At 37.4% G+C, this 288,358-nt stretch overlaps 2 long non-coding RNA genes across 3 annotated transcripts; one reads left to right on the forward strand and one right to left on the reverse strand.

Annotated features, from left to right (window-relative positions):
* Positions 1–44,350: 44,350 nt before the first annotated feature.
* LOC143673454 (uncharacterized) lies at positions 44,351–126,930 on the reverse strand. Its single transcript, XR_013170372.1, has 3 exons — positions 126,748–126,930; positions 111,090–111,148; positions 44,351–44,439 (listed from the first exon to the last, which is right to left on the reverse strand). It is a non-coding gene; the product is annotated as an uncharacterized LOC143673454 (long non-coding RNA).
* Positions 126,812–158,087, forward strand: LOC143673453 (uncharacterized). Of its 2 annotated transcripts, XR_013170371.1 has the most exons (5): positions 126,812–127,007; positions 127,160–127,201; positions 129,676–129,786; positions 131,234–131,316; positions 157,843–158,087. It is a non-coding gene; the product is annotated as an uncharacterized LOC143673453 (long non-coding RNA). The 2 variants fall into 2 exon arrangements; XR_013170370.1 differs by lacking the exon at positions 157,843–158,087 and having other exon boundaries at positions 126,853–127,007; positions 131,234–144,498.
* The last annotated feature ends 130,271 nt before the right edge of the window (positions 158,088–288,358 follow it).

Here is a 288,358-nt window from a genome sequence, read left to right on the forward strand (position 1 = left end):
AAGTAGATATTACCTTGTTATTCAAGATGTAGTGGAGAGGCTGGAGGGAACTGCCTGAAAATGTAGAGATGTGTTCCGGTAGCCATGTTTCTTGAAGATGATTGAATAATGATATAGCTTTCACAATGTGACTGTGTGATTGTGAAAACCTTGTGTCTGATGCTCCTTTTATCTACCTTGTCAACAGATGAGTAGAACATATGGAATAAAAATAAATAATAGGGGGAACAAATATTAAAATAAATTTAGTTTGAAATGGTAGTGATCAGTGAAAGGGAGGTAAGGGGTATGGTATGTATACATTTTTTTTCTGTTTTCATTTTATTTCTTTTTCTGAATAGATGCAAATGTTCCAAGAAATGATCATAATGATGAATATGCAACTATGTGATAATATTGTGAATTAATGATTATATATGTAGAATAGAATGATCAAAATAGGAATGTTTGCATTTGTTTGGTGTTTTTTGGTATTAAAAAAAAAAAGCTCTGGATTAGAGTAGTCATAAACAGAAGGATCTCTGTTCACGAACATATGAACAGAAACACATGAAAGATGAGTTTAAATCCCCTCAATAGAAAAGATGAGTGACATCAACCTGGAAGGGATTCTGGTGGTGGAGGCTGAACTTCAGAATTTCTTACCAGACCACACAGTACTAGATGGAATGTCCAGATTGATTTGATGTGAGTATGGTCTATGGCATAGCTTGGTGTTCTCTTGGTATGTAATGTCAGTGATATAAATGAAAATATATAATTAATGTAACAAGTCCATGACTACAAACTTCTATTCACTCCTTAGTGCAATCATGCTGTCAGTTGTAGAAAATGGATGCATTATTACAGAAATCTCCAACGGAGAAAAAATAAATAGTATTGGCCTTGATGTCCACCTGGCTCCTTCTTCTCCACAGAGATTGTTGTTAAAGGCTTTGGTCTTTTTATTCCAAACTTACCTCCCATGAAACTGAGGGACCATCCCTAGGAGTTCCTGTTTCCTGCACAAGAAGGGCTACACACCCAGATCAGACAGCAGATTGTAGTCACAAGTCCTCTGAGGGTCCAGGAGGCAACATGGTATGACCTTGTCTTTCCCATTATTGAGCAGTTTATCTACTGAACATCTGAATATCTCCTGGGCAAGTGACAGGTCTTAAGTTAGTAGCAGAGGTCTGAAAAAGCCAAAATAAGGGAGTAGTTTTATCAGAAGAGTAGTGATCCACATCCGAAACAGCAAATGCATTGTTTATATTTATGAAGAGATTAATTACATAAAAAGAAAATTATATAGGATACTGTCAATTTTTAAAAACTTTAAGCTCCATAAAGAAATTAAAAAGGCTATTTGCCTTTATGAAGTGTCATTAAAGAACAGTAAAGAATTTAACTATCTTTCTCTCCCTCTCTTCTTTTTTTCTCTCTCTACTTTATTCCTTTATTCCCTCCACTCTCTTTCCCCACTTTCCTCATAAATTAAAATGTGATGTGTGTTTTATGATGTTTTGCCAAATTCATATTTTCTTAATCTATTTTCTTGGTTGGCTCCTATTATAAGAAAACGTAGAGTGCAAAAAATCCCTTCAAACCTCCAAGAAATTACTGCAGTGTTCGCTGTAATGGTTTAGCTGTTTTTCATATTTAAGTCTTTCATCTAGGATCATTGAACCAAAGCAAATAGACCAGATTATTCTCAGACACATGGTTAAACGTTAGTGTAATGGCAACAAAAGCTATTGAACCTAATTAATGATTGCCAAAGAGACCGTTGTTTTGGAGTTTCATTCTGTTGCTTGGGATTAAAGCTACAGTCTTTTTGTTCTGATATCTTCCAGATCCTCATGGCAGCTTCTGTCTGTGTTCCTGAGTCCAGCAGTAAAGGGGAGGGGCATGAATTATATTATCTTGTCCATTTCTTAGACTTTTTAAGGTGCTACACAAGAACTCCTCCTTCCTTCATCAGTCAAAACCAAAAAGCTCACTTGCAAATTGATTTATGCAAATTATTTCCCTTTGGTCTTCCACTATGTTACCAGACATTTGTAGATAGATTTGTTCGAATCTCAATTTGGGCCCATTTGTTATTAATAAAATATTCATGATGTGCACATGCATATGGATTTTTCATCATTTTTTACTGTTAAAAAAGGCTACCCTTGAATTAGAGTCATCTTATGAAATATTGAAGCTCTTTTAATGACTTTTCATGTGGGCCAGGTTTGGTTTATTGTTTAGTAAATGTTAAGGCTACTGGTTATAGTGATTTTGAATAATTTCAAAGGTTCTTTAAAGCTGAACAGGGCCTATCTGTCTATTTGAAGATTTCAGCGTATGGGCCATTGCAGATCCAGTAATCACTTGGCAAATTCAAACTGCAACTGGTGTTCGCACCATGCAAAGCCCCTGGTTTTTCATTGGTCCTTTGGGCAGTGAGTGTCAGAGCAGATGTTTTTTCTTTAGTCTTGATGCATGTGATGTAGGAGGAGCACATGAGAGCTGCCTTCCATGTGACCTTCGTGGTCTTTGGTCCAGAGCTAAAAGACCAACTACTTATAAGAAGTAGGGTAGAATCCCCACAGGATATGATGCACATTTAAACAAGTGAAAAAAGGACTACGTAAGTATGTTAGGGTTCGCTAGAGAAACAACCAACAGGAGAGATCCTGTAAATATGATATTTATAAAGGTGTCTCACACAACTGTGGAAATGGAAAAGTCCAAAATCCATAGGGCAGGCTGTGAAGCTGGTGGCCCCAATGAAGGATCTTAATGAACTACAAAGGAGAGTCTTGCTCTCTTTTCTTCCTTAAAAGCCCTCAATGGATTGGAGTATCTCTTTGTGGGAGACGTGTCTTAGTTGATCACAGACGTAATCAGCTACAGATGCAGTCAACTGACTGATGAGTTAATATACCAGCCTCCTGGTTTATCAGCCAGCCAGGAAATATTCTTGCAGCAATGGTCAGGCCGGTGCTTGCCTGACCAGAAAACTGGAGTAATCACTTGGCCAAGTTCATACCAGAACTTAACCATCACAGTAGGCTACTAAGTAAAAACTACAACAGCAGAGGGAAGTTTTGGAGATTTTTGTCTTTGTTTCACTTTATGAGCTACTAGAAGGCTCATTTGCATACAAGCATAGGAATGCACCACATATGCCATTATTCTCAGTATCTGGTATCTCTTGATGTTAATACTTCATGGATTGCTTTTAAGACAGAGCTTGAAAGATTTAGGCACTTGCTGACTTGTAATTAACAATAAAATGTTGCTGTAATTTAAGGAACTTTCATTGCTATGATTCAGAGCTCTCCTTATGGTCAACAGCCACTTGTGTGATAATTGTGTCTTATCTACAACTGACAGTGTTTGCCTGGATATTATTTTGTTTTGTTATTCCAAAAGCCCTTTGAAGGAGACAGGGAAGGCATTATTGTTCTTTTATAGTAAATGAGGAAATTGAGTCTAGAGATCTGTGACGGCTCTGAGATTTTAACCTACTTTCATCTTAACAAGTTCGCCTCTGTTTCATGGAGGCTGGCAGAAGACGTAAAACTCCTAGGTCAGAGACAAGAGACTTTACTATTCACAAAACAGCGAGTAGTATGAGCATCATGTTGATTTCAGTTCCCCATGTCCTTCAGGATCCATGGTGGGGAATACAGATAGGCCTAGTTGGATGATGCACATGTGATGTTACAGGAAAGGAATTTACCACCTTTGCTGTGAGTGGTAAGCAAACCTGCTCATTGTCTGTGTGGAGACGCTACTTCATCCTTCAAGGTTGTTTACTGAAAACACAATCCTGATGAACAGTGGTATACATTCATGGCATATCCACCAAAAATGTGCGGGGATATTCAGGGTTCATGGGGATTGCCCCTCCAAACACAGTCAGGATTGGTTAAGTAACAAGGTCTAGTCATGATTACTAGTTAGTGGCAGATCTAAGGCTCAAATTCAGTTTCTATGATACTTAGTCCAGTACTTTTAATTAAGGCTAATGCTAAAACTAAATTTAATACCAATACTAATACAAAAATGAATACCAAATACCAATAGCAGTACCAGTACCAATAGCAGTAGCAGTACCAATACCAATACCAATACCAATACCAGTACCAGTAACAATACCAATAACAATTTATTAAGCACTTATCCTATACCAGAAATTGTGGTAGCTGATTTATATACATTATTGCTAAATCTTGTCACAATGCTGCAAAGTAGATACCATAGTCTCCTTTAAAAAATTTAGGTCCAATTAACTACATTTCTTATGTTCACATAGCTAGCAAATGGTGGACTCCAAAGTTCATCCTGTTTTCAGAACCCTAGACTGTCTCCTGTGTGGCTAATTTTAGAAGTACCAGAAATGTTCTATATCCCAAGATATCCCCATCGCAGCCTTGTTAATCCTTGAAACCCTCACTGTTAGAGATTTGGTCTTTTAAGTCAAAAACCTGTGTCTTGTTAAAATCCAAATATTCTTTGGAAGGGGTCACAGTGTCCCACCAATCACTTTATACTTTAGAATGAATAGTCTGAAAAGGTTCTTTCATGCTTGTAGGTATCAAAGGAGTGGAGGGCAGAGAGGATGTGAGAATAGCACGTGGTATTTTGGCAATGAAGGGCTACAACAAGGAGAGAGCTTAAGGACTGAAAGAAGTTTGGGCTAAGAATAGAAACATTGTCCACATCACTGTTCTGTCAGTTTGGCGATGCTGTGCTTCAATTTGTTGACCTTAATGGCTGAATACTGAACATGAAGAAATCACAACAGGCTTTGAAAATCAGAGCATATTGGATTCTGGCTGCCTCAAACACATTTAGAGGCAGTGCTGTTTTCCTCAAGGGTTTCTGATTTGGGGCCAGATGGTCTGGGTCCAATACTAACGTATTTATTATGTATGTGGTTTTGAATATTTTACTAAACTCTGTGCCTCCTTTTCTTCATTCATGAAATCAAGATAATAATGAGGTTACTATGAAGATTAAATAACAATATATTTAAGGCACTTAGAAGAAAACCTGGCATTTAGTAAGCACTTGATAAATATAAATCACTATCATTATATGTTTTTATTTAGACTACCTAGGATACTTTTTGGAATGGGAGATAAGACATAAAATATGAATGTTTTAAGAACATAACTTCCTTTAATTTATTCTAATGTAATGTAAATAGTGTCTTCCACTTTTGTGATTTTTTGACTTACCTGAAATTGCAGAAATAAAGGAGATGTGCTCAATTAGCTTCAATAGATTATAATTCCATTTACATAAAATAATTATTTCCTGAATAACTTGTAACCAGTTAAAAAATAAGATTCACTGTTGGTTTCTTTAGTTACAAAAGCAAATACTTTATTGACATCTGGACAGTCCTTTTTTTTTTTTTGTATGCTGTATGGCAGGGTCACATTTCATTTTTTTCCTGTCATTGCAGCACCATTTGTTGAATTTTTTTGTTTGTTTGTTTTTTTTTGTTTGCTTTTGCTTGTTTGCTTGTATTTTGGGAAGTGCATGGACCTGGAATCTAACCGGGTCTCCTGCATGGTGGGCAAGAATTCTACCACTGAACTATCCCTGCACCGCCTGGGCAGTCCTATTTTGTATCAATACTGTACGCCTTCTAAGAGCTCCATGTGAAGAAAATATAATCCCTCTACCAGGAACCCACTGTCTAGTACACTGAGAAACAAACATTTTACTCATTTGTTCACATCCTGGATGAAAGGAGCATCAGATACAAGGTTTTCACAATCACACGTCACATTGTCAGAGGTATATAGTTATACAATCATCTGTTCATTTTTAAAACTTTTTCTTCACACATTATACAATCCAACCGAAGTAAAAAAAATCAATGGTTCCTGGTATAATCACATAGCTATGGCTTCGCCACCACAATCTATATGAAGACATTTTCTTTCCTTCCACAAACAATCCTGTACCCCTCACTTGTGGACATTTAGTTTTGGTATAATGCCTTTGTCAATTCAGTGAAAGCATATTAAAATGTTACTGTTGGGCAGTGTGATGGTGGCTCAGTGGCAGAATTCTCGCCTGCCATGCTGGAGACCTGGGTTTGGTTCCCAGTGCCTGCCCATGCAAAAAAAAAAAAAAATGTTGCTATTGACTATAGACCCTAGCTTGCATTGGTTAGTATTTTTTTCCTGTATACCATCCCATTTTCAATACTTTGCAATGTTGATATTCGTTTGTTCTCCCTTATGCAAAAACATTCTTATATTTGTAGATTTAATCACCATCATTGTCCACTCTAGGCAGTCCTAAGTTATACCATCTCTGTCTTTATCCTCTAACTTTCCTTCTAGTGTCATATGTGTCCCAAGCCCTTCTTCCTTAGCCATACTCACATTCAGCTTCATTCAGTATACTTATATTATTGTGCTACCATAAGATAGTATTGTGGTACCCATTTCTGATTTTTTATAATCAGTCCTGTTGCACATTCTGTATTCCTTTAGCACCTCTTTACCTTCTATCTCTAATAACCTGTGTTCTTAATGTTAACTCTCAAAGTTTAATCATTAATGTTAGTCCATATTAGTGAGACCATACAGTATTTATCCTTCTGTTTCTGGCTAATTTCACTCAGCATAATATCCTCAAGGTTCATCCACGTTGTTACATGCTTCATGACTTTATTCTGTCTTATAGCTGCATAGTATTCCATTGTATGTATATACCACAGCTTGTTTAGCCCCTCACCTATTGATGGATATTTGGGCTTTTATATCTCTTGGCAATCATAAATAATGCTGATATAAACATTGATATGAAAATGTCTGTTTGTGTCCTTGTCTTCAGTTCCTCTGAACCCAGTAAAACTATTGCTGTTATCCTATGGCAATTCTATACTTAGCTTCCTGAGGAACACCAAACTGCCTTCCAGAGCAGTTGCACCATTTTACATTCCCATCAATAGTGGATAAGTGTGCAACAATTTCTGTTTTTTATAATGGCAACATTTTCTGTTTTTTTATAATGGCCATATTAATGGATATGAGATGATATCTCATTGTAATTTTGATTTGTGTTTCCCTAATAGCCAGTGAAGTTGAGCATCTTTTCATATGCCTTTTAGCCATTTGTTTTTCCTCTTTGGAAAAGGGTCTGTCCATGTCTTTTGCCCATTTTTAATTTGGTTGTTTGTCTTTTTGTTGTTGAGTTGTAGAATTTCTTCATAATTCTGGATATTAAACCCTGATCTAATATGTGGTTTCCAAATATTGTCTCCCATTGCTTAGACAGTCTTTTTTACTTTCCTGATAAAGTTCTTTGATGCACAATAGTGTTCAGTTTTGAGGAGATACCATTTGTCTACTTCTTTTTTTCATTGCTTGTGCTTGGGGTGTAAGATCTAGCAAACTACCTCTTATCCAAAAGATTATAAGATGTTTCCCTAAATTTTCTTCTAAGAGTTTATGATCTTAGCCCTAATGTTTAGGCCTTTGATCCATTTTGAGTTAATTTTTGTATAGAGTGTGAGATATGGATCTTCTTTCATTCTTTTGCATATGGATATCCAGTTCTTCAAACCTTATTTATTGAAGAGGCTTCTCTGTCCCAGGTGGGTTGGCTTGACTGCCTTATCAAAGATAGTTGTCCATAGATGAGAGGGTCTATTTCTGAACACTCAATTCAATTCCATTGGTCAGTATATCTGTCTTTATTCCAGTACCATGCTCTTTTGACCGCTGTAGCTTTGTAAAATGCTTTAAAGTCAGGTAGTGTGAGACCTCACATTTCATTTTTCTTTCTCAAGTAATTTTTAGTTATTCAGGGAAACCTGCCCTTCCAAATATATTTGGTTATTGGTTTTATTTTCTATTTCTGCAAAGTAAGTCGTTGGGATTGTAATTGGTATTGTATTGAATCTATAAATTAAGTTGGGTAGAATTGATATCTTAACTATATTTAGTCTTCCAATTCCTGAGCATGGTATGCCCTTCCATTTCTTTAGGTCTTCCATGATTTCTTTTTGCAATTTCTTGTAGTTTTCTGTGTATAGGACTTTTGTGTCCTTAGTTAAATTTATTCTTAAATATTTGCTTTTTTGTGTTGCTATTATAAATGGAATTTTTTTCTGGATTTCCTCCTCAGATTGCTCATTACTAGTGTATAGAAACATTATGGATTTTTGGGTGTTGACCCTGTTCCTTGTCATTTTGCTGTACTCCATATTAACTCTAGTAGCTTTGCTGTAGAACTTTCAGGATTTTTGACATATAGTATCATGTTATCTGCAAACAGTGATAACATGATATCCTTTCCAATTTGGATGCCTTTTATTTCTTTTTCTTGTCTAATTGCTCTGACTAGATATTCCAGCACAATGTTGAATAACAGTGGTGACAGTAGACATCCTTGTCTTGTTCCTGATCTTAGAGAGAAAGTTTTCAGACTTTCCCCATCAAGTAAGATATATTCCCTTTATCAACTTGAGGAAGTTCCCTTCTATTCCTATCCTTTGAAGTGTTTTCATCAAGACAGGATGTTAAATTTTGTCAAATGCCTTTTCTGCATCAATTGAGATGATCATGGGCTCTTTCCACTTTGACTTTTTGATATGGTGTATTACATTAATTGATTTTTGTGTGTTAAGCCAGATTTGCATATCTGGAATAAATTCCACTTGGTCACGGTGTATTATTCTTTTAATGTGCTGCTGGATTCCATTTGCAAGTATTTTGATGAGGATTTTTGCATCTATGCTCATTAAAGAGATGGTCTTCAATTTTCTTTTCTTCTAGCACCTTTTCTGATTTTAGTATTAGGGTGATGTTGGCTTCATAGAATGAGTTAGGTAGCTTTCTCTCTTCTTCAGGAGTTTGAGCAGAATTGGTACTAATTCTTTCTTGAGTGTTTGGTAGAATTCATATGTGAACCCATCTGGATCTGGACTTTTCTGTTTGGGGAGCTTCTTTATGACTGATTCAATCTCTTTACTTGTAATTGGTTTGTTGAGGTTGCCTATTTCTTCTTGAGTCAATGTTGGTTGTTCATGCCTTTCTAGGAAGCTGTCCATTTCATCTACATTTTCTAGTTTATTAGCATATAGTTGCTCACAGTATCCTCTCATTACCTCCTTTATTTCTGTGGTGTCAGTGGCTATGTCCCCTCTTCTATTTCTGATTTTACTTTTTTTTTGTCAACTTAGCTAAGACTTCTCAATTTTATTGATTTTCTCATAGAAAGAACTCTGGTTTTGTTCATTTTGTTAATTGTTTTCATATTCTCAATTTCATTTATTTCTGCTCTAAAATTTATTTCTTTCCTTTTGCTTGTTTTCAGGTTAGTTTGCTGTTCTTTCTCTAGTTCTTCCAGGTGAATAGTTAATTCCTCAATTTTCACTCTTTCTTTTACTCTACTTTTTTTTTGTCAACTTATAAGGCTCCTCAATTTTATTGATTTTCTCATAGAACGATCTCTGGTTTTGTTCATTTTCTCAATTGTTTTCATATTCTCAATTTCATTTATTTCTGCTCTAAAATTTGTTATTTCTTTCCTTTTGTTTGTTTTCAGGTTAGTTTGCTGTTCTTTCTGTAGTTCCTCCAGGTGAATTGTTAATTCCTCAATTTTCACCCTTTCTTCTCTTTTACTATAGGCATTTAGGACAATAAATCTCCCTCTCAACACCACCTTAGCTGCATCCCATACATTTTGATATGTTTTCATTTTCATTTGCCTAGAGATATTTACTTATTTATCTTGTAACTTCTTCCTTGACCCACTGACTGCTTAAGAGTGTGTTATTTAGCCTCCATATATTTGTGAATTTTATGGCCCTCTGTCTGTTATTGATGTCCACCTTAATTCCATTGTAGTCTGAGAAAGTGTTTTGTAGAATTTCAATCTTTTTAAATTTATTGAAACTTGCTTTGTGATCTAGCATATGGTCTATCCTTAAGAATGATCCATGAGCACTTGAGAAAAATGTGTATCCTGCTGTTTTGGGGTATAACATTCTGTAAATGTCTGTTAAGTCTAGGTCATTTATCATATTATTCAAAATCTCTGTTTTCTTATTGACCCTCTGTCTAGATGTTCTATCCACTGATGAGAGTGGTGGATTGAAGAATCCAACTATTATTGTAGAGGTGTCTATTTCTCTCTTCAGTGTTTGCCTCATGTATTTTGGAGCACTTTGACTCAGTGAATAAATATTTATGATTGCTATGACTTCTTGTTGAGTTCCTTTTTTTAGCATAGTATCCTTCTTTGTCTCTTTTAATTGTTTGACATTTGAGCCTAATTTGTCTGATATTAGTATACCTACCCATGCTCTTTTCCAGTTATTGGTTTCATAAAATGTCTTTTTCCAACCTTTCACATTCCATCTGTGTTTGTCCTTGGTTTAAAGTGAGTCTCCTGTAGACAGCATATGGACGGTTACTGCTTTTTAAATCCATTCTGCCAGTCTATATCTTTTGATTGGGGAGTTTAATCCATTAACATTTAATGTTATTATTGTAAAGGCAGTATTTTATTCTACCATTTTGTCTTTCAGATTTTTATATATATTATATCTTATTTTTTGTCTCTTTTTACCTTTACTGATAGTCCTCATTTCTGCACTCTTTCCAGATCTCTTGCTTCTGTTTTTTCTTATCTGCCTGTAGTGCTCCCTTTAGTATTCTTGTAGAGCTAGTCTACTGGTCATAAACTCTCCCAATGACTGTCTGGAAACATTTTAAACTCCCCCTTCTTCCTGAAGGACATTTTACTAGGTACAGAATTCTTGGTTGGCAGTTTTTCTCTTTTAGAATCTTAAATGTATCATACCACTGCTTTCTCGCCTCCATGGTTTCTGCTGAGAAATCCACACATAATCTTATTGCGTTTCCCTTGTAATGTGACAGATTGCTTTTCTCTTGCTGCTTTCAGAATTCTCTTTGTCTTTGACACTTAACAATCTGATTATTAAGTGTTTTGGAAGTGTCTACTTGGGTCTATTCTATTTGGGGCACGGCTGCACTCCTTGGATCTGTAATTTTATGTCTTTCATAAGAAATGGGGATTTTCAGTGATTTTTTTTTCCGTTCGTCTTTTTGCTCCTTTTCCCTTCTCCTTTTCTTTTGGGACACCCATAACACATATATTTGTGCACTTCAGGTTGTCATTCAATTCCCTGAGACCCTGCTCATATTTTTCTATTATTTTCCCTGTCTGTTCTTTTGTGTGTAGGATTTCAGATGTCCAGTCCTCTAGTTCACTAGTCCTTTCTTTTGCTTCTTCAAATCTACTCTTGTAGGTCTCCATTGTTTTCTTCATCTCTTCTTTTGTGCCTTTCATTCCCATAACTTTGTTTTGTCAAACTTTTGAGTTCTTCATGTTTACCCAATGTCTTCTTTATATCTTTCATCTCTGTTGCCATATGTTCTCTCAACTCACTGATTTGATTTTTGATGTGATTTTGCATACCTGTTGAAACATCCTTAATTAGTTGTTTCAACTCCTTTATCTCATTTGAAATGTTGATATTATTCCTTTGAGTGGGCCATACAGTCAATTTTCCTAGTATGACTTATTATTTTTGCTAGCGTCTAGGCATTTGATTTCCTTAATTAGTTTACTGTGGAGGTCATTTTCACTCTTTTATCTAGCATTTTCTTGTTGTATGGCTTTTTTCTCTATCTGTTTTTTTGGCATTCAGTTAAACTTATTCTAGACCTCTAGCATTGGTTCTGTTTAACTGATCATTATTTTTCTGCTCTTATTTTTTCCTGTTTCTTGCCCTGCTTATATGGAACCATTTTTAGAAGAGAGTCTCCCCAGATATGCTTGACCCTAGCAAGATTTTCTTAGTCCAGACAGTGGCATGTCACAGGAGGAGAGAGTAGCAAGTTTCCCTGAGGAGAGACCGAGCAGGTTGTCAATTTTTCCTATGAAACCTCTAGGCTCTGCTTTACCTATCCTGTCTAGCACGTGGCACTTCTCTGTCCACAGCTTCCCACCAGTGTAAAGTGATGCGGTGTCTTTAATTTCGGTAGCCTTTCCTTGCCAGTGGGGTGGTTGAGACAGAGACTGAGGAAGAGGGTAGGCTTAAGTTGCTTCTGTTTTCCAACTCCTGGTGTCTGAATTCCCTGAAGCAGTGCAGCCACTTGAGCTATTCCCTGCCCCCCTTTTCTGGGGAAGACTCACCCTTTACAGAATTGTCCCCATTCACCTGACTATTTACTTTGTCTCTCAGACATGCCTTAATTCTTCCCTTGCCTATGGCAGTGCTGAAATTTGAGAGTGCTAAAGAGTGAAGAAGAAGAAAAAAAAGACACAAAAGCCTTTTCAGACCCAGGCCCTAACTCCTTGGGTTTGCCAATCAAGAGCTGGAGTTGATACATGGCTCTGTGTGTCCCCAGGTCATTGTGCCCCCTTTTTTGGAGTCCAGTCCTTTCCTGTACTTTGTGCTCTACAACTCAATAAGTCTCCATTTTCATTTTTCCATCAGCACTGCCCCTATCTGCCAGGGCAAAATCTCCTTGTTCCTTTAGTGCTTACCCCAGGTTTATCCGTGCAGGCCTGTTTTCAGCAGTCCGAATTTGTTAATTAATTCTGCAATTAGACCTTGGTTGAGCCTATGTCTTTGCTACTAGTAATGTCTATTTCCTTTTCCCTTTGGGAACCAGCCAGTCGTGTCCCTGGGGGAGGAGCACCTGCCTCCATGTCTTGGGAGACTTACAGTCCTGTGTGGGATCTGATATGTTCCATCCACTTCAGACTAGTGTACAATGTTTTCTGGTCACTGATGTCACCCAAACACTCATTGCATATAGCTCCTAGCTATTTACTTGCTGCTCTTGAGGGTGAACTAAATTCCATACCTTACTTAGCCACATCTTTCCCTGTCTCTCAATGAAATATAAGTGCTCTTTTTGTGGAATCGAATTTGTTTTAGTGGTTGCCCTAGATTTTATGATATACATATTTAACTAATAATAGACTATTTTCAAATGATATTACACTGCTTCACATGTAGTATAAAGGCCTTACAACTGTATATTCTCAATTTCTCCCTCCCATCCTTTGTACTATTGTCATATCTTATACTTTTTCATATTCTATAAACATACTCTATTGTTAGTATTATTATTCTATAAATATACTGTATTGTTATTATGTTATAATAGAACAATTAAAAATAGGGAAAATAATAATTTAATTTTACATTCATTTATTCATTTTTTGTATTTTTTTTCTTTTTGTAGGTCCAATTTTCAATCTGAAATCATATTATTTCTACCTGAAGCACTTCCTTTACTTTTCTTGAAGAGTAGAACTGCTGGTAATAATTCCCTCCTGATTTTGTTTGTCTGAAAATTATTTTTCCTTCATTTTTAAAATTATAGTTTATTTTATTTAACACTCTAGGAATTTTGCAGTCATCATCAGTTCCAGTGTAATTTTTTTTTATTTTTTTATTTTTATTTTTTTATTAATTAAAAAAATTAACTAACACAACATTTAGAAATCATTCCATTCTACATATGCAATCAGTAATACTTAATATCATCACATAGATGTATGATCATCATTCTTAGTACATATGCATCGATTTAGAAAAAGAAATAGCAAGACAACAGAAAAAGAAATAAAATGATAATATAGAGAAAAAATAAAAATAAAAATAAAAAATACAAAAATATATAAGAAAAAAACAACTATAGCTCAGATGCAGCTTCATTCAGTGTTTTAACATAATTACATTACAATTAGGTAGTATTGTGCTGTCCATTTTTTTTTTTTTTAGAAATCATACCATTCTACATATGCAATCAGTAATTCTTAACATCATCACATAGATGCATGATCATCGTTTCTTAGTACATTTGCATCGGTTTAGAAGAACTAGCAATATAACTGAAAAAGATATAGAATGTTAATATAGAGAAAAAAATAAAAGCAATAATAGTAAGAACCAAACCAAACCAAACCAAACCAAACAAAAACCTATAGCTCGGATGCAGCTTCATTCAGTGTTTTAACATGATTACTTTACAATTAGGTATTATTGTGCTGTCCATTTTTGAGTTTTTGTATCTAGTCCTATTGCAAAGTCTGTATCCCATCAGCTCCAATTACCCATTATCTTATCCTGTTTCTAACTCCTGCTGAACTCTGTTACCAATGACATAGTCCAAGTTTATTCTTGAGTGTCGATTCACATCATTGGGACCATACAGTATTTGTCTTTTAGTTTTTGGCTAGACTCACTCAGCATAATGTTCTCTAGGTCCACCCATGTTATTACATGCTTCATAAGTTTATCCTGCCTTAAAGCTGCATAATATTCCATCGTATGTATATACCACAGTTTGTTTAGCCACTCGTCTGTTGATGGACATTTTGGCTGTTTCCATCTCTTTGCAATTGTAAATAACGCTGCTATAAACATTGGTGTGCAAATGTCCATTTGAGTTTTTGCCCTTAATTCCTTTGAGTAGATTCCCAGCAATGGTATTGCTGGGTTGTATGGCAATTCTATATTCAGCTTTTTGAGGAACCGCCAAACTGCCTTCCACAGTGGTTGCACCATTTGACATTCCCACCAACAGTGGATAAGTGTGCCTCTTTCACCGCATCCTCTCCAGCACTTGTCATTTTCTGTTTTGTTGATAATGGCCATTCTGGTGGGTGTGAGATGATATCTCATTGTGGTTTTGATTTGCATTTCTCTAATGGCCAGGGACATTGAGCATCTCTTCATGTGCCTTTTGGCCATTTGTATTTCCTCCTCTGAGAGGTGTCTATTCAAGTCTTTTTCCCATTTTGTAATTGGGTTGGCTGTCTTTTTGTTGTTGAGTTGAACAATCTCATTATAAATTCTGGATACTAGACCTTTATCTGATATGTCATTTCCAAATATTGATTCCCATTGTGTAGGCTGTCTTTCTACTTTCTTGATGAAGTTCTTTGATGCACAAAAGTGTTTAATTTTGAGGAGCTCCCATTTATTTATTTCCTTCTTCAGTGCTCTTGCTTTAGGTTTAAGGTCCATAAAACCACCTCCAATTGTAAGATTCATAAGATATCTCCCTACATTTTCCTCTAACTGTTTTATGGTCTTAGACCTAATGTTTAGATCTTTGATCCATTTTGAGTTAACTTTTGTGTAGGGTGTGAGATATGGGTCTTCTTTCATTCTTTTGCATATGGATATCCAGTTCTCTAGGCACCATTTGTTGAAGAGACTGTTCTGTCCCAGCTGAGTTGGCTTGACTGCCTTATCAAAGATCAAATGTCCATAGATGAGAGCGTCTATATCTGAGCACTCTATTCGATTCCATTGGTCGATATATCTATCTTTATGCCAATACCATGCTGTTCTGACCACTGTGGCTTCATAATATGCCTTAAAGTCAGGCAGTGCAAGACCTCCAGCTTTGTTTTTTTTCCTCAAGATGTTTTTAGCAATTCGGGGCACCCTGCCCTTCCAGATAAATTTGCTTATTGGTTTTTCTATTTCTGAAAAATAAGTTGTTGGAATTTTGATTGGTATTGCATTGAATCTGTAAATCAATTTAGGTAGGATTGATATCTTAACTATATTTAGTCTTCCAATCCATGAACACGGTATGCCCTTCCATCTATTTAGGTCTTCTGTGATTTCTTTTAACAGTTTTTTGTAGTTTTCTTTATATAGGTTTTTTGTCTCTTTAGTTAAATTTATTCCTAGGTATTTTATTCTTTTAGTTGCAATTGTAAATGGGATTCGTTTCTTGATTTCCCCCTCCGCTTGTTCATTGCTAGTGTATAGAAATGCTACAGATTTTTGAATGTTGATCTTGTAACCTGCTACATTGCTGTACTCATTTATTAGCTCTAGTAGTTTTGTTGTGGATTTTTCAGGGTTTTCGACGTATAGTATCATATCGTCTGCAAACAGTGATAGTTTTACTTCTTCCTTTCCTATTTTGATGCCTTGTATTTCTTTTTTTTGTCTAATTGCTCTGGCTAGAACCTCCAACACAATGTTGAATAATAGTGGTGATAGTGGACATCCTTGTCTTGTTCCTGATCTTAGGGGGAAAGTTTTCAATTTTTCCCCATTGAGGATGATATTAGCTGTGGGTTTTTCATATATTCCCTCTATCATTTTAAGGAAGTTCCCTTGTATTCCTATCCTTTGAAGTGTTTTCAACAGGAAAGGATGTTGAATCTTGTCAAATGCCTTCTCTGCATCAATTGAGATGATCATGTGATTTTTCTGCTTTGATTTGTTGATATGGTGTATTACACTAATTGATTTTCTTATGTTGAACCATCCTTGCATACCTGGGATGAATCCTACTTGGTCATGATGTATAATTCTTTTAATGTGTTGTTGGATACGATTTGCTAGAATTTTATTGAGGATTTTTGCATCTGTATTCATTAGAGAGATTGGTCTGTAGTTTTCCTTTTTTGTAATATCTTTGCCTGGTTTTGGTATGAGGGTGATGTTGGCTTCATAGAATGAATTAGGTAGTTTTCCCTCCGCTTCGATTTTTTTGAAGAGTTTGAGGAGAGTTGGTACTAATTCTTTCTGGAATGTTTGATAGAATTCAGATGTGAAGCCGTCTGGTCCTGGACTTTTCTTTTTAGGAAGCTTTTGAATGACTGATTCAATATCTTTACTTGTGATTGGTTTGTTGAGGTCATCTATGTCTTTGAGTCAAAGTTGGTTGTTCATGTTTTTCCAGGAACCCGTCCCTTTCCTCTAAATTGTTGTATTTATTAGCGTAAAGTTGTTCATAGTATCCTGTTATTACCTCCTTTATTTCTGTGAGGTCAGTAGTTATGTCTCCTCTTCCATTTCTGATCTTATTTATTTGCATCCTCTCTCTTCTTCTTTTTGTCAATCTTACTAAGGGCCCATCAATCTTATTGATTTTCTCATAGAACCAACTTCTGGCCTTATTGATTTTCTCTATTGTTTTCATGTTTTCAATTTCATTTATTTGTGCTCTAATCTTTGTTATTTCTTTCCTTTTGCTTGCTTTGGGGTTAGCTTGCTGTTCTTTCTCCAGTTCTTCCAAATGGATAGTTAATTCCTGATATTTTGCCTTTTCTTCTTTTCTGATATAGGCATTTAGGGCAATAAATTTCCCTCTTAGCACTGCCTTTGCTCCGTCCCATAAGTTTTGATATGTTGTGTTTTCATTTTCATTCACCTCAAGGTATTTGCTAATTTCTCTAGCAATTTCTTCTTTGACCCAGTTGTTGTTTAGGAGTGTGTTGTTGAGCCTCCACGTATTTGTGAATTTTCTGGCACTCCGCCTATTATTGATTTCCAACTTCATTCCTTTATGAGCTGAGAAAGTGTTGTGTATGATTTCAATCTTTTTAAATTTGTTAAGACTTGCTTTGTGACCCAGCATATGGTCTATCTTTGAGAATGATCCATGAGCACTTGAGAAAAAGGTGTATCCTGCTGTTGTGGGATGTAATGTCCTATAAATGTCTGTTAAGTCTAGCTCATTTATAGTAATATTCAGATTCTCTATTTCTTTATTGATCCTCTGTCTAGATGTTCTCTCCATTGATGAGAGTGGTGAATTGAAGTCTCCAACTATTATGGTATATGAGTCTATTTCCCTTTTCAGTGTTTGCAGTGTATTCCTCACGTATTTTGGGGCATTCTGGTTCGGTGCATAAATATTTATGATTGTTATGTCTTCTTGTGTAATTGTTCCTTTTATTAGTATATAGTGTCCTTCTTTGTCTCTTTTAACTGCTTTACATTTGAAGTCTAATTTGTTGGATATTAGTGTAGCCACTCCTGCTCTTTTCTGGTTGTTATTTGCATGAAATATCTTTTCCCAACCTTTCGCTTTCAACCTATGTTTATCTTTGGGTCTAAGATGTGTTTCCTGTAGACAGCATATAGAAGGATCCTGTTTTCTAATCCATTCTGCCAATCTATGTCTTTTGATTGGGGAATTCAGTCCATTGACATTTAGTGTTATTACTGTTTGGATAATATTTTCCTCTAACATTTTGCCTTTTGTATTGTATATATTATATCTGATTTTCCTTCTTTCTACACTCTTCTCCATACCTCTCTCTTCTGTCTTTTTGTATCTGTCTCTAGTGCTCCCTTTAGTATTTCTTGCAGAGCTGGTCTCTTGGTCACAAATTCTCTCAGTGACTTTTTGTCTATAAATGTTTTAATTTCTCCCTCATTTTTGAAGGATAATTTTGCTGGATATAGGAGTCTTGATTGGCAGTTTTTCTCTTTTAGTAATTTAAATATATCATCCCACTGTCTTCTAGCTTCCATGGTTTCTGCTGAGAAATCTACACATAGTCTTATTGGGTTTCCCTTGTATGTGATGGATTGTTTTTCTCTTGCTGCTTTCAAGATCCTCTCTTTCTCTTTGACATCTGACATTCTAACTAGTAAGTGTCTTGGAGAACGCCTATTTGGGTCTAATCTCTTTGGGGTGCACTGCACTTCTTGGATCTGTAATTTTAGGTCTTTCATAAGAGTTGGGAAATTTTCAGTGATAATTTCTTCCATTAGTTTTTCTCCTCCTTTTCCCTTCTCTTCTCCTTCTGGGACACCCACAACACGTATATTTGTGCGGTTCATATTGTCCTTGATTTCCCTGATACCCTGTTCAAATTTTTCCATTCGTTTCCTGATATTTTCTGTTTCTTTTTGGAATTCAGATGTTCCATCCTCCAAATCACTAATTCTATCTTCTGTCTCTTTAAATCTATCATTGTAGGTATCCGTTGTTTTTTCCATCTTTTCTACTTTATCCTTCACTTCCATAAGTTCTGTGATTTGTTTTTTCAGTTTTTCTATTTCTTCTTTATGTTCAGCCCATGTCCTCTTCATGTCCTCCCTCAATTTATTGATTTCATTTTTGAAGAGGTTTTCCATTTCTGTTCATATATTCAGCATTAGTTGTCTCAGCTCTTGTATCTCATTTGAACTATTGGTTTGTTCCTTTGACTGGGTCATATTCTCAATCTTCTGAGCGTGGAAAGTTATCTTCTGCTGCTGGCGTCTGGGCATTTAGTCAGATTTCCCTGGGTGTCGGACCCAACAAGGTTGTAAGATTTTTCTGTGAAATCTCTGGGTTCTGTTTTTCTTATCCTGCCCAGTAGGTGGCGCTCGTGGCACACGTTTGTCTGCGGGTCCCACCAGTAAAAGTTGCTGTGGGTCCTTTAACTTTGGAAAACTCTCGCCGTCCAGGAGGTTCGCTAGCCGAAGCGGCTTGGAAGAGTGCCAGCCGGCCCGGGGTCCGAACGCGGGGAGGGTAGCTGGCCGCCGCAGCCCGGGAAAGCGCCCATCCGAATTTCCTAGTCGGCCCGGGGCGATAAGCGTGGCGGGAGGGCGCCAGCGGCAGCGGCCCGCCTGGGAGAGTGCACGTTCCCGGGGAGTCACGCGTTTGGAAGGGGCCCCCCCGTCGCCGTTCTCCGCGGCCTGGGGATTTCCGATCCAATTCTCTCAGTTGGTCTGGGGGGCCGCGCGTGGTGTGGGCACCAGCTGCCGCGGTTTGAGGGGACCGCCTGTCCAATTCTCCCAGCCGGCCCGGGGAGGGGGAAGGGAGTGACTCCGGCCGCTTGCCGCCCCGCCCGGTGAAGCCCGCACCCCTCGGCGATCTCACCAGAGCGGGTTCTCTCAGCCAGCCAGCCATTCCAGGAAGGGGTTACGCTGTCTTTTTTATCTCTGTCGTGGCTTTGGGAGCTGTTCTGTATCATTTCTACTCCCCTAGTAGCTGTCCCGGAGGAGAAACTAAGATCCGCGCGTCTTACTAAGACGCCATCTTCTCCAGAAGTCTAAATTTTTCATTCCAGTGTAATTTCAGGAGCAATTGGGAATTGGAATCTCACTGGAGCTGTTAGTGTAGTAAACCTTGTAGGTAAAATACATGTATATATAATTTTTTATTTTATTATTTTATTAAAAAAATTACAAGAAAGAAACACAAACATTCTTAACATATGCTTATTCCATTTTACATATATAATTGGTAATTTACAATATCATCACATAGTTGCATATTCATCATCATGATCATTTCTTAGAACATTTGCATCAATTCAGAAAAAGAAATAAAAAGACAACAGAAAAATGAAACAAAACAGAAAAAAAAAACTATACATACTATACCCCTTACCCCTCCCTTTCATTGATCACTAGCATTTCAAACTAAATCTATTTTAACATTTTTCCCCCTATTATTTATTTTTATTCCATATGTTCTACTCGTTTCTTGACAAGGTAGATAAAAGGAACATCAGAGACAAGGTTTTCACAATCACACAGTCACATTGTGACAGCTATATCATTATTCAATCATCCTCAAGAAACATGGCTACTGGAACACAGCTCTACATTTTCAGGCAGTTCCCTCCAGCCTCTCCATTACATCTAGGATAACAAAGTGATATCTACTTGATGCGTAAGAATAACCTCCAGCATAACCTCTAGGCTCTGTTTGGAATCTCTCAACCATTGACACTTTGTCTCATTTCACTCTTCCCCTTTTTGGTTGAGAAGATTTTCTCAATCCTTTGATCTAGGTCTCAGCTCATTCTAGGATTTCTGTCCCACATTGCCAGAGCGGTCCACACCCCAGGGAGTCATGTCCCACATAGATGGGGGAGGGTGGTGAGTTTGCTTGTTGTGTTGGCTGGAGAGAGTCCACATCTGAGCAACAAAAGAGGTTCTCTTGGCGATGACTCTTAGGCCTAATTTTAAGTAGGCTTGACCTATCCTTTGTGGGGTTAAGTTTCATATGAAGAAACCCCAAGACTGGGGGCTCAGCCTAGAGCTTTGGCTGTCCACACTGTTTTTCTGTTTTGTTTCATTTTGTTTCTTGATATTCTTGTGAGAATATCAAGAATTCAACTTGGGGAGGCTGAATTTTCCCCCATTCTCACCATTCCCTGGAGAGGACTTTGCAAATGCTTTTCCACTTACTGATCAAATCACTCTGGGATTCATCAGGGCATCACTCTAGACAAGCCAACAAAATCTCATGTCCTACCCAAGGTCCCATGTACTTATGTTGTTCAACCAACTATCTACGTAAGTAGATATGCACTGTTCAAAATATAAATTTTGTACCAAATAAACATTTTTTTCTGTAGCCTCACACATAAGTTGAAATTTTAAAATATTAATTACCATCTATTTTCAGCACCCTGCAGTAATGACATTCCTTTGTTCTTCCTCATGCAAAAACATTTTTTAAATTTGTACATTTAGTCAATATCATCATACACTCAAGGCATTCCTAGATTATACCATCTCAATCTTTATCATCCATTTTTCTTTGTGATTTCATTTATGCCCCAGCCCTCCTTCCTCTATCATTCTCACATTCAGCTTCATTCAGTGTTTTAACATAATTGTATTACAGTTAGGTAGGATTGTGCTGTCCATTTCTGAGTTGTTATATTCAGTCCTGTTGTACAATCTGTATCCCTTCAGCTCCAATGACCCAATATCTTACCCTACTTCAATCTCCTGATGGTCTCTGTTACCAATGAAATATTCCAAGTTTATTCACTAATGTCAGTTCATATCAGTGAGACCATACAGTATTTTTCCTTTTGTTTTTGGCTAATCACACTCAGCATAATGTCTTTAAGGTCCATCCATGTTGTTACATACTTCATGACTTTATTCTGTCTTACAGCTGCATAATAGTCCATTGTATGTATATGTCACAGTTTGTTTAGCCACTCATCTGTTGATGGACATTTTGGCTGTTTCCAACTCTTGGTAATTGTAAATAATGCTTCTATAAACATTGGTGTGCAAATGTCCATTTGTATCCTTGCCCTCATGTCCTTTGAGTAGAGACAGCATATAGATGGGTCCTGTTTTTTAATCCATTCTGCCAATCTATTTCTTTTGATTGGGGAGTTTAATCCATTAACAATTAGTGTTATTACTGCACAGATAGTACTTTCTTGTACCATTTTGCCTTTTGGATTTTATATGTCATGTCTAATTTTCCTTCTTTTTACTTTTACTCATAGTCTTCCTTTCTACACTCTTCTCCACACCTCTCTCTTCTGTCTTTTTGTATCTGGCTCTAGTGCTCCCTTTAGTATTTCTTGCAGAGCTGGTCTCTTGGTCACAAATTCTCTCAGTGATTCTTTGTCTGAAAATGTTTCAATTTCTCCCTCATTTTTGAAGGGCAATTTTCCTGATTATAGAATTCTTAGTTGGCAGTTTTTCTCTTTTAATAATTTAAATATATCATCCCACTGTCTTCTCACCTCCACAGTTTCTGCTGAGAAATCTATGCATAGTCTTATTGGGTTTCCCTTGTATGTGTTGGATTGTTTTCTCTTGCTGATTTCAAGATTCTCTCTTTCTCTTTGAAATCTGACATTCTGATTAGTAAATGTCTTGGAGTACATCTATTTGGATCTATTCTCTTTGGGATATGCTGCACTTCTTGGACCTGTAATTTTAAGTCTTTCATAAGAGTTGGGAAATTTTCAGTGATAATTTCCTCCATTAGTTTTTCTCCTCCTTTTCCCTTCTCGTCTCTTTTGGGACACTCACAACACATATATTTGTATGCTTCATATTGTCATTTAATTCCCTGAGTCCCTGCTCATATTTTTCTATTTTTCCCTATATTTTCCTTTTCTTGTGGGATTTCAGATGTTCTGCCCTCCAGTTCATTAATCCTATGTTCTGCCTCTTGAAATCTAACATTGTAGGTTTCCATTGATTTTTTTCATATCTTCTACTGTGCCTTTATTCCCATAAGTTCTGTGATTTCTTTTTTCAGACTTTCAGTTTCTTCTTTTTGTTCATTCCTTGCCTTCTTTATATCCTTCCTCAATTCATTGATTTGATTTTTGATGAGATTTTAAATGTCTGTTTGTATATTCTGAATTAATTGTTTCAGTTCCTGTATCTCATTTGAATTGTGGGTTTGTTCCTTTGACTGGGCCATATCTTCAATTTTCCTAGTGTGATTTGTTATTTTTTTGCTGGTGTCTAGGCATTTAAGTACCTTAATTAGTTTATTCTGGAGATTGCTTTCACTTCTTTTACCCAGGGTTTTCTTTCTGGATGAATTTGTTGTCTATCTGTTCTTTGACATTCAGTTCAGCTTATTCTAGAACACTAGCTAAGGTTATGTTTAACAGAGCAGAATTTTTCAGTTCTTGTTTTCTTGTTCCTTGCCTTGCCTGTGTGGTACCTTCCCCCCCCCCCCTTAGGATGGTCTACTTAGGTATTATAGACCCCAGCCAGGTGTTCCTCGATCAAAGTGGCCTCCTGTCAGGAGGAAAGAGTCATCTGCATCAGTTTTCCCTGAGGTGAGACCCAGCAGGTTGAAAGACTGTCCTGTGAAGTCTCTGGACTCTGTTTTTCTTATCCTGCCCAGTATGTGGTGCTTTTCTGACTGTGGGTCCCACCAGCATAAGGTGATGTGGTGCCTTTAACTTTGGCACACTCTCCCTGCTGGGGGCATGGTGGAGGCAGAGGAGAAGTTGTAGGCTGGCTTTAATTGCTTCAATTTTCCAAGCCCTGGGGTCTGAATTCCTTGAGGGATGGAATCCACCTGAGCTGGGCACCACCCCTCTCCTGGGGAAGGCACAGGCTCCAGACAAGCTCTCCAACAAGTTTATTTCTGCCTATGCCTGGGGCAGTTGCAGCCTGAGAAGCTGTGCCACTGTATCCAAAGGCAGTCAAGCCTTCATAGAAACACAGCCACAAAAAAGAAAGAGAAAAATACTTCTTGGAGTGGGAACCTGTTCCTTGGGTTTGCCAATCAAGAGCATAAGTTGGTATATTGCTTTGTGTACCTTCAGATCCTATGTGCCCCCTCCTTTCCTTCAGGACCCAGACCCTTTCAAGTATTATGTGCTATCCGACCCAAAAACCCTCTGTTTCTTTTTTTTCTTTTTCCATCAGCCCTGTCCCCTTGGCACTGGGGCAAAAATTAGCAACCTCTGCTTTGACCAGGTTCAGTTGAGCTGGGGGCCATTTTTAGTAGTCAGAATTTGTTAATTAAATCCACAATTGGAGTTTTGTGGTGCTCGGTCCCTGCTGCTGGTAAAGTCTTTTTCCTTTCCCCTCTGGGAAGCGGCCTGTGGGGGAGGGGCACCAGCTGCTGCATCTTGGGGAACTCATGGTTCTGGGGGGCTCACAGCCAGCCCAACTGGTCCAGACTGGGGTATGCCATGTGTCTGGTCACTCATATAGCCTCAGCAGTTGTTCTGTACTGTTCCTGGCTGTTTACTAGCTGCTCTGGAGGATGAACTAAATCCCATACCTCGCTAAACCACCATCTTGGCACTCTCTGATCCAACTTGAGCATTTTTAAGATCATTTGTTAAAAGCCTTTTTTGGTATTCCACATTCTCGTCTTCTTTGGTATTTTCTGTATTTTTATCCTCTTGCTTTGCATGGGACATCATTTCCTGTTTCTTCTTTTTGCACTCTTTCCTTGTACACTATACATTTTAATACTGTAAAATGTTAACTCTGGGATTTATTCCCTGAGATGTGTTTCTTGCTTTTGGAACCAGCTGGTGATAAGACAAACATTTCTTTGAGCTTCAGATCTCCTATCAGGAAGGTCTTCCTGGTGCGAATGCAGGGTTTTTTCCCTGCCTTTCTAGGCCTCTGCCTTATCCTGGGCTTCTGTTAGTTATTTGTTTTGGAGTACCCCTGTTTACAGGAATTGTTGTTCCCTATGTCTCTGAGGAGACAGACCTCTATCTACCAGGTGTTTGAAGCTGGCAAAACTTTGCCCCAGACTTTCCGCCTCTACGGTTTCCTTGTTTCCTTGTCTTAAACTGCTTTTGCCTGGAGGGCAAATTCTGGGGGGTGGGGGTGGGCTCACCATAGAGGACTTTCACAAGTTAGTCTTTCCCAGCTGAAGCCCGGCCAGGGATCCATAAAGGGGTTAGGACTGGCTCCAATTGACCTGGGGCAGGGTTCAGGGAAGTTACCAAGAGCTTCTGCCATAGCTTCCTAGAGCTGAGCTTTCTGGCCTGCCCAGCAAATGCAGCCCTTCAGTTAACTGTTCCCCATGTCCCTGAGGAAGTGTAGCATCTTTAAGTTTCCTCCAAGGAGGACTCTTTCTGGGGTGGGTTGAAACAACAGCTGCCCTCAGAGCTGGGCCCCCAGCGATTCAAAGTTGCAGATCAAAAGCCATCATCAGTGATTGGCCATGCCCACCCATGGTTGGAGAGAAGAGGATTTTTACATCTCTTTCTGTCACCTGTGAGCCAACAAGGGGCTGGACCCCATGGTGGCCTGCATGAAAGAGCAATGTATTGTTCTTTACCTTCGCCAATCAGCCTTTTACTCCCTCTCTTCCCTAGGTGCTGACAGTGTCTTTCTGGCCTTTAGAATTAAAAAAAAAAATAGTTGTTTTAGATAGTACCTGCCTGTTTAATAGCTGTTCTGAAGGAAAGACTGAGGCCTGGAGCTTCCTACTCCACCATCGTCAGCTCTAGCTTTTGGTTTGCATAGTGTTTTAAGACGTGCTCTGAGTGGTTTACTACTATGGACGTTTAAAGACAACTGTCACAAGCAGCAAGCTCACAGAGCCAGCTCACGGGGAGTGACGCTGAAATAATAAAATAGAGGAAAGACTCTGGCACTCTCTCTGTTAGGATGAATCACACTTGAATGCTCAAATGTGCAGGCCTAATGTCATGGCTCTCCATTCATAACTGTCTTCATCACAAGATCACTTTCCCTCTAGTTCTTACATGAGCGTCTGAGCGTTAATTTAAGTATAATTTTTAAGGGATTCTACCTCCTTTTTGATCAAATCCATTAGAATATTTCTTTTTCCTCATCATAATCTTCCTCTCACTCATTTCTACCACAATATTTCTTTTCTTTCTTTCTTTTTTTTTTTTTTAACATGGGCAGGCACCAGGAATCAAACCCAGGTCCTCTGGCATGGCAGACAAGCATTCTTGCCTACTGAGCCACCGTGGCCCTCTACCTCAATATTTCTTTAGAAAATGTCCCTAAGGCTCCAGTTCTTGCCCAGACAACTACCATCAAGATGAAAAATAAATATATTTGTTATTTTAATCTCTAAAACAATCATCATAAAAAGTATGTGGGTGGCTTTGAGAGACACACTTACCCAAATATATGAGCACACATACGTACACACACAAAAATGATATGATAGTTCTTTTAAAAAAGACCTGGAATATTTTGCTTATCTTAATATTGGGGAAAGTGTTCACACTAGGGAACTTTGTAAAATGTGTGATGAGTATAAGCTTTATTTGACTAGATATTCACTCATCCATCCATGCATCCACCCATGTATCCACTCACCCATCTATGTATTAAAAAAACATTTTCTGAATACCTGTCTGCCAGATACCTAATGAATAATACAAAGATGCTGCTGGCAGGAAGTTTATCATTTACTGGAGGAAGTAAAATGTAATAATAAGTAACAATAATCTGCAATAATATGTGACATTTTTACCACGTTTTAGAAGCAGAGCCTGCATGGAACACCTGCTTGCCCTTTCAATTGCTAACTAATTTCCTGCATGCATTCTCTCTTGTGTTCATTTGCAGAATTCAGACTCACTCGGAATGAGACTGTTGGTTTTCCTTTCATGATCTTTGGGGTTAAAAATCTTTCCCAGATGTACATGCACAATCTCAATAATATTTATCAGTTACCAGTGCCAGTAGGAGGCTCTGCCCCTGAAGCTGTTGGAAGGCATTTGAACAGCTTTTCAGTGAAGATTAATGGTTGCAAAAAAGAAAAAAATATATGGTTTGTCAGCTGGAAGTTAACTGGAAGGGATACAACAGAAGGAAGTCAGCAAGGATACTTCACGAGCAAGGTATGTTTTGAGAGTTTGTTGGAACTGAAGCTTTGATGAATTACATGGATAATGCTACTGACAGGAAGATGCCAAAGTTTGTGGATAACAACAGAGAAAATAATGAGGGTTACTATTCCAGAAGGCAAGGCATACCAACAATCTGTTTGTCCAAGAGAATAAATAGTAAGCAAATGCATCTGTCTGGGTAAAATTCATTTGCCCACACAGACTTAGAAAGAGGTACCAAGTAGAACTATGTTGCATTAAGGAGATGCAGATTATATTTCCAGGAAGGACTTAGGTTTTGAACCTTCCTGCATGCAGAGAATCCTGCAATTAAATAAAGTTCCACTCTTTCTATTTTTAGGTTCTTTCTCTGTCTTTCAGGTTGACAACCTAGACAGAAAAAAAAAGTTAACCAGATTGAAGAATGAAGTACGTAGAGCCTCTGTCCAGGAATTTTAGCCCCCCCTGCCCAACAAATATTGTATTTTGATTATTCCATCCAAATACCATAGAGTCAAATCTCACTATTTGATTTCCTTTGGAATCTTACAGCCTCTCATTGTGGCTGAGAAGCTTATGCTTTCTTAGGCATAAGGTTCTGACAAGCCCTTCTATAAACTTTGATTTAACAATTTGGTGCTGCATCCAACTGACCCCTCTTCCTTCCCTCGTTCTAGCTATCTCCCGGGATCGCAGACATTCTGCTGCACTCCAGCCACACAAAGGCAAGAACCAGGGGGTGTGTCATCATCACAATCCACACAGTTCTCTCTGCTTTCACTCTCCTACTGTCAACACAGGCTGCCGAGTGAAACCCATCACCTGAGACAGAGCCTGCAGCCAAAGGTCTCCACCCTGCCAGAGCAAGCTGTCCTACCACACTTCTCCAGAGAAACAACCGGCATCAGTATGAGCTCAATACATGGTTATCCTTCCCTCAGAAACGGTCCGGTTTCTGCAGTTTTTGACACATCTTTTTCTTCCTTCCGTTTTTTTTTTTTTTCCATCCTAAGATTCATTTGACCAAAAAATTTTTCCTGAGCCATAAATTTGGAAAGTATATGTACTTTTCTTTTCCTGCAGGCTCTTACTTGCATCTTATGACTCTTATTGAGGTTAATTCACTTAAGAACTGGAAAAGTAATACTAGGCAGGCCTCAAATATCATGCGAAATTAGTGAAAAACTGTACACGAGGAGAGAATTATATTTTGGGGGTTTGAATTTGGGCAAAGTGAGCTCTGAATGATTGTAATTTCCCGGATAGGTCAACGAGGATTTCCTGTGAAATACAGGACTAGAAATTATTTTGCTAGCATGATACTTAAGTAAACATATCAACAACAAATTAAGCCATAATAGTAATATCATATTACATGCTAAGATGTTTCTGTACATTATCTCATTTAATTTTCACAACTCTTGAGGTTAAGAATTATTTCAGGAATACTTATTTTATAGGCTTAAAAAAGGTTAAATGACTTGCCATGGTCATATAGCTTTAAATCATTGAATCAGATTTCAAATCCATCTCTTCATGCTGCTATACCACACCATGTTGCTTCCTCAGAGCTAATAATTGGATGTTGAAACGTAAAGCCATATCATCTTGGAGCCTCATTAACATCTAGATTCTGTCATTTGTTATATGAGCAATAGCCCAAGGCAAGATTATTCACATACAAGTATTTCTGGGGATTGGGGAAAATTGCAGAGTGCCAGGAGTGCATTGCTTCTGGTTTAATGTGTTTTTGTGCAGGAAATAATTTCTACCCTGAGGTTTGTAGCTATATAACTGAGGTTGTGTTAAAAGAATGATTAAAATCCTAGTAGAAAATTTATGGTAAATAATAGCCCAGAGGGGGGAAAAAAAAAATAGCCCAAAGAATTGTAACGAGGTAAATTAACTGTAAAATGAGAGAAAAGGAGAGCGTATTTTTGCATTTTGGCAATTTCGTTCCTTTTTATCCCATTTCATTTTTTAATGTCTCCCTACATATATGTATTTCTAAATCGACATATATACACACTCACAGAGGTGGATATGTAATATGAATATCATTGGGAATTTTATTCACAACATTTATACTTTTTTTATTTCATGGGCTGGGAATCCAACCTAAGTCTCCCACACAACTTAGTTTTGCTCTATGTTTTATGTGTATGTTTTTAGCCACATTTACTGCTGCATAAGTGGGAGGGCAGCTGATTTTAGCTCCATACTTTTTTTAATTTACACCAGTATTTTGTAGTTGAATACCTACGGTGCATTGAAATTTTAGGTGTTAATATGCCTGCATTATTTCCAAATTAAATGTTTTTCCTGATTTTAGAAGGCTTATAAGAATGATAATGTTTTATACTGAAAAAATGCTAACTAAATCCTCCTAAACCTGTTTAGAGGCTGGAAAGCAGAGAGGTCTGCAGTGGGCCATGCTTGAATTTGATATCCACACACTCATCAAAAGGTTTGTATCTGCTTGTGGTGGGTGATGGTTTCCTGCACCTTAAAGCCAAAGTGTGAACAATGAAAGAATTAGATAAACGGGATCTCTTCAAAACTGAACACTTTTGTGCATCAAAGAACTTTGTCAAGAAAGTAAAAAGGCAGCCTACACAATGGGAGACAATATTTGAAAATCACATATCAGATAAGGGTTTAATATCCAGAGTATATGAACAGATCCTACAACACAACAACATGTAAATATGTGTATCATTTGAAGAAAGCTGGAAAGAAATGCAGTGAAATATTTAGAAAGGTTGTCTTTAGGTGGTAATACAATGTGTGATTTTAAAGCTCTTTTTTTATCTCTACTTTTTCCCCCAAAATTGTTTGCAATGAATATGTAATATTTCATAGTTATTAAAGTGTGCCATAATTTAAAACAGCTTTGTAAGAATAGTGATCTAATATTGCAGAAAATGTTCCTTCTTGATTAAATGGACCTTGTACAGGGACATATATATTTAGAAAGCACAGATGGAATCTAAAAAATCGCTTTGGATGATTTGTTGCTACTTACCAACAGAACATCCAACAGAACAGACCTTTCTCTAAAAGCCTAATAAAGTCCATGCATCTTCCTTGTCTCTTTCAGCAACATAAAATAATTGCATTTTTGTTTACAAACAATTGTTTCACTACAATAACAGCTAACTCTATATTGTGCTTTTGAATAAATCAGAATTTTCAAAGTGAAAGAGACTTGGTTTAACCAGACCATACATCATAGAGGACATTGATCCCACAGGTGCTGAGAATCCATCTGTAGCAGGTTCTGGCTGCTTTTGTTTCCAGCTATACACAATTCATTGAAGATAATATGATATTCTTAGACATGCCCTTATGGTCTCTGTGAGTGGTATTTTTAAGGTTGTCTGTGCACAACTTACACAACTTTACACAGCAGTCCTGAATGCTCAGGAATTTCATCAAACCTGAAATTATCAAAAAAGTTAAGATCATGAAGACAGCGTTTGAAAAAATGAAATACATAACAGAAAACGGCTGCAAATGAGTCAGAAACATCTTTAGAGTCTCAAGGAAGGCATCATTTAAATTTTGGTCATAATATTGAAGGATATTTATATATATGCATCCTTATATTATCTCACTTAATTTTCACAATAACTTTTGGGGTTGACTATTATTTCAATAATACATATTTTATAGTGATGATCTTATAGATTTGCAATTTTTTTCATTTATGTTAAGTTCACTATTTCTACATTAAACTCTAATTGATAAAAAAGAAAAAATAACAAAAATAAAGAAAGATATAATCAACTGCATTTTAGGATTGAGGGATATAGTGACAGCTGGCATTTAATCCTTGTAAAACAACTACTTTTCTTAGTTTTGCAAGAGAGCAAACTGAACCTCAGAAATGTTGATTAACTTGCTGGAGATCATATAGCTCTTAATTAAGTGCAAGAGCCAAGATTACGATTCAACTTGGTCTGACTTGTGGGCTGTAAAGCTTACCCTGGACACCACTGCAACCTTTTGAGGGAAATGGACTCATTTAAGGGCATGTAATTGGCTCTTTAGCCTGTCCAAAGAGGGCTGCCTCTCCATGGGTGGGCTCAAGAAAAGGGTCAGAGAGCCTGGAAAGAGGGCAAGACCCTGGGTAGAGGAAACAGTTACAATAAACTAGATTCTGCCAACCATGGCTATGAAACGTTTTCTAAGGAAAAGTTGGATCAGATTTTCTGCTTTGGTTGAGGCAGGTGAGACAATTGTAGTAGGAATGCAAAGGGTAGCTCTGTTTATTTATATGATTGGACCCTGATCTCCCACTGATGAAAGTACAGCTGCCAAATCATTGAGGCTTAGTTAGGAAGGAAATTATCCAGTTTTTAAAAATTAATTGCATTCACTTTGGATCAAAGGTTCTGAAGCAAAATTAGTGTACTGGGGACACAGAGTTTTCCTGGCAACACTTGAAAACATATCAAGGCTTTGCCACTTCTCTGTTCCTATGTTCACCTGCAAATGTGATTTACCTATTATAACCATGTGGCCTGGGAGGGGAAACCTCGGACATGGCATTTCTCAGCAACATCCCTTTGCTCGTTCTTATTTCTTGCCAACTTCACTTGGCAGGGGTTATCTGTGGACTTCCTGCCCTCCTGCACTCCAGTGCCCGGTGCTGTGTATGCAGGGGGGTCTGTTCCTGCTACAGTGGAGGGCCACAGTGTTCATCTACCAAGGATCTCTGAAGAAGTCCATGGAAGTGCAGATCCATAAGAAAGCCAGCTAGGGATCCTCCATGCAGTAGGGCTGGATGTCCTGGCCAGAGCCTGGGGCCTGGGTTGATCACACTTGAGGGTTACAAATCCAAATGAGAAAAGAAGGATGGCTAGTACTCCTCCCTCTTCCTTTCCACCAAATAGATTAATTAGTGGGACATAAAGCATGCTGCCGAAAATTACCACTTTGGGTGACACCAGGAGTGTTTTCTCTTAATTTGGGAAACCTGTGTTTCCAGAAACAAGGCCTGTTTTGAAGTCAATAATGCTTAGAAACTGCTGAATGAATCAGAATCCATGTGGTTTCTTCATTAAAAAGCTTACATTGGCAGTGACCAATTTGATTAGGACAACAGCTCAGGGGAGAATTAACTCCTATTTTACCATGAAGGAACTTAAACATATAGTTCTACAATTTTATGTGGTTATCATTGATGAGATAAATAAAAAAATCCTAATGGTTTATGGAATACTACTCGGTTGATAGGAAACTATCTTGGAGACCTGTTTTCAGGGGAAAATTAGGCTATTGAATACTATCAACTAATAAGGAAAGGATAATAGATTAAACAAGGGTTATCTGCCCAGGTAAATATTTATGCAGAACACAGCAAATAAGCATAATAGGATTGAGTTTTGGCAAGTTAGTAGCACAATTAATCTTTAAAATAGTTTATAAAAACAAGCTATTTAATCCCTCCCACCCTCTACCTGATAAAGTTAAAAAAAAATCATTATGCCTTTCTTCCTTTTTTTGTTCATTAACTTAATTTTATTTAAATACTTTTTAGTACAAGCATGTTTTTTGCTTTTACCTAACGTCGTCTTTAGTGAAAGATTCACCACTGCCCGCGTAGACCACCTATATTAGGGTTTTCCTAATATGGTTGAAGCCTCTTTAGCTTGAGAGCAAAAATCCATTCTAAACCCCTGACTGGCATGCCCCTGTGATTGGAATCACAGCTTGAGAGCTCATTTATGACTTTCTGAGTTGGAGCATCCCAGAGGACCCTGACTGTGACAAGTAAACAATTCTACTGTAAATTTTAATTGGGGGTGGGGTGGGGTGTGATTTAAAGTTAAATTTGAAAGAGTGACTACCTTGATTTATCTAAACCATCCAGCATCTCCCTGCTTTCAGCCTGCCTTATATTTACATAGACTGACTTTGTGACCAGTTCACCAACTTAGTCTTAACATCTAGTCTTTGGCCCCCTCCAGTTCTTGTCTCTTTATGCACTTTATGCTTGTGGATGGGCAAAGGAGAAAGTAAGGCATCACTAACTCTCTTTCTTTTAAAGACAGAGAAAGTGAGCACCAGGTTCTATTCCCAGAAAACCTCTTCAGTCCTCCTGGGATTTGCTAGAGCAACTTCAAGCCTCTCCTACACAGTTTTCCCTTCCAAATCAAGCTCCAACCCTTTAAGAGGCAGATCTGATTATGTTATTTCTTTGCCACAGTTCAATGACTCCCTAGGGTTCTCCTAAAATAGTTGAAGCTCTTTTAGTTTGGGAGTGAAAATCCATTCAAAAACTCCTGGTTGTCCTTTATTTATATTTAAACATTTTTAGTTGAAAAAAAAAATCTGAAATATTTCCACAAGCATAAATCTGCAGAAAATCACCTACCTTTCTAAAGCCATTTTCCTGCAGTCCTCATCTCTCACTCCAAGCTCCAACTATAATAAATTACTTGCAAACCTCAAGTTTCTCTTGCTGTTCAACACTTTCATAAACTGTGTCAACCTGATTTTACTGCCTCGAACATCCTTTCCCTATCCTGCTCATTTCTGAATGCTCAGCTCACCTCTTCGACAGATTTTCTGAGGTCTCTTCTCCCTTTTTTATCCTCTGGTTTCACACTCTCTAACTTCTATTATTGCTCGTGAAATGCTTTCTTGAAATTGTTTATTACAGTGTGATCTCTATGACAGCAAAGATCTAAACGATCATGGCATCATCTATAAATGGTTGGGTAGTAAAATCACCTTTTTCTGGCATGCTTCTGGAGCAATAGTTCCAGATCAATACCTACTTTTTTTATTTGTCTCCTAATAGGGTAAGATTAAAAGAACTATTGTTTAATTTATCTATAAATTTGATGCAGGTTGGAGGGACCTAATATCCTCGTGAGGTAGTGGCCGAGAGGACCGTGGGAGCAAAGATGTCCGTGGTCTATGGTGGCTTGAACGCAGTAGCAACAAAGGAAGGCCCAGACCTAGAGGCCAGGTCTGCCTCTAACTAATGACTTAGCAATTCATCGAACTCCAAAGAATCTCAGTTTCTTCCTCTAACATTTCTTCATCTGTGTAAAGCAGGCAGATTAAATGTTCCCCAAATAATAGCTCTCTCTTACAATTTTATGATAAATCCTAAGATTGATTCAGGTTCTATTTTCTAATAGAAAAGAAAGAAAAATAGAGAATTTGAATTAAAAGAGGGATTTAAGTTGATGTAATTACCATAAGATGGAGAATTGGACCTTTGTTCATGATAACACGTTTTTATTCTTGTGACACAGGCTTTGCTGGGACACCTTTCCTTAATCACAACATAATTATTTTCCCTGCATGTTTCCTAGGCCAGCACTGTTGTATGTCAGTCCCCAGCAGCAAGGTGGGCTGGTATTAGATGTGCTGCAGTAACAGAATGTCCCCCTTGGCAATGATTTATAATTATTCATTCACCAAAGTCTTGAATACCTACTATGTACCAGACCGTACACTACTAAGGGATTTATTTCATATGCAAAGTGTATGTTTTTAATTCTTGAGTCATCTGGCTCTACTAAATAATACTACTATTTCGTATTAATACAAAATCCTCCTGATGGCCAACAGCACTGATAATTTCTCCGAGATCCTGGCACCCGGCGACTCTGCAGGTAGCTCTGAGTCCGAGGACATAAAGCAGAAACCCCATTATCAGAGGGAAGAAGCCAGGGCTGTGAATCACTCTTGTTCCTAAAAAAGAGGTGAGCAGATGAGTGTTGTGAAAACACCCTATAATTTTAGATAGGCTAAAACCTCCAGCTTACCATTATCAACCACCTGACAATGCAGGGTTTAATGATTGTTCTGGAACCACTGCTCACAGAGAAAGGGATTGATTAGCTTGGGCCCTGCTTAACACCTTCCTATGAAGGAGATACTAATGGCTGGAAGGATTCTTGGCAACTAATTCTTGGGTGAACTAGAGTGGGAGAAGGAGACAGAGAGAGAGTGACTGATAGGAAAATTACAAGCATTAGGAAGAAGCTGGGGCTGAGAGGAAGGCAGGGATGAGAAGATAGACCAGAGTTGTAGTTTGCTAGAAAATTGAAGAGCAGGATAAAGGGAAGAGAGACTTTTTTAACTTAAGAAGTGTGGAATTTTGAATTTAATACTTAGTCAATTTAAAATCCACTCAGGAGGCATTTATAAAGTGCCTATTGCACGTAAAACAACTGTTCAGATGGTATACATGTGGTTATAGTAGTTTATCAAAATCTGGCTTAACAAAGAATTTTTGGGGACCACTTTTGGATGTGAAAGCTATCCTTGACTAGAAAGTTTGTATAGTGAAATATTAGAATTTCTGAAACATTTTGATATTTTAGAAGGACATAGGGAAAAAATCTTTTAAATCCAGACTTTCGTAGAAAATTTAGAATTAGTTTGAAATTATTGGGTGAGTGAGCTTGACTATGATATATTATTTTTGTTATTCCTAGAAAAGATTGCAATTTAGTTGGGGAAATAAGACCCAGGAAGGTAGAAACTTGTACAGCCCAAATTTTCAAATTGCCCACCACCCCACTCACTCCTGCTGTTGCTGTCCTTGGCTGTTTTATCACTCTGCTCTGTCTTGGAGGCATCATGCTGAAGTGACACAAACCAAAAACAGAAGTCAGATATCTATACGAGGCTATCGATGGTTGGAAGTTTTGGGGCAAGGTGAAAGAAAGGTAACCTAGGACCCAGAAGGCCTGGGTTCCGTGTCCTACCTCCTTCACTTCTTAGCCATGTTTGGTCAAGTTTCATAACCTCTTTTTCTTTCTTCATTTATAGAATAAGCATTATAATGTTTGCTCTTCTTAGCACCTATTAAAGCTTAGACAATGTGCATAGGATGTGAAAGAAGGAATGAATGGAACCTAGGCATCCTAGTGGTGTCAAATGTGGCTCAGAATTGTAAGAAACATCTTCATGGTGCCGAAGTAGTGAGAGCAGCCAGGGTTATCCCATCCTGTTGTCCTGGGTAAGCAAAACAAGAGGCTGCGGCTGAGGTGCCTCACCGAGAGGGCTGCAAAAGGAATTTTTCTCAACTGTAGGATTTTGTACAGACTGTAGTCTCTGAAAACCCACTTTCCTCATTACTTTGTTTAGCAAATTTTGTTGATTTTCTCAAATTAGATGCTGCATTTCCAGGAAACCTACTTTGACCTCCATGTCAAAGTCAGATGCCCCTCTTCTGTTCTCCTGCTGCTGGACTTAAGGTAAGATGCTGGGGCAAGGGAGCTTCCTCTCCCTTGATTGTGTGTGTGTGCTATCTAGAGAACAAAGAGAACATATCACTGAAGTTTTCAATTTTCTTTTGTCATCCCTGGCAAACATTATTGGTATGGCATATTATTCTTTTAGAACTAAAGAATCTCAGGCCCAACCCAGACCAACTGAATCAAAATTATTTGCACTTTAACAATGTCATCAAATGATGTATATGTACATTATAGTTTGAGAAGCACTGACTTAAAGCAGGCTTTGATTTGGTGCTAAGATTTCTTAAGGTTATTTAGAATTTCTGTTTTATGATAATGCCCTACTCACTGTTGCTCACCCCCTCTCTGAAACACTCATGAAGACTCACAGAATCTGGGAACATTTTTTCAATGGTTTGTTTAGCTCCAGTAGAAACTTCTTTTAATTAAAAATATACTTTCACTTCCCTGCTTATAACCCAAATGGTAACTTTGTGCAAATTAGAATAAGCCGTCCCTTTTTCAAGATACTTTACCGCCATCTGCCAGAAAATTGTCCTAATAAGTATATAAATCTATGATGATTACAAAATGAATGGTGCTTCCTGGAGTTATAGAGAAAAACAACCTGGAAAAACATAAGGGGACCTGGAATAGAGTTCTGAGGCAGAACCATAGAGTCAGCATGGATTCTTCCAGTCCTCACTGTATACTCTTGTTTTAGTAGCATGGAACCTTTGGGACTCCTTGGGGAGCAATTTCCATGGTGGCCAAATTGTTTTAACCTCTTCTTTCAATTTCTGAAATAGGTAGCAATAGAACGTTGGTGTATCTCTCGTGATTCTGTGGGTTGGCTGGGGCTCCTGGGAAGGTCTTCCGGTGGTCTTGCTTGGAGTCTCACAGGGAACTGCAGTTGAATGGTGGCTTTGGCTGGAATATCCAAGGTGGCTTCACTCTTATGCTAGTTTTTGGTGGACACAGTTGGAAGGCTGGGCTCAACAGGACTCTGGGAGGCTGCGCTTCTCTTTCTACGTGGTTTTTCCACATCATCACTCCAGCACGCTAGCTGGAGTACTTATGTGGCACCTCTGGGGTTCCCCAAAGTGCAAACATGGAAGCTTTTCTTAAGGCTTAGACCTGGAACTGGTCTATTAGTTACATCAAGTCACAGGACAGCCACTTTGAGTGAAGGTGGGGCTCCACAAGGACATGAATCCTGGAAAACTTGTTCATTGGGGATGATCGTCAGACATTAGCTGCCACTCTCTACTACCCATTTTTACAAATGATTTTGAAATCTATTATTAGTTCCATAATTTTTAGTAAAACGGTAAGAATATATTATCTACTCTAGGATAGGGAACCCAAAATATGACTACCTCATCATTATCTATTCTCTTGTGTGAAGGGGTCAGGCCAAATTGCCCTGATTTTGAAAAATAAAATAAAAAAGGCCATTTCCTACATGTGAGTGTCCAGGAGCAATTTCATCATTGTTGCTTAACTTTTTTTTTTTTTTTATTTACATGGGCAGGCACTGGAAATCGAACCTGGGTCCTCTGGCATGGCAGACAAGCGTTCTTGCCTGCTGAGCCACCATGGCCCACCCCATTATTGCTTAACTTTTGCATCATTTATTAAACCAATGATGGTGTGTTGTCAGGGCTAAAGCATAGATCCAGAGTCAAGAGCTGTCCTGTCAGAGCTTCACTATTAGATGCTGTGGGTCCTCCATTAAGTAATATCACCTTTCATGCTCTAGTTTTCTCCTCTGAAAAATGGATAAGATGCAACCTGATTTTCTTGGAATAATTCTGAATATGCAAGTACTCAATATTTAAAAAATTGATATATCCTTTTAGATGAGATGATTGATTTGTTTTATCTTAATACTAAATGGTAGTATTATTTAATAGAGCTAGATAACTCAAAAATTAAAAACATATACTTTGTAGTTAAAATAAATCCCTTCAATTTAGGGCCAGTTCTGGCACATAGTAGGTATTCAAGCATTCAGTGAATGAATGATTATACTTAATTTAAAAGAGTAAATATTCTAAAATTGTTCATAATTTCTCTTAACATACTTCCTTTCTGCAACAAGGGGATGGATGGCAGTAACCTTTATTCTATAATTTACAACTTGAGTATTAACCTTTTAAACTTGCTTAATAATGCAAAGTACAGACTAATAAGTTATCTTTTCATTAGCAAATTAATGCATTGTATTTTATTAGCGTTTGCTTAAGCTTAATAATGCAAAAAGTCATCACACCCATAACTGTGGTAAGGCTTAAATTAATTTCTATGAGTTTGGCTTAGGCTTCAGGGAATACATATATCTTAAAGCAAGAGGAGTAGGATAACTTAAAAAAATTCTGAAAACCTCAAATAAATCTGAAGGTATCTAAATCACAAGAATTTCTCCATCATTGCATCATCATTTTTGGTAAGGAAGACAGGATGGGGTTTCTAGTGTATTTGCGAGGAATCTCATCAGTTGGATTATGGAAATAGTTTTTGGGTCAAGTCATGTGTTTGGCATTCCACTTTCCTTCCATGTACATAGCAATTCATTTTTTATTAACATTTTATTATGGGCAGAATTCATCTATATTTTCCTGAGAAACTAAAACATCATTAAATGAACATTCTAATTATGCCATTTGGTCAGATTCCAGACAATACTTCATTAATTGCTGTGAAGAACACTCTAAAGGCCATGTGCTCAGCTTGGTGACTTCCTTTTCTTTGGCGACTCTTGTCCAACCTGCACTGGTGCCTCCTGCAGCCATTTTGTCCGATGTGATCCCACCTTCTAGTCACAGTTGAATAGTGCAGAGGTGGACACCTGGCCTGAGGTGAGCACTTCAGATTGTGTTTCCTGAGATTTGGAAGCTGGGCCTGAGATGGAGGGAGAAAATCAGAATTTCCTATTTGGGTGACACGTGACATTTAGAGTTGGGGCCTGTGGTGACTGTCTCCTGTCATGGGAGTGAGAAGCAGAGAAAGCTGGTCTGTAGAGAGAGCAGACCGCAACAGAGATGAAAAACAGAGTGTTCTTAACTCACCTTTAGTCCCTGCTCCCTTCCCTTCATGAGGCCATCTTGCCTTGGGGTTCCTTGTGAAACCCCTGTATCATATAGTCTACCCCCCACTTATCTTTTATTTTTTACTTCTGCTGGCTAAAGTCTGCTTCTATACTTGCATCAATAGCCCAACAATTACATTGGCCTCTTACATCTAGAACCTCTTCTATGAGCATGTCGGCTGGGGCCAAAGAGAAAGTCAAAGGAAAGATAGGGTGGGGCCCTGATCAGGTGTAGCTCACTGAGACACAGTCACAAAAATTCTCTTTAAAAACTCCTCTTTGAGCTAGTTCTAGTTCAAAACCAACATTTTCATTTAGTAGTAGCCTGAAAGATAGTATCACCTCCCATATCAAGAAAGTAATGTCCAAACTAGTAATATATTGCTTAATTCATTTTCAGAATGTTGATTTGATACTGTCAGAAGAGACCACAAATGACAAAATTAGTTTTCTCTCTAAATCGTATGGCATTGTGAATTGAGAGTTAAGGTTTTGCTTCTTTTTTGTTAAATTAAAATATTGCTCATTAATTGTAAAAATGTATATAGATTCTTCTACAGTATTGTGAAAAATACAAAAGTCATTAATTGGGTAGTAAATGCAGCGTTCATCTTGGGATTAAATAAGATAGGTGCTCAGTACCTTTTCTCTATAAAAGTTTATTTTTAGATTCAGAAGTAAATAGCTCAAGACTTCCTTCCTTTTCTTCCTTTCTTCCTTGTTATGCTGCAATCCTATGTGATGTTTCCCATACGCAATTTAAACACTATTATTTTACTCTGCACCAATCTGTGTGGAAACATAATGTAAGCAGGTGTGGAGAAATTAGGTACTCAGACTTCTTGTCAACAGCTGAACAAAAGGATTCCTGCTCTGGAATCCTCAGAGCAGGGCTGTGGAAGATAAGGACATAAAATAATTCCTCTTAATGGCAAAATGAGAATAGGATTTCGGCATTTCAACTCCAACAATCACCTCAGACAGCGAGCTTCTCAAATGCAGCACTTAGCTTGTCCTTTGCCAGTATCTCCCTCTGCCAGTAGTTGGTGAGGCTAGTGAGTGAAGCCAAACAGGGCAGGAGGGAAGGGAAAAGACAGGCAGAATTCTTATTAAGGTGTTTCTATTTCTGGGATATCACAACTTGGTTATGTAGAGCAACACATTTATCTGGAGGCCTTTTTTTAAGGGAATGTTGCCTTATAATGAATACTAAATAAAACTGATGGAATCAGATTAATTTTTCATGAGTAGCAGTTGTGTACTGCATGTAATAATATTGAAATTAATACATAATTAAAGTAGATTTGTACAGAATAGTTCACTTGAGAGTTGAATAGTGGAGAACAAAATTGAACATCTCCAAATGAGGCCCACAGCTTTGTATCCAGATTTTTTTTTTTTTGAGAGAGAGAGATCAGTGTTTCCCTGAGGCAAAATCACACTTAGAGGCAGTAAGAGCTCTTTGGGAGCCTTGACCAAAGCCTTGAAGGACTAGAACCTTCAGTATTAGTTCATAAGAAGGTGGCACTGTGCACTAATTAGAACAAAATCGGTGCTTGTCGCAGCCCTGCTCAGAGCTCTGTCACTGTCACATTGTCTTTCCTCCTTCTATATTTTCACTGGTTAATGATCTTCCTCTTTCTTAAGTCAGATTGTTGGGCCAAACCTCATTACTCAGAGAAAGTAAACAGTTGACATCATTTAAAATCTAAATCTTAATTTTCACATTGTAGATAACATAGTGAAATAATGGAGACCCCCTGAATGATAGAGGAAATACACTGGGGATAAAATTCCTCGCCCTGCTGCTCCATTGTGGATGGTCCTGACTGTCAAGTTGTTGCTTCTGGAAAGGACATCTCTGTGTGGGGAGACAGTGGTCAGCAGAAAGGTGCCTCAGTGAACAATGTAGCTTTTCTCCACTCATCATCATCCTCTTCCTCTGCCATCAGCCCCCACTTTTCCTTAGGGTACCATCCCTCCAAACTCTTGGTCTAGGTGTTCAGATGGGGTGACCTCACTCTCAGCTCTGAGAGCAGGTCTGTGATTCAGGTCTGGCCAATCTAAATATCACATCCTTCTCTCACACCCCCTGTCCATCGTGGTTTGGTTCAGGGATGAGCCTGTGATACAAACCAGGGTGAACAATTCTAGAAATTTTAGGAAAGTGGTAGGAGAGAAGCCCTCACTCTTTCTGTGAACTTAGAGTTGAGGGAGAACTTTGATCTGGAGGCTGCTCCAAAGCACAGGCCTTCCAAAGAATGAAGCCAACACAGAAAAACAGCAAAGAGGGTGGGGCAGTTTTCTTTAATATTGTTTAAATACATGAACCCATTGCGCCTATAATTGATCTATTCCTGTACTGTTCTGTTACATGAACTGATAAATTCTTTTTTTTTCCCTAATCTAGTTTGAATTAATTCTTTTTTTCTGTTGCAGAAACTCAGATTAGTATAGGGCTTTCAGAAGTCTGTGCCTTTTCTCTAATATCAGTTACATAGATAATTCCCTCTGTCAAGTGTGTGTGTGGTTGCTAGTGGAATTTGGGGAACTGGGCACTTAATTTAATCTTTGGTAGCTTACTTCTGTGGGTAAACCAGATGGCCCAGGAAATCAGAGATGGTGTTCCAGCTCTCCACTTTTCTATTGCACCCACATAGAGAAGATTTCATCTGGGAAGAGCTTCTCAAGCTTTTAATGCATATACAAAGCACCTAAGGATCTTGTTTAAAAGGCACGCTTTGATTCAGTGAGTCTAGGGTGGGTCTTGAGGTTCTGCACTTCTACAAAGCTTCTTGGCATTCTGAGTGCTACTGAAACAACCACACTCTCAGTAGCCAGAGGCTAGGATATTGTCTTGGAGTGGTCTTTTCTCACTTCACCTCAGATTCAATATACAGTCTAGACTGAGACCTCAAACTCATGGCTTGAGTTCTTCAAGAAATTCTAAATGAGAAGTTATCCTTTAATATTTAACTCCACTTCTTGGCAGAGGCTTTTCCTAGGATGCATGGGTTTGGATGAAATGTTAAACATTTCCAGTTTCTAGATGATATCACTTATTTTTATTCTGAAATATACTACATAACTTATTTATCTAACTAAAATAAAAACTCCTATTTGCATTCATGCTATTAACTTCAAAGTTTTCCCAGAAGACGGAGCGCCTATTATAGGTGATCAAAAGCCAGTTTTGTTCTCATCAAACTAGGACATACCATATCTTTTTCCTTGGGGAACTATGAGCATCAATATAGATTTTCCAGACCAACCACCAAGTGTTCTTGGAGGAGCCCCAATTCCATCTTCCAGTTGAGCCTCACTTTAAGGTCATTTTTAGTATTCATTGCACTGTTAAGAAAGTGGGTCAGAAGTCGGTCCTTTATTTCATAATTGCTTACCAACCCTAAGCCCACAAGTGCTTTTTTTTAAGGTTCTTCTTAAAATGACAGAATAAATATAATGGCAGGAATAATTCCCTGGCAGTACTCAAATGGAAGGAAAAGTAAAACAGAGCATTTTAATAATTACTAAAACATATAAAGCAGATGAAAGAGACTAAAGAAAAACAAACTAGAGGTGACAACCCTTCACTCCAATAGGGCAAAGGAAGGAGCCACTGCAGGAGTGATTGGATGGGTCCAGTGTCTGGCTCAGAGGCGACCAGCACCCAGTTTGCAGCTGGGGCTGTTCTCTAACGTAAAACCAGACATTGCTGCAGGAGTGCTTTGGCAGATGCTATGTGGTGGGCATTGGATTATAAACTGTTCTCTTTCTTCTTCAGAGATACTGTAGTAGAATGTTGGATTCATGGTTTTGCAGAGGCTATGTTAAACCAGATGTCTAGCAAAGGTTTTAAAAATATGCAAGAGGCTTGTGTGTATATTTCAGTGTAACTGGGATAGGAAAAGAATCTGAAGAACCAGCCTATGGAGAGGAAGGAAAAGACAGTAAGGTAGACATTGAGGTAAACATGGGGTAAAGTGGTGAGTGTGTTTTTATGTAAAATTAATGACAATAGCCTCTCAGAAAGAAGGTAAGAGGAGACAATATCATAATAATTAGATTTCAGGAATCTGCACCTTCTTAGAATTATTAGACGAAGATATATGCTTGATTAGTATGCCTACTGGGCCTTTTGCTTAACTTTAGGCAGAGGATTTTATTTCCTTGAAATATAATTCCAATATGATGATCACAAGCCTTGGTTAATTTTGAGACATTTCTCTTCACTTATGGAAAAGGGCTCATCAGCAGTTCCTGCCAAAAGCTCATTAAAATATCTTTTGAGCCTCACTTTAAGGTCATTTTTAGTATTCATTGCACTGTTAATTAGAAACCTGCAGTTTCTTTTATTCCTACCAGAAACCCTCTCCAGTACCATCTTTGACTCAGTTTGGCATTTTGCTGACGGCCCTGTTTCCTTAAGTTAAACTCTATAGAATAAAGGCTCTGTTTTCACTTTGCCGTATTTTTCTTTAGCTATTAGTTTTGTAGCCTCTATTGCTGATAAGCCTAAAACTGTCATTTATTAATTTACTGAAATGCTTTTCACATTCTCCACAGAGTCAGTGAAGATGCCAATTAAATTTGTTACTGCAAAAGTGAGAAAATAAATTTATATATTCAGAGGACTAACTTGTATCAAGTTGAATTCCAGTTTCCTAAAAGTGCAAAATGTCTCATATGTAAATTCAATATATCCTTATTGCTACATCTGTGCAGACATTCAGCAAATAAATTCAATTATTGCCTTCAAGAAAATGTATAGGGTAAATCTGAAAACTTTATTTTGCCTAGCGAGGGAGAGCTGCTGAAGATGACGTAAGAAACCTAGCTTCCAGTTCTGGTTTTGTGCCTTGTTTCCACAGTAAGTCAGTGACACATATTAAGCTGGAGCCTACAAAATACTGCTCATGCCTCAGCAATCTGGTTGCTCTTTAAAAATACAGCTTCTTGGACTCTACCCAGCACTTACTTAACTAGCCACTTGAGTGTTAGGCTCAGAATCTGATAGGTGTACATACAGATCCCCAGGTAATTTCTGATACAATATTCCTTTAAACACTGTTTGACGATTCTACTTGGAATATATAGAAATATGAAAATTAAAAAAAACTTTATTATTTGCATTGTTTAATCTAGGCAAACCTGCATAAATAAATAAATAAATACATACATACATACATACATACATAAGATGCAGATAGAGCCAAGGCCAGTCCCTTCTGTTTGAGGTGGGTAGAGTTGGAACACCTCTCACTTGAAGATGAGCAATGTAAAGTCAGTAGACAGAGACTAGGAGTCCTATTCAGGAAAGTAATTAAGACCAAATTAGAATAAAAAGTAAAAAACCAGTAAAAAGCAAGCAGAAGAATGGTTTTAGAGCTGGAGCTAAGGTAAAAGAGCAGTCATGAGGGGGTGGGAACACGATTGCCGTGCTGTCTAACTCTAGGAACTAAAAACATTTACAATTGTATTAGTTATCTATTGCTGTGTAACAAATGACCCCAAATTTAGCAGCTTAATTAAAACAACAAATACCTCTCTGAAGATTGCTTGGGTGTCCTTATGACATGGCAGTTGGATTTCCCCAGAGTTAGTGATTTAAGAGAGATGGCAGTGGGGGGAGGAGAGGAGAGTGAGCACAAAAGCCATGGTGTTTGTAAAAACCTAATCTCAGAAGCAGTATTCTACTGCCCCTGCAAATTCTATTCATCAGAAGTGAGTCATTAAGTCCAGTCTCCCCTCAAGGGGAGAGGAATTATGCTCCTTGAGGGGAGGAGTGTCAAAGAATTTACAAACCCATCTCTGAAACCATCAAAGTTGAGTATGTGAATGGCCCCTCTCCTCCCTAGTTGTGGAGAGCACAACCAATATAGCTGGACAAGGCAGTCCTAGCTGGAAACCAAGAGACCAGGAGGATGAAATGAGGCAGACCTGAGGTTACTTGGAGAAGTTCTGATGAGGAATAAGGATGCCTATAATGATTTCTTGTGAAGCAGTGGGACACAGTGGGTAAGGGCCCTGGCTTTGAGTCTAGCATATCTGGTGTGATTCTCAGGGCTCCTGCTTTCTAGCTCTTGCAAGTAATTTAGCATCTTTAGGTTTCAGTTTTTTCATTTATGTAAAATGGACCATAATTTTGCCTGCCCCATAAGGTCAGGTCACTTCCCACATTATATTTCTCAGCAAGCTCTGAAAAATACTTATACACTACAGTATAGCTTAGATCTATCCATTTATCTCCATACACACTGATCCCTTCCTGGGTCAAGCTTCTACCATCTCTCATCTTGACAACTTTAATGACCTTCCTATTAGTTCCCCAACTTCCACCCTTGCTGTTCTAAGGTTTGTTCTCCATACAGCAATCAGAATGACCTATAGAAAGTGCAGATTAGTCCTATCATGTTTCTGCTTAAACCATTCAGAGATTCCATTTAATTTTAAAACAAAATAAAAAATTCCTCACCATTGTTCATGAGATATGATCTGATTCTCACCTATCTTTCAAGACTGATCCGGGACCACCCTAACTCTGGCATCTTTTCTGCCTATCTAGCAAGTCAGGCTATTTCCTGCCTCAGGGTCTTTGCACTTGTTCCTTCTTCCTCCAGGTCTTTGCATGGTTGGCTCCTTCATCTTCTTCAGACTACTGCTTTTTGGCTTTGTAGCAGGGTCCCTTAGCTCATCCCTTTCTTTTATAACTGTATCTAGTGTATCTAGGAACAACTAGCTGGCACCATTATACCTTTTAATGCCACAAAACTCTGCTAAGGTATCAAAAACACTATCATCTAGAGCCTTGCCTCATATAAGCATAGGCTTAAGTGACTCAAAGGTGATATTTTGAATATCTCTATTGCCAACTCATGCCATGGACTGTCAGCGCCATCTTGATTATTGGAAATAGAGTCATGTGCCTTTGAAGCTAATCAGAGTAGAAAACCAGTCACAAAAACCCATTTTTAAGATTCTATTTCTCAAGAACCACCCCACTCTCAGTACCAAAGCTCTGTTAGTCAAGGTTTTCTAGTAAGAGAAGAGATCTGTAAATATGAGATTTTATGTAAGTTTCACATGCAACTGTGGGAATGCACGGGTCCAAATTCTGTAGGGCAGGCTGTGAGCTGGCAACTCCGATGAAGGTTTTCTATGAATTCCTCAGGAAAGGCTGGCTGGCTGAAGTGGAGAGAGATTCTCTCTTCTAACTTCTCTTTTAAAGCTTCAACTGATTAGATTAACTTCTCTCATTGCAAAAGACACTCCCCTTAGTTGATTGTACATAAAATCAGCCATAGGGTCAACCAACTTACTGATAATGTAAGTCCATGAAATATGCTCACATAACAGTTAGGCCAGTGCTTGCTTCACTGGGTAATTGGGCACTTGCACCTGGCCTTGTTGAACCATGTACTCAACCATCACAGAGCCCACTTCCCCTGAGAACCTTCCCTGATCACTCTTTCTAAAGCAGACATACCCCTCTCTGAGTGTTTTTTTATCTGTTTACCTAATTATTTTCCTTCCCAGCACTATCACAACCTGTAATTTTCTTGTTTTTATTTGCTTTCTTATCTCCTGTCTCCACACACCTAGAAAGCAAGCACCATGAGGACAACGACATGTCTATTTGGTTTGTTTGCTATTGCATTCTCAGGGCTTAACCCAGTGCTTGGATCATAGTAGGCACTCAACAAATAGTCATTGGACATGAACAATGATGAAAACCTAAGAGCATAGCACAGTTTCTGGTATATAGTAAGTGCCAGATAAATATTTGATAGTTACATATTGAGTGTATAAACATCTATCACACAGGACTGGGGGGGGGGGTGAATAATTGGGGTATCTGGAAGGCACCATCTGCAGCATTTGAAACATTAAATCATCGACCACTGTTGATTGAGTGCCTGGTGCTGCACTTACTTAATGGGGATGGACAGGGACTGACATATGGGCTACTGAACATCTATATCTCTGGGAGCCCCTAGACGTTAACTGACTTTTCATTTATTCATCTTGATATTAATCAGATTTTAAATCCCAAGCTATCAAGTGTGCTCCGCATAAAGAAGTGTGACACAAATGAGCCTATTATTGTTTGGGGCATACTTTGTACCATAAAGCAAGTTACTAAATAGATTTTAATGTTGGAAGCATCATAAACTCAAGCATTCCATTAGTTTGCCCTTCCTATATTTGACAAAATCAATCTTACTTGTGCTAGACTATTTGTTCTCCTGTAATAGGGACATGGATGAAAAAATTTAGACAGTATCAGAAAAACTATGAGGAGAAAAAAAAAAGTCTCAAATATAAGGGCTTCTGCTGGCAATGCCAGATCTTCCACTGTGCCACACTGGTATCAAATCTCATGGTGCTTCCATGGCAAAGAGCCTGGCACATGGAAGATGCTCAATAAATGCTCCTTAAAAGGAAGGATACAAGAATTAAAGTCCAGGCTTATGCACAATCTATGAGAAAAGAATATGGTATTGAAGTCTTTGAGAACTGGCTTTAAGTAATTATCCTACTATTTTACCACCTGTGACAAATTACTTAACTTCCCTTGAACCATGGATTCTAAAACCATAACATGGGGAAATGCTGTTAACTTCATAGCATAGGGCTGGATGTGGTAACAAATGGGAGATAAGATAGCTAGTTGGATGAAGTTGCTTATTTTTACTTTCCTCTCTTGGAGCTAGCTTCAGAAAACTAACTTGCTTTTCTGCCTTTTATAATCTTTTCAGCCTGAAAGAAGATCCACAAGCAATAGAGTAGCCCGTAATCTCTCTATATCCTGTTTCATAGAAGACAAACCCAGGAGCTTTTGATTTTATATATTTTAATATTATTCAAACTGTGAAACAAAAACAGGAGTACCACTTCAATAAACATGGGCATCGATAAATATTTCATAGTTCTGAAAAAGTAACGTTAGACTTCTTACTTATACCCTTGTTCTTGGGGAAGGGATCATTAAAACTGCCTACCCTTTCAGCTCTTCCTTCTAGAAGGAATTTTCTTTAAATGGTTATGAAGAGGCAAAGCAGATCAGTCTGTCTCTTCCTTGTCCTAAATTGGTACTTTGTATCTCTGAGGATTTCAGCATAGTGATTTCCATTTTAGCCAAGTCTCTGCCTCACCCGTGAAGGGTCCCCTTAAACATCCCTCACAATGGCTGATGACATGGTCAGCAAACATTGCCTATGAATAAAAAAGGAGACCTCTAATGTTTTTTTTTTTGCTACCGCTGATACCTCTTAGCATATTGCCCTGTCCTTGAAAGAAAGCAAACTTTACCCGTGCATTTTTTTTTAAATTTCAATTCTGAAATTAGGTTTTAATTTAATTTACTTCAGTTTATAGATTCACAAACATTTACTGGGTCTCTCTATGTGTCAGGCTTTGTGCTAGGATCTGGGGATTAAAAGATGAAAAGACATATTCCATGTTGTCCACTATAACAGAGGCACAGTTCAAGGCACAGTTGGTTCTAAAGGAGAGAGGGAGTTACTCTTCTTAGGCTGGTAGATACTGCTTGAGTTTAATGTTAAAAGGTGATGTTCTAGTTATCTTTTGTGTAACAAAGTTAAAAGATGATGTTAGCTATCTATTGTGTCACAAATTAAGTCCCCCCCAACCCCCCCAAATTACCAGCTTCAAACAGCAACATTGTTATCATCAGGCAGGCATGGCATAGCTGATGGTTCTTGCCCAGTGTTTCTCTCACCAGGCTGCAATCAGTGGGACAGCTGGGGCTGTGGTCATCTCAAGGTTTGGGTAGGGAGGGATCCACTTCCAAACTCACTCATGTGGTTGTTGGCAGGATTTGGTTCCTCACAGGCTATTGTACCCAGAACCTCAGTTATTTGCTGGCTGTTGGCTTCAGGCTGCCCTCAGTTTCTTGCCACATGGTCCTTTGCAAAGGACAGTTTATAACCTGGCGCCTTGCTTTGTTAGAGAGAGCAAGCAAATAGAGCTCTTGAGAAAATGTGAACAAAACTTAAGTCACAGTCTTCTGCAACCTAATCCCTGAAGTGACAGTTCCATCATGTTTGCAGTATTCTATTCAATAGTAGCAAGTCACTAGCATCATCCTACACATCAGGGGAGGGAATTACTTAAGGGCATGAATTCCAGAAGGAATTAAGGGCATAGTGTAAGCGTCCTACTGCAGATGAGTAAGCATTCATCAAGGCAGACTCGGAATGAAGAGGAGATGCACAGCTGAGGAGAAAACCCAAATGAGCCAAGCCATGAAAGCAAGAGCAAGACATGATTAGAGAATTTAAAATATTTGACTGGAGTGCAGGGTGCATGGGTTGGCTGATGATGCGGATGATGGTATGAAGGACTTTGTATAAATAGAGAAAATTGAACTTTATCCAAGGTTCTGAGGAACCATTAAAGAGTTTTAAGCAGAGACATAATTGAATATTTACTTTTGGAAGAGCACTCTTATGGTAGTGTTGATACAGAGGTTATGTCGCCTGCTTACAATTGATCCCATCAGACCCTCATAACCAATTTGCATGACAGCTTTTCTGGTCTGTGGAGGCAAGGAGCTTCAGGGCTATACAGCCTTCTGTTATGAGACGATGGGGTTGGGTATGTAGTACTGGTTGTAAAATGGCAGTAGAGTGGGCAACTGATCTCTTTTTCTTGCATTGATTTGGAAAAAGTGGAAAAACTTAGATCAGATGCAGTTGCTGGTTCATCTCAGTGGAATAAAATCTAATTAGCCTTTATAGAATACTCACTCTAGCTTCATGGTTTGAGAACCATCCCATTGTCTCCTCCTCTACAATTGCAAAGTTTTGAAAAGCCATTAACAATGAGGTAAAAGACACAATAAATATAGGAATACTCTAGGGACCTTTTAAAGATGTAGAACATTTTTGAGATAGAAAACAATAAAGCAATCATGCTTCACCTCCTGGTGTGTAAAGTGAGAGTCTTGGCCATGGTGATCTATGAGACTCTGAAGAGTTCCACATTCTGAGATTCTTGTAAGAGGCACAATTACTTAGAGATCCACCCCACCTCCTTTTATTTTTACTTCCAGAGAGTAATCTCAGGGCAGGGTGTATACTTCCATTTCAGCCTGACACATTAATTCTTTGATGTTTTCGTGGAAAAAGCTTTTCTTCCTGTTTCATTGCAAATGTTTAGAAAAGCAGTTGTTAAGATAACAGTGGAACTTGTAAATGCATTTACTTCCCACTGTACTGCTGATGGGCTGAACTTTCTTTCCCAGTAGAGACATTGCTGTTTTCAACAGGGAGTACATAAAGCATGAAAAAAGGGACGGCACAGAGTGATAAGCACAAGCAGAGACTGTCCCACCTTTGCCTGTCACCTGGGAGGTAAAAAAGAGGCCACACATCCATTTGAGGTTGCTCAGTCATCTTTGCTCTACCCACTTGTTTATGGAGCAGAGCAGGGCCAACGCTGGCTCGTACTGTGGTTAATCCAAACAAGTTCCTTGTGAGCTGAGAAGAGGCCTGTGTGGTCAGATAGCAGGGCTTACTATATACCATTACGCTGAGGGGATTTTTGAGCTTGACATCACATGGTGATGGCAGAGCTTGTGTGGAATGCACAAACCTTCATTCTGCAGTATAATTTGTTGTGCATATTTATCTGCAAAAGGGAAATGCAAGGTATTGAGATACTCACAGGTCCTCCTCACTAAGCGGGTGGCAAGATCCTGTAACCAGTGCAAAAAGTGCATTCCGTGGGCGTCATACATATTTTTACAATTTTATTTTTAATTGGAGTGGTAAATACCCAGATATTCATTTTATGATTCTTTCATACAATTTTTTAATGGGGAATTTAGATGGTGGTGGAACTTCTCAACATTTTTTATCGTGGTGTCATCAACATACAGTAAACTGCATATATTTAAAGTATACAGTTTAAAAAGTTTTGACATATGTATACACCTGTGAAACCATCACCACATTAAAGATAATAAACGTATCCATCATCCCCCTAAATTTCTTCATGCCCCTTTGTAATTTGTCACTCCTGTGCCCCTCTCCCCACCTCCACGATGACTGATCTCTTTTCTGTCACCATAGATTAGTTTGCATTTTCTAGAATTTTATAAACAGTATGCACTCTATGCTGATAATATTACATGAAACAATAGTTAATTCCTTTTTGCTGTTAAGTAGCATTTCAATGTATGTACATACCATGATTTATTTACCTACTCAGCTGCAGATGGACATCTGCGTTATATCCAGGGCTGGGTTATTTCAAATAAAGTTGCAATAAGCTTTTTTGTACATGTTTCTGTGTGAACAGTGCTTCCTTTTCTCTTGGGTAAATAACTAGGACTGGAGTGGCTGGATCATATGCTAGGTGTATGTTTAACTTTTTAAGAAACTGCCAACCTGTTTTCCAAAGTAGTTGTACCATTTTACATTATCACTAGCAGGGAATGAGAGTTCCAGTTCTTTCATATTCTCTCCAACACAGTCTTTTTATTTTAGTTTTAGCCATTCTGATAAGTAAGCAGTGGTTTTATATAGTTGCTTCATCTTGTCTTAACAGTGTCTTTTATAGTACAATAGTTTTAAATTTTGATACAGTCCAGTTTGTTAAAATTTTCTTTTGTGGTTTGTGATTTTGGAGTTGTATCTAAGAAATCTTTACTGCTTAGATATTACTTGACTGGGATCGATTCTCCAGCCTTTAGCTAATTGTTCACTTTCTGGAAATCAACCATGAGAATATGATGAAATATTCTTGTGTATGGAATATGCTCATATTGCAGAGAAAATGTATACTTTGGAAATTTAAGAGGGACTAGGGCAGTTGCAAATGCCAAATTAAGGACACAAAGAATTTCAAAACTTTTTTGGAAAGAAAAAGGAAAAATTGCCACAGATGTCTCCAACCACCTTTGAGAACAGAAGCTTGACGGTGGTGGAGATAGGAGGACGCTTAGCATAAGGTACAAATTCATGATGATAACAGTAATTAACATGCAGGAGAGTAGATGGTGGGCATACTTGGGCTTCAAGTGAAAGAAAACCACAAAGTATTAGTGTCATCACCTTACTCTGTGAACAACCACTGGGAATCATTTTGAACACAGAAAATAGGTCCCTTATATTCCTTGTCCTACATCCACCCAGCAAAATCCCAATTTGAGGGCCATGGGACAATTTTACCTTCCTTTCTCTTACATACAGAGGGCAATCCTTGGTTCCCACCTTGCCCCCTCCCTCATTGAGACCATAACATATGCTCCTGTCTTCTGCATCTAAACACGTTTCAGTATCTACAGATACCCTTCCATCTTTTCCTCTGTTCCAGAAAAATGACGAATTCTTCCTCTTGTTCCACCTAACCTCCCTTTGCCTTGATGCCCCTTCCCCTTGATTTCAATATGACCTTCCTCTTGAGGGATTGCCTCTGTTTCTTGTATCCTCATAACTGCGCTGGGCCCTTCTTGCAGTGGATAATGTGCTCATGCCTCTTCTTATCCTAGGAAAAAATCTCTTTTGACCCCCAGATTCCCTTTCAATTTTTTTTGCTTCTTACTTTATTCAAGTGTTTTGAAAGAGTAATTTTACTATCTCCACTTCTACTACTCCAAATCTCTCTCCAGTCCACTGTGTCCTGACCTCTATCCCTCACCAGTCTGTTGAGACTGTTTTCCCCAAGGTCCAATGACTCCTTAATTGCCAAATGGACATTTTCTAAGACTATTTTACTAGACTCTTGAGTTGTATTTACTTCTTTTTTGAAACTTTATGCCCTTGGGTAGGCATGAAATTTTGCTCTCTTCTTTTTGCCTTCTCATTCTCAGACTACTTCTTTATTTTCTGCTCAATGAATTTACTTTTTTTTTTTTAATTAAAACATGACTTACCTAAATGAGTGATAACTATAGCATGCACACTGGAGCTATTTCTTATCTCTTTTCAAGCTTTGTAGTTTGGGTACCCACATGAAAATCTTACCATTAACATTTGTTTTTAGTTTTAGTTGGTCATATATTCTAATTTTATTTAATTAACTTTTTACTTGACATTAGTAGAGAAAGTATCATCTTTCATCTGTTTACCTATTCTCTTTGCAATAAGCTGGAGGGTCATTAACTGTATGCACTAAAACAGCTGAATTCAGAGCATTCAATTTACAGGACAGAAATATATAGTACTATGCTTTAGAAATTCTGTAAATATTAGAAACCTATAAATGAGAATTGAATTTGAGCTGTAGAGGTAGAAAGTGTGATTAAAGAGAATATAAGATGCTTCAAGACTTCTTTTCTGGACAGGAGTTAAAAAAACAGATAAACCTTATTGGCTTTTTTTCTCTTGCAGATAAAAAGGCAATACAAAAGCTGAGAAATACAAAGTTGCTTTGGGCATTTAAATAGATTTTTGGCATATAGTTTAGTAATCCTTGTTTAAGTCAGCAAAGAAATGTAGAGGCACGGAGTTAAGGATGAGTTATTTATGTATGTGATTTCATTGTTGTCTTTGATAGAGAGAGAGAGCATTAGCTGTGATGATATTTTTCTTTACATCAATTGCATTATCTTCATACTGGATAAAATTAACGCCTTAAAAATCTAGTCTAATTCAAACCACTTTTGGCCGTTAAAAAAAAATGCCAATGGTCATTTCATTTATTCAAAGATTTAAAACATATAGGTATACTTTTTATACTTTTTATTTTAGCAATCTATCTAAATGTCTTGAAAAGAGGTCCGTGAAGTCTAATGCAGGATAAAGCAATCATGTTTATATTTATTCTTTATTTTATCACAAGAAATTTGTCTCCTTTCACTTGCTCACATGAAATATTGCTGGTTTATGCCCCATAAACATGACTAGCCTTCTGAAACTGAGGAGAGTTGCAGAGCTGCCTGACTAATAGCAGTTTAAAGTCTCTGATGCACCAGGATCAAATTAAATAAGGCTTCTGTGTTGTCAAGATTTAGAATCTACTGATGCACCAGCATTTATTCATCTGCTTTTTATTTAGCTTTGAAGGCTCGCAGGTCAGCTGCCTCTGATGACTCTGGCCGCCTTCCAGGCCAGGCGCAGTTACAGCTCCACCAGGGGGCAGTCTTGGATGGATAAATCCTCTCATTTGCAACCACTGGTTGCTGTTCTCTTTTTCATGCTATTCGGCTATATTTTTGCTTTTTATTTTCAAGAAATAGTTTAGGTGTTTAGAACATATTTACTTACTATTTTCTTATTGTCAAAACCTTCTTTGCATCTTTGGAATAGAAAGTAGGTTTTCTGAAATCTGTACCAGTAGGAGGTACTATACTGCTTAATAAATGTACATGAAAGACACAAAAGATGATGAAATTAAAAAAAAACAAACACAAAAGCCTTCTCCAAAAAGAAAACTAAATAAAATAAAGAGACCAAGCAGGAGTGTATTCCATCGTATGATCCCTAGGCAAAAAGCCACTGGTTAAACAGACTACTCTGCTTCACTGGTCAGGAAGGGATTGCTCCCTGGTGGCTGGAGCAGACAGCTCAGACTGAGTTCTGAAACCTCATATCCATTTTGCTGGTAACCTCAGAAGGAGTCTGATGTTTTCGGCTTGCTGGCAGTTTTATTGATGGAGCGTGGGGTAGACAGAGGCCTGAACTGCTCTTCCAGAACTCAATTGCCTCTGCATGACTAATAGCAAGAGGGACAGTTGCATAAATCAGTAAACATGCTTTTACTAAACTGCGAGGCCGGGTGCAGGTGAGGAGTGGACAAGCCAAATATGTCGTTTTGCTCAATCCTCATAATTCTACTTTAAATTATGGATGAAGAAACTAAGAATCTGAGAGCCAATAACTTGCCAAGGCTGTGTAACCTGAAAATCAGAGATGAGACTTAAATCCAGGTCTATTTCCTGCCTGTCTAGTTCACCTGCAATTTAATTGTTGAGGCTTTTCTACCTAATTCCTTTCCTCTCCCCGACCCACTATCCCATTCTCCACATTTCCCATTCCATTTTCTTATTCTTGAATTCAGTTTCTATTTCTCAGATCTTTGCTAGATTTACATTTCACCACTGACACTACATTGGTTATTACTAAGCTCAGTGTTTTAATTTTCTTTCTTTTGGTTATTAGTGAGGTGAGCATTTAAAAAAAAGAAACATACATTACTTCTTTTGTGAGTAGCTTGTTCATATCTTCAACCTGTTTTTTCCCCCACTGGGAAGTCCTTTTCTTTATTACTTTCTAAATTTTTTTTTTAGATTGTCAGTGTATTACCTCTTTGTCACATGCTTCAAGTATTTTTATGAACATTTTTCTATTTTTCTTTTTCATTTTTTCCTTGTAGATGACTTTGGTTTGCTAAAGCTGCCAATACAATATAACAGAAATGAACTGGCTTTTATAAAGGGGATTTATTAAGTCCCAAGTTACAATTCTAAGGCTGTGAAAATGTCCCAATTAAGGCACCAACAAGAGGATGCCTTCTTGGAAGAAAGGCTGCCAGCATCTGGGACACCTCTGTCAGCTGGGAAGGCTTGTAGCAGACATCTGCTGGTCCTTTGCTCCTGAGTACTGTTGCTCTCAGCTTCTGAATCCAGTGACCCTCTAAGCATTTGTGTCTGTCTGCTCTCTGTGTTGGCTTTCCAACCATCAAGGCTATCTTCATAATGTGTCCCTCTTAAAGGACTCCTGTAAGTGGTTTAAGACTTTAGGAGCCTTAATTGAATGGGTAGGGTCATATTTCCATGGAAACAACCTAATCAAAAGGTCCCACCCAACAATAGGTCTGCCCTTACAAGATTGAATTAGAAGAAATGGCTTTTCTGGGGTACATAAGAGTTTCAAACCAGAACATTCCACCCTCTGGACCCCCAAAAGACATGTTCTTACCAAATGCAAAATACATTCATCACAATATCGAAAAAGCCTTAAATCATTCCAGTAGCATTACAAATACAATACAAATAAAAAACAGTATAAAATCTCATTAAAATAAGCTACAGGCATGATTTATCCAAAGGCAAAATTTTCCTCTGGCTGTAGACCTGTGAAACTTAGAACATGTTACCTGCTGCCAATATAGAAAGGAGGGACAGTCATAGGATAAATATGTCCATGTCCATAGGGAAAAATTGAAAGGAAAGCAAAACCAAACAATTCTGGAAACCTACAGGGCATACTCCATTAGATTTCAAAGTCTGAGAGTCATTTATAGAATGATATTTCCTTCTCAAGGCTTGAGAAAGTGGCAGTTCCACCTTTCCCAAGGGTTTGCACAGTGGTTCTGCTCTCTCCAAACACTGGGATGAGGATTCCAACATATCCAAACAGTGGAGAGACTACCTTGTTCTTGGCCCCATCATCTTCAAGCATCTGGGTGGCACCCAGACTCTCTGACATCTCTGGGGTACATGTTCAACCTTTTCAGAACATGGGGTGGCAGCCAGGATATTTCTAATCCTTGGAGAATGTGCTCCACCATCTCTGAAGCCTTAGGGGTCCACACTCTTCTTGAGCAATGAAGCAGCAGGCCCACCCTCTGCTTCTGAACAAACGCATCTTCTCCACATGCATGGGTGGATCCACTCTCCTGGCCTGAGGTATCCTGGCTCCAGATCTTGCCTTCCATGGTTCTTCCTTTGAAGTCATTGTTCCTTCAGTTCATCCTTTTTCTGTTGCATTTAGTCCAGTCAGGCAGTAATTCTATTCATAAAGATCTCACAACAAATTTGTTGACATGACATGCAGCACACAGGGGTCAAAAACCATCAGAAAATAGGACTTCCACAGATCCTTCCTGGATCACTCCATCTCCAATCCTGGCTTTTTCAGAAATGGCTGATAGGTCCATGTTTGGTTAAATCCTCATGTGGGGAAATATTCTCTGGTGTCTAAATTTCCAAAAGCTCATAATTCTCCAAACCATCAGTTTCTGTTACTTTGTACCCAAAATTTCAGTTCTCAGCTTATCCCTTTCCTGTTATATTTACTATAAGCTGCAAGAAAAAGCCAGGCTGCATTTTCCACATGTAGTTTGGAACTAGATATTCAAGCTTGTTGTCTTCAAATTCTGCTTTCCATCTAACACCAGGACTCAATTTTGCCAAATCCTCTACCACTTTAAAACAATGGTAACTTTTCTTCCAATTTGCAATGATACATTTATCCTTTCTGTCTAAGGTCTTATTGGAAGAATCTTTTGTGTCCATAATTCTACCAATAGTCTCTCCAAAGCAATCCCAGCCTTTCCTAGTCACCTCCTCACAATTATTCCAGAGTCTTCCCCTTATCCATGTAAAAAACCATTCCAAAATGTTTGGTATTTGCAAACCACAGCACCCACTTCTCTAGTACCAAATTGTTTCAGTTTGCTGAAGTTGCTGGAAAGCTAGAAATGGATTGGCTTTTATAAAGGGGACTTATTAAGTTACAAGTTCCAATTCTGAAGTTGTGAAAATGTCCAAATTAAGGCACCAACAGGAGGTTACCTTCTTGGAAGAAAGGCTGCTGGCATCTGGGACACCTCTTTCAGCTGGGAAGGCATGTGGCAGATGTCTGCTGGTCCTTTGCTCCTGGGTTCTGTTGCTCTCAGCTTCTGATTCCAGTGACCCTCCAAGTGTCTATGTCTATCTGCTCTCTGTATCGGCTCTCCAACTATCAGTGCTTTCTCCAGAATGTCTCTCTCTTAAAGGACTCCAGTAAGCAGATTAAGACCTACCTTAAAGGGGTGGGGTCACATTTCCATGGAAACAATCTAATCCAAAGGTCCTACCAAAATTAGTCTTGGATTAGGAGAACATGGCTTTTCTGGTGTACATAAAAGTTTCAAATTAGCACAGTGACTTACATTTTTATAAATTTGAATCTGTTAGTTATTTCTGCTGGGATTCCTGGCTTCATTGTCCTGCTAACACAAATTTCTTTCCCTCAAGATTGTAAAAAATACTTTCCTCTATTTTCTAGGGTCTTCATAGTTTGCTTTTAAATCTTTAATACAATTACTTTCTTGTATGATGTAGGGTAGAAATCTATATTTTATTTTGAGGCTAATCCGTCCTATGCAATAATAAAAATAAAATGTACTACATGTCAGTCAAATGGTAAACTTATTCTATAAGATAGATACTAATTTATTCTCATTTTTCAGAGGAAGAAATTGAATCACAGAAAAGCCAAGAAAGGCTAAATAACTTGCCAAAGGCTAAGCACTAATACTTGTCTTCAAAAATCATGAAAGTGAGTAACTTTCAGTAGGTAGCCTGAATTGAGAGATGAACCAATTCTAAGAGGTTTAAATAGAGAAAAATTTCCTTGTAGTTGTATTTTTATCTTTATTTTCCCCTTAAAACATTTTTTTCTTTTTGCCTTTTTTCCCCTTAAAACATTTTTAAAAATAGATAGGGCACTAGTTGTAGAGACTGAGGAACTGAGAGGCATAAAGCTGGAGCCTGGCGTGGAGGCATGGAGCTTGCGGGAGTGCACTGACAGGAGCTGGGGACAAGGAAGTAAGCCAGGCCACATTCCTTGGGCATGCTATCCTCACCAGCACAGCCCTGTGGCTGGCGACTCATATCAGAGACCATGAATCTGAACCCCGTCACTCACTCCCATTCCCCAGGCTCCAGGTGCCCCTACCCCACCAACACCAAGTGCACATACCGGCCACACACCTACCCCCAAAACAGTCCAACTCACCTCACCTCCCTGTAGTGTAGCATTACCTCCACCTCCCTGTTGCCAGTGCATAAAGGCTGCAGGCACTAACCTCCATACTTAGGTTACCGCTGCCCCGCTGAGCTCTGTGCATCAGTTTACAGCACTACTAAACCCACGCATGTGCATGGGTCCCCAATCATGTCATTCAGTTCTGGGAACCGTGGTTAACAGCAGTCCTAGAATTGTGCATGCACACGGCTTTCAGCCACACCTCCCAGCTCTGAAAGTGCTAACCTGCGCAGCGAGGTCACATCTGTTCCCAATCCCTGAAGGCATAATGGTTACCTGCTGCCACAGCTCTACGCACACAAAGGGTCCCATATCTTAGAGTAGTGCACATCAGGGTTACAACCCCCAGACTGGTGCACCCACACAGATATATCCTCCCTTGCCACTGGACATCCATACTCACAAGCATCAGCATAACATCCCCAACCAGCACCTATACCTGCCCTGAAACAAATCACTGCATTGAGGGCCCCACCCCGTACCCTGCTCCCTGCTGTACAAGCATTCCGTGAGCACAAGGCCTTAGACTACTGAAAAAAATCAACTCCCAAAGTAAAACAATCGTATATTTACATACCATGAAAGCAGTAGAAGATCACTAAGCATATCACAATGCAGGCAGATATAACCCTGCCTAATGACTAAATTAAAACACCAGAGGAGACACAGACATTGGAACAACTAATCAAAGATGTTCATACAACTCTACTTAATAAATAAGTGGGATAGCAAATGACATAAAGGATATCAAGAGGATGGTAGAAGAGCATAAAGAGGAATTTGAAAGAAGAAATAGAAAAAAAGAAGCTATCACAGAACCCGAAGACTCTGTTGACCAAATAAAAAGCATATTAGAGGCACACAACACCAGATTTGAAGATTGAAGAAGGAATCAGTGATATAGAGGATAGGATAACTGACTTTAAAAACACATGAAAAATTTGAATTTGGTCTCAGGGAAATGATAGACAAAACAAAGTGCACAAATATAAGAATCACTGGTGTCCCAGAAGGAGAAGAGAGGAGTAAAGGGCTAGGAAGAGTAGTTGAGGATATAATGGTGGAAAACTTCCCAACCCTGATAAAGGACATAAATATACAAGTTAAAGAAGCCCAACAAACTTCAAACAGAATAAATCCAAATACGCCTTCCTCAAGGCATATAATAAACAGCCTGCCCAATGTTGAAGAGAAGCAGAAAATCCTGAAAGTGGCAAGAGAAACAATTTACTGCATACAAGGGAAACCAAATAAGACTGATTTCAGATCACTCAACTAGTACCCTGGAGACGAGAAGGCAGTGGTATGATATACTCAAGATGCTGAAAGAGAAAGACTTCCAGCCAAGAATTCTGTACCTAGCCAAATTGTCCTTCTAAATTGAGGGAGAGTAAAGTTTTCACAGACAAAGAAGTCCTGAAAGAATTAACTACCAAGGACCAGCCCTACATGAAATACTATAAGGCGTTCTGCCAGCTGGAAAAAAAAAAAAAAAGACAGGGGAGGGAGGTCTGGAGGAGGGCACAGAATTGAAGAGTACCATTAAGGGTAATTTAAAGAATAGAAAAAGAAAGAGGGAAAAGAATATATAGATCTGACAAATAAAATTAAAAAGATGGTGGAATCAAGATACACCTTTTCAATAATAACTGAATGTTAATAGACTAAATTTACCAATTAAAAGATAAAGATTAGCAAAATGGATTAAGAAACATAGTCCAGCTATATGCTCTTTACAAGAGACTCATTTTAGACACAAGGATGCAAATAGATTGAAAGTGAAAGGATGGAACAAGATTTTCTATGCAAGTTGTAACCAAAAGAAAGCAGGAGTAGCTAAACTAATGTTGGACAAAATAGACTTTAAATGTAAAGACATCATAAGAGACAAAGAAGGACATTATATGCTAATTAAAGGGTCAATTCACCAAGAAGACATAACAATCATAAATGCTTATGCTCCCAATCAAGGAACTCCAAAGTACATGAGATAGAACTTGGCAAAACTGAAGGGAGTGACAGATGTTTCAACAATAATACTAAGAGACTTCAGTACACCACTCTCCTCCACAGATAGAAGAACCAGACAGAAGATCAACAAGGAAATAGAAAAGTTAAACGATTTGATAAATGAATTAGACCTAACAGACATATATAGGTCATTGCATCCCAAAGCACAAGGTTATACATTCTTCTCTAGTGCTCATGGAACATTCTCCAGGATAGATTATATGCTGGGGCACAAAACAGGTCTGTATAAATTTTAAAACATTGAAATTATTCAAAGCACTTTCTCTGATCACAATGGGATGAAGTTGGATCTCAATAACCACCAAAGAACATTCACAAATAGATGGAGATTAAATAACACACTATTAAACAACTAGTGGGTCAAAGAAGAAATTGCTAGAGAAATCAGCAGCTGTCTGGAGATGAATGAAAATGAGAATACAACTTATTAGAACTTTTGGGATGTATCAAAGGCTGTGCTGAGGGGAAATTTATTTAAAAACCTATATTAAAGAACAAGAAAGAGCAAAAATAGAGGACTTCATGGCACACCTGGAGGAACTTGAGAAAGAACAGCAAACTAACCCCAAAGCAAATAGAAGAAAAGAAATAAGAAAGATTAAAGCAGAGATAAATGAATGGGAGAACAAAAGAACAATAGAAAGAAAGAATCAATAGAACCAAAAGTTGGTTCTTTGAGAATATCAATAAACTTCATGGGCCACTAGCAAGACTGACAAAAAAAAAAAAAAAAGAGAGAGAGAGAGAGGATGCAAATAAACAAACTCAGAAATGAGAAGGGATGCATTACCACAGACCCTGAAGAAATAAAAGAAATCATAAGAGGATACTATGAACAAGTATATGCCAACAAACTAGACAACTTAGATGAAATGGACAAATTCCTGGAGATATACAAACAAGTTACACTGACTCAGGAAAAAATAGAAGATCTCAACAAACCAATCATAAGTAAAGAGATTCAATCAGTCATCAAAAATCCTACAAAGAAAAACCCAGGGTCAGATGGCTTCACAGGGGAGTTTTATCAAACATTCCATAAAGAACTAACACCAATCCTTCTCAAAATTTTCCAAAAATTTGAGGAAAAAGGAAATCTACCTAACTCATTTTATGAAACCAATATCATTTTCATACCAAAACTGGGTAAAGATGCTGTAAGAAAGGAAAACTATAGGCCAATCTCCCTAATGAACATAGATGCAAAAAATTTTTAATGAAATATTAGCAAATTGAATCCAACAGCACATTGAAAGAATTATACACCATGGCCAAGTGAGGTTTATACCAGGAATATAGGGCTAGTTCAACACAAGCAAATCAATTAATGTAATACAGCACGTTAAAAATCGAAAAGGAAACATCACATGATCATCTTGATTGATGCTGAAAAAGCATTCAACAAAATTCAACATCCTTTTTCTGATAAAAACACTCCAAAAGATAGGAGTCAAAGGTAACTACTACAATATGATAAAGGAAATATATGAAAAACCGACAGCCAGCATCTTACTCAATGGAGAGAGACTGAAAGCTTTCCCCCTAAGATAAAATACAAGACAAGGATGCCCACTGTCACCAATATTATTCAACATTATACTAGAAGTTCTAGCTAGAGTAATAAAGCAGGACAAAGAAATAAAAGGCATCCAAATTGGAAAGGAAGGAGTAAAATTCTCATTATTTACAGATGATAGAATTCTATACTTGGAAGATCCTGAGAACTCTACAGCAAGATTACTTGAGCTACTAAACAAATTCAGCAAGGTGGTGGGATATAAAGTTAATGTAATATAAAATCAGTAACATTTCTATACACAAACAATGACCTAGCTGATGAGTCAGTCAAGGAAAAAATCCCATTCAAAATAGTGACTAGAAGAATCAAGTACTTAGGAATGAACTTACCTAGGGATGTAAACGACTTCTACACAGAAAACTACATAACATTGTTAAAAGAAATCAAAGAGATCTAAATAGGTGGAAAGACATTCCCTGTTCACTTATAGGAAGGCTAAATATAGTTAAGATGTCAGTTCTCCCCAAATTGATCAATAGATTCTATACAATACCAATCAAAATTCCAACAACCTACTTCGAAGATTTGAAAAGCTAACTACCAAACTCATCTGGAAGGGAAAGAGACCTCAAATAGCTAAAAGCATCCTAAAAAGGAAGAACAAAGTAGGAGAATTAACACTCCCTGATTTTAAACCTTATTATAAAGCCACAGTAGTCAAAACAGCATGGCACTGGCACAAAGATAAAATCATTGACCAATGGAATTGAATTGAGAGTGCAGAAATAGACCACCAAGTATATGGTCAACTGATTTTTGATAAGACCCTCACACCCTCTGAACTGGGACAAAATAGTCTTTTCAATAATTGGGCATGGAAGAACTGAAGATCAATAGCCAAGAGAATGAAAGAGGACCCCTATTTTACATTCTACACAAAAATAAACTCAAAGTGGGTCAAACACCTAAATATAAGAACTAGCACCATAAAGCTTCTAGAATAAAATGTAGGGGAACATCTTTAAGATCTAGTAATAGGAAGTAGCTTCCTGAAGTTTACACCCAAAGCACAAGCCACAAAAGGAAAAATAGTTAAATGGGAGCTCCTCAAAATCAATTGCTTCTGTACCTCAAAAGACTTTGTCAAAAAGGCATAGAGGCACCCAACTCAATGGGAGAAAATATGTGGAAATCACATATTGGACAAAGGTTTGATTTCCTGTATATACAAAGAAATCATACAACTCAATAACAAAAGAACAAACAACCCAATTATAAAATGGGCTAAAGATATGAATAAGCATTTTTCTGAAGAGCAAATACAGATGGCTCAAAAGCATATGAAGAGATACCATTATCATTGGCTATAAGGGAAATGCAGATCAAGACTACAATGAGATACCACGTCACACCTATAAGAATGACTGCATTAAACAAACTGGAAACTATAAATGTTGGAGAGGATATGGGGAACCTGGGACACTTATGCACTGCTAGTGGGAATGTATAATGGTGCAACCACTATGGAAGACTGTTTGGTGGAGGTTCCTAAGGAAACTAAATATCGAATTACCCTATGACCCAGCAATAGTACTACTTGGTATATGCCCAGAAGAGCGGAAAGCAATGACACAAACAGATGTTTACACACACCAATGTTCATTGCAGCATTATTCACAATCATCAAAAGATGGAAACAAATCCAATGCCCATCAACAGATGAGTGGTTCAACAAAATGTGGTGTATACATACGATGGAATATTATGCAGCAGTAAGACAAAATGATGTCCTGAAGCACATGACAAGATGGATGAGCCTTGAGGACATTATTCTAAGTGAAATTAGCCAGACACAAAAGGATAGGTACTGTATGATTCCACTTAAAAAATTTTGTTTTTAATTCTTCTTATTTTTTTTCCATGGACAGGCGCCGGGAATCAAACCCTGGTCTCTTGCATGGCAGGTGAGGACTCTGCCACTGCGCCACCATTACCCACCCTGTATGATTCCACTTTTACGACCTGCATAAAGGTATAATCAGAGGCTTATATTACAGAATATAGGGGACTTAAAGATACATAGAAGCTAGAGATGGGTGAACTGTTAGCTAATGGCAGTGAACTTCAATGTAAGGGAATAGATAGAAGTGAAGGTATTCTCTAGTAGGTCTGTAAGTAATATTACCATATTGAAGATGAACAAGATTGAAAGGGGTTGTATAGATCTATGTGTTCCACTGATTAACATCAGAATAAGAATTAGTTCTCATAAGAATTACTTCAAAGATATGATTTTTGTACAAAGAGTGTTTAAGTTCGGGGTGCAGGAGGAAAACTGCTATGGCATGCTATGAGCTATGTTCAAAAGGAAATCATCAGCACTACTGCAGCAACAGCAGAGGTAAATAATGGAGGGAGGGACAAGAATTAAGAGGCGGTTTAGATTTCCTATTTTGCAAGGATGTGTTTATTGGTTTTCTTTCTCTTGGGAACAATGAAATTATCTAAAATTGATAATGTTGATGGACTGTGGAATTTGAACCCTCTACATGATACCTGGTGAATGCAGGTGGCTGAAGGATGCACTGATGGAGAAGCAGATTGGTGAACGATGGTGTATACCTATGAAGGTGGTACTGCTACAAAAAGAAGCAAAGTCGTGAGGCATGCAATGATATGAATGAACATGTGGGACATTTGGTGAGACAAAATAAGTCAGAAACAAAAGAACAAGAATGGTATGGCCACCTTTAGGAAATGCTTATAAGAAAACAGGGGCCTAGATTGTAAGCTTTTAGAGCACATATTAAATCCAGAGTGGTAATTATTACTTCTGGATTTTGAGAGGCTGTTTTACATATATAACCTGATATTTTGAGATAAGAATCTTATCTCAAAATATCAGGTTATATTATGAACAGGTTGGGGTTAAAGTAATTCAGAAAATAGGGGTAAGGAAGATGGTGTCTACATTTTAGAACCACACATACTCTTTGAGACCAATGGAAGAAAGGTTTATTTAGTCTGGAACTGAAATTTTCTGTAGTGCATAATCTAATTCAACCTATCTGTATAGCTCATTTGAAGAATTGAAACACAGGGAGCACAGAATAAGAAAGGGGTCCTTTATCCAGTATAGATTTTTGTAATGTCTGGATACATCCTAGAGTATATTAAGCAGATAATCAAAAAGTATTGGCAAGGTCCCCTGAGGGATGGGAGAAAGACTATGGAGCTATTAAACCTTACCATCAGGGAATCCCCTGATACTGTGGCAGACTTTAGGGACACCCAAATCAGTAGGCCATGCCCTCCATCAGGGGGACTACTCTTGTGAAGCTTATGTAGGTAGTGAAGAAGCTTAGACTACCTATAGGCATGCCTAAGAGTTATGTCTGGAGGACCTCTTTTTTGCTCAGATGTGGCCTCACTCTCTTTAAGCCCAGATCTGCAAGTGAAATCATTACCCTCCCTCCTTCATGGGACCTGATATCCAGGTGTGAAAGTCTTCCTGGCAACGTGGAAGATGACTCCCAGGGATGAATTAAGACCTGGCCTTGTGGGATCAACAATTCCATACTGAACAGCAGGGGGAGAAAGTATAATTAATAAAGTATCAGTAGCAGAGAGAGTTCATATAGAGTCAAGGGGCTACTCTGGAGGTTGCTCTTATACAAGCTTCAGGTAGACCTTGCTACCTATCACAACTTGCCAACCCCAACCAGGACCATTCCAGCCAATCCTAAAGAACACCTAGGGCAATATATGATTCCACAAGGGTTCCAGGCACTAGAGTAACTTTCCAGAAACCTACAACCTCCAGATGGGTCCCTGGTCTAGATAAGTCCTGAAACCTAGCCCAGCCTCTCCAGAACATCAGACAGTTCCATTTCTCTACCCCATATTTGTGATAGACCCTTTCAATATCAAAAATTTATAATTGCCATAGCCCAAACACCCCTAAACAGAGGGATGGAAAAATCAAAGGTGATGGTGGCGTTATACAGAGAAGATAGGATTTAACAAATGAATATGAATGCTGAATCATTAAATTGACATTTCTTTTAGTCTCCAGTATTTTAGAGCAGCTAGAAGTAAAAATCTAAAATTATGGAATTGTAACCCATGTCAAACTCTAACAAATGTTCTACACTACTTGTGGTACTGTGCTTTGAAATTTATAGCTTGTTTGTATATATGTTATTTTTCACACACAAAAAAAGGAAAAAAATTGATTGTGATGATAAAAAAAATCTTCAAGCCCTCTAACTTCCTATATTCTGGAGCAGCTAGAAGGAAAAATCTGAGAGGATCATATGGTAGCCCATGACAAACTCTGGGATCTGTCCTCTAACTGTTTGTTGAAGAGTGCTTTAAAAATTATTGCTTTTTTATTTCTTTGCTTTGTATGTATGTTATGCTATACAATAAAAAAGTTAAAAATGAAAAACATAGATAAGGCAAAGGTAAAATTAACATGCTTTCAGACTAAATTATGAAAAATAAGGATATGAAAGCTTAAATGTAAACATAAAGACAAATAAAAACCTGCAAATATAAACTGGTATGTGCTTCAATTTCAAATTTATTCAATACATTTGAAAATGCTTCATCCATTTCCATAGAGCAGCTAATGAGAACTTGTGAAACACTACCTATCCATTTTATTTTCAAGCCTTGCCAAATAGTGATTTCTGCCTCCTGGGAGTAGTCCAAATCCTGTAATACTTATATATGCTATATAAGGGAAACCAGTTGTTGTAGTCAACTAAGATAATAATTGTGTTTTCATTGACACTTCATAACATTTCTTATTATTCTGAAGTCATCACAATGCAAACAATTATATTTCTTGGTAATATCCTTTTAAAGTGGTTTTCATAATCCAGTCACTGAGCCCTGGCCCTGTAACATAAGGCCTTTCCCCTGTGATACACCAAGAATATTCCGTGATGTCTTCTCTCACTTAAAGGTTGGCTCTTTGCAATATATGAATCCATGAAGGTAGATGGTGGGACTGTTATAAAAATTTAATTAATTATGATGCATTTATTGACCTTCTGTACAGCAACTCTTAAGTGAGAGCCCCCGAATTCTCAGGGGCTGGCACAGTTAGTGTGATGTGTCATTGAAGAATTCTAGCATTCCAGAAAAGGCCAGAGGAAAGGGTGCATTCATTTATTGATTAAGCTATAGAGCCTGTGGCTTGATTTATAGAGGACTGTGAGTACTAATCATTTTCTAGCTGTGTTCATAAATTCCACTTCTGAATTACATATGTTTTGGATTAATACAAAATGGCAACAACCATTATGGAATAGGCGCAAATTGATAGAGGTTAAAATTATGGTGCCTTAGTAGGGGGAGACCATAAAAGGAGTCTTGGGTGTGAAAAGGTTGGGGACCCTGATTTTATTCTGTGCAATATAATGAGATGGGTTGGAAGGTGGGGAGCGAGCGTGAGGTGCTGTGTCTTACCCAGGGACCTCTGGTCCAGCTCAGCCTCCAGCTGCCTTTTCTGCAACGATGATGTGTGGAGACCCATCTGACTCTTTTGTTCTCCTTTTTTCTTGTGACAAATGGCCTAATTTCCTGGGGTTTGGAATGCAGTGTGTTGTTTTGGAGCCTGCCCAAACCCACGTTCCTAAACTAATCTCCTCTGTTTCAGGCTCATTAGATCTATACTCTAACAAGTTCAGTTCATTTGAGTTACATTTGTTAATTTACTCAGCTAGGGAATTCCTCACACTGTGTGTGTGGCTATGCCCCAGTGGCCTGAGAGAATGATCATTGTTTATTATCTGAGAGTCATTACACCAAGGGGAAAGACATGGCTTAATCAATTTCATCCATAATGCCAGAATTCAGCTTTCTATGCTTGATCTCCTGCATCCAGAAGCAACTTCTGAATAAAATCAAACCACCAAAGTAGGAGAGAAAATTCAGTATACTAGGTGACCTGGTATTAGGATGTGAATGTTATGGCATATTAATTATGAAATAATTGTTTTGAACAAAAGCAAAACAAAAGTCAACATCTCTTCTGATTCAAACAGAAGTATCCTTTCATATTTTGCATGATGAAAATTGAACTAGTATTTTAAGAATCAGATATTTTTCAAAAAGAAGAAGAAACACATATAAAGTAAAAGAATATTTCAAGACCACTTTATGAGAGCATGTTTTTGCTGAGAGTGAGGTATGAAAGTGGTCTGGTTTTTGTTTGAGGACCAATTCCTAAATTCCATTTAAAAATCTAGTTTAATATTGGATTTTAGTTCTACTTAGCTGACTTGGTGGGTAATATTGGGCATAGATTGAGCTCGTACAGACTCTGTTTTGAGTTGTGGAATCTGGCAATTGTCTCCTATAGCTTTCAGAGAAGAGGGTTATTCTCTGTGCCTATATGTTTCTGTCTCTGTCTCTCTCTTTCACACACACGTACACACACACACACACACACGTTCAGAGCAGGAACCACAGAATGAGATCATAGGAGCCATTTCTGATGTATCCATCTTGGATGCACTGTAAAAGAAACCCCACACTGGAGAAAACCAAACCTCCTTTACTTTCAACAATGCCTGATTTAAGAATTTTTGAGAAAGAGAAAGAAGTACAGTGGAGAAAGATCCTTAACCTAAATTCCGAACCTTGGGAAGTTGTAGCTCCAAATTGAGAAGTCTCTGTGTGTACTTTAAAAGCCTGGCTAATCAAAGAGTCAATTCCTGGGTCTACCAGCATGGGAAATGGAGCACGATGAACCTAGAGATTAGTAAAACCAGAGAAAGTTGCAGATTCAGGAAAGAAGTAAAAAAGGAGGACCTGGACCAGACCAAGATGAAACTATTTCCATTATCTATATCAACGAAAGGTTTTCTCCATTTTTCCTCATTACGTATTATATGCAATTTATTGTGCACTTTATGTGTTTGTTAGTTTTAGTGAATTTTCAAGTTTAATCCATCGCATGGGGTCACGTCTCTTGTACTTTCTCTTGTGATTATAAAATTCTCAGTAGAATAATTTCTTTAAATATCGTTGAATTAAAATGGCTAACCTTGGTGGAATCTCACCAATTCGAGATTCTTGGGAGTAGAGCAGGTCAGTAGCACCCACCAGGGAATGATGACTATTTAAGGCCAACTGCCTAGTGGACATACTGCACAATTTTGTTTGCCGTTTTTCCACTGACTGAAATTCTTGGAATCAAATGATGGCCAAGTTCACATTTGGGCTAATTCAGAATGAGAAAGAATGAGATAGCATCACAAGCAGTGAAAGAGACTTTAGATCTCATTTCTAGACAAATGCTCGAATCTTAAGGAATTTGAGGCTGAAACAGTAAAATTCTTATCTAAGGTCACCAGGGGAAGGTAGTAGGCCCAGATCTTCCAGCCCTACTCCTGGGCTCTCCACCCCCTCCTTTAGATTTCATCAGATTTGCTTGTTCTGGCAAGAGAGAAAGTCTCTCAACCTGGTTCTGGAATAAAATTTTCTCTGCCATTTGCAACACTCCAGAGAACAGAAACATAACAAAATCATTGTTTTACATTAATACTTCCATTTCCAGCCATCTAGGCAATCAATCAGAACTTTTATCTTCCTGCCTGAAGAGACAAGGACATTTAATTCACAACAATTTCCTTTTCCCTTCCTCTCAGCGATGCTACTAAATAAAACATGATAGATCACACTCTACATTTGCATACCAGCTAAAACAGGGCCAGAGCTCTGCTAGAACAGAAAGGATACTGCTGTTGCCTAAACATGCAGAGGCTAAACAGAGGTTGTTACCAGGACAGGCTCAAATTCTCCACATGTGAGCATGTTCAGTCTAAAGAAAGGGGTTCAATTAACAGCCACAATGAAAACCAGAAGCTATGCTAAAATTTAATAAATAAATTCGAACCAACCAGGGTCAGAGGGGCACAACACTGCCAAATTAAGGCTAGTTTTTAATAACACTTGAGTTTTAAATAGCAGAGCTGGTGCCTTATCTGGACAACTATTCATGTTGCTATATTGGTCCTCTGAGTTAATTTCCTCTTTTCCATGACAATTAAAAGAGAGATTTCTTTGAAACTGCATTTAAGAGACTATTCATCTTTCTTCTTCAGAATGGCCAGGGTGCTTATCTTGCACATGCTTTAGAGCAACCCAGCATGCCTCACCATCTCTTGCACATGGAGCTATTAATTGTACAGTTCACTGGACCATAAGGGCATAGTTCAGTCCAGCTGCCTGATTTTGTGTGGACAGAGTTTTGCATTTCTTCTTCTGTATTTTCTCCTACAGAAAGTTCATCGTCTCCTTAAGATCAAGGGTAAACTGTCAGGTGGTAACTTGAAGGCAGGCTTCTTACCTCCTTCATGCATTCAAGAGCTCCTGCTATGTGCTGGGAATATAAAGTTAAACAAGATGTAGTAGTTATCCAAAAGAGTTTACAAATTGCTGAGGAATTATAGAAGAATAGGTGATAATAGTAAGTATGAAAATAACCACTATGGAATGAATATGATATTCCACAGGAGCACAGAAGAGAGGTTCATAATCCGATTTGAGAAAGAAAAAAATCTAAGTTTCAACCTGAAGATAAAAAGAAACTTGGAAAATATATCACCACCCCAAACCTACCACAGTTGGGATCTCTACCTGAAAATTCTTTAGACACAATTCTGAAAGGACCTTATCTTATTTGGAAACGAGCAAACATTGGAAATTATATTGGCCTGTGTGCTGGTTTGAAGGGAAGTATGCCCCCTAAGAAAAGCCATGTTTTAATATGGATCCCATTTCTTAAAGGTAGAATAGTCTCTATTCAATGCTGTGTATTTGGGACTGTGATGGGATCATCTCCCTGGTTGATGAGATTTAGTTAAGAACGGTTGTTAAACTGGATTAGGGGATGACATGTCTCCACCCATCTGAGTGGGTCTTGGTTAGTTTCTGAAGTCCTATAAAAGAGGAAACATTTTGGAGAATGAGAGACTCAGAGAGGGCAGAGAATGCTGCAACACTACAAAGCAGAGAGTCCACCAGCCAGCGACCTTTGGAGATGAAGAAGGGAAATGCCTCCCGGGGAGCTTCATGAAACCAGAAGCCAGGAGAGTAAGCTAGCAGATGACGCCGTGTCTGCCATGTGCCCTTCCAGCCGAGAGAGAAGCCCTGACTGCGTTCGCCATGTGCCTTTCCAGATGAGAGAGAAACCCTGAACTTCATCGGCCTTCTTGAACCAAGCTATCTTTCCCCAGATGCCTTTGATTGGACATTTCTATAGACTTGTTTTAATTGGGACATTTTCTCGGCCCTAGATCTGTAAACTAGCAACTCATTAAATTTCCCCTTTTAAAAGCCATTCCGTTTCTGGTATATTGCATTCCGCAGCTAGCAAACTAGAACAGCCTGCTAACAAAATTTCATAGTTTCTCCAATTCCACTTCACTGTTCCATTCTCCAGAGGGGCAAGGTCTTGCCTGTTTGTTTGGCTTACTTATTACACCTAGACTTATAGATTTCTGATCTCAAATATCAGGGAATCTGCAGCTCTTCTTAAGTTTTCAATTTCTCCTACATGCTGTCTGGAAATTAAAGTTCTGGCAGCTATAGTCACATCTCTAGCAATAAACTGTCTCATCCAAGGTTCCCTGAAAAGATTCTATCTCCTAACAGTCTTAAGCTATAAGCTCTTGCACATTCAGAGTTATGTCTAGTAGCACAGTAATTTTTCTTCTTTGAAACCCTCCTAATTCAGAGTCCCTAGTTTTTATTCTGTTTACTGGGGGGGAAGAAGCTATATGTGATCCCAGAACTGTGGGCCCTCCAATGACTTTTTAAAGAAGGTCAGTCAACCTTTTTGAGAGGTAGTCTACCAGTTCACCTTAGGACTCATTATGTTAGGACTACTATTTGAGAAATAAATAATTCCCATCTATCTTCAGAAGTAATAAGAGGAAAATAGGAAATGATCATTTTGCAAGAGTCACTAGATTTTCGCTGGCTGCGACAGGCCCACCATCTTACCGTGCCTAGTTTGGGCTTCCTAAAAGTAGAGACCAGTGTAGCTCTCAAGGATAATCCTCACTCAAATTATATGAAGTGTAGTCCATTAAGCCTTTCTCACTTTTCAATCCCACTAAGTTTGAATTTAGAGGCCAAGGCAGGTCAAGAAAGTGTGGCTCATACACATCCCAGAAGCATTGAATGTAGGGAGTGACTTAAGAGGAGAGAGGTGATGGGAGGGACTGGTGATGATTTTTGGAGCTACCTTGACCTCCCTCACCCATAATTAGCTCCCATTCTTTCATTTTGGGCCAATGTCTGTATTGAAAAGAAAGCATTACTGCCTACCTTCCTACACAGGTGTTCGTGTTGAATTTAGGGTGTACTCAACACCTCATGACTTGTTATGAAATTATCTCACAGAAAATTGGCTTGCCATTGTATTGGCCTAGGTATCTGAAACTACACCAGAGCAGGCCCTGTTGTTTCTAAGGAACAGCCTTTTTTTAGGCACAGCCATCCTGGGATTCTAAACCCATTACTCCAGAACTAACATTTGTTCAGTTAACATTTCCTGGATGGAGTTAAATCCATACATTTTCAAAGAAGCAGATTTTGCAGAGTCCCCATTCATGTGTGACCTTTGCAAACAGTGTTCCAATGCTGATGGTGTAGTTGGTGTCATTCTTATCATCTGGGACCAGAGATGGCACCACGAAACAAGCTGACAGGGCTCTGACAGGGTGAAGGTGATGGATGGATTTGCACAAGGGAGGCTGCTATTTTAATAAGGTTCATCTGAGTTAACCCAGAATAACCAGCTGCCTGTGTCACCAGGGAGCACCATTTGACATAAATGAAGACAAGGACAATGATCAAGTATGAAAGAGAGTTAATTGAAACGGAGTAGCCAACTCTGACCTGCAGATTGTGCTGCTTGGGAGGATTTGGAGAAGTCAGAGTGTGTCAAATGATTTTACATGCAGGGATTTTCTGTGACAGACACAAACACCATAACTCTACTGACCTCAAATCAGGAAAAGGCCAACATCATGGTAGTTCAGAGGGGATTAGTTCTCAGAGGTCACATCTCTTGATTGCAATATTCATTAAGAATATTTTTTTTTCTTTTAGAGCTAGATGAGCTTTTAAAAATATCAAAGGAAAGGGGAATGAAGAAGTAAGCAATAAGTATTTGACTCTTTGATCTTTTGATTGAAAAGATAAAGGAAACTGACTAAGGACCCATTTCTCTGTTAATTCATCTGGGAATTAAGAATTAATATGTGTCTGTTACAGAAAAACCAGTATTGCTTTTTGTCTTAATGACCATGAACTCCATGTATCTCTATCACATTATTCAGATCTCTGCTCAAATATCATTTCTTCACAGAAGCATCTTGTATACCACACATCTATGTAATTATCAATAATTACTTGGATGCATTTTTCTTCATTATATTAAGTACTAGTAAATTTAGGTATGATGTACTTATTTGTCTGTTTATCTTCCTAACCTGGTTAACTGTGACCTCTTTAAAGGCAGGGACACTGTTTAACTTCCTACTATATCTTCAGCCCCCAGCATAGTGCTTGACATAGTTAATAGAAGTGGCTGAATGCTCTAGGCAAAAATTATCAAGTTAAATTTTAATATGATATATTCACTTTTTTTTTTTGGTTTGAAAAGGCATTGTATTACAGATTTCCTTATTCTTCTATGATGAAAACAGACAATAACAAAGAAGGTAAAAGTACTGTTGCAATAGACAACAATAAGTGGGAGGAAACACCAAAAATTAAGGGCTGAGGAAATTTTAAAAGTGCCATAATATATAAATATAACAAAAATAAGTTAGATGGAGTAAACTGTGTAAAAGTTGTACTATAAATTTCATCATATAACTCGTATAAATGATTCCTATAGGGTGATTATTGTTATTCATCTTTGATGAATAAACTCTGTTGTGACTGGCTGTGAATTTTTTAATAGAAATTGTTGTCGAGATAATTGTAGATTAACATGCAGTTGCAAGATAAAAAAAGGAGAAATCCTGCATACCCTTTTCCCAGTTTCTCTGGGAAAATAATAGTATTTAACAAAACTAAAGTACAATACCACAACCAAGATATTGACATTGATACAATCTACCCATCTTGTTCAGATTTTCAGTTTTGCTTGTACTCATTCTTGTGTTTCTGTATTTAGTTCTATACAAGTTGTTGCATCTGCAAATTGGAGTATCTGTCATCACAGCCAAGATATTCAACACTTCCACCTCTACAAGGAGCCTTCACGTTGCTCTTTTACTTCATCCATTTTCCTTTCACCCTCCACCTGTTCTCTCCCCATCCCTAACCTGGCAATCACTGATCTGTTCTCCATTTTTATAATTTTGTCATTTCAAAAATGTTATATAAGTGGATTAAAGTATGTAGTCTTTTGGGATTGGCTTTTTTTTTTCCACTCAGCAAAATTCCAAGGAGATTCATTCCAGTTGTTGTATATATCATTAGCTCATTCTTTTTTTTTATCTTTGAGTAGTATTTTGTAGTACTCAAAACAAACAAGTTTGTTTATCCTTTCACCCATTAAAGGACATCTGGGCTCTTTATAGGTTTTGGTTACTATAAATAAAACTGCTATGAACATTCATTATGTTTTTGTGTGAATGTAAGTTTTCATTTTTCTTGTATTTACTTTTAAGCAAAGCACATTTAAAGGAAGAAAAGGATATTACATTTTTTTTTACCAAAAAAATTGTAGAGGTTTATTGAGCTTTGGACATTTGTGGATGGCCTAAATGAGCCAAATTGACATCACATGCCTACTGATGTGATGCACTGAGTAGGCTACAACATCATGTATTTGATAAGGGTTTAACATCCAGAATCTATAAAGAAATCTTACAGCTCAACAATAAAAAGATATCCCAATTTAAAAATGTGTAAAAGACTTGAATAAACACTCTTCCAAAGAGAAAATGCAAATGGCTAAAAAAACCCCACTCACATTAAAAGATGCTCGACATCATAAGCTATTATGAAAATACAAATACAAATAAAAATTCTAGATTACCAGGAGATAGAATGAGAGTACAGAATGGAGAGCTGATGACATAATTTTTAATAAGATTGGTTGTAAATGTTTGGAAATGGATAGAGGTGATGGTAACACATTATTGTGAGTGCAATTAATAGTGCTAAATAATGGTTGAGAGGGAAAGTTTAGGGTTGGGCATGTCACTAGAAAGAAAGAGGACAAAACGGGACTGTATAAAATAGTAAACTCTGTTGTGAATGATAACGTGTGGTCAATTGTACAAATATTCTTACATGAACTAGAATAAATGTATGTCACTATGACAAAGTGTTAATTATGGGGTGGTATATGCGAAAAATACAATTAATGCAAACTAAGGACTATAGTTAGCAATAATATAATATTCTTTTATAAATTGTAGCAATGGTACCAATGAGAAGTGTGAATAATAGGGAATTGAAAATGACATTGGATTTTTCTTTTTGGTGCAATTAAAATGTTTTCAAATTGGTTGTGATGATGAACAAACAACTCTGTGATTATACTGAGTGACATAGAAACCTGTAGGAAAGAGAATAAATTATAATCCCTTTGTATTTCAAGGCCCATGGCCCATGTAGTGGTTAATGGAAAACGAAGGGAAATGAATTCACATGGTGTCTTATAGGTGCTGGGTGGGGATGAGTAAAAGTAGAGATTTACCAGACTACAGGGCATTTGGCAGAACCTCAGCACCTTAGAATAGTTCCTCTAATATAGTAGGGGACTCAGTAAACATTACTGAGCAAGAGCCCTCATGGCTGACAGTGGGGGGGTGGGGTGGGGGTGGGGGTGGGGGGCAGCTGTCAGGCTGTTGGGAAAAAGTTATTGCACATACATGCTTGTTTCTTGTCACAGGTGCTACTTGGAGCAGCTTAGAATTTCTTGAAATTGTCCTCATGACTAAGCCCACGTTTCCAAGTTCACACTTGCATGGATTAAGTGCCTCAACCATAGCTCTTACCCAAACTTTAGAACCGAGGTACCTGAAAGCACTTTGTGATTCCAGGAAAGAGACATGGTTGTGGAAAGGAAAGCTGCACAGTCCATTTTGCCACAACTTGATGCCCTGGCACCTATGTCCTGTTGGGACAACCACAATGCAGCGCAGTCTTTGCTGTGGTGACCCTGGGGAAGGTAAGCATTGTTACAAAGTCCCTCATGCACCCATTGGTTTCAAGTTTATTAAGCTTGCCCTGCTTTTCAGCTTTCCTGTCTCCAGGACAGAGGAGAGCCCAAAATTTAGGTCTGCTAACCTGAAGTCTGTTTATAGGAGGTAGGCTAAAACCAAAGTACCTTAAGGTGAAATGCGGTTGTGGCTGTGGCTGTGACTGTGACTGGCATAGCATACCATTGACGGTGGAAATAACCAAGGGGTATTCCAGATCTGTAGGTTGTTCTATAGGACCTAGTCTGCTAAGGGAATGTATGAGAACAGTCATACTTTAGACAGGACTGACAAGAATAGCTACTGCATTGTGTTTCCAGTACAGCCTTCTGGAGAAAAAGCTTTGTTTCTTGATTGAAGAGATGGCTAGAAATACAGGGACTGCATGTGTGCAATGAATGGATGAACGAGGAGTGAACGAATCCCTCCTTCTGGAGGGTTGCTCTTCTCCCTTAGGGACTCTATAGCATATTTTCTATACTTATTTTATGGTACTTGCTATAGTCTACCTGTGCTTGCTGGCTTACCATATACTTGGGAGCCCTGAAAAAGGCCCAAAGTTCAATCAGTGAGGAAAGCAGGGAATATCTTGTTATAGAAGGAGATATGGAGGCATGATATTGGGGTTATGGGAGCAGAATTGGGATAGTAACTGGTTTCTACTGGCTGGAAGTTCAGGGGAAACATCTTGTATAAGTGATTATCTGAGATTGTCTTTGAAGGAATAAAAATTCACCACCTGAAAACATAGAGGTGGGGCATATGTGTAAGGTCACTAAGTAGGGAGAAAGCATGTCTTGATTTAGAAAATGAAAGGATTTCAACATGACTGCATTATAGGCCACATAGGAGGAGGGAGGGAGGGAAGAAGGAGGAAAGGAAGGAATAGGCCAGATTTTCCACTTCTTCTTGAGTCAGTTTTTGAATATATATATTCAAAATATATATATTTTGTGTGTAGGAATATTTCCATTTCATTCAGGTTATCTAATTTGCTGGTGAACACTTTTTTATAGCATTCTCTTGTAATCCTTTTCATTTTTTTTACTTCTATGTTGATAGTAACGTCCCCACTTTCATTTCTGACTTGAGTGATTTGTATCTTTTCTCTTTTTTTCTTTGTCAGTCTAGCTAAAGCTTTGTCAATTTTATTGACGTTTTTAAAGATAACTAACTTTTGATGTCTTTGATCCTCTCTATTGTTTTTCTATTCTTGATCATGTTTATTTCCACTTTTATCTTTATTATTTACTTCCTTCTGCTAGTTTTGGAGTTAGCTTTATCTTCTTTTTCTAGTTCATTATGGTGTAAAGTTAGGTTATTGATTAGAGATTTTTCCATAGCAATATAGTTTTAATTGACCAAGTCAGTTTTGCTAATATACAAAACCCTGCTCATATGCAACTCCATCCCTCTAAGTTATTGCGCAAATTGTATGCCTATTAACATAGATTTACAATTTATCTTAAATAGTGTAGGAAATAAAAAAAAGAGTTACGAACAAAAGATACAATAATATTGGCTTTTATATTTACCTATATATTTTATATTTTCATGTTTACTATGTATATATTAAATATTTTATATTTATCTATATAGTTTACTTTAGTGATATTCTTCATTTCATCACGTTTTTGAGTTACTCTCTAGTTCCTCTCATTTCAGAATTTAAGATTCTTTTTAGTATTTCTTTTCAAGCACATTTACTAGCAATGAGCTCCCTCATTTTTTTATTTTTATTTTTTATTTTATTTACATGGGCAGGCTCCAGGAATTGAACCTGGGTCTCTGGCATGGAAAGTAAAAATTCTGCCACTGAGCCACCGTTGCCCACTTGCTCCCTCTATTTTTGTTTATTTAAGATAATTTAATTTCTCCTTCAGTTTTGAAGAATAATTTTGCTGGATATAGAATCCTTAGTTGACAGTTTTTTTTTCCTTTCAGCACTTTTTAAAGTATCATTCACTGCCTCTGGCTTCTATGCTTTTTGGTGAGAAATTGGGTGTGTATATTATCGAGAATTCTTGGTACATGTTGAGTTGCCTCTTTCTTGCAAGGTTCTCTCTTTATGATTCTCTCTTTGTTTTTGTCTTTCAACAGTTTGATTATAATGTTTCAGTGTGGGTCTCTTTGTTTTATTGTACTTGGAGATCACTGAGCTTCTTGTATGTGTATTTTCATGTACCTAATCAATTTGGGGAGTTCTCAGCCATTATTTCTTCAAATATCACTTCCTAAGTCTTTTTTTTTTTCAAATTTTATTATTTTATTTTTATTTTTTAATTTTTTATTAATTAAAAAAAAGACAAGAAACAAACATTCCCAACACATACACTCAGCAATTCACAATATCATCACATAGTTGCATATTCATCATCATGATCATTTCCCAGAACATTAGCATCAATTCAGAAAAAGAAATAAAAAGACAACAGAAAAATATAACAAACAGAAAAAAAAAATTTTTACAGGCCATACCCCTTACTGATCCTTTTCACTGATCACTAGCATTTCAAACTAAATCTATTTTAACATTTGTTCCCCCTATTATTTATTTTTTTCCGTATGTTCCGTTCATCTGTTGACAAGGTAGATAAAAGGAGCATCAGACAAAAGGTTTTCACAATCACACAGTCACATTGTGAAAGCTATATCATTACACAATCATCATCAAGAAACATGGCTACTGGAACACAACTCTACATTTTCAGGCAGTTTCCTCCAGCCTCTCCATTACATCTTGGATAACAAGGTGATATCTACTTATTGCGTAAGAATAACCTCCAGGATAACCTCTCCACTCTGTTTGGAATCTCTCAGCCATTGACATTTTGTCTCATTTCACTCTTCCCCTTTTTGGTTGAGAAGGTTTTCTCAATCCCTTGATGCTGGGTCTCAGCTCATTCTAGAGTTTTTCGCAATCCCTTAATGCTGAATCTCAGCTCTTTCTGGGATTTCTGTCCCACGCTGCCAGGAAGATCCACACCCCTGGTAGTCATGTCTCACATAGACAGGGGGAGGGTGGTGAGTCTGCTTGCTGTGTTGGCTGGAGAGAGAGGCCACATCTGAGCAACAGAAGAGGTTCTCTTGGGGGTGACTCTTAGGCTTAATTTTAAGTAGGCTTGACCTATCCCCTGTGGGGTTAAGTTTCATATGAACAAACCCCAAGACTTGGGGCTCAGCCTATAGCTTTGGTTGTCCACACTGCTTGTGAGAATATCAAGAATTCAACTTGGGGAAGTTGAGTATTCCCCTGTTCTCACCATTCCCCGAAGGGGACTTTGCAAATACTTTCCCACTCACTGATCAAATCACTCTGGGATTCATCAGGGCATCACCTGAACAAACCAAAAAAATCTCATGTCCTATACAAAGTTCCATGTACTTAAGGTGTTCAATCAACTATCTACATAAGTTATATTAGGAGATGCACTAGTTAAAGTATAGATTTGTACCAAATAAACATTTTTTGCTTTAGTCTCACACATTAGTTGAAATTTTAAAATATTAAATACCATCTATTTTCAGCATACTGCAGTAATGACATTCTTTTGTTCTTCCTCATGCGAAAACATTTTTTAAATTTGTACATTTAGTCACTATCACTATACACTCTAGGCATTCCTAGATTACACCATCTCAATTTTTATCATCTATCTTTCTTTGTGATTTCATTTATGCCACCAGTCCTTCTCCCTCTATCATTCTCATATGCAGCTTCATTCAGTGTTTTAACATAATTGTATTACAGTTAGGTAATATTGTGCTGTCCATTTCTGAGTTTTTATATTCAGTCCTGTTGCACAATCTGTATCCCTTCAGCTCCAATTACCCAATATCTTACCCTATTTCTATCTCCTGATGGTCTCTGTTACCAAGGAAATATTCCAAGTTTATTCACTAATGTCAGTTCATATCAGTGAGACCATACAGTATTTGTCCTTTTGTTTCTGGCTAATCACACTCAGCATAATGTCCTTAAGGTCCATTCATGTTGTTACATACTTCATAACTTTATTCTGTCTTACAGCTGCATAATATTCCATCTTATGTAAATGTCACAGTTTGTTTAGCCAACTGTCTGTTGATGGACATTTTGGCTGTTTCCATCTCTTGGTAATTGTTAATAATGCTGCTATAAACATTGGTGTGTAAATGTCCATTTGTGTCCTTGGCCTCGTGTCCTTTGAGTAGAGACAGCATATAGATGGGTCCTGTTTTTTTAATCCATTCTGCCAGACTATGTCTTTTGATTGGAGAGTTTAATCCATTAACATTCAGTGTTATTACTGCATGGCTAGTACTTTTTTCTACTATTTTGTCTTCTGGGTTTTATATGTCATATCTAATTTTCCTTCTTTTTACCTTTACTCATAGTCTTCCTTTCTACACTCTTCTCCACACCTCTCTGTTTTGTCTTCGTATCTGTCTCTAGAGTTCCCTTTAGTATTTCTTGCAGAGCTGGTCTCTTGGTCACAAATTCTCTCAGTGACTTTTTGTCTGAAAATGTTTTAATTTCTCCCTCATTTTTGAAGGACAATTTTGCTGGATATGGAATTCTTGGTTGGCAGTTTTTCTCTTTTAATAATTTAAATATATTATCCCACTGTCTTCTCGCCTCCATGGTTTCTGCTGAGAGATCTGCGCATAGTCTTATTGGGCTTCCCTTGTATGTGATGGATTGCTTTTCTCTTGTTGCTTTCAAGATCCTCTCTTTCTCTTTGACCTCTGGCATTCTGATTATTAAATGTCTTGGAGTATGTCTATTTGGATCTATTCTCTTTGGGGTACATTGCACTTCTTGGATCTGTAATTTTAAGTCTTTCATAAGAGTTGGGAAATTTTCAGTGATAATTTCCTCCATTAGTTTTTCTCCTCCTTTTCCCTTCTCTTCTCCTTCTGGGACACCCACAACACATATATTCACGCGTTTCATATTGTCTTTCAATTCCCTGAGCCCCTGCTCATATTTTTCCATTTTTTTCCTTTAGTTTGTGTTTCTTGTTGGATTTCAGATGTTCTGTCCTCCAGTTTTGAAATCCTATGTTCTGTCTCTCAAAATCTACCATTGTAGGTTTCCATTGTTTTTTTCATTTATTCTACTGTGCCTTTCATTCCCATAAGTTCTGTGATTTGTTTTTTCAGACTTTCAGTTTCTTCTTTTTGTTCTTTCCTTGCCTTCTTTATATCCTCCCTCAATTCATTGATTTAGTTTTTGATGAGGTTTTCCATGTCTGTTCGTGCATTCTGAATTAATTGTTTCAGCTCCTGTGTGTTATTTGGATTGTTGGTTTGTTCCTTTGACTGGGTCATATCTTCAATTTTCCTAGTGTGATTTGTTATTTTTTGCTGGCGTCTAGGCATTTAATTACCTTGATTAGTTTATTCTGGAGATTGCTTTCACTTCTTTTATCTAGGGTTTCCTTGCTGGATGAATTTATTGTCTATCTGATCTTTGACATTCCGTTCAGCTTTATCTGGACCTTTAGCTTAAGTTTTGTTTAACAGAGGAGAATTTTTCAGTTCTTGTTTTCTTGTTTCTTACCCTGCTTGTGTGATGCCTTTCCCCCACACACACTTAGGAGGGTCTACTTAGATATTATAGACCCCAGCCAGATTTTCCCAGATCAAACTGGCCTCCTATCAGGAGGAAAGAGTCACCTGCGTTGGTTTTCCCTGAGGGTGAGACCCAGAAGGTTGAAAGACTTTCCTGTGAAGTCTCTGGGCTCTGTTTTTCTTATCCTGCCCAGTATGTGGTGCTTGTCTGACTGCAGGTCCCACCAGCATAAGATGATACAGTACCTTTAACTTTGGCAGACTCTCCCTGCTGGGGGCCTGGTGGAGACAGAGGAGAGGTTGTAGGCTGGTTTTAATGGCTTCAAATTACCAAGCCCTGGTGTCTGAATTCCTTGATGGAGGGATTCCACCTGGGTGGGGCTTCACCCCTCCCCTGGGGAAGGCACAAGCTCCAGATAAGCCCCCCAAAGAGCTCACTTCTGCCTATGCCTGGGGCAGTTGCAGCCTGAAAAGTCCTGCTGCTGTATCCGGAGGCAGTCAAGCCTTTGTAGATACACAGCCACAAAAACCTCTGTTTCCTTCTTTTTTTTTTTTTTTTCCCCTTTTTCTGTCAGTCCTGCCCCCTTGGCACCGGGGCAAAAATGAGCAACCTCTGCTTTGATCAGGTTCACCTAAAGCTGGGGGCCTAGTTTTAGTAGTCAGGATTTGTTAATTAGTTCCACAATTGGCGTTTGATTGTGCCCAGTCCCTGCTGCTGGTAAAGTCCTTTCCTTTCCCCTCTGGGAAGTGGCCTGTGGGGGAGGGGTGCTGGCTGCCGCAGCTTTGGGAACTCACGGTTCAGGGGGGTGCTCACAGTCGGTCCAGCTGGTCCAGACTGGGGTACGCTGTGTATCTGGTCAGTATTGTGGCTCCGGGAGCTGTGCTGTACTGTTTCTGGTTATTTAGTAGTTGTTCTGGAGGACGAACTAAAATGTGCATGTTGTTAAGCCAACATCTTGACCTGGAAGTCCTGAGTAAGTCTTTTTGTGAACACTGAATGACAGTCAGGCTACTCAAGACTGAGCTTTCTAGGGTAAACCCCTGTCACTTATTTAAGAGATCTCTATCAAGCAGATATTAAAAGTTAGATATTAAGGTTGACATTCTGTTATATAAAGTTAAACTGTCTGAAAGATGTTCCTGAACAGAGAATTTAGGTGAGGTGAAATGGGTTGGTTTGTGACCATACATACTTTTTGGTGAGATCTATGGTCACTATTTGTGAATGTTCTGTGTGCTTTAAAGTAATGCATATTTTCCAGTTATTTAATGCAGTGCTCATTATAGGCTGTTTAAATCTTCATATTCTTATTGATTTTTTGCCTACGTTTTCTATCAGTTGTTGAGAGATGTATAATAAAATCTTCCACTAGATTGTGGGTATGCCTATTTTTTTTTTTAATTTCAGTCAGATTTTGCTTTATATGTTTGATACTGTGATGGTTAGGCTCATGCGTCAACTTGGCTAGATTGTGGTACCAGTTGTTTGGTCAAGCAAGCATTGGCCTAACCACTACTCCAGGGACATTTCATTGCTGGTTAGTAAAACAGAAGGCTGGTATATTATATCATCAGTCAGTTGATTGCATCTGTGGCTGATCACATCTAAGGATCAAATGAAGGAGTGTCTTCCACAATGAGATAATCCAATCAATTGGATTTAATCCAATCTGTTGAAGACGTTTAAGGGAGAACAGAGAACTTTCACCTTTTTCTTCATCTAGCCAGCTTCTTCTGGAAAGTTCATTGGTGGCATTCATTGAAGTTCCCAGCTAGTGGCCTGCTATGGAATTTGGACTCATGCACCCCCACAGTTGTGTGAGACACTTTTATAAAATCTCATATTCACAGATATCTCCTGCTGTTTCTGTTTCTCTAAATAATTCTGACTAATACAGAGGCTGTTATAGATCCATTCAAATTTATAATTGTTATGTATTATTGCTAAATTGAACCTTGTATTTCTGTGACAGGTCCCACATTAATTTTAGTGACGCTTTCTGCTTTAAAGTCTATTTTGTCTGATATTAGTGTTGTACTATAAGCTTTCTTTTCACAAATATTTTCATGATATGTACTTTTTTTTTTTTTTTAACATTTTTATATCCTGAGGTTTTAGGATATAGAATTCTGACTCTCAACAATAATTTCAGTTAGTTTTTTTTTAAGTTCAGCCCCTAAATCTTTGTTTTTATTCATTATTGTTGCAGCTTATATTTAATATAATACATACCAGAGGAATGATAGAAAACTGTTAAAATCAAAGAAAAGAGGAAGTCTTATGAACAATCTGAGACAAAAGACAGATTAACTTAAAAGGAGCAACTATAAAACTGACAGACAGCTGACTTGTCAACAGAAACAAGGAAGTCAGAAGACAATGGAATGTTATTTACAAAATACTGGAAAAATGAACTTCCAACCTAGGATTCTATACCCAATGGAGAAAAACAGTTAAAAACTGATAGCATGAAACATTTTCAGATATGAACTAAACAGTTAATTCTTCATAAGCTAAGGGAAATATAACAAGGGTGTTATTTAGGTAGAAAGAAAACTATAAATGGAAAGTTAGAGATTCAGAAAAAGATGAAGAACAATGAAAATAATTTATAAAGAAGAAAAATTAACATCTAATAACGCTTAGTATATATGTAGAATTAAAATACACAGCACATATAGAATATAAGTTAGGAGGGGAATAAAGGGAGTTAAGTGGCATAGGGTTTATCACTATGTCTTGGAAGAAGGTAAAAGTAGCAATTACCATTAAATTGATTAATTTTATCTTCCTATTTAAATACATGATTTTAGTTTTTAAGACTTCTGGAATCTGTGAGTTAATATCTTTTGTCAGTCTTAGAAAATGCTCATCCATTATCTCTTCAAAAACTCTATAAATATTCTGTGCCATTCTCTTTCTTTTTCTTTTGAATCTCTATTATCTATTTGTGAGATATTATCACATTATGTCTATTACCTTCATATTTTTGCATTTTCCTTCTTTTTCTCTCTTTTGCTTCATTGTGGATGATATCTTCTGATTTATCTCCCAGTTCATAACTTCTCAGTTTTGTCTAGTAGGCTTTATTTTGCATGGGCAGGCACCGGGAAATTCTAGTAGGCTTTTAAATCAATATATTTTGTTACCAATTTTGGATATTGTGTTATTTTAATTCTAGAATTTCTTTTTAATTTTCAAAATATGCTATATTCTTCTTTTTATTATTTTAAATATCCTTCTTAAATTCTCAATTTTGTCTTTTATCTTCTTGACAGGAGTATTTTAAAGCCTCTGTCTTATAATTTCAATATTTGGAGCACCCTTGAATCTGTTTCTATTGTTAATTGTTTCTACTGATCTCATTATCATTTCCTTGAGTGTCATTAAAAAAAAAAGTAAGACAGACAACGTATCTGAGAAGTCAGTGGTAGATGTAGTTTGAGGCTTAGGCTGGTGTTGTCTGTTTTTGGAGAAAATTTTTACTTGCATCTGCCAAGCATTGGAAGAATAGTACTTGAACTGATCTTCATCAAGTTTCAGGAATTAAGAGGGTCTGAAGATGAGTAGCTGTTCTGCCAGAGGCATTCTGTGTCTCGTTCACCATTACTTCTGGGATTTAGCCCCTCTGATAATCAATCCAAGACATGGTAGTTTATTAGGTTCCCTTTGTTCCCACTTTTCCAGATGGTTCCAAACACCAACTCCTATCCCTTTAGACTCAAAACTCATTGAAAAGAACTAATCAGGTCCTCCATTTTTCAACTCCCCCCCCCCCCCACCACTCCCCAGAGTCAGCAAATTAGTCAAGAATGAAGCAATACTAGATGCCACAGGTTTTCCATCTTCTGGGTCTTGACCTGGTGATTCTGCAATACCTTGTTTGCTCTGTGATATCTTTAAGTGCATTTAAAATATGTTTTTTTCCAGAATTTCTAATTTTTCTACATGGGAGAATTAATCCCAGTCACCTAATGTACTATGACCAGAAATGCAATTATTGAGAAGGCTTCTTTTCACAATAGCAAGGGCAAAAATAAATAATTACAATAATTATATCCCCATTCATGGACAAGGCTCTGTTATCTAGTATGATTCCTTCTTGAACCTAGAACACTAGAATCTAGAACCAACTTTAGAGTTGGTAGAATTCTTACCCAAGACCCTTATCTCCATATTTGTTTAACAGAAGGTGAAAAAGAGGAAGTGATTTTTATAGGATTAGATTTTTATAGGATAAGACTCAGGTCTTATGATACTGCCTCACAGCCACCCACACAACACACCCATTTGATAAAAAAAAAGGAAGCCATCCTGTAAACCATTGGTAGCAAGTTTAATTTTTAGAATGATTGAACTTTTCTCTTAAAATATTATCAATACGGAAATATATATTTTCTAGAGAGACACCTTAACTATTACATTGCCATTGTTTTGCCAAGACTTTTTTTCTGGCCTTTATAGCAATTTTAGGCCATCTTATTTCATATTCCTTTAATATAGTAAGAGTAGCTTCCCAATAGGCTATAGGTTGCTTTCTTTGCAAACGTTTTCTTTTGATAAGGTTGCTGATCTCTCCTTGTTCATGTTCTCCTTTGATTTGGCAGTCAATTTGCCTCTGTTTATTCTATATGAACCTCTTCCCTTCACTAGTGCCATTTTCTCTAATGTATTTTCTTCACTGAAATTTAAATAAATTCCCTCCAATTATAGGAAGAGGAATCTTTATTCTCTAATCAAAACTTATTAAATCTAAACGATCCATTCAGTCAAATTTCAGAGAGAGACACAAAAGATAAACCAAGCAGTTATTATGAAACATAGCTTCCATGTCACATATATGAGAAATATAATTAGATTGTATGTTATTTACAGATTTCTTCATTATATCTGCATGAATAAAGTTTAATAACTCAGCTGCTTTTAACCGCATTTAATTTATAAAGTGTCATGCCCCAAATTTTGCTTCCACACTTTAGTTTCTGTAAAATGGTTAAAACCCCAGAGGAAGGAAAAGATTATATGGCATGCATATACAGTTATATGATTATTTACAGCATGAATCTGGGTCTGGTACTTGTGACTTCAAAGCCTTGTTTAGATTACATAAGAACATTGTTCTTAATCATTCTTCCTAATTGGGATCATTGGAGAATTGTCTTCCAAATCAGTATTTGTGCTAATTATTGTGAGTGTTCTCTTATGAAAAACAGAAACAATTACTTTTGTAGTTTCTCAGGAATTTGGTGAAAACCATACAAAATGAGTGAAAGCAGGGAGGAGAAGCAAGCTCAGATGGCTATGACATGATAGAAATGGAAAGGCCCTTGAATAGTATTAGACTGGTGCTATTAGTCCAATTTCTTGTTTTTGTAGATAGTATAAATTCCAGAGAACTGTGTAATTTAATAATAACCATTGCTATTAGCCTAAGTAGACTAGGGACATCTGTAGTCACAAAAAATTTGGCTTTATTACTTGATGTCACAAAGTAGACTGATCCCATGGGCAAGTATGAGCTATCTCAGGAATGAGGGGTAGGAAGAGCTTGTTATAGAATTTGACCTTATGTTAGGTGATTGGAAAAAGGCATCAAAGAGACAGGGTTTTGCTCTGGATTTGGTACTCTGAGGAAATGCTGGTATTTTGTGACAAAAGATCAGTAGCCTTTATCTAGGAAAGAAAGAAGACAAGAGTGGGAATAAAGCTGTAATTGGGAAAGAAGCAGCATGTAAACATGATAGCTGGGAGGTGCAGAGGTTTGGTCATTTCTGTCATTTGCGCAGTGTTCTTATATTTTCCTGAGCTCAGAAATAGTACAGAGTAGACTTATTTTTGTCTTGCACCATCATGGTCACTGTGAGCTTGGCTCATGATAGTGTTCTGTGACATTGTTTGTGCATGGCAGGAGAACACCATGACCTGCCTGTGAGTGCAAGGCCAGTTCCCAGCTGACAGATTTTTAAAATTTATTAATTAAAAAAAATTAACAACAAACAAACAAAAACATTCTTAACATATTATCATTCCGTTCTACATAAATAATCAGTAATTCACAATATCATCACATAGTTGCATATTCATCATCATGATCATTTCTTAGAACAGTTGCATCAGTTCAGAAAAAGAAATAAAAAGATAACAGAAAAAGAACTAAAACGAAAACACACACGCAAAAAGATTATACATACTATACCCCTTACCCCTCCTTTTCATTGATCACTAGCATTTCAAACTAAATTTATTTTAACATTTGTTCCCCCTATTATTCATCTTTATTCCATATGTTGTACTCATCTGTTGGCAAGGTAGATAAAAGAAGCATCAGACACAAGGTTTTCACAATCACACAGTCACATTCTGAAAGCTATATCATTATTCAATCATCCTCAAGAAACATGGCTACTGGAACTACTGGAGCTCTACATTTTCAGGCAGTTTCCTCCAGCCTCTCCATTACATCTTGAATAACAAGGTGATATCTACTTAATGTGTAAGAATAACCTCCAGGATAACCTCTCGACTCTGTTTGGAATCTCTCAGCCATTGACACTTCGTCTCATTTCACTCTTCCCCCTTTTGGTTGAGAAGGTTTTCTCAATCCCTTGATGCTGAGTCTCAGCTCATTCTAGGGTTTTTCTCAATCCCTTGATGCTGAGTCTCAGCTCATTCTAGGATTTCTGTCCCACGTTGTCAGGAAGGTCCACACCCCCGGGAGTCATGTCCCACATACACAGATGGAGGGTGGTGAGTTTGCTTGTTGTGTTGGCTGGAGAGAGAGGCCACATCTGAGCAACAAAAGAGGCTCTCTTGGGGGTGACTCTTAGGTCTAAATTTTAAGTAGGCTTGACCTACCCTTTGTGGGGTTAAGTTCATGTGAACAAACCCCAAGACAGCTGACAGATTTTGAGGCTTCTTTATTTTTTCTCACTAGAGTAACCCAAAATGGGAAGAATGAGAGTGGTATGGTCTAGCTCTTAAATCTCTTGACTTCTAGGACAGTGGCCTTATTTATCATTTTTCATTTTATTTTGATATTTTCCTTTTCTGTTTTTATTCTAGCCTAAGCATGTACCCAGTGATGAGAGAAATAACTATCCCTATCTTTTTGAATAATTTCTCTCGCCAATTGTCTTCTCTATCTCTCAACACACCAACTAAGTCATGCCTCCATGTTCTGTGACAAGATAAGTTCAATTTGAAAACCAAGGAATTGCCCTTTGGAAAATTTTGTCAACCCTGTATGTTCTGGGGAAATGTCTCAGGGACCTAACCTTCTCAGTGCTTATCAGGATATTTGACTTATTTTTGTAATCTCCATTTTCTCTCCTCTTTGAGCAAACAATTATCTCAATTTAGAGCCAGGCTTCAGTGTAATTTCTCAGTTTATGTAGACACATACCAGGAACTACTTTAATGGTGCACTAGCCACTATCTCAAGCATCAAAACCCCATGAACAAGAAGGACTTTATCAAAATGGGCATGCTGAGAATTGGACAACCTTTACTTGGGCAAGGCATATCCCCCTCATTGTCACTAAAAGCTCCTTCCAGAGCTTCTATAAATGTTCCAGGAATCCCCAGACCTCGCATAACCAAGCCCACAGTCCCATCCAAGCCTATCGTACCTTGGCCAGAACACTGAGAATACATGAAAAACAGCTCAGCCTTGTTCACAATCTGGAGGTTGAGAAGACAACTGATATACTTTAACACTTTCATTATACCCTGAGTGCTTAGATTGTCACCGTCAGATATTCAAGGTCACTCCACATATAATCACATATTTGGACTACTCATGCCAACCTGTCTGAGCCTTCTCTGGGGCTAAGAGAGGAAGCGAAGGTCTATAATCTTGATGGGGCCACTGAGCAAGAGACACTACTCTTGAGGCAGGGGGGTGAAGAGAGGTGATGGCAGCCTCCATGTCTGTTTGCTGCCTACACACTGCACAGCTGGAAGTTTTTCTGGTCCATATGTGAGTGCAGAGTATGTGGGTGTAGAAGATAGAGAACCTGCTGGACTGTAACAGAATTTCAATAAGACCGAGATAACAGGTGAGGAGCAGAGCGGATTCTTTGGCTTCTATCAAGATGGGAAGAGACTCTAGGGGGCTGGTGGCACTATTCCCTGTCAGTAAATTCAGGCTCACATTTTTTCCCAATTATTGTGCATCCAGGGCCTAATCACCACCTGATTTCTATTTCATTTTGTACAAAATGAAACTATTTGTACATATCACTTTCTGGAAGCTGAGTGGGGTTTCCCACTGTAAAAGGCCTTGGAAATCCTCTTGTTCCCACATCTGTATGGAGTTCAAGATAGTGAGGGAGGATGGGAAGGTCTGGTTCAGCCAGATCCTGGGGTGGTGTCTCTGGATTTTTTTCTTTATTGATTTTTAATTTGAGAAAACTTTGAATGATTTAAGATAGGTTTTCTATATGTTTTATTGTGACATTCTTTTGAAAAAATTAAAATATTTTACAAATAGGCTTTGTGAGCTGGAACAATGGAGCTGGGTTGGGGGTAGGTGTGCAGTGCCACTGTCAACCTACCCCCAGGCCCCTGGTCACTTTTGAGAAGCACAAATGGGCCCTAACTATGAGCTGAAGCTTACTCCTTCCTTCTTTTAAGCCCAGACTCTGAGACTCTTTAGACTTATACCCCAACATAGGGACTGAAGACAGCTCCTACCTATTGGAAGAACAAATAACCTTGGGAAAAATAAATAACCTGGGTTATGAAAGATAGAGACCATCCTTTTCAGAAAACGTGCTAACATATGAACTAACTCATTTCCTCTAACTGTACACAAACTGATCTTTGATAGAAATTTTCCTCCTCCCAGGGGAAGGAGAAGAAACTTCTGGCTGATGCAGTGAAATGTATCCACAAATAAAAAGCCTGGGGCAGTCAGAAGACATCCTGAAGGCACTGGCTATGGTGGCAAGACCTGGTTGGAGGCCCACTCTCCCTGGAGATCATGGGGGAAGTTGATCCAGATGCATCTGATGACCCTTACATCTGCAGTTTTTGATGTTATCCCTCACTGTCTCTCGCCTCCTGTCTTTTTGGTATAACTCTGGCCCTCTGAGCTTACTTGATGGCTGTGTGGTATAGGATTTGCTCTTTTCCCTGATAAGAGGGAGTCTTGTAGTCAGAGGAATTCCTACTCGAACACTCCGCCTGGTCCTGGAGCCCCTTCAGGGTTCCAAATATGTTGGAAGTTTCCACTTAAAGCCCAGTTTCTTCTCCAGGATCAGACCCAAGACATGGCTCAGACACCTCTGGATGAGCTAGAGAGGGTCTGGAGGCCAGCAATGATCAGCAGTGATCAGGTCCAGTGGCCACATGTGCTCAGGTGACAGACTGGCCTTAGGGTTAGGGATGAGAAAGGGGAAAGATCGACAAGCCAAGGTCTAGCGGAAGAAAGATAATACATAACCAAGTGGTAGGGGTTACAAAAAGATAAGAAAAATAATGAAAAGATATGCAAGGTAAGGGTTGCCTTAGTGGGTGAGGAGATAAGTTAAAAATAAGAGTGGGAAGGAGGGGGCCAACGATAGAGGGGGTGTCTAGTGGAAGGGATAAGTCCAGTAATGGGATGAAAGCCATGATTTAGGGGCGGGAGTTATTATGAAATTGAGGTAGAATGAGAAGAAAGGAGAAAATGAAGAAGAGGACAGAGCCTGGATGGAGTGCAGTGATTGATGATGGTGCTCTGAAGATTCCTTATGCCAAGGCATTGCTACATATGCCACAGAGGAGCTGGCAATAGTGATGGCTGAGAGGGCAGAGGTATGAGAAGGAGACATCTCAGGCATAGGGGCTGCTAATTGCTCTTCCACAGGGTCAGGAAAGTGGTTGGAAGTCAGAGTTCAACAGGACATGGTCAGAGAAACCCTGGAAATCAAAGGCGACCCAGAGGGAGTGGCATCTTCCATAGCTCCCCAAACAGCAGATAGTCACATTTGGCCATTGCAAATGCCCACACCTCACAGCAGGGGACTTGACAAAATGTTTGCTTTCCAAGGTGCTTGTCCATGTGGCTGCAGGAGACAGAAGGTAGAGGTTCAGCCAGAAATAGGAAGGCCTAGTGAGCCTGGCAGGGGTAGGGACACTTGCAGCATACTGTCCCTGTACATTCCTCACACCCCTCACTTGACAGTAGACATTTCACCCTCACTTTGTGGCTTTCTGAAACATTCCTTGCCTATGTGGCCCCTCTTGCATCTGTTCCAGAAGGTTCTAGGATGCTTGGATAAAAATAGACCATACTCAGAAGAAGGATTAGGAAAGAAAGGGAAGAGATGAGTAACATTTTCAGAGGACTTAGCATATCAGGTGTCAGAACAGGTAAGTAAGTCAATTCTCCAAGGTAGGAAATCAGGTTACATGTGGTGAAGATGGGAGTCAAAGTATCTTCTGGAAGCTGCTAGAGCAGCCCAATGGGAGAGATTCTTTGGTAATTAGACTCTAAGTGCTCTAATAATAGTACACAATACCACATGGTAAATGGAAGTGATGATAAATGTTTAAGGATTGTGCATGTGTCATCTTTTATTATTTACGAGGGCTTTCACATACATTTTCCATGTGAGCTCCACAAATGCAAAGCTAACCAGCATTCCTAAACCTTGCTGCAGAAATTCCAGCAGCCTGGCCCTATTAACCCAGACCAGAGAAATGGAAAAGTTCCAGAGGAAAGACTCTCAGAAATGGACATTTGAGGTCCCTCAACAAAAAGAAGCACATCCCTTAACTATTTCTCTTAATGAACCACCTCCACAGAAACTCCAAATATTTAAAATTTTACTCTTAAATGTGAACAGGAAGCCAAAACTACCAGATCTTCCAAATAAAAGGCAGAGACTGAAAGAAAGAGCCAAAATCAAAATTCAGGGGAAACAGAAGGAAGCAGACAAAAACTCAAAACAAAACAAAGCAAAGCAAAAACAAACAGAAAACAAAAAACAAGAACAACAACACAAAAAAGCAAAACAAAACCTACAAAAGAAAACTGCATATTATTATTATCTTCAGTAGCATAAATGAGATGCTCTTTATTTTAATCAACAATAAAGTACCGTAAATGTGATCAATCAAAGAAAAAGAAAGTGCCCTTAAAAATAAGAAATTATATTCTCCAAAACCAAAAACTTTGATGGAAGCCTTGAAAAAAATAATGTTAGGGAGTCTCCAAGAAAGTAGAACCAGAGACAGAACGATGAATGATTGGAGATGAAAGATTGGATGATTGGAGGTGATCTTCAAGAAAACCAACAACCATCTAATTATGACTTCCAGAAAAAAATGGGATAATATGGGGAAGAAACTACTTTAAAAACACCATGGGAAGACCAGGGATCAAGAGAAAATACAAGTGTCAAGACAGAGCACATATATAAAGTCTGGAATAATCAGAAAGACACTGGTCATATATATTCAGCAATATATGAAGTTAGATGACAGTGAAGAAGATCTTCTGAATTTTAACAAAAATGAATCATTTACCCTGGTAAATTATTAATTAAAAATAAGGAAGAACTAAAAATATTTTCAGTCAGTCAATGTAGATTACCTCCCATGCAGTCTTCTCAGTTGCTGGTTATGCTCCTGCCAAAACTAGAGAGGAAGAAAATATCAAGGTAAAGGATAATTGGGTTCAGAAAATAGGGTTCCAAGACAGGAGAGCAGAAAATCAAAGTCCTTCCATGACAGCTCTGCAGCAACACTAGGAAACAGCCTATTGGATTAGTAGGATGATGCACTGCAGGATAGGGATCTCCAGGGGAAAATGCAAATGATTATTCAATGGTTCTGGCCATGTAGTGAACACACTTGAGAGAATATAGATGCATAGCAAACCATATAGGCAAAATAATAAAATTAATGACTGCAGGTAAAACCAAATGTTGTATAGGAAAAGAAACATAATTAGAGAATATTACTTGACATACAGAGAACAATGTTTGCAAAGTCATAATAATGTCAATAGTGAACATTGATTGCACCAAAATCATGATGTAATTATTTTTAAAAGACGGTTGGATGAAAGTGGGAGTGTTTTGAAAGACAAATCCTCATCATCCATAATAAGAGATCAAATTAAATGTCTAAAGTTAATAAAGAAGGAAATATTGATGAAACCTTTTTTTCTTACATATGTAGAGGGCACTAATGAATGACAGCTTAAAGTTCAGTTGTTACCTATTGGAAGCAGGATTTGTGGTAGAAGAATGTGGGGACAAATGAGTGTGCTTTTTGCTACAAAACTTATAGAACTTTTTGACTCAAACTAATTTTCATATTTTACTCTGAAAAAATAAAGATGAATTTAAAAATTACAACATAATCCTACAAATGTTATTTTTAATTAAATAAAAAAGTAATTAAGTAAGTAATTAAGTAAGTATGATACAAAATCCAGTTCTTAAAAGTGAACTTTATGAGGACTTCTGGTTCTGGATAAAATGGACAAATGCAATTCTCCCAATCCTCTTGGTAGATGCTGTCAAAAAACTTTGACCTCAGGTGGACCACGGTGGCTCAGTGGCAGAGTTCTCACCTGCCATGCCAGAGACCTGGGTTCAATTCCGGTGCCTGCCCATGCAAAGAAAAAAAAAGGAAAAACTTTGATTCCAAAAGCACAATCCACAGGATAAAACAACCCAAAATAGGACCTCATAAAGTTAAAAGCTTTTGCTCTGCAAAAAGTCCTGTAAAGAATGCAAAGACAAGCTATGGATTGGGATAAAATACTTGCAAACTACATATCTGATAAAAAGACATACATATATATTTATTTATTTTTCATGGGCAGGCACTGGGACATATATATATATATTTAAAGAACTCTTAAACTCAGCAGATTAAGACAACAAAATGGGTAAAAGACATGAAGAGATTTTCATCAAAGAAGATGTACAGATGGGAAATGTAGCACTGAAAAGTTGTTCAATACCATTAGTCATTAAGGGAATGCAAAAACATGATGATAAAGGTATCACTACACACCTATTAGAACAGCTAAGGTGAAAATTGTGCCAATACCAAATGGTGGCAAGGATGTAGAGAATTGCATCTCTATACATTGCAGTCAAAATATAAAATGATGGACACTCTGGAAAATAATTTAGCTGTTTCCTAAAACACAAAACGAACTCTTGTCATATGATCCAGCAATTGTACTCCTAGGCATTTGTTCCAGAAAATAATGAAAATTTATGTCCACACAAACATCTGTATACAAAAAGTCATAGCAGCTTTATTTGTAAAAGCTCCAAACTGGTAACAACCTCTATGTCTTTCAATGGATGTGGCACATTCATCCCATGAAATACTAGTCAGCAATAAAACGGAAAGGTCTGTTGACACATGTGACTTGGACACATCTCAAGGGCATTATGTTAAGTGAAAGAAACCAATTTCCAAAGTTAACAAATTGTGTGATCACATTTATATAACATTCTGGCGATAGCAAAATTATAGAAATGGAAATCAGATTTGTGGTTGCCAGAGGTTGAGGACAGTTGGGTGAGGGGGTGAGCATGACTAAAATACCAATATTTGGTAAGAATGGCTTCTTGATCACATTAGTATTTTTTTATTTTTAATTTATTTTCTTATTTAAAATTGTGAAATACAACATACATACAAAAAAGCAATCAATTTCAAAATACATTGTAACAAGTAGTCATATAACAGATTTCAGAATTTTGACATGGATTACAGTTCTGCAATTTTAAGGTTTTCCTTCTAGCTGTTCCAAGACACTGGAGACTAAAATAAATATCAATATGTTTTAGCAATCATACTTATTTTTTAAATCCTATCTTCTCTAACTCCTCCTTCTCTTTTGATTTTTCTCCCAATCTTTATGGGTATTTAGGTTTCTGGAAAGTCATCTCAGTACGTGAAACTTTTGTAGAATTTCAGATGGAGCACTAGGTGTTCTTTAGGATTGGCAGGAATGGTGTTGGTGGAGTTTGGTAACTCCTGGTAAATAGCAATATCTAGCTGAAGCTTGCATAAGAGTACTCTCCAGAATAGTCTCTCGACTCTAGTTTAACTCTCTTAGCCGCTAAAACCTTGTTTAGTTACAATTCTTTTCCCCCACTTGCTCAGGCAGGCATTGTCGATCCCTCAGTGCCAAGGCCAGGCTCATCCCTAGGAGTCATATCCCATGCCACCAGGGAAACTTTCAGCCCTGGATGTCATGTCCCATGTAGTGGAAAGGTAAGGATTTTACTTGCAGAGTTGGGTTTAGGGAGAGAGAGGCCACATCTTAGCAACAAAAGAGGTCCTCTGGAAGTAACTCTCAGGTGTAACTATAGATAGGTTTAACTGTTCTGCTACATAAATAAGCTTCACAAAAGCAAGCCTCAAGATCAAGGGTTTAGCTTCTTGACTTGGGAGTCCCTAATGTTTGAGACAGTATCAGGGATTTCTCCAGCGGTAAAGCTTAATAGTTCTATATATTTCCTCCCACCCCACAAAGGACTTTGCCAATACTTTTCAATTATCTGCTCAACATACTCTGTCATGTATCTGGGTATTACATTAAGCTATACAGAATTACAACCCCACATTCCCCTTCAGGGCTCCATGTGTTTGGGTTGTTTAAATGATCTATCCAGACAGGCTGAGTTAGATTATCTGCTACAGAAAATTTAGGTTTTAGGTAAAATAAACCTCTCTTCCTTTGGTCTCCTTGAGTAGATGAAGTTCCAAAATACAGACAATGTCCTCTTTACCTCTGTATTCTAATCAGCTTTGTTCTTATCTGTAAATTGAAGACTGATCTCTTTTTTTTTGGGTTCTTTAACAGTTGTTGTATGTGGCAATGCTGACTTTCAGAAGTGCAGAATTCCTACTCCGAGTCTTAGGTGTCATACAGGTACCCACAGGTCCAATGAAATACCAGGTTATACGTATATGGCACAGCTTCTCAAAACCTAGAAATAATGATTGCAGCTCCAGACCTAAATGTGACTGCTATAAAAGCTTACAGTCTAGGCCCCAATTTTCTTATAATTATTTTCTATTAACAGACCATACAATATTTGCTCTTTTGTTTCTAGCTTATTTTCATTAGATAATTTCCACCCAGGTTCATTCACCTCATTATATACCTCACGACTTTGTTCTTTTCTGTAACAGCACAATATTACCATATGTATACACCACAGTTCGCCATTCTACTGCTCAGTCAAGTGTCTTTTAACTACCTCCATCCATTGGGCATCATGTATAATGTCCAAAGTCAACAATCTATGTCTCACATTATCCATAGTTAGTTGTATAGTCATCAACACTCTCAGTTTTAGACAATTTTCATTGCTCCAAAGAGAGAAATAACTGATGAACACACCCTCGGCAAATAGAAAAATCTCAACCTTCCCATGCAAGTTTGAAGCTCTTATGTACCCCAGAAAAGCCATTTCCTTGAATCCTCTTTCAATAATGTTGGGTGGGACCTTTTGAGTGTTTCCATGGAGATGTGATCCACCCAATTGTGGGTGGTAACTTTTGATTAGATGGTTTCCATGGAGATGTTTCAAGGTGGGGTTGTTTACTGGAGCCCTTCAAGAGGGAACCGTTTTGTAAAAAGGTACAGAACTCACGCAGCCAGAGACCTTTGGAGATGAAGAAGGAAAACACCCCCTGCGGAACTTCATGAAACAAGAAGCTGAGAGAGAAAGCTAGGAGATATCACCATGTGCCCTCCCAGCTGAGAGAAAAACCCAGAACTTCATTGGCCTTTCTTGAGTGATGGTAACCTCTTGTTGGTGCCTTAATTTGGACTTTTTCACAGCCTTAGAACTATAAACTTGCAAGTTAATAAATTCCACTCTTTAAAAGCTGTTCCATTTCTGGTATATTTCATTCTTGCAACTTTCAAACTAGATCACTCCCCTTAACTCTTCTCCTTCTCACCCCAATTATTGACCCCAGGTATGCAGTGGTACTGTTGATGTTTTCCTGTTAAACATAGACATAGCATAAAGTAGTAGTTTCCCTCTTTACCCAAATATTATTTACTTTTTGCACAAGATTCATACATTTGAAATAGTTTATGCAAGAAATTATTTATATTTGTATGTTAAGAGAGGGGATATATGGATCTATAAACCCCTTACAATCATGTTCATGTTCAATGTGGCAATGAGACTGAACTGAAATGTAAAGGAATGAATAGAAGTGAAGGCAGTTCATTACTGGGTCTATAAGTAATATTGCCACTTATAGACCCAGTAATGAACTGCCTTCACTTCTATTCATTCCTTTACATTTCAGTTCAATCTCATTAACTAACACTTCACCATCTCTAGCTTCTGTGTATCTCTATGTCCCCTATATTCTATATTATAAGTCTCTGAGTTTACCTTTACCAAGTTCATTAAAGTGAAATCATACAGTATCTCTCCTTTTGTGTCTGGTTTATTTCACTCAGTGTTATATCCTCAAGGTTCATCCATATTGTCATGTTTCAGAACCTTATTTCATCTTATTGCTGCATAATGTTCCATTGTATGTGTGTATACCACATTTTATTTATCCACTTATCTGTTAATGTGCACTTGGATTGTTTCCATCCTTTGGCAACTGTAAATAATGTTGCTAGGAACATAGGTGTGTGTGCTGGTTTGAATCTGTGGTGACCTAGAAAAGCCATGTCCTTTAATCCTCATTCAATATTGCTGGCTGGGAGTTTTTTATTTTTATTTTTTTGTTCTCATGGAGATACAACCCACCCAATTGTGAGTGGTAACTGTTTTTTGTATGCTGTATGGTGGGGTCACATTTCATTATTTTTCCATGTAAGTATTCTGTTATTGTAGTACCATTTGATGAATTTTTTGTTCGTTTGTTTTGGGGGAAGTGCATGGACCTGGAATTGAGCCTGGGTCTCCCAAATAGTAAGGAAGAATTCTACCACTGAACTACCCTTGCACCCCTGGGTGGCAACTTTTGATTAGATGATTTCCATGGTGATGTGTTCCATGGTGATGTGTCTCTATCCATTCAAGGTGGGATTACTTACGGAGCTCTTTAAGGGGGAACAATTTTAGAAAGAGCCACAGAGCCTGAGCACCCAGAAACCTTTGGAGATGATGAAGAAAATTGCCCCTGGGGGGTGAGGGGGAGCTTCGTGAAACAAGAAGCCCAGAGAGAAAGCAAGCAGATGCCACCATGTTCGCCATGTACCTTTCCAATTGAGAGAGAAACTTTGAATGTCATCAGCCTTCTTGAACCAAGGTATTTTTCCCTGGATGCCTTGGATTGGACATTTCTGTAGCCTTGCTTTAGTTGGGACATTTTCATGGCCTTAGAACTGTGGACTTGAAACTTAATCAATCCCCCCTTTAAAAGCTGTTCTGTTTCTGGTATATCGCATTCTGCAGCTAGCAAACCAGAACAGTGTGCAAATGTTTGCTTGTGTCACTACTTTCAGCTCTTCTGGGTATATACTGAGTAGTGGTATTACCAGGTCATAGAGCAACTCAATATTTAGTTTTCTAAGGAAACGCCAAATTGTCTTTCATAATGGCTGTACCATTATACATTCCCACCAGCAATGTGTAAGTATTCCAATTTCTCCACATCCTTTCCAATATTTGTAGTTATCTGTTTGTTTAATGCCAGTCATTTTTATAGGTGTGAGATAATATCTCATTATAGTCTTGATCTGCATTTCCCTTATAGCTAATGAAAATAAGCATCTCTTCATATGCTTTGTAGTTATCTGTATTTGCTCTTCAGAAAAATGTCTTCATATCTTTAGTTCATTTTATAATTGGATGGTTTGTTCTTTTGTTGTTGACTTGCATGGTTTCTTTTTGTATACCCATCCAATATGTGATTCCCAAATATTTTCTCCCATTGAACTAGTTGCTTTTTTACCTTTTTGACAAAGTTTTCTGAGATGCAGAAGAATTTGTTTTGGGGGAGTTCCCATTTTTCTATTTGTTGCTCATGCATTGGGTGTAAAGTTCAAGGAGATACCTCCTATTACTAGGTCTTGAAGATGTTTCCCTAAATTTTATCCTAGGAGTTTTATGGTGCTGGCTCTTTGGTTTAGGTCTTTGATCCATTTTTAGTTAATTTTTGTGTGGGGTGTAATTTGGTTATTGATATCCAGTTCTACCCATGCCCATTTATTGAAAAGACTTTTATCCCAGTTCAGTGGATTTGGGAGCCTTGTCAAAGATCAGTTGGCCACAGATTTGGTGATCTAGTTCTGCCCTGTTGTTTTGATTCCATTAGTTAATCCTTCTACCTTTGTGCCAGTTCCATGTTGCTTTGCCCACTGTGGCTTTATAATAAGCTGTAAGATCAGAAATGGTTAATCCTCCCACTTTGTCTTCTTTTCTTTGGGATATTTTTAGCTATTCAAGGTCTCTTCCCATTCCAAATGGATTTGTAAACTAGCTTTCCCAAGTCTTCAATGCTGGTTGTTGGAATTTTGATTTGTATTGCATTGAATCTGTAGATCAATTTGGGGAGAATTAACCTCTTAACTACATTTAACTTTCTTATCCATGAGCAGGAAATGTCTTTCAACCTATTTAGATCTTCTTTGATTTCTTTCAGCAATGTTATGTAGTTTTCTGTGTACAAGTCCTTTATGTCCCTGGTTAAGTTTATTCCTAAATACTTGATCCTACTGGTTGCTATTATGAATGGAATTTTTCTTAAATTGTCTCCTCAGTTAGGTCATCTCTTCATACAGAATCATTACTGATTTTTACACATTAATTTTATATCCCTCCATTTTGCTGAATTTGTTTATTAGCTTGTTCTAGTTTGCTAGCTGCCAGAATGCAATATTTCAGAAACAGAATGACTTTTCAAAAGGGGAATTTAATAATTTGCTAGTTTACAGTTCTAAGGCTGAGAAAATGTCCCAATTAAAACAAGTCTATAGAAATGTCCAATCAAAGGTATCCAGAGAAAGATACCTTGGTTCAAGAAGGCCGATGACACTCTTTCTCTCTCAAGTGAGAAGGCATATGGCAAACATGGTCAAGGTTTCTCTCTCAGCTAGAAGAGAGAGAAACTTAGCTCAAGAAACTTTGTCATATATTTCTTAGAATTTTCCAAGTATAGTATCATGTCATCTGTGAATAATGAAACTTTTACTTCTTCTTTTCCACTTTTGATGCCTTTTATTTCTTTTTCCTGCCTGATTGCTCTAGTACAATGCTAAATAATAGTAGTGACAAAGGGCATCCTTGTCTTGTTCCTGATCTTAGGGAAAAGGCTCTCAGTCTCTTACCATTGAGTACAATACTGGCTATGGGTTTTTCATATATTCCCTTTAACATGTTGAGGAAGTTTCCTTTGATTTCTACCTTTTGAAGTGCTTTTATTAGAAAAAGATGCTGAATTCTGATGAATGCTTTTTCAGCATCAATCAAGATGATCAGGTGATTTTTTTCTCTTTTGATTTGTTAATATGCTGTATTATATTGATTGATTTTCTTGTTTTGAACCACCCTTGCATTCCTGTTCTAAACCCATTTGGTTGTGGTGTAGAATTCTTTTAATGTGCCATTGGATTCGATTTGCTAGTATTCTGTTGAGAAATTTTGCATCTATATTCATTAGGGAGATTGGCTTGTAATTTTCCTTTCTTATAGTATCTTTATCCAGTTTTGGTATTAGAGTGATGTTAGCTTCATAAACTGAGTTAGACAGTGTTCTACTTTCCTCAATTTTTTAGAAAAGTTTGAGCAGAATTGGTGTACGTCCTTTTTGGAATATTTGATAAAATTCCCCCATGAAGCCATCTGGCCCTGGGCTTTTCTTTATAGGAATATTTTTGATGATTGATTGACTCTCCTTACCTGTGATTGGTTTGTTGAGATCTTCTCCAGTTGGTGTAGCTTATTTGTGTGTTTCTAGGAATTTGTCCCTTTCAAGTTGTCTAGTTTGTCGGTGTACAGTTATTCATAGTATCTTCATACTATGTTTTTATTTCTTCAGGGCCCATGATAATGACTCCCCTCTCACTTCTGATTTGTTTATTTGCATCCTTTTTCTTTTTTCTTTGTCAGCCTAGCTAGTTGTCCATTGATTTTATTGATTTTTCTCAATGAACTAACTTTTGATCATATTGACTCTTTAAATTTTTCTTTTGTTCTCCAATTAATTTAATTCTGCCTTAACCTTTATTATTTCTCTTATTATATTTGCTTTGGTGTTAGTTTGATGCTCTTTCTCTAGTTCCTCCAGGTGAGAAGGTAAGTCCTCGATTTTTGCTCTTTCTTCTTTTTTATTATAGGTATTTAGGACAATAAATTTTTCTCTCAGCACTGCCTTTGCCACATATCATAAGTTCTGGTATGTTGTATTCTCATTTCCCTTGTCTCCAGATATTTACTGATTTCTCTAGTGATCTCTTCTTTGACCCACTGGTTGTTTAAGAGTGTGTTATTTAGTCTCCATATTTTTGTGGAAGTTCTTGCTCTTTGGTGGCTCTTGATTTCAAGCTTCATTTCATTGAGCTCAGAGAAAGAGCTTTGAATAATTTCAATGTTTTAAAATTTATTAACACCTATTCTGTGCCTGAGTTTATGATCTATCCTGAAGTATGTCCCATGAGTGCTAGAGAAAAATGTTTATCCTGATGCTTTGGGATGTAATAATCTAAAGATGTCTGCTAGGTCTAATTCATTTATCGAATAGTTTAAGTCCTCTATTTCCTTGTTAACCCTCTGCCTGGTTGTCTTATCTATAGAGGAGCATGGTATTGGGGTCTCCACTATTGTTGTTGAAATGTCTATTGCTCCCTTCAGTTATGTCAATGTTTGCCTCATGTACTTTGGAGTTCCTTGAGGAGTATAAACATTTATGACTGTTATTTCTTCTTGGTAAATTGTCCCTTTTATTAACGTGTAGTGTCCTTCTTTGTCTCTTATGACTTCTTTACATTTAAAGACTATTTTGTCTGATATTAGTATAGCTACTTCTGCTTTTTTTTTGGTTACAACTTGCATGGAACATCTTTTTGCATTCTTTCACTTTCAACCTATTTGTATCCTTGGGTCTAAGATGAGTCTCTTGTAAGCAGCATATAGAGGATCATATTTCTTGATCCAATCTGCCAATCTGTATCTTTTAATGGCTGAGTTTAGTTCATTAACATTCAAAGTTATCACTGTAAAAGCAGTTCTTGAATTTATCATCTTATCCTTTGTTTTTTATTTGCCAAATCTATATATTCTTTTACCTCTTTCTCTTTTTATCCTTTAGGTTACCCTTACTGACATTCTTCAATTCTATGTCCTTCTCCACACTTCCCTCTCCTGTCTTTTATTTTCAGCCAACAGAACTTCCTTTAGTATTTCTTGTAACTCCAGTCTCTTGTTGACAAATTCTCTCAACCTTTGTCTGTCTGCTAAAATTTTAATCTCTCCCTCAGTTTTTTTTCCCCTCAGTGTTGAATGACAGTTTGGCTGAATACAGAACTCTTGGCTGGAAGTCTTTCTCTCTCAGGATCTTAAATATATTACCCCACTACCTTCTTACCTCCATGATGCCCGTTGAATAGTCTGAAATCAGTCATATGTGGTTGTATGTGGTGAGTCACTTTTCTCTTGCTATTTTCAGGATTTTCTGCTTGCCTTCAACATTTGACAGACTGATTAGTATGTGTCTTGGAGTAGGCATATTTAGATTATTCTATATGAAGTTCATTGGGCTTCTTTGATTTGCATATTTATTTCTGTTATAAGGGTTGAGAAGTTCTCCCTCTTTATCACCTCAACTAATATTCATAGCCCTTTATTCTTCTTTTCTCATTCTATGACACTGAAGATTCTTATATTTCTGCACTCTATGCTGTCGATCATTTCCCTGAGATCCAATTCAAATTTCTTCATCTTTTTTGCCCTTTATTCTATTGTGCATTTGAATCCAATTGTCCTGTCCTCTAGTTTACTTATTCTTTATTCTGCCTCTTCAAATCTCCTGCTGTGTATTTCTAGTATATTTTTTATTTGGTCTATAGTATGTTTAATCTCCATATATCTGATATTTTTCTAGTTATTCTTTCATATAGAAGTTTTGTGAGTTAAGAAGAAACCTCTTTTAATGCTTCCTCTACCACATATTAGCTGTAAACTTGTGAAAAGTGCTTTATTTTCCTGAACTTCAGTGTCTTCATCTTCAAAAGAACAGTGATACTACTTACTTCAAAAAAAGGGTGGGGCAGAAAATCAGTAGAGATATCTATTTGAAAGAAATAGAAAAACAGAGAATCAAATAACACTGTGTGAAACTGTCAAATGGCATGCCTTCAATATATGTTTTGTCTTTAGATGAGTGCCATTTCTCAATTTTACCTTGTCAATTTTTCTAGGGGGTTCCAAGGAAATAAAATTTTTCTTCATGTTCAGAAAAAGTAAAACATGCCAACTCAATCTGGAAGTCTATAAGTTACTTAATTTCAAATAGATTTATATATTTTAATCTATAGGTTTTGAAATCTTACATCAAAACTGGTACATAGCTGATGTTATTAATCCTTGGAATGTAATGAGACAATTTCCTGAATATTATTTAATGTTGGGAGAAAACCCACAGATTTTCCCCCTTCTCCAATTTTAAGGTGGTTATCATGAAATAATACCTACCTGAATTAGTAAGGTTGTACTTTTTCCTTTTAAGGTTATATGTGGAGTATATATCATTATAACTCTCAGGCAAAACATTTTCCTTAAAAATTATTATTTCTACTAGGTCTTTACAAAGTCTGTTGGGGTTTTATGAAAGGACACAATATTAGGAAAAAGACAACAAAGAATAAAAATAGATTAAAAAAAGGTTAGAGAGTAATACTTGTATAATTGTTTTAAAATAAAATGTTCATGTAAGTTAAATTTATGATTAAAATCATGCACATTTTTTTAGAAGCCTTGGCTTTACTTTCAATATGTCTTACTTATCGTAGGGACAAAATGGGAAAAAGGATTTCAGAACAAAAATGAATTGCATAATATGGAAAACGATACCCAAATAGAGATTAAATGGCAAACCAAATTTCTACAAATTACATTTGTTATAACAGAAAATCTTGTCCTTTTACTACATAGGCAAAGGAACTTTCTGTGAACATAGGGCTTGCTTAGAGGGTTCAGAAAATTTCAAAGTAGAATTGGGGAGTAGTCACTGAGAGTAGAAGAGAGAGAGACACTCCTACTCGGCTTTCAAACTCACCCAGCATTCCATGGAAATGCTGGGTGAGTTATAACAGTACTTGAATTGAGATTGTGCAAATCTCAAAGTTCGGAAAGAGAAATCTCAAGTCTCCAGCCACAAATAGGCTCTCAAGAACAATGTGCTGGAGTAAAGCCTAATGCTTTAAACCCAGTGCAGGAATTATGGAACTATCCCATGAGGTACTTCTCATGAAAACAAACAAACAAACAAACAAACAAAAAACAACCTCTCTGTAAAGATTATCTCCTTATCAAAAATTATCAAGTTCTTGAGAAAACAGGTTATCCTTAGAAGGTCAGTAACAAATGGATTCTAATATAAAGAAATCTAGAAAAGACTTTAAAATAAGTATGTTAAAAACTTATCAGAGTTGTATAAAGGGTAGAAACCATTAGAAAAGAACAGCATTATGAAGAAAAGGAAAGTAGATATGAAAAGAACCAAGTAGAAATTGTAGAAATAAAAAATAAACAAATGCTAGTTTAAACATAAAAGTAATAATAACAATGTATTTGGGAATTTGAAAGCAAGATTAGAACCAAAACAGAGATGTAACTAATGTAGATTGAGGAGGGGTGCTATTTGAAGACCTAATGTGTCGTAATCATAATAAAACATAAATGAAAAATTGGAAATAAGTTCAGTAACCATCATTAGGGTAAAAGAACAGATTGTGGGATATTTATATGATGGAATACTAGTCAGTAGCTAAAAATGAATAAGTTCAGTATATAGCAATATGGATAGAAATGAATAACATAATTGAAAATGAAAGCAAGCTGCAATACACTACATGTTGCATGAAACTATCCATGTAAATTATGATAAACCCATAAAATAGTACAATATACTCATGGATATATAAATTAAATAGCACAACATGGAGATAAGGATATATTCACTCAGTTTTTGTGTTAGCAGTTGGTTCTGGGGAGGGATGGAGAAAAACTGAACTTGGTATGTTTTCAACTTGGGACTTCAACTGCATCTGTAGTGTTTTACATATGTATTTAACAAGCTGCAGCAAAAGTAATACAGTGTTAATGTTTCTAGAAGTTAGGCTCAATTATAAACAGGGAAAAATTAAAAAGATGAAAAATTGAATAACTTTCATGTGCATAAGGGGTTTTAGTATCTAATGCTCACTATGCTTCCCTAAACATGGAAGTGACCCTATCTTCAATGGGAGCCACATCCTTTGAAGTCAAGTGTGCTTGCTATAGAGAAACAAAATTCCTTCAAGTTAATTTAGGCAATGTATATATGTGGGAGGAGGAAATTACCTTTGAAAGGCAATGTTTCTCTGTCTAACCTTGCTCTATTCCCCCTCACCTTTGTTATTCTTATAAACAAGGATTTTCAAACATGAATGGATGGAAGTGAAAGAAGGAAAAAAGAGGTTAACATCTGTGAGTCAGGGTACTCATGTGAAGTTCAACTTTTAGTTTTATTAGTAGAGAAGTTATCTTTCTCTTGACTTCTTGTTTTATGGTTCATTGTGGCATGTGACAACTGGCAAAGGCATAGAACTTTTTGTATTCTGATCATAATGAAATGAATCCATTGAAGAATCTATTGTTATCCAATATGAATGGGGAAAACTTTCAAAATTCAATGACCAAAGGAGCACAGTGTGACACTCTGGAAGTATATTCTTGCAGTAAGAGATAACAGAGAATTTGTAATTAAATCATTTTAGTCAATAATTTCAGAGGCAAGTTTAACACATCCTTTGCCTTTGTAGTCAACTAGAGTTTAACATATTAATTGCACTGATCTTATGTGAAATAATGCAAATTTAATCCTGCAACTGCTCTTTCTTATTTACTTTAACTGATGAGTCTTTCATAGTTCTCTAGCATGAAATTTTTCTTTTTAAATTATTTATGATTGTGCAAAATATGTGTAGATTCCTTCAAAAGTATCTCATTTTTCAAAGCAATTAAAAGTTAGAATGGGCCTGATTAAAATTCAGGAATAAGACTTATCATTAAATGGAAGTAATCTGTGTGCGGAATACCAAAGAAATTGGCAATTGTAGGCTGATGACTCTGAGCTCAGGCTAAAGCAGAATAACAAGACTTTAGTGACTGAAATATCAGTTAAGCTGGATTGTAAAAAGCCAGAGTGAATTTCATTTGCATAGATGAGAAATAGAATGAATTTTTTTAACATCTTTTGAAATTCAGGTTGATCTAATGAATGTGAAAAACAGGGAAAGTGTTTGGGATTTAAAATGGAGAATAATAAAGTATATATATAAAATGGGCATAACTCCCCTAGGATAATGTTTCTGTTTCATTTAGGCATCCTTATTGCACAATTAAGGTATTCTGAGAAGAGCAGAAGGATAGAAGATTGACACTTTCTCAGGAATTAGGCTTGGGGGAGTCAGAATTGAAATACCGAATGCTTTTTAATGTTCTTATCCAAGGACTGGACAAATGATTTACAGGGCTATCTTGAACAGGCAGAATTTAATTACATGTTGATTTCAAGAAAGCTACATATAAAATATGTTTTCTTCCCTTACACTTCTCTCACGATACCCTCCCTTACAAAGTGAGGCTAAGAAGGGCCCTGAGATACTATGCCTGGATTCTTCCTTCATTCTGTTAATACTATATAATCCCTGGATCCTGGTTACAATACATTTAAGTCGTTGAAATTCCAGAAAGAGAGTCTGTGGCCTTAGACTGTGTATGTGTTTTTATGGGAACTGGGTGGTGGTGGTGGTTGGATATAAAAATGTTAAGAAATAAACTAGCACCAAGGAGGAGACTATATATGTATGGGAGGATGTCTCATTTTTGGATATCAAGTATATCAAATTCAGTATCTGATTGAGGAAAAATTATCCAGAGGATGCATCTTGAATATAAGTTTTTTATACTTGGCAAGGAATACTGCCTCATACCCGCCCCCAATTCTCCCCAAATTCCCTGGTTTTGCTGTTGGTGAACTGGGCTGGATGTCTAGCTTGGCTCTCTGGCCTGATAGATGCTTTATGCTCCTTTCCCTGGACTCAGCCTGACCTTCGACTTTTCAGAGAGGTGGCATCTTCTGAGCATAAGCCACTACACAACTGCTGCTGGAAGCTAAGGAGAAAGCTAGAAAAAGAATGCCAAGCTCCTTCTCTCTTCCCTCAAAAAACTCCACCTTTTGTCGGATGTGGAACAAGTGAATGCCAGTTATGACATTCAAAGACTCTTATCCTTAAGTCAAAATGAAAAGGTTGGGGAAGATCCCATGAGCAACATTATTCTCATTTCACAGATATGTATGGGGGACAAGAATGAGTAAGGAAACATGAGAGGCACTGTTGCCAATAGAAGTATCAGGGAATCACAGTCTAGTAAAGATGAGAGAATATCGGGTTTTTCAGGAGGTCAGTATTTGGTAAATCTTTTCCTCAAATTCTGAACCAATTGAGAAAGAAAAAGTTAACAGGAAAAGGTGAAAACACTAGCTTTGGCACTGGCAGAGTTGTTGAAGAACATGGCGTAGATGTGAGGCAACAATGGGATTCCTAATACTGCACCCCAAATTAGACAGGTGTGCTTTCTGTGTCACCAGCACCACCCCTGACATGAGGTGGGGTGGCCCCTGTAAACTGCCAGTAGAGAGGAGTAGACTATGCTTCCTGCAGAGATCCCATTCCCAAGAAGAAGCTGAGCATACGCTTTTAATTATTCCAACTTGATGAGATGAGATAAATGTGTTCTCTGAAAATATTTCATTAAAATATTTTTCTATCATAACGTTTTATGTTCTATGTGGATTTCCCAAGGGAGAGATATGAAATCAATGAGTTTTTGGTCTGTCAAAAAATTTTATTGTTTAAACACATCTTTTTTGGGGGGACCTTCAATTTAATTGTTTACATGATCCCAATAGATGGTGCTCTCCCCAGCAGACCGACATCCAAGCCAGAACTCGAGGCAACCCATCGTCCTTCCTGCCTTCCACTTTATGTGCCTCATCTCTCCTGTCCAAATCTCATGAGCTTTTTGGGTATGCTCCCAATTTCATCGCCCTGTTTTCAATGAAAATCTTCCCTTGAAATTCATTCAGGACTATTTTAAGTATTTTATACTGCTCATTTTATGGATTTTCCTTCTGTGGCTTTAAGAGGATGCTTCTCAATTGCTTCCTGAATCTTGGCTCCCTGTGAGGGAGTCATTCCTGTCTGCTAAATTGTATTCAGTGTTAGGCTTTATATATATATAATGAACTATATATATATATATATATATATATATAGTTACAGTTAAGACAATTAAACAGTCCCCTGCTTAAACATGGCTTCTGAAAGTTCCCTGCATATTGGCACCAGTGGAAGCTTTAAAAACATTGCCAGTTCCCACCCCCAGACCTTCTGATTTATTTGGTCTGAAGTACAGGTAATTTGAGGCCCAATGAATTCAAACCTGTTCTGTTTTTCTAATACTTTAAGAGCAGTTAAATTTTGTTTCCATTTTCTGACCATCTATTCTGATCTTTTATTTCTGATTTCTTCCTTATCTGTTTAGTCTGTCTGGTAACTTCTCAACCATTTTTTTAAGCAAGTTTTTCTCTTGCTTCTGCTTAATATTCTTGTCTTTATTTAATTTTTATTCTTCAATTTTTCCTATTCTGATGGGAAGGCTGCAGCAATTCAACAGTTGTCATATTTTCTTTATAACAAGGATTCCATGTCTTTTAAATTTGTAATTAACAAAATTTATCTCTCTTCTCTGGGTGATGCCTAATTTGGATCTAAAATGTAAAGACAGCTTGAAACCAAATGCTAGGGTTGCTCTTGAGCCTATGGACAAGTTTCATGAATTTGAGGCTCCATAATTTTGCTCTGATCCCTGAATGCAGAATGAAATTTGTGACTGGGGACCAAGTTCTTCCTGTCTACCTAGGCACAGCACTAGCATTTGAAACTGGAACAACCCTAATGCTTAATAGAACACAGCTGCATAATATGTCTGGCTTGGGAAATAATAAAATAATATTGCCCATCCATCGATGCCTTAGAAAAGGCACACCCCACCACGCATTGCAGTCAAAAATAGGTCAAGCTGAACTTTAAAGTCAACCTTTAATAACTGACTGCAACTGCAACCCACCTATAGCAACAGATGGATATGTTGCTGTGACCCAGTGCCTGCAGCTCAGCATAAAATAGCTGCTCACCTGTGCTCGAAGCTGCCATGAGTTTCTATGACCTGATAAGGCTCAAAGACCACGATTGGCACTTGCTAAAGTCTAAATCTTAAAGTGGTCCATCTAGAACATAATAGTTTAAAAAAAAGGAAAATGAAATAAAAAAATAAAACCAAGTTACATGGCACAATATGGGCGGCCAAAACAAAGGTCCAGAAACACTCTTCTCTCAGGCCACAGCAGATGTTTCAATCTCCAGGTGTTATGTTACTACCTAAATTCAACTTTCTGGCTCTTTCTCATGGTCCTTGATCTCATATTAGAAAGTCAATACCTAATAGCTTGTTTCTGCAGTCATTTAAGGTGAAGATGTTAGGGAGAAAGAGATTAAAACATCAACTTATTACTAATAGCACTTTTGGAGAACATGACTTAATTGTTTGACTACAGTGGTCTTTTTAATTTTGCACCTCAGAATTAGACAGGTTTACCTGATCACAGACAATCCAGGAAGGCATAGGAAACTCTTTAGAAGTGGAGAAGTCTATTTCTGTAAAACCGAAGGTTTGGAAAAGGGGATTACCACATGTGCTTCCTGCTGTTAGGCTGGCCCAGTTTAGGCTTTATCCCAATCATCTAAGCCCTCATTACAAGCTGCTCTGCTAACAGAGCCATGGGATGAGAAAAGGAACTAGGGAAAGAGGAGCTTCCCTCCAATAAAGGAGATAAGATGTTCTAGTTTGCTAGCTGCCGGAATGCAACACACCAGAGATGGATTGGCTTTTATTGAAAGGGGATTTATTTTGTTCATTCTTCAAAGGAAAGGCTAACTTTCCACTGAGGTTCTTTCTTACATGGGAAGGCACAGGATGGTCTCTGCTGGCCTTCTCTCTAGGCCTCTGAGTTCCAACAACTTTCCCCGGGGTGATTCTTTTCTTCATCTCCAAGGCCTGGGCTGAGCTGCAAGTGCTGAGATGAGGTATGCTAAGCTGCTTGGGCTGTGCTATGAGCTCTCTCATTTAAGCACCAACCAATCAAGTCAAACACCATTTATTGCAGCAGGCACGCCTCCTAGCCGACTGTAGATGTAATCAGCAACAGATGAGGTTCATGTACCATTGGCTCATGTCCACAGCAACAGAACTAGGTGCCTTCACCTGGCCTAGTTGACAACTGAATCTAACTACCACATAAGATGAGAACGCAAGTGCCAAGTATACCACTGACGTGTGAGTAACACCATAGAAACAAACCTGGCAGCCTAGGCTCTGAGGAAGAAGTACTCACTTAAGATTATGGCCATGCATTAAATCTTAGAGGGTAGGAGACAGAGCACAGGTAGGGAAAATTGTGGAAATGTCCTTAGCAGAAACATAGCAAGAGAATAAGAGAAAAGTTGCAGAGGTGGTGAGACAGATGGTGCAAGCTATTTTACTTCTATCATCACAATTTAAGCTATCTTCTACTGTTTTTTCCTTAGTTATTTATCTCATCCAGCCTATTAAATAAATACCATTTAATAGTTTATCAAACATCCTTTTTAAAACCTTTTCTTATAGATGCTGAGGAACAGACTGAAGAAGATAGTGTCTTTGAGCTGGATTGTAAGTTTATCTTGAAATCAGATAAAAATCTATTCTTCTGCCCAGGAATAGAGAAAAATGGTCTAAGTTTCTATTCATGGAAAAACATCCATCCCTATGTATACTGTCCTTCCATGAAAAGAAACACAAATTATCTTTAATGTATAAATGTTATAATATGTAGACATACAAATGTTATAACTTACAAACATACAATCAGGAAAAACATTATTACCTTTCAATTATGTGAAAATCTTGTAGACATCCACTTGTACATACTAGAATTTTAATCCCTCTTGCAATCTTTAGTTAGCTAGCTGTCAGGGAAATATATGATTCTAGACTTATGAATTATGCAAATTTTGTACATTAAAAATTCATCTCAAGTGAGAGTAGGGAGGTGAGTGTAGTAGAATGTTAATCATTTTTGAGGGTAATATCTTTATTTTTAAATAATGTCCCACATTGTCAGGCCCTGCCTGTGTCTTGGTGTCTATAGCTCTACACTTCCCCGCAACTGGAAGCACCTGGCCTCAGATTTTACGATATCACTTAAACCAAACCTTTGTGACTTAAAATTGAGGTGCCCATGTGGGAAATGATAACTCAGCTTCTGGTCTGTCCCCTTTACCTCTCCGTCTCTGTCTAGGACCCAGGTGAGGCTTCCTTTCCCGGCTCATCTTCCTCCCTAGAACGATTTGGTTCACAGTAAACCTTTAAGTCTTGTTGGTCTTGTTTTAAACATGAGGACACCCCTTGGGTTGCAGGACTGTTGTGAGGATTGAATGAGAGCCAATGCAAATGAGACCATCCAGGCCACAGATAATGAATGTAACTCCCACCCCTACCCCACCATCCTTCCTTCTCTTCTTAGTGCATTTACTGGGAAAGGCCAAATATTGTACTTATTATCCCAAGGGTCTCAGGTACTTGGTGACACTTCTATTTGGAAACCACCTGGAGCATTTAGTTTCTCCTACACCAATATATAAAAATATAGTTGATGTCCCAGTTTAATGCACTGTAGCCTTTGTGAAGGTTTAGCACTATGTTGGCTGTCCTTTTCAATGATAAAATTATGGTTATGAACAACAGCAGGTACACACAAACGAAATACATATTTTGCAAAAATTTGTTTCCTATGTTTTCATTTCTTAATCAACTGCCAGATTTCTGCTTTTCCTGTTCTTTCTTCTTCTGCCTTACCTAGCAGTTATGCCCTATTCTAGTCAGGTAAACACATACCCAATGGCTAATTGTATCAACTCTGACACCACTTACTGGCTGTGTGAGCTTTATTAAGTTTTTTACCTTGTTGGAATTTCAAGCACCTCATCTGAAAATACAATAATTGTCTATACCTCAAAGAGTGAGTGAAGCTAAAATGAGATGATCTATGTGAAGCAGGAATTGTCAAACTCGTTTGACTAGATACCCCCTTAAACTAAAAAAATCATTAGGTACCTCAAAAAGTTTTTATTTTTATGAGTAATATCTATCAATGTTTGCTGCATTAGAAATTAAAATGGAATTTTTTTATAACATTTATTTATTAACTCATTTAAGAATAAAATAATGAATACATTACATGTTAACATAAATAACATTTTAAATGAAAATAACTATATTTTCCAAAAAGTGTTAGTGGCATTATTATGTATTTTTGCACATTTTTTTGGACCGTATTCCCTTTCATTCTCCCTTTCTTATTTTTAGTGAAGTTGTGAGTTCAAAGAACAATCATTCATAAAACACAGGATTCCCATATACCACCCTATTATTAACACCATGCATTGATATGGTACATTTGTTACAATTCATGAAAGAACATTTTAACAAGAGTTCTATTAAATATGGTCCATGATTTAACCTAGGGTTCACTTTTTGTGTTGTGCAGTTCCATGGATTAAAAAAAATTTATTCTAGTATCACATATACAACCAAATTCCCCTTTTGAACCAAATCAGATATATTGGGGGCTAAAGCTTAAAATGTACAGAGTTTCTGTTTGGAACATGGAAATATTTTGGTAATGGATGGTGGTGATGATGGCACAAGATCGTGAACGTAGTTAATATCACTGAAATATATTTCTGCAAATTGTTTTAATGTCTAGCTTTCTAGAAGGCAGTTGTAATCTCATGATATATGTGTATACATTTGCTCCAATGCAATATGTTGTTTCAATTGATGTATGTGAAGAGGATGTGGCCTCACACAGATAAGTAGTTAGAAAAGAAAGGAATACTCTCATTACCTTTTGAGAAAATTGTGGATATTCTCCTTCAATTTTCCAGCTGAACTCAGCAAGTGGTAGTTTCTGAAAGGTTAGCTGCAGTCTGGAATCTTATATGGTATGAGTGAGCATTTTGTGCTTTGGAACATTAAAATCCATTGTTTTTCTTTTACTTTGGGTCTTTCACCCATGTACAATTTTGTATAACAAAATGTGGAAACTACTTTTCTATTGAGTTATGTAGGCCTTCCACATGTTGACACATTTTATTATAGGATATCAAAAAATCACATTTTTTAAATGTGCTTGTTTGAAACTGTTTTATACCCCAGAAAAGTCATGTTCTTTAATCCTATATTCAATCTTGTGGGGTCAGCCATGTTCTTTTAATCCTCATCCAGTATTGTAGGGTAGGATCTCTTGATTAGGTTGTTTGCATGGAGATGTGACACACCCAATTGTGGGTGTGATTAGATGGATTAGATGGACATGTAACAAGATGGGCCTTGATTAGTTTATTGGAGTCCTTAAAAGAGGCAACACAGAGCTCAAAAACAGATGTTCAGAGATGCAGAAGTAAAAATTACAAGGACCCACAGGATCTGTGAGAGCCATTTGATACCAGAAGCCAGGAGAGAAGGCCAGCAGATGTTGCCATGTGCCTTCCAATGAGATGGTAAGCAAGCCAGAAACCCAGAGTTTTGTCCCAGAGAAGCTAAGTGAGAGTCCAAAGAGAGGGAGCCACTGGAATCAGAAGTACAAAGCAATAAACTGGGAGCAGGGACCTCAGGTGCCAGTCACATGTTTTCTCAGCTGACAGAGAAATCCTGTCACTTGGCCTTTTTTTTGTAGTTGAGAAACCTTTCTCTGGATACCTTGGTTTGGACATTTTTAAGGCTTTAGAACTGTAAACTTGTAACTTAAAATATCCCCTTTATAAATGCCATTCTATTTCTGATACATTGCATTCCAGCAGCATTAGCAAACTAAAACATTAAACTTACCATGAATCTGATCAGAGAAGTGGTTAAGTATTAGAAAGTGATAGATATGAGTTATTCAAAATCTTCATGTGGAGAAGACAAATAATTTCTTAGCATTATTATAAAATTAGTTTTGACTTTACAGAACCCCTGAAAGGGTCTTGAGAACCCCAGAAGTTCTTAAACAATATTTTGAACTGCTAATAAATGTTTTAGGTATTACATGGGCTGATATAGAGTAGGCACTCAGTAAGGAGCATCAATTCCATTATTATCAGGTTTTATAAATTTTATAGTATAGGTAAGTGGATGTGTGTGTGTGCCTGAATCTGCAGCATGGGTCATTGAATTTATCATACCTCTCAGTTCAATGCACATTATCATCATATCTCTATAATAAAGGCCTTCTCTACAAGTTTCTAAATTCTAAGATTTTTAACTTTCCCTTCATTTCCTTGGCCCTAAGAGTGGTAGCTGCTTCCTGCAGTTGCACACTCTTAGTGCTCAGTCTTTGTGCCTTTTCAGTTTTCCAATACCTGGTGTGGAAACAAAACACCCAAATGAGAACAAACAGAGGCTATTTATTCAGAGCTTGCGAAAGCAAGGGAGTCAGCCGTCACTTAGGCTTGGCAGAGTCTTGAAGGCAGGGACAGGAATGGGAAAGCGTTATGGTGGAAAAAGGAGAAGGCTTCAGGTGTGCCCTGACTGGAAGTTCTTGGCATAAGGAATTTGGAGGTGAGTTAACTAGAAGCTGGGCATCTTTTGTAAGTGGTTTGGGGAACATATTTGGCTTTCTCTGATTGGTTCTGAGTTGGAAGGAAAGGTGAAAAATAATAGGGAAGTTGGTAGTCATTGACCAAGTCCTGACCATTCTGGATTGATTGCGAGGCTGTGGGCCAGAGTTCTGGTATCATATATTATCCATTTTTTTATTCAGTTGTTACTGGCTAAATATTCTTTATATTAAATTCTCTCTGTTAAAATAATTGAAGTGGTTACTATTGTTTGAGGGCACTCAGAAACAATTACTCAGTTGTGTACCTATAGTTTAACTGTTGACATGTAGTAAACATAAGAAGGTTGCTTATAATATAGCAAAATAACTGGAAAATTATTGGATGAATACTTAAATTATCATAGTTTACCATAAAGATGAAATATAAGAGGACAAAGCAAGAAGATGCAATGCCAGGATGATCAACTATCCTGGGTTGCCCAGGACTGGGATTTCTGAGGATGTGGAACTTTTAGTGCTAACCCTGGGATAGTTTCAGACAAACTGGGACAGCTGGTCACCCTCTCACAATACCTAAAGTTGTACTTCATTAACAATCTTTTTTTTTTCTAACCAAATAATATACTATATCCAATAAATGAGAGCAGGGTTCTCTCTGATTCTCCATGGGGGAGGGAAATCAAAACTTCAATTGGGGAGATGAGTAGTTTCACAGCCCACCTTACACTGAGGGTGCCCTCTTTTTCCAGTTAAACAGTGATCTGAGTTTTGAGGAGACAAATTAGACCCTTAGTCCATCAGGAATCACAGTCAGTGCCCCTTACATACCTCATCTGATTCAATTTACCAAAATTAAAAAAAAGTTTTCAGAAAAATTCCTACTTTTAGAAATAGGGAACACTTTGTTTCCCTCCACCTCCTTTACCTAATGCTGCCAGAGGATGATTACATTCGTAGGTGACAATTAAATTAAGCAAAAAAGTACATTTGTTCCAAAACAATTGAACAAAGGAAACTGAGATAAACACAAAATGTTTCATCATCTGAAGACATTTCCTTTGGCTCCCTAACAGAGGGCAATTTAATTCCAAAAGATTGCATGTATTGATTGAAGTACTGGTCCCTAGATATTTAACAGACGAATGAAACCAATGAAAAGGACACTTAAACTATTCACATTCCCCAATATCAGAGAGCAAGTATTAATAAAGGGCGAGAGTTAATTTTAGAAAATGATACTTCTCCCAAAAGATTGCGTTTATTGAAAATGTTCTGTAAAAGAGGACTGTAGATTATTAGCATAAACAATACATGGCTTGAAAGAGAATGAGGTCAGAGAGAGCAGGCTCCAGGGAGATTGCCTTCAATTGCTGCTCTGGACGGGAGCACAGCCTCAGCTGCCTGAAGCAAATGGGACCTTGGTGGAGCTTGTAATCTTGGGAAAGGCCCCTGCAGGGCTATGAAAACCGGTTGAAGTTTCAACTTTTAGCTGTAATGCTTTCTCCTCATGTTTTTAGTCCATATGTCTCTTCGGCTTCTCCAGAATGCTGACCTACTGACTGCCAGAATGGGGCCTGAAAGTGGGACTGCCTTGAGCAATGGGAGGGCTGATCTCTTCAAGAAATTTATATTTGAAGTTTGTTCATTAGGAGAAAAGAAAAGAATAGCTGCCGAGTATGTGCTGTATTCCCGGACTATGAAGATCAGTAAATCCACCCCTTTAGCATCTGATATCATGGATACAAACAAATAAATCATGTTGCAGTGTGCTGTGTTAAGTTCCTGGGTAAATAGGTGAGTTAAGATGAGATATTAATAGTTATTGGGATTGTCAAGTTCTTTGGGCAGCATTTCAGATTTTATAAACATTCATGCTTTTAATCATTACAAAAAATACCATGATAATATCTATAGCTGAAAGGTTCAGAAGACTGAGGATCAGAGAGGGTGACTTGTACAAGGTGGTTCTGATAGTTGTGAACTGGCCCTATCAATTTGGTCTTTCTTAACTATTGGGTTCTTTTTTAATAGATCATGATAACCTCCCATATATATGGGTAGCTAAAATTTAGTAACTCTTCCCATTTCTACTCTCATGATCCAGTTAAAATGAAAGCACATTTCATATCAGAATTTTTCATACATGCAGACACACTGATTCACTGATTTTTATGAATAAGTAGTCACAGATACAGCCTTATAATATGCTTTGCAAGGTGAATGAAGTTACAAATCTCTGTGCTTTGTGCATGTGTGTGTCGGGTGTCAGAAATATCTTGCATAAAATGTTCACCTGAGATGGTCATGGCAATATCCCAGTGGCAGGATTCATCTCACTATCTATTGGAAGCAATCAAAGAACCTCTGTGTCATGGTAAGGTTCATGTGTCCACTTGGCCAGGTGGTGGTACCTGTTTGTCTGGTTGGGCATGTGCTAGCCTGTCTGTTGCTATGAGGACATTTCGTGGAATTAAATCATGAGCACATGGCCTGCATCCACAGCTGATTCCGTTTGTAATCAGCCAAGGGGAGTGTCTTCTGAAATGTGTGATGATTAATCTAAATCACTGGAAGCCTTTTAAGGAGGATTCAAAAGAGAAAGGCTCTTTCCTGCTTCAGCCGGCAGACCTCTCCTGTGGAGCTCATCCAGATCCTTCATAGGAGTCATCAGCTTCACAGCCTGCCCTATGGATTTTGGACTTTACATTCCCATGGTTATGTGAGACACTTTTATAAATTTTATATTTACGGATATTCCCTGTTGATTCAGTTTCTCTAGAGAACCCTAACTAATACAACTTGGTACCAGGAGTGGTTCTCAAGAAACAGAATCTTAAAAATTGGTTTTTACAATTGGTTTTCTACTCTGACTGGACTCAGAGACACTAAGGACTCTGATTCCTGTAATCAGAATGAAACTGCCAATCCATGGGGTGAGTTGGCAAAAGAGATAGTCAAAATATTACCATTCAATTCTTCTAATGCTTCACTTGTACGAAGCCAGGCTCTGGGGGATAATGTTTTTGACACCTTTATGGAGTTTTGTGGAAATAGTTGGCTGGTTGTTGTTAGCTACACTGTATACATTAATGAGTGAGAGGGATGGGCTTAAGGCTTCAAATGAGAAGCTTATGTGCCGTCTGACACATGTAAACGCTTCTATGAGTGTCCTAAAGAAAAATCTTATTTCATGTAGTAGTAGACTTGAGATCTCCAAAAATCAGACTCCGAATCTTATTGTTAGAATAGCAACTTTACAGCATAAACTGAAATCTCAATCTTGCATGGTGTCTGCCATTAAAGTGAAGGCATTGATTGGAAAGGAGTGGGACCCTGAAAAGTGGGATGGCAACATATGGATTGATAGAACAGTGGAATGGCCTTTTGAAAACTCAATTATGGTGCCAACTAGGTGGCAATACCTTGAAGGGCTGGGGTAATGTTCTCCAGGAAGCTGTGTATGCTCTGAATCAGTGTTCATTGCATGGTGCTGTTTCTCCCACAGCCAGGATCCATGGGTCCAGGAACCAAGGGGTGGAAATGGGAGTGGCACCACTCACTATTACCCCTAGTGATCCACTAGGAAAATTTTTGCTTCCTGTCCCTGTGACCCTGAGCTCTGCTGGTCTACAGGCTTTAGTTCCAAAAAGGGGAATGCTTGCACCAGGAGAAACAACAATGCTTCCACTGAACTGGAATCTAAGACCGCCACCTGGTCACTTTGGGCTACTCATGGCCCTGGATCAACAAGCCAAGAAAAGGACTACATTACTGGCTTGGGTGATTGACCCTGACTATCAGGGGAAATAGAAATGCAACTGTACATGGATGTAAAAGAGAGTTTTCCTGGAATATATGAGATCCCCTAGGGTCTCATGGTACTACCATGTCCTGCAATTAAAATCAATGGAAAACTGCAACAACCCAATCCAGGCAGGACTACCAATGGCTCTGGAACTTCAGGAATGAAGGTTTGGGTCACCCCACCAGGCAAAGAACCATGGTCAGCTGAAGTGCTTGCTGAGGGTAAAGGGAACATGGAATGGGTAGTGGAAGAAGGTAGTGATAAATATGAACTATGAATGCATGATCAGTTATAGAAGTGAGGACTGTAATGCTGTTTTGTTCATGTTATACTATTTAAGTTGTAAGATATCAAGTTTAAGAATGAATATTAATGAATATTACCTAAGGACCCACACCCTATTCTAGGGAGATTTAATGTGTTTCCGGTTATATGCAGGACAGTTGAGTATTGTTAGGTGAGGAAAAAAATGTGTCTTTTAACGTTTTCTATTTAGAAATTAGGTACGGTTTAAGGTGATGAGTATAGCTGCCAAGTTGACAAGGGGTGGATTGTCATGGTCAGGTTCATGTGTCAACTTGGCCAAGTGGTGGACCTGTTTGTCTGGTTGGGCAAGTGCTCGCCTGTCTGTTGCAATGAGGACATTTCAGAGAATTAGATCATGATCACATCAGCTGCATCCACATCTGATTCCATTTGTAATCAGCCAAGCGGAGTGTCTTCTGCAATGAGTGATGCTTAATCTAATCACTGGAAACCTTCTAAAGAGGATACAAAAGAGACAGGCTGTCTTCCTGCTTTGTCTGGTGAGCCTCTCCTTGTAGTGTTCATCCAAACCCTCCATCAGAGTCATCAGCTTCACAGCCTGTCCTATGGATTTTGGACTCTACATTCCTACGGTTACATGAGACATTTTTATAAACTTTATATTTATGAACATTTCCTGTTGATTCAGTTTCTCTAGAGAACCCTAACTAATACATTCTGAAAGGAGTGGACACGAGACCAAAATGGATCAAGCATCTGGTTACATTTGAGGGAAAGAGGCTGAAGGGCTCTCTAGATATTTGAACTGATTCTGCAAGGATTGGGAAGTATCTACAGAAGTGTCTACATCTTGAATACAACTAATTTCACCTTGAGAAACAATTTTTAGTACATATTTTGCTTTTTAATAAGCTATTAATTTCATGAATGGAAAATCTATCTCTAATATCCTTAATGGCAACTGGCATAGCCTGACATTTGAGCAGGAGATAAAGATAATTGAGGCATTTGTTGTAGTTACCTCAGAAATGTGGTCTTTCTGATTAAGTGGTAGCTCACCAGGCCTAGAGTGTGATGTAAATTCATCAGGGAAACTGATTTCCCTAATCATCTTAATTCTTTTATTTCCCTTACCTCACTTAATTAATCCATCACTAAAGCCTATTAGATCCAACTCTACAGCATATTTCAGTTTCTTCCACTTATTCTCATTTCCCTCTACCTCCCTCTACCATTCTGAGCCACCATACTCTCTTGTCTAGACTAAAGCCAGAGCTCCTAACTGGACTGTCTCCTCCCATTGCCTCTATATATCTAATCTTCACAAAGCAGCCAGAAGAACCTTTGAAAAATGCCTGCCAATTCATGTCAGGACGTGTTTGAAAGCTTTTAATGGCTTCTCTTTTTATGTAGAATAAAATGTAAATAGCTTATTTTGGACTTCTAGCCCCTAATTACAGAAACTAGCCCTGACCTGCCTCTCTAAACCAATCTTATTCTACTTTTCTCTTCACATGATAGTCAAAAGTTTCACTGTCCATTCTATTTCTTGAATATGACTTTCCTACCTGACAGCTCTGATACTTGTTCAGGAGGCAGAATCCTGTCACATCACCATTGACTTCTCTCTCTCTTATATCCCAGAGCCATTCCATCAGTGAATTTTATCAGCTCTTACCTAAATATATTTTCAGCCTCCAACCACTTTTTTTTTTTTTTTTTTAAAGAGAGAGGGAGGAAAGGAAGGAAAGACAGAGAAGGAAGGAAGGATGGAAGGAAGGAAGGGAGGAAGAAAGGGAAACATTTTTAAACATTTTCTTGTTTTATTATATTTTGTTTGTTTGTTTGTTTTTTACATGGGCTGGGGCCGGGAATCGAACCGGGGTCCTCCGGCACGGCAGGCAAGCACTCTTACCCGCTGAGCCACCGCGGCCCGCCCCTCCAACCACTTTTATGACATCCAACACTACCACCCTTGTGCAAGCCAACATCATCTTTTCTCTTGATTAATATCATGGCTTCCTACCTGGTCTCCCACCCTACACTCTCTTCTCAACAGAAAAGCCAGTGTGAGCTTGGTATTACAGATCTGTAGTTATGTAATCTTCTGTTCCAATCCTTCCCATCTCACTCATGGTAAAATTCAGAATTTTATATCAACTAACCCTTTCTATCCTCCCCCTCCTTTTTTTAAAAACTTTTTTTTTATTGTGATTTTTTATTTTATAACATATGTTATAAAAAGCAACAAATTTCAAAGTACATTTAAACAATTAGCTATGGAACAGATTTCAAAGTTTTGTATGGGATACAGTTCCACAATTTTAGTTTTTTCCTTCTAGCTGTTTCAAGACACTGGAGACAAAAAAAAATGTCAATTTAATGATTCAGTAGCCATACTCATTTGTTAAATCTTAATTTCTCTGTTATAACTCCTCCTTTTTCTTTGATCTTTCTCCTAATCTTTAGGGATATTTGGGTTATGCCCATTTTTTTTTTTTTTTATGCTGAAAAGGGCTGTTGGCAATATGGGTTAGGCGGATGAGAATGTCTGATGTTCTTGGAGAGACTGACCTCTCTGGGTTTCAGGACTTATCTGGCCTAGAGGGTTCCAGGTTTCTGAAAAGTAAACTTAGTGCATGAAACTTTTGTAGAATCTCAGATAGAGCCCTGGGTGTTCTTTAGGATTATTAGGAATGGTGTTGGTTGGGGTTTGGTGAACTTTGGCAATGAGCAGTATATAGCGGAAGCTTGCATAAAAGTTGCCTCCAGAATAACCTATCAACTTTATTTGAACTCTCTCAGCCACTGATACCTTATTTTGTTACATTTCTTTTCCTCTTTTGGGTCAGGAAGGCATGTGGATCCCATGGTGCCAGAGCCAGGCTCATCCTTGGGAGTCATGTTCCACATTGCCAGGGAGACTCACACCACTGGACATCATGTGCCACGTAGGGCCTCCCTCCTCCTCTTTGATATCATCTCCTCCCATTTTCCTTGTGTCCCCTTTCCACTCCAGGACATCATTTCTGTTCCTTTAACATGTCAGTCACTCTTCTCTCTCAGGGTCTTAGAATGTGCAGTACCTTTTGCCTGGAATGTTCCTCTCCCAAGTATTCACTTGGTTTGCTCTCTCTATTCTTCCCAGTCCCTGCTCAAATGTCACTGGATTTGTGAGACCCTCTCAGACCACCTGATCTAAAAGAGCAACCCCTTCCCTGATCAACTTTTCCTCAGTAACCTCTGCTTCTCTCTCATGCTTCTTCTCCCTGACCCCCATACTTACAACTTGGCATTGTCACTACTTGACATACTATATAGTTAGCCATCTATATTTGGTTTATGGCTTATCTCCTTCCAGTATATGTATGCTCCATGAGGGCATGAACTTTTTCTGTTTTAGCCATATGTGATTCTCTATACCTAGAACATCCCCCAACATCTAGTAGGCTCACAGTATTTATTGGATCAATGAAGGAATATACCCCTAACTTTTCAATTATCTGAATCTTTTTCTTGCTTAAAGTAATCTGAATTTTATTTCCATCTCTTATAACGGGTCTCTAAACCTTGGCACTTGATCTTTTGGGCTGTATAATTCTTTGTTGTAGGAGGCTATCTTGTGCACTGAGTATATTTAACAGCATCCCTTGCCTCTTCCCACAACCCCCTAATTGTGACAACTAAAAATGTCTCTAGATATTTTCACATATCTCTTGGAGGGTACAATTGCCCCTGTTGAACCTCAGCTCAAGTATGATCTCCTCCTCCAAGGCTTGATTGATTTGCTCTTAATCTGAGTTATCTGTGCTTTTATAATAATCTGTGTTTATCTCTATCTCAGGCTGTATGTATGTGTGTGTTATGTAATCGTTTTATATATGTATATAACAATTGTCTCCTTATTAGATGACAACAACTAGGCTGTGACATCCCTGAATGCAGAAACTGTGGCTTTTATCTCTGCACCTTGTGTGTTTAGCTCAGTTCTAACACACAAAGGGATCAATATGTGATTTTGAATGATAGAATGAATGACTCTAACTCCCTTTGCTAGGTAAGGCCACTGAAAATAGAGTTGACATAAGCCTCCTCATTCTGGTAGCTAGGAAATCAACTAGGGCTTTGACAATTCTATGATATACAAACAAAACTACAGAGTAGAAAATTTTGAGAAATGAAGGGCAGTGGAGATTAGAGCTTAGTACACACTACAGGGAAATAACTCATCAAAGAGAATCATTCAGAAGTCAGTGCCAGCATAGGTGCTATGGTTGTTTGAATAATTTAGACAGTTCTACATCCAGTGCATCAGGGGTGGGTAATTTTCTACTCTATTTTTTTCCAGAACATGAGATGAAACTATCGCTGACATTATTTCTACTTTCATGAGTGTGCCTGAAGAAGGAAATCTGAGATAAGTGATACAAAAACAAGCTTGCGATTCATTTGCTTTAGATATTATTCTGAGCTATTCAAATGAGAGCAACAGCAATTTGGTTCTCTCATTTGGACTGTTTCACTGAAAGTAGGATGTGCAATTTTATGCTTTGCTGTTGAAAGTGTTTTTGTTTCTCTGGTTTGAAACTATCCTTTCCTACTTTGCTAAGAAATAAAGCTTATCTGCCTAATTCTGTATTATTTACTAAATGTCCAAATGGATTTAATATTGGATAATAACTGAGGCTAAAATAAAACTGAATTAACTTTAAAATCATTTAGAGAATTTTGGTATATCTTCATGTAAAGAAATTCAGGTATGAATATTGTCAGGCAAAAGAAGTACGTGTGTTTAAAAAATATAAACTACATTCCTGGTAATAAACATTGATAGTAATAAGAAAGGTAAGCTTTCATTTAATCCTCAGTGGAAGACTTCACATAACTCCCACAAGAAAGCTGAGTGGAATAGGGAAAAAACCTGTGTAGGAAAGAAAAAGAGTAGATTTTCCTCATCAAGATTGAGAAACTCAACCTCATATCCTTCCCACCTCTGGAAATGTCAGGGAGTCTTTTCATATACTGTAAGGTAAATTCAAATCGGAAAAAAAAAAGTTCACTGCTGCAGAAAGGGAGTGGCACCTGCCATGCCTTCCCTGTTCTTAGAGCATTTTCTTTTGTAAACTGGTAATTGCAAATTCTTTCTCTGCCCCTTTGAGATATATGTAAATCTTTTTAAAAGCCAAGTAAGACTTTTTTCCAGCTTTCCAATATAGGAATGTCTTTCCCCAGGACAAGAGAGCCATTTCTCAGAAATGTAAAAGGGAAGGTATCACCTTTATCTCCCCATTTCCATGGGCATTTAATTTGGGACTTTGGCTCCAAACTCCAAACTATCCAAACTATCTACCTGACATAGAAACATGAAAAAAACTTATTATTTCCTTTGTTAGAGGCAATTAGCAATCATCTTGAGAACCTGTATGTAATGGGCAATATCTACTTGGCTATATAAACAGGTGAGACCCCTTTTTTTCTTTGTAATCTCTTTAGTGGATTGACTGCTGTGGTAGTTTGAAGCTATATGTGCCCCAGAAAACATGTTCTTAAATTTAACCCATTCCTGTGGGTGTGGACCCATTGCAAGTATGTTATTTTGATGAGGCTATTTAAGTTCAGGTGTGACCTACTTCATTCAGGGTGGGTCTTAATCATTTTCCGTTGTCCTTTATAACTAAATGAAATTCAGACAGAGAGAAAACTGTGGGAGCAAGAAGCTGAAAGCAAGGAAATGTGGAAGAGAAAGGAGAGACTAGCATACACTGTCATGTGACAGAGCAGGCAAGGATTACTAGCTGGTCTTTGGGAAAATGCCTTGATTTGCACATTTTCCAGACTCTAACCGTGAGTGAATAAACCCACATTTGTTTTAAGCTGAACCATTTCATGTTATTTGCTTTGTGCAGTCTAGGAAACTAAAACACCTGGTTTAATGCTTATTCAATATTAAAACAGTTTTTCTTCCACTTCCATATTTGTGGAGAGGCTTTGTTGATTAAGAGAAGATTTTGTTTTTAATTCTATTTCCCCAACAATATCTAATATCAATTGATTGTTAGAAAAATCCTATGAAATAGGATACTTTTTTTTTTTTTTTTTGTCACGGCAGGCTGGGGAACCGAACCCAGGTGTCCGGCATGGCAGGCTAGAACTCTGCCACTGAGCCACCATTGCCCACCCAGGACAGGTATTTTTGTTCCCATTTTGTGGCTGAGAAAAATGATGTCTAGAGGGCCTAAATCATGTCAATAAAATCATACCTCTACCAAGTGATTTATCCATTTAGCAGAAGGTAGTATTGCTTTGTGATAAAGTCTAAGTCAGCCTATTGCCCAACTTCACAAAGAAGTGGAATGTTGTTCCACCCCAGCACAACCCTGAGACCAAAGAATATGCCAGACGGAAAATTACCCATGAGTTTTAATTAGGGATTTACAAACAGCAGAATAATTCTACCCAAGAGCAGCCAGTTGGGAAACGGAACCCTGCACTCTCCCCAACACCAAATGACACAGAGAACTGCCAAGGGAATGACTTACAAGGTTCATTAGATTCTCATGAGATTTGGTTACAGCAGACTCTCGAGAGATTTGACAGAGTCCGTGAGAGTTGGTTACCAACAGTGACTAACGGAGGGGAGTTTTACATTCCTTGACCTTAAAAGTATGTCCGGGTCATGCAGGAGGCTGCGTGACTTACTCTCAAAATGGCGGCGGGAATGGGACCCGGCCTTGATTTTTTACAATGGTCTTCACTCCAGAAGTCTCGCTAGGCTCCACGATGTCTGTATCAGACTTTTGTGAGTTGCAAAGGATTGTGAAATAGAATCTCTATGCTGCAGGGGTCGGGGGTGGGGGGAGGGGAGAGGGCATTAGGTATGCAGTCAATCTATTTGAAACATGAGTGAGTCATCTCCCATTGTCTCTTCTAACCATTGTGCTTCGAAACAAGCTCTTCTTGAAGAAGAGGCCAGAGCACTTGCTGTTTTTGATGGTAAGTGGAGCCCTACCTATGGAAATCAAGGCAGAATGAAGTGGGATGTAATATCCAGCTGCTATCTGTAAATGAAATTGAAAACTGTTGCTCAAAGATCAGGATTTTAATTTTGGTACGCACATCGCCCTCTACATATATCTCTATAGTAATTAACTGCAAAAAAACTTTGCAATGAAAATAGCTACAAAGAATAAGGACAATGGGAAAACCACGTTTACTTGGTGGGAGAAAGAAAAGTAGTTTGAATCTCCGGTGTTTCCTGCTATAAAGCGAAGATTTGGTGAACCATCTCCACACGGCACAATATTTTAGAACACAGTTATGGCCAGAGGAACTCTAGAACTACCAGCCAGCATCAGCAAGTTCAGACTGGAGTGATTTTTTTTTTCTTTGCAAACTGCCAAAAACCCAACTGAGGGAAGTGGTGCTAAGGAGTCTGTACCCCTCCATTCCCTCTAGTTACTCTGAATTCTATCCCTGAAACACATTGAACCTCTAGAAAGTGAAGAATATGGAAAACTTTTGTTATGCTCCTGATCATGTAGTTTCGCCGTGATTTAATGTTTTCTCTTTTTATGTTATCAAATGTCAACAAGAGCAGTAACCACAAAACGCAGCCCCCAAATAAGCGTATGTAATTTGGGGCTACTTTTACTGTAAAAGGATAAGACATACTTTTTCCAACTTTGACTTAAGGCATATCTTAAGTACCTTGGACAGTGAGTGCTCTTTGTAGTTTAATTATTGATGAAAAGCAGAATACCAGAAATGGTTGGCTTTTACAATGGGGATTTATTAACTTATAAGTTTACAGTTCTGAGGCTGTGAAAAATCAAGGTATTAACAGAACCGTATCTTCTCCCCCAGGACCAACTACTGGGGATCCGCAACTCTTCTATCACATGGTCAGGCACAGAGTGACATCTGCTGGTCTCTCCCTTCTCTCCTGGGTTTTGTTGTATCCAGCTCTGGCATCAGTGGCTTCCTCTATGAGCTCCTGTGTGTGTTCTTGTCTGTCAGCTTCTCTGTTTTTTTCTCCCCTGAATTTCATCTTTTAATTTCTCTGGGGCTTTTTCTGTGCCTGCTGTCTTTTTTCCTCTTATAAAGGACTCCGTAAGAGAATTAACATCCACCCTGGGGCATGCCTCCTCTGAAATAACCTAAGCAAAAGTCCCACCCATAATAGGTCCCCACAAACAGGAATAGATTAAAAGAGCATGGTCTTTTCTGGGGTACATATAGCTTCAGACATCACAGTGCTGAACAAATAGTAACTGCTCAGAAAATATTTGTTGAATAAAAAGTAGATTGATAAAAGAGTGCTTGCTAGTGGCACTATAATATTTCAGGCACTGTATTTTGTGCTGGGATATAATGGTGACTAAAATAGACAAATCCAGAGAGAAACTCAGAGTCTGATATGACACACACATCAGTGATCACATGCTCAATTATGATCTTTGTCCAGTACTTTGAAGGGAAATTCTCTTTTTGAGAACAGTTTCCACATTTTTTAATAGGAAAGTTTTTTTTTTTTCCTCTTTTTGAAGAAAGGTTTGATCCCCCTTATACAGTTGGTCCCAATTGATCATTTTATCCTTTTCATTCTGTTTGCCAGGAAACTCAAATTAATTTGAGCTAAATTTCAGAACATATGTTGGCCTTATTATCAATGTGTTTGTGTTTTCATTTTTGTTGATCTTGATATTCTAGCCATTTATTCATTTAATAAATACTTATAGAATGCTTGCTGTGTAACAGGCTGAGTGCTGGATATTGAAGAAAAAACAAACAAACATGGTCCTTGCCTCTGTTGAGGGGAGAAAGAAAATTAAATAGGCAAATATAATAACCACATATGAAAATCTTTTGAGGAAAAATAATGGGCTATGGGAGAATATGACAGAGAAGGAGTAGGGAGACTTAATATCTCCTCAAACAATGGATACTTTGAATGGAGACCTGAAAGATGAGTTGTTCAGGTAATTATAAAAAAGAGAGAGAAAATCTGTGTGTGTGTGTGTATAGGACATGGTTCTAGAGTTGGGGGTGTGGGAAATAGAGGGTAGAGTGAGCCATTGTAGTCAAAGACAGCAGAGAAAGATGGACTCTCTTGAAGGCCAAGTTGGTAGATGCTTATTGAGCTAAAGGGAGAGGGTCCCAGCTGACACAGGAAGTTATGTGAAACTTGAAGACTATTTTAGGACTTGGTTTTCTTTATCCTAAATTCAGTAAAAACCTATTGAAAAGTTTTAATCATGATTAGATTGCAGTTTACTAAGTTTACTCTTTTAGTTGCTCACGAAATGTATTGCAGAGAGGCAAGTGTGAAATTTCAAAACATTAAAGAACATTGTTGATATCTGTCATCCTTGTTTTGTTTAAGATTTTTGTAAATGTTTATAATGCTATAGAGTTTTGGCTTAACATTCATATTTTTAATACCATAACATACCTGTTGTTTTACACAGGCCATTTCAGCAGGCCATTGAGTATTGTCAGAGATTTTTCTGAGAGGAGACATTGATGGCAGATGTCTGAAAGAAGGAAAAAGAGGCTGAGTTTACTGTATTACTCTACAGGTTTGTCGCTGGCTGGCCATACATAACTAAGCTTAACTGGAGATGCATTTCTTCCATTTTTGTATATCTGAGGACACAAAAGCCTTACTAATAGTAGAAAATCAATACATGCTTGCAGAGTTAACTAATTAATAAAGACATTTTTATCTTTCCAAAGCTTCCTCCATTCCAACAAGGAAGCTACACAGGGGAAATTTTTTGTCTGTCCCTTCCCCCACTTTTTCTTTCTATCAGAACAAAGATGACTATGAAGTCATGAAACCATGGATCTTAGTTATTGTGCTCATGATTATATATCCATCTACCACAGTTCCTTGTGCACAGCAGGAAATGTAGGCGTTTATATATTGCACACATACATATTATATTGGTAGAAAAAGCAATAGATACAGCAATATGGACTTTTGTTCTTCCCAGCATGGAATTAATTTTGTTTCTGTGGGCTCATTTTTTGGTATAATTTTATATACTCTCCTAGCCTGGAAAGTAGCCAACTCTGAAGTTTGAAATGCTTAAATTCTAGGATGGTTTCATTAAGCAGACTGTTAAAGAGTGTGCCTGCATGTGAATTCATGCTTGCAGACAAAGGTGGAGGAGAATTTAGCCTACTCTTCGGTCATGCTGTCACTTAGGTGGCTTATTTGCTCTGGTAACAGCCATAACTGATTGATTAGTCTCTTACACATATTTGTCTGGCGGTGAAATTGTTCCTCTCTCATTAGGGACCTGCACAACATTGGACAAGAAGTGCCTCAGGCTATCTTTCAACACTGTCACAGCCACCATCCAGCAAAAACCTTCAAAAATGCACTCTATCTCGTTTGCACATCAAGTGCCCACAGCTACATTAATATGCTAATGACTGTGCTGATGACTGCAGCATGAAGATGCTGGAGTGCTACTGAAAAGGAAATGTTTCTCCACTGCCAAATACATTTAGAATATTTTAAGCAACTGGACATTTCATTTCCATGAAGGCTCCTGCTCTGCAAGTTTTGAACAAAGGAAGATACATTTTGTTTTTCATTACTGAAGGCTGTACATTGTGATTGGTCAGATAGAGAAATGGTATGGTCTAAATGTCATCTCCATATCTGTCCTCCAGCTGCGTAAAAATAAGCTGATGGTGGTTTTTCTCCACCAATGGTTCAGAAGCTTTTCCTGACCTCCTGACTTTATCACAACACTTTCTTGGGGAGGAGATTCTGACATCCTGTCTAGGTCCTGGGCCTTTTGTTACTCCATCAACTTCATCCTCTAGTTACTTTGCAATTAGGACTTATCTCTTTCCATAGAGACACGCCTTGCTACAAGGACCCCCTTCAATGGGACATTGAAATACCCTATAAGAAGAATTTCAAATATACGTTTATTACGGAACTAAATGTAATTTTTCCAGTCTTGGCTTTATATCTGCTCTCTCATCAGTCTTTTCACTCTCTTTCAGTGGCATCCTCCATCCACCCAACGTTGGAGGCAGAAACATGGAAGTCATCCTTGACACCTCCATCTTCTCCACCAGTCACATTGGTACTATCAAGTCCTGTAGATCATAATTCAAAAATCTCTCTTAAATATGAGCTTTTCTTCATTTTAGTTATTACTGTTATGGTCAGATTCATGTGCCAACTTGCCAAGTTGTGGTACCTGTTTGTCTGGTTGGGCAAGTGCTGGCCTGTTTGTTGCAATGAGGACATTTCATAGAATTAGATCATGATCACGTCAGCCATATCCACAGCTGATTCTGTTTTAATCAGCCAAAGGGGAGTGTCTTCTGTAATGAGTGGTGTTTAATCTAATCACAGGAAGCCTTTTAAGGAGGATTCAGAAGAGACATTCTATTCTTACTTTGACTGGCAAGCCTCTCCTGTGGAGTTTGTCCAGATCCTCCATCAGAGTCGTCAGTTTCACAGCCTGCCCTGTGGATTTTAGACTCTGCATTCCCATGGTCACATGAGACACTTATGAATTTTATATTTTAAGTGTTCCCTGTTGATTCTGTTTCTCTAGAGAACCCTAACTAATACATCTTGGTACCAGGAGTGGTTCTTAAGAAACAGAATCTTAAAAATGGGTTTTTATGAATGGTTTTCTATTCTGACTGAACTCAGAGACACTAAGGACTCTGATTCCTGTAATCAGAATGACACTCCCAATCCATGGAGTGAGTTAGCAGAAGAGATAGTCAAAATATCACCATTTGATTCTCCTAATGCTTTGCTTGTATGAAGCCAGGCTCTGGGGGATAATGCTTTTGACACCTTTATAGAGTTTTGTAGAAATAAGAGGTGTAGAGATGTTGATTAGTTGTTATTAGATACACTGGCTACATTAAGGAGTGAAAGGGATGGGCTTAAGGCTTCAAACGAGAAGCTTAAGCACTGTCTGACAGATGTAGATGTTTCTATGAGTATCTTGAAGGAAAATCTTATTTTCTGTAACTGTAGACTTGAGATCTCTGAAAATCAGACTCAATATTATTGTTAGAGTAGCAACTTTACAACATAAACTGAAATCTCAATCTTGTGTGGTGTCTGCCATTAAAGTGAGGGCATTGATTGGAAAGGAGTGAGACCCTGAAAAATGGGATGGTGACATATGGATTGATAATGATGTCGGGGGTGAGGTTGAAATCCTAGATCATGATGAGTCTTCTCTAGATGACTCTGTAATAGTTTGCCTTGAGGACATCCCCTTTCAACTCTCCTGTTTGGTCTGTGCAGAAAACAGATGGGTCTTGGAGGATGGCAGTGGATTATCGTAAGCTCAACCAGGTGGTAACTCCAATTGCAGCTGCTGTTCTAGATGCAGTATCATTGCTTGAGCAAATCAATACATCCCCTGGTACCTGGTATGCAGCTATTGATCTGGCAAATGCTTTTTTCTCAATACCTATTAGAAGGACCACCAGAAACAGTTTGCTTTCAGCTGGTAAGGTCAGCAATATACTTTCACTGTCCTACCTCAGGGGTATATCAACTCTCCAGCCCTATGTCATAATCTTGTTCGCAGAGACCTTGATCGTTTCTCCCTCCCACAAGACATCACACTGGTCCATTATGTTGATGATATCATGTTGATTGGACCTAGTGAGCAAGAAGTAGAAACTACTCTAGATTTACTGGTAAGGCATTTGTGTGTCAGAGGATGGGAGATAAATCCAACAAAAATACAAGGGCCTTCCACCTCAGTAAAATTTCTAGGTGTCCAGTGGTGTGGGGCATGTCGAGATATCCCTTCTAAGGTGAAGGATAAGTTGCTGCATATGGCTCCTTCTACCACCAAAAAATAGGCACAATGTGTAGTTGGTCTTTTTGGATTTTGGTGACAACATACTCCTCATTTGGGTGTGCTACTCTGGCCCATTTATCAAGTGACCAGAAAAATGGCTAATTTTGAGTGGGGTCCTGAACAAGAGGAGGCTCTGCGGCAGGTCTAGGTTTCTGTACAAGCTGCTCTGCCACTTGGGCCATATGATCCAGCAGATCCGATGGTGCTGGAAGTGTCAGTGACAAACAGAGATGCTGTCTGGAGCCTTTGACAGGCCCCTATAGGAGAATCACAATGCAAACCCTTAGGATTTTGGAACAAAGCCTTACCATATGTTGCAGATAACTACTCTCCTTTTGAGAAATAGCTTTTGGCCTGCTACTGGGCCTTAATAGAGACTGAATGCTTACCCATGGGCCACCAAGTTACCATGAGACCTGAGTTGCCTTTCATGAGCTGGGTGTTGTCTGACCCACCAAGCCATAAAGTTGGGCATGCACAGCAGCACTCTGTTGTAAAATGGAAATGGTATATATGAGACAGAACCAGAGCAGGTCCTGAAGGCACAAGTAAGTTACATGAAGAAGTGGCCCAAATGCCCGTGGTCTCCACTCCTGCCACATTACCTTCTCTTTCCCAGACCAGAGCTATGGCCTCTTGGGGAAATCCTTACAGTGAATTGACTGAGGCAGAGAAAACTTGGGCCTGGTTTACAAATGGTTCAGCATGATATGCAGGTACCACCAGAAAGTGGACAGCTACATCATTTCAACCCCTTTCTGGGGTGTCCTTGAAGTACAGTGGTGAGGGGAAATCCTCTCAGTGAGCAGAACTTCGAGCAGTACACCTGGTTGTTCATTTTGCTTGGACGGAAAACTGACCAGAGGTGCTGGATGGTCAGGGACTTGGAAAGACCATAATTGGAAAATTGGTGACAAAGAGGTCTGGGGAAGAAGTTTGTGGATAGACCTTTCTGAGTGGGCTAAAAACATAAACATATTTGTGTCCCATGTGAATGCACACTAGAGGGTGACTTCAGCAGAAGAAGGTTTTAATAATCAAGTGGATAAGATGACCCGTTCTGTGGATACCAGTCAGCCTCTTTCCCTAGCACCTCCTGTCATTGCCCAATGGGCTCATGAACAAAGTGGTCATGGTGGTAGGGATGGAGGTTATGCATGGGCTCAGCAACATGGACTTCCACTCACCAAGGCTGACTTGGCTACAGCCACTGCTGAGTGCCTAATCTGCCAGCAGCAGAGACCCACACTTAGCCCCTGATGTGGCACCATTCCTCGAGGTAACCAGCTAGCTAGATGGTGGCAGGTTGATTACATTGGACCACTCCCTGCATGGAAGGGGCAGTGATTTGTTCTAACTGGAATAGACACATACTCTGGATATGGGTTTGCTTTCCCTGCACGCAATGCTTCTGCCAAAACTACCATCCATGGGCTTACAGAATGCCTTATCCATCGTTCTGGTATTCCACATAGCATTGCTTCTGATGAAGGAAAACACTTCACAGCAAATGAAGTGCGGGAATGGGCACATGCTCATGGAATTCTCTGGTTTTACTGTGTTCCCCATCATCTAGAAGCAACTGGATTGATAGAACGGTGGAATGGGCTTTTGAAAGCTCGATTATGGTGCCAACTAGGTGGCAATATCTTGAAAGGCTGGAGTAATGTTCTGCAGGAAGCTGCATGTGCTCTGAGTCAGCATCTGCTATATGGTGCTGTTTCTCCCATAGCCAAGATCCATGGGTCCAGGAACCAAGGGGTGGAAATGGGAGTGGTACCACTCACTATTACCCCTAGTGATCCACTAGGAAAATTTTTTCTTCCTGTCCCTGCGACCTTGAGCTCTGCTGGTCTACAGGTTTTAGTTCCAAAACACAGTGCTTCCTCCAGGAGAAACAACAATGATTCCACTGAACTGGAAGTTAAGACTGCCACCTGGTCACTTTGGGCTACTTATGCCACTAGATCAACAAGCCAGGAAGGGGATTACATTACTGTCTGGGGTGATTGACCCTGACTGTCAGGAGGAAGTAGGACTGCAACTACATAATGGAGGTAAAGCAGAGTTTTCTTGGAATATAGGAGATCCCCTAGAGCGTCTTTTAGTACTACCATGCCCTGTGATTAAAATCAATGGAAAACAGCAACAACCCAGTCCAGGCAGGACTACCAATGTTGTGGGGCACACTGAAAGAGAGACCACATAATTCAAAACTGCAAGCCAATTTGGAGTCTTTATTAGCCGGCTGGTGACTGCCTCAGAAACTTCCAAGAAGGAAGATTCAGAGTAGCCCCCAGAGGTTTTCAAGGTGTGCTTATAAAGGCTAAAATCATGTTGTGGTTTTGCAGTTGCTAGCAAGCAAGCATATCATAGAAGCAGAAAAATGCCATTAGCTGATGCCAAAACACATCCCGTTCTCTCAGTTTCCTAATACTGGTTATTGTTTAACTTGGGAACATTCTACCCCAATGTTGTGGGGACTTTCCCTGCTTGGGCCTGATTGATTGCTCCTGCTTGGGCCTTATTGATTGCTCCTGGCCCTCCACATTCCCCACTGGTTTTATGAGAGAATCGAATCATTGTTTCTTTACTTTGATTATAAATTTGCTGATATTGGGTTCCAAGGACTAATAATTTAACAGTTGTATGTTTCTTTGCACGTATGAGGTTAGACAGTTGAATATTTTTTATACAGGGTCTGAACATTAAGCTTAATAATATGAGAATTAGGGGCCCTGCTATGGCGAAGAAGAGCGTTGTCAGCCATGGGGACCAGGAAAATAAGTTTTCATATCACTGTCAGGGGTCCCATCCACCGGGCCTCCAAGGTGGCTGGCTGAGGCTTCTTTATCCAGACTAGGTCTCCGGGCTGCACCTGAAATAGATCTTTTTTTTTTAGGAGCAGGATTTGTTGGTCCCAGATGGGCTGCCTTCACCAGTTCCTGTGTTTGCTGGGTGGCAGATTGCAGGGCTTGTAATGATTTTAGAAGAGAATGGTTATTTAATTTAGCTGTTTTTTCTTCTCCTAATTTAGGGATTAGTGGGGGTGGTTGCCCAAACATGATTTCATATGGGGTAATTCCCTTAACATAGGGAGTACATTTAGTTTTTAGGAGGGCAAATGGAAGGAGACTCACCCAGTTTTCGCCAGTCTTGAGCTTTAGTTTATTTAAAGTTTCCTTTATTGTTTTATTCATTCTTTTAACTTGCCCTGAGCTCTGTGGCCTATAAATTCAATGTAATTTTCATTTGATATTTAGTATTTTTGCTAATAATTGTGTAATTTGGGCAGTGAATGCCGGCCCATTGTCGGACCCCATTGCAGTTGGGAGGCCAAATTGGGGGACAATTTGAGAAACTAGTTTCTTTATTATTATTTGTGCTGTCTTGGTTCTGGTAGGAAATGCCTCAGTCCATCCGGAGAAGGTGTCGATGAAGACTAATAGGTGTTTGTATCCATATGGACCAGGTTAATATTTCCCTGAAGTCTATTTCCCACTGTTCCTTTGGGGTTTGTCCCTTCAGCCTAATTCCTTGGGGCATTTCTTTCCCTCGGCTGGAGTTTACCTGGGTGCAGATGTGGCATCTGGATGATACCTGCCAGGCTTGTTGTTGCAGTCGAGGAATGTAATAATCTCTCTGTAAGGATTCAGTTAGTTTCATACTGCCCAGGTGTGTACTTTGGTAAACCTGGGTAACCAAAGTTTTCCCCAGGTGTTCCGGCACTAGGATTCCCCCGTCTGGGAGAATTTTCCAACCATCCAGATCTGTTTTAGTGCTCAGAGTTTCACCCAGTCTAATCTCTTCCCCGGTATATTTTGGAGGGCTTGGCAGCACTCGCCCCAGTAAAACAGGAAGTATCTGCAGCATCCCCACTGTTTTTTGGGCAACCTCTTTTGCCGTTTTATCAGCCAGGGCATTTCCTCTGGCCATTTGAGTTTCAGCAATCTGATGTCCTTTGCAGTGTATAGTGACTGCCCTTTTTGGCAACCAGATAGCCTCTAGCAAGGAGAGTGTTTTTGGTATATTTTTTATTTCCTTTCCTCCCGATGTCAAAAGTTCCCGCTCCTGATATAGTGCCCCATGGACGTGCACAGTTGCGAAGGCATATCTGCTGTCAATGTAGATGTTGACAACCTTCCCTTTTCCCCACCTTAGAGCCTAGGTCAGAGGTATTAGTTCGGCCTTCTGGGCTGAAGTCCCATGTCCTAGGGCCTGAACCCAGATGACCCTGTCCACTGTTACAGCCGCTGTCCCCGTATACCTGATTCCCTCTGAGATGTAACTGCTCCTGTCTGTATATAATTGTTCATCAGGATTTGGCCAGGGGTTGTTGGTGAGATCAGCCCTCAGGTTTCTGAGACATTCCAAGATCTCACAATGGTCATGGATGGGCTTGGACGGGTCATCATCTGGAAGCAAGGTGGCGGGGTTAAGAGCCGCCATTTTTAGGAAGCAGATTCTTAGGGATCCAGTAGCAATACCTGATACTGGGTTATCTGGGCATTTGAGAACCTTCTCTCAGGTGGGCTTCTTAGTAATGTTTCTACTGAATGTGGGGCTACTATGTGTAGGTGTGGCATAATTTTATTCTTGGCCTGATGGCTTAGACTCTTTCATTCCCTCCCTTGTCATTTTGGCACGTCTGGTTCTTCTAGACCTCTGAATTACTAGCCTCACCGGCGACTAGTGATGATGCAGCCTTGTCTCTCTAACCCTATTGGCCTTCTCCTTATCCCTCCACCTGCCCAACATCCGCTGCTACAAGCACACTCAAAAACAACATCTCTATGGTGCCTACAGACGTCACAGTCACCCATCCGTCCTCCCTGTGTGATTGGCTACCCTCCCCTGGAGTCCACGCCCTAACTCCACCTCTCCTCAAACTGTATATAGTCCGGGGCTCACCGAGCCTCGAGGTCTTTAGCTACTGGCGGCCCTGGCATAAGCGTCTACCAACAATAAAGCTACCTTGCTTCATGCCTTAATTAACTCGGCCTCCAGTCCTTCAGACCCGCAGTGGTCCCCTGCGCGCGCGCCTCCGACCCAGACCCTCGGCTCGAGCCCCCTCTGTGCCTGGCGGTTCTACTCCCTGAACCCCCTCGGCAGGAAGAGTGCACCCTCACTAGCCTAGCGGGACCGGACTCGGCGGAGTCCCACCTCTCCCCACATGTAGGTCTTGTCCCAGAGTTAATTTGGATGCTTCTTTTATTAAAATGGCAGTGGCGGCAATGGCTCAGAGGCAGCTTGGCCACTGACCACCGCATCATCTAGTCTTTTAGACAGGTAGGCAAGTGGCCTTTTTCATGGTCCTAGCATTTGGGTGAGGACTCCTTTTGCTATTCCTCGGGTTTCAGCGATGTGTGGTTGAAAAGGTTTGGACAGGTCAGGCAACGTTAAGGCAAGGGCACTCACAAGCACCTGTTTGAGCGTTTTAAAGGCTTTTTGCTCAGCCTTGGTCCAGGTTAGAGCTTCGTCCTTTCCTCCTGTGCTAGTGTACAGGGGTTTTGCTATCTCTGCAAACCTGGGAATCCAGAGCTGCAATATCCAGCTGCTCCTAAGAACTCCCATACCTGCCTTTTCGTTTTTGGTTTGGGTATTCTTAGGATAGCTTCAATCCTATTAGAAGACAGAGCTCTTTCTCCCCTTCTAATTCATACCCTAAGTATGTTGCTGAACTGGTGCAGAGTTGGGCCTTTTTGACTGAGACCCAATAGCCCAACTGGGCTAGTTCCTGTAACAAGTTTTCGGTTGCCTTTTTGCAGTTTGACAGATTATTAGCTGCCAGTAAGAGGTCATCCACATATTGTAGGAGGGTTATCTCTGGATGCTCTTGCTTAAAATGAGCCAGATCCTGGCTTAAGACCTCATCGAACAGGGTGGGAGAATTTTTGAAACCCTGCAGCAACAGGTTTTAGTTGTCCAGAGAACACCCTCTCTGGGTCAGTCCATTCATAAGCAAAGATGGATTGACTTACTGTGGCCAGGGGAAGCGAAAAGAAGGCATCCTGTAAGTCCAGAACAGTGAAGACCTTCTGTCTGGGAGGTAACAGGCTCAAGAGCGTATATGAATTAGGCACAGTAGGGTGAATGGTTTCAATTCTTTTGTTTACCTCTCAGAGATCTTGCACTGGCTGGAAATCATTGGTACTGGGTGTTTGGACTGGGATTAGGGGGGTGTTCCAGGCCGAATAGCAGGGGACTAGAATACCTGCCTCCAGGAGTCTTTTGATATGGACTGCAGTACCTTTTTTAGCCTTTAAGCTTATTGGGTACTGTTGGACTTTGATTGGGGTGGTGGTGCTAGTCAGATGGACAACAATGGGGGGCTGGTGGGCAGCTAATCCTGGTAGGTTAGTTTCTGCCCATACGCCTGGTATTTTTTCCTTAAATTCCCACAAATATGGGCCTGGGGCCGGCAGCGCCACTTCCGTGGTAAGTAAATACTCTTCCAGTAAGGGGAAAGTGAGGAGGATTGCTGAGGGGTTTGTATTGAAGGAGAGCTTGGCTGAATCGTTTTTGAAAGAGATGGTGGCTTTTAATTTCTGGAGAAGTTCTTCCCCAAAGGGGTATGGACACTCTGGCATTACAACAAACGAGTGGGTGACAGTTCCTTCCCCAAGGTTAGTGATCCTAGTCTTAGTCCATGGGTAAGACTTTGTCTTTCCTGTTGCTCCCTGTATGGGGATTTTTTCCTTAGATATGGGCCCTTCTGCCTGCTGGAGGACAGAGAAGGTCGCCTTAGTATCCACAAGAAATTTTATAGGCTTGCCCCCAATTTCTGAGGTGATCTTGGGCTCCTAGGGGCTCAACGGAATGGAGCCCTGTCCCCGTCAACTCACCCCTTCAGCTAGAACGGGGGATGGTTTCAGTCCTTTAAGTCCTCTTTCAGGGCATTCATTTTTCCATTGTCCGTTCTCTTTGCAGTGGGCGCATTGGTTTGCACCTAGGCCCAATCTTTTTCCTTGGTATCCCATTCTTCTTTTCAATGGTTTCCCATCTACATTTTTGTTTTTCCTGTTCAACCATTCCAAATACTAAAATTTTGGCTATTTTTTGGACTATGTGGTTCTGGGGTCATCTCTGTTATTAAAAGTCTTTTGGGCAATCTCTACCAGTTTGGACGGCACTTTACCCTCAAATCCTTCTAATTTCTGTAACTTTTTTCTTATACCTGGGGCTGACTGGGTGACAAATGCTGTATTTACGGCTCGCCTATTTTCGGGTGTCTCTGGATCAATAGGGGTGTACAAGCTGTATGCCTCCAGGAGGCGCTCAAGGAACATGGCTGGAGATTCGTCTGGCTTCTGTACGGTTTTGCTTACCTGAGGTAAGTTGGTAGGCTTCTTGGCTGCCACTCATATTTCCTGGAGCAGAGTCTGGCGATACCAATTGAGAGTCTCCTTACCTTTATCAGTGTCGGGGTCCCATCCGGGACAGGTGGAGGGGAACACAGCCTCTAATCCGGTTGATTCAGTAGTAGGTTGTCCATCAGGTCCAAGAATTAACTTCCTCGCCTCTCTCCTAACTCTGTCTCGTTCCTTGGAGGTAAAGAGGACCTGGAGGAGCTGTTGGCAGTCATCCCAGGTGGGCTGGTGGGTAAAAAAGACAGTCTCCAAGAGGGAGATGAGCCCTTAGGGCTTTTCAGAGAAAGAGGGCTTCTGGTTTTCCCAATTATATAGAACGCTAGAGGTAAAGAGGACATAGACCATGAAAGGTGGGCGGTCATCCCCTGGGGCAGGGCCAAACTGCCTCAAGGGTAAAATTGGGGCCTCAGAAGAATCTGGTGATTGTGAACCAGAAGAAGGGTGGTAAGCAGAGCCACTTCTGGTATCTGGGGGACTGAAGGTCACCTCCGGCTATTAGAGGGGCTGGTTGCTGCCTTTTGGCCGTTTCTCCCCTCTGGTTTTAGAGGGGGCAGAGGGGCTGTTGGGTATGGGGGAGGGTCCATCAAGAGTGGATCCTCCGATGGTCCTGTCAATACTGGGATCCCCTTAGTCCTTACTTTTTGAGAGGTTTTTATTAAGAGGGCCGTTTTGGCTCTGGGGCGTCTTTCTTTTTGGGACTCCAGGCAAGACCATAGCTACTTGGGTTTTTCTGTTAAAATTTCAATCCGAATTAGTATACTGGGGATTTGGTCAGGGTGGCCTGGATCACCAAAAACCGTCCTTTGGACTTTATAAGCTATAAATAAGTCCGTGGTTCCCTCAGGAGGCCACCCAGAACCAAAAGTTGGCCACTCCTGTGAACAGAATTTTTCCAAGTTGAAGGCGTTGACAGGGGCTCCGTAGTCTCCGGCCTTCCGCTGTTTCAAAAAACATTGAAGGGGATTACAGACAAATGAACTTGACTGGCCCATGGCAATTATGACAAGAACAACACAGAGTGTGACAAGACCAACAATTGAGAGGAGGGATAAAATGAACCAAGACAAACAAAGTGTTATCCCTAATTGATTCCTAACCAGAATCCTGGGCAACATCTTGCTCTGAGACTGGACCTTGGAGTAATGCTGCGTCCAGCCTTCCAGAAGTCCTCACTGGATCCAATAACAGACCTGTACTCACCAGTGAGGTTTCCATAAACAGATGACTCACCAGGTTTTGTATAATTTCAGAGGGTCCTGTAGAATTGGCCCAGTCCCTGGTCCTTGCCTGGGGCAGAGGAACGTCCGTCTGAGGCCTTCCCCTAGGCCGGACCTTGGTTCCGGGGCCATCCCCAGAACCTGTGGTCACCAGATGTCCTATTAGGGATGATCTTGCTGGGGCCTCCAAATGTTGTGGGGTGCACCGAAAGAGAGACCATATAATTCAAAACTGCAAGCCAATTTGGAGTCTTTATTAGCTGACCAGTGACTGCCTCAGAAACTTCTGAGAAGGAAGATTCAGAGAGTAGCCCCCAGAGGTTTTCAAGGTGTGCTTATAAAGGCTAAAATCATGTTGTGGTTTTGCAGTTGCTAGCAAGCAATCATATCATAGAAGCAGAAAAATGCCGTTAGCTGTTGCCAAAACACATCCTGTTCTCTCAGTTTCATAGCATTGGTTATTGTTTAACTCTGGGGGACATTCGCCCCAATGTTGTGGGGACGTTCCCTGCTTGGTCCTGACTGATTGCTCCTGGCCCTCCACACCAATGGTTCTGAAACTTCAGGAATGAAGGTTTGGGTCACCCCACCAGGCAAAGAACCACAGTCAGCTGAAGTACTTGCTGAGGGTAAAGGGAACATGGAATGGGTTGTAGAAGAAGATAGTGATAAATATGAACTTTGACCACATGATCAGTTGCAGAAACGATGACTATAATGCTGTTTTGTTCACGTTATACTATTTAAGTTGTAAGATACCAAGTTTAAGAATGAATGTTGCCCAAGGATTTGCACTCTATTCTGGAGAGATTTAATGTGTTTCCAGTTATATGCAGGACAGTTGAGTATTGTTAGGTAAAAGAAAAAATGTGTGTTTTATTGTTTTTATTTGGAAATTGGGTATGGTTTAAGGTGATATGTATAGCTGCCAAGTTGACAAAGGGTGGACTGTCATGGTCAGGTTCATGTGTGAACTTGGCCAAGTTGTGGTACCTGTTTGTCTGGTTGGGCAAGTGCTGGCCTGTCTGTTGCAATGAGGACATTTCATAGAATTACATCATGATCACGTCAGCTGCATCCACAGCTGGTTCCATTTGTAATCAGCCAAAGGGAAGTGTCTTTTGTAATGAGTGGTGCTTAATCTAATCATGGGAAGCCTTTTAAGGAGGATTCAGAAGAGACAGATTCTATTCTTGCTTCGGCTGGCAAGCCTCTCCTGTGGAGTTTGTCCAGACCCTCCATTGGAGTCGTCGGCTTCACAGCCTGCCCTGTGGATTTTAGACTCTGCGTTCCCACGGTCACGTGAGACACTTTTATAAATTTTATATTTGCGAGTGTTTGCTGTGGATTCTGTTTCTCTAGAGAATCCTAACTAATACAATTACCATTCTATTACAAAAGACACTTTTTCTACTTGGACTAGGATAATAGCCTCCTGTTAAGATCTATATTTCTATCTGTATTGGTTTGTTAGTGCTGCCGGAATGCAATATAAAAGGGGGAATTTATTGCATTAGAAGTTTGCAGTTTTAAGGCTGAGAAAGGCACCAGCAAGAGATTACCTTTACTCAAGAAAGGCTGATGCTGTCTGGAACCTCTGCCAGTTGGGAAGGCACCTGGCTGGCATCTGTTGGTCCCTTGTTCCTGGGCTCTGTTGCTTTCAGTCTCTGTTTCCTGTGGGAGTTTCTCTCTTGGCTTTCCTTGGCTCTCTCCAGATTCTGGCTTGCTTAATATCTCATGGGAAGGCACATAGCAATTTCTATTGGGCCCTGTGTCTCCAAACATCTGGGTCTCGTGTTGGCTCATGGCTTCTGTTCTCCAAGTGTCTGCATCTGAGGTTTCTCCAAAATGTTTCCCCTGTTTAAAGACTCTAATAAACTAATCAAGACCCACTTTGGATGGGTGGAGTCACATCTCCATCTAACCAAAAGGAAACAGAAATAATCCAATCAAAGGTTCCCACTCTTTGGCCCCACATGATCGGATCAAAATTAAATACAGCTTTTTTGGAGTATATAATAGTTTCAAACCAGCACAATATCTAATAATGGAGAGTTTACTCAAGCATTATCAGTATTTAAATATCACCAGTAAGAAGGTGGAATATATAATTTAAAAAGCTCTCAGGGATAAATTTAATGAAAGATATTCATGTTTTTACATAAATTCAACCTCACAGCTTTATTAGAAATTGAGAGGGCAGAAGAAATGTTAATTAAGTGCAGACCTGTGATGCTATATTGGATGTGAGAGACATCTATTCTCTTTATGTAATTCGTATGTTTTATATATGTAGCTTAATCCCAATTGAAGATTAAATGTTTTATTTCATAAGAAATACCTCAAATAAGGTGAAAACAATTCCACGCACAAATACTTGATGAGAGAAATTAGAGACTATTTGGAAACATAACCAAACTTAATATCAAAGGAGAGAATTCACCATGAGACAGAAATGAAATGAACATGCAACATCAGATCCGTGACTGGAGGCTGCTGATGGTATCCTCACAGGGCAATTGGAACTATGTTGAGACCTTAACAGCTGGGGTCTGTGATCTAGATACACGCAGGAGAAATATTTAGGTCACAGGTTTCAAATACATAAGGAGCTAGTGCTGAACTTCTTGCATAAAGCCTAAATCATCAAGGGCTGCCCCGTTCCAGAAATGAACACCAGAAAAGCTCCAGCCACAGTGTTTGGGAAGCAGCAAGAGAGTTTGCCTTCCATACAGTTCACCTCACTTTCTCTGTGTTTTTTTTTTTTTAATTTCTCCTTGCAAACCATCCAATTTTTTTCTAGTTTTTTCTTGTGTTCCTAAGTGAGCATAGCAATCAACACGCACCACTAAAGATCTATTTTCCCACTGTTTCTCCTAAAGTTATAGGTTCATTAAGCAAACAGCCTGCTTTCCAAGACTTTTCCTGTGCCCCCAAATCTATTGCCTTTTTACCAACACTGTCAGTGTAGCTGTTATTTATGCAGTTCCTCAGCTCTCTGGGCTAAACTGCCACACTGATATGAGGCCTTCATATTAGAGAACTGGTAGTGGAGAGGAGAGAAATGTAATGTGGCTTAGCTTGAAAAAGCAGAGCCTGTTTTAATTTTTTCTTGAAGAATAATTAATCCAGAGGAGTAGGAATGAGGGGCAACAGGATCGCTGGAGTGATGAAAGAGGAAAGTCCACTTTGAGTTGTCTTACCAAGCCGGGTCACTGATCAGTGCAACTGATGGTTAGATTTGTGGGATCATACTTCTAAGCAGCTCAGTAAACTGCATCTTAGAATCATCCTCTGAAGGGCAAAGAGGGGAAATAATTTTTTGGCTCAATCTCTCCCCTCGGTGTGCTGATTTCTCTGGACTTCTGGGTTACACACACCTGGGCTGATGCCAGGTTGGGCATCATTAACTAGGAAACACCAAGTCAGGAGGCCAAAGGAGCAGTAATAGAAGAAGAGACACTGTCATAGTGTGCCTGCATGAACTTGGTCAGACTCCAGGCAGTTATAATAAGAGACATGTAAGGACAAGAATACCTCATGTGATATGTGAGAGGCCTTTGATTCAGAATGATTTGGTATATATTTGGCAGGAAGAAGGAGCCCTGTTCAATTGGATGGTGACAGTAGTGGGGTGATGAGAGAATGAATTTTGAGCGCATGGAGTAATGGTGATATGAGAGTATGTATAATGTATGCTTTGACAAGACTTCCCAACGGAAGGAAGGGATATGGAGGATTAAACAATCAGATAGGGGGATGAAGATGGGAGAGGAAAATGGCAAATGGTGACATGATGCACTTTTTCAAGACAGAGAAAAAATGTGCAAAGCCCTGGAAACAAAGGTTAGGAGAATGTCTCATTCCGAGGAAGAGTATGCCTGGAACAGAAAAGCTGGGTGAGGGAGTGAGGCAATAGGAAAAGATGAAGCTGAGAATAAAAAAGGAAGGGCTAGGTAGGGCTTCCTAAACTCTGGGGAGGGGTTGGACTTTATAACAATAGGAATCCATTAAATGTGATTTTTTTTCTTTCGTATGCTCTGTGATGGGGGTCAAATTTCATTCTTTTCCCATGTGAATATTCCATTATTGCAACACCAGTTGTTGAATTTTTGTTTGTTTATTTTTAATTTTTTTGGTCTGCTTGTTTTGTTTGTTTTTGAGAATTGCATGGACAGGGAATGGAACCCAGGTCTCCTGTGTGGCAGGTGAGAATTCTACCTCTGAGCAACACTTGCATCCACTAAATGTGGTCTTTTGAAAGAGCATTTTGCTTTTAGGATACAAATTAGATTGGTGAAACACAACATTTGAAAAATAATGATGCTTATGTGGCCTTTAAAACAGTTTGAGTAAGAGGTGAGAGGGACCTGAACTAGGGTTGTGGTAGTGAGATGGAAATTAATGAATGGATTAATGTAGGGAGAAGAATGAAGCAAATGCATGAGGAGAAGAGGAGAAAGAGGAACTAACATTGTGCAAAGACTTCTGGCTTGAATAAATGGGTAGAGATCAGGTTGGCGGAGATAAAACATGTTTTAGACTGAATGAGTTTGTTGGCTTGTAAGACATCAAGTGGGGATGCTTACCAGATAGTCATTGGGCTGCAAGCTTGCAGAGAGAGCCAATCAGAGTGTAAAACCATGAGCTCTGTCTGTGAATTGCATGCTTGTCTCCAGCATGTTTAAGATTTTAGACAGAATCCTAGCAAAAACAACAGTTGGATTAATCTCGGGCTCAGGTATATTAGGTAGGTGTGATGGAAGAATAATTAGGAGAAAGACTTGAATATATTGGTCAGAGAGTGTCCTACATAATGGGACAAGGAATCTAAACTTAATTAGGATGTAAATGGACATAGAACAGGGCCTGAAGAAGAGAAAACAGACATCATGAGAATTATATCCCTTTGGAGAGAAGGAGGAACAATTTCTCTCCTCATGAATCCTGGGTCCATCTTCATGGTCACTGGCCCAATTCAGAATTGAGTAGCAGGAGTTATAGCTCCACAAGGTCTTTTAATTTAGCCGCACACCAGCTGAATTAAGTATGGAGTCCCATCCTCAACCCCCTGACCCCCAGAGGAGCCCTGGGGTCTCCATAAGAGATTACTGTAGCTTATTGGCTGCACTTACCCCTAGAGTACTGGCAACCCAAAATATTTCTTGCTGCCTGAGCCATGGAAAAAAGACAAAATGAGATAGAGAGAAAATTGTAACTGAATAGAACTTGAAAGGTGTCACTATCAGTCGTGTCATCTCAAATATTTGGAGAAAACACCATCATATGTTTGTTATCAACTCTGTTTGATTTGAAGACTAGATCTGAAATACTGAATTATTCACAACGGAAAATAATATCTTCATATAGGAACCTGATACCGTGTGAAGGCTGCATGACAATATTTTTCTCCAAATTTTCAATAGGGAAGTTTCATCTACTTGTCATCCCTTCAGATAATAACAGACCTCTTTTAATATTCTCTAGGTCAAAGTCTCCTGAAATATGTCCATGGAATTTTATCTCCTAGCCCGATTCCTGTTACACCTTAATACAAAACTTTCTAGGGCTGGCTTTGTGCTGTAGTGCATAGCACCTGTGTGCAGGGGGTTTATATCTCTCCTAGCAAGACCTGATTGGAGGAAAAGGAGGAGGGGTGCTGGGGAGCGTGCTACATAGTAATTGTGGCCCAAGAAGTATCCATTCTTCATCCTTTGATGCTTAGACCCAAAGTGCAAAGGGAAAATTAAGCTCTGTCTTATAAAATTAAGAATATTAATATCAGAGGAAGAGGCATAGGAAGTGTGTCCTGACTACTAGGATGAATAAGATACTTCATTATGTCTAAAGCCGTTTCAAGCCATACTTGTCCAATTGATTTAAAAGCTATTGTTAATGAGCAAAAATGGCCACACAGGTTCCTGTTGTCTCTAGTAAGCAACAACTCTTCAATGTAGTCCAAGTATAATAAAATCTGTGGAAGCTACATCATAAATATATACAATCATCTCCAGTTGGAGGGATTTCATGTAACAAAATTAATGCCTTAGCTCTGAGGTTTCATAAATGGCCTGGGACAGAACTAGCTTGTCTGTGTTCCATCAGGTATTTCAGAAGTTAGGTTTGCTTGAGCATTGCCTTTTCTGTGTACTATCTTGGCGGGGGTAAGTCATTCTATTATTCTTATAAATTCAGGGATAGAATGTCAACCGTGTTATCATTATAGTGTCATCTTAGTTCACTACATCTTGACACTTCATAAAAGATTCACTTTTTCTAGTTTTTAGTATCTCTGGAAGGAATATAATTATTGAGAATATTAGATTCCCAGAAACCTCCTGGTCGGGAGCTCTGTGTGTGCCAGTATTGTGATTATGGCTTCCTCACTTGATAGTTACAGAGATGATTTTTAAGGATTCCCACATGGTCATACTGTGCATAACAATTTTCTGTATGATCTTGAATTATCCCAGAAAGCTTGTTAATTGCGCGAACTACTCCAATCTTGTTTGGATAGAAAATCACTCTGAAACCCATTAGCTCACTCCTCTCTCAGTATGACCAGTTATACAGACCTGAGTATGAATTCCAGAAAAGCTATTTTTTTGGGAATCATTCAATATTTCATCAGTTTCCAGCACACATTGTCTTGGAAATATCCTCCCTAATCTTTCTTCTCCCCAGAGAATATGTTAATTAATCTAATTCTTTGTTTGATGCTAATCACAACTACCATGAAACTGTGCCTCTGAAACTTTCTAAAAACATTATCCATATGTCAAGGTCTTCACCTAATTGCCTAGTTATCCTAGTGAGAGAATTACTTCTTTTTCTTCCTGCTGACTGCATCCTGTCTATTTTGTAAGCCAAATATTTATGTTAGAAATATCAGCACAACCCAAGATTACTAGCTACAAGGCACCTATTTCAGGTCCATTGATAATAATTGAAACAAGATCCCTGGAAAAGCTTTAGTAGCAGAGGTTGTGAGTTCCAATGTGGCTGGGAAATCTCCCTTGATTTTGGTATACTTCTGAATGAACTAATTTTGCGTGGTAGCTGTTCTAGTTTGCTAGCTGCCGGAATTCAATATACTAGAAATGGAATGGCTTTTAAAAGGGGGAATTTAATGAGTTGCTAGTTTACAGTTCTAAGGCTGAGAAAATGTCCCAATTAAAACAAGTCTATAGAAATGTCCAATGTAAGACATCCGTCCAGGGAAAGATACCTTGGTTCAAGAAGGCTGATGAAGTTCAGGGTTTCTCTCTCAAATGGGAGGGCACATGGTAGACACAGTCAGGGCTTCTCTCTTGTCTGGAAGGGCACATGGTGAACACGGCATCATCTGCTAGCTTTCTCTCCTGGCTTCCGGTTTCATGAAGCTCCCCAGGAGGCGTTTTCCTTCTTCATCTCCAAAGATCACTGGCTGGTGGGTCCTCTGCTTCGTGGTACTGCAGCATTGTCTGCTTTCTCTGAAACTCCCATTCTCCAAAATATTTCCTCTTTTGTAGGACTCCAGTAAACCAATCAAGACGCACCCACATGGGTGGAGACATGTTGTCACCTAATCCAGTTTAACAACCACTCTTGACTAAATCACATCATTCAGGGAGATGATCTGATTACAGTTACAAACATACAGTATTGAATAGGGATTATTCTACCTTTATGAAATGGGATTTTGATTAAAACATGGCTTTTCTAGGGGGCATACATCCTTTCAAACCAGCATGGTAGCTGAGGAGCTTGCAAGAAAACAAACCCAGGTGTCATTGATCAGTGTTCCTATATATATAAACATATCAGGAAGCCTTTGAAGTATGTGGGGGTGCAGTGATGGAAAATTTCAGGGAAGAACCTTGGAATTGAGAGAGACTCTAGGCTGAGATAAGAAGGGAGGCTGGCACACTAAGCTGAATTCATATTCTTGAGATTGTTAGTGAATAATGGTTCTGCATATGATGTAGAGGCCGAATAATGGTTCTGTATATGATGTAGAGGCCGTTTAACCTGACTCAGTGTGATGGATGTTGTGGTATGCTGCCCAGACCTACTTTCCCCAATTTAGGTAAAAGGCATTTCCCCAAGCTTCTGAATATTGACTGCTAATGATACAACCAGTCTGCTTTCTAGGACCACTCCTAACACCAGATGTCTTGGGTCAAGTTTCTTTGGAAATTGCCTTCAGCGGGAGGGGAGCTGCCTTGTCAAGGTTATACTTGATCCCTGTGAAATTGGCTGAGGCCTCTGTTGCGATTATGTTATAGTTCAATTTCTCTGTTTGCCTAATCATGTTTCCCTCAGTCCCTTGTAGGCATTAATCTAATTGTACATCAGAAAAGATGTCCACAAATCTCTGGACCCAAAATAGGTGTATGAGTGCTAGTAATCTCGAATTGTGCTTACAATATTTTTGTAACATGTATTTAACCATTTTCTTAGGTAACTCTTACACTTGAGAAAGGGGGAATGCTCAGATATTTCAAGGACTCTTAGACATGGAGTCACACCTGATATTGAAACTTGGAGAATCAACGTCATTGTGAACTCCTTGTTAGAGTCAGGGTAGAAGGACCAGGTAATAAATAGAATTCTGGCCCAGGTTTGCCTAGGAGTGTGTTCAGGAGGGACCAAGAACCAGTGGTAATTACCCAGTCCCAGAATGTCTAATTGGAATGAATGAACTAAATATTTAGCAGTACATCCACACTGATTCCTTAGCCTATGGGGTAAAGCTACCATGGTAAATAAGGTCAAGTCAGAGCAGTTCAATTTCTTCCTCTGCCCAGTTCTGACTTTCCCTCTTCTCTGCTGGAGAGTGATATGCTGGTAAATGTTTAACAGCTGGATCTCCAGGGAAATAAAACTCCAAATTTGTTGCGTTTTTCCATTTCTGAGATGTAGACCTCCACCATGATCAATTTTAAACTACCAACTTGATACTGTTGAATACAGGCTTCTTACCTGCTGATACAAGTTGGCTCCTGCACACCACTGTAGGTATTGTTCCTGAGCACACTCCTCAGTGAACCTGAGGTATGAAAATCTTGGTCTCAAAAGTTTTCCCTGGACTGCCTGATCCAAAACATCTAGTCATTGTCCCTGTGTATACAACCTGGTATATGTGTAATACAGAAATCTGAAACATTTTGGATTCCAAGCAATGGTTTTGTAGGATATAGTGTTAAAGGAACCCCATGTAAGGTAGGAATATTCACTTCTATACCCAGAATCAGTGGAGTGACAAGCAACGATCCTGAATGAAGGAACTGTGGCATTGGTGCTATAGGCTGTATGGGGGAACATGCCAGGCATAGCCAGTATCTTAGCAGAATAATAGGTGTTGGGTCTGGAGCGAGTATGGGTGTGGCCTGAGCCAGAAATGAGCATTAGGCCAGGAGTGGCCTGACTGCCCTTTTCAAAGAAGGGCCCAGGGAGCTTGGGTGATGTGATGTCAGTGGAAACACCATGAAATACCAACTGGACATATTCACTGCTGAGTTTGGAAACTTTGTGTTTCATCATAATAGTAGCAATTATATTTCATGTTTTGTCCTGTGCATTTTGTATGCATTGTCTATAATCCTTACAACTGCACTGACAAGTAGGTGGAATTATGCTCTATTTATAGATGCAGAAACTAAGGCTGAAGGAAGTTAAGGGGCTGATTAAGGACATTCATGAAATATTTGCCAAAACGAGTCCAAGCTAGAATTTTGTTGCAAATCTATCTATCTCCACATAACTTCCTACATTTTTTTCCTTCAGTACTCATTACTGCAATGTGAAACAGGAACAATAAAAATTAAAATGTAAATTGAAAAGTATAATATCAGTTCTGTTGACATAAAAATTTATGGCTTCTGCTTTACTGTTTAGAAGTCTGGAGTGTCTCCCTTAAGAGAATAGATAAGTAAAAATTAAAATTCAGATAAGAAGAAAGATGAAGGGATATATGATGAATGTTTGTAAATCATGTAAGTGCACAGAGAGGTTTGCTCAAAACAGGAGTGTCAGGTGATTTGGGAAGGCACAACTTATGATAGTGAAGTTATATATCCCTTTACTGCAAGGATTGGTATCAGTGTGAAATATGAATATATTCAAGAAGATATTAAATATTCCTGAATATTCACACCTGATACAGTTTCTTGGGTAACAAGTTTCCAGAGTGGTAGAGCCAGGCAGTGGCCCATGCCTTGAGACCTTGGGCTGGGTGTGGAGGTGAGGGGTAGGCAGAGCCGGGAGGAATCAGAGAGGCTGCAGTGGCAAAAACAAAAATAAAAGCAAGTTGTTATTCCAAATGGCTGAATTAAGAAGGGAGATCTGGATGTAAGAATAGGACAAATTTTGGTGAAAATGGCCCAAGCAGAGGGCTGAAGGTAAAATTCAGAGAAACTCCTTGTCTCATGGGACTATAGATGTGAGACAAAACTCCCTTGGAGGAGAAAGAGGAACTTGTTAAAATATAGTTGGGAAATGTTTTGATAATGAATGGTGGTAATGGTGGCATAACATTATAACTGTAATTAGCACCTCTGAATTATATATTTGAATGTGGTTAAAATAGGAGATACTAAGTTGCATATATGTTGCCAGAATAAAAATTTAGAAAAACAACAATCATAGAACTATACAACATAAATAGTGAGCCCTAAGGTAAATTATGAAATATAGTTAGTGCAATTATAATATTTGTTCAGTTGTAACAAAGGTATCACATTAATGCAAAGTGTTACTAATAGGAGAAACTGTAAGGAGCATCTATGAGAATTCTACATTTTCTATAAACCTACAGTTTGTCTAATAAAAATATCCCAAAACACATCCTAATGGAAATATATTTTAAAAAGTGACAGAATCAAAAGAGTAACAGTAGACTTCTATCCTTTCAGTTCTAGACAGGTCAAACATAAGATAAGCATTTAGGGAATCTGAGATTTATATCTGGATATTTGTGTTAATAGGTATTTGTCAAATTCTATTTGCAAGGTAGATGAAATGCAACTTCTTAATATTAGAGCATTTTTAATACATTGATGACACATTGTGCCATAATGAAAATTACAATATATTTGAAAAATGTAAATGCTATGTTTTATAACAGTGATTCAAAACAACTTGAAAACGGGTGGGCCACGGTGGCTCAACAAGCAGAGTTCTTGCCTGCCATGCCAGAGGACCTGGGTTTGATTCCCGGTGCCTGCCCATGAGAAAAAAAAAGCAAACAAACAAACAAAAAATGTGAATAACCCAAAAGTTAAGCGAATAAATAAAATGAAACAGAAAAGCCCATGGAAAATGGGAAAATATTACTTTTCTAAACAATCGTTAGTTGAAAGTAAAATTCAGAACTATTTGCATGATCTTCAGGAAAGATGAGGATAAAATTCCATATTTCGAAATGTACGAGATCCATTTCAAACTGTTTATAAGTGAAAATGAATTGTTAAATGTCTTTAAGAAAAGTTGTAAAGAATGAGTCAAACATGTTTAAAACGAGCAACAGTATCTCTTGATTATGAAAACCTATAGAAATAATTTAAAATTAACTGAAGAGTAAAGTTTTCTTCTTAGAATTCAAAAAAGCGTGTCTTGATTTATTTTGCTTTCCTATTACATTGGTGATTCAAATGATATTTTGTACCTATCCAACAACGTGTTAATCTTTGTTTATCATGACTTCAGAAATTTCTTTATTGCATGAAATGGGAAAAATGGTTTATTCTTTTTATATCTTTTTTGGCATTTTAACTAGAAAAGGGGCTGGGTCATGCATATTGCTAAGGCAAGAAAATATTTTTTTCTTCTCTTACTTTACTTTTGGTATTTATTTTAGAATGCATATATTGCTAGTTGCTTTCCCCTTGATGGCATGTTTCAAAAAAGCCCGTTAGTGCCAACTGAATTTCTCATTTTATAGACCAGGAAAACACTCAATAGAAGACTTGCAACAGAATTATGACAAAACACTCTTTAAAAGCTAGCATGAATCTTTGTCCAAAAATTCTCACATAACCAAAATCAAATTAAAGTCATTTGAAAAAAATTTAATGTCCTCCCCTTATAATGTGCTTTTCCATTTACTGCACCACATTTTACTTCCAATTGAAATGCTTTCAAATATGTCTAATGGAAGTGTCAATGTTAGAAACCTTGTGCTATGTTTTCATATCCTACAGAAAATCTGTCACGTTTTTTGTAAACCTTCATTTCTAAACATAGACAAGATTCTAGTGAAAATACAGACATGCATGCACACAGGCATACACATGCACTGTTGCTCTCTGTTATTAATTTAATATCTTGGATTCCACAGCTTTCTGTGAATTTTCTTCATTAAGTTTTCATTTATACAATATTCTTCGAAAGAAAATATTTGCACAATAATGTTTTCAAGCTCATAGGTGTTTATTTTGTTGAAATTATCACATGTTCTCAGGATCCTGGGATTCAACTGAAGTCACTAATTCAGAAAAGCCAGTAAATTATTCACAAGGAAACTGTGCCATCTTCAGTTTGGTAGAATTGAGGCAACTCTGTTGGTGACAGTATTGGATGCTTCCTAATTTATAATTTATTTCTATATATTTGATAGATAGTTGTACTTTAAAAATTTTTTTTGGATGTATTTATTTTAAATGTATCTAATTGTAAGTAGCTATAATGGGAAAATGATTTCAACATGCAGTTTGTTTTGTTTGATAGAACTAGTATTTCCAAGCATGGAATTTATGAACAAAACCACATTTATTCCTAGTGAATAAAGTATGGGTAGCACTGGGGCAGTGGGAAGCATGTGGGATGTGGGTCTTAAACATCCTTTCAGAGGCTTTGTATTAAGCTGTGTTAGGGTCTAGAATCATACACATGGATACAACCTAGTCTCTGTTATTATGGAGTTTATAATTTGAGGATTGGAGTGAAGAAAAATAATCACATCAATGTATAAGAGCCGTAATATGGACAAGCAACATTACTGAATGAAGGCATATATCCCCTGCTGGGAGTTCAAGGTAGTTTCTCTGACCAGGTAACATTAGTGACTCTTTGTGGAGAGAATCAAACCTTTGAGGAAACTCCAACAGAGTGTTAATGCTTTTTGAGAAATGATCAAACAAAATGAAGGATAATTAACTTGAAAAATTTTTGATAATTAAAAAAAATAAAATCCAAAGCAAACTTGCCTCTAAATACTATTGTTATTGTATGTATCAACACTGTTCACTCTTAAAGTTTATTAGAGTAAACAACTTTCAAAAATAAGAAATGGTCATTTAAATTTAAAAAATGCTTCAGTTTGTGTAGTACTGACTGAGTCAGTAGAATATAGCTGTTAATCCTTTTCTATGGAGTCAGGCAGTCCTGGGTTAGAATTCAAGTTCTGGTGACATGACTCCGGGCAAGTTACAAGATCTTTTTAAGCTAGCTCCAATTCCCTCATCAAAATAATGGGTCTAATCATGCTTTCTTCAGAGGACTAATAATATCTTCCTCACAGTTTTCAGCATGAAGTAGGTCTCAAAAATAGTGTCTGTTATTTTGAAGGGAAGCTGTGTTTCCATTGGTCAGTCCTTTATTCCATTCCATATTTTAGTATCTGTTAAAAAATGTTAAAGGAAAACAAATTCTGTGTTTATTAATTACTCTCCTTCCTACCACATAAAAATAAGAAATTGTAGAATGTACAGATGTGATTTTGCAATAAAAGATAACAAGCTGAAGTAATTGCTTATAAATGCTCTTGTATACATACCCATGCATTAAAAGAACATCTACAGAGCATTAAATATATTTCAAAATATAGAAATGATTTTTTATCTGTAATGAACAAACATATGTATAAATGTACATATGCATTATAGGACAAGAGTTTTGTATTTGAAGAAAACATTTAGTGATATGAGTTAAAATATTTGATAATAGGAAAAAAAGGGCTCTACATAAGCTTAAAACTACGGGGTTTATTTTTAATATACAGGTTATTCATTTTAGGCTTATTAAAGATAGACAATTTGAAACATATGGAAAATTAAAAACCTATTTTACACTGTTAGTTGTTACCTCTGTTCTGTCAAGTGTTGTCACTATTAATACATATTTTTCTACAATTGTTCTATCAGTCCGCTTGGGATGGCTATTATGTTGCAGTAACAAACAACCCAGAATCTCAGTAGTTTGAAAGAAAGGACTATTTCTTGCATTTGCTGTGGGTGGCTGCATTAGCTCTCTTCTCTGTGTCATCATTACATGTTCTTGGGATGACACAGCAGCTGCTTACCATGTAGGAAATGTCCAGTCTTTGGGACAGAGGGAAACAGAGTATGTAGTAAACTGTGCATTGGTTCTTAGAACTTCCCCTTAGAGGTGATGAGTATCATGTTGGCTCATTTCAAAGGTCAAAACAAGGCACCTCACTCTAAGGGGGTATGGAAGTTCAATCCACTGTTTGATATATTGATCCACATACTGATGGGGAAATAAAAATATTTTGTGAAGATTTTTCTATGACTACTACAATTATTATTCAACTATGTGAGAATATTGGCAATTGTCTATGAAAATAAAACAGGAGAAGTATAAGAATGATTTGAAAAAACCTGTGTAAATGTTAATCCCAACTCCACTTACAAACCTTCATCCTGTCCTTTGCTAAAATAATCAGGTTTGCTCATTTGACTTCCACCTACTTTCTGAAATCTGCCCTTCCCTTACAATTTCTTGAAAAGCCATGCTCTTGGTTCTCCAAACCCACTTATCAATCCTACCATGGACTGTAAATCTTGGCTTTTTCAAAATTTTTACTATAATAATCCATTTATTGTTATCTGTGTTTATCATGGGTTAATTTACTATCTTGACATCTTGTATCTTAGAAGAAAAATGGAAATCACTAAAATTAAGAGAATGTATCTTACTGATATGTTTTCTTTGTCCATTTCTTTGGTGCTGTCCTCAGTACAGAAGATGACCTTTACCAAAAACAGTTCTGGAAGAAAGATGGTGCTGAGTTGCTTCACTAAAAAGATAAAGATAGGAGAGAGGGCAGCAAGACAGTGAGATCCAATCATTCATTCATTTACTTATTTGCTCGAGGGCAAGCATCACTGTAGTTGATTCAAATAGAAGGGATTCTCTTGCTCTCTTCTACTGTATTCTGCTTCTGTTGGGGAAATACTTCCTTACTTCAACACTGCTCATCTTTCAGACACTTCCAGCCAGATCCATGCCTCTCTTGCTACAGTTTTTGAAGAAGCAGGCACTTGATTAGGTTGTGCCAATTGTAGCACACTCTCGTTCTCTGGTTCTAGCGAGTAGTCCAGAGCGGGAGGGACAGATGAGTTTAGCCTGGAACATCGGAGTCTATTGGAGTTTAAAGTTGGAAATGGAACTGAAAAACCCTTGAGTTGCTGATGGCAAGAATTGAGCCATTTTTATGGCTATAATTCCAGTTTTATCTGAAAAAGTGATTGTGAAAGAAAATGTCGCTAGGCAAAGAGAACAAAAATGAAAGTGGGAGAAAGGGAGAGAGAGGGTATTTCTGATTGTTCCTGTTCCATGTTCCGGTTGTTCCTGAGAGCTGAATTCTTGCTCACCCCACTTTTTGATTACATGCATCAGTAAACTCCCTTATTTTCACCTCAGTGAACTCAATATAGGTTTATTTTACTCGTAACTGAAGGAGGTCTGAGTTATATTGCCCTAGGTCCTGTAAACCTGCTCATGGAAAAAGAAGCCAAAAAATGATTATATAAATATTCTGCAATTTCACCCAACAATATTAGTGGCAATCTGTTTTAGTTTGATATTGAATGATAGCATTATTTTACTTTGATCTCACAGTGAACTGGAGTTCACTAAGTTGTCCATTCTTACTGGAGAAAAATATGAAAAAATTCTGAACATGATATTATATTTTATTTGAACAAAAGCACAATAAGGGATTTAAAAAAAAATTCCTAGTGGTAATAGTGTGTTTTCAAGAAAAAGTATAGTCTTGGGTAGCTATTTGTAGACACATTTATATTTTCATCAAAATAATAGTGGAATAAAAAGCAGAGCAAATGAACTTTAAATGTCTGATGTTTCCCTGATTGTTAGTTAAACTTTGATGTAACTTATATGGAGAAAAATATATTTTAGCACATAGGTAAAAACTATTCTACTGTTTTACGCAGGTTCTGGGAAACACAGTGATGAGAAAGCCAGTTCTTGGCGAGATCCTGAACAGTCTTGGGTTTATATTCTCATTAGTTTGACTTCAATAGCTGATCTATATTGTTGGAATAAAAGCATTCTTCAATATCCAGTTGCAAATATCTTTTAATACCAATGTCATTAACATTATCATGTTCAATATTAAAGCTTGTATTTAATTAATTATATTTTAAATTAGAAATTTCCCAATTAAATTAGACATTAACTTAACCCCATCAGCATTATGTTTACAAATCATATTTTAATGAGGTTTTCCTAGGGAAGGATGCTTCCATATGGATAAAACCAAGCATGCGTAAGAATTTGAGATCTTCTAAGCAAAGATAAAATAAAAAGGTTATTTGAAATTGTGAGGCATTGACTATATATAAATATGCCACTCATAACCTAAGAATCTTGTAGACTGCATCTTGCATTTATCTGAAAGATCTTTTTTTCTCTCTAATCTGAATAATCTATTTTTACTCACTGTATTAAATACCATCATATAATCAATAATAAATGTCAAGACAAAAGTCAACAAAGCATGAATGCAATACCCCACCTGACTTGGCAGAGGCTTACTTGCCAATTTTGACTAATGCATCTTTCAATGGCTCACTCCCTCTGTGAAAGCGGTTGATTTTCTGTGATATAACATCCACAAAATAGTTCCTTCTTTCCTTGCACAGACTTAGAGAAATGAGAATTACATAGATATCACACCAACAAATTACATTTGAACTTGAAATTTTCAACAGTTACAGTAAAAATCTTTCCACTGGCATTTCTGAGCAAAGTGGTGGTTGTGTTTTCCTTAAATAGGTAATGCTGACAGCATGCTTTCCCACATGTGTATGCCATTTTTGCCATAAAAGGAACATCTATCTAAAAGTCCCAAGCACTGATGAGTTCTTCCTACCAATTTCACTTTTGCTCTCCAACATATCCTCTATGAGAAAACCAGTATAAAAAACCTTGAGCTTGCAAAATAGATGAGTTAAAAAATAAATTCAAGAAATGAATTGCAAGATAATCTGGAACACTTCTTACAGCTAAGTCAAGTCATGAAATTCAATTTGCACTAATCTTTTTCAGACACTCAGGCATGCCGCAAGATGACACAGGACTATAAGTAATAAAATATAAGGTTTTAGTGAAACAAATTGAAGGTATAACTGATTATAGATGAATTGCCTGACTGGTACTGAGATCAGGAAAACTTTGCAATAGGGAATTATTTCTCTATGTAAAAGGGTTTTTACACCAATTTTCCATTTAAAAAAATGATGTAATTTTGAAATGCTCTTCACTGAAATGCATGCAGTGCTAAGAAAAATAAGCTTTACTAACTATTATTGTCAATAGGAATAGTCCTTTCTTCTGTGAATATCAGTTTTGTGGAAGGATCCTGGACGTATAGAAATGTGACTCCTCATTACATGGCAATTAGGCAGTTATTATGGAAATATTATTCATAATAAGAAATCTAATAAATTTTAATGCATTTATAACATACTCTTTGGTTCTAGATGAATTCCTTCTAAAACCTGGTAAATGAACTAGGGTTTTTTCATCATCCACATTTTAATAGTTAGCAAACTGAAACTCACAGGTATTAAGGGATTTGTCTAAGGATATACAGTTAATATTATTAGAGTCTTTCCTTCACTGTATGCTGCTTCCAATAGAAGAGAATACTGAGAAATTAAGCAACTTGTCCTGAAAATTTTACAGAGTGAATTTGCGGCAGAATAAAAACTAAAGTCATGAGACATTATACTTTGAATATTTAGGAAAAGCATTTCTAATAATTCCTTGTTTAGGCTGGAATCCTAGTCTACATACTGTTTACACAGAGTGTTAAAATATTCAAGAGCTATTGGCTTATTCATCCCCTGCCTAAAACAGCACAGGTAGAACAGTGCCCCTTCCTTTTTGAGTGCAGACTTGACCTTAGAGTCCTTTGCATGGAGCACTTCTGATAGGGTGGAATTCCAGTAGGGTGGAATTAACATAAAACGAAATTCATTTGTGAAGCAATCACTGCACCTCCTTCTGTTCCTACAACTGCATTTTCTGACTGCGTCTAGTTTGGGGCACTGCACATTGTGGAAGTTCAACAAATGAGATTGACTTTTCGGCTGGATCTAAACTTCAGACTGTTTTGCCATGGAAGCTACTTGCCAAGGTTGCCAAGCTTATAAAGTGATAGATGGTTGGCATTACATTTTTTTTTCGTCTCAGCATGCACCATTCAAATCAACTTGATGGTATTTGGTGGCTGGGCTGATTCTGATACTTAAGTTAGTCAAAAAGTGCCAACCAATGTTCATTGCAGTAGTATTCACATTAGTCAAAAGGTGTAAGCAGTCTAACTGACCATCAGTAGATGAATGAGTAAACAAGATGTATACAATGGACTATTATTTAGCTGTAAAAAGAGGTGACGTGCTGATACATGCTGCAGCGTGGATGAACCTTGATGACTTAATGTCGAGTGAAATAAACTATACACAAAAGGACAAATATTACATGATTTCTCTTATATGGAATAGTTAGAATAAGCAAATTTATAGAGAAACAAAGCAGAATAATGGTTTCCAGGGGTGGAGGGAGGAAGAAATGAGGATTCATTGCTAAACGAATGTGAGTTTTGGTTTAGGGTGATGAAAATAGTCTGGAAATCGCAGTTGGTTATGCAATATTGTCAATGGACTTAATGTCTAAGAATTGCCCCTTTAAAATGATTTTTATGTTTTGTACATTTTACTACAATTAAAAAGAAATAAACTTTTTAATTATTAAAAAGTGCTAGCTACTCACCTCCTGGAAATAGATTTTAGAATGTAAGTATATAATTTTTAGATTTCAAGATGAAAATTTGTTACTACATCTTTGTAAAATCGCTGTTAGAATATATGTACTCTAGTACTTTGGATACTAAGTTTGGAAAAATTGATACTAACCTATCAAATTTAAGATAAAGCCTGAGGTGTTAATTTATTTTTAGCAATGTTGCTTGTTATCAGGGATTCAGTCTAACAGGCTGACAGTGACTCCATGTGACTTATAATCATCAAGCAATATGCCATTGGAAATTTGAGGTATTAAAACATGAAAGAGAATGTTTTGAAAGTTGAGCGAACTGGCCATCTGCATTAGTCAAAAACATTATTCAGGTGTTACTTTAAAGTCAGGTGTTATTTTCAAAACACTAGTGATTTTAGTGAGAAATAATTTCTATATTTAATGGGCTCTGTTGGTGTTTTAGTTTGTTAAAACTGCCGGAATGCAATATACCAGCAATAGAATGGCTTTTTTTTTTTCAGAATGGCTTTTAAAAAGGGAATTTATTAAGTTACAAGTTTACAGTTCTAAGGCTATAAAAATGTCCAAACTAAGGCATCTAGAAAAAGATATTTTGGTTCAAGAAAGGTCAGTGGGCCTGGAAAACCTCTGTCAGCTGGGAAGGCATGTGACTGGTATCTGCCGGAGTCTGTGGCTTCTCATTTCAAGGGACTTCCTCAGGGGCATTTTCTTTCTGTATCTCCAGAGGTCTGTGGCTTTGTGAGCTCTGAAGCTTCTCTAAAATGGTTCCCTCTTTTTTTTTTATTGACAAAACAAAACAACATACAAACATGAACATTCTTAACATATGAACATTCCGTACTTGGTGTACAATCAATGGCTCACAACATCATCACATAGTTGTATATAAATTTCCTGGAACATTTGTATCACTCCAGAAAAAGAAATAAGAAAAAAGAATAAAACTTCATATATTCCATACCCTTTACCCCTCCCTCTCATTGACCACTAGTATTTCCATCTACTCCATAAATTTTATCCTCTATTCTCCTATTTTTTTTCTATACTTCTTACCACTCCCTTTCATTGATCACTAGTACGAAATGGTTGCCTCTTAAAGGGCTCTAGTAAATGATCCCACCTTGAATGGGTGAAGACACATCTCCATGGAAGCAACTTAATTAAAAGATCCCACCCAACAATATTGACAGGGATTAAAGAACATGGCTTTTTTGGGGGATACATGACCGTTTCAAACCAGCAGAGTTGGCAATCTGTTTTTTCAGTCCTGTTAATATGTATGGGGCATTACTTTCTCCATAACTGTCTGGGTTTTTTTGCATGGAAATTTAACTTTTTTTCAATGTAAAACGTGGCTACAGGAAGCACTACAGCATCATTTAAGATTTCAATTCTTCATAATTTCTCCTTTTCTCAATCAAAACCTGTTTACTTTGTGGTATGTTTTTCTGAATACAGGAGGAAAGCATGCTTTGTTTTGTTTTTAATTTGAAATTGCAGATAAACAGCAACAACAACCACACAAATACCTCTATTTCCTAGAGACCATTCAGAAGTAATCGCTGAAATACTTTGATATATTTTTTATCTGGTAACATCTTCTAAGGGATGTATATATACTTTTTTTTTTTTTTTACAAAAAATGGATCTTATATGAACTTTTTGGATATCTTTTTTTCTTACAGTTAATTTATTGTCAAAACTTTTGAGGCAATAGGTATACTTCAACTTTGTTACTTTAAATGGCTCCAAGTTTGGCTACATTGTGGGAATTCAAGCAAAAACAGTGAAAAATAAGATGCTGAGTACATAAAAGAAGGGAAGTTTCTGAAAAAGAAACAAAGGGTAGGCAAGAGATTTTGGGTAGATGTACATGTGAATATAGATATAGATCGCTGATGACAAACAGTTATATTTTCTAGCTCAGCAAGCCCTAGAATATTGGGGCTTTCAAATTTTGTGTGCTGGCTAGTTCAATCTGAATTGTAGCCTCTCTTGTAGAAACCTATCAAATGCAGCTCATGGTTTCAGCATTTTTCCTAGGAACCTCCTTGCTGAATGCCATGAATTCATTAGGTACATTTCTATATTTCAGTTGATTTTAGGTGAACCATTGTTTTGCCTCTACATAATCTGGTTTGTAATTTCATCCTCTTCATTCTCCATTGGTGTCTGCTGTGCATGTCCACCCAGCACAAAGATAGCACAAGTGTTTTGTTTTAGGTTTCTGTATGGCCACACCCCCATTTTCTTATGAATTTCTGTAGTGTTTGCCATTTTCACAATAATGCTGCATGACAACCAACCACAAAATTTTAGTGATATTTAACAAACATCTTTTTATTTTGCTCATGTGACTGGTTGCACCAGGTCTTTTGTATTTCCATATGAGTTTTAGAATTGGCTTGCCAGTTTTGACGAGAAGCCCTATAGTGTTTTGATTGGGATTCCATGAAACCTAAAGATCATTTTAGGGAGAACTGAGATGTTAACAATATTGAGTCTTTTCATCCATTAAGGTGGTATAACTTTCCATTTGTTTAGCGTTCTTTAATTTCTCTCAGAAATGGTCTGCAGTTTTCAGCGTAGAGGTCCTTGCACATCTATTGTTAAAAGTTAGGTTTGGGATGTTATTATAAATAGTATTTCTAAATTGTGTTTCCTAATTGTTGATTGACCATATATAGAAATACAACTGATTTTTGTATATTCATTTTGTGACCGGCGACATTCGTAAATTTCTTTAATAATTCAGTATTTTTTTTTATGTTTGTACAAATTTCTACCTACATGGCCAAATAAATTGTAAGGATGTTACATCTTCTTTTCCAGTCTTTATTAAAAATCGTGATTACGGTGCTGTACACAGGGGCATAATTGTCAGGATTTCTGAACTTCCACCAGTCCCCAGAATCCCTACTAATACTATGATCTGACTCTTCTCTGGGAATTGTAATCTCATCCTGAATATAGAAAAGTGGAAGCCAGGGCATAGGTGGGTTTACCATCCCTTTGGCACCTAAACAGAAAAGAGGGACAATTACATGGTTTTCTGATTGGGACAATTCCTAGTTTTCTGGATCAGGACGAAATGCATTCTCCTTCTTATACTCTTAGGCAGTCTTTCTATTTTCCCATAAATTGAAGCCAGTATATGCCATTTGTTGAATCTGAAATTGTTTTTCTCAATCTAGTCCCATCAGCCTTACGATTGTTGGCAATTCTTCCAAGATTATAGTGTTAGGTTGCCTGATAGTTATAGTTTTCTTTGTGTTTGGGGGGTACTTATCTTTTCTCTGTCTTTGGGCATTTTAGTGAGAAATTGAAAGGAGCAGCGTTGGAAGCTGCAGAGCCAGTTGCCAGGATGAGCTGAAAACACTGTTTTTTTTTTTCTTTTATTAAAGAACTAAATCCCTAAGGCCAATTAACTCAGCGATATATTCTAATTCATTTTTGTTTCAAGATGAGACAATATGCACTTTTGCATCAAAATATACTTTTTACTAAAAAATTTCTGTATTGCTGAAAGCACATTTTCCTTATTGTTTTTTAAAATTATGCCTCTCACAGAAGCACTTATGGTGTAATAGGAGCAGTGGTTTGAATTACCTACATATGACATTAGAGGCTGCTATAAGATCTTTGGCAGAGAGTAGGTGGAGAGTGTTGGCACAAAATTACGTGCAGTTACTGTTTCACCAAATCTTGCCCCAGATAGACTATTTGAGAAAATATATCGTATAGAGAGCTCTTGGAAGCATTTTCAGTAAAAAAAAAAAAAGTTATTTAAAAAATCTTATTAAAAAAACCCATGCAGTATTCTTAATTTTGTGAGTGTCATATGAAACCAGAGAGTTCTGCTAACTTGTTCTTGTTATTTGGAAATTCTCTAAATGGAGTAGAGTTGGGCAGGTAGAAAGAGGAGACAGCTCAAGCACTCCTACTTTAAAAGACAGAATTTAAACGTTAACAATCCATCATTTATTATTTTTAATTAGTTCAACTTCAAATAACGTAAATTCTTCTTTTCTGTGGTATTCTTCTCCTCTAAGCAGTTATTTTCAAGGTAGCAAAGCTTTGATCAAAATGAGCTGCGTTAACAAAAACGAATGTATTCAATTACGTTTCACTTGCCAGATTCCTAAGGAAGTTTTACTCATACGGTTCAGGCCACACTGGCCTTGTCGGTGCTTTTTTACATTTCAAGCTCATCTACAGCAGATTCTGTGCACTGCCTGTTCCTTCTTCCTGGGACACCTTTTCCAGATGATCCCAATGATCGCCACTCTCTCCCTTCACCCAGGTCACTCCCCACACGGTCCCAGGGCCTCTGAGAGAGCTTCCGTGACTGTCCTGTTGTAAACAGCACCCATGTCTTGCACTTTCTCCTGGGTGCTGCTTTGTTTTCCTTTGAAGCATTATCACTACTTATTATATTTTTACCCATTGATTGATCATCGTTTATACACTAAAATGTGAGCTGTATGAGGACAAGGACTTTGCTTTGTTCACTATTCATTCCTAACACCTAGAATAGCCTGGTGCTTCATGGGCACTAAGTTATTTATTTATTTTTAAAAATAAGTGAATGGTGACATCTTCCTTTGTCTTTCTTGCTAAGCCAGATTCTGTATTTTAAGGCTTCATAGAATTTATTGCAATCTGTAAATATATACTAATATTAGTATATTTATAAATACATATGAATATGTGTGTGTGTGTATGTATATATATATATATATATACATACGTACAATGAAGACCCCAGTAATGCTGGCTTCAGCAAGAGGGAAGCTTATTTCTCTTTGATGTAATTGGGTGCAGGTAGGCAGCCTCAGGCCTGGCAGAGCAGCTTTGGTCCATGGGATCATATGGGAGCATAAGCTCCTTCCATCTAGTGACTCAACCACATCTGGGGGCTTAGCCCTGCTGTGCATGGCCTTAATAGCCACCATGTTCACATGCCTGCCTGCAAAAGAGGGGAAAGGAGAAGAGGGGGCAAACCCTCACCTTCTTTAAAAGTATGATAATTACTAGCTACAAAGAAGTTTGAGAAATGTAGTATTTACTCTGCCTTTATGCAGATACAAATTAATTTATCATGGAAGAGGAGAGAAATTATGTTGGAGGACAAGTATCAGGCTCTGGTTTTGTGTGATGATTTGATTAGTATTAATTAATGTTTTCCTCCCCCACTGAATTATTAAATACTGTACAGTTTTTCTTTCTATTTTTATCCTCAGGCCCTGAAACTTAGTAGTCACTCAGTAAATAGGCAGCAAATTATTTTATTGATGATGCAGGCCTCAGATAGGTATGCCTACTTATCACAAGAAGAAATGTTTCAAGGAGGAGGAGGTAGTTTTGGTGGAAAGAGAGGGAAATTCCAGGTGGGGAAGTGTTGATAAGAATGAGTCAGGAAGAGTTTAGGAATTTAAGGCTATGCTAGGAGCAAGAGGCTGAGGATGGAAACTGCTTGAGGATGTTAGGGAAAAGGAGATGCTTGGGTCCTCAGTACAGGTCACCAGGCCCTCCCTAAAGGAGTGGTGGGAGGTCCTGGGGACTCCTTCCATTCCATGTAAAGAGACCATTCTGCTGAGATTACTTTCCATTATGAGTCTTTCCTTTGCAAACAAACAAAATCCTGACGGATACAAGCCTTGGGACTGTTTTTTTAGATTCCTCTATAACCCATAGTTTATATGTAAACATCGGCAAACATCTTATTTTATAAACAAATATTCTGGGATTGTTGAAAGAAACATCTAATTCTTATGAAATTAGGCTTAATGTAACAGGAAAACCATGTGATATCGGGTAAACAAGTATAGATACAGTGAGGATTAAAAATGAGTGCTGTTGAATGTGATAAATACTTTCTATTAAAAGTAACATTTTTGGTGGGAAAAAACTTAATTCCTATAATCCTGCCCATAAAATAAATTGCATAGAGAAATCATCTATGAAAGTTACAAAAACCTATTTTTCTTTGAGGGCTTTGTGTACCTTAAATAATAACAGCCATGAGCAATGATCCTAAAACAAAATGAAGCAAACAAAACAATAAAACTTATGAGAATCTTCTAAAAATGATTATATTAACTTGAACAGGACAAAAATGACAGAGACAAAGGGCATTTTAACTATCATGCCTTTATCATGTCATCATCATAATAAGATTCAGTCAGCTTTGCCTAAGGTGGAAACAATTTCACGTGCTACTTTGTCTCATGGTAAGAAAAACTGCAGTGTGAAAAGGTCATTTTCACAATAAATTGTATCATAGATGAAATGTGAACAACAATAATGCCAGGGCTATTTTGCTAAAGTCTTCTATGAATTCAAAGTAGCAGAACTTGTGACCAAAGTGTGGTTTATCCTGGCCGGGTAATATCAATATTTGAATTGCAAATTCTAAAACAAACAAAAAATTAAATAGGGGCTATATTTCAGTTTAAATACATTTTATCTTATTCTGTTTGTATCACAGGACCCATGTTTATGGTTTGTATGCTTAGTATCATATCTTGCTTTCTGTTTTGGTACCGTACTTACCATTTTATGAGTAGAAAATTAGTCTAGGGACAGATTATGGTGGGCTTTGAAGAACATGTTAGGAATTTGAGAAGGTGTTCAGTAGGAAATGGTGAGCCACGTAAGACTACTTAATGGGGGAGTAAAATAATAATTTGGTTTTAAAAGAATGCTCTTTGATGGTGAAGAAGTCTGATCTGACATAGCCGTGTCATAGGAAGGGAGATCACTGATGAGGAATTTGACATTTGAAATTGCAGATATTCTTTCTCCATATATTCATGTGTTTGCTACGCTGCTGGATAATGTTTGAACTTTTTTTATTTTTATTTTTTGGTCTTCAGATTGCCTTTGCTGACAGGGATTTTGAGCACTTCCTATTTTTACTTAAAGCCTTTACTTTCAGGGGTCAGAACTGAGGACAGGTGAGTCACTGCCATCGCACTGCACTTGAAGTCCTTATTACTCACCAGCAACCGAAGCTTTGCTTTGGGTTGAGCTCCTTGTGCCGAGCTCCTTCCTCTATCGGATGAATTTGTGTCTGCTCACAGACCTTAGCTTTGCTGCCCATCAGTGTGCCAGACATGCCCAGATATGTCTGAACCCCAGGGATGGAGATAATGACAAATCTTTCTTAGGAGCCTCCTCAGCCCTGTAAATAAGCTTCGGACAGGCTTGTCTTTCAGTTGCGCAACATGCCTAAATTTACCTGAATCCCAGCAATGAACAGGCCTCTCTCAAACTGAGCTCTGTGCATTATGGTAAAAATAAAACAAAACAAAATAAAATAAAACATAACATCTTTGTATAAAAGATATTAATACTTGTCAATGGGTTTTCCTATATTTGATCTTCACAATATTGTGAGGTACACGGGGCAGGCATTTCTTGTCATCTCATTTCAAAGCTGAAAAAATCGGCTCTTAGATGTGAAATGAGTGGGTAAAGCTAGAAAGCAGCCTTCTGATCATTGGAATGGAAGATAAGAGGAAACTAAACTGATTCTGCAGTTGCAAGAGCAAAGGAAGAGATATGTGAAATGATATGGAGGTAATTGGCAATGAAGGAGACACTAGGAGCACAGGAGAGGAAAGAGTCAAAGGGAATGAAAATATTGGAAAGGTGAGCACTTTCAGGGGGATGGGCTGGTGACACATAAAAGTAAAGAAGAATCCCTCCCTACCTGAAATCCAGAGTTGATATATGATGTCTGGGAACAGAAATACAATGAAGCAACATACTTCTGAGTTTGCTTTTGAAAAATTTTTTGGTGCTTGGACTGCAAATTGAACTCATGTACCCCACATGACAGGAGAGCATTCTACCACTGAACTAGGCATGCACCCCTGAATTTGCTTTTAACAAAAAACTACCCACAAACAAAAGAACACAACAGAACAACGACAGAAAACCAAACCAGTAGTTAAAATTTAGTTGTACAGTGTTTCTGTCACAGATAACTCGATTTGTAGAGCTTTAGTGTTTCATTAATACAGCAATTAATGTATTCCCATATTAAATATAAAGTACACTGTTCTGGTTTGCTAGCTGCCAGAATGCACTATACCAGAAATGGAATGGTTTTTAACAAGGGGAATTTAATAACTTGCTTGTTTACAGTTCTAAGCCCGTGAAAATGTCCAAATTAAAGCAAGGCTATAAAAATGTCCAATCTAAGGCATCAGGGAAAGAAACCTTGGCTCAAGAAGGCCGATGAAGTTAAGGGTTTCTCTTTTGTTGCAAGGGCACATGGTGAACATGGTGGCATCTGCAGGTTTTCTCTCTGAACCTCTTGCTTCATGAAGCTCCAAAGGTCTCTGGCTCTGTGTGGCTCTCTCTTTGCTTTCTCGTGGCTCTAAAAAAGGGACTGTCTCCTAAATGGTTCCTTTTTTAAAGGATTCCAGTAAACTAATCAAATCCCCCCTGGAATGGGTAGAGCCACAACTCCATGGAAGCCATCTAATCAAAAGTTACCAACCACAATTGGATGGGTCACATCTCCATGGGACCAATCAAAAAGCTCCCAGCCAGCAATATTGAATGAGGATTAAAAGACTTGGCTTTTCTGTGGCCCACACCAGATTCAAACCAGCACATTCCACCCTTTGGACCCCCAAAAGACATGTTCTTTCCAAATGCAAAATACATTCATTCCATAACAATATCAGAAAGCCTTAAAGCTGGTCACTAACAAATACAAAGTCAGAAACAGTACAAAATCTCATCAAAATCAGCTACAGGCATGGTCTGTCCTAAGGCAAAATTCTCCACTGGCTCTGGACCTAAAAAACTCATGATAAGGAATTTGCTGCCAACGTATAAAGGAGGAACAGTCCTCCTTTATACAGGATACATATACCCATTTTCATAGGGAGGGATTAGAAAGAACAAAGGGGTCACAGGATCCAAGCAGTTTCAAAAACCTACAGTGTAAAGTCCATTAGATTTCAAAGTCTGAGAGTCATTTATCCTTGGGGCTTTAGAAAGTGGCAGTCCCACCCTTTCCGAGGGCCTACACAGAGGCCTGCCTCTCTTCGAATGCAACCTTGGGGGGCATTGGGGAGACCACCTTTTTGTCCACTCCATCCTCTCCAAACATTGGGGCCACATCTCGACTCTCTGCCATCTCTGGGGCAAACACTCAACCCCTCCATGTGGTGGCAGCCAGGCTCTCCCCAATCTGCAAGGAGTGTGCTCCCCACTCTTCAAGGCCTGAGGTGGCAATACTTCTTCTACTGCAACGAAGGGAAGGCCTATCCTCTGCCTTTGGGGCAAACTCACCCTCTCCACGTGATTAGGTGGATCCACTCTCTTGGCCTGAGGCTTCTTGACTCTAGACTTTAGCTTTCATGGTTCTGCCTCTGAAGTTGTTTTACCTTCACATTGTCCCTTTTCTGAGCCCCCCAGTCCAGGCTGGCAATGGCTCTGCTTGTATAGGTCCCCTAGCACTCTTGTTGGCTTTCTATGTAGTAAGCAAGGATCGTGCCCATCAGACAGCAGGAGTTTCCACAAATCCTTCCTGGATAACTCCATTTCCAATCCTGGCCTTTTCTGAAATGGCTGGCTGGTTCCACATTTGGTTAAATCCTCATATAGGGCACTATTCTCTGGGGTCTCCCTTTCTGGAAGCCAAGAATTTTCCGGAACATTAATTTCTGTTTTTTCTGTACCCAAATTTAATTTGGAAACCTCTTCGGCCATATGTCCAAGCTCATGGATTTTAAAATTTGCTTTCCAGCTAAGCCACTTGTCAATTTTGCCAGATTATCTGCAATTTTAAAACAAGCATCACCTTCCTTCCAGTTTGCAATAACATGTGCCTCGTTTCTGTCTAGAGTTTTGTGACAGGTAGCTTTAGAGTCCACATTTCTACCAACAGTCTCTTCAAAGAATTCTAGGCCTTTTCTATCAGGATCTTCACAACTTCTCCAAAATCTTCCCCTTATCCATTTAAAAAACTGTTCCAACATGTTTGGGATGTGCATACCACAGCAGCACCCCACTCTCAAAACCAAAATCTGTTCTAGTTTCCTAGCTGCTGGAATGCAATATACCAGAAACAGAGTGGCTTTCAATGCTTTCTTCCTTATAATATTTCTGTGACAGAATAGAAAAAGCAAGTTTATAAATTCCTCCAATGTGAAAGGAATTTTTCATTGTATAACATTGCTAGTCCCTAAGAAATAAAACAGAGTCAATGACCAGGTCATGAACACAGAGTTTAGCTGAAGAAGAACCTCTCTTTGGGCTGACCCTTGAAATATAGGATGGTCTGTGGTCTACTTCTATGAATTTAAAAAGTCAAGGAAAATAACAATACCAGTAAAGACTCAGGAAACTGATGTGGGTAATATCTGATTAAAATTAATGCCATCTTCAATGAAAAGTAAGAGTGATCAGGTCCATAACCACGTGCCTGATGAATGACTCCAGAAATCATGAACCTCTCCCTAAAGCATTGTAAAAATAGCCAGGTAAGAACAAAGAAGTGTCCCCTACTCTTTTGCCAAAAAAAAAAAAAAAAAAAAAACTTTAAAAAACAAGTGACTAAGAACCTCAAGACCTATGTTCAAGTCCTGGGTCTGCTAAGAAGTAATTACGTGACAGACAAATTTCCTTAACTTATTTAAGCTTCAGTTTTTTTCTTCAGTCAAATGAACAGACCAGGATAAGCTCCAGGATGTACAGAAAACCTTTCCACTCAAGTAATTACAAGTATAAAGAGGCAGCAAATGAATAGTTCCAAATTTTGTAACCTAAAGTCCATATGGAAATATGTGTAACATATTTTGGAAAAAAAATTAACTTATAACTTTCCTTCTCAACTCTTTCTTTCTCCAGGAAAGTAAAATCTTTGAAGGAAAAATAGCCAAGCTTATTAAAAAACAAAACTTTGAATTACAAAGATATAAGGAGCCAAAATCCCGAAGAGATAGAAACACAGGGGTGTGACTTGACATTCTGTTACTTTAATTTGTGAAGTGGGGAGAGGAAGAGGCAAGAGAATCCAAGCAGGAAGCCAAGCTGAAAGCTGAGCAGAAAATGGTAGCCAAGCAGAGTGTTTGGTGGTCTCCCAGGACTGGGGAGACAAAGGCGGGCACTCCTGGTTACTAGGGCAGCCATATTGAGATTCCAGAGAGAAGAGAAGAGCAGAGAAGAGGTCTTAACCCATCTGCTGCTTTTCATCTTGAGACTTTTTGTGATCTATATGCTTCCCGGATAAGCCAAGGGAAAGGCTCAGGTAAGATGCTGGGAAACAAGGTAGAGCCTTCAAGGGTGTCACTGTCCTGGTGAGATGATAAGTAGAGCTCAGGGTGCTGAAGAGTGGGACCCGTGCAAAGGCTCTGAACATTTAGATAGGTATATCTAAATGAGTAACACTTGTGCTGAATAACAAAAATAATGCCATTGTTGGGTTAAATATGTATGTTAAACATACAAATAAATGTATAGGTCAACTATATAATTAATACACATGACAAAAATAATCCAAGGGGCTGAAAAGTATATGGAGTTAGTATGTAAAGTAATAGCATTGTCCCATAAGTGAAGAAAGTACTAATATCTATTTTGAGCATAAGTTAAGGAAGCACACTTTAAATTTGAAGTAAACATTAAAAGAATAATGAATGAATGAAATAATAAAGGAGGAACTTAGAAGAGAGGAAAAAATAAAAGAAAAGGGACATAACATGACACCTTGGTAGGTTTACATCCAATTATGTTAATAATTACATTAAATGTAAAAAGTCTAAAAGTTCCAATTGAAAGGCAAAGATGATCAGCAGATGAAGAAAAAACTGTAATTCTGTTCACAAGACACACAAATGTGAGTACAGAGTAAACTTAAAAGAATGGACAACCACATCCAATACAAATTCTGTCCTCTACCAACCCACTTCTTCCCCCACTACCCGGCAAAAGCTGCTGATTAGTATCAGCCAAAGTAGAATTTAAGACAAGGACATTATACAGGGTATAAAGCGTCATTGCAAAATGTGGTCATTCCATATTTAAATTTAAATTTGTATTCATGTAATTATATAGCATCAATATGTATAAAGCAGACACTGACAGAAATAAAAAGAGAAATGGAAAACCCATAATTATGGAAGAAGTTCCAACATAATTCTCTCAGTAATTGATAGAACAAATAGGCAAAATTCAGTTAAGATAAAGAAGATGTGAATAAACCAAAAAATATGAATCAACTGAAATACATGGAACACCACTTCATGACGCACACAACTCTACAAGTCTCAAAGAAGTTTTCAAAGTAGAAGTGGAAAATTTACTGAAATTGACTACATAGTGGCCCATAGAGAAAGTCAAAGTAAATGTAATGTAATTGAAATCATACTAAGAATGTGAGATTAAAGCTAGAAATTTGTAACAAAAAGATGAATATAAAATTCCCAAATGTTTGAAAATTAAGCAGTATGTCCTGTGTAACCTATGAAGGAAAAAAGACAAAATCAGAATGTAAATAAAATATTTTGAAGTGAACGATAATAGTTTATAGGTATTTAAAGTTTGTCTAGGTAAAAATCATGTTGTCTAAAAGTCATGCCAGTTTTATTATTTTTTTTTTGCAATCTTTGTCTTATGTTTTGTTTTGTGCCTCCAGGACAAGGTTATACAGAAGTGGAGTTCGCTGGCATCCTTCTCTATATCCTCACTTTGTGGGAAAGTTCCCAGTATTTCAGTATTTAGCGTGGTATATCATGCAAAATTTATTTCCATATGAATTTCAAGCCCAGCTTCTCAAAGAGACAAAATAGACAAGTCAATATTGAAAAGAAATACAAAGCTGAAAGACTTACACTACCAGAACCAAAAGATTATAAAGCTATAGTAACTAAGATAGTGTGTTATTGGTACAAAGATGGGCAAACAGAGCAAGAACCCGGCAAGGAACAAAAGAACTGGATCCATGCTTGGATTGTCACTTGATTTATGACAGAAGTGCCACTGCAGTTTATTGGAAATGGTTCGCCTTCCAATAGGTGATACTGCATCAATTAGATATTCACATGAAGGAAGAAATGACTCTTTACATCTGTGTTATAGCACACACAAAAATCTAGTTCTGATGGAGTTTTAATCTAAATAATGAAAGTGGAACAATAGGTAGGAGACTATCTTCATAACCTCGTGATAGATAATTTCTTATTAGGATATTAAAAGCACTAATAAAAAATAAAAAAATAAAATAAATCAGTAAAAAAAAGCCCTAGCTATAAAGGGAAAAATTCAAGTAGACTTCGCCTAAATTGGGAACTGTTGTTCATCCAATGATTGCATTAAGAAAGTGAAAATACTAACCTCAGACTGTAGGAAGATATTTGCAATGCATATATCTGATAAGGCCTGTCTTATATGCAGAATAAATAAAAAACTACTACAACTCAGTGGGGGCTAGGTATGAGAGAAAGGCAGACAACCCAATTAACAAAATGGACAGTTTCGCCCCAAAAACAGATATCCCAATAGCCAATAAACAAATAATAAAGTGCTCGATCCTATTGTTTCCCAGGGAAATGGAAATTAGAACTTCAGTGTTGCAATGAGATACAACTAAACACATGCTGAGATAAAAGTGACAATACTGAACATTGTTGAGGACGTGAAGCAACTGGAGCTCTCAGACACTGCTAGTGGGAGTTTAAAGTAGTAGAACTACTTCAGAAATTGTTTTGCAGTTTCTCAGAAAACTGAACATATTCTTACCCTTTGACCCAACAATTTCACTCTTAGATTTGTACACAAAAGTAATGTGTATATATGGGCACCAAAAACACATACCAGATTTGTCACAGCAGCGTTTGTTAATAGCTTCAAGTTGGAAACAACCCAAAAGTCACTCAACAATAAAATGAGTAAATGAATCTGATCTGTTCATGCAATGGAATAATATACAGCATTGAGAACAAATGAATTATGGCCATCCATAAAAGCAAGGTTCAATCTCAAAAACTTAATGTTGAGGGAAGAGACCCAACATAGATATATTGAATGCTCCTGTTTATGAGAAGATTAAAAATAGGCTAAGTTATTGCTATGGTGATAGAAGTCAGGGTAATGGTTACTTCCTGTGGAACTATTTATGACTTCATGCCAGAGAAGGAGGGGTTTTTTGCGGGAACCGGTAATATTCTCTGGTTTGGTCTTGGGTAGTGATAATATGAATGTGTTCACTTTTATGTTTCTTATACTTTAATACAATATTTTAAAATATGAATTAGATTCTAGGTTGCAGAGTGAAAAAATTTATCTTTACTATTTCCAGAGGAAATGGCAAATCTAAGCTGAGAATTCATAATGGAAATACTATTTGCCTTCAGTTTTACCTTTAAAGAAAATATATGAAATGCTTTTGAATGTGAGAGAGTAAATTAAATTAAAATATATAGTTAAATTGCAATTAAAATCTGAAGATTAACCACCTATGCACAATATAAATCAGTGTAGGGAGTTTGATTATTTGAAAAAAAAATCTAGACATAATGAACCTTGAGAGAGTAAAATGTCAGAAATGATTACATGCCTAGATTTAGATCTCTGCAAAATATGTGGAGTGAGACACATTTTTTTTCTTATTCCAAGTTGAGAGTGGAATCATTTAGTTTCTTATTATTTTAAATATAAGGTGCAGTTGTATTTATGTCGTATTCAAAAGATGCTATTAAGCAAATCCATGTTTAACTAATTTTTTAATATCAATCTCGCAAAATATTTCCCCTTTTGTGTTGTATAGGATGTATATGGAACGCCAGAACCTTTTTCCAGAAATGTAAGGCAGTGTTCTTTGTTCGGTAGCCCCAGCTCTTTGGTAGAATAATTGGTCCCTGGGTAAAGATCTTTGGCTATTATTCACTACTATATAAGGATGACCTATACTATGGTGACAGTTAGAGATTAACCATTGATGCTGGTAAAATTAAAATATTAATGATGCCAGATATTTTATTAAAAGCATGCACTAAAGTAATAAAGTTACAAATACTGCAGAGAAATCAAGAAGAGGGAAATAATTTTGATTCCTTGTAAGTGCAGGAATAATTGTTTTTTAAATGTCTAATTAAAAATGTCTGCCAAAATGTTTTGTAGTTGATGAAAATATATTTTATGATTTATAAATTATTATTTATGTCTGTTGATCTCTGAATGAGAGATGGGAGAGAGGCCATTCCATCTTTGTGGAATTCAGTAACTGCTGTTTATCCATGAGAATCCCATTTGAGCATGGTGCAACAGTGGCTCAGTGGCAGAATTCTCACCTGCCATTCCAGAGACCCAGGTTCGGTTCCCGAAGCCTGCCCATGTCAAAAAAAGAAAAAAAAAATCCCACACAAATTCTTGTGGAAGACAAGGGTGATTGTAGTCTAAGCTTTCCATATTATAGCATAATATTTATTTTATAAAATGTGATATACAAGAAACAAATTTAACCTTTGCATATTAAAACACATGGCAAAGCATCATGCCTTAAAAATAGTGTTTTATAGCAGACATTTTTAGAATGTGAACACATTTTCCAATCAGACAGATCAAGGTTTTTATGCATAATCTCTGTTTTCATTAATTCATGCTGAACATTGTCAATTAAACCAGACAGTTCCTTTCCAGGTGCTCTTCAATTTGTCTTTGATTGATGTCTTAATTATACTTCTTTCCAATTTCCCTAATACTTAGGTAGAGTTTGTACATTTCCTTTTTTTTGTACATTTCCTCTTAAATGTATCATTTTTCATTTTCATTGTACAGTTTAAGAGCTGCTATGCAAGGAATACAATTGTTCTCCAAAACTTTGGATTGCTCACATTAGGATACATGGACTCCCTCTTCTTCCCCCCTGAAGGGAGACCACATAATCTCAGTATCCCATACAATCAGTGGCATTCTTCCCTGTTAAGAAGTCCTGTAACATTCCCCCAGTCCTGATGTCCTGAGGTGCAGGGCAGCTGGCATTTCCAGATACCTGTAAAGAGCTGGTTGCCCAAATCCAGCCCCAATGGCCTGTGTCTAGCCCATCCACCTGATCTTTTCTCACGTGTTCGATATAAAAGTGAGATGCAGGGTGTGTGTGTGTTGGGTGGGGAGACACTGGAATAGAATTCACGACATACCCAGCAGAAACCCCTTGCCCTTCCATACTTCTCCTTGGGGATCACATATATCTCTGCTTTGCTAACCTTAATCATGTGCCTTTTTTTTCCCTTCCCCCTTTTAACCATATTTAGTATTTCATCCCAATCACATGCCTGGCAATGCTAAAACGATCCAAATTAAAAAAAAAAAAAAGCTAGTCCATCCAGCATTTCAGTCTATTTTTCACTTCCTAAATGTAATAACCAGAGTATCAAGGAAATCCCTAACACTGAAATCCAATTCATGATAAGAATATGCCATCAGAAGACTGTAGGAGTATGGTTAAATCATTATTTAAGCACATTTTGATAGGGCTATAAATTTTGTTAATAAAATGTGTTGACTTTGAGATCTGGATAGACTTCTACATGACATTTTAGGCTATTGGGCCTGGGATGACAACTGAAGATGAAAATTTAGAGTTCATGAAAATTTGGTTGAATGCAACTAACATTTTTACAGTGTATCTGTAGTAGACAGAATAATGATCCCCCCAAAGATGTGTGTGCCCTAAACCCTGGAACCTGTGAATATATAACCTAAAGTGGAAAAAGGACTTGAGATAGGAAGAATATTCTGGATTATCTACCCATGTTTATTTAAGAGAGGAAAACAGGAGAATCAGATGCAGAAAAGGAAATGTGAAGACTAAAGCAGAGAGAGAGAGAGAGAGAGAGAGAGAGAATGATTTGGAGATGCTATACTGCCAACTTTAAAGATGAAAGAAGAGGTCAGGAGCCAAGGAATATGGGTTACCCTCTGGAAGCTAGAAAAGGCAAGGAACATTCTTTAGAGAGAGTCAGCCCTGCAGACACCTTGATTTTAGCCAAGTGAAACCCCGTTTGGAATTATGATGTTCACAACTGCAAGACAATAAATTTGTGACAGCAGCAATAGGAAGCTAAAACAGTACCTAACTGTGATCTTGGCCTTCCCCAAAGCTACAGCTGTGTCGTGTCCTATTCTGCTTACCCTCCATGTCTGAGACTATATGATAATGTCAAAACTGCAGGCCCTGTGTCCCTGCAAGAAGGCAGCATGTGTGTTCTTTCTCCAGCCTTATATGAGTCTCTGCTTAGATGTCCTTTCCTCAACATGCTCCACTTTCCTCCATCATCTCTTGGCTCACTTGTATCCTTCAGGGCCAGCTGGCTGTCCCTGGAACTTTTTTTTCCCCTCATTTGTACTACAACATAAATGCAACAGGATTTTAATTTTCTATTATACAAAAAAAAACTGCCAATAATGGTTCTAATTTTGGCTTTATAAAACCATAATTTCTGCATTTCCTATAAGAAATGAATCAACTCTATTAGTTGGAATCACTGAGGCAAATTATCCAGAAATAAGTTTACATTTAGAAGTACTGCCTGCCAAATAGCCGCCATTGAATTATCTGGATTAAGTATAAAAGCCATAATTCTTAATCAAAATATTTGGGGGGGGCATTAGATAATATGATACAGGCTTAGCATAATGCCAGTATCATGTGTTCAGAGTAAAATTTCCAAAGACAAACCTGACCATATTACTTCCTTGCTTAAGACCCCTCACGGGCTCCCAAGGTTTAAATACTAACTACTTAGCCCAACATTTAAGACTGTTCATGATCTAGCTCCTCAGATCAGATAATCAGACTTGTCTCATACCTTGCTTGTTTGTTTTTACATAAAACACCTTACATATTTTAGGTCCTGCACAAAGTGCTGGGAGTACAACTATGAACAGCTCATGCGTAAAGATGAAAGCTGCTCCTTAACAGTGACGCTCCTGCACACTCGCTTGTAGTTCCTTGAATGTATCATGTTCTCTCTACGCCTCTGCACATGTTTTTTCTGCTCAGTACCATCTTTATCCACTCCATTTGGCAGAGCTAACTCGACTCACACTGTCGGTTAGAGCATAGACAGCATGTTGTCCTTGATGACTGTGAGGTTGGTGAGGCGCTTCTCAGATGTATTCTCAGAGCTCCTGTACTGTCTCCATCATAGTTCTTGTTGCAGTGCACTGCTATTGCTCAGCCACTTTTCTGTATGCCCCATGAAACTGAAGTTTTATTGAGAACATAGCCTGAGTCACTTGCTCTCCTCGTACTTAACACAGTAGCTATTTCATTGTCACATGAAGAAATGGTCATAGAGCACCATAATTTATAAATGCATTCTATAATTAATAGAAATAAATAACCCACGGATGAGCACAAAATGAGCAGTCTTTTTTTTTTTTAACACTTTTAAAAGGGTGTTAGCCTTAATGAGATTCACTAGCATCTGTTATTTTGCCCTAATGATTCACCATTTGACATTAACATCAATCAAAACTTGTAAGGTAAAATATGTTATTTTAGGGAAAGGAGGACCACTCTATTTCTAACTCAAAATAGCATTATACTCAAGAGCACAAAATGTTGCAAATTCATATGATAAATGATACTGATAGAAGAAGAACAGAGTAGAAATCATTTTTAGATTTTCATCTGTTTGGTATTCTTTAACTTTTGTTTTTCTTAATTATTAGTGATACCTAGAGCATAATCTAGAAAGCAAAGAATTCATGGCATTTTAGTAATTACTCCTCCCCTTTCTTGGCTGCAATTGATTATTTGTTCAGGATGTGCCTTGCTATCATTTAGTTTGGTCTATGTGATGTGTATTAAACCAGGGTAACCATGTATTCCAGCTTGCCCCTGTTGTCCTGGGAAAATTATTAATAGTATTCCTTTTCACTCTCAAAAGTGTCCGTATTCGAATGAAAAATTAAATGGTTACCCCAATTATAACATCAGAACTAAAAGAGGAAACTAAGTAGCTTAGTTCACATCCTTTCTACATAATCCTTTCTTCATAGCAGAAGCAGAGATGGCTGAAAATTGTACCTTGCTATGCCAATAGTATGAATCAGGTGATGCTCTAAGTATTTTAAGATGGCCCTGGAAAGTTCAAGAAGTGGGCTTATTGCTTGCTCCTGGCTCTGCCCATGTCCAACTAGATTGGCAGTTACATGACCAGGCTTTCATACAACATGCCTCAGGCATTTTGTACATCCAGGACTGAGTGTGAGGGGGGCTAGGAGGAAATAGCATTTATTAAGAGCATAATATACTACATGCCAGGCATTCACCATGGGCTGGAACCTGTGCATTTATCACCTTATTCAATATTCCCAGCAACTCTCTGAGATATATTCATGTCAGACTTATAGACGGAAACTGAGGTTTAGCCAGCAGAGACAAGTTTCCCATGGCCATGCAATTTTTCCATTGTAAATGGTAAATTAACATTTGAACACTTGTTCATTACTTTGTGATCTGCAGGTGGTAAGAAGCTGGGTAGTTCTAATGTGTAAATCATCATATGTAATGGTATTTGACAATGTTTCCTACCCTACACCCAAATTAAGTGTGCTAGGCATAAAATGGTACTTCAAGTTTGCTTTCACTTGTATTTCTGCTAATTCCCCTGAGATTGGGCTTTCCCCTAAAGAGGCATAATATGGCCTCTGAGGCATAGCCTCCCTCTTTAGACTGATCTTGCTCCATGTACATGCCTCACTCTTTGTGCTCCAGAACCTAACTGTAGTTCCCTCCATCTCAGGGATCAAACCATGCTCTGTGTCTACTGCGCAAGTTTGCACACATTGTTCTCTTTACCAGAAAGTCTCTTCTGCCACCATAGCCCTTGTTTTGGCCAGCCCATCCCTGAGCTTTAGCTTCCCCAGTGAGGTCCCCCATGGCTTCCTAGACAAACTATGATAGTCCTTTTGTCACATCCTCCTTTAGCCCCTTGTATTCCCCATTTGGTAAATTGCTTCAAATCTGTAGTTTCTTATAATCTCAAGAGAGCAAAGGTGATATATCATGTTCAAAACTCTGTGGAGTTGCCAGTGCTCAGCACAGCCCCAGGCACATGGCATGCACTCCTCATGTACCTGTCAATATTAATCATTGAATATTCAATCATCGTCTATATTTGACCTGCCTGGGTATGGTTTCAAATTCTTCTGTCTGACTATACCTTCATATGTAAGATGTAACCAGACACATTTTAGAAAAATTTTAAGCATAAAACAACACATTCATAAAAACAAACTGAACCAAAAAGCTCTGGCTGAGTTTGTTTGAAAGACTTGGCCCCTATTTTAATGAAAATTTAAAAAAGAAAGGAAAGAAATGAATATGCCACTCTGTTACTATGGAATTGCTTTGTTTAATTTGCAATAAGGTTCACCAAAAGCTAATTAGCACTCTTTAGAGCAAAGAAATAATGCATGACATGATTCACCTTCTATCTGGAGCAAAATTAAAAAGAAAAATGTAAGGTGTGAAGACTTGGAGGCACTCAGAATGTATCAATTATTTATATTAACATTCATTATCAGACTAAAAGGCAGGATAAAGGCTTTGGGGAATTGTAGGGTTCATATAATTTCACTCTAATTATTCTAATTTACTGTAATTAAGACACTAAAATAATCCTTAGAGAAAGCAATAATGTCTTTTAATATCAACTGAGAAGGTGAAAAAGCTATTCTGCATTTTAAGCTTTATTTACTATAACTTTTCAATGTGACAGAAAGACTGATCCTGACTTGTAAAAGTTTTTAAAATTATGCCTTAAGAACTCCTAACATTGAATTGTATAAAACTTGACTCAAAATTATACCATTTAAGCCTACGAAGTACTTAAAAATTCATAAAATCTATCATATTAAGGCTATATATGAACTCTATCCAGGTCATGGCTTTTAGAAAAATGGCACCTTTCACATAAATTCTCAGAATTTCCAGAGCAGAGAAAATAAAAAGAAATAAGTAAAGTATGTGTTAGATAGCCTCATCAATATGCATCCCATCCCACATGTTTTTCTGACTATGTGACATTGACATTCTTCCACTAAAAGGTAGGAATCTGTGTTCTCTCACCTTGATCCTGGACAGACCTTTAAAACAATCTCAAACAATAGAGTGCTGTGAAGATGACATTGCATGACTTCCACAAAATGCCATATAGATTTCACTTGGCTCTTACGTTGGAACCTTGAGCTTCCATCTAAGAAGTCCAGTTGCCCTGATGTTGCCATATTGGAGAGATAGTTCTAGGTGAAAGAGACAGATACCGTACTGATTCTAGCTATTTCAGTCCCCAGCTATTTGAGTTTTCCCAGGCCAAGTCACAGACTTGTGAGAGAAGTTTATGAGATGACCTCATTCTCATCCACCATCTGACCACATCATCACCAAAGAGTGAGAGTCAGAATTGCCTTTTCAATCCATTCCTCAGTTTTTTTGTTGTTGTTGTTTTTGTTTTTTTTATGTGCTTCGGCTGGGAATTGAAGCCTTGTCTCCAAGTGAGCATTCTACCATTCCTTAGTTTTTAGCACTCAGAAACCATGAAAGATAATAAATGATTATTATTTTAAGCCAGTTTTGAAGTAACTTGTTATATAGTAATAGATAATGAACACAATATGTTACTGGAATTTTAATTGTAGTTTTAAATTGCAATTTAAAAACATATCTCCATTTCTTTCTGAAGACTGCAATACAATTGTAATAGCAATTTTAATGGCCAAATCAAATATTAAACCCTCATTCCCAACTCAGTGTACCACTCTTCTTACTTACAAAGATGAACTCCACGAATCATTTCTGCTGGTCATTGTGACTGATTCCATAGTACTTGGTGAATTGTTATGCCAAGTCCCCTATTCTTGGTTGAAATACAAAGTGATTTTTGGAAGTCAAATCTAGACCTGCACATCGTCATCAGAAATGCCAAGTATTTCATTGATCACTATACTGACTAACTTCCAAAAGTGGAGTTTCAGATGATCAGATTTTGTATTAGAAACCCGAGTAGGAGTTACTGATGGACCAGTGGTGATCAAAAAAAAATTTGTATTTTCCTTTTGGTGGTGAGGTAACAGGCTATTTACATGAGATGAGTAATCTGCCTTTGAAAACATATTTTTAAAAGTGGATTTTATATTTTTGTGTGACGTACTAGAGACTAGACCAGAAGGCAACTCTTACTCTTTGAAGTTCGCTAGATCTAGTGACTGCCTTATAGAGATTAATTGTTCATTCATTCATTCAACACATATTTATTGAGCATTTTTTCTCTGTCAATCTCAGTATCAGGTACTGGGCATACAACAAGGAGCAAAACAGATAAGATCTCTGCCACATAGAACTAGGAAAACATCAATACATTGCATTCAAATATGTGCATATTAGTTTGAATCATGATTAATACCTATACTAGGTATTCAGATCATATTTATCGCAATGTTCTATCATTAACTTGATGAATTTAATTCAGTCAGAATTTGTCTTGGACCTGTGTCAAATTCTGAATATTTTTGAAGCAAAATCAGTATTTTAGAATTGATAATGCTTCTCATTCTCCTATATGTACCTTTTAATAGAAACAAGTGAAAACAACTGAGCTTTAGAGTTTGGGTATTGGAAGATTTATTATGTCAAGGGGTCTTAAAACTGGTTTTGAAATATAGGTTTTTGATCCAAGGAATATGATATCAAGTAGAGAGAGGAATTTAACAGTCACGACAAAGAGTAATTAAAGGTAAAATAATTGAACAACAATACAGGGAGTTATTAATATGCATTTTCAATAGGAAGAAGAGAAAAGGAGATGAAGAGTCTTTTCTAGAGGTTCTGATGCTGCCCCCACAGTAGGCTCCTAAGACTCCAATACAGCATCAGATGTGCCAGTGACAGCAATTCATGAATGTCAAATGGCAAAGTCTCTATATCTACTTAGATATAATTTTATCCCTGAAAGCATTTTTAAGTCACTCATTTGCTACTGTCTCTTCACATTTAATCCTCACAACATCCCTATGAGGTGGGAACACTGCCCCACCTTACAGGGGAGGGAGCTGAGGCTCACAGCGGCCATGGCATGTCCACAGGTACATGGCCAGCAGCACAGTGTGCCAGTCTGATGCCTGGGTCCCCACCAAGTCGTGTACCACACTGGGGCCAGGGTTTTCTTGTAGTAGCTAAGATAGCTGCCACGGGCACGTCAGCAAACACTTAACAAAGAAACAGAAAAGCAACCAAACGTGTCTGCTGTCCTGTATTTCTGGGTCAAGAGCGTTTGGGAGATTCACTGGCCAAGGGGTTGTTTCCTACAGGCATTTTCGAATAGGCTACTTTCAGTGTTACCATAAATATGCCATTGTGAAGAATGGTGGCATTCCCGAGGTTTCTCCGGTTATGGCAACTTATAGTTTGTTCTGTTTTATTAGAGGGAACAAAGACATGAATGGTTGCAAAGTCATAGTGAAAAGGAAGCAAAACCATGTGGCGTTTTAACTCCTGAACTTGGAGTTCTTTGCTGCTAAATCACCTTGGTGAAACTACAAGTTTATTAAATTCTTGGTTTCTCTTTGTGAGTTAATTCTCAATAAAAGATTAAACAGGTCAAAAATGAAAGAGCAAGAATGACAGTTGAAAGAGTTGGAAAAAAAGAAAAACTAAGAAAAAGCAGGTTAAAATATTCATGTGAAAGAAACAAAATAAAATTATTTGACTGTTATCTTCATGGTTGCTCTCAAGATCCATTTTTCTTGTATTCATCATTGTATCTGTTCCTATCACAATTCTTGGCACATAGTAGGGATTCTGTTGAACATACTATAAGTTGTATGTATTCAACCTCATTCCTAAATATAAGCCTGTGTTCTTTCCTCTACTAAAAAGGCCAGAAAATGGAAGCACTCAGTTTTTCCTGCTACTCTTCAGCCAGGAGTAGATATATGACACAGATCTGGCTATTGGCCCATTGGTGGACAACTTCTCGGCAGGGCATCTGTTGAAAGGAGAAGGCTTCTGTCTCTACCATCATTTCTCGCCTGGAAGGTGTACCACCCATGCATGTGGGAGTGCACCACCCATGTTGGGACAGTGAGATGACAGCCACACCCTGATGAAGGTGGGGTAAGTAGAGGCCTCTGGTTCCTTGCATTTAATGTTGGCCTGGTGTACCAGCTCTAGCCTGCCTCCATCCATAGTTCTTGTTATGTAAGAAAAAGAAACTCATATATGCTTCAGACTCTCTTACTTGAGGTACTTTTACTTGTAGCCAAATTGACAAAGTTCAATAGAAGGCTTATTCAATGAAAATTCTATTGTGTAGGGTTGAAACACTGTTGTCAATAGTCCAAAAGGAATGCAGACCATAACAAGAAAATACTAAACTGACGGAAAGATTCTAATTTGTTAGTTTAGTTAAAGAGTAAGACAAAAAAGCTATTGTGTTTATTGTTTATAGGAAAACAGGAACGAATACCACTTAGAATGGCTAATATTTACAGAGTGCTGTGTGTGGACACTGCTAAGGGGTATGTTTATCTTCTGAGAGGGGATCTATTAAAATGAGAGTTGGCTTGATAAGCTACTCATTTAAAGACAGGGGGCAGAGACCCTTCAAATTCATTGGGCACGTTGGCCAGAAGTAGAACCCTGGTGGTCACACAAATCAGGGAGGGAAAGTGCGTCAGTAAGAAGGGGAATGATGAGCACATAAAGCACGTGCAGAAAACCAAAGTTGCTTTTGAGCATAGGGCACAACCCAAGAGACATGGAGTAGGAAAGAATATTGCAACGACAAGACAAGCTGTGGAGCAGGGGTGTTTCATCAGAATTCACAGTAGTCTGAAAAATGTAACCTAAGACTTACCACCTTTTGTTCTAATTCCCTGCTCATTAAGCAACTTTCTGGTTTGGTTTCCCAGGCCCTTCAGTGGCAGGAAAAGAGAAGTCTTGGATGATAGACAGGAGTTTTAGTTTTAAGAAAGGGACATTTCACCCCACTAAGTGACCAAATGCTATTCTTGATTATTAAATACTCTGATGATTTTGTTGAAAATCAACTCATCACGGTGCTTCTATTTCTTTCAGGTATGTTAAGAAGATGCATGTTGTGGGTTTGGTAAACTTGGGAATCAGCATATTTGGTTACCTAAGGTGCTGCTAGATACCTACCCCTGGACAATACTCATGTTTGTTGTATGTGGATGACAATTCTCCATCCTTCCTGTATTCACACACTTTACAATGTGAGTGCAACACCTACTGGTAGGAGGTGGAGTGTATTTCCTACCCTTGGATCTGAACTTGTCTTGTGACTTGTTTCTGGTTATAGAAAGTGGCAGAAGTGACAGTGAGCCAGTTCCTTTCACGTTTCCATTCTCTTACTTGGAATGCTGTCATTGCCATAAGAATAAGTCCAGATTCTTCTGGAAAGGCAAGAACCACAAAGAGCAGATCTCCTTGTTCCTTGCAAGCTCTTCTTAGACTAGCTTACTGCAATTCACCAGCCAGATGACTGCAGACACATGTGTGAGATGGGTCCAGATCAGCAGATGTACCCAACTGACCCACTGAAATATGATAGCATGAGAGAGGATAATGGATATTGTTTTAAATGACTGAATTTTAGAGTGGTTGGTTCCACAGCTATAGCTATCAAGAGCAAATATGGGGCGGGCCGCGGTGGCTCAGCGGGCAAAGTGCTTGCCTGCCATGCCGGAGGACCTCGGTTCGATTCCCGGCCCCAGCCCATGTAAAAAACAAACGAACAAACAAAATACAATAAAACAAGAAAAATGTTTAAAAATGTTTCCCTTCCTTCCTTCCATCCTTCCTTCCTTCTCTCTGTCTTTCCTTCTCTTCCTCCCTTAAAAAAAAAAAAAAAAAAAAAAAAAAAAGAGCAAATATGAGTTAAATGAAAGATATGAAAATATCTTTATTTGCAGATATCCAGCAAACATTACCTTCAGATAAGTATTATTATCTTTATGCATGTAGGACACATATTGAATCTTTAAGTTGTATATTAGTGAAGAAAATCATGCCAGTTCATCTATCATTATGAGCATTTTGATATTTGCTGATGTTTTCTGCACAATGAATCTTCTAAGAAAGAGATCATTTGGTCTTTTTCTGAGATGCCTCACTCTTGAATCCTTTCCTATAGTTTTGGGTGAGATTAATGTTAGTCTCAGGATCCTCTACTCAGCTCACCAATATTAAAGCTCTTACCACAGCCCTACATTATTGATATTCTCATTAATACTATTATTATTTAGATTTGATAAATTAAGATGAAACTGGGGCTCACTGAGGTCAACATCGCATAGTCAGTTGAGGTAAAATCAGGATTTGAGCCCAGGATTTCCTCACACTGAAGTCCAGACTCATAATACATGGACATGTTTCCTATCACTCTCTTTTATTATCCATGAGAACTGCTCTCATATTCTTTTCTGGGACTTCTCAACCATCACCAGTGGGAGCTGACATGGGTCAAACTTTATCTTTCCAAAATTTATTTTAATCAACTAAAAATAAAAGACATGGAAAGAGCTGAGCAGTGGAGAAGGTGATACTTACAGTGCAAGAAAAAAGGGGTCTCAATTTATTGCATTGGGTATATTCATATTGTGCATGGAAATGTTGACCTTAGGAAGTATGAAAAACATTTCTTCTGAGAATGGTGAGATGGGAGTGAGAAAGGCAGCAGATGTTGGATATATAAATGCCTTTAGTTAGTAGTTGTGGCTGGACAGCAAATCTGTATGCTGAGAGTAGAGGAGGCAGTCATAGGATCTTAAAAATGGTGAGACATCCACCACACAAAGGGTTTAAAAGATGCAAAATAATATCGATAAGAAATGAATAAATTTTCAGGGAAGGTTTTGAGACTAAATGATATGGATTTTGAACAGACCCAGGCAGAATTTAAAAATTTCCAGCAATTTTTTTGACCACCTGGAAATTTGAATGCGTACAGGAGATTGTGATGATATTGGGGACTTGAGAATTGGCATGGCGAGCATTGTGAAAGATGAGGAGAGATTTTAGGGTGCTTCTGAGCCCAGCATCAAAATACCTCACCAGGCTATCAATTCAGAAGCACTGATGGATTGTGAGAATGAGAAAAGGACCCAGTAAGTGTCTGTGTTCTCACTAGGCACAGAGCAGATATAGTAGAAGGATGTGGGAAGAGGGAGGTTGGGGGTCTGTAGACAGAAAGTGAGCTTTGAGTTCTAGCTCTTTTGAATCTGGAGTGATTGTTTCTCAAAAAATGTTTGCCATGTCAGTTGAACTTAGGGATTTAAATAGAGAAGAGGATTATTGGAAAATCAGATGCCAAAAATGTCCTCTTTAGTTTAGGTTTTGACACCACTGAGGATCTTGAATGGGAATGAAGTGGCTAAAATAACTGTGGTCCAGGTTCTACTGTGTGGAGAAACATAGAGTACATTCTGGACATAGATAGACAAGTGGGTGAGAATAAATAAAATAGGTGAGTAGAAATAAAGGTCATGGACTGCAATTTTCCAGTATTTTCAGTTTGTTATATTAGTACAGTGTTGCAGATTTTCTGAACACCTACTGTGGGGATGCAAGTTTAAGAATGCTATAAGGATGTAACATATTCATGTTACAACCATGTCTTTTTGTTTGATAAACATGTTTTAAAAGAGTATGATATCAATTTAAGTATATTGATGAAACCATTTATGAGATTTTTTTTTTTTTTTTACCTTGGGAGAATTGTGTTGTCTGTAGAATAAAGCTCTGCAGGGACCAATAGTGTACTTCTCTCTGTTGCTAACTGCTGGATATAAAATTCTTAAAAGACTAAACTCAATTTTGGCAAGTTTTGCAGTATGAAAAGCACATCATTGCAACTGATGCCTGCTGTGTTTGAGGGCAGTTTAGTATATCTCTTTTAATTCAGGTGTTCCCAACCAGTAGATGTAATCTATCGTTGAAATTTCATTTTTAGGTTGTAATTATCTTTTTGTAGTTATACCTTATACTTTGCCACATTCATCTTTATAACTTAGGCTGTGTGCCAGTTTGAACAAATTACGTACCCTAGCAGTGTCATGTTTTAATCCTGATCCAATCTTGTGGGAACAACCATTTCTTTTAATTCTGACTCAATACTGTAGATTGGAAACTTTCGATTATATTATCTCCAGAGAGAGGGACACACCCAATTGTGGGTGTAATCTTTTGATTAGATGGAGACGTGACTCTCCCCATTCTAGGTGGGTCTTGATTAGATTACTAGTCTTTAAAAGGGGAAACATTTTACAGAGAGCCAGAAACAACAGAGCCTAGAGAAATGACAGAAGCCTCAGAGCAGACAGAAACTTCACAGCAGAGCTGAGACAGATGCGGACACAGAGATACAGATGTTTGGAGATGCCTGGAGCCCTGCAGACATTGCCATGAGATGTTAAGCAAGCCAGAACCTGGAGAGAACCAAGGGAAGCCAATAGATGCAAGCCAGCCCTGGAGAGGCAAAATGAGGAACTTCCACAGGAACAGAGGCTAAACGCAGTGGAGCCCAGGGGCAAGGGACCAGCAGATGCGAGCCATGTGAATACCTACTGGCCTTTCTTGAGTGAAGGTAACCTCTTGTTGGTGTCTTAATTTAGACACTTTCACTTCCTTAGAACTGTAAACTTGTAGCTTATTAAATTCTCCTTTATGAAAGCTGTTCCAATTCTGGTATATTGCATTCTGGCAGCTTGCAAGTTAGCACAGGGTGGATTCCCAGGCATGAGGAGCAATATCATGCAGTCATGCCCTTTCTGATAATTGACTGGGCATGGAACACATAGCTACCATTCTCCCCACAACTCTAATCCAATTCATTCAAGAAAATGAAAAGTTATTTCCTCCAACCACCAAAGGTTCATTCATCGTTAAAAACTTGTTACTAATGTTACCTTCTTCCAAGATCTTCTAAGATCCCTCCCCAACCTGATATGCCATGCTCCATGTCCTCCTCCCAATGCTTCCATTGGAATGTACCCTCTCTTCTTGTTTTTTTTTTTGCATGGGCAGATACTGGGAATTGAACCTGGGTCTCTGGTATGGCAGGTGAGAACTCTGCCTGCTGAGCCACCAAGGCCCATCCGCCTCTCTTCTTGTGAGCCTGTAGCATAGATTTTTGGTTTCTCTATTATATTTGACCCAACCTACTCTACTTTCTAGGTCATTGTGAGGGAGGTTGCAATTTGAAGAGAAGAATAGCATCATTGCTATTAAGGAAATTCTCTGGCCCCTGGGCAGAATGTGAGAGGGCAGAAGTATCTCAGAACAGCCATCCCCTTCAGCGCCCACTCTGAAGGTTGGCAGGTACAGAGTTGAAGGTTGTGAGGCCCCTGCGTGAACTGGACCCTCCTAGGTGGGCTTGCAGTAATCAGACTGCCATATACAGCAAGATGCAAAGTTGCTATTTCTCTGTGGAAACAGTAACAGAAAGTCATTTAGATCCGAATGAACGACCTTAAGGGCTGATGTCTCCGTAGATGAAAGTTCCAAAAACAGTGAGATTATAATCAGGTGAATGTTGATAATGTTGACAATAGGTAATGGTACCAGGTAATGATAAACAGAATGCATCTCCACTCTGGGGCTGGGTTTGACTCAATATCCCATTCTTTCCCTTGCTGGGAATCGTTTTTTTTTTTCTTGGGACAATACTGGGTGGATATTACCAAATCTGTTTCCATGATCCCATTTTCTTATAATTTAATAATAAATAAATATCTCTTATTGATTTCTTCCCTCTTTAAATATTTTTCTTTGTGTTAAAGTAATTTTAAAACATTACATTCAATTGCATTATATTCATCCCAGTTTACATTAGAGAGGTAAGTCTTGTTTTTCCTTCCTTAAGCCCAGGAGTTTTGTGTCTTGAGGTGACTTCTCCTTATAGATGTTCAACTTCTTTAAGAATGATTTTTATATTTCTTTATGAGTTCTGAGAGTGCCTCACTCTTAACTCTTTGCAAAAATTACATACATCTGTTTTCCGCTAATCACATTAGAAGTTCCAAAGGCAGGAATTGCATTTTAAATGTTAATCTTTGTATTATTCCATAAACGTAGCTAAGTGACTTACATATGGTAGGAGCTCAGAATTTAATTTAAAAAGGATTTATGAGACAGAACTCAGTAAAAATAAAGGACCACAAAATGAAAACAAAACAAAATTCTCATATTTCTAGTTTCCCTTCTAGTTATTGTTTATTTGAGTAGTTATCTTGCAAAATTATAATATAAGAGTAGGTATGATTTTGCACTCTTGTATATGCTTTTACTTCCATTCAGTAGATACTGATGAATTTTTGTAATTATCATTTGAATGTGTGTATATTTTTCAATGGAGTGGAAACAGCACAATTTACATAGTTATTCTTAGCTTTGGACATTAATATTGTTTCCAGCTTTCATTATTATAAATAATACTGTAATGTATATCTTTATATTCGTGGACTTTTATTTTTGAATTATCACCTGGGGATATATAACTAAAGGTGTGAATATAAATTTCATTGCATTAAATTGTGAAGGAGGTATAAATGAGCTGAGAACTGGTTTCTCACAGTCAGAAATTGTATGTGTATGAGCCTCTGGCAGGTTCTGAGAAGAGCTAGAACCTGGTAGCAAGTGAACCCTTGCTGGAATCTTTCCTCAGCTTAACCACATTCTGTAAAATGCAGTGAAGCCTCTGACCTGGATGGTTTTTCAATTTATGAAGAGGGCATTTGACCACCAAATGTCAGGGCTGGCTGGCTTCTGTGAAAAACTGCAAAGCAAAAGGGTTGTGTAGACTCACACTTGTATCTTTAACTTATGACTAACCTTTGTACTGTGTTTGTTGGTGTGAAAATAAATCAAGGTGAACACAACTTGAATGAGGCCAAGACATCATTCTCACCATTCTGAAAGCTGGAGCACCCAGCTCAGGGTGCCTTTAAATGATGGCAATGGATAACATCTTGACAGCATTTGAAAAGAGTCCTGGTGATACCTTAATTCTACATTCGACCACAGTTACCCTTCCCACCAGGTGAGAAGGAGGGAAATGGAGAAAGATGTAAAGAAGGGTGATATGTGGCTGGGGCCTTGTCTCTAAACCCCAGGCCAGAATTTTGGTTACTCAGTCTGGGCCAATGAAGGGCTCCTTTGACCCAAGTTCACTGGAAATCTAGGAGCTATTGTTCCAGCCTGAGCAGTCATGAAGCCCAATTTATTATTACTTCAGCTTGGATAGGATTTTAAAAATAAAGCAGATGTCTGCCAACATAGCAATTTTTTTCCCATTATCTTTCCCCTTGATAAATGGAAGCACCAACCTTTCTAATCTTCAGAATTCAGATGGTATCCATACATATATATGTATTTTACAAAATAAATCATAATGTATTACTGTTTTAATATCAGTCCTTTTCTTTAATAAATTGTACATGCTTTTCCATCCCAGTTCATAAGGATGTATGATATCCTCTTAAGAGTTTCAAAATATTCTATTGAGAATTACCCTGTTTGTTTGTTTTTTTGGTTTTGATTTTTATTTTCCTAAAGTAATTTCTCAATAAATATCTTCAAAAAGCAGAGTGAGTCCTATCTTTTCTGAGTCCTGAGATGCCTTAATATGCATTCTTTTCTCCATATACATGTATAAAATTTTTCTGGGTGTAATGCTATGGTTACACTCCTTGGTATCAGAACTCAACTACTAACTACATTGTTTTCTAGCATTAATCTTTCAGATGAGAAATCTAAAGATAATCTCATTTTTCACTTGAAGCATGAAATTTTATTTTTTAATTTTTCTTTATGGATGCTTTCAGGAGTTTTTTTTGTCCTTGAAATTCAGAGATTTCCTTAGGGTATATCTAAGTGTGCACCTTTTGTCAATATTCAAGTGCTGTACTCAGATGGCCCTTCTATCTCAAGATCCAAGTGCAGGCATATCCTCTTATTATTTTATTTTTTTGTTTGCCCCTCCTCCATGTATCTTGTTTCTCCTTTCCCTTCTCATTCTAGAAATACAAATTTAGGAATATAAGAGGGATGGTCAGGGCTACTGCCCCAGTGTTCTTATGTAAGGAACATTGTCCTGATAGTGGTTATTCTATTCTTGGAAGTGGTCAATACTCTGAGTTCCAGAGCTTTCAAGTCTGTAGAGAGTTCAAGACTCTCTATATTTAAGAGATCCTTAAACATATTTTTATGTTGAGTACCAGGAATTTCTTTCAAGAACTTTTAACATTTTATTATTTGACAAGATATAAACTAAAAGGAACAAACAAACTTTTTGTGTTTGTTTAATCACTGCTTCAATATAATATTTAGGGCATGGAACTTTATAAGAGGTCTCCAAGTGGATGGAATATTTTTATGCAATAACTTTAATAAATAAACCTGCTTTCTTGAAAAATGGTTGTTTTCTAACACACTATAGCAATTATATTGATCTCTTTCTCTCTCTCTCTAGATATACCTATAAGTCTTTGTCAGAGAAACCAACTTAATATCGTCTTAGATAAGTATCTTCCTTGGACTACTTTGTTATTGTAAATAATATATTTATAATAGCTTGAATGGTAATAATATGTAGATTGTTTCTATATACCTTAGATCAGTATTTTTCAGTCCTTCTTTCATTAGAATCACTGGAACACATTTAAAAGTAGCATTGCTTGCACCACATCCCAGAACAAATAAACAGAGCTTCAGCAGATGGAGCCTGGGCATCAGTATATTTTTTTTTAAATGCCAAAGATTATTTTAATATGCAACTGAATGAAGAACCGCTGCCATAATAAAACAGGAGGAGGAATGAATCTACATTTGTTTGATTGTTATTTGGTCCAGAATAGACAGAGGTTTGGGGCAAGATGGTGCTTAGTGAGGTGTGGAATTTAGTTTGTCCTCCAGAGCAGCTGGTAAATAGCCAGGAATGGTACAGAACAACTGCAGGGGCTACATTAGTGAACAGACACACAGTATACACCAATCTGGAGAAGCTGAACTACCTGAAACCCTCACAAGTGTGGCAGCTTGGTTTCCTGAGGGGAAAGGAAGCAGACTTTACTAGCAACAAGGGCTTAACCCAACCAAGCTCCACTTGCAGAATTAATTAACAAATTCAGACTACTGAAAATAGGCCCCCAGCACAGAGAAACCTGGAATAAGCCTTAAAAGCACCAGATGTTTTTGCTTGGCAGAGAGGGGGTGGGGCTGACAGAAAAGAAAGAAACAAACAAACAGAGGTTTTTTGAGTCGGACAGCACAAAATACTGCAAAAGGACTGGACCTAGGGTTCCAGGAAGATGGTGGAATAGGATAAGTGGAGTCCACCCTTGTCCAAGGAACAGGTAGAGAAGGGACGGGAAAGTGACTGCGATGGTGATTCTAGGGTGTAAGTGACCCAGGAGGGCTTCTATACCACATAGGGAGGCCCTGGTCAGAAAAGCTGAAGAATTGAGATTCAGGATTAGGAGACAGTCCAGCTGGTGCAAACAGCCTAATGTGCCCCTTTCCCTTAGGAGTACATGAATGGGGAGACGGAATAGGAATGCTTTACCTCTGTGTCCGCCACACCACACCCTGTTCCTGTACTCCGAGGTCTACCTGAGCTGCACCACATACCCACAGCCTCTGCACTGCACCTCTAAAACCCTGTAACACGCATGCCAGGCTCAAAGGCACCAGCGTAGTGTCCCCAACCTGTGGCTATACCTGTGCTGCAATGTGTCACCACACTGTTGTGCCCCGTCCCAATCCTGCATCCTGCTCCACATCCATCTCACAAATGCAAAGCTTTAGACAACTGAAGGAAATCAACTTATAAAGTAAATAATCAAGATATTTACGTGCTGTGAAGACGCCAGAAGATCACTAAGCATATCAAGATGCAGACAGATATAGCCCAACCCGATGACCAAATTAAAACACTGGAGGAGACACAGACTTTGGAACAACTAATCAAAGATGTTCATATAACTCTACTAAATAAAATAAATAGGATGGCTAATGACATAAAAGAGATCAAGAAGACACTAGAAGAAGAGGAATTTGACAGAATAAATAGAAAAATAAATACCACAGAGAATAAGGATGCTGTAGACAAAAAATATACTAAAGACACACAACAGCAGATTTGAAGAGACAGAAGAAAGAATAAGTGAAGTAGAGGACAGGACAACTGCCCTGTCACACTCAAAACAGCAATGGCAAAAGAAGAAGGAAAAATTTGAATTGGATCTCAGGGAAATAATGGGTGAAACAAAGCACACAAATATAAGGATCAATGGTGTCCCAGAGGAAGAAGAGAAGAGTAAAAGGCTAGGGAAATTAGTTGAAGGTATAATGGGGGGAAACTTCCTAACCTTTATAAAGGACATAAATACATAGATCAAAGAAGCCCAACAAACTCCAAATAGGCCTTCCCCAAGACACATGCTAATCAGTCTGTCAAATGTTGAAGAGAAGCAGAAAATCCTGAAAGTGGCAAGAGAAAAACAATCTACTACATATAAGGGAAACCACATAAGACTGAGTTCAGACTATTCAACTGGCACTATGGAGGTGAGAAGGCAGTGGTATGATATATTCAAGATCCTGAAAGAGAAAGACTTCCAGCCAAGAATTCTGTAGCCAGTCAAACTGTCCTTCAAAACTGAGGGAGAGATGAAAATTTTCACAGACGAACAAGTCCTGAAAATTTGTCAACAAGAGACCAGCCCTACATGAAATACTAAAGGAAGTTCTGCCAATTGAAAAAAAAAATACAGGAGAGGGAGGTCTGGAGGAGGACACAGAATTGAAGAATATTAATAAAGGTAACCTTAAGGAAAAAAAGAGAAAGAGGGAAAAGAATATATAGATCTTACAAAGTCAAAAGGACAAGATGGTGGATTCAAGAAACATCTTTTCAGTAATAACTTTGGATGTCAATGGACTAAACTTACCAATTGAAAGATACAGATTGGCAGCATGAATTAAGAGATATAATCTAGTTGTATGCTGTTTACAAGAGATTCATCTTAGACACAAGGATAAAAATAGATTGAAAGTGAAAGGATGGAAAAAGATGTTCCAGGTAAGTTGTAACTGAAATAAAGCAGGAGTAGCAATACTGATATCAGACAAAAGAGACTTTATGTAATGTAAAGACATCATAAGAGACAAAGAAGGACACTGTATATTAATAAAAGGGACAATTCACCAAGAAGAAGTCACAATCATAAATGTCTGTGCTGCCAATCAAGGAACTCCAAAGTACATGATTGTTATTTGGTCCAATGCATGGGACTGTCATGCTAGCCAAACATTGCAGTTGGTGTGTGGGGGTTATTTCTCATTGAAACAGATTCTGGACATACCAGTTTCAAAAGTTTGCAACAGATGTGCAGAGCCATTCAGAACAATGGTTGTGCACTCTTGTCATGTCAACTGAGCACTTGGATGCCAGCCCATCAGCACTCAGGTAGTGTGGCACTTAGGAATTTGAATTCTATATTTAGTATTTCTTCACATGTGAAGGATGACTTTACCCTAGGAAACATATAATGTAACACAGTATGCACTGTCACCTCCAAAAGATAGCTTGTAATTATCTGGAAATCCTGTGTCATAGTTGGCTTATCCAAAGAATTTCTGGGCCTGAAAGATTTTAAGTGTAAACTGAAATGGGGGTGGCACATGATATGATCTTTGAAAAATTCTCATATTGTACCATCTCTTAAATTGCTGCTACGACAGTGAGTGATTTTAAATTGTAAACATACTCAAATTGTGTTGAGAAGACCCTCTACGTTGATAAGGCAGTGCATTCTGTCAGTTCCCCAAATAAGAAAACTTTTCAAACATTTGTTTTATGATATTCTATGAAATTAAAGCAACTTCTGTATAAGTGTATTGTTTCTTCCTCCCTTTTTTATCTTCCTCCCACCCTTTTTTAAAATAAATTTTAAAATTTTATCTATTTCCGAGAGATTAGGGGATAGAGGTAAACCAGAAAATGCCAGATTGGCATTTGCTGACTGGATGTCTCAGGCATCACAGTGTTGTTTAAATGTTGAAAATTTTCAAAGAATAGAAATATTTAGATTGGTGCATGTAGGAGAGTATCACACCAATTGAAATATGTGTACCTGGATGGGAGCTAATTGTGCCGTGCATAGCATCTCTCCTACTAGCACTGCTGCTTCTACTGTCACCATCATCATCATCATCATCACCTTCATCCTAATAGTAAAAATGTATATAGCACTCAACCTTTACCAGGCATTAATCTAAGCTCTTCATATCCATTAACTCTCCTAATCCTTACAACAGCCCTATGTGGTTGGTACTGTTATTGTCCTCATTTTACAGATGAGGAAACAGGAAAAGAGAGGTTAATAACATTGCAAATGTCAAGTACAGGAGTTAGCATTCAAACCTGTGCTCATAACCACTATTTGCTACATTTAAATTATGATTAAATATGTAGCTATACTCTGCTTAGGAATGTAAAATAAGATTTTAAAGAATTTGAAGGGAAGAGTGGGCAAATGTGCTTGGGATTAGGAACCTCGGACAAAAGAAATGAAAGAATGACTGATTTGGGATGTGTGGGTTTGAATTCTAAGGGACTGAATCAGATTGCAACTGAATTCAATCATAGCATCCAGGAAGCAGGGCCATGAAACACTTCATTTATTGCACCATAGACTGTAATAAAACTGGCTAGTCGAGGGAACTAGATTTTAATTCCAAAGCAATTCTTCAGGTTTGTTAATTCTAATGATTATACTAGCTATTAAATTATGTACAATAGTGTAATTTTTTACTAACGTGGATTAAATTCAAAGTACGAACAAGAATTTTGCTTTTGCCAGAGTTCTTCTTGTTCCTGCCATGAAATTGTAGCCTTATCTTCTTTTTAATCCATAGGCATTGAAATGGCTGCTGACTGCATTGCTCAGCTGAAGTGTTTCTTTGCTTTGTTTAGGAGAACCATTTCCACTGAATCTTTACTGAACGAGCATTTATTTAATTTGTGAAATACTTGTAATGTTTATGAAATATGAAATTATTAAAAATGAAATATTTAATTTGTGAAATATTTATGGAATGTCAAACATAAACAAGAATTTCATGAATTGATAAAATATGAAAAATGATAAATCAAACACTTGTGTATCCCCTACCAAATTTAAGGGAAATAATATTAGCAATATAATTGTAATCCCTTCTGTGCTGTTTATGACTCCTCTGTTTCCTTCCTTTCTTAAAGGTAAATGTATTTTGAATTTATGTCTATCACGTTCTTGATTTTCTAGATACAAATACACATAGATGTAAATACAATATAAACATTATATTAATTTTTGTGGAGTTTTGAAATTGAGACAGATGTGTATCATATGAGATAAATTACTCTGCAACTTGCCTTTTTCAATCTACTGTGTGCTTTTTGTTGATATTTCCACATTCACATGTGGTATTATTCTAGATCATTTTCACTTCTCTACTCAATCTGTTGTGAATAAATCAAAATGATTTACTCATTTTCCTTCTCATGAGTATTTGGCTTGTTTCCAACTTTTCTGTATCACAAGCAATGCTGTTGTAAACTTTCTTGTACGCATTCCTGGTGTTTATGTGAAGGAATTTCTGGGAGTAGAATTGATGGGTAATAGCATAGAGTATCTTGAACTTTATAACACTAAGTAACTTAAGAGTCATTGAGACAGTATTACCACAATGACTAAGAATTTCTTTTATTCTACACCCCTACCAATATGTAGTATTGTCAGAATTTTAATCTTTGCCAATCTACCCAACTATGGTTCTAATTTACTTCCTCAAGTATTACTTATGTGTTTATTGATCATTTCTGTTTCCTTATCTGTGAAATAGTTATTCTTGTCTTTTACCACTTTTTCTGTTTTTATTATTTTGTAAGAGTTTTCCAGTTCATTTTGATATTTCATATTATTACCCCAATTGGAAATTGAAAGTAATGTACACTTGCAAGATATTTCAAACCGTTAAATTGTTTGCTAGACTAGGGAGTAACTACATCTTTGTATATCCCTGAAATCCTGGATACTCTGAAGCAAAAGAAAATATAAATTGCGGTATCTGTGAATCAGCTAGAAGCAATAGAAGTGTTAAACAATTCAAAAAGATATGGTGGGAAACAAGAGTGCCAGAGAAGGAATGAGTACACAATCATGTTTTGATAAAGCAGTTGATATTTTAAATCTCTCTTTCTCCTCAGATAAATCCCCATGGCTTCTTTAATTGAAATTGTTCTGAGTGGAGACAGGGAAGGGAAGGGAGAAGAAATGAAATATTAAAACCTTTGTCATACTCAATCCCAAATGAGTGCTGCCCACAGAGATAGAGATTATATCCAGAACTGGAGAACAGATAGTTTGAAAGTCTATTACATTTCATCTGTGTATGTAATGAATTGTTTACATTTTCTCCAAGGAAATTTTAATACTTGAAATTGAAGTCTTTCAGAGAAAGGCAAACATCAGGATGTTAAATACATCTCACTGCATTTGTCCAATTAAAAAAGGAAAGCCAGACTCAAATTCCTTTAACTCATTCGTTCATCCAACAAATATTTATTTCGTGCATGCATAGCATTATTTCATTTACCTAAAATATGTCAATGGGAATTAAGAGGTGTGTGTGCATGTGTGTGTGTGTGAGAAAGAGGGGGATTGAGGGTGGAGAGAGAGAAAGTGAGATGTGCAAGTGAGCTGTACAGGCATAGGAAAATATAATAAATTGTAGTAAATGGTTGTTTTGTGTGGGGGTCAAGAGTAGAGAATCAGAGGCGTCATTTATTCTTTACTTAAAATAATATTACATTGTGGGTGTGGATGGAGACCCCATAACAGTGCATCATGGAAACACAGGTTTAGGACACAAAAGAAACTTTCAACATATAATCCCTTTATTACTTGTACAGAATAAGGAGTCCAGAAAGGGCAAAATTATCTCTTTGCTTGCTTATGTTACCCAACAACAGCCATGGATTCTTTTGCCCAACACGCTCAATAACCAATTCCTGAGACACTGGGGTTTTGAACAGAGAAAGAGTTTATTACTAGATGCATAGTAGGAGAGCAGATGGCCCATCAGCCCAAAATCTGTCTCCCTGAACTGCAATAGTTTTGATAGTTTTATTAGAGAAAAGATGGGCAGTATTTAAGATAAAGAGCACAGTGGTTCCAGATGATGAAATTAGAGGGGATCTAATTATTGGGCATGCACAGATTGATTACATGCTTAGTCATAGAAGGTGTGTAAGAAATTGTGGAATGACTTATAGATGACTTGTAGGTTAAAGTCTAAGCTACTGCGCATGTCAGGTGGGCCCATTTTGTTTAGATCCAGTCTTGATTATCAAGATAACTTTTCTTGGGGTGTGTGAATTCTGGACTGATCCAATACCCTTCATTATTAAACATTAGGGGCTGCCTTTAGTGATTACAAGACTCTAAAGTTAAAAAATTGGATAACTGGGTGCAAATGAAGGCTAGCCACAAGGTTTTAGCAATCACAGGGAAAGAAGATAAGGGCTATACAATCACTATCAGAGATGAAGGCAGCCGGATTACAATCTATAGAGTTCAGGTATTTCCCTCAGTGTATTCCAATATACCAGAAAACAAAAAAGTATAATGACTTAGAAATCAAAATCATCCTTTAAAGCCTGATTTCTCAGTTACAGTTGCACAGCACAAAGAGTCCAAAAGAGCAGGGGAAGAAGTCCCGGCATGTCCCATCCCCTGGGGTGGCTGACACTGCTCCAGGTCAGGATGGATAGATGACAGCTCCAAATGCCCCACTTGGAGCAACAAATCTATATTGTTTGGGTGTGGTTTTATCTACCTTGGCGGGGAGGAGGCTCTGCCACCGTGAATTCTTATTCTGATAAGCAACCTGGGATTGCTTGTTCCGGTTTCTAGGCTTAGGGACTGGCTGAGCCTTTCTGTTAGACTTATTCCTCCAGGTTGTGGAATGGCACACAATAGAGGAGGAGGTGGGTGTAGTGGAAGGCCTGAGAATGGCCACCTAGCAGGGTGTTAGTGACTTCCTGAGAGAAGGAGGTGGGAGTAGGTGAGGTCTATGTGATGGTCCCTTAACAGCTGTCTATGAATGATTTCCCTAGCAGTGGTGTGTATTTGTCACTTACTATGTGCCAGACACAATGTGGAGCACTAGGACAGCCAATGGTGAACCAGAGAGTCATGTTTTCTAATATCTTGGGGCTGAGAGTGTAGCTGACTACATTAGACTGTGAGATGGCTTTACTGCATGCTGCCCTCCTAATTGAATGCTGTATGTCTTTTGTTTTTACCATGGTAGGAATATTAAAAGCATTTAGTTATGCTTGGATCTATTTAGATATAAACAGGTAGAAAACCAGCATTAGTGAGAAATTTCTAGTTTCTGAGAATTTCATGAATAATTTTTCAGTCTGATTTCATGATGTAGAAATATTAATCTTCTTTAGTGATACCCAAGTCCATGATTATCCATTTATATTTTATCTGCATTTTGGATGCGATCAAACATTTTCAAACACTCTGGTGCACTTCAAGCTGATTTTCTTCTAATTTGTTTAATTCATTCCACTCAATTGCTTAATCATTCATTCATTCAATACAGATTGATTGATTAGTGCCTGTGTTACTCTTCACCTGGAGCTGTAAAAAAGAGGACTCAACTATGAATAAAACATAGACAAGACCCTTGTTCAACTTAATGGCCAGTCATGTAGTGATAGTAAGAAGACATGTGCTCAAGATATAATTATGATTAACAAAAAACTTGTGTCACTAAAGAAGAGTGGGCCTTGTTCAATGGAAAAAGATAATATTTCTGCCATGCAAATCCATGGAAGAAGATCCTTGGCATAATTATGAACATTAGTTAGTAGTTTAGTAAGTGGAGTTGGCTAGGTAGAGAGGCAATTAGAACCAAAGAGAGGATGATGGGGGAAGCAGATTTTCAGTTTTGTAATGCTTGGAGTCTGTAATGGAATAAATTAGGGATGAGATTGGTTAAGTTGGGGGCAGATTTGAAGACCCTAATCAAAATCTCAAGATGTTTTGTTTGTTTGTTTACTGTATCCTCATTGAAGGTTTTTTAACAGTAGCATCTTAAGCCTGGATGACTCAAGAGTTATTATTGGCATTACCAGAAATAATGGATGGAGGAATTTGCAGATTTGAAAAGCTGTGTACATGGTAAAAAATCTTTTCTAGTGATTTTTCCATGGGGCATTCTAGGCAAGTGGAGCTGCACAACCGGAGGCAGTAAGTGGTAGAATCCCTGCCATGGATGTGAGAGCTAAAACCATGAATCTAGATGAAATAAAAAAAATGGAATGAGTTTAGGTAGAGAAGAAAAATTATATGGGTATAACTCTGAACTGGAGGTAGAGTGGGCTGGGGGAACAAAATGGTCTAATATTAGAAGATGGGAGGAGGAAGACAAACCCCAGGAAGGAGTGGAGTAGATGCAGAGTTAGGAAGAGAAACAGAGAAGTAGAGAGAGAGGGTCTCATGGAAAGTAAGAAAGGAAAAAAGTGATTTAAAAAAAGGGGGTAATGCTGCCAAATACATCAAAATGTTTAGGCTAAAGGAGGACTAAAACAAATATTTATTTGTGAACTTAAAAAGTAAATGAGGGTCTTAGTTTGCTAGGGTGGCTACAACAAACTGTGTGGCTTAAAACAACAGAAGTTTATTGTCTCACAGCTTTGGAGACCTAAAGTCTGAAATCAGTGTGTCCACAGGACTATGCTTTGAAGTCTGTAGGGAAGATTCCCTGTCTCTCATCTGGTTTCTGCCGTGGTTCACAAGTAATCCAAGGCATTCTCTGCTTCATTTGTCACGTAGTGCTTTCCCCTTTGTTTGTGCCCAAATATCCTCTTCTTTTAAGAATAGCAGTCGTATTGGATTAAGGGACCACACAATTAAAAATTTTACTCTTTTAGGACAGCTATTCTACTTGGTGGGCACTTATATAAATAGTGACATAAAATTAGTAAAATAGATAGGGGTGAAAGAGTGGAGATCAGATACGTTTAGCAATGCACAAAGTTGATCAGGCCATATACAATATTGCAGAGAAATCGTACCGATTTTGATCTAAAATAATAAATACCATGAATTTCCTTTCCAATCTTCCAAGCCTTTAGTTATGCTCCTTTGATGGACAGTTTAACCACTTTTCTTTCTGCTTGCTTCTGACAGTTCTGAAGTGGAATTCTCCCCAACTGAGTTTTCTAAAGTAGAGATTGAAGGTAAAAAGGTTTGGATAATTTCCCATTTGACCTTCCTGAGAAGCCACCTGTGTCAGTTTGCATTTGCTCCAGGTGCCAATAATAAGGACCTCCCAAAACAATGGTTTAAATAAGGTGGATGTTTATTTATTTATAGAAATAGGCAAGAAGTGAGAAATTAAGATAAGGTTGTATCAGATTCACAGTATTAGAAAACTAGGTTCTTTCTATTTCATTTTTCTACTCTGTATGGTTTCTATTCTGAAAGTCACTTCATAGGCCAGTAAGGCTAACAGAATGTCAGTGTATCAACATTTCTGGCAGCAGGAAAGAGAAGAGGAAAGAAACAAGACTTCCCCTCACTTTTAAGGAGACATCTGGAAAATATTTCCAGGACTTTTGCTTTAATATCCATGGCCCAAACTTGGGAACGTACATGACTGCAAAGGAAGCTGGAAAAAAAAAAAGACATCTTTTAGATGGTGGCAATCTCTCCCTAAACTGCAGCCAGAGTAATGATGTCATTTCCTTACACAAAATGTTTACATAGACTTTCCACTAATGATGGATTAATTTGCAATCCTTCAGTCTGGTGTTTGAGGCTCTCAACCCAAACACATTCTTCCAAGTTTATTTTGCATTATTATCTCTGTCTTTCACGTAGATATTTCAACTATACTAATGTCTAGAATGCTCTGTGAACATCCTCACTTTCTTTTTTCTGTACTTTATGTGTGTGTGGTTTCCTCACATAGAGTTTTATTATTCTGCCATTGCTTATTGAAATCCTACTTATCTAATCAGGCTAATGGCAAATGCCACATCTTTAAAAAAAATCAATTCTTAATTCCTGAATGGCATATAAGTTTTACTCCTTTGAGGTCTCATAGCATTTGATTTGAATTTTTTCATGACCCTTTCTATTTTTTTTAATAAGTACCACTTGCTTGGACTTCCTTTAACTTCCCTGTAGAAAATAAGCTCCTTGAAGAGTCAAAGATATTTGTCTCATCCCATTTATTTACGTACATATCCCCTGCAGCACCTAGTTTATGGTTTGCATATAAGACGTACATAAAGGAGAGTTATGAAATAAAACCCAATTTAAACTTTCACAGAAGTTTATGCCTGTTTCTTAAACTGTATGGAAAAGGGTGCAATTACATATAGAAATTTTTTAAGAATTAGGATTATTCTTGAAATATCCATGAAACATGGATTTTAGAAATACAACAGAATACCAAGGATATCCTGATAAAGGATGTAGTGGAGTTAAATATGCTTAACCTTCTCAGGGAGAGAGGAGTCCCTTTGAGTGTAGACCCCAAAACTTCAGGAAATGCATACAAGAGTGTTGTTGGACATCGTAGCCTTGTCTCTCACCAGTTCATCTAGGAAGATATCCCTAAGTCTAGGTGATATTACAGGCTATGAGCTAGTAATCTGACCCCGGGAACCCTGTGAAGGACCTTATGTGTCCCCTGGGGAAAGAGTTATCAATATTAACCTGCCCTCTTTTTCTAATAGATGTGACATTTCTTACCCCAACCAATTAAGATAATTCTGTTTAAAATAAGAGATAAGGCTTTGTTCCACCAATGGATAGACAATTGCAGAAGGAAATTATGGATAGAATGTCTTTTGTGTGGGAAGGAGTAGCAGCCAGGTTCCTACAGGAGAGCTAGGTCTTTATGTGTCAGTGCTATAGGTGACAGATCTAGACTGAAATCTTCCCTCTGCCTCTTGGCGATGTTGGGTAAGCTGCTTAAATCTTTGAGTTCTGTTTCCCCAACTGAAAAATAGAAAAACAATATATATTGTTATATACTGTTTGGCATTTTAATAAATGCAATTAGTTAAATATTGGATGTTATAAATTAAAACAAATTATATTGCCAAATCACAGGGTCAGGGTGTCCCTTTGGAAAGCCAGAGGAACAGGTTCCAAGAAGACTGGCAAGGTAGATATTCTTTGGTGGATTTAGGGTCTGTTTAAGCTAAAATCTGTACTACCCATATCCCCAGAATTAGACAGCCTATTCACAGTCATAGGCAACACCGCAGAGCAGAAATCCTTCTGTCTGTGGGCAGAAAACTCTCAGGAAATAAAAGGGAGAAGCTGAGGCAAGTTAGTCAGTTTATTCTTTCCATACTTATTAATTGGAGTTGAGGGAGTAAAGAGATGATAAGAGCCCAGGATTTTGGCCACAGTTTCATTCCCTTGACATGGGAGGAAATATTAGAGAGACCCTTAACATCCCTACACTCCCAAGCTTTTTGTTCTCTTAACCTATTGGATTTGTTCATCAAACTTTGGTCAAGTGGTTGTAGACATTCTCCTCTTCCCCTCCCAGAGGTGGGTAATCCTTAGGAGGTTGCTCCCTCAATATTAACCACAACTCCTTTGGATCTTTTCTCCTGGGTCATCTGTTGGGAAGAATATATTTTGTTTCCAGACATCTCTCAAGTGTTATAGAAATATTATTAACATATCATTTAAAAGCTGGAATTTATCCCCTATTCAGTATCTCATCCAAAGTATGTGCAGCCACATTGTTCAATGTATCACAGGGGAGGTCCTGCATGAGAATAAGCACAATCATAAAATTCCTAAATACCCTTCACCAAAAAATGCCGATAAACATTGAGTCAACATTTCCCATCTAGGAAAAACAGAAGTTTATAGATAGAAATTCTTTATAAATCAAAGGGCACAGATTTACATTCCAAAGCTATCAAACCTTAAATAAAATTGCCTTGCCCTCATGAGTAAAGGTCCAGAGCTCAAAATTCTTGGGTCAAATTAAAATCTAAAGTCTTCCTTAGCAGTGCATTATTTTGCTTAATCTTAGCTAAGGTTCTTGATGCCTGTGGTAGTTAGATTCAGTTGACAACTTGGCCAAGTGAAGGTACTTAGTTCTGTTGCTGTGTATATGAGTTAATGGCATGTGAACCTCATCTGTTGCTGATTACATCTGCAGTCGGCTAGGAGGCGTGCCTGCTGTAATGAATGATGCTTGATTTAATTGGCTGGTGCTTAAATGACAGAGCTCAACGTAGCACAGCCCGTGTAGCTCAGCATACCTCATCTCAGCACTCGTAGCTCAGCCCAGGCCTTTGGAGATGCAGAAAGAAATCACCCCTGAGAAAGTTGTTGGAACCCAAAGGCCTGGAGAGAAGGCCAGCAGAGATCACCCTGTGCCTTCCCACGTAAGAAAGAACTTCAGTTGAAAGTTAGCTGCCTTTCCTCTGAAGAACGAACAAAATAAATCCCCGTTTATTAAAAGCCAATCCATCTCTGGTGTGTTACATTCCAGCAGCTAGCAAACTAGAACAATGTCCGAGAAGACTTAGTATTCCATTAACAGCAATAGCCTGGAATATATATAATTGAAATGAGCATTGTTTTAGGACCTCAGAAATTGTATTAATACAGTGGATTCAAAATTAGCCCTGCCACAATTTATTCCATGCCTTGGATGAAATTGACCAGTGATACTTTGCTAGGCTTGGTACTAATGATTGAAGTTAGAAGCTAATTAGTGCCTGATAGAGCAGTTGAGAGCCTGCTGTTTGGCTTTTCAAAGTAGCAGAAATTATCCCAAACCTATACAATGGCCTATTGTTGCCTCTCCCTGGAGTTGAATCTCTTCACAAGGCTCACTCTGTACTCTGTCCCCATCTCTGCCCAGAGGTCACCTCTTCAGGTAGTGCTTTCCTGCCCCCCCTCTGAAATGACTCCATTCCATCTCTTTCCATTCTTTATCACTAATCAGTGTCTGACATTATATAGAAATAGTATTTGTCTTACTTGCTACTAAAATATATATGTCATAAGGCCAAGAAAATTGCTTGTCGTAACTTTGACTGCATCCTCAGTGATGAGAGCGGCTACTTGGACATAAGAGTCAACCAGGTAATTGTTCATGAAATAGGAGAATAGAATAAAAAGCAAAGCTCTCCTGTGAGACCCTCTCTTACGCTAGCATCCCACCTGAATCAGTAAAAGAGCATCATTTTCAATTTTAAATGTTTCTGATGATCACCTATATTTCTTGACATATCAACTTAGGAAATAATTTTTTACTTTTTGCTATATATAATGAGGCATTTTAGCTCAATTTGGCTATCTGCCCCCACCCCCAACAAGTCTTTAATAATGCTACTTTAAACTTCAAATTAAATACTAAAAGTTATTTTCCTCTGGATAGTTTGAGGCTGTTTGCATCCCAGAAGAGATTTTGTTGTTAAAGCCAATCCATCCTGTGGGTGTAGACCTATTGTGGGTGGAACCTCTTGATTAGGTTATTTCCATTGAGATATGCCCCAGGTTCTTCCTAATTCTCTTACTGGAGTCCTTTATAAGAGATAAAATTCAGAGACATGCACAAGGAAGCTGAGAGAGAAGGACACAGAAAAAAAAAAAAACAAAAAAACAGAGAGAAACCACAGAAGCAGAAAGGAAGTCACTGAAGCCAGAAGCTGGAAGTGATGAAACTCAGGAGAGAAGGAAGAGACCAGAGGAATCGCCATATGCCTTGAGGAATACCGGCAGCCAGTCTTCAGGAAGAAAGTGTCTCCTAGTGATGCCTTGATTTGGACATTTTCATGGCCTCACAATTGTAAACTTGAAAGTTAATAAATCCCCATGTAAAAGCCGACCCATTTCTGGTGTATTGCAGTTTGGCAATTTTAACAAATGAAAACATCTTTATTACACCAGATATTGTAGAAGGACTCACTCAATATTCATTTTCAATAGCACTTTTCCTTTAGCTTTGGCTGTGCCTCCTTAATCCTGTTTGGAATATGAACCCAAAGGCAGGAGGGGCTACTGCCCTGGTGGAGAAGAAAGACAGAACGATATCAACATCAACACTTCATGACATTGTTGACAAGGTGTACCAGTCTGAGGTGACACATATATTCTTTTTTTTTTTAAATTTGTATGCTGTATGGAGGGGGTCACAGTTCATTATTTTTCCTTGTGCATATCCCTGTATTGCAGCACTGTTTGTTGAATTTTTTCGTTTTTGTTTGATTTTTCATTGGTTTGTTTGTTTTTTGGGGAAGTGCATGGGCTGGGAATCGAACCTGGGTCTCCCACATGGCAGGCAGGAATTCAATCACTGAACTACCCTCACACCCCTGACACATGTATTTTTATTATGCGTAATCCTTGTTTTCTGTTACTTGTAGTTTAATGCATTACTAACTGATACATTGTTTTGTCAAATTTGGACCATAATTCTTGACTCCCCATTTTGCAAAATAAAGAAGATTCCTTACATTGCTCTCCATGACTCTCCTCTGCCAATTTCTTTCAGCTTATCATTATTTTGCTATCAGAGTTTATCACTCTTACATGCTGTTCTATTATGATAATTAACTCTCCCAGGATTTGCCTTCAAAGTTAATCTAAAATTTGATAAATAATGAAAGCAACATAATTATGTAAATATCAGTCACAATTAGAACTTTGTAGTGTGATTGGATTCAGAGATAAAAAAATATAATTATGTCATGAAACTAGTACAGCTCAAAGAAGAATCTTGAATTGTAGTTAAATGGATTGTATTTTAGTTCACTAAATCATGTTTAATTTCATTTGTTTCCTATTGAGATCATAACTTTCTTTTATAATTTTTTCTCTGAGATTTTTTTTAAAATTTTTTCATCATAAAAAATAAATGTCTTCTTTATATCACTATTTTAAACAGTTTTTAAATCAAACTTCTTATTGGATACATGTATTTAAAACTATTTCCATATTTACCCACAAAAATATAGAACTTCATTTTTCAAAGACTAACATATGACACTGCCTTTACTTTCCCACCCAAAGAGTGGGGATTTTTTTTATCTATAAAAAAAATTAATTACATTTAAATTTATTACCAATGAGTCTAAAGATTTTTTTCATTTTTCTTTTTTAATGTATTACATGTGCCTGACCTTTGTATATTTTTCTATAAAGACAGCCATCTTTATTTTCTATTTTTAGAATTCTTTTATGTTGATATTGGTATGGAATATTTGTCATTTTATTACAAATATTTTCTCAGGTGGCTCTTTGTTTTCTGTTTATAATGATGGATTTGTTTTATTGTATCTAGTTGTTTTTGTTTCCACGCAAAAGTTTAAGTAGAAGGTGGTCAAATCTACTAATCTTTCCTTTTTGACCCTTATCTTTGGTGTCACTCTAGCTGAACTTGGGAGTTAACTTTGCCAGTTGTTTACCAATATTACTAAAATGATTTATTTTACATATATGCATTGGCTTCAATTATGTGCTAAGCAATGTTTTAGATACAAAAAACAATGAGGATTAAGGGCAATGTGTTTCTTGCTCTCATAAGTATGCTTTCAGAATTAAGAAACTTTCACTAATTATTCAAAGATCTCAAGTGTGTTTATGAACACATATCTACTAGTTGATATTAACAGGCCCTTGGGTTTAGACTCATGATAGAGATTGAACCTAAATCGTTACACAGATGGAAGCAATGCAACCCTCCAGCTTTTTCTTCTGCCAATTTTTGTCAACTCATTTGATCCATATTAATGGTAATCAACTAGTGCTGCAAACACTTTCCTAGTGTAGGCAGGTGTAAAAAATGTAAAATAAAATGTATGCATATTCATTTCCCATTTACTCAATTAAAAAAAAAGTGCAGAATATGTATCCTCGTAATCTTACAACATTGTTTTGTTGCATCTTTCCTAAAATTAAATAGTTTTCCAAATTATGGTGTACATATTTAGTATTCCTTTGTTTTGCTTCAGTTATTTGTCTAATAGTTACTTATGGATTATTTGCTTTATTAGTTAGTAAAATCATATATCAGAGCCATAAAATAGATCGTTCTCCTGGATTTTATGTTTATAAAGAGCTTGGAGTTATCCAAGGTAATTACAATGCGACTGTGGTAGCTTGGAGGCTGTATGTATCCCAGAAAAGATCATATTCTTTTAATCCATTCCTGTGGGTGTAGACCTATTGTAGACGGGAGCTTTAGATTAGATTGTATCAAGTGAGATGTGATCCACCTCATTCAAGGTGGATCTTTTTTTTTTTTAATATTTTTATTGAGAAATCTTCACACATATTCCATACACAGTGTACAATAGATGACTCACAATATCATCATATAGTTGTGTACTCATCATCATGATCATTTTTTAAAACATTTGCTTCACAACAAAAAAGGAAATTAAAAAAAAAGAAAAACCTCATACATACCATACACCTTACCCCCACCCCCCATTGGCCACTAGTATTTCCATCTACCCAGTTTATTTTACCCTCCTCCCATTATTTATTTATCCATATTTTTTATTCATCTGTCCATATCCGGGATAAAAGGAGCATCAGACACAAGGTTTTCACAATCACACGGTCACATTGTAAACATTATATCTTTATACAATTGTGTTCAAGAATTAAGGCTACTGGAACACAGCTCAAGTGTTTCAGGTACTTCCCTCCATTCACTCCAACACATCATAAACCAAAAAGAGATATCTATATAATGCATAGGAATAATCTCCAGGATAACCTCTTGACTCTTTTTGAAATGCATCTTAATTTTCTTACTGGAATCCTTCATAAAAGGATAAACGAGAAGGAGATGAAATTGAGAGAAGCTCATGGAAAAAGCTCCAGAGAAGCTGAGAGGAAGTCACCGAAGCAGAAGTTGGAAGTAATGAAACCTGGAAGAGAAGGAGCAGCAGACCTCGCCTTGTGCCTTGTTATGTGACAGAGGAGCCCCAGTTCACTGATAACTGATCTTCACAGAAGGTATTGTCTTGTTTATACCTTAACTGGGACATTTTCACAGCCTTGGAATTGTAAATTTGTAAGCTAATAAATCCCCACTGCTAAAAGCCAGCCCATTTCTGGTATATTGCATTTTAGCAACTTTATCTACCTCACAACTATACAGTTATTAAAAGTAATAACGTAGTAAAAATTCATGAAAATATGTATAGTGTTGTATATTTTTCAGGATTTATCGTAAACACTTAGGAGTTTTTTTCCTCAATTAAGTGTCACAAAACATTTATAAGTTAATTGCTATTGTTATCCTTATTTTATAGATAATGCATTAAGAAAATTAACTCACTAACCAAGTGGGGGAGACCTCCAGACAGGGATCCCCCCTAAGTTTCAACTCTGACGCCCATTTGTTTCCCTCTACATTATGGTGCCTGCCAATTGTATTTTAGAAATGTTCACATAAAAGGCAATTATCAGGGTATATTTCCTGTTATTTCTAAAGAATTAAAATCCTGAACAAAACATATAAACAAAATACGTACACAGAGAAAGGCTATTAGATATATTACGCAATTTTTGATTAGAGACACAAGACACTCTTTATCATTAAAATTTAACTTCTTAAGGCAAAACAATCTGAAAATGCATAGAACACATTTTCCTTATACAAATTTAAATAAAAACAGATCATTTTGCTCGATATTCATCACAGACCCAAAATAATGTGAACATTTCCATCATTAAAAAATAAATTACCTCTGTACTTTGTAATATATGCAAGGCTATGATGACTACAATTAGCAGTAAGATTTTCTTTCAGTATTTTATGCAGACCTAAACATGATGTGTGATTTTCTTTTTTGTTAGTATTTCTGATTAGCAAAAATAAAGAAGTTACTGAACCACTATATATAGTAATTGTCTTAATTTATGCTTTCACAGATTACTTAATTCATTTCTTAAATTCTTAATTATATTTCTCTTAATAACTGAATGATATGCTCAAACAAAAAAACACTTCACTGAGTACCAATATGAAACTGGCACTCATATAATAATAGCAGGCTGTGATGGTAGAGAGGTGAGATTTTATATGACAGAATTGAGTGAGTGCAGAAACAAAAAATATATGAATATTTATTTTTATTTTATTGCTTTAAATCTATAACCTGTTGATTTCCCAAAATTTTGAGATGATTGAGATAAATAAAATCTATATTAAATCAGTACTTCTGATTTATTTTATTGAGATGATTAAGATAACTAAAATCTATATTAAATCAGTATCTTCTCTGAGCTACGACTTAAAAAATGAATGTTTGAAATTTAAGTAACTTTGTTGACTGAGGAAACATCCTTCTGTTGAGCAATAAGATGAGGAGGTGCTATATGAACAAGAAAGCTTGACTTGAAATTTAACCTATGCCAGATATCATCTAGTCTCTGCATGGAGTTGATATTCTGGAATTTTATGTGAACTAAGCAAAACATTTCTTCAGAGGGAAACTTGGAATACTCAAGAGGTTTGACCATTACTCTATTGACACTGAATCATAAAATATTGAAGAGATCATTTTTGCTGTAGAATTTTTAAGGAAAGTTGCTTTCATTTGTGTCCATTTCTATAAGGATTGTGGTGTTTGGAAGGAAAAAGTATGAAAATTCATGATAGATAACTTCCTGCTATGTCTGTGAGATTAGCAGAAATGGATAACACCAATGTGCCAGCTTGAAAGTATTTATGTATCCTAAAAAGGCCATGTTTTAATCCTGTCCAATCTTGCGAGGGCAGCTATTTCTTTTAATCTTGATTCAGTACTGTAGGTTGGAATCTTCTGATTAGATTATCTCCATAGAGATGTGAGACAGTTGGGTGTGACTTTTGATTATGGGTCTTGATTTGATTGCTGGAATTCTTTAAAAGAGGAAACATTTTGGAGAAAGCCAGAAATGACAAAAGACTCAGAGCCAACAGAGCCCTGTTGGCTGACACAGATGCCAACATGAAGAGGAGACATGGATGTTTGAAGATGCAAGGAGCCCAGCAGATATCAACATGAGATGTTAAGCAAGCCAGAACCTGGAGAGAGCCAAGGGAAGCCAAGAGATTAAAACCAGCTCTGGAGAAGCAAAGTGAGGAACCCTCACAGGATCAGAGGCTGAAGGCACCAGAGCCCAGGAGCAAGGGACAAGTGGATGCCAGCCACATGACTACCCAGCTGATAGAGGTGTTCCTGACTCATTGGCCTTCCTTGAATTAAGATATTTTTTCCTGGATACCTTAGTTTGGGCAATTTTATAGGTTTACAACTGTAAACTTGTAACTTATTAAATTTCCCCTTGTCAAAGCCATTCCAGTTCTGGTATATTGCATTCTGGCAGCTTGCAAACTACACAACCAATGAGTAATAAATTAAGCAAACAAACTAACAAAACCTAGCTTATCTATTAGTAGAGGGAGAATGTGGTGGTTAATATCGCCAGTTCTTATTACTTACTAAGTGATGCACAACAACAACTATTTTATTATGTTCAGATATTTGATGGGTCAAATTTGGACAGGATAGTGGAGGCATGGCTTGTCCCTGAGGCCATGATGTTCAAATTCCTAGGGCCTCTAAGACTAGGGACTGGAAACTTCTGAAGACTTACTCACTCCCATGTCTGGTTCTGAGCTGGGATGACTGGAAGGTTGGGCTGCCAAACCTTCTGCCAAAGTATTCACATGGCCTCTTGATGTGCCTTAACTTCCTCACAGCATAGCAGCTCTAGGTAGTCACTCTTTACATAGTGGCTCAAAGCTCCAAGTATGAGTATTCCAAGGAACAAGACAGAGCTGCATCACATTTTATGATGCAAACTTGGAAGTCACACAGAGTCACTTCCTCTGCACTCTATTGACCAAAGCTTTACAGATTCAAGTGGAGGGAATATAGACCAGAGATTTCAATGGAAGCAGTGGCAAGGTTATCTAGAAGAGGAGATATTGTTGGACCCATTTTAAAAATAATACAATCTGCCACAAAGAATATGATTCTAGAATACCTTTAGCTTTCAAAGTTACTGAATTCTTTTATTGGTCCAACAGCAGATTAAAAAAAGAAAAAAGGAAGACTTTAAGTATCTTCAACTTAAAGAAGAGAATAATAAAATAAAATTAACAATACTTTTTCATATAAGAAGGAATTCTAGCAAAGAAGGTAAGCAATTACTTCACTTCTCCATGAAGAAATGTATACAAAGGAAGAGAAATTTACTTTCAGATGAGGGAAAATATTCTAATACTAAGAGCTGTTAAGCTTTGGAATGGGTGGTTCAGGAGTCTGCAAAATCAGATTAGCATAACCTGAAGTACTCCTCTTTTCCCCACTCTGTAATTGCCTTACAAGAGAAAATAAGATGCAAAGTCATCTACCTTATGTTGCTTTGTTCACAATGATGTTACTAAGTCGGTAAGAAAAATCATCATTTCACTTTTAGGCCTAAAAGAGAATACATTTTTTTCTGTACTTTTCCTAGTTTAATATGTACTGAATTTCTTGGATCATACAACTTTTCCAGGACAGCTAATCTTCACATGATAGAAAAACAGACTGCTGTACTTCCAGGGCTCCAGTTTCACTTAGCTTTGCAAAGTGAGACAATTAGGAGCATGCAAAAACAAACAAATAAAAGCAGCCTGAAATTTCCATATAAATAGAATGCAGTTTAGGGTGAAAAAGTCAAGGGCCTTCTAAATTAAAGCTTTGGTGACTTCAGGGAATGGGGTGAGGACTTGAATTTTTCTGGAGGATGTCATGGGGAAGGATTGGAATAGGGGTGGAAACCAAGCAATGGGACAACTACCAGGGTTTACTAAGGGGGCCCTGCACTTTGTAGATGCAAAAGCTTTAAAAAATCAAAAGCCTGTTATAGCATTTGCTCTTCGGTGTTTCTTACATTAGGGAGAATCATACCTACCAGAATCTAGGTGCTACTAAAGAAATAAAGCCCTCTGAGAATTATTTTCCTTTATGGTGCGTGTAACACCTGTCTGTTTTTAAGTCCTGAGGTGGGGAGGTAGAGGGTACATGCTTATGCTTTCTATGCCAGTTCTTATATTCTTAAGAATTAGGTGGAAAATATGAAGCCATTATTCATTACCTCTTTTGTCAGTTGGGGACAACATACAGCTTTTGGAATTAGTTTATGAAGATATTTAAGCAAAAACTGAGATTGGTGGGGTAGAAGATAGACGTTTGGGCGTCATGCAGGCTCTGCTGGACTTTTTATCTACCACTTACCAGCTGTACAGTGCTAAGCAAGGCAGTTAGCTTCCTTGACCTTCAGTTTTCTCTTCTGAAAAACCAGAGGCTTGTGAAATGGATTAAAATAAAAATTATGAAAAGGTTTGGTACATAATAATTGAAACTTATGCCTACTACTCATCGTGTTATTTCTCTTGCAACAAGTTTTTTTTATTGATCTTTGGATAGAATGACGGAGTGGGGAAACTATTATAGATACAGAAATAAAAGTTAACTTTTAATGATTGAAACAAAGCCATTCTGAGTCAGGTTCCTCAATGCTTCAAAAGAAAGTTAAGTGTTCTCAATTCTACCAATATTTTAATTTTAATTTTTTATTTCCTTAAGTTTCCATTCAGTTTCATTCCCCTGATATAATAAACCCATCCAAGTAAGTATTCATAGTTCAAAAATTTTACAAGTACAAATTAATAATTGAAAGTACCCATAAAACTTTCTCACATCATTTTGAAGTTTTAGTATTCTAACTTTAAACAAATAAATACTTTTGCTGTCTGTCTGTTAGGCATAAAACATTTTCTGTTTCACCTTCTTGTTTATTTCTTTGTTTGCAAAGAGGATGACTAAGTTTTGTTATTTAGATAATTTTTCTCTATTTTTAAGAAGATATTAACTGAGATTTTTTTTTCCTTCACTACCTAAATACCAAGTATTTAGGATCTCAGAAACAAGCTGAAAGAATAGGCCATAATATTCTGAAGAATTTTCAGAAATTCTCTACAAAACCATGTGATTTGCTAATTTCTGTTTAGAAAATATAGACCATGATTTAAATTTTCTTTGTTCTTCCTGGATTGCTCTAAGCACTTCCACAAAGATTAAGATTCTCTCTATCACAGGACCCAAGAGACATTTTAATTTTAATTGAGACTCTTAAAGCTCACAATTCTATTGAGTACTTTTAAATTCATCTAATAAGCTTAGCAATATAAAATCTAATTTTCCGAGTCTCCTAGATTTAAAGAAATTGAAAATCTGTAAAGGGTGAAGTTCAATAGGAAACAGGCAGAGCTTTTTGTATAGTGAGAAAATATTTTGCGCAAATTCAGATTTTAAATGTTTAATGCTTTGATGTCTTCCTTTAAGTGTAATTTTCTTAAAAAGAACATATTTCCACACTTTAAATGTGCAAGTGATTAATTTAATGTTGTCTTTATGTTTTTTCATTTCAGTCAAGAGAAGTGCTGTGAATTCATACCTTGATGTATCCCCCTTCCCTTTTTAAAAATATTTTAATTGTAAACCTTAACAAACAAACATAGAAACATTCTTGACACGCAAACATTCTATACATGATGTACAATCAGTGGCTCACAGTATCATCTCATAGTTGTGTATTCATCACCATGATCATTGTTTTGAACATTTGCATCTCTCCAGCAAAAGAAATAAAAAAGAAAAAAACTCACGCATACCATACCTCTTACCCTTCCCTCTCATTGATCACTAGTATTTCAGTATACTCAATTTATTGTAATTGCTGTTCCTCCTATTATTTGTTTATTTTTTATCCATTTTTTTTGCTTTTGATATACCCGCTTTGCCACAAATACATAACAATTATAAATAAAGCATAAAAAGAGAAAGCAATCAAAATGCAGGTATAACTGGACACAAATGAAAAAAAATATATCATCTTAGTATAAACTATCCAAGGTATATCAACTTAAAAATTCAGACACTTCAGACTAAGAGATCTTCCTCAACTATCAGGGAGGTCAAAAAAAAAAGGGGGGAGGGCTAGTTTCAGAAGAATATAAATCAGAATAGCTTTATTCTTTTTAACAGCAAGCACTAGAAAGTATTTAGGCAAAGATGTCAACATTCTGAAGGAAATTTATTTTGAATAACAATTTTATACCCTGCCAAACTACCAGTGAAATCTATAGGAAGAATAAAGACATGAAGCTCCTAGAAGGTTTGCTCTGTCAAGCAAGGAGTGAGCCAAGAAATAGGATGCAAGTCCTTTGGTAAGTGGGATCTCCAACACAAGGAGGCAATCAGGGAGCCTCCAGCTTGATGGAGAGGGAGGTAACATCACAGCCCAGCGCTAGTGGTAGAGGGAAACTAGTTCAGATGGGGTAAACCAGAAAACCTGGGTATTAAAAAAGGTAGAATACTTAATGCATTTCAATCTCTTGAAAGGAAAATTAGACAACTAAAAAAAGCATAGCAAAACAAACAAAAAGGCAGGGGATGGGCAATTCCTCTGCAGGAAAGAAAAGTAGCCACATTTACTACAGCTGCGAAAAGTATTTTCAGGTCTTAATCATATCAATACTTAAAATGGAGGAGACAAACTAAAACTCTTTGGGAGGATGGAAAGAAAGAAAAGAGTACCAGTTTTCGATTGCTATCTAACAAATAACCCTGGAATTAATTCGTCTTTTTTTCATCTCGCAGTTTTCACCAGTCCAAGCCCACCTTAGTCGGGTCCTCTGCTCAGGGACTCCCAAAGCTGCAATGAAAGCATGGACGGGGGCAGCTTTCTCTGGAGGAAAGATCACTCCCAAGCTCCCTCAGGCTGTGGGGAGAATTCATTTCCCCGTGGTTTGTTTCTTCACAATAAGTAGCAGAGCATCTCTGACCTGGGGAGTGCTTCAGTCCTTCTTTCAAGGGATTTCATTTCCTCATCTCAAGGATAATATCCTTTTGATATGCTCAAAATCAGCAGGTGTGGGGCCTTAGTCACAGCAGCAAAAACGCTACATCTTTTGCATATTCTATCGTATATAGAAGGACAGAGTTTCGCCTGCACTCAAGGGGAAGGGATTATACAAGGTTGTGACTCATGGGGGGTCACCTTACAGTGTGTCTGCCACAGAAGGTATGTGCATGTGTGTGGTGAGGATAAAGGGGAGAGACTAAATCCTCTCCCTCTACAGTGACAAGTCAATATTACCAATGCTTAAGACTTAACAAAACCAAGAAGGAGTAACATAAGTATTAAGGCATGTGTTAATAACTGCTAAAATAATCAGGTAGAAGTGAAAGTGGTTTACTCTGGAAAGAATGTTATGGGAGGTGATGCGTTCACAGGGAACTTTATTTAATCATGTGAACCTCTTAAACTAGGTACTTGTATGAATTTTATAAAAATAAAAACTTCAAAGAAATGAAGTGAAAGATTGTTTAAGAATTCAAGAAAGACCCAAATTCTTAGAGGAAAAAATATGCTTCAAGCTATAGGCAGAATAAATGGAAGTAATGTTAAACAAGGCAGATTTTAATTGATCTGCATATCTGTAAAACTTGAGTGTTTTTTTTAGATAGATTAATTAAGATAACAATTATAAAATATGCTTGTCACATAATAATAGATACTTGATAATGTCAAGGGTAAAGAAAAGGAAAAGTTTACAGCTAATGCACAGAAAGGCCGATTATCTACAAAACAATTGTCATGGTCAGCTTCATGTGTCAACTTGGCCAAGTGGTGGTACCTGTTTGTCTGGTTGGGCAAGTGCTGGCCTGTCTGTTGCTGTGAGGACATTTCATAGAATTAGATCATGATCATGTCAGCTGCATCCACAGCTGATTACATTTGTAATCAGCCAAGGGGAGTGTCTTCTGCGATGAGTGATGCTTAATCTAATCATTGGAAGCCTTTTAAGGAGGATTCAGAAGAGATAGGCTCTCTTCCTTCCTGCTTCGGCTGGTGAGCCTCTCCTGTGGAGTTCATTCAGACCCTCCATCAGAATCATCGGCTTCACAGCCTGCCCTGCAGGCTTTGGACTCTGCGTTTTCGCGGTCACGTGAGACACTTTTTATAGATTTTGTATTTGTTAGTGTTTCCTGCTGATTCTTTTTCTCTAGTGAACCCTAACTAATACAACAATGATAATTACAATTAAAACAGACATCAATTAAATATGTTAAAGAAAATGGCAACACAGTAAACATGATTAAAAATTGTTAGTTTATCACTTTATACTCGTATAAACTGAAACTTAAGAAGTAGGATAAAAGAGAGACATTTCTAGAAGTATTAAGATTAAGAACTTACTGTTTAAAGATTTTTCACTAGAAGAAATAGTAGTCACAGAAAAAGTGTGGGATCCAGGGAGCAGGAGTGAGCACAAAAATTAAGTTTTAGAATTTCTGTAAATTCCAATAACTATCAGTTATAAAGTAAATAATAACTTTGGAGCCTAAAATTGGTAGAACTAAAATTCTGCACAAGAATAAAATATATTGGGATGGGGATGTTCAATGGACAGTTATTGTGCTACATTTGTGCTGTGTTTAGGAGAAAGATAATAAATAACTTTACACTTGGTTAGCTTATAGTTAATTTAGCATATTACAAATTAATGATAATTGATAAAATCTACATTCAATTATGTATTATAGTTTTCAAACTACTACAGGGAGGAAAGAGTTACATGTATCCATGCAGCAAAAGGCATAAAAGGAAATAAAAGAAGCAAACAAAACAGTTGGTCAACACCAGTAACAACAATAAAATAAAATAAGCTTGCAAATAAAAGCCCAAATATAAAACTAATAATGATAAATGAAATATATATAACTCTTTCACAAGTGACAGAGATGATCAGACTGGATTTTTAAAAAGTGTAGCAATGTACTCTAGTAAGAATAGCCAAATGGGTCAAAACGTGTGCTAACCCTCTCCTCTATAGGTCAAGTGGCAACAAACAGAAGTGTCTGAATTCAGGGACTTGGGGAGAAGGAATGCAGAGTCCCAGTGACTGTAACACCAGGAAGAACTGGGAGCGCCTTGCCCAGAAGGCCAGCCAGTGGCGCCTTCTGCTGATAGAACATTATTGAGGGATACGGCTGACTGCAGAATGGAAGTCATATGTGTTACTAGCCAAGTATAAAATTTAAGAAACACCCAAACCAAATGATTCCCTTTAGAGCTGTTATTCTGAAGCTAAAATGTAGTCCAATGTGGAAAAAGAAAATTTTAGAAGCTGCAACTGATAATCTGAGGCCCTTCCAGAGACAAATGCTATTTGTCTCTACCTGCATCACTAATCCTTACTAATGCTTGGAGCTGAGTAAGACCTGAGATTCATGTGCTTCTGCTCACACAATTAGAATTTTTGTGGATTACACACAAACCTGCTTAATAAGAACAGAATGAAACACTGATTGAGCTCTATGTATCAGACTCCGTATGTGTGCTCTCTGAGAATAGCTCTTACCTCTCAGATGAGAAAACTGAGGCACGGCCAATAAGTATTAGAGTTGGGGTATAAACTTCTCAGATTGAGAATGTGTGCATCTAAACACTTAAAAGACAGTCAAGATCTACATACATGAGCTAAAAAAGAAGGAAGTTGGGAAGTTTTATGAAGGAATATATAGATTTTTCTGCACTGGGAGTTAGGTGAGGTGAGGCACGGGCTTAAGCAGGGTTTTTAAATCATTGAGCAGCTTCCCAAGGAATGAGAAAGATAGTGAAGGAACTGCTGAGCTGTTCAATGCCAATGAACGTTTGGACTCTGTTAGAAAGTATTTATTCAGTTTTATTGTTCTTATCAGGATTCAAATTAGTCTGTCTTGAATTTATTCTAGCCAAGAAAACTTTGATGCTTTGATTAACCAAAAAAATTTTCATACATGTGTTTCATGTAAGGAGGTGATTTAGTTGGTTCTCCTAAAGATGTTATGCTGTTATATTTTCTAATATAGTCTTGTGTGTGTGCATGTGTGTACGTGACCTTGAAATGACCAAGCTCTGTTCCTTCAGTGTCTCTCAGTTAATTGGTGTACATATTAAAATAGGTAGTCCGACTTAACTAGTGCCTGGAAATTGTCTTTCTATCACATAGCAGATTCATTTAGTGCTCTATATTTAGAATAATTCCCTTAGGCAATTTACAAATGTATAGTGTGTTTTCTCTACTTGCAGGGTTTAAGAAGCTCTAGCTAAAGATCAAAGAGGTGGATTACCCTGTTAAGTAGGAGTAGAGAAGATTATTGAATCAATAATTAAAGATGGATTTATTGCAAAGAAGTATGACTATAAACCCCGTTATGTTTAGAGGCCTCTGTTTTATTGCTTGATAAATAAATTACCAAATCATTTCAATTTTTCTGTAGGTTGAAAGTCTCCTTTAAATTTATATTTTCGTTGCAACAATCAGCAAATATACTTAAAATGTGGATTTGCTTTCAATATCTAATATAAGTACATTTTATTTCTAATTGTAATTATAATATCAAACTGAAATACATTTTCAAAATAAGAAATTATGTGTGGAAATATTTTACTTTTGTATCTTATTATTTGAGCATGTCTAACCTAATCTCTCTTTACATATTTTTCAATTTTATGTAGATGGGAAAAGCAAACCAGGAGGAATTTTAGCTCAGCCTAAATACCATGTGTAGGTCATCATCACTCTTACTCATATTTCTAAATTGAAATTACATGAATTTATTTGAGCATTTATAATAGAGCATCTTGAAGGTAAACAAACGTCCTGATCATCTTCCCAAAAGAGGAGGCAAATTGGCTTGCTAAATTGAGACAGAGCAACGTGCCAGTCACTCTAACTTGTTCTTGACTTGGCTGCTGAAAGAGTTTAGGTCCCCAGAGCATGTGATAATGTTTCAAGTGTGGGAACACACTTTTCCTTTGGATTCTTCTTTATATCACCACTTGCATCAGATATGCTCTCCAGCACTTCCCTGTTAGTGAGACACATTGAATTTAAATAGCTAAGGGCCTGTTCTACTTCCACAGGATATTACAAACCTCACTACTACTAATTGAAATTATATGGTGAGGGTCAGCCTTCCATCCCCTGCTACCCTGTGCTTAAACAGCTGATGATTATAAACAAATAGGCTGCAACATTGCATATGCTGCCCTACTAACAATCACAAACAGCAAGTAAAGGGAAGATGCATGGGCCATTTATTAAAGAGCAAGTACACCCCAATTAAAAATAGAACATCTTCCTGGCCTATGCACTTAAAAATAAAATGAAGCATCACGCTGCATTCACAGAATTTCAAGTTTGGTATACTAGGAAAATACTTAGGAAAAGACGATAGGTGTCTTGGTTTGCCAGGGTTGCTATAAAAATTACTTCTGTTTGCCAGGATTGGCTTAAACAACAGGAATTTATTGTCTTACAGTTTTGGAGGCTAGAAGTCCAAAATCAAATTGTTGGCAGGATCACTCTTTCTCTGAAGCCTGGATCATTCCGGTGGCAGCTTTCCAGTACTCCATACCTGAGTGCCTCCATCGCATGCCCATGGCCATCTCTCTCCCTATCTGCCTCTTATTGATGGTGTCCAAATCTCCTCTGCTTGTAATGACTGCAGTCATGCTGGATTAGGGCCCACTCACATTCTGTTTGCCCTCACTTTAACTACTAACATCTTCAAAGATCTTATTTACATGTGGATCCCACCCATAGGAACTGGATGGCACATGCCTTTTGTGGGTACATGAATCATGTCACTGTGGGGGACATGATTCAATCCCTAACAATAAGGTATGTCCCATTTTGGTTTTATTCTTTTGTTAAACAAATATTTACTGAGTGTCTACCATATGCCAACACTGATCTCGCCATTGGGAAAACAGCAAGGAATGAAAGAGAAAAACAATCCCCGTAATCATGGAGCTTCCTTTAAGGCAAACATTAAATAAATAGATACGCAAGTTATCAAATAGAATGGAAGGTAGAAAATGCTGTAGAGAAAACTGAATCAGGGCAGAGGGCTAGGATGTGAAGGCAGGTGTAACATTAACAGAAGGTCAGGGAAGGCCTCAGAGAGAGGGGAGTCCCTGAGGGAAACCTGAAGGGAACCGATGAAAAGCTGGAGGAGGAATGTATCAGGCAGAGGAAGAAAAACTCGAAAGGCCCTGAAGCAGGAGTGTGCCTGCAATGTTCAAGAAACCAGAAGGAGAGCAGCATAGCTCAAGAAATGTGCATAAGAGAAAAGGAGAAGAGGCCAGCAAAGTAGCAAGAGCGTGAATAGGGGACCTCACTTGACTTTTACAGTGAACAAGAGAAAATCATTGGGGGCTTTGGTCAGAAACCTAACATGATGTGGCTTAAGTCTTAACAAAATTACTCTGGCTTGGATGTTAAAAGTAAGTTTTAAATAGGGCAGGCCATGGTGACTCAGCAGGCAGAGTTCTCACCTGCCATGCTGGAGACTGGTTTCAATTCCCGGTGCCTGCCCATGCAAAACAACAACAAAAACCCACAGAAGTTTTAAATAAGAAGAGCAAGGGCAAAGGCAAGGGAGAACAGCCGTAGAGATCCTCTGCCTTTCTCTTCGCAGCTCTTTGTGCAGATGGTTGACCTGTATGGAACATGTAAACTACTAATTGGTGTCCTTCATCTCTGAATTGCATTGGATTCAACTAATGGGAAGCACTCACAGGACATATTGGGAGGAGAGTAAAATTCATTCATGTCTTTATTATCCTGTCCTTTCGGGCCCCCATTGGTTTTCTCTGTCCCCCCATCAAGGCCACAGTGTCTATTGGGTGGTCCTTTCCATTTAGTGACCTCTTTGGGAATTTAGAATGCCTCCTTTTGCTTGACCCCTTTAGCCTAAAGGTGGAAATGTCTCCTTGCTGTTGCTACACCTGGGTAAGACAGTATCCCTTGCTGGTTTTCTAAACTCAGTTCACACCTTTGTAAACATTCCTCTATCATATCCTTTCTTAATTATTCATATTTGCTTGTGTTTCCTGCTTGGAACACAGAGATGATGGTGAATTGGACCAGAGTGAGAGCAGTGAAAGGGGTAAGAAGTAGCTGAATCCTGGAAATGTTTTGAAGCCAGAACCTACTGAATTGAATGATGAATTAAATGTGGGTGATGGTTAAAATAATAAAGACTGTGACTATTTTTTTTGTGTGGGAGATATTTGAATAATAGAATTGCCATTTGGATATATACTCTTGAAGTTCAGGGGAGAGGGGTGAGCTATAGATATACATTTAGAAGTTATCTGTGTAGACATGGCAATTAAGCCTTGATGTAGGATAAGATCACTCATCCAATAAATGTAGGGATTGCATGTAGATAGAAAAGAGGAAAAAATCCAAACACTGAGCCCCAGGGCACTCCTGTATTTAGAGGTTAAGTAGATGAGAAGAAACCAGCAAAGGAGAATGAGAAGGAATTGTCAAAAGGGTAAAGGACTTTTTAAACTCTTATTTCTGAAAGCCAAGTGAAGGAACTACTTATTTCTGAAAGCTAAGTGAGTGAGAATGAATAGACTGGTCTATAAGTTTCTGAGGAACTAATACTGGCTTTCATTGTAAATTATTAAATTATTAACATACATGAATATACATATATTTTTGATACTTGAATTATACATATATCAAAAAATATATTAAAAAGATCTGTCCCACAAACAGTGTTTTTTTTGGTCTGTTTGTTTTGCATGGACAGGCACCAAGAATCGAACCCGGGTCTCTGGCATGGCAGCAGAGAACTCTGCCTGCTGAGCCACCATGGCCCCACAAACAGCGTTTTAATTGCACGTTTCACCTGTTTTCAGTCACCTAAGACTCACTGTGACTATCTTGTGAGATAAAAACTTTAAAAGATTCCTCTGACCAGAAAAATTTTCACTGGCTCTTTTCACATTAATTGTTGCTGACTTTTTCCCCCCTCAGATTTTCTCCCTTTCAAAAATATGTTTAGAATGCTTTCATTTGTTTAAGAAAGTGGGGGGCTAAATCAATATGGATAATAATTCCAACAGGCTGAAGCACATCAAATAAGGTAAAAATCCATGCATCAAAATTATACTTAAAAAGGGGGATCTTTGTTCTGAGTAAGAGGAATAAGGGGAAAGAGTCCAAATTTGCTCTGCCTTTTCTGTAGAAACTGCATCTCTAGGTGACAAAGAGTTGATGAGGGAAGCTAGCCTTTAGGAAGATAAATGATGTTAAGACTATTAATTAAAGGTTCTGTCCTTAATGAAGTTACACACTATCTTGTGGATTTTTATCAGGCAAAATGCAAATGGTTTCTATCCAGTTTGATATATACTCTACCAACCTTACCCTAACAATCTTTTACTAAAGTGATAATAAACCCCTGGTACTTCCAAATTTCTTTGACCCACTCCTAATATTTTACTGTTTTGCTTATTAATTTTTGAGTTGAGTAAAGTCTTAGACATGAGCATATGCTAATTTTGCATGAGTGCAATGATTTTTTCCTATTTGAAAATTATATTTTAGCAGCAATATATAAGGGAATGGTAAATAAAGAAGAAATAATGGAATCAGAATGTCATTACCATTTTGCAACTCCTAATGAATTAATAGATCTAGGTAATAATCATCAATGGCTACCAACATTACAGAAATAAAGAGATAATCAGGCATTTTTGTACCTTATATTGGAAATATATAATATCACCTATTAAGCAGTCTTGCTAAAAATATTAAACCTGGGTCTGAACATATAGGTCAATGAGTAATTCAGGTTTCAGGGCCATATGCAGTGCATTATTAGAAAAGTTTTAAAAGGACAGCCTTCTTTCACTTTATCATCTCTCTGTGCCTCTCTGTCCAAGCTGGCAGTGTTCTGCTAGTACAATATTCTGAAGAACCTCTGGGTATCACGCTGTGTCTTGAGGATTCGTTCAATTAGACAAGAGGATCTTCCACAAATTTTTCCTGGAAAATCCCATCCCTATTCCTGGCTTCTCCTGAGATACTGAGGGATCTGTGAGTCATATGCTTATCTTTTCAAAGAGCCTATTGTGTGGTTGAATACGCTGACATTTTCATCATTCTGAAGTATTTGAGAAGGGGTATCCAGCCACATCCTTGATTTTTCCTCTAGGCATGCTTTCCTGACAGTGAATCTCTAAATTTTGGCCTATTTTCCAATCTAGGTTGGCTGAGAATTTCCCAAATTGTTGAGCCTTCATTCTTTTTTATTTAACAATTCTTTCCTAACTTTATCCTTTCACATTTTATGATGAACAGCAAGCAGAAACCTCATCATACTTTCAATATTTTGCTTGGAAATCTCCTTGATTAAATGTCTAAGTCCATCATTTACAAGTTCTGCTTTCCACATAACTGCAGAACACAAGTCTGCTAAGCTATCTGTTTCTATATAATAAAGATTCCCTTTCCCCTGGTTTCCAGTTATATAGTCCTCATTTCCTTTTGAGTCCTCAGCAGCAGTGACTTTAATGCCCATATTTCTATCAACAGTCCGTTCATGATGATCTAGGTATTTCCTCGGGTGATATGTGCTGTTTTGACCTGCTCCTCTCTCCCTCCCGTGTCCTCACTGGCAGATGCATCATCCCATGTCTACCAACAGTCTCTTCAAGGCAGTCTAGGCTTTTCCCATCATGCTTTTCAAGATTCTTCCAGCCTCTGCCCACGGCCCAATTCTAAAGCCACTTCCACATTGTTAAGTATTTGTTACAGTAGCCCCCCTCTGTACCAAAATTGACAGGCATTTTCTATTACTGCTGTAACAAATCACCACAGACTTGGTAATGAAACAACCCAAAGTAATCATCTTGTAGTTCTGCAAGTTAGAAGTTCAACACAGAGCTCATCAGGCTAAAATCAAGATGTCGGCAGGGTTATTTTCCTTTCTGGGTACTGTAGGGGAAAATATGTCCTCCCTTTTCCTGCTCACTCTCATTGGCTCATGTGCCCTTCCTCCCACTTTAAAGCCAGCATCATCAGGGAGAGTCTTTCTCCCACTTTTATTTCTCTGGCTATCACATCTGAGCCGCTCTCCCACTTTTAGGGCTGCCTGAATCATTCTAGATAATCTCCTTGTCTTAATGTCAGCTGATTAGCAAACTTAATTCTACCTACAACCTTAGTTCTCCTTCACCATGTAACCTAATACATTTACAGATTTGGTGGTTTAGGACCTTGATATTCTTGGAGGTTCATTATTCTGCCTGCCTCATATGATCACCCTATAAGGGAACCTCCAGGCAGCTGCCTTCTCCTTGGCCAATTACATCCTAGTGAGCCTGTGGTCAACAAATGCAGCCCAGGGACTCAGCAGATCCTCTCGGCGAACTTCCTTTTCCCTCATTTAAAAACATGAAGAGATTGTAAATATTCACAAGACATTTGAGGAAAGTCTGTAAAGTAATAAAGAAACAAGGTAAGGAAACAGAAAAACTGGACTTGGAGGAAGCAGAATTAAAGGAACAAGAACAACTTCCGCTACTCCCTGCCTCTCTTTTAGTTAATAGCCCACAAAATGTCAAGAACACATTGTATTCTACTCATAGAATATAATGATAATGAAAATGTAATGAAAAGGAATAATGAGAAAGCCAAAAGAATTAATAATGTGGAGGTGAATCTAAGCTTTTAAAAAGTCATGCAAATGTTGGAAGATAAGAAATATCTTTGAAAATGAAAGAGATGGAAGATCAGCCCAAGAATTCCAACTTTCAGCTGAGCAAATTCCTAGGATGAAAGTGCTGAGAAAATGGAGTAGAAAACATTTCCCCCAAAAAAGTATTTTAAAATAAGTCCCTGAAACTGAAAGAAAATACACATCTTGAAAAAAGAAAGGCCTTTAAATGGAAAAAAAAAAAAGACCTACTATTAGAGACATGGATGAAGAATTTCAGAATACCAAGTATTATAAGAGGTTTCTAAAAGCTTTCAGAAGGGAAAATGCTACACATAATATTCAACCAGTTTTCTGACTCTCAGCAGCAACACTAGAAGTTAATGGAGCAATGCCTTTAAGATTCTAAGTAAACAAAAATATATTAAATCTAGTATTCTCCAGCCAGCCAAATTATAAATCATGTGTGAATGCAATATTTAAGATGCTCAGATATAAGGACTCAGAAAGTTTACTTCCTCACCCCCTTCTTATGTTTTCTTATAAAATGAGGGAATGATTCCCCCCATGAGAAGGATATGAGCTGCAGTAAATAGTGGATCATGGAAATAGAACAAAAAGAATAAAAGCTATACACAGGCCGAGGGGCCCAGACTGAAATTGAGGATGGAAGGCTATGGAAGACTTGCAAGATAGTTGGCAGAAGAGAAGAATGGAAAGATTGGAAAGGATAACAGGGGCATTCCAGGAAAGACAAAAAAGTCGTACCCCAAAGTTGTAGTATAAATGAGAAAGAAAAGGTCCAAATGAGTAGAGGAAGATAGAATGATTAAGAATTGAAAGACACAGAGATATGATGAAAAAGATACGGGATTCTTCTCCCTCAAACAACCACCACTTCCAAAATAACAATGAAAAGTGGCCAGAAATACTGGACACGGTGAGGGAGTTAAAAAAAATGTACAAGAGAGACATGGTATGAATAGGAAGCAAATCAAAGCATGCCATGAATTACAGTGATTGAAAAATGCAAAGCAGCAAAATCCACCGACTTTGGGTACTAGGAATATTCTCCATGGAATAAGTGAGTGTCCAGATGTTGGAGGCCCGAAGAAGGAAATGTAATCATAATACACTGTGTGACTCGAGTAAACGAAATGCCAGATTTCATAGACCGTACACTGCAATTTTCGCTTATTGGGTTTTAACTTAAAGAATCTCCCATAGACTTTGAATATCAAACATTTAAATATGTCCTCTTTTGATAATATATAAGCAAAGCTATAACTGAAAGAACTTGGGATGTGAACTACAGCTGGAGAAGGGACAGACAGGTTCAAGATAGTTCTTATATGTTCAAATAAAAAAATCAAGAGTTCTGTTCATCTGCTTTTAAAGTAGATGGAGCTATAAATTAAAATCTAATGATATTGTTTATTGTTTGAAGTTTAATTATATTGTTTGAAGTTTTAGGGTAGTTTAATGTAGAAATAAAGAATAATTATTTATTATGCTATACTATATTAATTATTCCTATACTAAGGAGAAATAGAGGACAAGAGAGATAATAAAAATGAGTCAAATCCTCACAAATAGTAGCAGGAAAACAAATGGAGAACATATAAATTTGATACATGGAGAAAGAGCCATAAATAACCTTATTCTGCAACATGAAAGAAACCACCTTAAAAACTAAACATAGGAAGGTTGAAAAGTAATTACCTCTGGATTGTAGGGTTAAGAATGGAGAAAGATAGGTGGGGGTGGTGGGTGATGCTTAATTTTAATTGTGAAGCTTTCTGTATTACCATGTGACTTTTGTACTTAGGGACAAATGAGGAAAAAAAGGTGAAATAAAGCTGAAAGAAATGATTCGGTTTTCCTTACTTGTATACCAGCCAATATAAGAACATACTCTATATTATGGTGACTACAGCTTTAAAATCTTGAGAACAAGGACTAAAGAATGCAATTAAACAGTGGACCTGAGAGGCTCTTTGGAAGTAGCACACTATGCCACTTTAGTTTTTAAGATAAAAAACATAAATGCTTAAACATAAATGCTTTAGTGTTGCTTATAAAATGAATATTCTAGTACCCAAAAATGTATCATGATAATTACAGTTTTGTATGAGCAACATTTAGGCATTAAGATGAATAACTGAATTATCAGAAATAAACATCTCGCTGCATGTTCACGGTGACCCTATGTGACTAGTGAGCATTGCCAAAACTGGTGACCAGTTTGTAGGAGCACACCTTCAGGAGCCATCAAAGCCCAACAAATTTGCTGTCTGTAGTTAGATTAACATCTCGAAATTTCCAAAGGCTGTTTAAACTTCATGCATGGATGCTGTATGACTTAGGCTAGAGTCAATATTTAATTTCATGAGCCTTGCCCTAGTGAATAATTCCTCCAATATGTCAAATGACAGCAAAGTAGATTAGTCCCACAATAACAAATGTTGGGAGAAACAGTGGAGGTTAGAAACATAAAGGTCTCATATTAATGGACCTTGAGAGTTTCTAAATCATTTCTAATTTTTTTGTTTGTCAACTACCTACATATATCATTAAGAACAGAAGAGGTAAGGTTAGAAAATTATCAGCAACTGCTGTTTCAATGTAAAAAGGAGTATTTTGGGAAGTTACACATGGTAACTAAACTTTCGAATCAGCCCAAGATTCATTTATCACAAATTGACGCCATGTGTCATCACGTTTGTTTGTTTGTTTATGTTTTAAGAGTAGGATGGCTGATTTCCCAAAACACTTCAGTTTGAAGGATCAAAAACAAACAAACAAGGTGCATGGGTAGTTCAGTGGTAGAATAGTCGCCTTCCATGTGGGACACCAGGGTTTGATTCTCGGACCAGGCAACTAAAAAACAACAGCAGCAACAACAACAAAAAATCCACTTTTCATCCTTTTCTGCTCATTTTTGTTCTGGAAGATATTGTAGGTATTAATATGAATCTAAAAGGTGGCTTGATTAAAAGTTACCTCTTTTCCACGGGGGATTGTGTCAACATAACTGCAGATTTGGTTTATCGACTACCAAAGCCAGTGCAGATTGTCAGGAAAATGAATTGGGCTATATAACATCTGAATATGTTGAATGTATCATTTATACCAACCTTTTCTGAAAGAGTGCCCTCTCTTCCTCATATGTACATATGATTTGAGTTTAAACAATTGCTTAATATGTTAGAAGAAGGGAAAATGAATTTTTTATGGCATGCCTTTGGAAGTTAATACTCATTTGAAATAAGATACAAATATGCTGGATATGGCAAGATTTTTGTCAAGTGCATTCATACACACAGTCAAGACTAAAGGAAGGCATTACGTAATTTGGAACTGTCATCAAAGTTTTAATCAGAGTAGGTTATAAAGCTTGCTAAAAAGAAAGCATTATAAAAGGGCAGGTCAAAAACAGTAAAACAGCAACTGAAATTCTAGAAATTGATATAATAGCATGTGTGTGGGATACATTGATAAGAAAGCAGAATCAAAAATAAAAAGAATGAGGTTAAGGGAATTTTGAAACTATCTGTTTGATTCTGATAGGGGTAGAAAAAATCTCTAAACATGTGAGAAAAACAAAAATGTTCCTTTCTATTTAATTTACTTATTTAAGCCATTAAAACATATTACTGTTTATTTACTTTAGAAGCTATGAAAGAAGACATGAATATCATAACTATTTCCAATATGATTTGAAAAATGAGTTTCATGAATACGATATCTGCTTTTTCAGAGACATAGCTCCCTTCTTAATTCTACAAATATTTCCCATATTGAGCTGTAAAAATTAAAACATTTTTACCTGTGGTTTTCTTTTCTATAATGTAATAATCTATGCTATAAAATTAGCTTTTCAGCTGCATCTGCAATATTGCCATTTCAGTTATGTGTTTCCCTTTCATCAAAGCATACATATACCATGGAAAGTGGCTGTTAATTTTTCAGAGTCTAATGTGCAGTGCTTCATTTTGGGTTAATTTTTTATAGGTTTTGTTTCTGCAGTTAAAACCTAGCATGTGGAGTTTTGGAAATGGAGAATTACTGAAAATCTTTTGAAACATGTTTTCTTTTATGGTGGTTGCGTATTACCAGCCATTGCACATAATTAGGTCAGAGGATTCATTCTGTAAATATAATTATCTGTGTGGGAAACCTGCCAAGGCTTTCTTTTTATACTTTTTATTATGGAGAATTTCAAATATATAAAGCAAACAGAAAAGCGTACCCACCATCAAGTCTACATAATCATCTAGTGATTTTCTCATTCTTGTTTTGTTTATACCCCATCCTTTCTAGCTTATTTATTACACAATTTCTAGGTGAAATTTGCATATATTGGATACATGCAAATGGATACATTCATGGAACCCATACCTTATCAAAGTATGCCCATCATTCTAAGAAAGTTTCCTTTTATCTCCACAGTCCATTAACCTACCTCCCCAGTACCTGCTACCACCCACAAAAAGGCAGCCACTTTTTTTTTTCCACCAAAGACTAACTTAGCCTGTTTTAGAATGTCATAAATGCAATCATACAGAATGTACATATTTGCACTGCCTTCTTTCTCTCAATATAATGTCTACAAGATTCATCCATATGATTGTGGGCATTAGTAGTTTGTTCTTTTTTATTGTTGAGTGGCATTCCATTATAAGAATAGTTATTCTTATCTTCATGGACATTTGAGTTATTTCTAGTTTGGTACTACTATGAATGAATCTGCTATAAACAGTCTTGTACAGATCTTTTGGTGGACCAATGTTCTCCTTTTTCTTATTTAACTTCCTAGGAGTAGAATTGCTGAGCCAATAGAAATAAGCTTAGTGGGATAGAAATCATCAGACTTTTTCCAAAGTGGTTGTACCATTTTACATTCCCAAGAGCAACGTGTGAGCATTCTGATAGCTCTACATCTTTGCCAATGTTTAGTATAGTCAGTGTGTTGAATTTTAGCTATTCTAGGAGATATGTAGTGGCAACTCATTATGGTTTTAATTTACATTTCGTTCAAGCTTAGTGACATTGAGCAGTTTTTATGTGCTAATTGGCTATTCAGATATCTTTATATCTGAAGCATCTGTTTAGTAATTTACCCATTTTTAAAACAGGTTGTCTTATTGTTTATTTGCAGGAGTTATTTATATATTCAAGATAGCAGTGCTTTGTCAGATTTATATTTCCCAGACATTTACTCCTAATCTGTGACTTTCCTTTCATTTGCAATGTCTTTTGATGAGCAGAAGCTTTTAATTTTGATGAAAATATTATCATTTATGTCATTTTATAGTTATTGCTTTCTGTGGGTTCAAACCATCAGTGCAAAGATAATCATCCATGTTTCATATTGTGAAAGAAAGAATTTTCATTCATAATTGAGGTAATATTCATGCTAATTCCCAAACTATTAACCATATCCCTACATGGATCAAAGAGTAGAAAATATTGTACTTTTAAAACTTTCTGCTGTGATTAAGCCTACTCTGGTCTTTAATATAAGGAATGATTTCTGAAGAACCTTGCAGTTGAGTATAAGTTTTTTATTTAATATCTTAAAAAACTTGCTATGTAGAAAAAAATCATTATATCCTTCATAATGACTGCCAGAAATTAAGTAGCAGCTCATAATTAGTTGGATTCCCTGAGGTTCCTGAAAATTCATTATAGCCAGGAATTAGAACTCCATCTCTTAATCTCTCACTGATCAAAGGGAATTATTTGAGCTCATCACTGAATTTCAAAAAACCATCACAATTGTTATTAGCTGTACATGGTGAAGTTAAATTGAAATATTCCTTCAGGAAAGCTCACTTTACTATTTGAACATATACTGATTTTCCTTTGTTTAACTGCTACAATGATATTGGCAGTGCCAACAATTTGGCACTTAATCAAAAGCTGGCTTATCTTTTACTTCAGGCTTGTGGGGGCAGAGTAGTGGAAGAACTGTCCCCTTAGCAAAATCCATAGTAGATCCATCTTTTAGTCTTTACATGTTGATTACTGTAGCATGGGCATGTGGTGGATATATTTCCTACAATAATGAATAAGGGAAATGGACTTACGGACCATCCTGGATATTCTGTTGGAGTGTTTGCCTTTCGTTGCATAAGCCATGAAAAGTGGGGATTGTTTCTTGAGACAATATATGGTACAAGCAGCATCTTGGGGCATCCTTTTTTAGTGTTATGTGGGATGGATTAGAAAAGATACCATGTGTGCAAACAACAATGCCAGGTAAGGAGGCTGCTAGTGACTTGCATGGATCCTATGTCCCAGTCTAACCAAAATCCTTATTCCTTCTGTATCATTCTATTTCTCTGATTTTGTCTTTATTTATCTTGTCCTCTGTACCTGCACTATCCTGTTCTGGTAGTCTCTCTACTCTATGTCTTAGGACTTTCTAAGGGCCTAATGAATGTGATGCTCTGAGGAAGACCCTGTGCTTTATCTCTAAAGACACATGAAATGTTTCCCCCCTTTAAGCATCTGAATTGCAAAGAGTTAAGTTTCTCACCTCCTTCAGTTCATTCCCTGCTCTCATCATGATTGTTTAGCAAGGACCTGCATGTTGGGATTTATTTTATTTTATTTTATTTCAATTTTCCCCCTTAACTCTGTGTTCCCTCTTGGATTTTGCTTGGATATTTTTGAACAAAACTGACTAACTAGGAGGTAATAAATAGTTTGATCTTGGAATAGAATTCTAAGAGAAGGATGACTAAGGTGGCAAGGAAATCTATTCTACATGTTTATAGATTCTGCAAAAAGCCCAGAGCTTTAGCAGTGGAGCCTGGAGGACATGCTGCTTGTATAATGTCTGCCTGTTTGACCTCTTCACCTTCCACTGGCTTTACCACCTTGGTTAGGCCCAGTCAGCAGTGTCTCCAAATTAGAGTTCTTTAGAGGGGTGAGGAGTCCTGCAAGACACATAAGGATAGTGCCTCAAGAGAGAGAGGAGAACAATTATCTTAAATGCTGGCTGAGCTTCAAGTAAGATGAGGACTGAGACTTCATCATTAGATTAATAACAGAGAGATTATCTGTGATCTTGGAAGGAGTGGTTTGGGGGCCCCCTGGGGGGTATTAGGCTGATTGAAGAGTGCTCTAGAGAGTGTAGAAGAAGAGGTAATTGGAGAGAGAAAATATAGACTCCTTTTCTGAGGAAATTTATGGTACAGAGGAGAGAGAATCTTCCCCAAAATGGCTTTCTAAACTGAAAACTGGAATGGCTGAGGGAAAACCTATCAGTTTTCCATCTTACGTTTGACTTGGCCAAGAAATGGTACAACCATAAAAAAGCCACAACAAATGGAACAATGTAGTTGAATTATAAAATACTGTAAATGCTATTTTCATACTCATTCATACTCATTTTTCTAAAGACAGCTACAATGGGGAACCAGCCTTTGGGCTAGATAGATTTTGTAGTTAGATAATTCAGAAAAATCAGTAAAATTTTGATTTGAAATTTAAGTAATCTGACTAGATTTTCCAGGTAGTAAAAGTTCTCCCTTATCCTTATATTTTAAAAACCTGCTGATATTTGGAAGATCATAAAAACATGCCAGATTTTATTTTTTATTTTTGTTTTTATTGCTTTGTGAGTGAAATGAAGCTGGCCAGAATGAGAACATCAGAGTAAGCATATTTTATTGAATTATGGTTTCAGTAATGCATTACATTATTATAAAACATCATCCAGTGTTACATTATTTTAGCCACTCAATAGCAAATGGGAAAGCGATTCATAATTAAATTAATGAAACCCAGTGTCAGGGTGACCTTTTAGTAAATCATTTTATGGCTGAACTGTAAGGTGATATACCATGCTATATGATCTTTGACATACATTATGGATTTAAATAAATTAAATGGAATTAATGTAATCCACATGCAGTTGAAAGGGTGTGGAGATAAGGAATATTTTTATGTGTGACCTACCTAATTAGGGAGTGAAAAAGGCTATTAACAAAGCAACACATTATCCCCACAATTTTGCTTAGGGCTAGGCTTGGAGGAAAGGCTTCAGTGGAATCCTCTGTTAAAATCTGCCATGCTCTACTTCTGACCTGTGGTTGCTATCCAAAGTGTAAGCAGAAGGAGGAATATAGAGTTTCTGCCATTTGCTTAGGTCTTCCAAGTGTTTTTTTTTTTTAACTTTTTTATTGTATAATGTAACCTATGTAACAAAGGTAAGAATGAAAAAGGCAAAAATTTTCAAAGCACTCTTCAACAGGTAGTTATAGGACAGATCCCAGAGTTTGTCATGGGCTACCATACCATCCTCTCACATTTTTCCTTCTAGCTGCTCCAGAATATAGGAGGCTAGAAGGCATAAATAGTATATATATATATATATATATATATATATATATATATATATATATAGTGTATATATATATATATATAAAGTATTTATATATATATAAAGTATTTATATATATATGTAAAGTAATAAATTTCAAAGCACAGCATGACAATTAGTTGTAGAACATATTTCAGAGTTTGGCATGGGCTACAAGTCTACAACTTTAGGTTTTTACTTCTAGCTGCACTAAGATACTAGAGATTAAAAGATATCAATTTAATAATTCAGCAATCATATTAATTTGTTAAATCCTATCTTCTCTGTATAACTCCACTATCACCTTTGGTCTTTCTATCCCTCTCTTTAGGGGTATTTGGGCTATGGCCATTCTAACTTTTTCATGTTGGAAGGGTCTGTCACTAATATGGGGTAGGGAGATGGAACTAGCTAATATTACGAAGAGACTGGGCCCTCTAGGTTTCAGAGCTTATCTGATCCAGAGACCCATCTGGAAGTTGTAGGTTTCTGGAAAGTTACTCTAGTGAATGGAAACCTTGTGAAATCTTATGTATTGCCCTAGCTGTTTTTTAGGATTGGCTGGGATGGTCCTGGTTGGGGTTTGGCTTATGTAAGAGCAACCACCTGAGTAACCTCTTGACTCTATTTGAACTCTCTCTCTGCCACTGATACTTTATTCGTTACACTTCTTTTCCCCCTTTGGTCAGGATAGAATTGTTGATCTCATGGTGCCAGGGCCAGATTCATCCCTGGGAATCATCTCCCACACTGCCAAGGAGACTTTCACCCCTGGATGCCATATCTCCCATTGGGGAAAGGCAATGATTTCATTCTCAGAGTTGGACTTAGAGAGAGTGAGGTCACATCTGAGCAAGAAAAGAGGTCCTGCAGAAGTAACTCTTAGGCATGCTTATGGGTAAGGTAAGCTTCTTCGCTACCTACATAAGCTTCCCAAGAGTAAGCCTCAAGATCAAGGGCTTGGCTTATTGATTTGGGTGTCCCTAAAGTTTAACCCAGTATCAGGGGATTCCCTGATGGTAAAGTTTAATAGTTCCATATTTTTTCTCTTATCCCTCAAGGGACTTTGCCAATACTTTCTGATTATCTTCTTAATGTACTCTCGGATATATCCAGGCATTTCATTAAGCTATACAGGATTAGAAGACCTCTTTCTTATGTATTTCAATTGTTCAAATGTGCTATATAGAGAGGTTGAGTTAGATTATGAGCTATAGAAAATTTAGGCTCTGGTCAAAATAAACTTTCTTCCTTTGGTCTCAAAGAGTATGTGTGGTTCTAAAATATAGACAGTGTCTTCCTTACCCCTGAATTCTGGATTACTTTAACCCCAATATCAGGTTATATAGATACATATTATAAATAACAGCCTCTTGAAATCCAGAAATAATAATAACCACTGTGGACTAAATGTGTCTGCTATAAAAGTTTACAATCTAGGCCTCTGTTTTTCTTCAAGCATTTTCTAAAGGAGACCATACCATAATTGTTCTTTCCTTTCTGATTATTTTGCCTCACCAGATGTCCCACACATTCGTTCACATCGTTGCATCCCTCATGACTTCATCCTTTTAGTAGCAGTAGAACATTCGTTCATAAGTATACACCATCATTTGCAAATTTACATCTCAGTCAATGCATCCTTCAGCAACCTAATTCATCAGTCATCATGTATAGTGCCCAAAGTCCACAGTCTATCAGCACTCTTAATTTTAGATAATTTCATTGTCCCCAGAAGAAAAATAACTAATAAACATCCCCTCACCAAATAGGAAATCTAAACCTCTGCCTAACTTTTGTCTCTCTCCCCATCATTTATCTCTGCTGTTGTTGTGGTTGTGCTGATGTTTTCTTTTAAATATAGCCCATGGCATGCAATAACAATTTCCCCCCTGTACCCTGAACACTCTTTGTATACGAATCATACCTCTTAAGTAGTTCTTGAGAGAACTAATTTATATTTCTAGTGTTGATTAGTGGGACACACAAGTCTATACAACCTCTTCAATCTTCAGTATGGTAATATTACTTATAGACCCAGTAGAGAACTGCCTTCACTTCTATCTATTCTTTTACATTGGAGTTCAACCTCATTCCCTAACCATTCACCCATCTCTAGCGTCTATGTATATCTGAGTTACCTATATTCTGTATTATAAGCCTCTGATTTTACCTTTACCCATGGTCATAAAAGTGGAATCATACAGTATCTATTCTTTTGTGTCTTGCTTATTTCACTTGGCATTATGTCCTCAAGGCTTATCCATCTTGTCATGTGCTTTAGGATGTCATTTTGTTTCTTATTGCTGCCTAATATTCCATCGTATATATGTGTGTGTGTATATATATATATATATATATATATATATATATAGTTAATCCACTCACCTGTTGATGGGCATCTGGGTTGTTTCCATCTTTTGGGGATTGTGAATAATGCTGCTACGAACATGGTGTGCAAATGTCTGTTTGTGTCATTGTTTTCAGCTCTTCTGTGTATACACCAAGTTGTGCTATTGCTGGGTCATAGGGCAATTCGATATTTAGTTTCCTAAGGAACCACCAAACTGTCTTCCGTAGTGGTTGCACCATTATATATTCCCAACAGCAAGTGCATAAGTGTTCCAGTTTCTCCACATCCTCTCCAACATTTATAGCTTCCTGTTCGTTTAATAGTAGCCATTCTTATAGGTGTGAGTTGGTATCTCATTGTAGTCTTGATCTGCATTTTCCTTATAGCCAATGAAAATGAATATCTCTTCATGTGCTTTTGAACTATCTGTATTTACTCTTCAGAAAAATGCCTATTCACATCTTTAGCCCATTTTATAATCGGGTTGTTTGTTCTTTGAGTTTATGATTTCTTTGTGTATACAGTATCTAAAACTTTTGTTCAATATGTGATTTCCATATATTTTCTCCCATTGAGTTGGCTGCCTCTCACCTTTTTGACAAAGTCTTTTGAAGTGCAGAAGCATTTGATTTTAAGGAGTTCCCATTTATCTATTTTTTGTTTTGTTGCTTGTACTTTGGGTGTAAAGTTTAGGAAACTACCTCCTATTAGTAGGTCTTGAAGGTGTTTCTCTATGTTTTCTTCTAGAAGCTTTATGGTCCTAGTTCTTATATTTAGGTGGTTGATCCACTTTGAGTTAATTTTGGTATAGAGTGTAAGGTGGGAATCCTCTTTCATTCTTTTGGCTATTGATATCCAGTTCTCCCATACCATTTATTGAAAAGACTATTTTGTCCCAGTTCAGAGGATTTGGTGGCCTTATAAAAAAATCAGTTGACCATAGATTTGGTGGTCTATTTCTGCATTCTCGATTTGATTCCATAATGATTCTATCTTTGTGCCAGTACCATGCTGTTTTTATTTGTTTTGCATGGGCAGGCACCAGGAAATGAACCTCATTCTCCAGCATGACAGGTGAGAATTCTGTCTGCTGAGCCATTGTGGCCTGTCCAGTACCATGCTGTTTTGACCACTGTGGCTTTTTAATAGGTTTTAAAGTCAGTGGGTGATAATTCTCCCAATTTGTTCTTTTTTTAGGATGCTTTTTGCTATTTGGGGTCTCTTTCCCTTCCAAATTAATTTGGTAATTAGCTTTTCCAAGTTTTCAAAGTAGGTTTTTAGAATTTTATTGGTAGTGCATTGAATTTGTAGATCGGTTTGGGGAGAATTGACATCTTAACTATTGTTAGTCTTCCTGTCTATGAGCAGGGAATGTCTTTCCACCTATTTAGATCTCCTTTGATTTCTTTTAGCAATGTTACGTAGTTTTTTTGTGTACAAGTCCTTTATGTTCCTGATTAAGTTCATTTCTAAGTACTGGATTCTTTTAGTTGCTATTTTTAATGGACTTTTTTCCTTAGCTGTCTCCTCAGGTCATTGCTTCTGCATAAAACCATTACTGAGTTTTGCACATTAATTTTATATCCTGCCACCTTGCTGAATTTGTTTATTAGCTCAAAAAACTTTGTTGTAAATTTCTCAGGATTTTCCAAGTATAGTATCATGTCATCTCTAAGTAATAAAAGTTTTGCTTCCTCCTTTCCAATTTGGATGCCTTTTATTTCTGATCTCTCTCACTAGAATTTCAAGCACAATGTTGAATAATGATGACAGTGAGCATCCTTGTCTTGTTCCTGATCTTAGGGGGAGAGCTTTCAGTCTCTCTCCATTGAGTATGATGCTGGTTATCAATATTATCATATTGAGGTAGTTACCTTTGAGTCCGATCTTTTGAAGTGTTTTTATAAGAAAAGAATGTTGAATTTTGTCTAATGCTTTTTCAGCATTAATTGAGATGACCATGTGATTTTTGCCTTTCGACTTGTTAATGTGCTGATTGCATTAATTGATTTGCTTGTGTTGAACCATCCTTGTGTTCCTCATATAAACCTACTTGGTCATGGTGTATAATTCTTTTAATGTGTTGTTGGATTCGATTTGCTAATATTTTATTGTGAATTTTTGCATTTATGTTCATTAGGGAGATTGGCCTGTAGTTTTCCTTTCTTATAGCATCCTTACCCAGTTTTGGTATTAAAATGATATTAGCTTTATAAAATGAATTAGGTAGAGTTCCTTTTTCCTCAAATTTTTGGAAAAGCTTGAGCAGGATTGGTGTTAGTTCTTTTTGGAATGTTTGATACAATTCCCCTGTGAAGCCATCCGGCCCTGGGATTTTCTTTGTAGGAAGATTTTTGATGACCGATTGAATCTCTTTACTTGTGATTGGTTTGTGTTTCTTCTGTTTCTTCCTGAGTCAGTGTAGCTTGTTTGAGTGTTTCCAGGAATTTGTCTATTTCATCTAAGTTGTCTAGTTTGTTAGTATATAGTTGTTCATAGTATCCTCTTATAATTTTTTTTTTTATTTCTTCAGGGTCTGTGGTAACCCACCCCTTCATTTATGATTTTGTTTATTTGCATCCTCTCTCTTTCTTTCTTTGTCAGTCTTGCTAGTGTCCCATCAGTTTTATTCAAAGAACCAACTTTTGGTTTTATTGTTCTTTCTATTGTTCTTTTTCCCATGCGTTTAACTCTGCTTTAACCTTTATTATTTCTCTTCTTCTATTTGCTTTGTAGTTAGTTTGCTGTTCTTTCTCAAGTTCCTCTGCGTGAGCAGTTAAGTCCTTGATTTTTGCTCTTTCTTGTTTTTTAATATAGGCATTTAGAGCAATAAACTTCCCTCCCAGCACAGCCTCTGCTACATTCCATAAGTTCTAATAAGCTATATTCTCATTTTCTTTCATCTCCAGATAGCTACTAGTTTCTCTAGCAATTTCTTCTTTAACCCACTGCTTGTCTAAGAATGTGTTATTTAATCTCCATATATTTGTGAATGTACTCATTCTTTGGTGGTTATTGATATCCAGCTACATTCCATTGTGATGAGAGAAAGTGCTTTGAATAATTTCAGTGTTTTTAAATTTATAAGGGCCTGTTTGTGCCCCAGGATATGATCTATCCCGTAGAATGTTCCATGAGCACTAGAGAAGAATGCATATCCTGTGTTTGAAGGTACAATGACCTATATATGTCCATTAGGCCTAATTCATTTATCAACTTGTTTAACTTCTCTATTTCCTTGTTGCTCTTCTTTCTGTCTCTTTGTATCTAGAGAGGAGATTCATGTATTGAAGTCTTCTACTATTATTGAAACATCTATTGCTCGCTTCAGTTTTGCCATTGTCTGTCTCATGTGCTTTATAGCTCCTTGATTGGGAGCATAAACATTTATGATTGTTATTTCTTCCTGGTGTTTTTCCCCTTTAATTAATATATAGTGTCCTTCTTTGTCTCTTATGATATCTTTACATTTAAAGTCTATTTTGTCTGATGTTAGTATAGCTACTGCTGTCTTCTTTTGGTTACAATTTTTGTGGAAAATCTTTTCCATCCTTTCACTTTCAATCTATTTGTATCCTTGTGTCCATGATGAGTCTCTTGTAAGCAGCATACAGCTGGATTATAGTTCTTAATCCATTTTGCCAATCTGTATCTTTTAATTGGTAAGTTTAATCCATTTAAATTATTACTGAAAAGCCGTTTCTCAAATCCACCATCTTATCTTTTTTATTTTATTTGTCAGATCTATATATTCTTTTCATTCTTTCTCTTTTCATCCTATACGTTACCCTTACTGGTACTCTTCAATTCTGTGCCCTCCTCCAGACTTCCCTCTCCTGTTTTTTTTTTTTTCCCAATTGGCAGAACTCCCTTTAGTATTTCTTCTAGGGCCAGTCCTTTGTTGACAAATTCTATCAGGATTTGTCTGTGAAAATTTTAATCCCTCCCTCAGTTTTGAAGGACAATTGGCTGGATACAGAATTCTTGGCTGGAAGTCTTTCTCTTTCAGGATCTTAAATATATCATAGCACTGCCTTCTCGTCTCCCTAGTGCCAGTTGAGTAGTCTGAACTCAGTCTTATGTGGTTTCCCTTGTATGTAGTAGATTGCATTTCTCTTGCTGCTTTTAAAATTTTCTGCTTCTTTTTAACATCTGACAGACTGATTAGTATGTGTCTTGGGGAAGGCCTATTTGGATTTATTCTGTTTGGAGTTCATTGAGCTTCTTTGACTTGTATATTTATGTCATTTGTAAGGATTGGGAAGTTTTCTTCCATTATATTGTCAACTACTCTTCCTAGCCCTTTACTCCTCACTTCTCCCTTGGACACCAGTGATTCTTGTATTTGTGTGCTTTGTTTTGTCCTTCATTTCCTTGAGATCCAATTCAAAATTTTCCATCTTTTTTGCCATTTGCTGTTTTGAGTGTTCAAAATCCGTTATCCTAACCTGTAGTTTGCTTATTCTTTCTTCTGTCTCTTCAAATCTGGTGATGTTTGCTTCTAGTATGTTTTTTATTTGGTCAATGGAATCTTTAATTTCTGTGATATCTGCTATTTTTCTATTTATTCTTTCAAATTCCTTTTTATGCTCTTCTGCTGTCTTCTTGATCTCCTTTATGTCATTAGCCATCCCACTTATTTTATTTAGTAGAGTTATATGAACATTTTGATTAGTTGTTCTAATGTCTGTGTCTCCTATGGTGTTTTAAGTTGGTCATAAGACGTGGCCATATCTGTCTGCTTTGTGATATGGTTATTGATCTGTTGTTCTCATCACATGTAAATATCTTGATTGATTTACTTTAAAAGTTGATTTCCTCCAGTAGTCTAAAGCCTTGTGTTTGTAGAATGGATGTGTAGAAGGTTGCAGGGCATTAGGCAGGACACAACAGCGCGGTAATGTGTTGTAGTGCAGGTATAGGTGTAGGTTGGAATGCTATGCTGTTGCCTGTGAATGTGGGTGCCCAGCGACCAGGGAGGATGTAGCTGAGTTGGTGCACAGGTCTGGGGGAATAACCCTGATGTGTACTGGTTTAGGGCGTGGGGCCCTTTGCGCACATGCACAAAGCTATGGCAGTGGGTTGGCATTATGCTTGCATGGGCTGGAGTGTGTGACTGGGGTCATATGCATACCTGAGTCTAGGAATGCCATAAACTGATGTGCAGAGCTTGGGGGGAGGGGTGGGTGCTGTGTGAGTATATGGGCTTGGGGTGGGGGAGTGTAGCCTGGGTATGGAGGTATGTGCCTCCAGCCTTTATGCACCAGTGACAGCCTGCAGGGAACAGGGGAGTGGGGGCGGGTGTCAGGGTTTAGGTGCGTGGGGTGTGGGGTGGTTGGCAGGTTGTCGGTCATGGGTCTGAGCTGGTGAGGATAGCTTACTTCCTAGTCCCCATCTCCCTGCCAGTGTACTCCTGTGAGTCTGAGCTTCCGTTTTAGCTCCAGTGGGCAGGCACCGGGAATCAAACCCGGTTCCCAGCATGGCAGGTGAAAATTCTACCTGCTGAGCCACGATTGCACCGCCCAGTTCCTCAGCTTCTGCAACCAGGCCTGTCCGATGTTGTGCAGAAGTCTCTCCCAGGTCAGTTGCATTCTGGAATCACCATCTCAGTTGTCCTCCTGTCCCTTCTTTAACTTTTCCTTGGAGTAGGGCTGAACTTGATCTATCCTATCCCGCCGTCATCCTGAAACTCCCAAGTAGTTTTAAAACCAATATCTTATCTGCACTGGTTCATTAAGAGCCCATTCATTAAGTGTAGCAAAGGAAGTGATTACTAATAATGTCCCATTTTTCTGTCTACACATTTTCTTTCAGTCTATTTATATGTATCTGAGATACATATGTCCATTCCATTGATAAGTCAAATACTAATATGCATTTTGATTTGTATATAACAACAAAAAATGTGTTTATGGAATAATTCTTTTTATGGGACCAGGGCCATGTTATTGTAATTTTCACTTGGCAAACACTGACAGACTTTTTCTAAACCTTAGATTAAATAACAGATGATTATACAACGTTATTATTTCCCCCCACTTTGACAACTTCTGCGCTGCTAGGGACATAGTAGAAATGTCAAAGAGTATGTGTAACACTGGGTGTTTCTTTAACTTGTCTATTTGAAAAATGAAATCAGACCTGACAGAGAAAGACAACATTTCTCTGCACCTGTCTCTTTTTGCCTTCTTTCTGAGTGTTTTCAGTTTGTGCTAGTGTGGTCATTTGGACCTCCATGTATTCCGGCAAAACAAGTTCTTAAGTTAGTCTATTCAATAGTCTTAAACTTAAACCGTACAATGGTGTAAACCCATTGAAAAAGGACCTTTCGATGAGGTTACTTCAGGTAAGGTGTGACCCATCTCAATCAGGATGGGTCTTTATCCTATTGCTGGAGCCCTTTATACGTGGAATGAAATTCAGAGACATAGAGAGAAAGGCAGGGGAAACGAGAAGCTGAAATTCAATGGAACCCTGAAGAGAAGGGAGAGAAAAGGAGAGGTCACCATGTGCATTGCCTTGTGGCAGGAAGCCAAGGACCAAGGATCTCCAGTAGCCAGCCCTAGGACAATCGTCTTCAGGAAGAAAGCGTCACCTTGATGAAATCCTGATTTGGACTTTTCTTTTAGCCTCAAACTGTGAGCTAAACAAAACAAATGTGAGCACATAAATTCCCATTTTTAAACCTACCCTATGCATGGAATTTTCTTGAGCAGCCCAGGAAACTAAAATAGCTACCCAGAAAGGCTAAGGCCACTCTCTTGAAAATATTACTCTGTTGCCTCGCATTCCTTCCGCACATCGGAATCACCTGGGTGCTCTGTAAACAATAGTGCCGGCCTCAGAGCCTTGACACTTCTTATCCCCCTGGGTGGCATGCCCTTCCCTGAGTAATCTACATGAATTGCCCCCTTCTTTCCTTCAAGTCTTTCCTCAGAAATCATTTTCTCAGGGAGCACCACCTACCTCCCAGTTCTACTAGTCCACTCTGCACCATCATGTTTCTGTGAAGGGATTTGTCTCCATTTTTCAGCTGCCATTCAGTATCTAGAACAGTATCTGGAGCATACTTGATAATTTTTATTAAATAAATGAATAATATAGAATGTGTGGAAAGTTACAAGAAGTCTATCAGTATCGAAATGAAGTAAAATATGTGGCTATGTGTGATGGTTTCCAGCCCTCCCTGGGATCACAGTTTCATGGAATCCCCAGGAGCCCTGGTGATTTTCCCATGCCCATTCAGCTATGTCATAGAAAGCCAGCCTCCTAAAAAATATGGCTTATCATTGTTATTTTAATTAGGGCTTTGATTATTACAAGTCAAACGTATTTCTTAGACTGCATATTTCCAACTTTGTGGTTTATCTTTACAACTACTTTGCCAATTTATCTATTGGCATTTCAACTTTGTTCATATCATTTTTTCATAAACATTTTTTATGTTAGTCAATAACCATTTTTTTACCTTCAGATATTTTCCCATTTTCTTCTTGGGATGTTTTTGATATGCTGAACATTTTAGTATTCATGTAAACTATTTTTCACATTTCTTCCATGTTCTTAAAGTTTAGAAGTTGCTCCTCTTACAGTTATAGAGTCTTCCACCATTCTTATGGCATATTTTCTTCTAAAAAACTTTTTTTAATGAAGATCTAAACATATTTTCCTTCTATAGAGCTAATCAAAACTAATGCTTATTGAATAATACTCTTTTCTGCATATTTGGCTTGATGTTTTCCCTCTTCTATTATACCCATTATATAGAGAATCCATTGGTAGCAATTGATTGTATAAATATAAGATCCTGATATTGATAGATATATGATAAATTCAAGTTTTTATTCTGCTTTGTTGATCTGTTATTTTCAGGACTAAATTCTTTTAATTATTGTTAAGTGTATTCATTATCTGGCAGAGGAAGTCCATCTTTATGTGCTTTCAAAATTATGTTAACTATTCCCAAACTGTTCATTTTCCCTGAAATATTTCAAAACCATTTTTGTAAACTTAAAAAAACTTCTCATAAATATATTATGCTTTGGATTAAGTTTTTAAATTATTTTGAAATAAATAAAAATTTATTTCAGCTATAGACACACATAGTTTATAGTTCAGAGTACATTTTGTAGTTCTCTTTATCTGAGACCAAGACCTGTGGATTTTCACATTAATATTGTACACGTACATACAAATACATTTGGAATCTCAAAGAAACGTAAAAACCCTGCAGTGTATTTTTTTATGTCCTTCAATTTTCTCTTCACTGTTCTTATTATTGATTCTTATTTTTTCTTGTTTTTTTTTGCCTTCCTTAATAGAGACATTCAAAATGGTTAGAGGAAGCTTATTATATTGTAATATCACTCCATTCTGTCATGTTAAAAGTGACAAATACATAACATTTTAGAATCAGTGAAGGATAAGCGCTATTCCTTTAGTATGATGGAGGAAACATGGAAAGTGATTTGGCCACCATAATTATTCAAATATATTCAGATTTATGTCACAGATTATCTATACAATATAAAACCTGATAATAAACCATTTAATATTTTGCTTCACTTACCAACCAAATTACAAGCTATTTTTCTTTAGCTCACCAAGTTAGAATTGAGTTTTATAGTTTGAATTGCTTTTTATTATAGGTATAAAAAGGAAATCATTTAAGATTTACAATGAGGAGATAACTACAGTGTAAAGGTGAAAAGTATTCAGCTTTTACAACAATTTAATTAAAGGTTATAAAATTGAATATAATATTGAGACCAAATAAATATCTTTCATAATCATATATTGTGATAACACAAATGATCTTTGGTGAAAATCATTTGTTTTAACAAACTAAAATCTGAAGTAGTTTCTATTTAAATAATATGCTTGAGTTAGTAAAAAGTTGGCTAGAAAGACAAAATTTTTACACTACATATATAGTTTTACATGGAGGCAGTAAGCTTTTTCTGTATATTAAAACATTAATATGACCTTTAGAGTCTCAAGTCCACTTTATAAATAATGTAACTTCATCTAACTTCTAATTAAAATATTTATTTATTTATTTATTTTACATGGGCAGGCACCAGGAATCGAACCCAGGTCTCTGGCATGGCAGGTGAAAACTCTGCCTTCTGAGCCACTGTGGCCTGCCCTATGCAATACATTTTTAAAATTTATTAAAAGTTAGATGGGGCAAGGCCACGGTGGCTCAGCAGACAGAGTTCTCACCTGCCATGCGGGAGACCCGGGTTCGATTCCTGGTGCCTGTCCATGCAAAAAAAAGTATAAATGTAGATAGAATAGTATAAATCCCCATACACCCATTAAGCTTCAACAAATTTTAGCTTATGGCCAATCTTTATTAATCTATATCACACCACTCCCACCACAACTTAGCTGGACTTTGAATAAATTTTGGACATCATAGAATTGCACGTTATGTTTTGCTTCTCTCATTTTCTAATATTATTAGCCACCAACGATCCTTGAGTTGATTCATTACCTCATTAGAGGTTGAAAATGGTGATTTTTAATTCTATCATTCTTTCATTTATTAGCTGGAATATGTCTATAAAACTAAACTTTCTTTCATCAATTTATTTGGTTGCTAGGGTAAAATTCTTTGAAGAGATTTGATTATATGCATAATTCTATTCCTTTATCTTATTCCAGTTTTCGAAATAATGGTTTCCTAGAATTCTTCAAAGAAGAACAAGAAGGTTATTTTTGAAAATATAATTATTTTTAAAATATTTGATACGTTTTGGTCCCCTCCAGTAATATTTTTATTCATGTTCAAATTTCCCATTTTTCACCAATATGAACCTTTTCAAATTAGTCTCTAGGCCTTTGTGATATACCAAAAGAGAGTTTTTCAAAATGTCCTTGCTTTTCAGGCTTTTTATATATTTCTTGCTCCAAGCATTGAATTAGCCATTTTTTTCAAGGAGCTCTAAGTTTGTGTAGTGAAAACAGTTATTTAGAGACTAGGTGCTAGGGGTATTATTTCTTGGCCTTTTCAGTTAGACAGAGCTAGGAATTATATTTTTTTTTAGGAAATATTTTTTAAAGATAAAATGTATCAGGAATTCATACATTTAGGTATACTGAAAGATCAGGTTTGAATGGTTTTACTTATCTCCTTGATCTTAATCATAATCTCTTTTCTTCTACCCTAAAAAAAATCATTAAACCCAGTGATATCTGAGTAACTGCTAATTTTTTTTATTTCCTAAATAAAACAAAGTTGCATTAATGATGCTGGCTGGTCTGCCTTCTCTTCTGAGGGTTCAACTGGAAGAGAATCTGCTTCTGAGCTCTCTCAGGTTGTTTTCAGAATTCATTTCCTTGTGGTTTCAAGACTGAGGGCTCCTACTTCTTAGAGGCTGCCTTCAGTTCCTTGCACCTGAGCCTCCCAACACGGTCTCTTACTTCTTCAAAGCCAGCTGGAAACAGAGACTCTAGTAAGATTCTTCTAGCATTACAGAGTCATATACAACTTAAAAGAATCACAGAAGTGATATTCATCACATTTACTGTAGTCTCTTGGTTAGACACTATTCCCAGGTCTGATCACACCCTAGGGGAGAGGATTATGTGAATGCCAGGAGGTGGGGCTCATGGAGGCCACCCTGACGTGTCTCCCATTGTACGAAAGTTATATTTTTGTTTGTGTTTTCAAATTTATCATTCTTTCCCTATTGGTCATTGATTTGGAATGAGAACTAGGAAAATTTTCTCGATTATAATAGCTTCTGGCTGTTTCCGAGACTTCGGTTCTGCAACCAATTTCCTTTTCTTATAAGAATTTCCACCCATTTGGATTAAGGCCCACCCTCATTCAGTGTGTCGCATCTTAATAACATCTTCAAAGGTCCTATTTACAAGTGGGTTCACACCCACAGGACTAGGGACTGGGCCCTGAACATGCCCAACACCAAAATATATTCACTAGGCCCATGATTTCTTCAAATGTTTATATGGTTTCTGTGTTAGTTTGCAAGATGCCGGAATGCGATATACAAGAACTGAATGGCTTTTATAAAGGGAAATTTAATAAGTTGCTGTCATGGTCAGGGACATGTGTCAACTTGGCCAAGTTGTGGTACCTGTTTATCTGGTTGGGCAAGTGCTGGTCTGTCTGTTGTGCTAAGAACATTTCATAGATCATGATCACGTCACCTGCATCCACAGCTGATTCTATTTGTAATCAGCCAAAGGGGAGTGTCTTCTACAATGAGTGATGCTTAATCTAATCACAGGAAGCTTTTTAAGGAGGATTCAGAGGAGATAGGTTCCATTCCTGCTTTGGCTGGTGAGCCTCTCCTGCAGAGTTCATCCAGACCCTCCATCGGAGTTGTCGGCTTCATATCCTGCCCTGTGGATTTTGGACTCTGCGTTCCTGCGGTCACGTGAGATACTTTTATAAATTTTATATTTGCAAGTGTTCCCTGTTGATTCTGTTTCTCTAGAGAACCCTAACTAATGCAGTTGCAAATTTACAGTTCTCAGGCAATGAAAATACCTAGATTAAGGCACCAAAAAGAGGTTAGCTTAGTTCAGGGAAGGTCCATGGCTTAGGAACACCTTTGTCAGCTTGTTAGTCATGTGGCTGGCATCTACCGCTCCAGGTTCTGACTTGCTTAACATCTCATGTGACATCTTCTGGGCTCCAGGCATCTCCGAACATCCATGTCTCTGCTCTCCACGTGTGCACATCTGTGTCAGTTCTGCTGTGAAGGTTCTGTCGCTCTGAGGCTTTTTTTGTGTCTGTCACTTCTGTCATTACTCCAAAATGTTTCCTTTTTTAAAGGATTCCAGTAAACTTATCAAGCCCCACCTAAAATGGATGGAGTCACATCTCCATCATATCAAAAGTTAACACCCACAATTGGGCATGTCACATCTCCATAGAGATAATTCAATCAAAAGATTCCAACCTACACTATTGAATCAGGATTAAAAGAAATGGCTGCTCCCATAAGATTGGATCAGGATTAAAACATGGCTTTTGTGGGGTACATCATATATTCAAACCTGCACAGTTTCCATTTTTTATGCTTAAATATTTGATCCTTTTGGAATTTATCCTGGTGAACTATGTGAAGAGTGTGGCCAATTTTATCATATATTTATCCAATTAGATGGATAATTGAATAGTAATGTGGTATGCAGATGAATGTCTTTTATTTCTGATAAAATCTTTCAATCACAGGAAAAGAGAAATGGGAAAGTTTTAAAACTTGTGTGATTTTGTCAGTGTAGAGGTTGATTCAGCCTCAGAGAAGAGAACCAGAGGCAGCCATGAGGTAGAGAGCTTAACTGATACGTAAGGACTTTCCACATTTATTATTGGAATTAAAAAGCATGCTGACCCCCTCTTATGCAGGCTGACATTGGAGTAGTCATGTCAAAAATACCAACCTGGATCTGATTGTCTTTTAGACATTACCACAGTTTACAGAACATTACATAAATGGAGAAGGTGTGAAATGATCCAGTGGGGATGAGGTCAGGCACATCCAGAGCATGGGAAATCATACAGGCAAATGGCCTAGTGTTTTCAACAAACAAATAGCAAAAATAAAAAGGGAGGAACTATTATGGATTACAGAAAGACTTAAGGGACATGTCAATCAAATAATCTATGGACCTTATTTAGATCCTGGTTCAAACAAATTATAAAAGGACATCTATAAGACAATCATTGAACACTGACTAGATTTTAGATGTTAATGAATTATTTTTAATTACTTTAGTAGCTGTGCTCATGTTTCTATTTTAAAAAGCATCCTATTTCTTAAATATACTGAAATATTTACAGATGGAATGATATAATGTCTGAGATTTGCTTTATTTAAAATATTCAGGTTGGGAAAGGAAGTACAGGGATAGAGATGAAACAAGAGTGGTCATGGATTAATAATTATTGAAGCTGGGTAATGGGTTCACATGTGTTAAGTATATGACTCTCTCCGATTGCTGTATGTTTGATATTTTCCATAATAAATTGTTTAAAAAGATGCAAAATAACAAAAAAGAAATACATCTATACTAATGATCTCTAGTTTTAACTGAACATGCAAGCATAGACAATCATAAACATATGAAGATGCAAATCTAGACAACCTAACATTTGAAATGAATTAAGAAATAAAAACAAAGTTGCTAGTCTTTGAAATTAGAATAAACCTTCAGTATGAAACAGATTAGGCTTAGATGTAAAGATGATGAGATAGATGTATAGGTAGTAAAATGTATAAAATGATGGTTAAATGGGGTCAGAATGACATCATCCTTCTCTTCAACATTAAATGCCAAAGATATTGTAGAAATAGATGTAAACAGAGTTTGAAGGGAAAAAGTGATTGAAATTTTACAATCATTTACTCAGCCAAGGTCAATACACCTGTCATTGCAAAAGTAAAGCATTTTCATAAATGCAAGTATCCAGTGTATGGGTAAGAGCTTGTCTTTGTATCACCAATATTCTTTCCTGAAAAGAAATTTACCCAAGTCAGATTCCAAATTCCTGCTAAATATTTACTACTAAGTAAATAATTAAAAGAAGAAAGTTATTGTAGCTTAAAAGAAATGATATCATTAAATCTTAGTTCTGTAATCACAAAACTTAAGGAAATTGAAGTGACAAAATATAAAAACATAATACACATCTCATATGCAAGATTATGTTCATGAAGTTAAAGATAGGGAGATCAAAAATTATATTTTATTTATTAGTCACAAAACAAAGCATGGCAGATACTGTTTCTGTTTCTATGTTAAGCAAGACAGCTATAGTCAGATGTATTTCTAAAAATAAATGTAACTACAAATTGAATTAAAATTTGTATGGAGAGTTTTCTAATAAATTAAAAATTGAAAAAGATTTATGGTTGTATCCAAAATTAGTTTAAAAAAAGAAAGGAATAGGCAAGTAAGCATCAATGTCAGAAAATTTAAAAAATTATCAAGCATGATGTGTGTGAAATATATGAATTTGTCTGAGAATAGTTTAAAAGAAAAAAACTCAGATTTATTAAAAAAGTAAAATGTAAAGAGTTGAATCAAATTAAAATGTTACAATTATATTAATAAAAAGATATAGATGAAAATAAACAGGTAATTTTTTAAAAAACCAGACATTAAAATTTATTGAAGAGTGTAATTTGAAGTAAAGTTTACTTGGAAAAAAAGTTTATTTTATATTGATATTAAATATGATAAATCCAGTATGAAGGCACAGGAATGATGAAATAAATGTCCCCAATAACATAATAGCAAAATATACAAAGCAAAATATCTTAGGAATATAAAGGATATATATATATATATCCAAAGGTATAATAGTTATTTAATATATTTCTTTTAATATATGATAAAGAGGGTGAAAATAAGACAGAGATTTTCATATTTGAAAAACTAATTTTGATTTTATGATCATATATGGACATAAAGCATGTTGTATCTTTATTTGGTTTATGTATTTATATAGTAGAGTATTCTCAAAGGAAATCTGAAGAATCTCCAGAAAGTTAATATTGAGCAGAACGAAACAGACCAGAAGGAAATAATTAGATGAACAGAAATCTTAAAAATCGCATGATCTGGAAATGAAAAAAAAATTAATTCATTTATACAGGAGGGAATTAAATCCACAATCATAATCTGCTTAAAATAAGAAAGAACTACATGTATCCAAAATTTATGGAATAAAGTCAAGTCATTGTATAAGAAATGAAAAAGTAAAGTTGATACATGAATATAAGCACATATTTCAGATAAGTTCAAAGAATAAAAATGATTTTGAAACAACAAGAAGCTATTATTAAATTTATAGTCCCAATGGCTATCTTAGAATCAAGGAAATGTGGAGTTTTTAACATATATGTCACAATATATAAGATCAGAAAAGCAGTTTAAGAGTATTTTCCAGGTAGAAAAAAGGCAATGAAAAATATTACAAGCCTAAGTGGTTTTGGACAATCTCTTACAATTCACAGTTCCAAGAGTAATATGAATACTCCAAATACCTTAGTGTGATTTAAACTTTACTAATTTCAGAAGAAAAAAGGCTATGGATTTACAAAAAACATCATTTGAAATGTAATTTTTGCATTTCTTTGCACTTAATTTTTTGTTTCAGTTAATGTTAGCCATCTTCAGACAGAGGGACTAAAACAATAACTTAAAATTAAAAATATAATTTCCAAAATTCACGAAAGTAAATAGGTTTATAAGAAGCATAAATATTAAACTTTAAAATGATTTTTCCTGTAAATTTATAGTATTGAGACATTTGACATTGTTAAAGCTAAAGACTATATTAAAATTTTGAGACAAACTGTATCAGGATAAAGCTATACTTTTAAATTCTGTGGCAGTTTCCATGCAATGTTAAGGACCTTAGTTACTACATTTTATTAAGAATTTTTCTTTTCTTAGAGATGTCACATACTCCCATTAGAATTTGTAAATGTTCAAAAATTTTAAAACATCTATCCTAAGAAGGATGACGTTTTATTACTATGGATTTTAGCCTATTGTTCTTCAAGAGCCATCAGGTGCTAGAGAAATAAAGCATTGTATAAAAAATATATAGGAGTTCATTTAACAGTTTTAAAAGGATTTTCTGAGTTTTTGCATGAAGAAAAATAGTATATGTGTAGAGCAGAAAGAAAGGGGAAAAGATTTAGAGAGGAAAGACAGGATGGGATTAGACCTGGGAAATGGAAGGAGGGATTTAAAGTGTGTGTATCTGTGTGTGTGTGTGTGTGTGTGTGTGTGTACGTGTGCAAGAGAGAGAAGCAGAGATATAGAGAGACAGAGAGAGAGAGAGAGAAGAGAAGAGAAGGCCAATTCAGCAATTTAGTTATGAATGGAGAAACACAGGACAAGTAGTTTATCATGGATTATAGATCCCCTGAGGAAGAAGTGAGATTGTAGTGAGGGGTTATATTAGCCATTATTCCAGAACAAGTTTGTTGCAATTTGAAATTATAGTAAATGGAGAAGTCCATGTGTAAACAGCTCCTTGTATGAAGAAACTCCTAAGTCACATTTATAACAAAGTCACTGCCTGTTTTTAATTTCAAGTAATCCTGGTATTGTCAAGTGTTAGATTTAATACTTCTCTGAAAATCATTAATTCAGATAGTAGAGTTGAAAAACATATCCTACCTTGGGTAAAAGAAAGTTTCACGTTAGTAATGATAATCACGATTCTATTATTTTATGTCAAGAAAGGAGGTAAAACCATCTGTAGGTTTCTACGGTTATAGGAGGAGCCCCGTGAAGAGTGGACACACCAATCCTATTTGTAGGTTGGAGGATAAACTCGTTAATAGAAGAGGTAGTGTTGTTAACTCTCAAATTAGTGATTGTTTGCTATCAGGAGTAGTTTAATAGTTGCATTACATTTACAGCTATTTTCCATTATAAAACTCAAATTACTTTAGCATAGTTTAAATAATTATCAGAATTTTTTGTGAAGTGAGAAAACAACCCTAAACATGTATTTTTAATGATCTAAAATCAATTCCAAGGTCTTAAGCAAACACAAGGAGACGCAGTATGATAGGAGGCTCATTTTGATGCAGTGGTAGATTAGGAAAAAACAACATAGTTGAAATCAAATTCATTTAACTTTTAGAAACTATTATAACTTCATTTGTCAACCTCTGTTTTCTAGTTTCAAACCTTGCATCTCTTCTGACTCTCGATCAACCTGCTTTTCTTTTTTCCTCAGGTTCTGATTAGCATTTTCTTCAGTGGAGACAACTTGGCCTGACCTCAGGCTCTTGGAGATTATTACGTTATCCTTATAGGCAACCTTGTCCATCATGGGCTTCAGCTATGGACTGCTCTTGGTCCTTATTACACAAAGGAAACTCATAACCCCAAGAACATGATGGGACTGTGGAATTGAAACGTTTACTAGGTGTCCTGTCATTTTGCCACCTTAGTTCTATATGAGTGAGTTACTGTTTTAGGACAGAGAACAGCTGTTATTTCTGACTTTGAAAGAACAGCTGCTTCAGCCACATATACTAGAAAGATCTTCGTCCTGCAGATGTGGCCTCTCTACTCCTGAATGTACAGAGAATTTCCAGTAGAACTTATCTCCAGGTTAGCTGCCTTGGTAGCAAAATCAGGAGACATGCTGACTAGGATTTTTCTTCAATTCCAGTGTTTTGTTGGTACAAGGATTCATTAATTCAGTTGTATTTCTTCAATAAATGTTTACTGAATTCCTGCTGTTTTCCATGAGCCTTTCCCACAGAGAAGATGAGTGGCATGTTGTAGAAAGGGAGCACTTTTCTAGAAACCCGTAATAGTACTTCATCACAGAAAGTCTGTCTGTGGGGAATGGAAGAGGGAATAGAATGTATTTCCCCATATCTCAAGAGTTATAGTCATAGCGGGCCCAAAGGGACCATCTGAGGAGCATTTAACACAAGCAGAGAAATTTCTTCCTCCCTTCCTTCTCTCTACATCCTCTCCTGGCTACATTCTATTTCTCAGTTCCCCATCAGACAGAAGACCGTGAATGATGTAAGACACAAGATTCTTTAGCTTAGATCAAGATAGCTGAGCAAGCAATATATCAACTAAAGCAAGAGTAAATTGTTGTCAGTTACAGCCTAATTTCCAAACTAGCACAGGATTTAGTCCAGAAAGATATTGCAGTGAAACATTCCAGGAAAACATTTGTGGATTGACTAGATGGATTCCTAAGGTAGAGAGCCTGAGAGAATTAGTGCTCAGTTTGTCTTGTGAGATTAGAAACTGGAAGACTTTCCAAACTTGTTCTTCTATCTCACCAAATAGAAGCTGATTCAACCAGGAGGCCACCACTTTCGACTTTTTGTGAGAACTTTGCCTCTGCTCGCAATAGATTTCTAAATCCATGGATAAAAAGTGGCAATGGTGATAGAGTTAATCAACTAGGATTTGAAAGAGCTTAATATTTACCTGGCTCTCTAGGAAATTGTGTCTTCAGGTATTCCAGGATTTCATACAATAAATCCTGTCTCTTAGAGGTTAAATAAGACAAATATAAACATCTTCCACAATCATTCACTCTCCTTGTTCCTTACCAATTTTAAACTTCACCTGGCTGAGAACTTGAGTGTTTTTCTAGCGTTCTAAGCCTATGCTATCTGCATTCACTTGAGGAGTGCACCCAGTCTGGCCTAATAAAACTGCAAGTCATTGCACAGCATGCAGACTTCTAGGATTTATCCTCATAGAGTGAACAGAAGTTGGATCCATACTAAGATTGTGATTCTGCAATACTTTTGATATTGAAGGTCTAAGGATCAGTTTCTTCTAATCTAATACTGAAGTACAGATTTTTCAGATTTAGGACACCTGGTCAGGGATTGCCTATCCCTCAATATCCCTATGTAGATTGTAAAGAAGAAAATGTCAACCCAGTGGCTCAGTAATTCAGTAATACCAGGTTAATCCCTGCTCTGGGTGTCATAGCATGAAAAATAGAAGTAAATCAATATACAAACAAGTAATCCCTGTCTTAGTGTTTGCTTATTCATCTCATCTTTATTGGCACTTGCTGTTATCAAAGCATTTTCCTGTTTATCCTGGGAGAGCAGAAGCTAACACTTACCTCTAAACATCAGGAGCTATGGCCTCATGGAGATAGAGACAACAACAGGTAAATATAAAGCAGAATGGAATAAATCTTATAACTTAGATAAACTCAGCATAAACTGTAACAGACAGAGGAAGGTGCAATTAATTCAGACTTGGAAAACCAAGGAAAACCTCTGAAAGGAGTGGTTCTGAGTTAAGCCTTGACACATGATTGTTGAAGAATGGGGATTGAGGATAGAGGATATATAAAGCTGAAGGGAAAATAATCATGAGCAAAAACATGGAGGTGGAGAAACCCATATAATGGGTTGAGAGTTATCTGATAATATAAAAACTGTGGAAGGTGTAGCAGATATCAATATTGATATGGATGAAGAAGATGGAAGCTCTGTGTGGTGACTGCTACATGCAATGATGAAGATTTGGGACTGTTTTTCAGACCACAGCTATTTTAATGATTTGAAGAAAGGGGTGACATGTTTTGACTTGTCTAGTGAGAGAGATTGTCCAAATATTAATATATCAGAGTCTGAGAGATTAGTCACAAGGTTATTGCACAGTGTAAACAAGAGAGACTGAGGTTCAAAGTGAAAATAAGTCAGCTTCTTCTGCTAAGATATGAAAAATTGAGAAGAGAACCTGTGAGGACAGGAAGAAGTGTGGACTGAGTCAGAGGGACTCACTTTAGGTTCCCTCAACCTTCTTAATGAAGTAGCCAACAAGGAAATTATAAATAAGAAAAGTTTGAAGGTTCTCAGGATGTGATTTTATTTGGACTATACTAAACTATATTGGTATTTCAAATCGATGTAATAACCCGATGATCTTTTGAAACTCAGAATAAGGGTGTGTGGGAAAAACTAAGGGGACACTGTAGTTGTGCTGAATCTCTTAGTACACTTGAGAGTCATATATTTCGTGAATAAAATTTTTGAAGAAGAAATTCCCTTTGTCTTTGGGTGACAGCAGTGGAAACCTTCTCAAGGTGAATAACATCAGGAAGGCAACAATTTAGGGTCTTCTCCCGACGTGATGTCTGGGAACTCTCCACCTCTCTGTGCTTTTCCTTCTGGTTCCTCCCTTTGTAATCTTGAGCTGCCAAGTTCAGAGTGTCCTATTCCCTTAATTATTTCTCTTTTAATTGGGAAGTGGACAAGACAGAGATAAAATGAATCATTATCTGGTGATAGAATAATGCTCATTTACACTCACATTAATTTCTTTATCTTGAGGAGTAGTAAGTGGAGAATGGGAGGGGAGAGAGAGGAAATGCTGCCACAAGATGATGTGTTTCCCCTGTTTAAATCAGAGGGAGGTAACAGGTAATATCCCGTGTTTAGTACTTTATATATATTATCTCTTTTAATTCTCAAAACAGGGCTGGTATGAATATTCCCATTTTATAAATAATAAAATTAGAAATGAGAATGTCAGAATGCTTGCCCAAGCTTGTCTACCTGGTTAGTAATACTGAGCTTTGGACAAAGTTCCATTGATTCAAAAATCATGTTTTTTCCACAATACCACATTGGCACCCAATGTGAAATGTGGGTGAAATTTTAGAAAATCTAATATTCAAGCTTATTCTGAATTTTGGATCAATTGTTAGTGAAATTATTTATTTATAGGCCCTGGAAATATTTTTTAGGGACCCATTCCTGTAAAACTTTCAAGATGTTTCCAAGAAGACAGCAAAATGATGATGATGATTATTGCCAAGTTTTATGCAATGGGAATTCACTAAAATTTCACTATAACCCTGTCTATTAACCCTGCCTTCCCTGAAAAGAAAATATCTGGTAAGATTTTGCTTCAAATTGACTCATAAGCTGCTTGGGACCACATATAATCAAGTATGATTTTAACAACTTCTGCTAATAAAATAAACTTGCTGACCTGCTCAGTCCATGGGATACAAGATTTCTCTCCCTTTTGAAGAGCCAATGTTGTTGACCTCTCCTTGCAGTTACTGGGCAAATTGTCAGCCTGTAGCAAGACTAGTCAACTTCCTATAAAAATTTCCTTTGCACCTTCTGCTACAGTAAATCATCCTCTTGTATTCCCAATAGATTTGTAGGTAGAAATCATATTCAAATTTAGTCATGACACCATAGTGCCATTTGTACAAAGGATCCTTTCATCATTTGGAGAGTGTAGAAGGATTAAATCATCAGTGGTTTGGCCTAGTAATCCCGCCAAATGCCATCTTTACACCTTAATATATTCATGGTGAGAAAGCCATGCTTCAAAATGAGATATGAAACCTCCTAGCTGAAAATGCCAGCTGGATAGGAATGCTTAGGTATTTCAATATGTAGGGAAAACTTCATCCTCCATTGAAGGCGTTGTTAAACCTTGACAATATTGATCCTCTGGAAAGGAATATGAAGTGCTGAAGCAACGAGACTGGCTTTACAGAGAGGGATTAGCCTCAGCTAATGAGAAAGAAATATTCTGTTATAAAAAGATTAACCTATGCTCTTTAACCTCCTGATAGATGAATTTGCCTTATTATTGACCCAAGAATGAGGTTGAATACACGTACATGAGATCATTCAGCACAAGCTTCACAGTTTTGGTTTTAAACTGTTTATTTTCTGCTTTCTCTTCTCTTCTAGAAGAACAGTCTGACAAGATGGATGGAATAAGAACATTTTGACTCTTGATTTTCCAGCAATTCCTAGTATCCTCTTGGCTTATGGTTCTTCATTTAGTGATCTTCTTTAGGTTTTAGGAACTGCATTGCACAGACAGAAATAAATAAAACTTCTCTGCTTTCAAGAAGCTCATAGTTGAGGGAGATACAGAAAAATAGATAAACTGGAATAAAATTGGAGGGCTCTAATTTAAGAGGTATGAAAGAAGGTCTGAAGGAGCCCAGTTAAGGCTGGGAGAGTTCATTTATAATAATCCCCTCTTGTATGTGGCTGAATTATTTTTGAGTCATGACCATGAAATGAAACAGCTATATTTCATGTGTGATTTAAAATGTGTTCTTATCAACCAAAGATATTAAAACTGTGGTTTGCATTATTTAAGTCTTTTAAATATTAAATGCACAAATCTATAAGAGGACATAAAGGATGAAAGAATTGAAGGTACTCAAATTCTGTGTTTTGATCTTTACAATCACTATCTGATCATTATTTATTTTATGTCTACTGTTTAAGCCCAGTGTGGTGGTTTCTGAGATATATGTATCTCAGGAAAGCACTTTCTTAAATCTAATCCATACCTATAGGTGTAAACCCATTGTTAAATAGGAGCTTTTGATGAGTTTTCTTCAGTTAAGGTGTGTCCCACTCAGCCAGGGTGGGTCTTAATCCTAATACTGGGGTCCTTTATTAGAGGATGAAATTCAGACAAAGAAAGAGAAAGCCACAGGAAGCAACAAATCCAGAAGAAAAGAATGGGACCAGGAGATGCCACCATGTGATGGAAGAGACAAAGATCTTTGGGAAGAAAGCATTGCCTTTTTTATGCCTTGATTTGGACATTTTCTTGGCCTTAAAACTGTAAACTAATAAATTCCCATTGTTTAAGCAACCCGTTTCATGGTATTTACTATAGCAGCCTAAGAAAAGAAACCACCCAAGAATCATAGTTTCACAGAAGTTGTAGACATGAACACTACACCCAAAGAAAGACCAAACTCTCAAGATTTTGAAGGTTGCATACTTACTTGCAAAATGAATGCATGAGTCCCTGTGTTTCAAAACATGATGTATAATTGGAGGTTCTCTGATTTAACTTCCATTTTAAATGCACTGTTATTAAAGATGAGCAATGAAAGATGTGATAATTTGAGCTTTTATATAGGTTACTAAAACTAAAAAGTAACTGTAGCAATTGATTAAAACTTAAACCAAAGAACTTTTTTCCAGAGAAGATTATTTAATCACCGAAATTATTTAGAATATGATTGCACAGTAAGAAAAGATCAGGCTTGCATTCATAGGATAAAAACCACTTGTTAATGATGTATTAAAATGTTAATATAGTAAATAAACACATTTATGGATGTAAACACTTTATATATATGACTTGGTTTGTGAATATTTTCTTAAAATTTTACATCTATATAATAATTTTTAATTCTGTTTCTTGTGATCATTAGTTTTTGAATAAGAGTAATACTGGACACATAAACTGAATTTCAGAGCATCCCTTACTTATTTATCTTAAAAGTTTGTACAGGATTAGTAATATCTATTCCTTAAATGTTTGATGGCATTTACCAGTGAAGCCATCTGGGCCCTGGAGGTTTTTTGTGGGAAAGTTTATAATAACAAATTCAATTTTGTTAATATATATAGATATGTTCAAGTTTCTATTTCTTCTTGGGCCAATTTTGCTAATTTATACATTTCGATGAATTGGTCCATTTCATCTCAAATTTATTGGCATAAAGTTTAACACTCTTTATCAATATCCTCTCTTTTGTTCTTGATGTTGATAACTATGTCCTTCTGTTATTTCAATTATGTGTGTATTTGGTAATTTGTTTCATCTAACAAGTCCCTTTAGCTCTGTTGATTTTTTTCACCAATCTTTTTGCTTCTATTATTCACCTTGAATGATTTCTAGCCATCTATTTTGAAGTTCACTTATTCTCTACTCTATGTTCATTATTGCAATTTTTTTAGTTTACAGATGATATATTTTAGTTAAAATTTTTTTATTTATTTATTATTTATAGTGTTTATTTTTCTGCTGAGGCTTCCCATTTTTCTGGTGAGCTTTTCAGGGATTGAAAACATACTTTGTTTTAGTGAATTGAGGTTAGTTATAATAGCCACTTTAAAATCTTTTTCGGTTATTTCCAACATCTGTTTCATCTGGTCCATCTTGAGTTTGGACTTCATAGTTTTATTTTCTCTTGAGAATTATTTTCTTGTTTTTTACTGCAAAACAATATTCTCTGTATTGCAGTAAAATTGAATTTTATTTTGGGTAGTGAGGTGGCTAAGTTGTGGATATTTTAGTTATTATTTTTCTCAAATGAGTTTGTTTCCTTTGTTCAACAGATATTTTTCTTGGCTGAATTTGAACTGCAAACTCTTCATCTTATGTAGCAACTTTTAGTCTCTGATTGTTTATCTTTAACTGGTTTACTTAGGGTCTGTTTTATGCATGTGGGTTTCAGGGTTCTGTCATAGATGTGTACACAGGGAGTTTAGCCAGCCTTTGCCTGACTCTTTACCTTCTGAGAGTCCTCCATTTTCTTGAGTGTTTACAGTTTCTTTGCCATTTTATTCTGAACCTCAACCAAAGGATTTAAAACTTGAAGTCATCCTTGCTAATTTGCTTTATGAATCAGGTATCATGAAATAATCTGTGCTTTTAAGACTTTTATTGGTATGCTTTTTTTTTTTTTTTTGGTGGTGATGTGTATGGGCATAGTTCATAACATAAGGAATTATTTTTAATGGATCAATATATCACAAAATAGAAAACTACTCCATTGGATTTCATGGAGCTGGCATCCATTGTCCCCACAGGGACCATGGAGAAGCCCTGAAGAAATAGCAGTCCTTCTACCCATGCTTTCAGTGAGAAGAGAGAAAATGAAACCTTGGCTTGAAGAGAGAAAAAGGCAGATGATGCTGAGCAAAATACCTGGGTAGACTGAAATGTGAATGGAATATTTTTGTTACCATTTTGGCAGTCAGTGGGAGTGGCAGGAAGCTAGAGAATAAATGGCAGAAGAAACTGAAAATTGGGATGATTGTCCATCAATTCTGTCCGTTCAAGCTTACTTTCAGAGGTCTCTTGATTTTTGCCATTGCCACTAATCTGTTTTCTTTATGTCCTCTAAGGTGTCACTGGAATTCAGTCCTGGTGCTGGTAAAACCCTCCATAAATGGCTACGGCCACTTAGATTGTGGAAGGACTCCATGCTGGTTTGAATCTGTTATGTACCCAGGAAAAGACTATGTTCTTTTAATCCATCCTTGTGGGAGCAGACTTGCTGTGAGTGGGACCTTTTGATTAGGTTGCTTCCATGAAGACATGACGCACCCAATTCAAGGTGAGTCTTAATCCACTTGCTGGAGTCCTTTAAGTGAGAGACATTTTGGAGAGAACTCAGAGCCAAGAGACTTTGGAGGAGCTGAGAAAGAAAGCGCCCCAGGAGAAGCCAGAAGGACCCACAGGAGCTGAGAGAGCTATTTTGAAACCAACCCAGGAGTGAAGGGCCAGCATATCTCACCATATGCCTTCCCATGTGACAGAGAAATCCCGCATGCCATTGGCCTTCCTTCAGAGAAGTATCCTCTTGTTGATGTCTTAGTTTGGTCATTTTTATGGCCTTAGAACTGTAAATTTGCAACCTAATAAATTCCCTTTGAAAAAGCCAGACCATTTCTGATACATTACATTTTGATAACTTTAGGAAACTGAAACAGACTCCAAAGACAGAATTTGGAGACCAGAGGCTTGTCTCTTGACATATATTCTCTCTTGTCCTACAAACCATTATCTGAATGCTTGCTTTATAAAATAAGGCAACCTTATAAAATTTGATCAGGTTTTAGCATCTTCTGTGGTTCTAGGTGGAAGACATGATCAAATGGTACCTTTCCCGTTGAAAAATCTAGAAACCTCAATTTCCTTTATCAGTGATGTCTCTCATTACACAGCACATTTCTATAATTTTGTGTCCATCTTCCTGACTGAAAAACTATATACTTTCTTTTTTTATCAGACTCTTTCAGCCTGGCATTTTGATTTAATTTTCTGTTAGAAAAATGCTTAAATGGATGGGTAAAATTTTTAATTGACTATTAGAGGAATTCAATGCATTAATAATGGTATGATCATAGAATAGTTATAAGCACATATAATAAAGTATTTATCTCTAATTGGAAAAACTTTATAGAAAGCATATATTTATATTTTAATATTTATAAGAATTTCAATACTAAATAGGTAGTAATTACTGGTTCTTATACAGATGTATGTAGTTTCAAAATTATTGATTTGTGAATTGAATTAAAATATATTAATGGAAAACAACAGTATTGGACAAATAAATAATAGCTAATAAGTAGTGTATAAAGTTACTTCTTTATAGCAATTTATCAGTGTAATGCTTTCAGAGAATTCACTGAAGCAGTAGATATTAGTAAAAGCAGCTTCTCATTTGTGTAGTTCACCTATCTTATTCTTTTAAGAGCTTTACTGGAGAAAATGTTTTGAATTCAAAGTTTACAGGGCTTATTGCTTTCGAAGCAAAGAATGAAGCCATCTAATTTATGTCATTGCCAAACAAAACAATGAAAGGATTTATTTGTATGAAAGGAGTATAAGGAACAATGAACAGCTCTAGTTTATAAAAATTACAGAAAGTAAAAGCTTCTCTTTAAAATGATACTGAAATGAAATAAAATGTAAGGTTTTTATAATGAAGGAAGAGTTGTAAAAGAAAAAAAAGGAGCAAAGTTGATGACAGAATTTGAAAATACAGTTCTTAAGAAAAGCAGAGTGATTAAAAAGTAGATGAAGAAAAAAGCCCCAGAAATCAATGAGGCTATGTTCTTTGAAAAACAAATAAATTATCGTATTTCCCAAAATAGTCAATGAAAAAAGAACTTGCAGCTTCTACATAGAGGATTCTGGAAGCTAAGCATTTATAAACTGAAGATTGGCAATAACATTGGTCCAGTCAGAGGTAGCTAAAAGTGTATACAGAGCAGTAACTCATTATCAAGAAACAGAAAAAGCAAACAAACAAGAAAAACTGTTCTTCCCTTGCCTATCATACCAAAAAGCAGATGTTTAAAAGTGAAGACATAATAGAATCAGTGATTTGTTGTTTATAAGCTTGCAAAATTCTTGATGTTAGCCTGTTTTATTTTTTTGGATGCATGGTCTGGGAATTGAACCTGAGTCTCCCACATGAAAGGTTGATGTTAGCTTTTTAACAATGCATTCCAAATAAAATTCAGCCATTTATAACATTTTGGACTATTTTCCTATATTATTTTATATGCTAATTGATTAGAATAATAATAAGCATGCAAATGTTATTCAAAACCTACTCAGAAAACTTATAAAATAATTGATGAATTTGTACTTAAAACACTTGATTCTGAGTATAATAATTGAATTGATAATATTCAGCATGTAGACACTTTTACTTGCAAAGTTATCATTTGTTCATTATAAGAGCAACTCTACTCTGCCATGTTGATGAGTGCCAAGTTCCTAAATAGAACTATAATCCATCATAGTGGTCAAGTAACTTTACTTTCCTGGACTTCTGTTTCTAAGTCTCTAACATGGGGTAATGGACCTTCATTATAAAGGTATTGAGCACACTGTTAGGGATAATATATGTGAAAAAGTTCAGATTTAGAAATCAATGAATGTTAGTTATTTACAATTTTCTATAATGGGAGTCAGTTATTCTCCTATTCATATTTAGGAAACAAACCGGTCAGTAAAAATTGACAAATATGAACTACACATACTTAGTTTTCTAATTCTAATCTCCTTTGCTCTATCATTGGATAAGTTATAGTGTGGTCATTTCCATTGAAATCCTGGCTTTATCTACTGTAAACTGGAACAAGGAATTTACCCAGAATCTCTCCTCATTATATTTACTTCTGACTCAGAATGATGTGTTTATACTGCTTCTGACTTCCTACCATGACAGTAAAAATGTGAGAGAAAATGACTTAATGAAATTGTAAAAGGGGAAACCACCTCCTTTATTCCCTGTAACCCCTTTTGGCTCTGATACATGTACCTACTCTTGAGAAAATCCTTCATATCTCCTACCTATTTCTAGCATCAATTTTAGTAGTGTCAAATATAAAAGTGCCAGAGAACCAGTAAATAATAGGACAAAAGGGATATTAATCAATAAATAAACTAAATCTGATTTAATGAAAGACAGTGCTAAGCATAGTAATTTTTTATTCTCTATATATACAAATAGAAATCTTGAGATAGTTTTATCATATGTTGTTTTATGATTCTAAGTAAGGAAAATAAAAATTTCCTTTAACTTGTTACGTTCATATGTGAATGTTTTTTAAATCTTATTTATAAAAGATAGTTGGATTAAATTTCAAACACTCCAATAGCTAAGGTGTGGTAAAGCAACCTCATGATTTTGTGTCTTAATGGATTAGTATCTGCTTTAAGTTTGGCAAAAAAAAAAATGAAGCAAATATTGGACCAGTTTCAGAAAATTACAAAAGTGCAGAAAGTTATCATGTTCCAATGCTTTGCAATACTTAGTTTTAAATTTCATTCCACTTCAGCAAAGAAAACATATCACAGTTTATACCACAACATGGTTAATAGCATTACCTACTGGTTAGTTGCAATAACTATTGGGAGTATAGGGAATTGATCATATTTTCTGTATACCAGAGTATCAAAAGTGATCAAACACTGTCCACTGGGTGACCTGATAAGTGACAAAGTGGGGATAGTATAAACATATTTATATAAGACCAGGGACAACAACAAAAAATTCAATAATGATTTTTTTTAGTAGAAACTTTGTTTTGGGTTACTCAAAGATTTTCAGTAGGTTTAATGAATTAGAATTTTCAGAACTGCTGAGATATTTGGAACAATATGCAAAGCCCTCATTTTAGGGAGCGCAATATAAATGTTGGATAATTTTAAATTTAAAAGTGCTTATCTTTCTCTTGCTTAATTTGAAATGGACTAAGATGTTTAAAGGTTTAAAAAAGTATTGTTTCTGACAATCTCTCCTTGTGCTTCTCTAGGTTTTACTTTTTATACTCCAACATATTCAGCACGTGCACATATATACAACCAGATACACATATCTCTATCCCCTGAGCTATCTATACTTATACGTGTATATATATGAATTTAGCACATACATTTTCAAGATGGTTATATTTTTACTGAAATATTTATACTTCATTGATTAAAGAAATCCTTTTTGATCCATTGGATACATGTTTCTATGGATCCTCCTTCAAAATAAATTTTGCCACCCTTGCTCTGTATTTCTCTTTCTGTCGGGTGGGCTTTTGCTCATCATATTCCATTTGTTACTTTGTTTTTTTTTTTTTTTTAAATTTTAAGCATTTATTTTATTTTATTATTTTGTTTGTTTGTTTGTTTACATGGGCTGGGGCCGGGAATCGAACCGGGGTCCTCCGGCATGGCAGGCAAGCACTCTTGCCCGCTGAGCCACCGCGGCCCGCCCTGTTACTTTGTTTTAAGTGTATCCTATAAGCGCATATAATTGTATGTTTTACAGAAAAATGCATGGATATTTGCCTTTGGTCAATTAGTTTTATGTTCCCTTTTAAAATGTACTATCATGTTGCTTCCTTTGCTCTTTTTTTAAATAGTAGCATTTATGCTTCTTTGTCTCTATCTTATTTAAGTTTTGAAGATAAACATTTTGTTTAAATTTTTTATATTTTTCAAAAGATTTCTCTAACAGGAAGTGCAGGCACAATGACCATTGGCTTCAGGCCATGGCAATATTAGAAAGCAGAGGGAGATGGATTTGGTAAAATGCAGTGGCATTTGGCCAGTTGACAGCAAAAATGGAACTTTATCTCATTTCTATGAACATCTGTTATTTTACTGCCCCACATCTACTTGGCCTTTTCTTGGTAAGAACGCCCAGATTTTGTCTGAGAAACCATGCTGCCCCACTTGAAGACTTGAGGATTGAATATTGTTGACTCAAGCCTGGCATCCCAGGGTGGACATGTAACTCAGTCCATATGAGACTTAACTGAATTTAACTTAATTCCCTGTGAAGTTCTACTGTGAGACCCAATTCAGAGCATTGATATTCAGGTTAGGGACTTGTATTTTGTATCTGACAAGTTAATTTCTCTCTCTCTCTCGTAGACTTGGACTTGGGAGGATGGCAGCCGTCTTGCAATCATGAAAAGAACCTTCCTGAGAAGGAAGCCAACACAGAAGACACTGAACGAGAGCTCCTGGGATAACACCTGCACCTGAAAACTCTGGTTTGAGGCCCTATATCCAATCATTACTGGAGGGCGCATTTTGTCCATGTGAAACAATAAATCTCTTTGCTTAAGAGATTTGAGTTGACTTTTCAATTAAATTCAGTTGAAAAAGTCCTATTTTATTCTATCCTAAGGGACAACCTTGAGAAACTGCCTCTGGTTTCTCATAAGATTGTGAGATTACTTTCAGACTTTTAGTTCGAAGGTAATATGAGTAATTTCTCTAACTCATTTCTTTTTTTTAGGCAAATTTTAAAAAATCCTGTAGTCCTATGTGCATTGTTTCATTAATCTTTGTTTGTAGTTTGGGTTTTGGTCTGTGTTTGATAGTCATAAAGAGTTTAAATTTCTCCATGAAAAGTATTTGTTGTATATATTGTAAGGTTTAGGAGGCGAAAGAGAGAAGAGGCAGACCAAAAAACCTTAGAGTGAGCAAGTTGATTCCTGCGCTCCTGGGCAGAGCTCACAGAACTCCAGGTAGGGAGTTGTGAGCTCGCCGCTGGGTCCCGGTGTGGGTGGTTTTTAAGCAAGGGGGTTAGGTGACGTCTAGAAGGGGTGGCACATTTTACACAGCTCGAGTCATGGTGACCTTCCCTGTTCCGCTGACCTAATAAATATATTTTTCCATTTTGGATATCTTTTGATATAGTATTCTTTTGTAATTTTGACTCAGAATATCTGAGATGCCAAAAAAGTATCATTTTTTAAAATGTCAACTCAGATCAACTATTTTGAAAGGAGACTGTTGGGAGAAGTACTTTGTGATTGATCAGTGTTGGGGTTGTGTATATGGGTAAGCGTGTCTAATGGGTACCCGTAAGTTGGTCAAATAATCTTTTTCTTCATTTGTCCTTCAGTGGAGCTGTATGGAAACAGTCCCCAAACTCCCTCCAAGTTAAAGCAATAGCAAAACACTAATACCATGGAGCTTACAGGAGTCAGACTGGTGATATGGACTGAGTAGAAAAAACACTGTCCTAATACTAACTCTTTCCACACAGAACCTTTCATGATGATATATCATTACTGAATCCATATTTTTTGTTTAAATAACAGCTTTGTCACAATATAATGTACATAGCATAAAATTCACCATTTTACAGCTTGCAATTCATTAGTTTGTATATTCACAGAGTATGTAATCATCACCACTATCTAATATTAGAATATTTAACTCACTCCAGTAAAAAACCACATATCTAATAGTAGTCTCACTCTCCATTTACCACTCCGGTAAAACTATCTGAGTCTGGTGCTTTCTTTTTAGGGAAAGTTATTACTTATTGGTTCAGTTTCTTTCATACGTATGAAACTATTCAGAGTATCTATTTCTCCTTGTGTTAGCATTTGTAATTTGTGTCTTTCAAGGGATCAACATGGGTAGCTTGAAACATGGGCAGCTGGCTTCCCTTATAGCAAGTGTGCTGGTTTGAGAGGATTTATGTACCCTAGAAAAGCCATGTTTTAATCCTAATCCCATTTTATAAAGACAGCCATTTCTTCTAATCCATATTCAGTACTGTATGTCAGAAACTTTAATTAGATTATCTCTCTGGAGATGTGACTCAATCAAGTGTGGGTATTAAACTTGGTTAGGTGGACATGTGTATCCACCCATTCCATGTGGGTCTTGATTACTTTACTGGAATTCTTTAAAAGAGGAAGTATTTTTGGAAAGGCTTGAGATTCTGAGAGAGCAGATAATGACGACAGAATGACAAGAGAGAAAACCACAAGATTCCAAGGGAGACAGAATCCCCTAGGCATCGACCTTTGGAGATGAAGAAGGAAAACGCCCCTGGGGAAGCTTTGTGAAACAAGAGGCCTGAAGAGAAAGCTATCAGATGCTGTGTTTGCCATGTGTCTTTCCTGGATGCCTTAGATTGAACATTTCTATAGACTTTCTTTAATTGGGAATTTTCATGGCCTTAGAGCTGTAAACTAGTAACTTATTAAATTCCCCTCTTTAAAAGGTGTTCTATTTCTGGTATATTGCATTCTGGCAGCAAGCAAGGTAGAACAGCAAGTAAGGAAGAGAGTGAATGAAAGAATAAGCAATATACTAAGTAGAGTCTTTGGTAACTTAATTTTGGAAATGAATGCCATCACTTTTGCCATATTATAATCTTTAGAAGCAAATCGCTAGGTACAGCCCGCACTCAAGGGGAGGGGGTGGCACAAGGTCATGAATATTAGGAAGTGGGGATCACTGTCAGTTAGAATTTGCCTAAAACAGTCAATTTGGGTAATGGGAGTAATCAAGAGTCAATTTTGAAGACACTGAGTTTGAAATTCTTATTAAAGAGACAGATGTAGATCTAAGGAGGGACTTGAATAAAAACTTTGAAATTCAGGGATGAGATCACAGCCAGTCATATAAATTTAAAAGTTGTCAGCACATGGGTACTTGAAAATATGGGAATGGATGAGGTCACTTAGAGAATGTCTGGGTAAAAGAGAAAAGGTGTAGGACTGAAATTTGGGGTTGGCCAGCGTTAAGATTAGTAAGAGATGAAGAAGCCAAAAGAGAAAACCAAAAAAGAGCAGCTCATGAGATTAGAAGACAAGTAAGAAGAAAATAGTTTGCTAAACACACCCAAATACATCAAAAACACTATCAACCCCAAAAAAGACCCACCAAAATTTAAAAAAATGAAGACAACAGGAAAAAAAAAAAAACAAGCATAAGGAAAGTTGATAAAAAAAAAAAAGTACAATTCTCTGTTAGCAGCTCTACTGAAAAGTAGGCTTCTAAGGAGAAAACTAGAATATTTGAAAAGAAAAGGAATTTTTTTCCAGTCACTGGAAAGCATCCTCAAATACCATGGCCTCCTGGGAAGACTTTATGTCCACTCATAAAGTGGCATCTAAACTCATTGATACCCCAGGTAGCTGTGGACAAGTACTGTATACTACTTAAGGGAAGAGGTTATTTGGGCTGATAACCAATCTCCAAATGAGTGCACATTTTTTTTAAGCAGGCTTTTTGTGGCAATATGGCAACTAATTTTGTAAGAGGTAAATGAGGGACTTGAACAGACTTACCCTGAGAGAGGCAACTTCCTCATTCCCTCTTTGATTAACAAATGTGATATTTCTTCCAAAACAGGACTTCTACCTGTGTATGTGACCCCAGAATGGTTATATGGTGATCAGAGATACTCAACTAACTTAATGCCACTGACAGGCAATGACAGAAGTTGTGGTGAAGGAACTCCCCAATTTTGAGCTTCTTGAAGGGAAATATTTGGGGGGCAAAAACTGGTTTACTAGCTCATTTACCACATATGGAAACAAATGCAAAATATTTTATATGATAAATTAGGGGAACAAATATTCATGCTATTTAAAAGAAAGGTGGCATTCAAAGTAAACATTTAAAATGGAGTAAAGATGTGATAAACTGTTGCTTCCTATTGAAATGGAACTTGAAGTATATTAAGGAATGACGAGAAAGGAAGAAAGGAAGAAAGGAAGAAAGGAAAGGAAAGGAAGGAAGAAAGGAAGAAAGGAAGAAAGGAAGAAAGGAAAGGAAGGAAGGAAGGAAGGAAGGAATGAAGGAAGGAAGGAAGGAAGGAAGGAAGAAAGAAAGAAAGAAAGAAAGAAAGAAAGAGAGAGAGAGAGACAGATGGATTCAGGGGGTCTGAAGCTTAACTTTAACAGACAACTTTATTCTTATCCGGATTCTGCTTAAATACTGCAGGGTGACAAAAGGCTCGCATACATTTCTTGAAAGAACAGAGAGCTTATTTTTCAGTGCTCTCTTCCTTCATACTTAACATAACCATTTGGGGTAAACATTCTCTTCCTCCCAGACTGCTCTACATAACAATCTCCACAGTTTACTGCCGCCATCCTGAGGCCAGTTGCTTCCAACAAATTCTGCAGGTTTGGTTTTAACCCTTGGCTCCTACAATAAACAATTTAGTTGGTGGAAGTCAGACTCAGTTGTTAGAATGGTTATGAAAGAAAGAGATAAAAAGGAAGGAAATTAATGGGATTGACATAGAAGAGATGATTATCCATGCAGGGAGATGGAAGATATAGTGGATTGAATGATACCTCCCCAAAAAGATATGTCCATGTGAAACTGTGAATGTGACCTTTTTGGTAAAAGAGTCTTGAGTCTTTGCAGATTTAATTAAGAATCTTGAGAGGAAATCATCCTGGATTAGAGTGGGCCTTAAATCCAATGATAAGTGTCCTTATCAGAGAAAAGAAGAGGAGAAGACCCAGAGAAGATAATGTGAAGATGGAGGTACCTACAGGGGAAATGCATCCTCAAGCCAAGAAATGCCAAGGATCACCAGCAGCCAGCAGAAACTGGGCTCCCTCAGAGAAGTGAGGTGAAACCAACCCTGATGACAACTTGATTTCAGGCTTTTGGTCTCCAGAAGTGAGATAATGAGTTCCTGTTGCTCTAAGCCAGCCAATTTGTGGTAATTTGTTATAGAGGCCTCTCTCAGAAAATTTACTTAGAAAAGGTGAGAAAGCAGATTAAACCCCAGTTCTGACATCTGCATCTTTTAAATGGTCCCTTCAAATTTATCCATATATTCCAGCTTTGATGAATTCAAATCCAATTGTGAGAATTGAGATTTAAAATGGAAAATATTTGAAAAGCGGGCTGGGTTAGCCCTCTTAGTTAAAGCTCTAGAACTTGGAAAAGACTGAATGCAGAGCTAGGATCTGCTCATCTCATACCCAATGAGAAATACAAGGAAGGTCTTTGCAATGATATGAATAAAGTGGTCTGGGTGTGGTATAATAAAATTTGGGGGAATAGTAGATGTTAATGGCCAATATTCAGTAATTCCCAAAGGTAAAAATTAGAGTATAGAGTGGTTGTGAAGGGGTAACTAAAGTTATGGTCAAGTTACAAATTAAAAAACATGATTGGAAATAAGAAAATCCTGGATAATTAGGCAACTATAAACACCACCCAAACCACAAGTGACAAAAGAAAATGAATAAGTTAAACTTAATCAAAATTGTATCTCTTGTGCTTCACCATCAAGGAAGTGAAAAAATAACCCACAGAATGGGAGAAAATATCTGCAAATCATATATCTGACAAAGAACTTGTATCCAGAGTATATAAACTGCTTTTATATCTTGACAATAGAAAGACAATCCAATTAAAAATGATCAAAAATTTAAATAGGTATTCCTTCAAAGATGATATACAATTAGTCAATATGCATATGAAAAAAATATCAGCAGCATTAGTCCTTAGAGAAATGCAAATAAAAATCACAATATTATACCACTTCATACATGAAAAATCAAACAACTGAGTTTTGGCAATGATGTGGAGAAACTGGAGCCCTCATGCATCACTGGTAGGGTTGGAAAAGTTTGGCAATCCCTCAAAATGCTAAACATTTTATTATCATTATGATGTAGCTCTTCTATCACGAGGTACATACCCAAGAAAAATGAAAACTTTTGTTCACAAACGTTCACAAAGCCAACTTGTACACAAATATTCATAACATCATTATTCATAATAGAAGAAAAGTGAAAACATCCTAAATGTTCATTAACTGATGAATGAATAAACTGTATTATATGTATATAGTGACTTATTATTTGGCAATATCAAGGAGTGAAGTACTGATACATGCTACACTGCAGATGAAACTTGAAAACCTTAAGCTAAGACAAATAAGCCAGTCACAAAAGGCCACATATATTGTATGATTCCATTTGTGTGAAATGTCCAGAATAGGCAAACCCGCAGAGGCAGAAAATACATTAGTGGTTGTCAGGCACCGTGGGGCAGAGGGGATAGGGAATGATTTACAGTTCTAGGGTTTCCTCTTGAGGTAAGAAAATTTTGTAAAGTTAGATGGCAGTGATGGTTGGTAATTCTGTGACTAAATAAAAATACTGAACTTTACATCTGAAATGAGTGAAATTTATGTTATGTGAAATAAATATAATAGAGTTTTTTAAAAAAAATCAGAGAACATGGCATTGAAGATAATATGGTAATTGTCTTCTCAGAGAAAAAGGCACAAGAGGAGTTATGGAATACAGTTAACACAGGCCATATAGTGGCTTAATGCCGAACTCAGCTAAAATTCAAGGCCTGGCCCAGTCTGTAAAATTCGGATGACTGTGTTGTACAGAGAAACCAACATTTTTTTTTTAAACAAACACTTCCCCTTCCACTTTTCTCTATCCACCCCCTCCCCTGGTAATTTTTAATCTGCTTTCTATCTCTGCAAATTTGCTATTTCTAGTACTCTCTTATAAGCTGCCCATTCTGTTTCTATAGAGAAGGGAAATTGGACTAGTGCTTATTTAGGAGATCCACCTAAAAGGCTCCACTTGGGTAATCTGGAGTAAAAGCATGCCATAGTAGCCCCAGTGATGTAATTGATGAGTAGATGGTTGGAAGTACCAATTGGATCACAATTCTTTGTTGGCTGTATTTATTGCCTTATTACTTTATCAGGTAACCTGGAAGAAATACTGCACTTGAGTCAGGACAGAGATTGCTGGACAGCTGAGCAACTGCATCCTGTGTCACTGCAAATCAAGATGGTATGTTGCTAATACATCTGCCATGGTGTGATTGGAAGCAGATAGCTGCTGCTGCTAATGTCCAGAATATCAGAGCATGATTTGCTCTTTTAAATATACCAAATATGAATGAGGAAGAAATGTTTTCAGGGGCAATGGCCATAGAACTTTGAGGGAAGTAGACAGAGAGGTAATGTGGTGACCACCTATCCTTGACAGTCTCATAGAACTTGAGAGGGCCCTCTTGGGGAATGCCTTACCTTATGGCATAACCAGTGAGACGTCTCTTTGGGGGTAAAATAATAATTTGGAATGTATGATGGATGGCCAAATTGTATCCATGCTACAATTTTCAATGGCAAATGTTCAGTGGTGAGGTGATCAACAGTTGCCTCACAGAGCCAGAGGTGATGTGGGTATTTTATGAACCAGATTAGATCTTATAGGTTAGGCAGAAATGCTGCTCTTGGAAACTGGGCATCTTGATGTATAGTAGAAAGAGCTCAAATCCAAGAGACTGCCCACAGTTAGTTGTCAGTCTAGGAGTAAAATGAAGCAATTCTTGAGTGTCACCAAGGTGACAGAGCATCATTCCTATAATTTATGTGGGGAGAGGACTTGTACCCTTATTCAGGAAGGACAACTGGATATTCTATGGAGTCTGAGATCTTTAAGGTCAGTGGATGTAGTGCTAGAGATCCAAACTAAAGGAATACATTTATACATGGGATCAGTATAAACTTGCTATAATAGAATATCACTGAATAGTGTATCCTTGATTGTTCTCTATTGGTTTAGTTATTAAAATAGAAAAGGAAGTTTATTTTTCAGCATTTCAACTAATCAAAATTGAACAGATCAAGTATCAGTAGTACTGTATCAATTGCGGTTCAACCAGAGAAGCAGAAGTAGGATACATATATCCAAAGAGATTTATTACAAAGAATTGGCTTTAGGATTGTGGGGACTAATTAAGTTCAAAATGCATAAGGTTGGCAGTAGAGGTAGGAAAAATTATGGGCAGGCTGGAAAAATTCATGTCCATGGGATGTCAGGAAAGGAAGGTCAAGAACAATTTTAGTCTGCCAAAGTTGCCAGAATGCAATATACCAGAAATGCCATGGCTTTAAAAAGAGAAATTTATTAAGTTGTAAATTTACAGTTTTAAGGCCACTAAAATTACCAAACTAAGGCATCCAGAGAAAGATACCTTGATTCAAGAAAGGCCAATGGGTCTGGAACACCTCTATCAGCTGGGAAGGCACATGGTTACATATGCTAGCTTTCTCCCCGACTTCTTCAAACCATTTCCCCTGTGGTGTTTTCCTTTTGTTTCTCCAAAGGTCTCTGGCTGTGTGGGATCTGAAGCTTCTTCTAAAATCATTCCCTCTTAAAGGACTCTAGTGAACAATCCCACGTTGAATGGGTGGAGACACATTTCCCTGGAAACCACCTAATTAGAAGGTCCTGCCCACAGTTGGGTGGGTCACATCTCCATGGAAACAATTTAATCAAAAGAAGAAGGATACTATGTATTAATAAAAGGAACAATTCAGCATGAGACATAACAAACATAAATGTTTATACACCAAACCAGAATGCTCCAAAATACATGCGACAAACACTGAAAAACCTGAGAAGAGAAATAGACACATCTACCAAAATAGTTGGAGACTTCAATTCACCACTCTCATCAATGGACAGAACATCTAGACAGAAGATCAATAAAGAAACAGAATTTGAATAAAACAATAAATGAGCTAGACTTAACAGATATATATAGAACATTACATCCCACAACAGCAGGATACACCTTTTCCTCAAGTGCTCATGGATCATTCTCAAAGATAGGCCATATGCTGGGTCACAAAGCAAGTCTCAATAAGTTTAAAAAGATTGAAATCATACAAAACATTTTCTCAGATCATAAAGGAATGAAGTTGGAAATCAATAATAAGCAGAGTGCTAGAAAATTCACAAATATGTGGAGGCTCAGCAACACACTCTTAAACAACCAGTGGGTGAAGGAAGAAATTACAAGAGAAATCAGTAAATATCTTGAGGCAAGTGAAAATGAAAGCACAACATATCAAAACTTATGGGATGCAGCAAAGGCAGTGCTAAGAGGGAAATTTATTGCCCTAAATGGCTATATCAAAAAAGAAGAAAAGGCAAAAATGCAGGGATTAACTGTTCACTTGGAAGAACTGGAGAAAGAACAGCAAACTAACCCCAAAGCAAGCAAAAGGAAAGAAATAACAAAGATTAGAGCAGAAATAAATGAAATTGAGAACATGAAAACAATTGAGAAAATCAATAAGACCAGAAGTTGGTTTTATGAAAAAATCAATAAGATTGATGGACCCTTAGCAAGACTGACAAAAAGAAGGGAGAGGATGCAAATAAATAAGACCAGAAATGGAAGAGGAGACATAACCACTGACCCCACAGAAATAAAGAAAGTAATGACAGGATACTATGAACAATTTTATGCTAGTAAACTCGACAATGTAGATAAAATGTTCAACTTCCTAGAAAGGCACAAATAACCAACATTGACTCAAGAAGAAACAGATGACCTCAACAAACGAATTACAAGTAAAGAAATTGAATCAGTCATTAAGAAGCTCCTCAAAAAGAAAAGTCCAGGACCAGATGGCTTCACATGTGAATTCTACCAAAAATTCCAGAAAGAATTAGTACCAATCCTGCTCAAACTCTTCAAAAAAATGAAGAGGAGGGAAAGCTACCTAACTCATTCTACAGAGCCAACATCACCCTCATACCAAAGCCAGGCAAAGATATTACAAAAAAAGAAAACTACAGACCAATCTCTGTAATGAATACAGATGCAAAATACCTCAACAAAATTCTAGCAAATCGAATCCAGCAACACATTAAAAGAATTACACATCATGACCAAGTAGGATTCATCCTAGGTATGCAAGGATGGTTCAACATAAGAAAATCAATTAATGTAATACACCATATCAACAAATCAAAGCAGAAAAATCACATGATCATCTCGATTGATGCAGAAAAGTCATTTGACAAAATTCAACATCCTTTCCTGTTGAAAACACTTCAAAGGATAGGAATAGAAGGGAATTTCCTTAAAATGATAAAGGGAATATGTGAAAAACCCACAGCTAACATTATCCTCAATGGGGAAAAACTGAAAACTTTCCCCCTAAGATCAGGAACAAGACAAGGATGTCCACTATCATCACTGTTATTCAACATTGTTTTGGAAGTTCTAGCCACAGCAATTAGATAAGAAAAAGAAATACAAGGCATCAAAATTGGAAAGGAAGAAGTAAAACCATCACTGTTTGCAGATGATGATACTATGTGTCACAAACCCTGAAAAATCCATAGCAAAAATACTAGAGCTAATACATGAGTACAGCAAAGTGGCAGGTTACAAGATCAACACTCAAAAATCTGTAGTGTTTCTATACACTAGTAATGAACAATCTGAGGTGAAAATCAAGAAACGAATTCCTTTTACAATTGCAACCAAAAGAATGAAGTATTTAGGAATGATGTTTTATAGACCTTACACCCAAAGCAAGAGCACTGAAGAAAGAAATAAACAAATGGGAACTCCTCAAAATTAAACACTTTTGTGCATCAAAGAACTTCATCAAGAAAGTAAAAAGACAGCTGACACAATGGGAGACAATATTTGGAAACAACGTATCAGATAAAAGTCTAGCATCCAGAATTTATAAAGAGATTGTTCAACTGAACAACAAAAAGACAGACAACCCAATTACAAAATGGGCAAAAGACTTGAACAGACACTTCTCAGAAGAGGAAATATGAATGGCCAAAAGACACATGAAGAGATGCTCAACTTCCCTGGCCATTAGAGAAATGCAAATCAAAACCACAATGAGATATCATCTCACACCCACCAGAATGGCCATTATCAACAAAACAGAAAATGACAAGTGCTGGAGAGGATGTGGAGAAAGAGGCACACTTATCCACTATTGGTGGGAATGTCAAATGGTGCAACCACTGTGGAAGGCAGTTTGGCAGTTCCTCAGAAAGCTGAATATAGAATTGCCATATGACCCGGCAATACCATTGCTAGGTATCTACTCAAAGGACATAAGGGCAAGGACACAAACAGACATCTGCACACCAATGTTTATAGCAGCATTATTTACAATTGCAAAGAGATGGAAACAGCCAAAATGTCCATCAACAGATGAGTGGCTAAACAAGCTGTGGTATATACATATGATGGAATGTTATGCAGCTGTAAGACAGAATAAAGTTATGAAATATGTAACAATATAGATGGACCTTGAGGACATTATGCTGAGTGAGATTAGCCAGAAGCAAAAGGATAAATACTGTATGGTCTCACTGATGTGAACTGACATTAGTGAATAAACTTGGAGCATTTCGTTGGTAACAGAGACCATCAGGAGATAGAAATAGGGTAAGATATTGGGTAATTGGAGCTGAAGGGATACATATTTTTTAACAGGACTGAATATAAAAACTCAGAAGTGGACAGCACAATACTACCTAACTGTAATATAATTATGTTAAAACACTGAATGAAGCTGAATGTAAGAACAATAGAGGGAGGACGGCTGGGGGCATAAATGAAATCAGAAAGAAAGAGAGATGATAAAGATTGAGATGGTATAATCTAGGAATGCCTAGAGTGTACAATGATAGTGACTAAATGCACAAATTAAAAAAATGTTTTTGCATGAGGAAGAACAAAGGAATGTCATTATTGCAGGGTGCTGAAAATAGATGGTAATTAATGTTTTAAAATTTCAACTTATGTGTGAGACTAAAGCAAAAAATGTTTATTTGGTACAAAATTTATATTTTGACTAGTGCATTTCCTAATATAACTTATGTAGACAGCTTAATCAAACAGCATAATTACATGGAACCTTGGGTAGGACATGAGATTTTGTTGGTTTGTCCAGAGTGATGCCCTGATGAATCCCAGAGTGGTTTGAACAGTGAATAAAAAAGTATTTGCAAAGTCCCCTTCAGGGAATGGTGAAAACGGGGGAAAATTCAACTTCCCCAAGTTGAATTCTTGATATTCTCACAAGCAGTGTGGACAACCAAAGCTATAGGCTGAGCCCCCAGTCTTGGGGTTTGTTCATATGAAACTTAACCCCATAAAAGATAGGTCAAGCCTACTTAAAATTAGGCCTAAGAGTCACCCCCAACAGAGCCTCTTTTGTTGCTCAGATGTGGCCTCTCTCTAACCAACACAACGAGCAAACTCACCACCCTCCCCCTGTCTATGTGGGACATGACTCCCAGGGGTGTGGACCTTCCTGGCAACATGGGACAGAAATCATAGAATGAGCTGAGACTCAGCATGAAGGGATTGAGTAAAACCCTAGAATGAGTTGAGACTCAGCGTCAATGGATTGAGAAGACCTTCTCCACCAAAAGGAGAAAGAGTGAAATGAGACAAAGTGTCAATGGCTGAGAGATTCCAAACAGAGTCAAGAGGTTATCCTGGAGGTTATTCTTACACATTAAGTAGATATCACCTTTTTCTCCAAGATGTAATTGAAAGGCTGGAGGGAGCTGCCTGAAAATGTAGAGCTGTGTTCCAGTAGCCATATTTCTTGAGGATGATTGGTTAATGATATATTATTATTATATTGAAGTGTTGTGTTTACAAATATGCTTCTTTGTGTTTTGGTTATTTGTATAATTTGTGGTTTATGCTGTTTGTATAATTGATTTGTGACACATGACTGACACATGCATGAGAGGAGGAGGTAGTGATCACGGAGGCCGAGACTGGAGTGATGCAGACATATCAAGAAACGCCAGCAAGCATCGCAAACTGGAGGATTTCAGAACTGGCTTCTCCCTCAGAGCCTTCAGAGGCCACATCTTGACTCTGAACTTCTAGCCTCTAAACTGTAAGCAAATACATTTCTGTCATTTAAGCCACCCCTTTTGTGGTAATTTGCTATAGCAGCTACAGGAATCTAACACAACTCGTGATACAAAAATATACCTATTTAAGGTAATATGGTAATACCAATTACCGTAGTGGATTTGAATCTTATTATTAAACCAATTGAACACATTAGCAGGAAGAAGACAGACAACCTGTGAAAACATTGATACTTGTTCTGGTCATTTGGAAAGTGTGTCTTCTCTCTTTGTAATATTTTTTACTCTTCTTCATTAGAAAATGTGTCTTCCTTGGAAGTTACTACAATCAATGTTTCCCAATGGCAGCATTCATTTTTATTCCCATTTTAACTCTGATCTATATAAGTCTATGTCATAGAAGAAGAAAACCCAGAAAAGGGTAATAAATTTTTTTCAAAACATGAGTATCTGAGGTTACCAATGTTAGAATTCACTATCAAGCTAATAAATTTCTATTATTTTCTCAATATATAATAAATGGTCATCATTTATGATTTGGAAAATTTCTCCTAGATCTTAGAAAGCAAAGTTTGGTAGTTGAGCTATAACAGCCTCAGATATTTGTTAGGTTATGCTTTTGTTCTTTTTTTTAAATCCCCATATAACTTTCTGAATTTTTGGCTCTCTCAGAATTAGGATGTGTGGGCATATTGCCTGAGTAATTAAAAAAAGTTGTAACAATTCCCTGCTTGTGTAGGGTTCAGATTTTTAGTCAAGTACTTTCATTTAAGTACCATCTGATCTGCTGTTTCTACAGTGCTAAAGAAAAGCTCATCACTAAACTCTATGGCATCATCAGGTACTCAGGAAGGGCCCTGCTGCTTCACATAGCCTTATTCAAAGTGGTTTTCCCTCGAAAAGGTGCTCTTTTCTCACATCTGCCAGATATTGGCAAAGGCCCTTCCAGATGGTTTGCACTGGAGGCCACATTCACTTGTCTCCAGAAGCCAATGGCTGCACTGTTGAAACTTTTTTTTTTCAGGAATGACTTACCCTAGGCAAGTTCTGCAGTCTTGCCTATTATTTATTTTTACTTTTGCATACCACACTCACAGGGAAAGGAGGACTCTTCTTAATGTTCAGAGCAATGTAAACAAAAGATTTTTTTCATGAGTGTTACCATGTGATGAATAAAACAAATGACCGAGTATCTAAAATCATTCCTGAGAGAAATCTTTCTGCTCATTAAAGCTAAGCCTCAGCTTTAAGTTTGTTCCTTTCTCTCTTTAAATTTGGACTTGAGTAAAACAAGATCATCTTGTTTTGATGTTAGGTACTAGCATAGCAAACCTACGTGAGGCTAAATTGTAGCATTTTATAGGTTTAAATAGCTTGATAGGTTAAATTAAAAAAAGATAACCTTTACTGCTGGGCCCTCTTTACGATGGTCATATTTGCCTTTCAGTTATAATGTCAGGCTTCTGGTGTCCAATTTATTTTCCTCAAAATTGCATTTGAGGAAAAAAAAGAGGGAAATGTGCAGTTTTGGTTTGATGAAATGTAATACACTAGAAATAGACTGTTTTTTAATAATGGGGATTTATTAACTTTCAAGTTTACAGTTCAAAGACTGTGAAAATGTCTAAATTAAGGTATCAACAGGGATATAAACTCTCCTCAAAGAAAGGCTGCTGGCAATTCGGAGCTCCTGTGTCCCATGGGAAGGCACATGGAGGGTGTCTACTGGTCCTTCTCTCCTGGGATTCATTGCTTTCAGCTTCTTGTTTCAGTGGCTTCTTCTTTGAGCTTCTGTATGTGTTTTACTTTTAGCTTCTCTGTCCCTGTCAGCTTCTGTGTGCCCTTCTCTCTAAATTTCTCTGAGGCTTTTTTTTTTCTGTTTTATCCCCTTATAAAGTATTCCAGTAAGAGGATTAAGACCCACCATGAGGGAGGCGGGTCACATCTCAATTGAAATAACCTAATCAAAAGATCCCATCTGCAATTGGTCTATACCACAGGAATGGATTAAAAGATTTTGTTCCTTTCTGGGGGTCCATACAGCTTCAAACCATCACGTGGACCACACCAGCAAAATGTCTACCTTCTACATTGCTCATGGGAGGAATTAAACACACAGTAACATAATCTTAAATTGCACATTTTTTAAAACCTATAGAACCATAATGAAAGGAAGTAAAAGATTTGGTTCTCACTCCAGACTGTAAGGCTGTGTTGTACAAAAGCCAGGTCACCGTCTTATTTTGCATGGGAACTTGGTGTTATCTTCTGAGTCCTCTTCTCTCCTGCCATGTGCCTTTTATCCCACATACATTTATAGAATAAAGCTCCTAGCAATAAGCATGATTAAGTTGGAGAAGGAAAGACAATATAGCGCTTTGCACACTGAGATTCAGAATCAAATTTTAAAAAGCCATTTAGGCTGCAGCAGATTCATACAGAGCTCTGGGACAGGGCATGATTAGAGGGAGGTACAACCTTTAATCTATAATATTCTATCCATGAATGTGACAATGTAATGCAGCCACATATGTTTTTATTTTGCATGGGCAGGCACCGGGAATCGAACCTGGGTCTCCCACATGGCAGGTGACACATATGTTTTAAATACAAAAAAAACACAGTTCTAAAAAAAGAAATAGTTTCTGGTTCTAGGACAAACTGGTGTAAACTTATTCTTTTTCCTGTTCCCTCTAAATGCAACTGAACTTTTGGAATAATTCAACAAAAAATAATAGTTACTCAAAGAAGTAAAAAGAAGATGCTGTCTCAGCATCTAAGGACTTGAAATACGATATCAAAATGAGTTCCCTGTATTTTCTTATAACCCCCATGTATCCAAGACTGGGTGCCAGAAACTCCTACCAAAAGATGTAGGCAAAAAGAAAAAGAAAAAAGAAGAGCAAGGTCTGCTCTCTCTGACCAAAGAACCAACAAAGGGGAAGCTCAACAGAGAGTGTGGAGTGAGTTGCTTTGTGGTATGTCATGGGAATACAGACTCAAGCCCAGTGGAAATTTTTAGCAAATGACCATTTTATTACTTACAGAGTGCAAAGGGTCCATAAGAGCTGGGAAAGAGATCCCATTGTAGCTGGTCTCCTGGGGAGGCCAACTCCTTGGGTTAGGGCCCATGGGTGGCAGGTCTGCTTGTCCCACTTCCCATCAGAGAGGAGACATCCTGCACTGTTTGAGAGTTGAGTATTATGCAACCCCAGGGGGACGGAGCCCTGCCATTGACAGCTCCCAACCTGATATGTATCTGTGGCTGCTTGTTCCCGGTTTCTGAGTTTAAGGTATGGTTGGGCCTTTTTATTAGAACTAGATTGTGGAATGGTAACAGACTGAAACATCTGCATATAATAGAAAGAGGGAGTGGGGAGTGGGGTAGGCAAAGGCTGGGAAATGGCCACTCAGTGTGCGTCTGTGACTTCCCAGCAGAGAGGCTTGGTGAGAAGATCCAAATCCAGAGGAAAGACTGATTTGTAGTTTCACCAGCTACACCCAGGCAGTCTCCACCCTCCCTCCTTCACATAGCAGGTAATGGTGGCCATACCTGCCTAGAGTCATATCACTAGCAACCACTCCAGGGTCAAGTTTCTCTAACTTTTTATTATAGAACTTGTGGGTTTACAGAAAAATTATGTATCAAATAAAGGGTTCCCATATTTTTTATACCTTAACTTCCTATTCCCTATTCTGCCTTGTCCCCTGATAACTTATATTACAGATTCTGACTCTGTGAGTTTTCTTATTCTGATTATTTAATCAGTGAGATCATACAATATTTGTCATTTTGTGTCTGGCTAATTTCACTCAACATGTCTTCAAAGCTCATACATATTGTACATGCATCAGAATTTTATTCCTTTTTGTGGCTGAATAATATTCTATTGTATGTATACCACATTTTCTCTATGTGTGCTTCCACTGAAAGACACTTGGGTTGCTTTCACCTTTCAGCTATTGAGAATTATGCCACTATGAATATCAGTTTGCAGATATCTGTTCAAGTCCTTGCTTTCAAATTCTTTGGGGTATAAATCTAGAAGTGTGATTGCCAGGTCATATAGTAATTCTATACTCATCTTTCTGAGTAATCACAAAACTCTTTTCCACAGTGGTACCATTTTAGATTTCACATTCTGTAAATCCTCTACAACACTTGTTATTTTCCATTTTAAAGAAAATGATAGTCATTCTAGCGGGTGTGAAATGGTACCTCATTGTGGTTTTGATTTGTACTTCCATAATGGCTATGATGTTACACATCTTTTCATGTTCTTATAGATAATTTGCATATTTTCTTTGGAAAAATGTCTATTTAAGTCCTTTGCCTACTTTTTAACTGGGTTATTTGACTTTTTTGCTGATGAGTTGTAGTAGTTCTTTATATATCCTGGATATTAAGCCCTTATATGGTCTTAAAATATTTTCATCCATTCTTTAGGGGTCTTTCTACATTTTTGATAAAACTCCTTTGATGTACAGCAGTTTTCAATTTTGATCAAGCCCCATTTATCTACTTTTTTCTTTTCTTGCTTATGCTTTATGTGGAAAGTCTAAGAAACCATTACCTAATGCATAGTCCTGAAGATGTTTCTTGCAGGCGGTTTAAGAGTTTTAGTTCTTATATTTAGGCTTTGATCCATTTTGAACTAAGTTTGTGTACATGGTGTAAGGTAGGGGTCCTTCTTCATTCTTTTACATATAAGGATATCCTGTTTTCCCCATAGCATTTGCGGAAGAAACAATTTTTTTCCCCATTGAGTGGACTTGGCAGCCTTGTCAAAAATCAATTGGCTGTAGATGTAAAGGTCATTGATTTGACTCTCAATTTGATTCCTTTGGTCTAAATATCTGTCCTTTTGCCAGTACTGTGCTATTTTGATTATTGCAGCTGTGTAATTAGTTTTAAAATCAGGAATTGCAAATTCTTCAAATTTATTCTTCATTTTCAAGATCGCTTTGACTGTTCAGGACCCTTTCCCTTCCATATGAATTTTTTGATTGGCCTTTCCATTTCTGCAAAGAAGGCTGTGGGAATTTTTGTTGAGATTGCATTGAATCTGTAAATTGCTTTGTGTACAATTATCATCTAAACAATATTTAGTTTTCCAATCCGTGAACATGGAATATTCTGCCATTTATTTGGGTCTTCTTTAATTTATTTCAGTAATGTTTTGTAATTTTCCATGTACAAGTACTTTACATCCTTGGTTAAATTTATTCTTAGATATTTGATTCTTTCAGTTGCTATACTAAACAGAAATTTTTTTTCTTGGTTTCCTCTTCAGATTTTTCATTACTAAGGTAAAGAAATACTACTGATCTTTGCCTGTTGAACTTATACCCTGCCACTGCTGAATTTTCTTTTTTCTTTTTTGGGGTTGGGGGAGTGCATGGGCTGGGAATGAAACCCAGTTCTCCCACATGGCAGGCAAAGCATTCTACCACATGCACCCTGAATCCCACATGAATCCTTTTTGTTACTAGCTCTAGTAAGTAGCTTTGTGGTGGATTTTTCAGGAATTTTTTAATATATAAGATTAACATCTGCAAATAGGGAAATTTTTACTTCCACCTTTCTCATTTGAATGCCTTTCATTTCTTGATATCCTTGTTTTATTCCTGATCTTAGGGGGAAAGCATTCAATTGTTCACCACCGATTATGATGTTAGTGATGGGTTTTTCACATATGCCCTGTATCAAATTGAGGAAGTTTCCTTCTACTTCTAGTTGTTTTTTTCTTTTAAAATTATTTTCAGTGTTCTCAGTTCATGTTCATCATGATAGACTTTCAGTCAAGTATCAGTCTCTTGCTAATTGCTCAAATGCCTATGTTTCGTTAAAATTACTTCTGCGTTATCTCAGAGTTCTCACATATGGTTTGGCAATTTATACTTTTTGAAACTTTTATGCTATGATTGTGTGAACACTGGAAAACTATATAAACACAACTTATCTCATAGAGTCAACAAATATATTAACAGGAATGCTATTTATAAGATTAGTGGATACTGGAGGGTTTGCTGGCTGGAGCAATCACATAAAAACATATTAGATATTTTGATATCATGAATGGTAAATTTTATTTGAAAATTTAAAAATAGCGCTTTATCTCAGGGGTAAAATTGTAATTCTATTCAATTTGATTTTTTTTCTTTGTACTGATACTGCATATCTTTGCCCTACTTTTTACTTTTTACCTCTATAAACTGTTTTATTATAATAGAATGTTTTGTCTTTAACTTCCTTTGGCTCCTCTGGGTTGGCCAGCAATCTTTCTAGTTTTCTGTGATTAGAACCTCCTTAATTACTTAATCTAAACCTCCAAAAAATCCCTATTCCTCCTGTCTCCCTTCAGAGAAGATCTTACCATCATGATCCAAATACAACTGAAGCAACCAAGGGATTCCTCACTTTCTTATATCTGCTTCCTACTTCTTTCCTGCTGCAAAGGAGGTAGTGCACTTCCTCCCATTTAAGCTTATTCCCTTGAACCCTGGCGTTGACTCCTCCTAAGTTGTCCCACATATTAAATCACCTATCAAGTCCTCTGGAGTCTCCCTCCAAAATATGTCCCAGTTCTGTTAAATTCTCTTTATTTTTTCTGCTATACTTATCTGCTCTGCCATTCCTCTCACTCCATTCCAATTCTCCACATAGCAGCCAGCATGTTTTTCATAATGCAATTCTGATCATATCGCTTCCTTGCTTAATATCTTTAAATGACTTCATGGTGCCCTTGGGGAAAACTCTAAAAGGCTTAGAATGTCTTACAACTCTTACCTTTGCTTATCTTCCTATTTTCTCTCTTACCAACCACTCTGATGCCTCCCTGCTCCAAATATCATTATCTGATGGGAGAAAATCCCTTATCTGGGCATCAAAATACTCAAAGTTTTTATAAAGAGATGAATAAATGAATAGATGGGTGGATCATGGCAGTAAGAGCTGTGAAATTTTATTCATACACACATAATTTATATAACTATTTACCTGTCGAGATGGTATTGTTTATGTTTTATAATTAAATCACGAATTAGCTCAAAATGACTGTCAGAGAAAAAAATTATTCTTCCATTAACATGTTAAAATGTCTTTGCCAATGACATTTTGGAAGCTAAACTTCAGGACTTTCACTGATAAGCAAAATATTCACTTTTCAAGTACTTTTAATGTTATTTGCTAATGTTCCACAAAGAACTTGCCTTTCTCATCCTTTAGCCATAAATAACTCCTTTGTATTTGTCACAATTAGTATAGCTTGGAAATATATGTACATCTCATTTCCAATGCAGTTATATAAATCTTGGAGACAGACATGCCATTTTTAATGAAATATCGTTCATTTCTCTGTCTGTGAAGAAATTTTCATCCGAGGAGATGTTATGATGTCAAAAGGGCATTTTCCTCTAGAAAGCTTGTAGTATTAGACTGATAAAACTTATCATCGCTTTTACAATTTTATAAACTCATGCTGTTCTCACATGTTGATTCTCTGGGCATGCGTTCTCTTGTACCCACTCTGTAAAATTGTTCAGTCAAATTGTTAAAAGCCATCAACTCTCTAGCCTCTTTATCTCACTCTCATTTTGAGTTAAGCTTTTTATTGTAGTAATGTGTTTTAATTTTCAGGCTATAAAGCAAATACCAGGTGTTCTAGTTTGCTAGCTGCCAGAATGCAATATACCAGAAACAGAATGGCTTTTAAAGAGGGGAATTTAATAAGTTGCCAGATTACAGTTGTAAGGTTGGGAAAATATCTCAGTTAAAATAAGTCTATAGAAATGTCCAATCAAAGGCATCCAGAGAAAGATACTTTGGTTCAAGAAGGCCGATGACATTCAGGGTTCCTTTCTCAAGTGGAAGGGCACATGGCGAACATGGCGTCATCTGCTAGCTTTTTCTCTTGGCTTCCTGTTTCATGAAGCTCCCCGGGGAGTGTTTTCCTTCTTCATCTCCAAAGTTCACTGGCTGATAGACTCTGCTTCTCGTGGCTATGTCATTCTCTGCTCTCTCTCAGAGATCTCCCATTCTCCAAAGTGCTTCCTCTTTTATAGGACTCTGGTAAACCAATTAAGACCCACCCAAATGGATGGAGACACATCTCCCCTAATCCAGTTTAACAACCACTCTTGATTGGGTTACAT

This window comes from Tamandua tetradactyla, chromosome 2 (genome assembly GCF_023851605.1).
Source record: "Tamandua tetradactyla isolate mTamTet1 chromosome 2, mTamTet1.pri, whole genome shotgun sequence".
NCBI lineage: Eukaryota > Metazoa > Chordata > Mammalia > Pilosa > Myrmecophagidae > Tamandua > Tamandua tetradactyla.